At 32.6% G+C, this 282,625-nt stretch overlaps 40 protein-coding genes and 1 pseudogene across 67 annotated transcripts in view; 17 read left to right on the forward strand and 24 right to left on the reverse strand.

Annotated features, from left to right (window-relative positions):
* The window catches only part of LOC109353310 (NAC domain-containing protein 30-like), a 3,786-nt gene extending 717 nt beyond the window's left edge, over positions 1 to 3,069 (forward strand). Inside the window, exons 2-4 of the mRNA XM_019595533.1 lie at positions 534 to 705; positions 885 to 1,156; positions 2,175 to 3,069. Of these exons, the coding sequence (XP_019451078.1) occupies positions 534 to 705; positions 885 to 1,156; positions 2,175 to 2,765 (1,035 nt within the window). The 3' untranslated portion in view covers positions 2,766 to 3,069. The remainder of the gene's footprint in view (positions 1 to 533; positions 706 to 884; positions 1,157 to 2,174) is intronic.
* LOC109353311 (uncharacterized membrane protein At4g09580-like) lies at positions 4,907 to 7,550 on the forward strand. 2 transcript variants are annotated; one of them, XM_019595534.1, is made up of 4 exons: positions 4,907 to 5,322; positions 6,032 to 6,302; positions 6,405 to 6,575; positions 7,109 to 7,550. In XM_019595534.1, the coding sequence occupies exons 1-4, from the start codon at positions 5,027 to 5,029 to the stop codon at positions 7,238 to 7,240; spliced, it is 870 nt and encodes a 289-aa protein (XP_019451079.1). In that variant the 5' UTR covers positions 4,907 to 5,026; the 3' UTR covers positions 7,241 to 7,550. The 2 variants fall into 2 exon arrangements, with proteins under 2 accessions (XP_019451079.1, XP_019451080.1); XM_019595535.1 differs by lacking the exon at positions 7,109 to 7,550 and adding an exon at positions 6,641 to 6,765 and having other exon boundaries at positions 6,405 to 6,608.
* Positions 7,905 to 11,343, reverse strand: LOC109353306 (50S ribosomal protein L21, chloroplastic-like). Its single transcript, XM_019595528.1, has 5 exons — positions 11,001 to 11,343; positions 10,283 to 10,363; positions 9,415 to 9,516; positions 9,256 to 9,330; positions 7,905 to 8,208 (listed from the first exon to the last, which is right to left on the reverse strand). Exons 1-5 carry the CDS (start codon positions 11,277 to 11,279, stop codon positions 8,116 to 8,118), a joined length of 630 nt encoding a protein of 209 aa, XP_019451073.1. The 5' UTR covers positions 11,280 to 11,343; the 3' UTR covers positions 7,905 to 8,115.
* Positions 11,967 to 15,583, reverse strand: LOC109354586 (calcium-dependent protein kinase 11-like). The gene is made up of 7 exons (XM_019597186.1): positions 14,790 to 15,583; positions 13,779 to 13,922; positions 13,529 to 13,681; positions 13,296 to 13,411; positions 12,907 to 13,074; positions 12,495 to 12,719; positions 11,967 to 12,281 (listed from the first exon to the last, which is right to left on the reverse strand). Exons 1-7 carry the CDS (start codon positions 15,337 to 15,339, stop codon positions 12,144 to 12,146), a joined length of 1,494 nt encoding a protein of 497 aa, XP_019452731.1. The 5' UTR covers positions 15,340 to 15,583; the 3' UTR covers positions 11,967 to 12,143.
* Positions 17,356 to 30,579, forward strand: LOC109354585 (exocyst complex component SEC5A-like). The gene is made up of 21 exons (XM_019597184.1): positions 17,356 to 17,815; positions 18,946 to 19,109; positions 19,252 to 19,343; positions 20,118 to 20,312; positions 21,598 to 21,725; positions 21,812 to 21,970; positions 22,216 to 22,326; positions 22,992 to 23,066; positions 23,364 to 23,501; positions 23,609 to 23,800; positions 24,025 to 24,159; positions 24,951 to 25,077; positions 25,152 to 25,362; positions 26,134 to 26,249; positions 26,377 to 26,611; positions 27,099 to 27,192; positions 27,938 to 28,015; positions 28,162 to 28,218; positions 29,078 to 29,227; positions 29,815 to 30,030; positions 30,261 to 30,579. The coding sequence occupies exons 1-21, from the start codon at positions 17,453 to 17,455 to the stop codon at positions 30,477 to 30,479; spliced, it is 3,255 nt and encodes a 1,084-aa protein (XP_019452729.1). The 5' UTR covers positions 17,356 to 17,452; the 3' UTR covers positions 30,480 to 30,579.
* On the forward strand, positions 38,973 to 43,784 carry LOC109354927 (ABC transporter G family member 25-like). The gene is made up of 3 exons (XM_019597750.1): positions 38,973 to 39,113; positions 39,294 to 40,140; positions 42,465 to 43,784. The coding sequence occupies exons 1-3, from the start codon at positions 38,988 to 38,990 to the stop codon at positions 43,481 to 43,483; spliced, it is 1,992 nt and encodes a 663-aa protein (XP_019453295.1). The 5' UTR covers positions 38,973 to 38,987; the 3' UTR covers positions 43,484 to 43,784.
* On the forward strand, positions 46,104 to 46,908 carry LOC109354589. Its single transcript, XM_019597189.1, has one exon. The coding sequence runs from the start codon at positions 46,217 to 46,219 to the stop codon at positions 46,811 to 46,813; it is 597 nt and encodes a 198-aa protein (XP_019452734.1). The 5' UTR covers positions 46,104 to 46,216; the 3' UTR covers positions 46,814 to 46,908.
* LOC109354588 (receptor homology region, transmembrane domain- and RING domain-containing protein 2-like) lies at positions 47,628 to 53,152 on the reverse strand. The gene is made up of 4 exons (XM_019597188.1): positions 52,724 to 53,152; positions 51,951 to 52,181; positions 50,402 to 50,809; positions 47,628 to 49,173 (listed from the first exon to the last, which is right to left on the reverse strand). Exons 1-4 carry the CDS (start codon positions 52,848 to 52,850, stop codon positions 48,605 to 48,607), a joined length of 1,335 nt encoding a protein of 444 aa, XP_019452733.1. The 5' UTR covers positions 52,851 to 53,152; the 3' UTR covers positions 47,628 to 48,604.
* On the reverse strand, positions 54,619 to 57,602 carry LOC109354587 (sucrose transport protein SUC1-like). The gene is made up of 4 exons (XM_019597187.1): positions 56,289 to 57,602; positions 55,364 to 55,427; positions 55,236 to 55,279; positions 54,619 to 55,142 (listed from the first exon to the last, which is right to left on the reverse strand). Exons 1-4 carry the CDS (start codon positions 57,564 to 57,566, stop codon positions 54,963 to 54,965), a joined length of 1,566 nt encoding a protein of 521 aa, XP_019452732.1. The 5' UTR covers positions 57,567 to 57,602; the 3' UTR covers positions 54,619 to 54,962.
* Positions 68,574 to 76,944, reverse strand: LOC109354881. Of its 2 annotated transcripts, none has more exons than XM_019597672.1 (13): positions 76,835 to 76,944; positions 76,086 to 76,683; positions 75,397 to 75,722; positions 75,218 to 75,310; positions 75,030 to 75,120; positions 73,992 to 74,085; positions 72,802 to 72,899; positions 71,861 to 71,930; positions 71,458 to 71,561; positions 70,451 to 70,567; positions 69,589 to 69,665; positions 69,383 to 69,427; positions 68,574 to 69,305 (listed from the first exon to the last, which is right to left on the reverse strand). In XM_019597672.1, the coding sequence occupies exons 2-13, from the start codon at positions 76,446 to 76,448 to the stop codon at positions 68,786 to 68,788; spliced, it is 1,998 nt and encodes a 665-aa protein (XP_019453217.1). In that variant the 5' UTR covers positions 76,449 to 76,683; positions 76,835 to 76,944; the 3' UTR covers positions 68,574 to 68,785. The 2 variants fall into 2 exon arrangements, with proteins under 2 accessions (XP_019453217.1, XP_019453218.1); XM_019597673.1 differs by having other exon boundaries at positions 76,086 to 76,665; positions 76,835 to 76,929.
* Positions 79,294 to 82,078, forward strand: LOC109355144 (probable arabinosyltransferase ARAD2). Its single transcript, XM_019598115.1, has 4 exons — positions 79,294 to 80,010; positions 80,607 to 80,863; positions 81,206 to 81,752; positions 81,804 to 82,078. The coding sequence occupies exons 1-4, from the start codon at positions 79,374 to 79,376 to the stop codon at positions 81,806 to 81,808; spliced, it is 1,446 nt and encodes a 481-aa protein (XP_019453660.1). The 5' UTR covers positions 79,294 to 79,373; the 3' UTR covers positions 81,809 to 82,078.
* Positions 83,010 to 93,482, reverse strand: LOC109354590 (putative 1-phosphatidylinositol-3-phosphate 5-kinase FAB1D). Of its 3 annotated transcripts, none has more exons than XM_019597191.1 (13): positions 93,190 to 93,482; positions 91,491 to 91,785; positions 91,350 to 91,383; positions 90,613 to 91,260; positions 90,092 to 90,236; positions 89,678 to 90,019; positions 88,176 to 89,021; positions 87,576 to 87,892; positions 86,616 to 86,742; positions 86,318 to 86,467; positions 84,103 to 85,521; positions 83,719 to 83,985; positions 83,010 to 83,588 (listed from the first exon to the last, which is right to left on the reverse strand). In XM_019597191.1, the coding sequence occupies exons 2-13, from the start codon at positions 91,729 to 91,731 to the stop codon at positions 83,274 to 83,276; spliced, it is 4,851 nt and encodes a 1,616-aa protein (XP_019452736.1). In that variant the 5' UTR covers positions 91,732 to 91,785; positions 93,190 to 93,482; the 3' UTR covers positions 83,010 to 83,273. The 3 variants fall into 3 exon arrangements, with proteins under 3 accessions (XP_019452736.1, XP_019452735.1, XP_019452737.1); XM_019597190.1 differs by having other exon boundaries at positions 91,491 to 91,790; XM_019597192.1 differs by lacking the exon at positions 91,491 to 91,785 and having other exon boundaries at positions 93,190 to 93,481.
* Positions 98,582 to 102,619, reverse strand: LOC109354591 (NAC domain-containing protein 17-like). The gene is made up of 5 exons (XM_019597193.1): positions 101,919 to 102,619; positions 100,900 to 101,177; positions 100,485 to 100,772; positions 99,425 to 99,986; positions 98,582 to 99,085 (listed from the first exon to the last, which is right to left on the reverse strand). The coding sequence occupies exons 1-5, from the start codon at positions 102,112 to 102,114 to the stop codon at positions 98,712 to 98,714; spliced, it is 1,698 nt and encodes a 565-aa protein (XP_019452738.1). The 5' UTR covers positions 102,115 to 102,619; the 3' UTR covers positions 98,582 to 98,711.
* Positions 103,674 to 106,728, forward strand: LOC109354594 (sphinganine C4-monooxygenase 1-like). 2 transcript variants are annotated; one of them, XM_019597196.1, is made up of 3 exons: positions 103,674 to 103,904; positions 104,267 to 104,569; positions 105,791 to 106,728. In XM_019597196.1, exons 2-3 carry the CDS (start codon positions 104,345 to 104,347, stop codon positions 106,331 to 106,333), a joined length of 768 nt encoding a protein of 255 aa, XP_019452741.1. In that variant the 5' UTR covers positions 103,674 to 103,904; positions 104,267 to 104,344; the 3' UTR covers positions 106,334 to 106,728. The 2 variants fall into 2 exon arrangements, with proteins under 2 accessions (XP_019452741.1, XP_019452740.1); XM_019597195.1 differs by having other exon boundaries at positions 103,675 to 103,904; positions 104,221 to 104,569.
* Positions 106,913 to 110,853, reverse strand: LOC109354593 (probable F-actin-capping protein subunit beta). 2 transcript variants are annotated; one of them, XR_002108578.1, is made up of 9 exons: positions 110,637 to 110,853; positions 110,454 to 110,524; positions 109,687 to 109,800; positions 109,305 to 109,387; positions 109,143 to 109,216; positions 108,858 to 108,977; positions 107,477 to 107,572; positions 107,075 to 107,256; positions 106,923 to 107,042 (listed from the first exon to the last, which is right to left on the reverse strand). XR_002108578.1 is itself a non-coding variant. In XM_019597194.1 (8 exons), the coding sequence occupies exons 1-8, from the start codon at positions 110,763 to 110,765 to the stop codon at positions 107,173 to 107,175; spliced, it is 771 nt and encodes a 256-aa protein (XP_019452739.1). In that variant the 5' UTR covers positions 110,766 to 110,853; the 3' UTR covers positions 106,913 to 107,172. The 2 variants fall into 2 exon arrangements, 1 of the variants encoding a protein (XP_019452739.1); XM_019597194.1 differs by having other exon boundaries at positions 106,913 to 107,256.
* LOC109353518 (tRNA pseudouridine(38/39) synthase-like) lies at positions 112,123 to 118,294 on the reverse strand. 2 transcript variants are annotated; one of them, XM_019595831.1, is made up of 15 exons: positions 118,162 to 118,294; positions 117,636 to 117,695; positions 117,378 to 117,468; positions 117,212 to 117,284; positions 116,803 to 116,848; positions 116,483 to 116,593; positions 116,086 to 116,173; positions 115,378 to 115,474; positions 114,394 to 114,454; positions 114,139 to 114,269; positions 113,713 to 113,830; positions 112,991 to 113,114; positions 112,752 to 112,859; positions 112,585 to 112,659; positions 112,123 to 112,405 (listed from the first exon to the last, which is right to left on the reverse strand). In XM_019595831.1, the coding sequence occupies exons 1-15, from the start codon at positions 118,231 to 118,233 to the stop codon at positions 112,362 to 112,364; spliced, it is 1,299 nt and encodes a 432-aa protein (XP_019451376.1). In that variant the 5' UTR covers positions 118,234 to 118,294; the 3' UTR covers positions 112,123 to 112,361. The 2 variants fall into 2 exon arrangements, with proteins under 2 accessions (XP_019451376.1, XP_019451377.1); XM_019595832.1 differs by having other exon boundaries at positions 112,752 to 112,853; positions 118,162 to 118,233.
* LOC109354075 lies at positions 119,126 to 121,337 on the reverse strand. The gene is made up of 2 exons (XM_019596432.1): positions 120,996 to 121,337; positions 119,126 to 119,495 (listed from the first exon to the last, which is right to left on the reverse strand). The coding sequence occupies exons 1-2, from the start codon at positions 121,326 to 121,328 to the stop codon at positions 119,283 to 119,285; spliced, it is 546 nt and encodes a 181-aa protein (XP_019451977.1). The 5' UTR covers positions 121,329 to 121,337; the 3' UTR covers positions 119,126 to 119,282.
* Positions 123,610 to 124,551, forward strand: LOC109353383. Its single transcript, XM_019595628.1, has one exon. It carries the CDS (start codon positions 123,724 to 123,726, stop codon positions 124,219 to 124,221), a length of 498 nt encoding a protein of 165 aa, XP_019451173.1. The 5' UTR covers positions 123,610 to 123,723; the 3' UTR covers positions 124,222 to 124,551.
* On the reverse strand, positions 126,641 to 130,606 carry LOC109353731 (probable LRR receptor-like serine/threonine-protein kinase At1g34110). Its single transcript, XM_019596095.1, has 2 exons — positions 127,544 to 130,606; positions 126,641 to 127,284 (listed from the first exon to the last, which is right to left on the reverse strand). The coding sequence occupies exons 1-2, from the start codon at positions 130,392 to 130,394 to the stop codon at positions 126,902 to 126,904; spliced, it is 3,234 nt and encodes a 1,077-aa protein (XP_019451640.1). The 5' UTR covers positions 130,395 to 130,606; the 3' UTR covers positions 126,641 to 126,901.
* LOC109353710 (probable aquaporin NIP5-1) lies at positions 136,276 to 138,570 on the forward strand. Its single transcript, XM_019596069.1, has 4 exons — positions 136,276 to 136,574; positions 137,295 to 137,714; positions 137,798 to 137,859; positions 138,302 to 138,570. The coding sequence occupies exons 1-4, from the start codon at positions 136,437 to 136,439 to the stop codon at positions 138,495 to 138,497; spliced, it is 816 nt and encodes a 271-aa protein (XP_019451614.1). The 5' UTR covers positions 136,276 to 136,436; the 3' UTR covers positions 138,498 to 138,570.
* Positions 140,688 to 144,560, forward strand: LOC109353274. Of its 2 annotated transcripts, XR_002108439.1 has the most exons (4): positions 140,688 to 141,061; positions 142,958 to 143,038; positions 143,815 to 144,336; positions 144,465 to 144,560. XR_002108439.1 is itself a non-coding variant. In XM_019595480.1 (3 exons), the coding sequence occupies exons 1-3, from the start codon at positions 140,903 to 140,905 to the stop codon at positions 144,196 to 144,198; spliced, it is 624 nt and encodes a 207-aa protein (XP_019451025.1). In that variant the 5' UTR covers positions 140,688 to 140,902; the 3' UTR covers positions 144,199 to 144,541. The 2 variants fall into 2 exon arrangements, 1 of the variants encoding a protein (XP_019451025.1); XM_019595480.1 differs by having other exon boundaries at positions 143,815 to 144,541.
* LOC109354854 lies at positions 145,768 to 150,887 on the forward strand (annotated as a pseudogene).
* Positions 156,569 to 158,464, reverse strand: LOC109354598 (ethylene-responsive transcription factor ERF110-like). 5 transcript variants are annotated; one of them, XM_019597209.1, is made up of 3 exons: positions 157,924 to 158,383; positions 156,874 to 157,547; positions 156,569 to 156,703 (listed from the first exon to the last, which is right to left on the reverse strand). In XM_019597209.1, exons 1-2 carry the CDS (start codon positions 158,204 to 158,206, stop codon positions 156,916 to 156,918), a joined length of 915 nt encoding a protein of 304 aa, XP_019452754.1. In that variant the 5' UTR covers positions 158,207 to 158,383; the 3' UTR covers positions 156,569 to 156,703; positions 156,874 to 156,915. The 5 variants fall into 5 exon arrangements, with proteins under 5 accessions (XP_019452754.1, XP_019452753.1, XP_019452752.1 ...); XM_019597208.1 differs by having other exon boundaries at positions 156,569 to 156,708; positions 156,869 to 157,547; XM_019597207.1 differs by lacking the exon at positions 156,569 to 156,703 and adding an exon at positions 158,398 to 158,464 and having other exon boundaries at positions 156,721 to 157,547; positions 157,924 to 158,259.
* LOC109354596 (polypyrimidine tract-binding protein homolog 3-like) lies at positions 164,476 to 170,943 on the reverse strand. Of its 4 annotated transcripts, none has more exons than XM_019597201.1 (15): positions 170,824 to 170,943; positions 170,222 to 170,296; positions 169,593 to 169,664; positions 169,411 to 169,487; positions 168,720 to 168,798; positions 168,283 to 168,406; positions 167,852 to 167,916; positions 167,703 to 167,752; positions 167,480 to 167,521; positions 167,324 to 167,375; positions 167,177 to 167,216; positions 167,062 to 167,075; positions 166,301 to 166,408; positions 166,073 to 166,216; positions 164,476 to 165,103 (listed from the first exon to the last, which is right to left on the reverse strand). In XM_019597201.1, the coding sequence occupies exons 2-15, from the start codon at positions 170,276 to 170,278 to the stop codon at positions 164,714 to 164,716; spliced, it is 1,314 nt and encodes a 437-aa protein (XP_019452746.1). In that variant the 5' UTR covers positions 170,279 to 170,296; positions 170,824 to 170,943; the 3' UTR covers positions 164,476 to 164,713. The 4 variants fall into 4 exon arrangements, with proteins under 4 accessions (XP_019452746.1, XP_019452747.1, XP_019452745.1 ...); XM_019597202.1 differs by having other exon boundaries at positions 170,816 to 170,943; XM_019597200.1 differs by having other exon boundaries at positions 170,222 to 170,293; positions 170,785 to 170,943.
* On the reverse strand, positions 171,834 to 174,819 carry LOC109354597 (60S ribosomal protein L3-1). Of its 2 annotated transcripts, XM_019597203.1 has the most exons (6): positions 174,710 to 174,819; positions 174,342 to 174,436; positions 173,979 to 174,089; positions 173,276 to 173,580; positions 172,391 to 172,800; positions 171,834 to 172,305 (listed from the first exon to the last, which is right to left on the reverse strand). In XM_019597203.1, the coding sequence occupies exons 2-6, from the start codon at positions 174,424 to 174,426 to the stop codon at positions 172,047 to 172,049; spliced, it is 1,170 nt and encodes a 389-aa protein (XP_019452748.1). In that variant the 5' UTR covers positions 174,427 to 174,436; positions 174,710 to 174,819; the 3' UTR covers positions 171,834 to 172,046. The 2 variants fall into 2 exon arrangements, with proteins under 2 accessions (XP_019452748.1, XP_019452749.1); XM_019597204.1 differs by lacking the exon at positions 174,710 to 174,819 and having other exon boundaries at positions 174,342 to 174,454.
* Positions 176,193 to 179,498, reverse strand: LOC109354599 (G-box-binding factor 4-like). The gene is made up of 4 exons (XM_019597211.1): positions 178,789 to 179,498; positions 178,536 to 178,607; positions 177,370 to 177,399; positions 176,193 to 176,843 (listed from the first exon to the last, which is right to left on the reverse strand). The coding sequence occupies exons 1-4, from the start codon at positions 179,374 to 179,376 to the stop codon at positions 176,763 to 176,765; spliced, it is 771 nt and encodes a 256-aa protein (XP_019452756.1). The 5' UTR covers positions 179,377 to 179,498; the 3' UTR covers positions 176,193 to 176,762.
* On the forward strand, positions 180,516 to 189,540 carry LOC109354964 (sterol 3-beta-glucosyltransferase UGT80B1). 3 transcript variants are annotated; one of them, XM_019597822.1, is made up of 15 exons: positions 180,516 to 180,788; positions 181,000 to 181,169; positions 181,982 to 182,127; positions 182,690 to 182,926; positions 183,704 to 183,815; positions 184,765 to 184,935; positions 185,875 to 185,938; positions 186,157 to 186,214; positions 186,327 to 186,504; positions 187,089 to 187,219; positions 187,796 to 187,898; positions 188,057 to 188,133; positions 188,338 to 188,385; positions 188,468 to 188,617; positions 189,061 to 189,540. In XM_019597822.1, exons 2-15 carry the CDS (start codon positions 181,004 to 181,006, stop codon positions 189,265 to 189,267), a joined length of 1,848 nt encoding a protein of 615 aa, XP_019453367.1. In that variant the 5' UTR covers positions 180,516 to 180,788; positions 181,000 to 181,003; the 3' UTR covers positions 189,268 to 189,540. The 3 variants fall into 3 exon arrangements, with proteins under 3 accessions (XP_019453367.1, XP_019453369.1, XP_019453368.1); XM_019597824.1 differs by having other exon boundaries at positions 180,517 to 180,788; positions 181,029 to 181,142; XM_019597823.1 differs by lacking the exon at positions 180,516 to 180,788 and having other exon boundaries at positions 180,816 to 181,169.
* On the forward strand, positions 189,870 to 192,726 carry LOC109354600. Its single transcript, XM_019597212.1, has 4 exons — positions 189,870 to 190,244; positions 190,898 to 191,292; positions 191,727 to 191,917; positions 192,039 to 192,726. Exons 1-4 carry the CDS (start codon positions 189,895 to 189,897, stop codon positions 192,423 to 192,425), a joined length of 1,323 nt encoding a protein of 440 aa, XP_019452757.1. The 5' UTR covers positions 189,870 to 189,894; the 3' UTR covers positions 192,426 to 192,726.
* Positions 193,168 to 194,589, forward strand: LOC109354602. The gene is made up of 2 exons (XM_019597214.1): positions 193,168 to 193,623; positions 193,839 to 194,589. The coding sequence occupies exons 1-2, from the start codon at positions 193,476 to 193,478 to the stop codon at positions 194,342 to 194,344; spliced, it is 654 nt and encodes a 217-aa protein (XP_019452759.1). The 5' UTR covers positions 193,168 to 193,475; the 3' UTR covers positions 194,345 to 194,589.
* On the reverse strand, positions 195,631 to 197,537 carry LOC109354601. The gene is made up of 2 exons (XM_019597213.1): positions 197,168 to 197,537; positions 195,631 to 197,135 (listed from the first exon to the last, which is right to left on the reverse strand). Exon 2 carries the CDS (start codon positions 197,121 to 197,123, stop codon positions 195,897 to 195,899), a length of 1,227 nt encoding a protein of 408 aa, XP_019452758.1. The 5' UTR covers positions 197,124 to 197,135; positions 197,168 to 197,537; the 3' UTR covers positions 195,631 to 195,896.
* LOC109354860 (tubby-like F-box protein 8) lies at positions 203,199 to 206,679 on the reverse strand. Of its 4 annotated transcripts, XM_019597647.1 has the most exons (6): positions 206,550 to 206,679; positions 205,329 to 205,794; positions 205,107 to 205,194; positions 204,312 to 204,444; positions 203,362 to 204,093; positions 203,205 to 203,317 (listed from the first exon to the last, which is right to left on the reverse strand). In XM_019597647.1, exons 2-5 carry the CDS (start codon positions 205,674 to 205,676, stop codon positions 203,379 to 203,381), a joined length of 1,284 nt encoding a protein of 427 aa, XP_019453192.1. In that variant the 5' UTR covers positions 205,677 to 205,794; positions 206,550 to 206,679; the 3' UTR covers positions 203,205 to 203,317; positions 203,362 to 203,378. The 4 variants fall into 4 exon arrangements, with proteins under 4 accessions (XP_019453190.1, XP_019453191.1, XP_019453193.1 ...); XM_019597645.1 differs by having other exon boundaries at positions 203,199 to 204,093; XM_019597646.1 differs by having other exon boundaries at positions 203,199 to 204,093; positions 206,538 to 206,676.
* On the forward strand, positions 218,746 to 221,358 carry LOC109353322 (trihelix transcription factor GT-2-like). Its single transcript, XM_019595548.1, has 2 exons — positions 218,746 to 219,167; positions 219,880 to 221,358. Exons 1-2 carry the CDS (start codon positions 218,905 to 218,907, stop codon positions 221,339 to 221,341), a joined length of 1,725 nt encoding a protein of 574 aa, XP_019451093.1. The 5' UTR covers positions 218,746 to 218,904; the 3' UTR covers positions 221,342 to 221,358.
* On the reverse strand, positions 226,936 to 232,337 carry LOC109353888 (trihelix transcription factor GT-2-like). The gene is made up of 5 exons (XM_019596249.1): positions 231,955 to 232,337; positions 229,547 to 231,088; positions 229,175 to 229,188; positions 227,429 to 228,381; positions 226,936 to 227,268 (listed from the first exon to the last, which is right to left on the reverse strand). The coding sequence occupies exons 1-4, from the start codon at positions 232,197 to 232,199 to the stop codon at positions 227,489 to 227,491; spliced, it is 2,694 nt and encodes an 897-aa protein (XP_019451794.1). The 5' UTR covers positions 232,200 to 232,337; the 3' UTR covers positions 226,936 to 227,268; positions 227,429 to 227,488.
* Positions 243,159 to 245,731, reverse strand: LOC109354785. Of its 3 annotated transcripts, none has more exons than XR_002108600.1 (2): positions 243,634 to 245,730; positions 243,159 to 243,206 (listed from the first exon to the last, which is right to left on the reverse strand). XR_002108600.1 is itself a non-coding variant. In XM_019597508.1 (2 exons), exon 2 carries the CDS (start codon positions 245,048 to 245,050, stop codon positions 243,704 to 243,706), a length of 1,347 nt encoding a protein of 448 aa, XP_019453053.1. In that variant the 5' UTR covers positions 245,051 to 245,298; positions 245,351 to 245,730; the 3' UTR covers positions 243,419 to 243,703. The 3 variants fall into 3 exon arrangements, 1 of the variants encoding a protein (XP_019453053.1); XR_002108601.1 differs by lacking the exon at positions 243,159 to 243,206 and adding an exon at positions 243,312 to 243,330 and having other exon boundaries at positions 243,634 to 245,731; XM_019597508.1 differs by lacking the exon at positions 243,159 to 243,206 and having other exon boundaries at positions 243,419 to 245,298; positions 245,351 to 245,730.
* Positions 249,305 to 250,329, reverse strand: LOC109353734 (extensin-3-like). 2 transcript variants are annotated; one of them, XM_019596099.1, is made up of 2 exons: positions 249,768 to 250,329; positions 249,305 to 249,592 (listed from the first exon to the last, which is right to left on the reverse strand). In XM_019596099.1, exon 1 carries the CDS (start codon positions 250,304 to 250,306, stop codon positions 249,791 to 249,793), a length of 516 nt encoding a protein of 171 aa, XP_019451644.1. In that variant the 5' UTR covers positions 250,307 to 250,329; the 3' UTR covers positions 249,305 to 249,592; positions 249,768 to 249,790. The 2 variants fall into 2 exon arrangements, with proteins under 2 accessions (XP_019451644.1, XP_019451645.1); XM_019596100.1 differs by having other exon boundaries at positions 249,306 to 249,584.
* Positions 254,886 to 274,170, reverse strand: LOC109354613 (acidic endochitinase-like). 3 transcript variants are annotated; one of them, XM_019597230.1, is made up of 4 exons: positions 273,849 to 274,170; positions 272,746 to 273,481; positions 266,625 to 266,632; positions 254,886 to 254,901 (listed from the first exon to the last, which is right to left on the reverse strand). In XM_019597230.1, exons 1-2 carry the CDS (start codon positions 274,138 to 274,140, stop codon positions 272,766 to 272,768), a joined length of 1,008 nt encoding a protein of 335 aa, XP_019452775.1. In that variant the 5' UTR covers positions 274,141 to 274,170; the 3' UTR covers positions 254,886 to 254,901; positions 266,625 to 266,632; positions 272,746 to 272,765. The 3 variants fall into 3 exon arrangements, with proteins under 3 accessions (XP_019452775.1, XP_019452773.1, XP_019452774.1); XM_019597228.1 differs by lacking the exons at positions 254,886 to 254,901; positions 266,625 to 266,632 and adding an exon at positions 272,357 to 272,573 and having other exon boundaries at positions 272,744 to 273,481; XM_019597229.1 differs by lacking the exons at positions 254,886 to 254,901; positions 266,625 to 266,632 and adding an exon at positions 272,357 to 272,562 and having other exon boundaries at positions 272,729 to 273,481.
* Positions 255,504 to 262,330, reverse strand: LOC109354608. 2 transcript variants are annotated; one of them, XM_019597222.1, is made up of 10 exons: positions 262,196 to 262,330; positions 261,297 to 261,383; positions 260,485 to 260,574; positions 260,280 to 260,369; positions 260,051 to 260,170; positions 257,390 to 259,486; positions 257,003 to 257,149; positions 256,364 to 256,525; positions 256,002 to 256,279; positions 255,504 to 255,923 (listed from the first exon to the last, which is right to left on the reverse strand). In XM_019597222.1, the coding sequence occupies exons 1-10, from the start codon at positions 262,241 to 262,243 to the stop codon at positions 255,809 to 255,811; spliced, it is 3,234 nt and encodes a 1,077-aa protein (XP_019452767.1). In that variant the 5' UTR covers positions 262,244 to 262,330; the 3' UTR covers positions 255,504 to 255,808. The 2 variants fall into 2 exon arrangements, with proteins under 2 accessions (XP_019452767.1, XP_019452766.1); XM_019597221.1 differs by having other exon boundaries at positions 256,002 to 256,525.
* On the forward strand, positions 262,316 to 282,248 carry LOC109354615 (hevamine-A-like). Its single transcript, XM_019597232.1, has 2 exons — positions 262,316 to 262,330; positions 281,244 to 282,248. The coding sequence occupies exon 2, from the start codon at positions 281,250 to 281,252 to the stop codon at positions 282,135 to 282,137; it is 888 nt and encodes a 295-aa protein (XP_019452777.1). The 5' UTR covers positions 262,316 to 262,330; positions 281,244 to 281,249; the 3' UTR covers positions 282,138 to 282,248.
* Positions 266,631 to 271,977, forward strand: LOC109354607 (ABC transporter C family member 10-like). Its single transcript, XM_019597220.1, has 11 exons — positions 266,631 to 267,959; positions 268,160 to 268,480; positions 268,566 to 268,652; positions 269,050 to 269,637; positions 269,724 to 269,888; positions 269,974 to 270,268; positions 270,389 to 270,603; positions 270,705 to 271,010; positions 271,102 to 271,165; positions 271,252 to 271,491; positions 271,581 to 271,977. Exons 1-11 carry the CDS (start codon positions 266,631 to 266,633, stop codon positions 271,691 to 271,693), a joined length of 3,723 nt encoding a protein of 1,240 aa, XP_019452765.1. The 3' UTR covers positions 271,694 to 271,977.
* On the reverse strand, positions 276,692 to 278,020 carry LOC109354612 (acidic endochitinase-like). The gene has a single exon (XM_019597226.1). It carries the CDS (start codon positions 277,969 to 277,971, stop codon positions 276,958 to 276,960), a length of 1,014 nt encoding a protein of 337 aa, XP_019452771.1. The 5' UTR covers positions 277,972 to 278,020; the 3' UTR covers positions 276,692 to 276,957.
* The window catches only part of LOC109354611 (plastidial pyruvate kinase 2-like), a 4,942-nt gene continuing 4,628 nt past the window's right edge, over positions 282,312 to 282,625 (reverse strand). The window contains exon 12 of the mRNA XM_019597224.1: positions 282,312 to 282,625. This exon is cut by the window's right edge and continues 161 nt beyond it. The gene's annotated coding sequence lies outside the window, so the exon portion shown is untranslated.

Consider the following 282,625-nt stretch of genomic DNA (forward strand, 5'->3'; position numbering starts at 1 on the left):
GACATGTTTGTGACAGCAAAGTCAAGCTTTTCGGCCTCTATAGCTTTTGTGTTGAATATACTTTTTTTCCCAAGTTCATGTCATGCAACTAAAGGCATAATAATAATAAGCCTATCTATCTTGTGTAAAAATAGTTAATTTGTTTCTATTAGTGGTGGGTTCCACACATGTCTGCCAATTTTGTCATTGCACATGCTGCACAATTGTTGGCTTCAATAACAAAGTTCACATCATCACCATCATTACTACTATATATTTCTGCCCTAGGTGCTTTGAGAGCTATAAACTATCATGACAATTTGATAAAAGCAATGAAGTGGTCCAACTTGGGCATCCTTTAATTTAGGCCATTGAATTTGTTTCCTCATATCTTCCAATGCTCACTTTAATCTGATCATAAATATTTTATTTTGATCCACATAAATCAGAAACAAGATAAGCTTTTATTATATATATATTGACATTAAAATTGAATCACATTTGCTAAATTGATATATATTACATAATGACTCATTTTCCTTTGCTTATTTTAGGAGAGACCATCAATGAATTTGGAATCTTGTGTCCCTCCAGGATTTAGATTTCATCCAACAGAAGAAGAACTTGTGGGGTATTACCTCAAGAGGAAAATAAACTCGCTTAAAATCGACCTAGATGTGATTGTTGAGATTGATCTCTACAAAATTGAACCATGGGACATACAAGGTATATAGAGTTATCAGTTATATTATAATGCAATATTGATATATATATATAAGTTCTTGTATAACTTTATACAATTATACAATCAATTGATGAAACTTTAGGCAATCATACTAATATACCTATCCATGAAGCAAGATTATAGTTATAAATTTTTTGATGTGATTGAAAAATTAATGCAGATAGATGCAAGCTAGGATATGAGGAACAAAATGAGTGGTACTTTTTCAGTCACAAAGATAAGAAGTATCCAACAGGAACAAGAACTAATAGGGCTACTGTGGCTGGGTTTTGGAAAGCAACAGGAAGGGACAAAGCTGTGATGTCCAAAAACAGAATAATAGGAATGAGAAAGACCCTTGTCTTCTATAAGGGACGTGCCCCAAATGGAAGGAAAAGTGATTGGATCATGCATGAGTATAGGCATCAAACCTCAGAACATGCTCCTCCACATGTAAGTTTTTTTCTACTCTTCATGAATCTGTCATTGCCATTGTCATTATTTGAGTTATATGTATTATGTATGCTACTAACAATGAAAATCAATGCAAGGTGGTGCTTTCTAATAATCCATTTACTCTAAATAATAATATGAAAAGGGCTCATATATTTTTCACTTTGTTTCAAAAGTTAAGATGAAAAGGAAAATGCAAACATGTTTTAATAAATTCAAATATAATAGTTTTCCTTCTCTCTCTTTTTTTCTTCAATAATTATTTGAATCAAATGATTCTCAAGTTTTCTATAAAATGACTTCAGTCTTTGGCCAAATTCTATATGAATACTTCAATTTCTTTGCTCTTTGGAAATCTCAAGAGACCAGTGCAAGTCATTAAGCATAAGCTTTCACAATCAATATGAAATGTGTATATTAATTATGCATTATTAGCGTAGAAGAATTTCAAAATATTAATTATGCAAGAGTTGGTTTGAGGAATAACTTAATTCCTATGATATAAAATGTACAAAAAGATAGTATTCGATAATTTTGTGAAGCACTCTTTAATTATTATTTTTTTGGTAAGAAACACTTTTCAATTCTACCGTTTACTAAGTTTTGCTTCTAGTAAAAAAGTGAAACTCTCTCCTTTTTCTTTGACTCTTGTTCTTTCCACACACTATACACTAAAGTCTTTGCTATCTATAGAACTATATTACTAGAAGTCTTGACACGACCCTATATTACATAATGACTCATTTTCCTTTAATACAACTAATTTCAAACATGTAATGAGAATGTATCCACTTTCTTAAAGCTACTTTGCCTTTCATAAAGACCAAGAACCAAAGTGTAAAAATTCCAACACACATGCCCTCCTTCTTTAAACAAAGACGAGTCAATACACGAGGCTCCTAACTAGTAAAATCTGAAGCAATATATGTATGTAGTTTTATCGTTGTGCTGAGCTTTGCCCTATGTCCTCGATCTTATATTATATGAAAATTCTGAACTTGATAGTTGATTACTTCAGGAAGAAGGATGGGTTGTATGCCGAGCCTTTAGAAAGCCTACTCCGAGTCAGAGACCAGGTTTTGAACCATGGTGTAATAGTAGCCAACACCAACACTATTTCAGAGATCAAAGCCATGCAAGGCCATTAACAATTGCTGATATTTTAAATGAAACTCATAATGTGCTTCATTCTACTGAAGACACTAGTTTTAACAGTTTCCCCTTTAGCTCAGAGCAACAAGAGTTTCTACCAAACCAAAATGTTATTATGGATCACAAACAACTCATTGAGCTTCCACAACTAGATAGTCCCACTGCATCTCTATCAGCAACTTTGGCAATAAAAGAATGCAACCAATTACAATATCACAATAATAATGGCCTAACAATTGAAGAATATTGCAGTGATGAAAGGTGCAATAATAATAACAATGGACAAGTTGGTGGTGTTGATTGGAAAAGCTTGGATAATTTGTTTGCTTCACAATTGACAGATTCTTCAGAAGTTTATTTTTCACATCAAAACTTGCCATTGATGATGCCACATAGCCATGATCTACAAGCTCAAAACCAAGCTAGTAACATCTTAGGATGTTTTCCTGATTTATAACTTGAGTGTCATAATATCCATATCCTAAGTAAGATGTTGCATTCATTATATCATAGTTCTCAGTTTATTATCTTGCATCATGCTAATGTAGAAGTTGTTGGAGACTGAATGGAAGGTTCTGGAAGATGGTTTAGGAGATAATATTATATATATATATATATATTCATGATAATGGAGATTCCCTTGAAGAGTGAATCTCTCCTTTTGTTTAGAAAAGGAACCTTTTTTTTAACTTTTTATTTGTACTAAGTTTAACTTTTTATTGACTTTGGCTATGTCACTTATAAAATGTACATTCTCTTTATTGCATGCATAGTGTGGCTTTTCTTTGCTTTAATGAAGTTATTTTATGTCATTATTTGTATTTTGTGAGAGTTTACATATATTATATATACATATACATTGAGATGATGTATTTTTGAGCTTATCAGCATATTTTTGTGTTTCCTCTTCTAGTTAATTAAAAGAAATAAAAAGAACAAAAGGGTTACTATTACATTGTTTGCCTCAATGGCTTTATTACTTGCTTTATGTTCAGATTCAGACAATAAAATTGAAGGAGGAAAAATCTTATGCCATTTTTTCGTACTAGCAAGAGTATCCTCATCTTTTTGGATGAGGAACTAATTGCTTTTTGGGTTTGTAGTTATCTCTCCTAACACATATCGTTCTTAGGAATGTCATTGACTAAACGAGTCTTCCTCCAAAACTCGGCTATAACAAAAAATTGACATGGGCCAAGGGGCCGCTCCAATCGAATTTACAACCCGGGGATCTTTTTATATTTTTTTATGGAAATGTTAGTAAGTATTTTAAGGGTAATGTTTAACTATATACATGAAAATCTTATCTTGAAAATTGATATATGTGAGAAATGGCAGACTTAATTTTTAACACTGATTTTCTTCTTTTATATTATTTAAATGATATCCTTAAAACACTTTTTTATTTGGGGAAAACTTCAGCACTATAATATTTAATAACCAAATTTGATGGACACGATTTTAATATTGGATAGACGATTAATGTTTATTGCATGATTTATCTTATTCTCTAATGAGCTTACTTTTGAACTTTTTTTATGTTCAACGATGTTTGTTAAAGCTTGAAAGATGGCTTCATCGTTTTGATTATAAAATTGTTTATACTCCATTATTCATTTATGTGATTAAAATTAAATTTACTTTATGTATTATTTGTGGAATATGAAGAAAACATTTGTAAAAAATAATATTAACATTTGTGAAACTCCAAGATGATAAGATAAGATAATAAAGTGTTTGCATAATTTGTTGAAAATTACACTAGAGTATGGGAAGGAAAACATAAAATGTGGCTAGTATTTGCACAAATGTAACATACATAATATATAATGATATTTAAGATTATATATATATATATATTAAGAAATAATTTAATGATGTAAAATTTGTATATGTTTTAATTAGAATACTCTTATATTACTTCTCATAATTAATCACATTATTCATTTACTACCCTAAATTATAGGTCAAAATTTCATATATTCTCTTGTTATATTGAAAGTAATAATACACAATGCTAAAGCATTGAATGGAATAGGTGAAAATGTATAATATTTTATAGAGAGAAATTAAAATTAAAAGTAAACATGATAAAGAATATGGTTGAAAAATGATAATTGAATATTGTATTTGTAAAGAAGAAAATCCGAATACACTACTATGTAAAACAAAAATGTGTTGATCTAGTGGTGTAAAATTTTACTAAATATTCAAAGTTGATAGTTTGATTCTTGAAAATAATATTTATTAAGATGATTATTATTGGATAGCACATTTGCTATCTCACAACTTTGTGTTACTCCATATGTCAACAACGATAATTAATTATAAAAATATTTAATAATTATAATTTTAACGTGAATAAATTTTTTTACGCCCATTAGAATTGATAGTAAAAAAATTGATATTTGGTCCAATATTATTGAAAGTACGGGATGGAGTAAGTAAACTAAAATGGTATAATAAATGTATTCTTGAAAGTTGAAATAATAAGCGTAATAAATGAAAAATCACTTTTTTCTTCTTCTTCTTCTTCCAGCTTCATAAGGATCCACCATTACACTCTCTCTCCCAAATTCTTAGGTTTTTTCATCAAATCAACACTCTCTCTCTCTTTCACTAACCTTTTCTTTTCATCTTCAATTCTCTTCAAATTCTCACTCTCTGATCCACAACTTGGATGTGATCACTGTGATTCGATCCACCATCGTCCCCATCATGGCTGCGCCGAGGAACGTGGCGGCGCCGGGTGACATTCCTTGGCTTTTACGGGATATAGAGAATGGCGGTGGCGGTGGCGGTGGCGGTGGCGGTGGCGCGGAGGAGGAGGATTCCCCGTCCGCCAAGAAGCCCAAATCGGAGAAGTTTCCATTCAATACTTGGGAATTTGGTATCGCCATTGGAGTGTTCTTCGTGTTCTCGACAGTGTTGTTCTGCATTTATCTCACCATGCCTTCTGCAGAGAAAGGTCATATCAAGCTTCCGCGTACCCTTTCGGATCTTCGCCTCCTCAAGTAACAACCTTTCCTTTATTCTCGTTTATTAGGTTTTGATTTCACTCGCTGAAAAAAATGCATGCTTTGTGGGGTTTTATGATGAAGGAGTTATTTATTTTGATGATTATATGGTTTTAGGAAAAATGTTTGTCCTATACCCTTTTTATTGGGTGCAAGGAAAGAGAATAGAGAGAACTAAATTGGAATTATATCATTCTAGGACACATTAGTCCCTATTATGGGTTATTCTGATTGTCATTTAAGGTTCATAAGGACCAAATTGGAACTTTACATTCTATGTTAAGGTTCTATCTCAAGACTAATTGGCAATGATAGGAGTAACCTTTGACTCATAACTAAAGAGCATGACAACCAGGAAGAAGTTGGACTCTGATAAGGTTCCATCTCAAAATCAGTTGGTTGTGAGAAGAGTAGCCCAACAGATATTTAAACCATTCCCGAGATAATGAGGTAGACAATGGGACTTACTCTCCAACCTAAAATGGGCAGGGTGTGCTTTTGCTTAGGGATGAACTTGGGCATTTACTCTTTTTTTCTAAAGGTCTCTCATAAAAAGATATAAATTTTAATTATGAGCTATTTTGAATACGAAATGAAGTAATTCAGACACTTATTGAGTAGGATTGGAGTTGTAATGTGTTGCTTGATGGTTTCAACCTACAATTATAGTTACTGTGTTTTATGTTCTTGGTTTATTTTTATGCAGAGACCATCTTTCGACTTATGCCTCTAACTATCCTGCACAATTCATTCTTGGTTACTGCTCCACCTACATCTTCATGCAGACTTTTATGATTCCAGGAACAATTTTCATGTCCTTGTTAGCTGGGGCTCTTTTTGGAGTTGTTCGAGGGATCATGTTAGTTGTTTTCAATGCCACCGCTGGAGCATCGTCATGCTTCTTTTTGTCTAAGTTAATTGGAAGGCCTTTAGTTTCTTGGTTGTGGCCTGAAAAGTTAAGGTTTTTCCAAGCTGAGGTTTGTGTTTTTTCTCCTTCTGTTGTGTTTATCTCAAGATTGTCTGGCGTAGATATATTATTAAGTCAATTGTGTTAACCTGGATTTCTGTTGTTTAATCAGATAGCAAAGCGTAGGGATAAGCTCTTTAACTACATGCTTTTTCTGAGGGTAACCCCAACATTGCCAAATCTTTTCATCAATTTGGCATCTCCAATTGTCGATGTACCATTTCATACATTCTTCTTAGGAACATTCATCGGTCTTATTCCAGCTGCTTATATCACTGTCAGAGTAAGTTTTTGTGTCCATCTTCCTGTTATTTTATATTAATTTTTAAGTTTTTGGTTAAATATTGCTATTGTTTTACAATATAATCATTCTTAAACACTTTCTCTGAACTCTATACTTTCCTGATCCAAGTGTTTATTTATGCATTGATTATTTCATGTGTATACAACTCATTTTAGTTAGTTTCTCATGGTTGCCCACTTTTAAGTTTTGAATTATAAGATGAGTATCCTTGTTAGCACCTCCCTTTCAAGTCTGGAAGAGACTCCAAATGAATTCACATTTACCAATATGATTCACCAATTTCATACACTAGCCCCATGGCCTATTCATACGACGCATCCACTAATATATGATGAAGCTAGATGTCATACTTTGATTTTAATCAGCATGCATTTTTGTTCCTTTTAACTACAAACTGATATATGAAGAAGCTATTTATAGACTATCTTCTATTCCACTTTGCAACTTAGTAGCAACTTTTTTTCATGCATTTCTTCTATTATACTCCTAATGTGTCATTGCTGTTTAACCAGGCTGGCCTTGCTCTTGGAGATCTAAAGTCAGTGAGGGATCTATATGATATTAAGACATTATCAGTTCTTTTCCTCATTGGTTTTGTTGCCATACTTCCAACTCTTCTGAAGAGGAAGCGAGTGTATGAATGAAAATTGTATTCTTGTTAATTAAAACATTGGCATATGCTCCAAATTATTTTAGGGTGGAGCCTCTTTTTGTTCTTTTCTTATTGTGGGGATATAGTGAGAAACTACACTTAGTGAGTTCAAGTTGTGATAAACCAGTTCAGCCTGGGCTCATAGGTTTTTTTGGTGTAGAGCATTTAAGTTACTAATTATGTGCCTTAATGGCATGAGGATGGATGTTTCTAGTAAAATGTTTTGCAGTGCTGTATGCATACATGTCTTACATCATTTAGGAACTTGCTTTTGCTTTGCACCAATGCTTGTTTAACCAATATTAAGATATATAACAGAGAAACTCAACAATTATTCTCCCTGTGAGTTATGCTTTTTATTTATTTTATTATATATTTTTCTAGAATTCATTACTAATTGGTCAGAATCCATAGATGGCAAAATAGAAGACCAAATTTGTCAACAAAATTTGTTATCTATGAACCAAAAAAAAGTATTTGACAGTGACATTGTTCCAATTAGAACAGGGGACCAATTTCAAAGTAATTATTATGCTTCTTGCTCATCAAAGCATATCTATGCAGTATTATTCTTTCAAAATTTATCCAATGAACTATAAAAAATCTTGAGCTTATAAATGCAACCCCTTTATAGAAAAACAAGCAAGGGAAGGTTTGCATGTGGAAATTGGAGATAAGAAAAATTGAAATGTATTTGTAAAGTAGGGGTAACAATAAGTCTACATAATACATTAGCAAGACCAAAATATAAGCATCACTAATGAAAGAAAATTTGATTATAGCAAAATGATTGCTTTGAAGGAAGATTACAGTATTAGCCAAATCATCCAGAATCACTTTGGGATAATCCACTCATAGCCCACAATCCTATTCATCCTTATCCTTTTTCAGATCTTCCAGAGTAACTTTTGGATAGTTCTCATAGCCCATAATGCTATTAATCCTTATGCGTGTATTAGGCTGTCATAACAAGTTAAAACCCAAATCAAACAGCACAAACATGGTTAAATACTTGGAAAACCAGGACAGAATCACAATTTTGAAATTGTTCAAGAAAAAATATGCTAAACTAAAATACAAACTTCTATATGTTTTATTTGCTGCAGATTATATGATATGAAGTTTTATATCAGATTTGGATAAAATCATTGAATGGCTTAATTTGCTTAGCATTAATTGAATGGCTTAATTTGCTTAGCATTAATTGAATGGCCAAACTATCCTACATGTGGTTATAGCCATCTTAAAAAACAAAGCATGGGTTAAGTGATTATGACTGCCATGGAATGGTGTTTCTAGTTCACAACCATAAATGCTTCCAAATGCAAGAAAAAAATGAAGAAGCCAAAACTTTGATATTTTGCTTCCACACTTAAAGGAGGAATTTCCTCAAAGCATTTTGCTTTTTACTAAGGGTCTCTTTACGAGTTGGATTTTAGAGGGGAATGGAAGACTTCAAAGCTATGAAATAACTTGTAAAATGCCTCTGAAACCTTTCTTTTCCCTTCCTCCCCCTCCAGAACACAACTCACAAACGGACCCTAAATTGTAACCATAGAATGGCAAGTACATTGGGCAATTTGTTTGTTTTTTGTAGAGACTCTGAATTACAGGAAAATGGAATGATAAAAGAGAATGACCTTTCCTAATGCTTTTATGGTGAAGTGAAATCAGGGTTAACAAAATATGAGAAAGTAACTTCTGGATGAGACACAAGCTCTATGGCTGCAATGAGCATAAAGACAAAATGCAATGCAGGGATTTATTGTTTTCAACTGTGATTGAGTTCATGAAGAATAACTAGAGAAAAGAAATGAAAGTTCAAAACCAAGGATGGTAAATGCATTTGAACAACTTTCAAGTATGCATTACAGCTTAGTGTAATGACTTATTATTGGCCAAGAATACTAACCACTTCCAAGCCATGTAAAGTGACATTTAATAGAAGAAAAAGTTGATGAAGAATTTGATTGTATAAGTAAAAGCAAAGCAGAATAACTGCATTACCTGTCGGTGCCCAATGGTTCTTTTATAATGCTTCTTTCTTTTGTATTTGAAGACAATTACTTTGTCGTCTAAACCCTGCATCGAATTAAAAATGGTTAATGTAGAAGAGATTTTTTTAACTTCTTACCAGGAGAGGGAAACAAAGAGAAAGAATTATACCTGCTCTTCCACTGTTGCATACACAACTGCATTTGTTACAATTGGTTTCCCAATGTATGTAGTTGTATCTGTCCCAACAAGCAAAACCTTATGCAGGGCAATCTGCAATTCCGGAGAGCTAAAGTTAAAGTAACACCAGGCAAAAAAAGACTTCAAAAATTACAGGCAAGCAGACATCACCAGTAACCAACAACATATGCTTTATCGAACGATGTGGAGTCTACTATATGAATCGAACAATGTCATTATGTTTTATCATATATCGCATCTATTGACAAAACATTGATCTTTAAATCTTTTATAATTGTTTCGCTTATGCAGTGTCACCAGTAATCACTCATATATAATTTCATTTGCAAAGTAAAGCCTAATTACTTTCAAAAAAATTGCTTTTGTATCGAACCCCTAAAAATTACAGATCCTAAGCCATTGCCCAAACCATGAATAGGTCTCAAATCTGAATTAAACACATCATACGAGCAAGCGAGTCAATATGATTCACTATCCACCATCAAAATATTTTGCATCAAGTCCTACATACAAGAGAGCCAAATGCTTGGTATGATGAACAGATAACTGTTACAGACATATTTTCTTGCGACAACTAATTAAACCATAATAAAACAACATCGAAATTTATGAGGAAATGACAAACTATAAGTCCTGTCTTCATGCACACTTACACAAACTCTATACCGGTACACCGATAATTATTACCAAAGCTGCCTATCAATCACATTCAAAGATCATGAACATTAGCAGCAATATTTAGAGATAAAGAGGTGGCAGTAAGAGATATTGAAAGAGTGTACAAAATCATGAATAACTATGGTTAAGGGACTAGAATGAATAAGAACAAAATATTTACCTTATCTTTAGCCTTAGCACCTTTTAGCCTCTGAACAACAAGCCAGCGCCCAGGGTGAACAATGTATTGGCGTCCTCCAATCTTAACAAATAAATACAAAATAATATATCAGCTCAAAAGCATAACAACAGAAGATAATATATATGGAAACCCTCAAGAAAAGAAAGTGCCAATTTTTCAATCCAAAAAAAGCATGAAGTGAAAACTATAACTCCAACAACATAAAAGAAACAGTTAAAACCATCTGAATTATCCCATTTATTCAAAATTGCTACTTTTCAACAGCACTGAAAATATGTAAAACAATAGCTAAAATCATTTGGGTAGCCACAAATATGAAAATACATTCCAACAACATAAAAAAAAACAGTTAAAACCATCTGAATTATCCCATTTATGCAAAATTGCTACTTTTCAACAACACTCAAAATATGTAAAACAATAGCTAAAAATCTAAAATCATTTGGGTAGCCACAAATATGAAAATACATGTGTAGTAACTATGAAAAACTCAACATTAAAATCAAGTTATTGATCAAAGGTTGATACTTTACAACAGCACAAACTCACTTGGGTAAGAAAGAAACATAAACAATTACAAATAAAACTCAAATGGGTCACCCTTAAAGTAATCTAAAACAACCATGATACTCAAAGCTTGAAACTTTACAAGTGGGTCACACCAAGTATACCAAAATTGAAGGAAAAAATGACTGACCATGACTACAGCGAAGAGACCCTTCTCCCACGTGGGAACCTGCGTTGGTGAGGATTCAACGATTTCAGAAGTTTGAGGTTCTGATATCTGAGCTAGTTGTGTTGCAGAGACAGAGTATTTAGGGAGAGTTGGAGAAGAGAAAGAGAGAGAAGGGAAAGGAGAAGAAGATAAGAAAGTGAGGTTAGAAGATGAACAAGTTTTGAGGTTGTGGGTAATGGAGCAATGGGTTGAAAATGAAGTGCATAGTGTGGAAAATGAAAAGGTTGTAGCAGAAGCCATGTTTGAGAAAGAGAGAAAAAGCTCTCTGTGTATTAATCCCTCATCCAAAACATATCTGAATCTATTCCTATCTGCTTTATAGAATGGAAAATCTGTTTCTTTTTTTTCTTTAAGATAAAATTCAATTACTTTTTTTTTACATTTGTTATTACACACTTAGCATTACTCCATGTGCCAGAAAATTACTTAAAAATCAAATTTTAACTTAAATATATATTTTTTTCAACCGATCACAAGTGTGAGATAACAGGAGTGCATATTTTAATAATCTTTACCTAGGTATTTTGTTGTTTCTTAATTTAATCTAGAGTTGTTCCATAAACACATTAAAGAAAACTTATAATTTTTAAAACAAAAGTTTATAGGTTTTTGGTGAAATTTTACTTACCAATCATTCTATCTCCTTATAGGCAAATATTACATTTACCATGCATTAAATTAATAATTTATAAATTGATTGAATACATATATATAAACATTTAGAAATATTAGTGGTCTTGGTATCTTGTGTGGTGGAAAATTTAGGGAGAAAGTTAAGTATTACCCAAGTATAACTCTTGTGTTTATGTATACATTTTTTTCTCTTTTTACTAATAGAACCAATGTATGAGATAAAATCTAAGAAGCATAATTATTTTTTTGTATATACCAAATACTTACCAATACTTTCTTTTTCATAGTGCTATCCTCATTTTATGTACTATAAGTTCTAACCTTGTTTCTATTGAAGACAACATTATAGTGTCCAATACATTATAGTAAACAAAGTATGAGTACTTAACATAATAATAGTGTATATCTATAAACTTGACTATGCCTTTTTTTCTACCATGATGCTTCTCCTAACTGTACAAATGTAACATATCAAGAAGAGTCTTCTTTCACTGCAAATGCATCTGCTATGTTGAAGTTCAAATTCCCTTTCATGGTTCTGCTCCTACTCATATCTGGATCACCCTTTTTCATCATTGCTGCAAATTCTCCATAATCGATTCTCCCATCCTGAACAAATAAACAAGATAATTAGAATCACCATGCATTATATATCACATAATATAAGAAAAAAATATGACTTAGATCAACTTTACTTGCTAAAACTTGTCCAAACAAAAAAATGTTCTTTTCGAGATCGAGTGATGTGATCAACTTTATAGCGAGAATATAAATGGCTTTGATGGCGTTGTTGATAACACAAATATGTTTAGACGAACTTACGTTGTCTGTGTCGATCTCTCTAATCATATCATCCAGATGTACGTCACTTAGGCCGAAGTCTTTAGAAGCCTGTTGAAGCTCGTCAATGGTGATGTAACCACTTCCATCTTTATCAAAATAGGCAAAGGCTGCAACTAAATTCTCCTCTCTTTCCATCTTATTCAAGTGCAGGGTGGCCGCAAGAAATTCGCCATAGTCTATTGTTCCACTGTTGTCTATATCAGCCTGCCAAAGTTTTTTAGTGAATTAAACTTATGGTAACTCAACTCAATATATATAAAAGAACAAAAACAATATGAACTTAAAGGGCGGCCGATGCACGAGTCTTGCCCCGTAAGCGGAGAGGCTGTTGAACTTATCAAAACACCTTCCTTTCTCTTACATATTTAAATGATAATGATAATCCACTTACCGCTTCCATCAGGGATTTAATTTCAGATTCCATGAGATTCGAGCCGACTCTTTTCAAACCATCCTTGAGCTCCTCGAATGTTATAGTCCCACTGTTGTCAGTGTCAATCATTTTGAATAACTCTTTTAAGCCACCTATTTCTTCCTCTGAGAGTCTTTCTGCTATGACCTGAAAAGAATTTTTTCTAAGTAGCATACATATAACATATAAAACGATATAAAATCGATGAGCATAAATCATAAATCAATAGACTGAGATTTTCAAAGTAGGTTATTTGCTTACTTCATTTAATAGGTTGACTAATATAAAGTTTATAGAAAAATGATATCAACATTGATATCAAACACAAGGTGAAAAGGGTGAAGGTGTATATAGATAAGTAAACGTACACGCAGTGCCATCTTCTTAAGTTTATTCATTGCTGAGAAATGCTTCAGCCGAGTCAAAACAGCAGAATCCAGAGGTTTGTCCGGCGCAACCGTATCATCAACAATCCAAGGGTGGCCTGGTTACGCAAACAAAAATGTCATTACATATTGTACAAAGCAGTGACACCGTAATGCGCTAGCATATATCAATAGAACATGAATATTCAGTTACAACTAGTACTAAAGGAACTCACATAAGACTTCATGAGCAGAAATTCTCCTCTTAGGGTCCCGATCCAGCATCTTTTTTACCAAATCTTTAGCGCTGTCTGAGATATTCGGCCACGGTTCAGATTTAAAATCTAGCTCTCCATGTAAAATCTGTTTGAAAATTCCTGCTTCGGTTTCTGCAGGTAATAGAAAAGGTGAATACAATTACATGATTAAAGAAAATCGTCAAAGCTGCAAGTCCATGAGAATTACGGTACAGGCGAAGATCATTACCAGCCCAGAAAGGTGGAACCCCACTCAGTAATATGTATAGGATAACACCAGCACTCCATACATCCACATGTGGTCCATATTGCTTGCACAACACCTCGGGAGCAACGTAGTAGGGACTTCCAACGACATCGTGAAAGTATTGTCCTGAAGGGGGAAAAGAAACAAAGAAAAGGAGGTGATAAGTCATGCTAACTAGATAGTAGATACTGATAAATGGACAACAGAAAATCTCTTCAAAATGAAGGGTGGAAATGCATCTGGTGCATAACATTGCTCTTTAACCACCCAACTCCTTAGTCCTAAGTCCTAAGTCCTAACGATACTTTTTATCTACAACCGCTAAATAATGTCGTAGCAATTCAAACAAATCAGTCACAACTAAGTATCGCAATTGAACCCCAAACTCCTAAGGAGGTACTTTAATAGGTTCCTGCTTTGGGTTCTTATTTCTGCTGATATACGAAAATTAATCACAAGTTTATTGAGCTTATGCACATGTAAAATCGCCTAAGAAATGCATTGTGAAATTCAATACAAAATATCAAATCAGAGGGATTGAGACAACAATAATTCTTCATTGGAGGGGTTGAAAGCCAGTGAAAAGAGTACATATTCTAAATTATATTACAACCACAGAGCAATCAATTCAAATAAAAACTCCTTATTATTGAGAACAAAAGTATGCAATTAACTTGTGAGGAATCAAATTATTACATTCACACACAAATGCAGCTTCAGAAAAAATATCTTATAGCATTTTTGACACAAAAACAAGCATCAAATCAATGTAATGAAACTAAGAAAGAATCATATCTTTAAAAGCAAGGCCAACACAGAATGACACTAATTTTGATGATTCATTTCATCAACAAGCTACAAAGATTAATCTCCTAATGACCAAATCACAAGAATCCATAATGATTAGAATCACAATAATCAAAATGAATTAATAAATAAACATGAACTACACACAAACTAAAAAGAGAACAAGGAATGAAAGCATCAAAGAACCTGGCTTGTAGAACACAGATAGGCCAAAATCAGTGGCCTTGATCTTGGCATCTTCACCAGGGGTATCAAACAAGAAATTTTCAGGCTTGAGATCTCTATGAATAACACCAAGAGAGTGACATGCCTCAACCACCCCAACAATGGTTTTGATCAACTTCACAGCCTCTTTCTCACTATAATGCCCCTTCTGAATAATCCTATCAAAAAGTTCACCCCCTGCACACAACTCCATCACAAGGTGCACAAACACAGAATCCTCATAGGTCCCTTGTATCTGAACCACATTAGGGTGCTCAGATAAATGGTGCATGATCTGAATCTCTCTCCACACATCATCATAATCTTCCTTGCACAAAAGCTTCCTCTTTGGGATTGATTTGCATGCATAGAGTTTCCCTGTGGCCTTGTGTGTGCATAGATATGTGGTACCAAATTGGCCTTGCCCAAGTTTCTTTCCAAGAAGATAATGATCTCTTAGCCTTGGAGTTTGATATGGCAACACAGCAGTGCATTTTGAAGAAGATTTTGATGCAAAATTAGGCTTCTGCATCTCAATTTTCAATGTGAAATGATGAAAAAAATGAAATGGGTATGATCTGAAGAGATTAAAGTTTGTTTCTTTACCCTTTTCTCGCACCCTTTTTTCTATAGGAACATGTAAAATTCTCAAAGGGGTGTTTTGTTTTGTTTTGTTTTGTTTTGTTTTTTTGGTGAGTACTTTGCTATAATATTAGTGAAGAATTGCGACCATTTATTTTGTTTTTTCCAATTGTGAATGGTAACATTATTGATATTCACTGGTGGAGAAGGTGCTTCATCATCGATGTTGTTGATCCAGTCATTCTACAATATCACCATGCACTCAAGATAAAGCCACTGAAGATACCATTTTTGCACTTAACTAAATACTAATTAATTTTTTAACTGCTTATTATAAACTACAATTATTAGTCAGTGAAGTTTTTTTACACATAAACGTTAATTCAAACCAAAATCAAATAAATCATCATTTATAATTTTATATGAATTGTCAATATTACATCTTTGAATATTTGTTCAGATAGAGTCATAGTAAACTTGTCAACTGAAAAAAAATGAATGCTATTATAGGTATATATATATATATACTACATATAATCGGTATTAATGTCTCATCTTCCATAAATATATATTATCAACTAGAATAAAGTATTAGGTGTTGTAGATTAGATTTGTCATATTTTATTTTAATAATCTATATTTATACCATTAATAAGGAATCATCAACTAAATGTCATAATTATGTTTACTGTTATGAGAAAAATATGTATGTACACGTCTATGAGTTTTATACATTATCATTATATTATTTACTCATAGTGAATGTGAATAAATCTTTATATTAATAATGAATATCACAATAAATAAATATATCATTATCCTTATATTAGATTTTATGAGTTTAATAATCTACACATTGTCACTGTAAAAATTTATATACAATCAATATATTATCTATCGTTCATCTGTATTGTTTTTTTTTTGTTGAATAATCATTAATAATTGAACATAAATAATACAATGAGAAAATATAAAAATCATACACCGGAGTACATACATTTTTTCCTTGTATTTTATTTCTAAAATTTTCACGTAAATAAATGTTATTTATCAAATTATTTTTTTATACTTTATTTATGAAATTATTAAACTTTATTGAATTTTATAAAATAGGATAGACACACATAACTAATGTTATGAAATGTAAGCGTCAAATCGGAAGAGATCTGGTATTAGGTTAACCGGTTTAAACGGTTAAACTGTCTGATCTGACCGTATGATTTTATACATAATTAATAATTTTTATTTATAAATATATAATTATATATGAATGGAAAGTTTTATATAATTGATTATTATGTATAATTATATTAAAGTAAGTATATTTATTTTGTTTGGACTAGAGTAAGAAAAAACATTTGGGTGGTGTTTCATTTTTTTAATTTTTTTTTAATTGAACCATGTAGTTTACTTCTAGGGTTACTTCTGCTGAACTGAGTTTAACATAGTCGGATTGAAAAATTTTCAGTTTAAAGCAGTTCAACACTCATTCAATTAAAACTGTAAACTAAAACTATTTTCAAGTCCGATCAACAGTCAAACAGTCGGACTATCCAGTCCGGTTCTCATAACACTACATATACCAATAATTGTCCAAGCTCATTATATAAGAATGGCTAATATATTGAATCTATTCATTAATTATTATATTGTGAATCAATGTCATTAAGACTTATTAATAAATAAAATCAGACATAGATAATTAGTTGATTGTAATATTTATGCATACAATAAATTTATACATAGTTACTTCAATCAGAATAAATAAAAACTTAAAATATATCATAATAGTCTTTTTATATGTTAATCCATAATCCACTATTAATTTGATTTGTAATAGAGATTCCATGATAATTATGATTTGATGAATGATGTACCCCATATATGAATTCTTACATGAATACCTTAAAAAGTTAAAAAGGGTATATGTGAAATATATTAAAAAAAATGAAAATTGAATAATCACTTTCTTTCTTTCTGCTTGAGAGAAAAACTAAGACAGTGAATTAGATCTAATCAATACTGAGAGAAGAGAAGAGAAGAGAAGAGAAGAAAGTGTAGAAATGTCGAGCGATAGCGACGAAGACGAGCTTCTCCAGATGGCGTTGAAGGAGCAATCTCAGCGAGATCTTAACTATGGAAAATCCTCATCCGCCACCCGCAAGCCCGTCGCCAATTACGTTCAGCCGCCGCAGCCCAAGCGAGCCGCCGCACCTCCGACGAAACAGCCGCCGAACAAAGGCAGAGACGTTGACGATGATGACGATTCCGAAGTCGAGATGCTCAGCATATCGAGCGGTGATGAGGACAATGTTAAAGATCCGGTTACGACGTCGAAGAATCGTGGAAGATCAGTGTCGCGGGATATTGATCGAACCTGGGATGGTGAGGAACCTAGTAGCTGGAAGCATGTTGATGAGGCTGAGGTATTGCTAGTTAGGGTTCATATATGTTGAATCTAGTAGTTGGAACTTTTTCTCTCTAAATATGTTTGTGTATTCGTGCTGGCAAACACAGTTATGTGGTGGATTTTTATGGTCTTTCAATTTTGCTGTTGATGTTTTGGATAATTGAGTTGTTTAAGTTTGTGATATGTAGTTATGCTCCATTTTGATTATCGTAATCGGTAGATATTGGCTTTGGTGATAGAATTAGAGCATGTTTATGTTAGGTTTTGTGTAATTCAAGCAATGCGTATTGATGTGATTCAAAGTGGCATATATATCCCAATCATTCTTCCTTCTTGAGGATCTTAAAACAAACCAACACTGTTGTGATTATAGCTCAGTATGTTTGAGTTGAGATTAATTACAAGGCATATGCAGGAAGGAGGTTGTAATGTTATAATGTTTTTCATTCCCTTCTCAATTTATTTCTCTTGCGTTTTTAGTAGTATTCCTTGTTCTTTTGTCTTGAATTTACTTTATTGTTTAGTACTAAATAAAGTTCCTTTTTATTTATATAATAGAAATAAGAAAATGCATATTTATTTCGAAAGTGTTTTGAAAGGGCTTTAGAGTTGAGTTGAATGGAATTATGGGAGAGAAGTTAAATTGGCATGTAGGAACCCTCTGCTTAGTTTAGTTTTGACTTATGCTGGATCTGTTATAAAGACTTAGATTTTCTTCAGAATCTGGGCCTGTCTTGTAGCTTCCAAATTATGTTTCTTGATGAATTTGGAGAAGTTGGACCTTGCTTTGCATGATTGCTTGCCTTGAAATCTTACCTTACTCATCTCTCCAGCAATGTTACTTTTGTCTATGCATCACTCTGGTCATCTTGCTGACTTTTTTTCTTAGCAGTGCTCATCTTATTTATTGCCTCCCTTGTATTTCTGAGTTGTCCTTTTTACAATTATATTCTTGTAGTAATATGTTTAGAGGGTGAGCCTCGGCCATCAGGTAAGGTTGCTTGGCTTGTAGCCTGGAGGTCATGAGTTCCATTAGAATATTAAGTGTGTTTACTTTGTTCATATTGGATGACTTCCATTAGAATATTAAGTGTATTTACTTACGAAACTTCTGTTTAATTTAATGTAGTTGGTCTTATTTAACAGCTTGCTCGTAGGGTTCGTGAAATGAGGGAAACAAGAACAGCACCTGTGGCTCAAAAATTTGCTCACAAAATTGAACGAAAGGGTTCAGCAGTGGGTAGAAAGGGGCTTACCTACTTACAGTCATTCCCTCGTGGCATGGAATGCGTTGATCCACTGGGGCTGGGGTAAAGTTTATTATGATGCTTATCTTGTATAGCATCTGCATTGTTCTCATGTTATCATCTTCCAGCTTTATAGCTCGAACTATTTTCCCCGTTTCTTCAGTTTTCTGAGGGCTTAATTGCAGTGTTTAATTGGTTTTGGCAGTATCATTGACAACAGAACATTAAGGTTGATCACTGAGTCTTCAGATAGTTCTCCTAGGACTGACAAGGATAATCAGGACGGCAGCCTACGTGGTAATTATTTTTTGTTAGATACTATGAGTATTTACTTTTATTGAAGTCTTTTATTATTCTTTTATTCTTCCATATGTATTAAATATTTTGTGACAAGAGTTGACTAAGAGAAAAGAAATGCCGAGGAAGTATTCTTACAATCAACCAGGACAGATGAGGATTATTATTAAAAGAAATAATATTAGATGGTACCCATGAATATGGGTCAGTATATTATTTTTCTTTCAAACTAAAAGCAAGGAATTAATCTTATGAGATATCTTATTAATATTGGAAGAATACATTTGTAAATCAAAATAATGTAGTCTGATATGAAGAGAATGCCAGTATGACATGCTATCCTCTTTAAATATGATATTTGTTGACAGCATTTGTTATTGACTTTCAAAAACTCCCTTGTGAGAAGTCAGTTGTGTGGGCAGTGCAATAAAATTAAACGTGGACATTGTTCTTTTATATAAAAATGTGAATGCAAGAAATGATTTTGAAACTAAAATTTATGCATAAATACGTTTCATATTAATATTTAATAACGATAATGAGTATGTTGTTGTAAAGTTGTAACTAGTGTTGCATAAACTTTTAGCAATTGAGCTTTACTTTACATAAGCATGTAGCAACGAGTATTAGCTAGTGTTGTTTAGATTGTTTGGAAAATTTGCGTCACCCCTTTTTAATATATATTATTCTTCTCCTTTTGGTTTGTGTTTATGTGCTTCTTCTTAAGTGTTCACAAGTCACAAGTTTAATATCATTTATGATGCCGTTATACAGAGAAGCTGCTGTATTTTTCGGAGAACTTTGATGCAAAACTGTTCTTATCACGGATACATGCTAATACAAGTGCTGCTGATCTGGAGTCTGGTGCACTTGCTTTGAAAACTGACTTCAAAAGTCGTACCGAGCAGCGGAAGCAGCTGGTTAAGGACAACTTTGACTGTTTTGTTTCTTGCAAAACTACAATCGATGGTATTGACTTGATTTTTGGGTTCAAAACAAATTTAGCTATGTAGAAGTGATATTTTATTCTTACGAGACGGGTACTCCTGTCATTACTAAAAATTAATTTGGTTTTAGAGCGTTGAGGTTGACATGAAGGCTATATGCTTGCTAGGATGATCGATGGAGAGATATCAATTGGATTAAAGGGATGTACACATGGTTTTCATTGATTTATAGAAGGCATGTGATATGTGCCTAGAGAGGTATCATGAAAAGCTCTAGCGATGAAAAGAGTTCAGATTGCCTACATTTGAGCAATCAAGATATGTATGATGAGGTCAAACTTAATATGAGAACACTAGATGGGGTTTCAGAAGATTCCCTTATTGCTATAGGACTACAACTAGGGTCAACTTCGAGTCCCTACCTTTTACATTGGCCTTGGATGTGCTTATTGAACATATCCGAGAACCGTTGCCACAATGTATGCTTTCTACCTATTGCGGATGATATTGGCCTAGTTAAAGACTGAAGAGAGGAATTAAATTAGAAGCTAGAAGCACATGACTTTCTTATAAGTCGACGTAAGATGCACTATATGTGGTGTAAGTTTAGCAATAGGTGGAAAAAGCTCTACTCTAGAGGTAAACATTAGAGATCATACTATGTCGAACTTAATAGAATAATAGATTTAAGTATCTTGGATCAATCATACAACACAAATTGCGAGAGGTGTAAACCATAAGATTCAAGCAGGGTGGATGAAATGGTGGAGCTGGTGGAGCCCTTCAGGTTTCACATGTGATAGAAATGTGTCACTCAAGCAGAAGGGAAAAATTTACCACACAACTTTAAGACTCACATTGTTACAAGATCAAATGTTAGGTGGTAAAATGTCAACAAGAGAATAAACTTAATGTAATAAATATGAGAATGTTTCGTTGGATAGGTAGACATACTAGACAAGATAAGATTATGAATGAGTGTATTGGGAGAAAGTGGTGATAACTCATATTGCAGAAAAGATGATAGAATTGCGCCATAGATGGTTTGGCTATATGGTACTATGTGTGGAGGAGGCCGTTAGAAGTCTCGGTAAGGAGAGTAGATCAAATTGAGGTTGCCAATAAACATGATTTATGATAGAGTATTAATGCATCATTCGTTCCATGTAGCCGGTCCCACCTAATGGGACTAAGACTTGATTGTTGTTATTGTAAAGCTTAATAGTGCCATTACCTAAGTGTGTTCTTTGATTTTAACATGAAACACTTTTTTTGGGGGTTAATATAAGCACTTTTATAATTTGCAGATATTGAGTCAAAGTTAAGACGAATTGAGGATGACCCTGAAGGGTCTGGGACTTCCCATTTGTCTAATATTATTCAAGGAGTCAGTTCGCAAGCTAATCATGCTTTGAAGCCTTTACTTGAGAGACAGGTGGGTGAAGTCTAAGCTCTATATTTCTTGTGCTGTTACTCTAAACTTCAGAGCAATTTTATTAATGACTCCTATGAACTGTGTAGGCTCAAGCAGAAAAAATTAGGACTGTCCAGGGAATGCTACAGAGGTTCCGGACACTTTTCAACTTGCCAAGTACTATCCGTGGTAGCATCAGCAAGGGTGAATATGATTTGGCAGTCAGGGAGTACAAGAAGGCCAAGTCAATTGCTCTGCCTTCCCATGTATAGATCTTTTAGATTGATTTATATCTTTCTGTAGGGTTTCTCTTGTTTGATTAGTGACCAAGTTAGTTTTAGGGTACAAGTTTCTGAATTTATATTCTCATGGTTCATCCTTTAAAAAGTGGCATCCGAGCCAGCATTTATTAGGCTGTATCATGTTTGTGGATTTTGTCTGGTTTTCTAATCATTTACTTCGTTATGTTCTTTACGGTATGAGATGAACTTTTCTTATGGTCTTGATTCAGATTCAGGTAGGGATCCTAAAACGTGTTATCGAAGAGGTTGAGAAAGTGATGAATGAGTTCAAGTCTATGCTTTTCAAATCTATGGAAGATCCGCAGATGGATCTAACAAATGTAAGTCTTTATTTTTTTTTAGTTTAACAGCCATGTTGGACTGAAATCAAATGAAAAGATGCATCGACCTGTAAGCAAGGTTGCATTTGATTACGCTGTATCTTTGCTTTTGATGACCAATGATTTTGTGATTGTTCTTGGCTTCCTGCATCTTGCACAGCAGTGACTAACTAGTGCATAATGTTACATCAAGCATGTTTAGAATGAAATTTGGTAATTCTTTAATGGGTTAAAAGGAAAGGCATAAAGGAGAGGGATGATGATATTTGCTTGTGGATTTTTTATACAAGAAGAAATTTATTAAGTAAAAGAAAAGAAAAAACAAACATGGAACAGACGACATCAATGTAGGTAAGTTTCCCAATCCCTAAGAGACACCCCTTTGGAAAAACCACGTGCTTTCCACCACATGGAAACCAGCGTAATCTTATCCTAAACCTTTTTCTTATATAAAAAGATTTCTCCAGAGTGCAGAGTTATACTCCACCCAAATTCACCAAAACTATACCAAATAGTTATACTCCAGAGTGCAGAGTTATATAAATGATTCTTTATAATATAACTTAGGATATTCTGAGATACTTTTACATATTCTAACATTTATATATCACTTGAATTTATGCATGGGTGATTCTATTTCTAAAACTTGTTTGTTCTTAATGTAGCTTGAGAATACTGCTAGGTTACTATTGGATTTAGAACCAGAGTCAGATCCAGTATGGCATTATTTGAATATACAGGTATGAAAGTTCCTACTCTGTGTGGATGAAATGTTTATCATTTAGTTTTCATATTCTACCACTAGAGTTTTAACTGTGTACTAGGCAGTACTGAGTAAGAACTAGAGGCCAACTGCTATGTTGTTGCTGTTGCCTGTGATAATATGTTGTAGGCCTGTTTGAAGACTAAGTATCATGTTGAATTGAGCCCCCCTGTCCCTTTTAAGTTTAATTTGTTTTCATCCTTTGTGCTTCAATCTTTTTTAGTACATGTTGTCCCCCAAATTGTTGAGTCCATCGGGTTTGTTTCCTTTGCAGAATCAGAGAATTCGTGGTTTGCTCGAGAGGTGTACTATAGATCATGAGGCCAGAATGGAAAATTTACATAATGAGTTGCGTGAAAGGGCTCTTTCTGATGCCAGATGGAGGCAGATTCAAGAAGAATTGAGTGAATCTGTAGGTGCAAATATAGAAACTTTATTGTCTTCTAATATCTTTAAGCTAGGTTTTAAAAAAATGGTGTTAACCTCTGCTATTTAATCTTCCTTTTTATCTGTTTTCAGTCAGATCTAAACAACTCTCCCATTCTTGGTAATTCCCATATCGCGGTCCAATCTCATCCAGAAGAACTAAGTGGCGAAGAGGTTGATGGTTTAAGGGGAAGGTATATCCGCAGATTAACCGCTGTAATTATCCATCACATACCAGCCTTCTGGAAGGTTGCGCTCTCCGTTTTTAGTGGAAAATTTGCTAAGGTAATATGAACATTTTTTTGAATTTATATATCTGGTGTATATATGTCTGAGTTATTTATAATGTTTTATTTTGCTGCGGAATGAAAGCATGCATGGGTTTTCATAATTTATTTTCTTTATTCTTTGTTTCTGCTTACTCTATATTTTATTTCAATGTTTAGTTTCTTCAAGCTGCCATACAAAATTACATCTGCTTTATTTTGTGTGAACCTTTTCTTTTCCAGTCTTCCCAAGTTTCCACAGATTCAAATACCAACAGTAAACTTGAAGAAAAAGCTGGAGATGGCAAATACTTAAGTCATTCTCTTGATGAAGTTGCTGCAATGATTTGCAGCACAATATCGCTGTATGGAGTGAAGGTATTTGTGCTCACTTGACCCTTATTCCTGTTATATAAATATAATTTTCAACCTTGCAACCACTTTATAATATTGCTGGTGTGAAAACTAGATAGAGAAAGAAAAGAGAGGTGAATTTGTTTACACCAGTGTAAGTCTAAAAGCATTCTTACCTTGTCAATAATGTCTTACTGAATTTTCTTCAGACAAAATTCACCATTTCTATTAGAATATATGAAAGTATCTTAATAACTCTTAAACTACATTATAAAGAATATCTAGATGGTACTTAGATATACAGAGTATATCTTATATTATGATGATTATAGCTTACTATCTTAGGTTTGTTTAGAATATCTTAAAAGATCTCTAAGGGTTGAGATTATTTTTTTTATCTTTTATGATTTGTTTCCTTGTTTGTTTAGGAGTCTAATATTAGTATAAATAATCGTTAATATTATGTCTTGAATCACAATATCATTACATCATCATTCACAATATTATCAATACAATTTACTATTTTGAATCTTTTTTTGTCTCCTTTCATATCTAAACCCTATAATTTCATCAAAACTACATGCCATACACAAATCATATCTATAAAATTTCACATTAATTTAAGATCATTAAAACTGCATTCTTCTATTGTATGCATAGAAGATCATGGGGACACCTTAATGTCAAAATATAATCCACTAATTTATAAGTATTTATTGCAACATGATTGATTTTACAAGAAGAATGCAGGTCATGGTTTTATCCTTTTCCTATTGCTTATGCATACATATCCTGATAGCCTCCCATCGGTGCAGGTTACTAATGTTTTTCGTGATCTAGAGGAGTCAAATGTCCTTCGTTCCTACATGAGTGATGCCATAGAGGATATATCTAAAGCATGTGTAGCTCTTGAACTGAAGGAAGCTGCTCCTCAGATTGCTGGTATTAATTCTTTGAATCTGAAGTTATTGTCATCTTTTAAGATTCTGAATGCTTGCCTTTCTTTTTTGTTGCAGTTGGTGCTCTCCGAACACTACAGTCAGAGATTATAAGGATTTATGTTATGAGGCTTTGCTCCTGGATGCGAGTATCAGTTGAAGAGGTTTCAAAGGATGTAACTTGGGTTATTGTTTCAGTTCTTGAAAGGAACAAATCCCCATACGCAATCTCATACTTGCCTTTAACATTCCGTTCAGCTGTAGCTTCAGCAATGGATCAGATCAATTTGTAAGTGTAAACATTATCCAATAGGATGTGGTATGTTTTTGTTCAATGAATATTACAGAGATATGACAATTTTCACTTACTAATTATGTATACATATTCAAAACCCTCACCACGATAATTTTATCTCTTAATTTTCATTTAGAGTTTAGTTTTTGGGTAATAGTACAAGGTTTATTGTTTCTCTGACTTCAAAGGTTAGAGATGCTGTCTGCCTCTCCGTCTGGGAGATAGAACAACCCTAACATGTATCCGCTTTCTCCTATTTAACAATTAATCTAGCTAAAGCATTGGAGTGCACTCCATTAATTCTTGACAAGTTAGATGCTTGAATTAACATATGCTCGGAATTTAAATATAATTTCTCACTAGTAGATGATAAAACACAGTCTGATCTTATATTCTTCAAATACTTAACCTTCACTTTCATTCACACTTCATCTATACAGCTGACCTAGTTAGGAGGCTTGACTGTTGTAACTGATGTATGTTAACGCTATCCTTGTTGCGAAGGGTCAAATATTAGAAATTTTGTCATAGTTTCTGGCTTGGTTAGTTGGATTCAATCTGCCCTCGTTCATCTCAGTTTCTTAAGAGCTCGCATTTCTGTGATTTTCATGCCCATGTTCAATTTTACGCACTTGTCACTATCCAGTTATTTATACTTTTGTTATTGATGTTTATACATTCTTTATCTTAACTTGATGGGACCCCCCCTCCTCTTTGCAGTTGTCGTGGCTTTAGTTTATAATATTTCTATAATTATCTCTTCAGGATGCTGCAGTCTCTAAGGAATGAGGCAACAAAGTCAGAGGATACGTTTATGCAATTTCAAGAAATTCAAGAATCTGTCAGACTTGCATTTTTAAACTGTTTCCTGGATTTTGCTGGTATGTTGGTACAATTTTCCGGATAAACAAAATGGAAATGAAAAATAGAGAAAGAACAAAATAGTGTTGGAGCACTTAAACTTTTGGATTTTCACTTACAAAGTTGGCTTCTGTGGTTGATTGTCAGGTAACTTAGAGCGCATTGGAGTCGATCTTGGCCAACATAGATCATACACAGAAGACTCCCAGTTATCAAATGGATATGCACATGAATTAGAAGAAAATGCACCCACTGATCTTCAAGGAGGGGTCACTGATCCCCACCAACAGTTATTGATTGTTCTAAGTAATATTGGATATTGCAAAGATGAACTTTCTTATGAGTTGTATGACAAATATAGACATATCTGGCAGCACTCCAGGTACTGTAATTTGTTGTTCCCCTCTTATTTTATTAAAATATCCAAGTTCTGCATGTCAATGGATGCAAGTAATATTGTGGCATTCATCTGGAATATGTATTACTAAAGTTGAATGAGTTTTGCTAACCCAGTTAGATTACAGGTTGTAGAAAATTATCATTTGTTTCATGTTAGAATGTTCAGTTTTTAATCAGTTAGTCCTGTCTGTTTCAATATCTTTACAAATAGTTTGCTTGTTAGCATTCATTCAACATGATGGTGTGTATATATCAGTTTTTTGTACTCTAAATATTTATCGAGTTGAGACAGACTGGGGTTCAATTTGGATAGCAATAAGTTTCAAGTTTCAACTGATCAAATTTCTTCTATTGTAGCATCCCCTATGTGATGCTTTGTGCCTGTGCTATAGTATTTTATTATTATATATTCGCCTATTTTGTATTTACTTATACATTATACACTAGTCCTTGGTTTGCCTTTAATTCAGGGGGAAGGATGATGGAAACAGTGATGTACAAGATCTTGTGATTTGTTTCACAGGGCTTGAAGAGAAGGTCCTTGAACAATATACTTTTGCTAAGGTAATGAGAAAAATATTGTCTCCACTCCCCATTCTGCAAGGGGGAGAGAAGTATATGAAGTAAGAGGTTATAATCAGAGTTTTAGAAGCATGTAATTACTTTTGTGGATAGTGGATACCACTGTAGTTATAGATTTTTCTGGAATTAAGTCTTTTGAATAATTGAATTAGGCAATAACATGCTCCAGTTGACTTTTTCATGATTGGTTTATGAAAAAACTACCAGTTAGAATAACAGGTGTTTCCCTTTGTTTCTCAAATATCAAAACATGTGGCATTCTAAACAAGATAAATTGTAAGGTTTTAGGTCCTGATGGCTCATAATCAGCAGCTTCTCTTCCCCAATTCTGTTATGTATTCTGCACAACTTTAGTTGCAGCCATTGGCTATAAATAATTGAAGAAGTTAATATCTGCTTCTGCTCAAGTTCTGCAAAGTTCTAAATTTATAGGCAGTTAATAACAGATAGTTGATGATTTAGTCTCTGATAAATATGTTTTAATGCATCTGTGATTTATGTTTGATAAGTGGAGTACTAAATATTAAGTAATAGAGAACGTTCAAATTAAATTAGTAGTGATCGGTCCAAATTCCAGAATAAATAAACTATATAATTCTGCAGGAATGATAACAATATTAGCACTGAACATAATACATTAATAATGCTTGTTTTTGGAAAAAAAAGTGCACAATGTAGTCCTGCTTTTACCGTTCAATACCTTGACACTTTCTTGTATTTTCATCAGGCAAACTCAATCAGATCTGCTGCCATGAATTATCTGTTGAATTCGGGCATTCAGTGGGGAGCAGCACCTGCAGTTAAAGTGAGGAACTATTGATTATTGACTTATTGTAAATGTGGCAGTTGTCATTATTTATTTTGTTTTTTTGCTTTAAAATGATGTTTGCCTTACGTTTTTGGAAAATGCTGATATTATATGAAATTCCATTTCATGCTGGTTTCTTTCAGGGTGTCCGTGATGCAGCTGTGGAGTTATTGCACACATTGGTAGCTGTGCATGCAGAGGTAATTGTTGCATGCCTTGTGGAAATGAATCTTTTTTTATATGGTAAAAGATATGCCTTATTTGAAGGAAAGAGAAATCTTTTATAAGAGGATAAGATATCTTCCTCAGGAATAAAACAAAGTCAGGCAACGTAACTCTCTTCATATTTGCCAAGGAGACTACTCTAAATTATACAACATGTGCTTTATATCTAATTTATGGTAAATCTAGTGACCGGTGATTTCCTTGAAAGATCTGAGCATTTCTTACTAGCCAAAGATGGCAAAACACTAGAAATTATAGAGCACTTCTATAATGTGAAATTGCTGAAAAGAAAATGCTCCAACATGAGTGCATACCCAAGTATGACTAAAAATACCAAAAAACCCTTTCCTAGTTATAATTAGATGCTGTTCAATATAGACATAAACATTGCTGTTTTTGAATTAGATTATTGGACCAGCACATCAGGATTGCTGTCCAGAAGGACTTTACCCTGGAAACGGGCTTTATTATATTGATTGTTTTCAAGACGTAGTTATATGTTCAGAATGTTAATTTTTAGGGTCATTTGACTTTATGTACTTTCATGGACCTTGTGTTAATGGTATTTTAATTTATTAAACTTTCAAAGCAGTCTCTTCACATTGGTTTTAAGGCCATGCACATCTAGAATTCTTATCAGTGGAAAACCTGAACATTATGTTTCTAGCATTTTATTTTCAAACAGTTCCTTACTTTAGAAACTGAGTCCGTAAACTGTTCTTTTTTTATGTTTCAAGTGTAACCAATATCTGAACAACACTGATGTAAACAAGTAATTGCTTCAGTGTATTTGTTCAAAAGTATGCTGCTGAAATGAGTTGTTTCTTGCCATAGGTTTTCGCTGGAGCTAAACCTCTTTTGGATAAAACACTTGGCATTCTTGTGGAAGGTTTGATTGACACATTCATCAGCATTTTTCATGAAAATGAAGCCAAAGATCTTAGAGCACTTGATACAAATGGATTCTGTCAGCTCATGCTTGAAGTAAGTTATAGTGCTGTGGCATGCTAAACCTTGAATGATAATTGATATAGTGTATTAAGTAAGCCCTTTGCTAAAGCTCTTGTGGCATAAGTTACCTCTCCCTAATTTTGGATGTACCAGGGAAACAAAGATATGCTTGTTGATTTATAAAGTTCATAGATGATGAACACTAGTTTAATTTTAAAATATATTTTGGACTGCACAACCTCAATATTATGAACTATGATTTTGCTTTCTCTATTTTTCAATTTAAGAGGCATACAGTCCATATCCAGGTATTTCAATTTTTAGAATTTGATGCTTCCTTTTGTCTGGGCATGTGTCCATGTTAGTTTGTGCATCATAGGTGTTGATGAATGACGGGAAAGAGGGAGTTATTAAAATTGTGTCATTTAATCTATCATTTTTCTTGTTTGACAAGTTTCCCACTGTTCTTACCAAGCAGTAAAAGTAAGAATGAAAACCTCCATTCAAGGTGCTTCTATCATATATGTTTCACGGCCTTTACTGCAGTACTTATTATACACGATGAGTAAGAACTTAATTTTTAGCTCATATTGTTTATCAATCGACTTGTATCTTTGCAGCTTGACTACTTCGAGACTATATTAAACCCGTATTTCACATCAGATGCAAGAGATTCCTTGAAGTCATTACAAGGTTTGCTTTTGGAAAAAGCTACTGAGACTGTGACAGATGCTATCGACAATCCAGGACATAATCGCCGGGCAACTCGTGGGAGTGAAGATGCACTTCCAGATGATAAACAACAAGGAACAACCATATCACCAGATGAGCTCATTGTAAGTAACTTGCTACTGTGGCTTGGCATTCATTCTACAAAAGTCAAAATTCTGAATAGTACCCATGGAGAATGATGTATTGACAATGAGATATGGTTTCACCATATATCGTGAAAAATGACGTACTTGATTAGAAAGGATTTATAGTGGGTCTAGTACAAGTCAGCATATGTTCAATTCTGTTGCTAAATTTTCCGTCTAATGCTGTATATTATGTATGTATTCCACAGGCTCTTGCACAGCAGTATAGCACAGACTTTCTTCAAGCAGAGCTTGAGCGAACACGCATTAACACAGCATGTTTTGCTGAATCTATTCCTTTGGACTCTGTGCCAGAACCAGCCAAATCTGCCTATGCTTCCTTCAAGAGCTCAATGGATTCTCCTAGCAGACACAGCAGAGGTACACATAATTCCGCATCCTCAAATTCCTCAAGGCATAGATATTGATGAATATAAATAAATTCATTTAGTTTGTTTGCCTTTATGTATTTGTTGTTGTATTTTTTGTTTGTATAGTTAATGAAAATTTGTATTCTTTGCATTGTTTTTAAATGTTGAATATTTACCTGTTTTTAATGAGTTTTGGGACATATGTCTGCATTTTTTTGTATATCTTAAACCGTAAGTGCACTCGGTTTTGTTTGCTGAATTGCTTGAGCATTTGGATACGTGTGTACATAATAAATCAAGCGAATTCTATATGGAGTGAGATTAATGAATGTGCATTGTCCATCTTCTCAATTAAGCTTTTTGTCTTATAAAATTATATCAAGGAAGCTGAATAATGAGTTTTATTTTCTTTGTTTGGATACTTAAAACATCCTAAGTTCTCTAAACTGAATGCATAATTTTATAAGAAATTTCTCAACCCATTTTAAAGAGGTTCCCAAACGAGAGCGTTTAACTTTAAAACCATAATTCACTTTATTAAATCAAGAATGAATATACTCTTACTAGCTCATCTTAGAGAGGATCTCACTTTAGATGATCGACTTTTCATATTTATTATGGTACTTATACCCACAAAAGGTAATTGAACCAGAGAAAGTGAAACGGGAAGAGACTAAATCAGAAATAAAGAAAATATTTTAGGAAAATATCCATATTATTTTTCAAGTTCGAAAATAATTCCTTGAGAGGAGGTGTTTAGTTCAACTTATGTTAAGTGATTTCTGAGAAGTTATGCCATTACTAAAAATGTTAGAGTGGGAGTGTAATGTTTGTTTTAAGCTTTTAAAAAATATATTCAAAAGTAACATTCTCATAATTAGGAAAGAAGATACTAAACTATCAAAAATCCGTGTACACGCTTTTAACAATAAAAGTAAGGACCACCCTTAAAGACTAATACAAAAAGAGAAAAAACTGAGTGTGAAGTTGTGTACATCGTTACTCATATACAATGAATGATGGATGATGTAAAGATTGTGTATAAATTTTTACATTGACAGTATATAGGTATTATGTTCGTTCATTCAAAATACTAATAACTTTTGAAGCATAAAATTCATGAAGTATGTTTCAACAAGACAATCTATTGGAGATCAAAGCTACTATGACACATTTTGCACATTTTACACATATGATTAATATCTTAGATAGTTTGTTAAGAGTTTGTTAAGTTATTACTTGTATCACAAGTTATCTTTGTATTGTGTATATAAGCACATGACTTGTAATCCTTTAATCAAGCAATGAAGATTCACAATATTCATTTTATGTTTTCGCATTATTTTTGTAATACAATCTTTTTTTTAATTAGACCCCCATATAATGCTTATAGAATTAAGTCACAACCAACCGTTCTAAATCTTTAGTTCGATTTTCTTTTTGAAATTCTAACCAAACATGTCTTTCAAAATAACCTTCAATTCCCATTATTATGATTCTAAAGTCTAAACCTATAAACAAATGTGGCTTCATAAAACAAATTTTAGTAATGATTAAATTCTATGGAAGTGATAAGAAGTGGAAGTTTCCAAACACAATAATGCAAAGAAGCACGTGTAAGGTTTTGACTTAGTTTCCTTCATTCATTGAACTTAAGTACTTAACCAAACTATGCACCCAAAAGCAACTTATCCCATTAAGCACTTAATTCCCATCTCTTCTATTTCACTAACGAATAAGGATATCTTCCCACTAACCACTAATCACTAACCACTAAATTTCCACTTTTGCATCTATTTTCCAAAACAAGACATTGTTGCATAAAGCTTATATTCATGTATTCCGTCCATTATATTATAGTAGGTTGAATTGTAACTAAATATTTCATTTGATGAAATCTTAGTGGGGAACTATAATTTATTGATCCCTTATACCCTTTGCATTACAACTTGAAATAGCTTTTAAAAGCTAAATTTCTAAAGTTACAACTTTATTTATTTCATATTCACATAATAACTATAAAGTTCCCAGCCATCTCAATAAACTACCCTCTATACAATGCCTAGAATTTTAATCACTAGATTTTATTTAGTGTAAATAGTATATTGATCAAATAATATATGTGCATGATTGAGTAAAATATGTAATTCAAATTAATGTCTTTTTGAGAGTAACCTCACCTAAAACAATTGGAAAATATCTGATTAGAAACTCCATTAAGAGATATCTCAATTGCCTAATATTAGCTTTTTCTAAAACTATTGCCTAACATTACTAATTTTGCATAAATATCTCAATTGCACCAAACCTGATTCCTAAATAGTGATAACAATATCACTAAAAAGGAAGAAAAAAAACACAACGAATCTTACAATATGCGTCAATAAATAATTTAACCATGCATGTGCATTACGCGTCATAACACACAATACACAGTGATATGCTGAAAATAATATTTTTTATATTATCAATATCCTATCCATCATTATATCTATTATTTATTTATTGATCATCATTTATTTTTACATAAAAATAATAATACGTGAATAATATATTGACGATATAAAAAATCTTATACTAAATAAATTTTATACTCCACAAAAAATATGTCAACGATGACTCATTGAATGCAAAATTTTTGTATTACCAAAGAGTATATATTTCTTTACATTTTTTGGGTAATGAACTAATTATTTGGGGTTTATAGTTGTCTCTCCCAATAAGTGTCACTCATAGGAATCGAACACTTGACATTAATATTTAAGTGAAGTCTTACACCACTTGATCAATATATGTGTTGGTATTGAACATGCAATTTTGCCATTAAGTTGGAAGTTCTTTGATCACGTTAATTACAGCTACGTGCTTAAACATTGCTAAACAATTTTTCACGTTTCAAGCAAGGTTCTCAAATCATTGTTAGGAGTCTTAAAACAAATGCATAATAAAATTATGATAGTTATTGAAATATAATTACTATACTAAACTATGTCAAAAGTAATGATATTGACCCTTCAAATTATATATCTACACTTTCTACCAACCCATCATAATTTTTATTTTTAGTTTTATAAAATTATCATTGATTGGTAAGATTTGTGAACATGTTGATGAATAATACATAAATAAACAATATCATTATTCTTATTTGAATCTCACACATTATTTTATAATGTATTATAACTTCTTAGAAAATAAGAATGACATATATTTTCCCCACAATAGCAAACATCATCTTTATTTTTATTTTGGTCCCATAACATCTACTTTTTTATAACATCTATATTTCTCATCAATTTTCTTTGGCTAAGAACAATTAAGAATTATTCTTATTTAAGAAGAACAAAAAATAAAAATGACACAGTAAAGATAAAGTAAAAATATAAGTTTAATTTAATTTTAAAATAATTTTAACTACTATCACTAAAAATAAAGTGCCATTTTCTCTCAAAAAGAACGTTTTTTCTATCAAATCTTACACTTTCTAACGTTGAAATTGATTTCTTGGATCTAATATTATAAAACCCATTTCTAATTATTTCATTATTATAAGTTGTTCCATTTTTAAAGTGACTATTTACGTATATTAAAAAATAGAAAATAAGAATGATACTCTTCTTCTTTAACAAAAAAAAATACAATTCTTATATTTTAATAGTATAATATCTAACTTTGTTGATAGGGGTGAGCATGACCTGACTCTATTTGTTCATCCGATATAGCCCGACCACAATCGAACCTGAATAGGTTCGGATCTCATTGGGTCTTGGTTAGGGTTCAAAAATTAAATTCCGTCCAATCAATATTTAGGGTCAGGTAGAGACTAAGTATGACCTGACCTGACCCGTTCAATGATCACTCACTCATCATGTTTGTATGTGTCTTTATTCAAATGTGTACAGAGTAATGATAAGTTTTTGGTCGAAAGTATCATTGATTGTCTATTTTTCATCATATATACACGATTAATAATATATATACATATATCATTTTATATCTCAAATTACATATTCACAATAATAAAAATATTGATGAATTTTTATCTAAAATGAGTATGCATTATATTTAATGGAGTCAGGTTTTGGTTTAAAGGCCGACTCGATCAATATTTAGGGTTGGGTTACCTTTTCGTCTATGATCGGTTCCGAGTTCAAAAAATGATTCAGCCAACATTTAGGTCTGGGAATAAGACAAACCTTAACTCAACCCAACCCGACTCATGCTCATCCCTAATTATTAATATAAAGATTTATATTATAATTTACTTATATTACTTGTATCATGAATCACCGAAGATAATTAGATAATTAAATATAAATAACAGATGACAATAAAATATTTACAATGTTAAAAGTTGTTACACTAAATAGGGCATCTTATATGTTAATGTACCTAACAAGTTGAGAGAAATGAATGGAGGACAAGTGTTGAGGTTGAGTGGATCTATGTTGTCCAATGAGAATCTCACAAATAATACTAAACAAAACTAAGTGGACAAAACATATTCATTTTGTTTTGTGCATTAACCCTCAAAATAGAAAATATAACTTAGTGGTAGCACGTGCCACTCAACACGTGTCCATTGCTTTTTTATTTATTTATTTTATTCTATTTTGGGGTGTGCATTATCATCACTCATTGAACTTGGTCCATCCATGATAGTCAAAAGAGGCAAAGATAAGGTTGGAATGACCTACGTACTTCAACACTCTTTATTACTTTCATCAATTTATCCATGACTTCGATTTTAACTAAAAATTAAGTTCATTAAGTAGATGTGTTAAAAAATTTGGTACATTAGAAGAAAAAAAACAACAAAACTACAAAAGAGAGATATTTAGGACAAAATAAGTTTGATAATGAATAGAAGTCTATACTTAATGTTAAACATACAAGTTAAAACCTAGCTTAGCTATGAAGTCTGCTACCTTATTTGTTTCTCTAACAATATACTTGATTTTTACAACCCAATCACGAGACAACTATGAGAAGACATTAGAAACAACAAACTTAGTATGATGGATGCAGATGTAAACTCCCTAAGAAATAAACTGAATAGCTTTAAGATAATCACTTTCTTAATATATTCATATATAGAATTAATTATATAAATGTATATAAGAATCATATTTTATAATTATTATTATATACATGCATATGTTTTCTTATATATGTTTAATATATTTTCAGAAATTTGATTTAAAAGTGTCCAATCACATGATTGAAGGCATCATTGATTCAGATCAACCCGTAGACATCTCCAAGCATGTTCTATGGTGAGACAACGTATAGGGCCTCCTATTTTTAGGACATGTTAAAGCCACCTATGTTTTTGAACATGACTTAAATATTTTTGGGTTTTATAATACAATTTTAAATATAAATTAATGGAGATAATTGTGAAAGAGTTTTGAATATAAATAATAGCCATTCCAATGATTCTTATTGCCATTAAATGGATGTTGATCCGATATTTGCTCAAAGGCATGAAACCCAAGACATCCTGATTTATATACTGGGTCAATCAGGTTGGTTCTTTGTGCCTAATTTTGATGTAGCAGCTATATTACGAAATTATAGAAGGTCCCTTTTAAAATTAAACAATTCGAGGTGAAATTCTCATATATGGCTTTCAGGGCTTCACAATTTAATGAAGAATCATTTTGGGCTAATTTTTCTTTTATATTGTTGATCAAACAATTGAGTCATTGACTAAGAGGTTTGAACATTATTAAGAATATGAAAATATTTTTTTGGGTTCTTATTTACTTCTGAAAAGTTGCTTTCATTGGATGATATGAGCCTAAAGTCTTGTTATAGTTATTTTGAAGCTATACTTATGAACTATAATTAATCTAACATTAATGGAAATGAATGATACTTGGAGTTATAGTTACTTAGAGAATTCTTGCCTAAGGAAAATATGTATGATTAATATTTTGAAGTTTTTGAATTATATAAATTGTTTGCCTAATGCAATAATTGCATGTCGAATTTTGTTGAATATTCTTATTATTGACAGAGTTTTTCTAAACTAAAATTATTGACATTTATTAAGAATGACATTTACGCACTCCAAAAGAGATCAACTCATTAGAGTATACTATTAGATATCAAAAAATTTAAAATTAGTAAAGTCTTACTTATTTATACAAAGTGATGAGAAAGTCTAAATGAATTATAATTGATAGGAAATAAGAATGTTGTCTTCAAGAAAGAATGTTAAATATAAAGATTTGGTCAATGATTTTGAGAGTGAGTTTAGATGTTATAAAAAAATAAAATATTCTAAACTTACAAATAATTTTTTGTAATAAAATTTGTAGTAAAAATCAATTGAAATATATGACTCTTAATTTTTTCATTTTAATATTTTACCTTTTTAAGGGGTCTAATTTTTTATATTTGTACACGAATAGGTCACCCTTCCACTATAATGAAGACATGCAATTGGTCCGATTTGGTTTGGAATTATTTATCACTTAAGAAACTTAATTTGAATCAAAGTCTAATAATTGGACGTGAATCCATGATAATAAACATTTTTTAAATTTTTTTCAAAAATATATAATACAATACTCAATGTTTATAGCGTGAGCCAAAAGAAGTAAAAAATGTGAGGACATTCTAGCACCACAAACATTTTTATTTGATGCATGATGACCCCTATTATGTAGTCACGTTCCTACAAGAAAATAGGAGTTCAATTTATAGGACACCCATTAATCATATTTGAGAGTAGGTCAAATATAAGAAGAGTTTTAAAGTCACTATCAATCACAATTTATGAATGGATAGAGACATTATATGTTTCCATATGGTTTATCTAATTGGCCATACTCATCATTTATAAGCTATAATTGAATTGTTCACTCATTGAAAGCTCAAATAGCAATAGGAGATGTTTGTATACAAATTTTATATACAAGAATTAGTTTCACGTACTTGTGAATGTCTCCGGCTCGAACATAATTGCCTCCAGTGCGAGAATACTTGTGAGAAACAAAAAAATAGCAATAGGAGATGTTTGTATACAAATTTTATTCTAATAAGTTTTATGATTTGATACATAAAAGACTTTGCTTTTTTAGTTTGGTCGTGTAGAATATTATTTCAACTTGTAACAGTATTTAAGATTCTGAAGTGCTACTCATATCCTTTACTTATTGCTCCTCACTCACACCACTCTTCTGTCTATATCATGGATTTGTAACTTCTTTCATCTTATTCTTAGTTTCCATAGGCTTTAACTTATGAGTCGGACTCCTCTCGTAATGGTATTAGAGAGAGATGTGATGTGTAAAATAAAATAAAAAATAAAATGAAATGATAATTATTAGATTCTTCTATTTGTATTTGTAATGATATTTTTATCTTTAAAATTAGTTTAAAAATAATAATTTGATTCAAATATTAACTTATTTAGAAGATTTATGAAATAGTTATGTGAGATTTATTCCATTTATAAAGAGGACTAGCACTCAAAGACCACACTACAACCTTGCATCGAGCTACATTAGACAACATCATAGTCGAATTGTGGGAGACTACATCACATCAATTAGGTTTAGAAATAAATTTTTGATAACTCACCATAACAATTATAATTTGCAATGTAGTGTTCACAACCATGCGGCTGAAGTTAGTTAATTAATATATTCAAAATATTTTGTTAATAACTATTTTGAAAAAATTAGAAAAACTTTAAGTACTTTTATAATACAAAGTATTTGGTGTTATTCAAAATAAAATTACATAAATACTTGTTTGCATGGTTCAATGTCTTAAGGTAGTTTGAGTTTTCTGGTTCAAAGAATATTGTATCTTGTGTAAAATTTATAGGATTTGAAAAAAATATATTAGAGAAACTAAGTATTTTTATTGCACACGTAACATTATAGTTGGTAGTTATTGCTCACATAACATTAGACCTACCAAGAGTATATGTCATTTTATTTTTATGTATTTTGAGTCATGGATTGAATAGTGAGGCTTTTATCTATTATTGTAGTATTTGATGATTATGAGAGGGGTTATTCTGAAATTGAATAAACTATACCTTTCCTTAAAATAAACATTAATAAAGTAGTGTGAGTAAAAAGAAAAGAGATGAAAGAGATAGATAAAGAAATGATGAAGGCGTTAGTGGAGAGTTTGCATGAAGTAGATTTGAGCATATACCAACTTCACTATTAAGATATTCTCTGTTAATAGAGAGACCGACAAATGTTATAATATAATACATACAAAAATAATATCTAATGATATTTTTATCATTTTATTTATTACAAAATCGGATTTTTGTTACTAAAAATATGAGAAAAAACAACTACGGATCCTTGTTCCAACTCCACATACATGATTGCCACGTTGCAAACCCCATTTTGTAATAGTTCCTCTTCCTCCATAAATACCTCATTCTATTTCCCTCTTCTCTCCCTCTCACTTCATTCATTCACTACTCTCTACTCTTTCTTTCCAATTCTCTTCTCATTTTCCTTTCTCCCTTAACTTCATATCAAAGCAAACATAGTAATAATAGTAATAATAATAATAATAATAATAATGCCAACACCAACATTAACAACAATATGTGTAGATACTCCGAATGGAGACTCATCCGAACACACCCGTCCTCAATCGCGTCACATTCAACCTTTTATGTCTCCTTCTTACTCAATCACTCTCAAGGTATATATATATTTCAAATACACCTATCTCATATTCTCGTATATACTGATAAATTCTTCTATACTATAAGAAAATAATATGATATAAAAGAATTTATAAGATGATATATCATTTTCCTTATATAATATATATTTTATCGTGGATTATAATTAATTAACTCTATATTTGAATTTCATGCAGTTCATGGACGTGAGCTATCGAGTGAAAAAGATAGATAACAAAACAAGCAAAAGAAGTTGTATTAAGAGTTTCTTCACAACTCATGACTCACCACCACCGTCAGATCAAATTAGATCAACGGAAGAGAAAACCATTCTGCATTCTGTAACGGGAATAGCGTACCCAGGAGAGATCTTAGCCATTCTTGGTCCATCAGGGAGTGGAAAATCAACGCTCCTAAATGCACTCGCAGGGAGGCTCCATGGACACGCTCTCACTGGAACAATCCTCGCTAACTCTTCAAAACTCAACAAACCGGTTCTCCGTCGAACCGGGTTCGTTACCCAAGACGACATTCTCTACCCTCACCTCACGGTTCGGGAGACTCTCGTCTTCTGCTCCATGCTCCGCCTTCCCAGGACTCTGCCGCGAGAAACAAAGCTCGCTGCGGCAGAGTCCGTGATGGCGGAGCTAGGGCTATTGAAGTGTGAGGACACCATAATTGGAAACAGCTTCATCCGAGGCGTTTCCGGTGGTGAAAGGAAGCGCGTGAGTATTGCACATGAGATGTTGGTTGATCCGAGTTTGTTGATCCTGGATGAGCCGACCTCCGGGCTGGACTCGACGGCGGCGTACCGGTTGGTGACGACGCTGGGAGCATTGGCGAAGAAAGGGAAGACGGTGGTGACGTCAGTGCATCAACCGTCGAGCCGCGTGTATCAGCTGTTTGATAAGGTGCTGGTGTTGTCGGAAGGACAGTGCTTGTACACCGGAAAAGGAAGCGAAGCAATGAGATACTTTGAATCGGTAGGGTTCGCTCCATCTTTTCCGATGAATCCGGCGGATTTTCTGCTTGATCTCGCTAACGGTATGTCACCATTTTTCTCTCTCGCTTTTCTTACAATAATCAACCCATATTTTAATATTTGTCACCTTCTTATAAATTATTATTATTTTAATATTCTATTTTAAAACTTTATAACTTCTTTCATCGATTAAATGACATAATTTAATTGATTTAAGACATAAAAGGGATACATGGTTGTATAAAATTTAGATGAGTTACTAATATTTGGTAACGATCGTTGTTACTGAGATTAATGTGTGATCTCTTGTTGCACAATTGAAGATTTTGTAACTGAGATAATGGAGTTTGCTGACTGTATATTTATGCATGCATGATGTATTGGTTGTGATTGTGTTGGTAGAACTTTTAAGTACGGACATGATAGTGATTTTTTGGTTCATGTATTTATCAAAGTTTTCAAGGCTAAGGGCATTAATTAAGTTGGACAAGATAGTATGGAAGACATGAAATCGGATAATAAAGATAGACTTAAGGAATGAAGTGCAGGAGATTGTAAGTTCGACTCTTATTATTAATAGGAAAAGAAAGTTACAAAATAATTTGATAGTTAGAATGAAGGAGGTTGAGGATGCAGTCTCACTATCAATAAAATATTAACATACTAATAATTACAGATCGAAGCAGACATTATACTGTGTGTCTAACTCTCTATTGCCACACTTGTTGGCCATGGATACAACACACCATGATATTATGGTCCACCCCTTATCTGAGCATAATTGCTACTATGATCTTTGGGGTTTATTGCATGGCATATCCTTTTCTAGTTAATCACCTGCGTCACATTTTTAGCATTTTGGCAATACCTATTGTGATAGTGGTGATGATGATGGGATGTAGATATGATTGTGTGTAAAGAATATAGAATAGTTATGTCTAGGGTTTGAGACAGAAAAGAAAGATAAAGGTTTTAATTTGCAGCTTGAGTGGAACATATTGATTAGACAAGTAATGGGTTTTGATTTTTTGCATCAGAAATGTTATGCTTTAGTTTAAAGAATTCCTTGATGCTTAATACGTGTCCTCTTTTTGGAAAATATATGCCATTATTGGCTCTTACTTTTTCTAGCCTCTCTTATAATAGGTTAGATTTTCTTTTTCTGGGGACCAGATTTGACTCCTTATGCTTCATATTTTATAAATATATTATTTCGTATGAGCATAATTTTATAGTTTTCAGTATAGTCAATTTTAACCTATGTATTATACAATTACACTTTAACTAATCTAACGTTATGCCTTATCCCTAAGAGTTTAAAATGAATGTACTAATAATAATAATAATAATAATAATAATAATGTAAAAACAATTGGTTTAAGTTGATTCATTTAACATCCTAGGCAGTTGGCACTTCAAGATATTATTAGTGATATCTGTCTCCTCTCTTAGCCTTTTCTTTTGATTCTTGGGACCATGAATCCATGATTATAATTTGGATAATGAGGTGGTATAGCTATGATAGAGATCATTTGTTCCAAACGGTGTACCAACATTTATCTCAAACTAAATAGAGTATCACTTTTTATAACCTTTTGTATTTAATTTTTTTATTTATTTACATGTCAATATGTGATTGGCTTGGGACAAGGAATAAGATACAATGAATAAGATACCGGTAGGAACGGATTATCTTCATCCGTGTAGCTGATGACAACATTGCTAGCTTGAGAAACCATCTATCTGTTGTAAAAGAAATATTTTTTTAGCAAAAAGAGCACTGCCATACAATTGGTTTACGTTGATTCATTTTTTCTTATCGACCAACATTAGAACATGGTCTTGGGGCAGTTCCTTATTCAAAATTACACGTGGAAAAACACTGATCTTAACTCTTTTGACAATGATCTGACCAAATTATATCCTTTTCTGGTTTACTTTGCTTCTTTTTTTCTCTTTTCCTCCATCTTTAGTAGCATCTTTATCTTAGGATTTGTTAAAGAGCTACACGTGTTGGGTTGCTTTACATCCTTAGAAATATTTTTCTCCCACAAAAGTAAAGTCATTGACAGAGAGATTTGATAAAAGAAAAGTGAATAGCTAAGTTGATATTAATATTATACAAATGAAAGTGAGAGATGGTGGCCAAATCAGCTATGTCAGCACCAATATTAGTGGACACTCACCATAACACCACCAATAATACTTGATCATGTTTATGCCCATGATCTGCCCCTTTAGAATATTCAAGTTGTTGTTTAATTAATTTTAGCACATTTTTTTACTGAAAAGAAATTCCTACATCGATATTAATTATTAGAAGTTATAAATTATCGGTGTATACATTTTTTTCTCTATTGATTAAGCTTGGCCTTGAACTTTGCAGGTGTTTGCCATGTTGATGGTGTGAGTGAAAGAGATAGGCCAAACATTAAGCAGAACCTGGTTCATTCATACAACACAATACTGGCTCCTAAGGTAAAAGCTGATTGCATGGACACTGCAAGTATTCCTAACAAAAACACTCACCCTTTAAGAAGCAACCCTTCCAAACAATGTAGACATAGTGACAGGGTTAGCTTGTTTGATTGGTTCAACCAATTCAGTATTCTACTACAAAGAAGCATCAAAGAAAGAAAACATGAATCCTTCAACACTCTTAGAGTCTTTCAAGTTCTTGCTGCTGCACTATTAGCTGGTTTAATGTGGTGGCACTCAGACTATAGGAACATTCAAGATAGGCTTGGCCTGCTCTTTTTCATTTCCATCTTTTGGGGAGTCTTTCCATCTTTCAACTCGGTTTTTGCATTTCCTCAAGAACGTGCCATATTTATGAAAGAGAGGGCTTCTGGTATGTACACATTGTCATCCTATTTTATGGCTAGAATTGTTGGAGACCTTCCTATGGAGCTTATTCTTCCCACTGTTTTCCTCTCTGTGACATATTGGATGGGTGGATTAAACCCTGATTTGTGGTCCTTTGTGTTGACTTTGTTGGTTGTTCTTGGATATGTTCTTGTGTCACAAGGTCTTGGACTTGCTTTAGGTGCTGCAATCATGGATGCAAAGCAAGCTTCCACAGTAGCAGCAGTGACAATGTTAGCATTTGTCTTAACAGGTGGATACTATGTGCATAAGGTGCCACATTATATGGCTTGGATCAAATACATATCAACAACCTTTTACTCTTATAGGTTACTGACTAAAATCCAATATGGTAATGGCAACAAAATCTTAAGCTTATTGGGTTGCCATCATGGTGGTAGTGATAGGGCTAGATGCAAGTTTGTTGAAGAAGATGTAGTGGGACAAATTGGCACTGTAGGAAGCATTGGAGTGTTGTTTCTCATGTTTGTGGGTTATAGAATATTGGCTTACCTTGCATTGAGGAGCATCAAGAGTTGAAAATTAAATTATGTATTACATAGTTTTGAATGACATAAGAATGAAGAAAATGATGAGATAATTTGTTAGCTTGTTCTGAGGTGCATCAGAAACAACCTTTACACTAGGCATGATTGGCTTGTTGATCCTTACCAAATGTAATTGAAGAATATTGAAAGAAATTTCTAGTGTAAAGTTAGTGAATTACCAACCAAAATTGAAGTGAAGAAAGATGAGTAATTGTACATTTGGATTTCAAGTTGGCTATTAAGTTTCATTCTGTACTCAGTAAAGTTGAAATAATTTTCTTAAATATAGAATCCTTTCCCATATCACTTTATTTCTACGGTTCTCAGCCTGCTATAGTTCTTGTAAAAAGATAGATGCATGCCAATTAAATTATTTTAATGCATTTTGTAAGCTAGTGTTTCTTTGGGAGAGAACAAGATATATGCACTCACATTATAATAGTTGTATGTATCATCAGTTTATGCATTATCCACCATTTATCTTTAATTATTATTGAGTATTCGGAAAAAAAGTAATACTTATTGTAAAACAAAGCTACCATAAAAACAAGACAGCAGCAATAATACTCTAGTTAATCAAATGAAACATTGGTTAAACAAGAATTCTTGTAATTGACACGTTTTACACATTTAACACGTGTTAAAATTATTTTACAACATGTGTTTATTAGTTTGTTAGTTAGTTATGTAATTTTGTTAAATTCTTACCTATTCATACACAGTAAATAAGACTTTTTCTTGTGTTGCTAAATAATGAGAATATCTATAATATTCATCTTTTAAGCTTTTGCAATAATACTATCAAACACATGATAAAAGAACAAGTCACCTCATGTCTCTCTGAGAATTTTGGTGATGCTAATTCTTTCTCCATCCAAATGTTCCATTACCTTGTTGAATGACAAGGTGGAGAAGTTCAAATAGGTGAGTAATGCATGTTCCAAAATAGTACTAAAAATAAAAGGAAGCCACCTGGTTCATTAAGAAACCATGTATAGAAAGAAAGTATCACTATGTCTAAAAGAGAAATCTGCTTTTGAATTTGTCATTGTGTAGGTGGACAAAGGTGATATGCAAAGTTATTTTTTTTGGTTTACTACATGTATCCTCATATTGAAAGTAATTGTGTCCGGGCGAGAAACATTCACAGGTACGTGAGGTTAACTCTCTCAATGAGCATTTTTTCCATCCACAAAACTCGAACCCGAGACCTTACTTAAGGGGAATCAAGCATGTACCACTTGAACCAACGTCCTTTGGTATTCAACGTTATTCTTTCATCTTTATCAAAGCCCAACTTCTTGAAAAAGAGCAATAAGGAAAAAGAGAGGGATTAGAAAAACAAAAAGGCTTAAGCTTTGTTTAATAAGCCTTGGGGCAATAATTTTCTTCATCTTTTCTGATGGGACATCCATGATGAAGTGTTTTTACATAGGCTAATTAAAGGAAATATATAAGTGAATTTCACATCATATTGACTTAAAACTTTAAAGCGTTAGATCTTATATATTCTTTAATTTATTAATTTCTTCTATATGATATTTATTTTCCACACTTTTAAATACCCAACACTTTTATACAATACAAAGTTCAATGTTTATGATTGGTTGATTGCTTAAAAAGACAAAAGTTGAAAAATTAGTTTAATAAGATTAGGGATCCAAAGACTAACTTAGTGTTTCGGTATAACCAATTGTATCTTTTTACTCTACGAGTAAGGAACTAACCACTTTTCAAGTGTGTGATTCTCTCTCCTAACAAATGTCGTTTTTAAGAATTAAACATTTAACTTTTTGGTCTATTTTAGGATCCAATAAAACCTTACACTATTAAACTAACGTTTTGTCGGGAGAATAACTTAATATTTGAATAGCCAGAGTGCCCACTTTATAATCTCATTTTAATTGTTTGTTTTAAACCCTATTAGTTATTTACTAACTTTATTAGACATATATCATAAGTTTTGGTTAAACTGAAAACTTTATAGACTATAAAGCCCTTATGTTGAAAAACCGAAAAATTATTGTCTCAATATTTGGGTCTGTCTTCAGCCCCAATTTCCAAAACCACCTAGCTTAGGGTAAAGTATAATTTTCATTTGGGGTCTAAAATATAGGCACCATTTTGTGGTACCATATTTTATTTTAGAATTTCGATCATCAATTATAAGAGTATAATAGAAAAAAGTTAACAATTTTTTTTAAAACTTACATATTAATGTTATCCTTGGTTATAACCAAACCATAAACAACATTTAAAATGAAATGGATAGAGCATTATTTATCATTTATTATTTCCAAATTTTAAGGAAGTAATTGATATTCATAATTAATTAGCTTTTACCATTTAATTAATTAGCATAAACACATAATCTGAGTTAACCTGTTTTTCCTACTAGTTGAGGTGAGTAACCCTCAACTAATTCTTTTCATCTAAATTTTATTCACAGCAAAAGTGAACAAAGTAAAAATTGTACTCAAACATCCCTTTTTTTCTTAATATTTTACTACTTCATGTGCAATAAAAAAACCATTTTTTTTATTGAGAACCAAAGTTTAAATCACCTAAGAGTGGAAATTAAAATATATAGGACTTGTATTCTCATCTTTCTCTAATGTCTTATGTCTCTATATAATATTAATATGTGCAAAGATACCTTTAGAGTTTTAGAGAACCAAAACAAAAAGTGAAGTGTCACAATTCACACAAATAAACTCTGATCTTTATGGATTCTTCAGCAACTCTCACTCACCATCATGCTAAAGTTGTTCCAAAACAATGTAATAACTTCCCTTCTAGAAGGTACTTGTCTTCTCGTAGGACACCTTCATTTTCCTCCTCTTGTTCATCATTTTCTTCACTTGAATCATTCTATTTTCATGATGATCCTCTTCTTAGTCCTGTCACTCCACTTAGATTCTCAGGTGTACCATTTTCTTGGGAACATTTACCTGGAATACCCAAGAATCATAATTCCAAAAAGAACAAGGATTCATCCTTGAAAACCCTACCATTACCACCTCCTACATACTCTTCTAAAAAGCTCAGTCATGAAGAAACTAGGGTTATGAAGAAGAATTATATACAAACTAGTGTTCAAAGGGATCCTTTCTTTGCTGCAATGGTTGAATGCTCAAAGGATGGTAATCATGAAGAAGCAAGTAGCAGTTTAAAGAGTGGAGCTAAAGTATCAAGGAGTGTAAGTGATCGTTTAGGATTTATTAGCCTTTATAGTTCTTGCAAGAGAACTTGTGCTGTTTCTGAGTCTTTAGTTTACCTTCCAAGCTCAAGAAGATGCAACTATGAAGTAAGTTATAGGTAGAGGCATATTCATCTGATGTATATTACTATACTTCATTGTTGAGTATATTGTATAATATGAGTGAAAATATGGCATAAAAGACAAATGAGGAAGTACCCCATCTTTCATCATAATTGATACAATAATCTTAGAAATGAAGTTAGGTAAATGGGTTCAACTTGTTTTGCCCCACATGGTTTAATTTGAATGCATTTCTTATGGTAGATCTACCAACTAATGCACTTTCTCTATCCATTAAAAAATGTAAGCAAGTTCCTATAGTTTTTGAAAGATGATAATAATTTTGTATTGGAATAACAACTACATGCATGATGATGTTTTTTTCTATCATCATAATTATATGCAGTGAAGATAATGTATATATAGCTTCCACGCCTACAGTTTTTTAGGCATGTAATGTTCCTTTTGCTTTGAGTTAAAGACACCTTTTTGTAATTGAGACCTCATTTCTCATAATGTATCACCCCAAAATGTGGATCTCATGCAACCATGCATGCATGTGCCTAGGATTAATGAAGAACTAATGATATCCATGCATAAATAGAAAACATATATTTCAAAATCATACAAAAACATAGGACAATGGTTATGACTTTAAGCCTCAGTCCTACAACTTTTTTTCAATAAAAAATAGTAATATCCTAATCCTTTTAATAAAATAAAAATGGGTATTTATATAGTGATCTTTTGATAAAGCCTTCCTATATGATAAAAATGTATAGTGAAACATACTATCTTGACATTAGAGTGTAAATATTTTCATAAATGTATGAGATGCAACATAATATCATCAAAGCAAAAAAAAATCATAGTGTTAAATGTTTAAATAAAATCTTAATTATTGAGTATAATACACATCCATAAAACTTTGATAAGGAAACACATAGGTGAGTTGGATAAGGTCCTAGGCCTCATTGTGACTAAGACAAAGACATGTCTCATAACTTATACAGTGTTTGTGTGAATACTTACAAAGTTCCAAACCAAGGATGGTGAATTTGCCAAACTATTTGAACTCAATTTCCAAACTAAAGTGGGAGAATAAAACTACTATATAATTTGATACATTTCCTATCATTTTTTTCCAAAATAATATCTACAACATGATAGGCCCCAAAAGCTATTTATCATATGCAGCCAATGAATCTTCATGAGACCAAGTAACCAAAGTAGCTAGAACAACTTGTGTCCCAAATAGAGTGTTGCCATAAGTAACAATAGTTGCATTTCACAGGTCTCATATGCTGTCACCAAGGTATAAACTCATTACATTTGCCACCACATCTACACCAACAAGGCAACAACAATCAACATATTGTACATGTGTTATTGATACAAGTAGATGCTCAAGTATAGAGATAACTCAAGAGTATCACATAATCTGTCATCACACAGTTTACAAACCCATTAGACAGTCAGAATAGTAAGAACTCTGCTGCCTTCAATCTTTCTGTACAGTTCAACGTTTCTCCGGTTAGCGGTTAACTATACTATGAAAACATCAACAATCAACATATTCAACACAAACACGTGCACAAGTTCATCGACTTGAAAGTATAAGAACTTCAACCACCACAAGGAAATAAAACTAACATCATAAAGGATGTTACAATATACACCAGGCATCACGAAAGAAGTCAATTTCCAGAAGAAACACATTGATGGGGATGGCCGAAGTGTCGCATTAAAACTGGACCATCAATCATCACATGGCCACACTTTTAAGTTCAGCATGACTTGGTAATTACTGGTTCAACTGCACAGACATCTCAATCACATAATACTAGGAAATTAAACTTCTGGAAGGGAGTTTGCAGATGCAAACGGTGAGAAGCTTGCGGCTGACTCACTATAACGGAGAGGATGCTGTTGGTGACTAGACGAACCCATGTAACTTACTGAAGCATTGCTTGGACTTGGAATGTACGGAGACATGTACCTTGAGTTGAGAGATGACAAAGATGGGTAGCCCGTTGAACGTGGTGAATTCAAGTGAGATGCTAGAGATCTTCTGGATCCATTCCTAAGATCCAGAGGGCTTCGGCCTGTGCTTAGGGAGGGGGAATGATGGTAGGACCTAAAAGATGGCTGAAAATAGGGCGTACTAGCTAAAGAGTGGTTACGAGAAACAGATGGGGACTGTGATGGTGCCCGAGCAATTTGTATAGCTGAGGATGATGCTAATGATGACCTCCCAGAAGATAAGACAGATGATGCCACAGATGTAAGGCTTGATGAAAGCAAAGGTGTGGATTCTGAAGGTGGTGGATCAGTTAAACCAGTTCTTGCATCACGCTTACAAACTGGACAAAAGGTTCTCCATGAAGTAAGCCAAGAATCCACACAGGCGGCGTGAAACTCTGCCAAGAATCCACAGAAAAAATGAATTAATATAATCCATAACTATGTTATTTTAATATGCATACCATGCCCAATATGCAAATCATTATGCCAAAACAGATTGTGGAGATAAATCTTGTCAAAGGCAGAAAATGATCATTGGGTTGGCAATTTTATCCTACCCATTCCAATCTAAACAATGAGTTGCAGTGATAATTTGGTTGGCATCCTACGAGTTACAGTCAAAACAAGTTGTTATGAATAATTTGGAGCCATAAAGACATCCTTGAAAGAAACAGGCCATAACCAATAAATAAGCTGACAGATCAGACAACACCAATTTGCCAAGAACCAGAGTCCCTTGATTTTTAAGTTTATGTCATACCATCCAACGAACCTCTTCACGAAGGGCTTCACTAAAAAGTTCTATTTCTACAAACTCTGAAGGGGTTCCTCAAGGGACTAGAAGATTAAAGGACATTCTCATTCATTGTATTTTACATTTTTGGTAATCTTTTTCTCAAAAAACCATCATCAGTACTCATATCATTTCTCCTAAAGTCATGTTTCAACACCCCCAAAAAGTTCTAAAATAAAGATTGTATGATGCAAGAAGAAACAGAATCAGTAGAAAAATAGGGGGAAGGGGAATATGCTCAAGCAAGAGAGAGGGAGAGAGTTCTAAAATAAAGATTGTATTATGCAAGACAAAACAGATTCGAGAGAAAATTGAGGGGAGGGGGAATGTGCTCAAGCCAGAGAGAGAAAGAAACTTTATCCAGTATGCAATAAAAATGATGAAATAAGGACAAAAGATGTGTTCATACAGGGAGACTGGATGAATCTAGTGAAGTATTGCTAAAAGATGTGTTCAAACCAGTCTCAGCACTCTTGAGTCTCGTCAGATACTAGTGAAATCTGACGAATTTACTACAATCTTCTCAAATCCCAAGAACAGATACATAAATTATTGAAATTTGGATATGGTAATTGATCTTGACATTCCTTATTTGCCAGGTAATGGTAATTGATCTTATGCCAGAAGTTTACACCAAGCAGCAGACAATCATATGTTCACTCAACACAGGGCCAACAATACATCCAGTACCGGGAAATTCAACAAGAGCCAATGTTCCCGAGTACATAAGTCATGAGTGTTTACAAAAGATAGATCAAACCATGAAAACATTACTTTTTTTTAATTACTGAATTTGAAAAGGAAGATAAATTTAATATGGGACAACTTACTGTGACAACATGGCAGAATCCTGAGCTTTTCTCCAACACAATAGTCTTCAAGGCATATAGAACATGTTCTTGATGTACAGTAGTTATCTTCCAAAACAGCAGTAAATATCAAACTTGGCATTGCTTTAACTAGGCGACTACTCATACCATGAAATTCACTAACACGAGAAGCTCGTGGCCTTTCTCTTCTTATGCGATGCCTCCTGACAAAGAAACAAGTGGCCAGCACCGCAGACATAGCTAGTAGGGAGATAAATGAAATCGCCATGATAGACCAAGCTGAGTTTTCAAATTTTGCAATGAGCCATAGTTCCACATTGGTCAATCCAGCGTATTTCTTTAGTATTTCACCTGAAGTTTTTGATACAAATACTGAGTGTATTCTTATACCAGCAGAATTTCCAGCCACTGAAATTCAAAATAATTGTGAATTAGATATTCTAAAAATATGATGTGTGGGTGCATAAAATATACAGATACATTAAAAGAAAACAAAAAATATATTCAACATTAAACAATCTTCAATAGCCTTTATTTTCACTATAGAACTTGCATTATAATGCTTGACTAGTGTCAATTTCTTACCTATATATCGTATAATTGGTGGGAAGATATCCAGTCCATAAGCTTTAATATGATAACATGTTTCATCAACTTACAATACCTTCTAAACATGTAATACATTCAAAGTTTGTCCAGGCCAGAGTGTTGTTCAATCATTGCAGATATCACAATTTCAGCGGAGCAAAGAATATCACCTCTAGGTAGAACAATGAACTTGATTCTTTCTCTAACACTCCATTCAACATAAGATACTATCCAAAAAAAACTAGAAACCGTCACTAAAATATAATTCCATTTGGTTTAATATTTATAACCTTCATTTAAATTTAAGCATACAACACTTGACTACAATTGCAAGACATCCCTCCACGTCTGGTATTGGATGATACCCAGACTTTTGTATTAAAAAGGCAAATTTATCTTATATCTCCTGTCATCTTTAAACTATTAACAGCTAAGACTCAAAACGTTCAGATGGCAGCAGTGAAAAATCAATTCAAATAGTTGCATGATCCTAAACCTAAGAAGAACCTGTAAATTTGTAGGTTCAGCACATGACATGAATGTACGGGTCAAGTTCAAAATTAATTTCAAAGGTTACTTGTTGCTTGCTGTATGGTTGCAGAAGACAAATGTTTAAGCTGTAAGAATCTCAACCATACAACTAACATGTGTCACATACAAAGCCTCAAACTTGACATATGTATTTCAAGTGAGAATATATCAATGAACACTTGCATACCAACTTCTATAGAAAACATTATAATCTCATTTTATAGTTATAATAACCATAAATGCAAAATCTAAAGCTACCACAATTTCAAAATGGTGGATTTTATAATCTATACAAAGCCGTTTTGCCACAACCTGTGAGTGTACTTTACAACTCAATTATCTTAAGTTAAAACTATGATTAGTGGCAATTGCGTGATGGAAGAGAATGATGAACAACAATATGTCACTACATGTAAGAATTGGTCATTACTTGCAATTAAGACACCACCATCTTCATTGTCATAGACAATTGCAGCTTTGTATCCAGCATTTTGAGCACTTTTGACCTTTTCCTCAAAGCTACATCCCCCTCTAACCACCAAAACAAATGGTGAACTTACATTTGAAACATATTCAGCTTTATTTACCAGTTCTGTACACGCATCAAGTGGTTCAGCTAAATATAAGACCCCACATTCTCCAGACCCTTTGACCTTGGGAGCTGAAATCAAAACACAGTCCAAGTCATGAAAGAGAGGTCCAAAATAGAATTAACATCAGAACAGCACTACCATCACATCACATACATGTAAAAGCAAAACAATAACAAGAACAACATAGCATCACACTTGCACTTTTCTTCACTGTGTTCCCCCCCAAAAGAAACAAAAAGATAGTAATGCAGATATATAGGATTGCACTTTAGAATATCAGGCATCTTCTTTAAGCACATGCCAAATTAGTCCTTATATGCATACACCACACATCAGTATCTACTGTTTGATATCTTCCAGCATTACTTCAAAACTCTATTTTCCACTTTTTCTCCTTCCATAAGCTAACATTCTTTTTTCTCTACTCAAATGGTTTTTAACATAATAAAAAATTTCAGCTGAATCAATTTCCCATAGCCAGAACTCCAACGAAATTGAATTTTTTTCATACTCTCACATACCCAATAACCAAAATCACATTCAACCTTATCCAAACCAGCTAACATAGAAATTACACTAAGACAAACTTGGAAAAACTAAGAAAACTAACCAAAATTAGCTTCAATGTCATCAAAGGAGAGAGTGAGATTGTTCCCAATCAGAACCACTTTAGCAGCCGCCATAGCACACAAACCCACAAAATATAATAAAAACAAGAGAAAACTGAAGGTACCCATCAGATTAAAGGTTCGAAAAGCGCGAATTTTTGGACAGAAATCGTGCAAAGCAGAAAGAGACAGAGGAATTAAAATTAGGGATTTTGTAAATTAGGGTTTTGAAAACAGAGGAAAAGGAATAGATACATCAGCTGCCATCTGAAAAAGAATCAAATGGATCTTCTATTCGATGATGCTTTCTGGTCTCTGTTTCAATTTGATTTGCAAATAAAATCATGACACCAAATCTAAAAGAAAATATCTGAGGAATAGAAAATAGTCAATTTTGGAATATATGTTCCCAATTGAAGCTTGTTCATAAGCAACTTTGGTGTGACCTATGGGAATTTGGTAATTATCATTATTAAGTTGACCAAAAATAATTGGGTCAATTGAGTTAATTAATTCAAAAATGGTACTCTAATTATGTCTTAAAAACATTCTTGCATTCTTAAAGAAAGCTAATAAAATGTTTCAAAACTTTTGATGTTTTGATTTTTCATTTTATTCCATATTTCTTGGTGCTTTAAAACTAATACACAATTATCAAAATTCACATAGATAAAAGAGTTACTTAAATCATAACATATTATTTTTGGATATTCTAACAATATATTAGTTTAGTTGTATAAGGTTTCATTGAATCATAAAGTTAAATATTCGATTTCTGGAAGCGACACTTATTAGAATGACAAAATATGAATCCTGAAAGAGATAGATAAACACTTATTGGAAGGTGAATGGATACGATAAAACTTTGTGTCTAGAGAAAACTGATGGAGCATTTTTTGTGAAACAAAAAGTAAAGGCCCAAGGGATCATGAACTAAGCCCGTCGTTTGCTTCTAAAGATTAAGAGCTTAACCAACTTTAGCCCATAAATTGCCCACACAAGGCAGCATGGGAAGTATGCACTTAGATGACCAAAAACATAATATAAAACTCATACACTCGTATATGGCCTTGTTCAAAACTCGATTCCCTTGCAGGAATAGAATATTAAAATGTTTTATAGACACAATACAATGTCCAATATTTTTTCCATATTATTATAAAAAACATGTAATAAAGAAATTTAGGTGAGGAATGAAGATAGGTGTATATAATATCATCTATATATATAATATCAAAATAAGAGTGGTTTTGTCTAGGTGAAGAGATGACATATGACCAACTTTATGTGTTTTTAATAAGCATGCATTTTTTTTTCTTTTTCTATAGTATCGATTGATATGGGTGGAAAGAATTGGTGTAAAAATTGAGTTTTTTAAAATCCCAGGTGTATACATATGATGTGGTGCTTCAAGTATTGGTTGGTTTTCTTTTTCTATAGTATCGTTTAAGAGGGGGTGACATACTTATAAAGCAATGCACCAAACAATTAAAATTAGGATAAATGGCTATAAGAGAATATATAAATCAATAGTGGATGATATATTGAAAGAGTAAAAAAAATTGCATTAATAATATATAGATTTTAATATAAAAAAAGGAGAGGAACCAGTGGAATATATAGCAGAAATAATTGAAAGTGTAGTGATATTATTGTTCTGACAGTACTAGAAACAAAATTGATTTAGTTATACACAACTTGTTCTAGCCATGAAGTTGCACCAATTGTTATTTATAATATATCACTGAATGACAAATAAAATGATTGAAAAATAAGCACAAGAAATCCCTTTCCTCATCATAGTGGAGATAAGAGAGATTACTCTTGTTATTATATTGCACTATTATTTTTGGGGTACTCTAATCATCCCTGAACAAGAACACAATGGAAAGTGATATTCTTCCAACATGTATTATTAATTATTAATAGAGTAACCATCCATGCAACCATACTTAATCATCACTTCATATCTCTTAGCTTCCAAAAATACCAAATATTATATAAATTAAAGATAGGGCTGGTCCTGCTTCAACAGGGTTATGTACAGCCACATTAAACTTTACAACTAAAAATGACTGTTATTAGTCATTGATGCCACAAAAAAAGGCATTTTTGTAGCATTCATGGGACCTAAATGCCTTCATTGTACACAATAGCTTGAAATCAAAAACTCTTTTCTTAATGCATTTTTAAACATGATGAGGACAAAAAAAGAGATAGATGAACATTATTTTGCATTTATTAATGGAACCCTCCTCCAGTAGTAGTTGCAGCCTTGGCCAATTCTGGTGGTGGAGATGGCAACAAGACTATGGATAATATCCCACTGGCTGCAGCCGCCACAGCACCCACCACGAATGCTGGTAAGTTACCACCACCAAAAGCATCATCCCATGGTCCACTAAGCACCGACACAATCATCTATATATATAGACATATGTGTATACACAATTAGTCCTTAAATTCATACTATATATATATGGTTTAAACATATGAAATGAACTTAATTCTAACCTGTGGTATGACAATAGCAAGATTAAGAACTCCAAGAGATAACCCTGAAAGTTTAGGACAAAAGCCTTTTAGTTTAAAGACACCAATATGATAGTATTGCTTATGTAAATGGTTATGATATTCTTTACCTTGGCCAGCCCCAGAGGTGATGGAGAAAATAGATGCCAGAGCAAAGGGTATACTGTAAGTAATCTGAACACATGCATAAACAAAATTGTTAGTTTATTACTACTACTATATCTTACACATGCATAAAGGTTTTTATCCTTATTAATTAATAATTGTGAACTTTTAGCTGTTTTTTTGGATGAATGAAGAGAACAAAAGAAGAAGCTATTTTTTTTTAAAATATAGGTAGGATCACGGAAAAGCTATGCTAGCTGTAGCTTGCAAATTGCAAGTAAAAGTTAAGTGTATTAAATACAATGATAATAATAAACTGTGTCAATGACATTTGGATAAGTAAAAGGGTGGTTCCTTTTATTTTCTTTATTGAAAGGGTTAAATTCGGGTGAGGAATATTGCTACCCCCTATGCACCTTTATTCCAAAATTAATCTATTAATGTCATTCCGGCTAATTAAAATCAAAATGATAATTTATAATACAAACAATTTCAATAAATATTTGATATATAATTCTTGTTTCCAATTCAAACAAAAAATACGACAAGAAGGAAATATTATTTTTTTCAAGTAAAGTTCAAATAAATTGCATCAGCAAATAATAGTCCACACATTAGGTTCCAGATTCTCTGCCACAAAAAAACAATAAGGTTGGGAATAAGAAAATAAAATCTATTGAGATAGTAAACTTCACATGACTTTCATTCATGCAAGGGCCACTCCACTTCCTTCACCAAACCCAAAAGGTTAAAAAAAATAGTTGACAATTTGTTTTCTAAACCTTTCTCTTATCTTTTCTATATTCACGTTCCTTTTCTTTTTGTTTAAAATTTATGTAATAAAAATTTACACTATAATAATAATCAACATATGAATAATTTAGTGTTTATGATACTATATAAAACATTTATATTGTCAGTATAGCTTACCGCAAGAGGGATACCGAGGACAGAGAAAAGAGTCAAAGCCGAAGCCTTGATGGCTAGGGTAGGACGGAGAGGATCAGCGTTGGTGTCGCCGCCGGGGAACTGCCGTGAATGCTCCGCCATCTTAGTAACCAACACCGTCATAGCCAAAGCAATCGCTAGCAAGAAATTAACTATGCCCCATAACCTCTTCACGCCCCCAACCACACGCGCTAAAAACTCAACCCCAAGTGACGTCACACCAAGAACAACAGAGTTTAACATGAGCCCCAATGCACCCGTGCGCACTCCCATATCGTACGCATTTGAAGCTTTTCCATCTCCAACCGTTCCTCCATACACTTCTTTTCCCATCCAATCAGTGTCGAATAACAAGAATGGAAACCATGCAATCCAATTTAGACACGTCACTAATAATAGAATCCACATAGGACGTTTTAGTTCTTGAAATGCACCGAATAATTCCCCGAAACATTGCATTCCACTTTGGGAGCCTGCTTCGGTTAAGTCGGTATTTTTCTGATCAATCACAACTGCTTTCTCCTTCACGTAGATTAACGCGCCGGTTGAGAGCGTGAGGAGGAGAATGATGGAGAGGAAGAAACAGCTTTTGAGATTAGCGCAGTAAATGTTGCATGCTTCCGTCATGGTGAACGGGAACATTTTATGCAGTCCGCTGAAGGAACCGGCGGCGTAGCCAAGTACGTTACCGACCGCCATAAAGAACGAGAAGAACGCGTTGGCGTTTCTCGTTTTCCGGTGATCTCCGGCAGCGAGATCAGCCAGTAGGGCTCGGCATGGTCCCTGTAGCATGTTGTTCGCGACGTCGAGGATCCAAAACCCTACGACGAATATAGCAATGGCGCGTGGCCTTGATTTCTTTTGAAGATTATCACCGGTGGCGTGACCTAAATCAGCAGCATAACCAATGAGGAAAACAGCAATAGCGACGGCAAGTGCACCGGCAGCAATGAAAGGACGACGGCGTCCGAAGCGGGAGGTGCAGCGGTCGGAGTGGTAGCCGACGACAGGCTGCACGAGCATACCGGAGATGGGACCGCAAAGCCAGATGAAGGAGGACCATTTGTGAGGTATACCTAATAACTGCACATATGGAGTTAGGAGTGAGAGTTGTAGGGCCCACCCGAATTGAACACCAGCTGCAATGGAAGCAACAACAATGATCTTACGTAGAGGACTTGGCTCTATAGGAGCCATAGCCTCTACTTCAAGGGAAGGTTTTGCAATGTGAGTGTTGTTTTTGGTAGAAAGAGATTCCATTGTGTTTGATTGTGAATGTGGGAGAGTTTAAGGGTTTCAGGGGTTTTTATAATATGGGGGAGTGGGAGTGGGAGAGTAGAGAATCTCATCTACTTAAACAAACTTTATAATGAGAGAATACAGGATTTATGCAACTAGTAATCATCTCTCTCCAACTATGTCTCATTTTTCGTCATAAGTTAGTTAGAATGTTATATTTTACTTTAAAAAAATTTGTTTATGTAGCAATATGCGAATTATCCGAGACAAAAAATAAAATATCGTCAGAAATAGATGATTCATTAATAATAATGAAGCAAAAGCAATCGATGAAAATTTGATTTTTATAATTAAAATGACATATTTGTATTGGTTTGATATATAATTTGAGACATCATATTCGTGTTAATTTAGGTAAGGGTGAGAATGAAAGATGGAGATCACATGTCGTCATTCCTGTCTCATTTAGTGTTCCCATCCAATCAGATAATTTTATTTGATTAAAAATAAAAATCATAATAACATAAATAAATATTTGTTCACTATTCTATGACATGTGATTAGTTTAGTACATAAGGATATGGTTTTCTTGGGACAAAAGATCTTTGTCCGAGAATGAGATAATAATGGTTGTGTAAAGATATAATTAAGTTCTTATCCGAAAGTGTTAAAGTCAGTGTTGTGGGGGAAGGGTCATTGAATGTGAAGTTTCCTAGTTAGTAAGTGTTGCAGTAAATTGGAGTTGTCTTCAAATGGACGGTTCTTTTATTTATATACACTTAATAATATTCATTTACTATACTTACCATGGATTTCATTCACTTTGCATTTTCTTTTCACTACAACCTTATTTAAATGACTTCATCATGTCTAGATTCTTGCAGATATTATTCGAACCAAAAGTTGGCGTCTGGCAAAGATGATTAAGTAAGAATTATTTTGAACTAACAGTTGTAACATGAGTTAGGATAAGGATAGAAATTCGAGGCAACTAAGGATGATTTGTTATTAATTTTTCTACTCACAAAAGTGACACGTGTTATTTATAATCTAATCATTAATAAATAAAATATTTACTTTTGATATATGTCATCTTCTTGTATGTAAATGATTAGTATTATGATGTAGTATGATGATATATCATTTTATGATGGAGAATTAAAAGATAGAGTAGATGATGGGCTGAGGGATGGGGATCATCTGTCTTCAACGGTGTCTCATATATTAACACATGGATAAAATAAAAAAATTAAAAATAAAAAATAATAAAATTGAGCACTCTGATTGGCTTATGACATAGAATGAGACACCGTGTAAGACAGATAATTTCCATTTTGGGCGGAGTGGGATTGTGGATAGAGATGCATTCAATTACATTTATATGCATTCAATTACATTTATTTATGGTGTAGTTTTTGGTGAAACGTTGAATAAATTATCATTTCCATTACTATGCTTCAATTAGGTATGATATGGATAATTGTCAATTAATGCTCCTTATATAAGTTGAGTTAGGAGAAAATAAATGTAGTTTTTGGTGGAGGAGTCATATCTATAATTAGAACTAATGACTAAAAATTATAATAAAACATAATATCATGTTTTATTCACACATCACGTGTTAATAAATTTTGGGTATGGATCCATTATTGTAGTCATGTTTAAGTTGCATGAGATCTTATCCTTAAATTTTTATCCTTAATCATAAAACTATAAACTATAGTTGGATCATGCACATAAAAGTTATTACTGCTGCATCAATTTTGAGTGATAAATTCATAGCTGAGAAGATTTTGCATCAGATTTCAATTCAAACATTCTAGATTGTTAATTGTAAAACTTTCTGCATATACCTTTCATTAAGAATTTAAGTACAGGTCAATTATTAATTACAAGTGCCTATTTCTTAATGATTTGAATACATACAGTAACCTGCATAAATGTGGCTCAATTCTCAATGTTTTAGCTGTAACATTTATGACGGTAACCTGAACGCTTAATACATCATTTATCTTTCATTTTTTTGAATAGTCAATAATGATTAAACATGAATAGTAAATGATGCAGCAATATTATATAAAAGTCATGCATTATCTCTTTAGAATTTAAGATTCATAAATATAATGAAGTATAACAATTTTATACATAATTAAGATATCATTCAATTTTTATGTTTTAGTATCATTAACTATCTAAAATACTAAATATGAAAAGTAAATTATGTATTAATTATTTAATTTTTTATAATGTTATAGTATCACAAATTTTATGAGTTAAAACCCTTATTTTCATATTTGTCATTCCTTAAATGAATCTCTAATAGAGATATTAAACTAAAAATATGAATAAGTTTAAATTCTAGTGTTAACTTTATATTAACCAAACAAATTCGATCATTAATAATGAAGCTTTGATTTGCTCCCACATTAATGAGAAAAATAAATGATTACAAGTCAATTTTGGGTCGTGTGTAGGACCCCGATGACTAAGATTAGGCAAATGACTAAAATTTTAGAGAAAGACCTGAATGGAGACGAAATCATCTAGAGATAACAAATAAGTTATTAACAATATATTAATATTTTGATTCTAATTAAGTTTAATTTTAAATGATAACATCAAAACTCATAAAATATATTTATTTCCAAATATGATGTATTGCATATATCTGCACACAAGTTTTTCCGAAATTTTTAAGGGTGGTAGCTAGGAAATAAAAGAAATAGTTTAGAAAACATCATTAAATACCATCATAAACTTATAATGGATTGTGAAATTAAGCAACATAATCCTTATAAAATCCTCGTCTTACGGACACAACTTTCCATGAGAAATGTTGGAATCGACGTTAACATGAACATAATATTTTTTTTAATTTCCTACCAGTATCTTCACACTGAAGACAATCATATCCGAGCTAGGAACATTTCGGATAAATTAAATAACAAAACATAAATTGTTGGAATTAATTTGTTAAAGAAACCCTGGCTGAATTACCACCGCAGATGCAATTATGACGGGTAAATTGTACCAAAAAGTGTAACGGGTGATGATAATTAAGAATAGTAGTAGTACTTTGCTATGTGAAATATTTCAAAAAAACTAATCTGATAAGAGTAATAAAGTGAACGTCTTCCAATATTTTTAATATAATTGAGAAATAAAAATGGTAATGAATGTTGAAAAGAAAAAATGAAAAAGAAAAAACATAGAATCAGATTCGAAAAAGAGATATTAAAAGGAAAAAATGGTAAGAAAAAGTGGTCGCAATCCCACCGACACCCTTTGATTCGTGGGCCCTGCAAACTTATGGAGTCAGGATTGAAGAAACTGTGTGTATTAATGTGATGCCGTCATCTTTACAAATAAATGATCACCATGCATCATCAAATGTTTAGGTAAGGATACGAATTATCTATCCTAAACGGTGTCTTATTTTTTATCTTAAGTCAATGATATATTAATACGTGAATAAAATAAAAAAATTTAAAAGCAAAAAATAATAAAATAGAGCAGATTGACTTAGGACGGAATGAGACACGATTTGAGACATATGATCTCTATTCTTAGGTAAGATTACCAACTTCTCCTTCTATCTTATTTTAAAGTATAAATGTCATTTATTTAAGAAGAATTATTAACGTGAGAAATTAGTTAATATAAACCATTAAATATTATTTCAATAGTTAAGATTAATGTTCTTTTTAGTAGAATAGAAAAAAAGCAAAGCATGAGAAAGAGGAAGAGATGTTGAAGACAAATGAAGAATCTCACATGTTTAATTTGAAAATACTTAGGAATAAGATAAGTAAAGAAAATATGGGACCATCAAAAACATTTTCTTAAGAGAACTACTAAAATGACAAAAGAACTAATTTCAATACTGTTGTTTATTTATATAAATTTCTCAGTAATTATTTTAAATTAAAATTTGAATATTTGTAATAAGTTATAATTTTTTATTGTAGATCATTTTGTTATTAAATAATTTATATCTACTTTTTTTTATTTTTCTATCCTATCAAACAATACAAAAATATATTCTCACATTATTCATTATCCCCTCTCTTCCTGACCCCTCTTCTCCTATTTTTCTAACTATTCAATCAAACAAAGAATAAAAGAAATTATTATATAATCAATAATTAACTTTTAATAATCATAATTATCAATGTATGGTTGTAAGACCATATTTATTATTCAGAAATGTTCTTACTTGAAATCACTCCAATTTTAAACTAACGTTTATAAATTAAAATAAGTATTAGTATAGAATAATCCAACAAAATATTTCTAATAAATCATATCTAACATTATCAAATTCTATGTAAGGTAGTAAGGACAAATATTGGGGGAAAAATGTATTTAATGCTTCTTGATTTCTCAAAATACATATAAATATGAAAAAAAAATATATTAGTAAGAAGAAGAGAGTAATCTTTAAGCTCTTCAATATATGGTTGATAATGGGTATAGCCTTGAATTTTTGTCATGTTTTTGTTACTCAGGTATGCAATACACTAATAAGCTTTGAATTTTTGAAAGTACACTCCTTCTTCTCTCTTTGAAAATAAAGGAAATTTTTTCACCTTAGAGAATTAGTACTTCTCTTTAACGAGAATTAATATAGTAAAATAGTAAAGAGTTAAATTATTATGGTAGAATTATGAGTTGGAGCATTGGCAATAATGTAAAATTGGTATAATGATAAAACATATGCTTTTGGAATGAACATATGGATGAAAGAGTACGAGAATGTTGTGGATGAAAAGAGTCCTAATGTTCATTATGATACATCAATGAAGGTGGTCATAATAATTTGTTGAAATATGAATGTCCTCTTCTTATTTATCATCATTGAAAAACAAACACAATTTTTTTTATAAAAAAAGTGTCGACCATGAAAATATGTTTAGAGTTAAAATGGTTGTGGATTCACTCATTTGAATACCTAACTTTTTTTTCCTTTTATGTTTTTTTACTTTTACTTCTTTTGTTGCTAAAGCCATCAATCTATTTTGTCTTGAACGTACTCTTCCACTATATGTAGCACAAAAATAGCCAAATGGCAAAGAAGTAAGACATAGAAGACATGAAATGAATTATAAGCTATCCTTTGGGACCATTTAAGCATTATGGTATAGAAAATGTGTGACTCGAAGTGAAAGGAATTTCACTTTTTTGTAGTTGATCTAATTATTCATAATCTGCATGTGTATTGACTAAGAAAACGCTTGTCTGAAGTGGTACTAGTACAATACAACACTCAACAACTCATAGATTTCATGTCATATATGACTCATTGTTACATGAGACTGAATATTGGACGATAAAATATCAGTAAGAGAATGAATTTCATATAGGAGAGATGAGAATGTTGCAGTAGATGAGCTGACACACTATACAAGATAAGATTAGAAATGAATGTATTGTAGTAGCTTTATGTAGAAAAGATGGTAGAATCGCGCTTTAAGTGGTTTGGACATGTGCAGAGAAGACCAGTAGAAGTTTCCGTAAGAATAGTAGAACAAATAGAATCTAATCCAATTCTCAGAGGTAGAATGAGACTAAGAATAAGTATAAGGGAAATATGAAAGAAAGACTTAGAGATCAATATTTTGTCAATGAACATAATTCATGATATAGTACTATAACATTGTTCAACTCATGTAATCGACCCCACCTAGTGGATAAAAGCCTTATTAATAATGTTCTATAGATTTAATATTTAGGACAATTAAGTACAACATTAATATACTTCACTAGTGATACTAATCTCCTAATTTCTTTTTGAACACGACTCACTATTTTCATTTTGTTTATGAAAAAGCAAGAATCCTTTTTGGTAGAGAAGAATACATATATAATACATTTTTTATATAAGTAAACCCGTGAAAGAATTATTAAAAACAAAAGAATTAGAAGGGAGTGGGAGAAGAATATATATGTATATATATTAAATAAAACAACTCCAACAGAATCCAATGCTTTGTAAAATGATAAGGTTTTTAGGCATATAAGTGAGAGAAAAACAAAATTAGTATGACATCAAAAGATTAAAGAAAAGATCCTGGGTTGAAGAACTTCATTTATAAATGTTCTAGGTGATCCATTTCAATCGTTGTTCTTTCTATTCCAATACCCAAACTTTAAATATTTAATTTTCTAAAAAAATGTTTAATGCATGCATGCACCGTACGTGTGTCTTATTTTGCAATGCAAATATAATTCAATCGTGAAACTTATCAAAAAATAAATAAATTCAATCCTGAAAAATTTAAAACTACTCTTTGCTAATGTTTTTTTATATCCAAACTCACCATCTATGGCATGTATTGATAATGATATATAGCACAAGTTTTTTATTCCCATTAAAATTTTAGAATATTTTCTGTGGTCTCGCCACATATATATATCTTAGATTCTATTGTGATCACAAGTTGAAGAATGACGTAAAAAGATTGAAGTGTGAAGAGAATAGCTTGGTGGGAAAATAATTAATATATGATATCTAATATTTTCAGCTTATTTAATGGTTTATATAAAGTTTTTTCTTTTCTTCTTTTACCTAATAATGCAGATGTATATATAGTAGTATCTAATTCTGAAGCAAAAAGAGAAAACGAAATTATTCTCCCAATATGAACTTTTCATCCGGCATATGAATATAGCAACTATCTTTTTGTGTTCTCATCATCATTGAGTGCTTATCAATTTATCTATATATATATATATATATATTAAAAGGTGTTGGAAAGAGTGGATAAGTAGAAAAGACTAATGAAACTAATGTCTTTGAGTTTTGGTTCAAGACATGTGTTAAAGTATTGTTGATGAGATAGTTAGTTGTTAGATAGTTGGTTATTAGTTTTACTGATTTTCAATATATAAATCATTGTATCATTTTCTAATTCAATCAATGAGAAATAAAGTTTCTATTCTTTCCTCAAGTTTTCCATTTTCTCATTCATCATTCTTTCATATCATACTTCCTGATTAATCAAGAAGATTTCTTCAATGACTCTACCATTTGAACAACATAATGTCTCAATTGTGGCTCTCTACTCATTCATATCCCGATAACAATATTCAACAAAATGATTAATCTTTAATTTTCAACCTTAACACACATAATTTATACATAATTTTCCCCCGACCTAGTAGGTAAGACTCTTGATTTATGTTAATGGTGGACCAAGAAGCTATGCATACCCGTGAAGGGTGATGCTTACCTTCCATATTGGAACTGAAACCTCGAGCTATGAGAAGAAATCACAGGTCCACATTGGAAAAAATTTCAAGAGAGTTTGGCTTGATTCTCTTGACACCGACTTGGCCACTAGCTATATGTTTTGTACATAATTAATTATACCTTTCTTGACTTTATTCTTTGGCTATCACTTGCTTCATTATTCTTTCAATGTGGCATATAAAGTTGGTAATGAAAGTTACCTTTGGTTTTCCCACAAACTAATAATGACTCCAAGGGTCTTTGAAATTGTCCACAACTTTGTGATTAGGGAAAGTGACTTTGGGCTAGAAGGTCAATATAGTATTCTCCACGTTTTAAACTGTGGTGGTTGATGGGATTATATATATTGTTTCTTTTTTTGTAATTGTACTTGTGGTAGGAATTACAATAAATTTGATTGATGTAGTCATAACTTGGTTCTGAAAATCTATCAACGAGTATTGGTTCAATTGTATATACTTGATTTCTCTTAAGTAAAGTCTTAGATAAAAAAATATCTGCTGAAAGAGTTAATCTCACCAACATATGGATGTTCTCCCGACTTGGATATAAATTGTGAGGGTAATTAAGATTTGGGTAAGAGAGGCCATTAATTCATTAAAAACAAATGATGAGTGAAGATAATGTACATAATCACAAGGACTCTTTTGACTCAATGCTTTATAACTTTGTGATTTTGGGTTAATGTAAAGCTTGTTTACCATGGTTATTCGCTTGGTCAATTAAAAAATAGTTTATTAAGTACTTAAATGTATAAATTATAAAAGGGATTTTTTGAAAATATTATTTAACTTAATATTATCTCTTCTATTATTTAAAAAATATTAAAGAATGCTGGAAAAGATCTTAATTTTTGAAAACAGCAAACAAAATTTCAATCTTACAACATTAAATTAAGTTTTTTTTATCAATGATGTTCTCCATTTAATAAAATATTTTTCATTCACACGATAGAAATATTATTGCTTGAGGAATTTTTCATGTTTAAGGAATTCAATTTCCATCAACTAGGTTATTATTAATTGCTACAAACCTAAACATATAAAAATGAAAAACTCACTTTCCTGTATATATTCCGAGGATTTTGTTTATCTAAATTCTAGAATGAGGATAAAGATAAAGCATGAAAAGTTTTGAAAGTATCTTTTACTTTTTATATTTCATGTATTTGTGCTATATTTGAAGAGGAAAAAAAATGTAGGTACAATATATACATTTTATACATTATTATTATATTACTATTCATATTTGAACATCATTAACTTTCATAGAGTAATACAGACAAATAATTAATAATATACTAATGACTATATATAATTTTTTATAAAATAATAATACATACATATTACACTTTCTATTAATCTACCTAAATACTTATTCATTTTACTTTTTAGACAAAGTATACAAAAGAAATAAGGAAGGCATAATTGTGGTAGTTCAGTTTAGGTAATGACACCAAACTCAATACAATATAAAAATATTCCAACTTTGCTTCAAAACATAACTCTAGTTGATATACTTTATCTTATATTCGCTAGGAAGACAAGTTCAATAACAATTGAGTTTAAAAAAAAAATCAATTTACCATCCTTTTATGAGAATCTCCAATAACATATATCATTTATTAAAATAATTGCCTTTTCCAAACCATATTTGAAGAATCTAAAATGAAAATTTAATCTTAAAATTTTAAAATATTGACCTTAACAATATATTACTTTACATGCATTTTTTAAAAAGAAATTAATAAAATCATTATACATTTAAAGTATAAATCTTCATTATTTTACTACCCAATATTCTTATAATTAATATATAGTTCATTACTATTCATTGTTTATTTTATAATAACAATTAAATATCTTATATCAAGAGGGAGCTGGAATAGTAGAATTGTAGAATATAGATGATGAGTACTTCATTTCAAACTCTAACCATGATGAAATTTTAGAGAGAATGAGAGTAAAAGATTTTTTTATAATAACTATATTTTATTTGATAATTTTTTTAAGATGAACAAACTTCTCTCAAATAATATTACAAGGGTTGATTTTTAATTTTGTAAGAGTATATCAATGTATTATTACAATTTCAAACTGAAGGACAATTAATTAACACCATCTATATTCTTACTATTTTCCTCATGCACTCTTATCTATACCATATCATTAATTACTTTTCTATTTTCATTTCATATTTGTCTCCTTATATTTTCTACAACTTAAAATAAGGTGTGAGACTATATTTTTCATTTATTAATTGTGTGCCAAGGTTTCGTTTTTCATTAATTAATTGTGTATCCGTAGTATTTTTCATTAATTAACTGTTAGTGTAAAAATTATTTATTTGTATTAATTAAATATGAATAATTGATAATAAATGATAGTGTGTAAAACTCATATATCAAATTATACATTTTTTTTTTCTCATAAAAATAATAGGAGGGTGAGGTTGTTGAAACTTTTAATGCCTACCCATACTCCTCTTTAATAAACCATACTTTTGCTAAATAAAAACAAGAGAAAAAAATAAATACAATAACGTGTAAGAGTTTTTTACACTGTTAATTATTATTTATCTTTCATTTTCAATATTACACTAAATAACAAAACATGTGATTAGTTCACTTCTTATACGTTGATCGGGTCAAGTGAGAGTAACACTTGTTGATAGGGGCAAAAAACTCACTGATGATAGAAATTCAGCCACGAGTGTGTGGTAGCAAAATCCCCAAAGGTAATAATGGTAGGATAAGTATCCCACGTGATCCCAATATTCACATGGAAAACGTTGTTGTTTCTTGTTATTTCAAAATATAAAAAATCATTAGGATCAGTTTTTGTTCTATGAACAAAGTCTTCTGTGGGTAACTACCTTGGTGCACATGATAATAAGTGATAGGTGGGGTCAACATCTTCTGTCCCGAAAAATATATCACATCATATATCATTGCTTTGTGATTGGTGAGAAAAATAACTAATTATTAAATTTTTAACCTAAATATATTTTTTTAACCAATCAACAACTATATCACATAGAGTAACATTATTTATGGGACAACATAATTTAATAATCAAAATACTTTGATATTAAGGAACATTTACAATTAGCTACATATACTCAAGGATTATTGTTTTCATAAAAAAAAGCTCTATCTATGTTTCAAAGCAATTGTGAGTTTGCACTACTTGCATGTATATAAAGCTCTTCTAATTGGTATATATATATATAGATGAGAGATCCGTTTACACTCAAATCAAGTTATATTAGTTATACTCAATTTCATCCATTGATTTTCTTAAATCTAACGAACCAAATAGTTGAGTGAAATAAATGATGAGAAAGAAAAACATGAATCTTAGATGACTTTTAAGTTTCACACATTTGGTCAATTAGATTTAAGAAGATCAATGGATGAAATTGAGTATAACTTAACTTGGGTGTAATCGAATCTCTTCTTATTGTATAAACGTATGAAATGTACTGGAGAATCTTTCATACCTTGACAGTATGGGGCTCTTGGCTTTAGTTTCTTTGGCATCAGGTTCTTGATCAAAGCACTGTTGCATGCATAATTGAATGATTATTTCTTAGGAGGTAAGTAAAGTAATTTTGAAGTATATTCATGTGTTAGTTGTGTATCACTTCTTTGCTTAGGGAATCAATAACCAAAACATTCTCTAACAGCACCCTTGTATCTTTGTTATGAATTGGAGTTATCACTTATCTAACCAAAAAGTTTAGAATAAAACTACACATAATGAAACTAGAAAGCATATTTGATGAACAGTTACTATATGATTATGTAATAATCTATACATATACATTGAATTGAAAACTATGACCCTATTTGTCCCCACCCCATTACAACAATCTCAAAAAGACTATGGCTTACTTCACATCACTCTTGCCTAGGAGAATCAACAAAAAATTTCATGGCTCATAAGAAACAAAGGGGTGCAACCAACTTCACTTGAAGATGGCACAATTATGAACTTACAATAGTATCAACCCTATCAATGACATCCAAGGTTTTCATTCTGTCAACTTCAAAGCAAATGACAGGAACAGAAGAAGATGGCATCCTTGTAAAGAATATATCATTTTGACTTTCATTGATTGGGGAATGATTACTACTCTTGCTTAGCCTATGGTATTTACTCAACCTACTCTTCGAAATGCCAAGTTCCTGGCTCTTACTAATGCCTGGCATTAGCTTCCGCTTACCAACATCTCGAAGCATTTTATGATCTTCAATTGTTAACATCGGAGAACTAGAGCAGCCTTTCTGTGTAAATAACTCTCCCGTCATCTGTGTAGGAGAACGAATCGGAGATTTGACTGGAGACTTTAGTCCTCCATTACCAACTTTTACCTTACTTACTAGATGATGAAGGCACACAACTAGTTCAAGTATATAACCTTCTGTTTTGTCTTTATCAGCATGATATAGTGTTTCAATCCGCAACAAGTCGGACTGACCCGCAGGTTTGCGGTTGACCTGTAACCTGATATACAAACTTTGGTCAGAAAGAATAAGTAGTCATAAACATGGAAAGAAACAAATCTGAAATTCAGTACTCACCCTATATTTGCCCATTCTCCAACCCACCCAAAACCATGATGAGCTCTGAATTAAACCAATTGAAAGAGAGGGTAGTTAAATAATTGAACACAAAACATAGAGGTTAATGGTAATTGAATAATAGAAGAGAACACATAAAAGCTAATGAGTATATAAAGCTAAACTGCTAAAGCAACTCATTGCTGAGTAAGGGTAAGTAAATATACTTCGTTGTGTTGGTCGCAATAGGAACAAGCCACTGTAAAGTTTTCTCCATTTCATCTTTGATTTGCGGAACCGTAAGCTGCAAGAATGTCTTCCGTCATGTCAGATTTGGATTAAAAAATTTGGTCGCAATCAATATATAGAACACGTAGCACAAACTCGGTATAACTGCTTCCACAGAAAGGAAGAGACAGGAGTAGCAGCCAACTCATTAATAATCACATAATGCATTTAAAATAAATACTTTTTTGTCATATACTGATTCTAAACAATATGTACACGGGCACAATTTTATGAAGTATTCATAACAAAAAAATTGTAAGGCGAAAGCAAAATTTGTTTTTTATTAAAAGCGAAAAACTAAGCGTATCACCGGCTTCTTCTACTTCTAAGCACATTATTATGTGCAAAGCCATATATTAGTTACAAACTTCTTTATACTTGAAAATTTTGAATCAAAACAGTAATGCAGACACAGACACGAAAATTTGAGGTACTCATCACATGAAAAAGTTATGTGATACAAATATATAAACCAAAATCTTCAAGTTCTTCTACATGCTTGAATCAATCAAAACTCCTTTATGCATCTGACTTATGTAAAAGGGAGAAAAATAGATATATCCATTAGAATTATGATTAAGAATACATCTGAAAAAATGGTGTATGTTATAATCTAATTACTATTTGCGTTATGACCATGACTCGGAAGAAAGTGCAACCTCGTAAAGTTAAAGAAACCCAAGTATGCTTAATCTTTTTATATGAATAATACAAGGGAACCATGTCATATTGATTAATTTATAGTATGCAAACCTAACTAATATACAGAACAAAAAAGTATCAAGGAATGGGAATAAGCACCTCTTCTATAACCTGAAATGACTGTAACCTTGAGCGCAACGCTGATTTGACATTAGGCGGCAACCCCTGATATAAGGCATCCCTTATATTAGGAGGAACATAGCCTGAACGGGATACCTGGTATAATTAAAATGTCAACTCAGCACTACCTTTGGATATGTTTTGCAATCATTTTCTCAGAAGGAGCCACAATTGTAAGTAGCACAGTTCTATTAAGATGATAAATAATATTATATAGATAAATTCTCCTTTTACAACTGTGACCATTATCCTAAAGTGACAAGTTTAATAATGGATGCAAAAATTGTCAAGACGCAAAATGACATATAAACTTTACATATCATATAACTATTCCACATGATGCATTACTAGTCATTATAGTGAAAATGAAGATATGCTGGTACTATCATGTCGCTGCAGAACATTTAACATGTTCTCAAGAGGTCAAAATGAAATAGCAGCTGAGTGTATTCTTTGAGCAGGGGCAAGCAATGTGTAAATTCTGCTCTTATTGATAAAATATAATTAATCTAACTAATCAAGGAAAGCATGAAATAAGAATAAAACTGCATCTCCTAACCGTCAGGCTTTGTCTTATAGTGCATCAAATAAACAAATAGGAAAAAGGAATAAGAACAAACTAATTATATTCTGTATTTCTGTTAACTATTTCATTGATGAATGGTTCCATTTCCATAGCATTCCAAGAAAATCATGCAAAAAAACAAGTAAACCAATGTTCATAATTAGGAAAGTTAAGCTGGTGGTGGGAACATGCTTTTTTAACAATACAAACTATTATGCTTGTTTGTGTAAATGCTTCTATTTCCCTGCTTTTCTTACCCCTTCCAAATTATTTTTCATTAACAACTGGACATACATAGAAGAAATAAAACATAATATAGCAACACAGCTTCAACGAGGACTAAAAGGAATAATTTGAATTTGCAACTCACAAGACAACAAGACAACAACAAATATATAATTTGATGAAATCTTGAACTCACAAGAGTATCAATTTGAGATACAACGTTTGCATAATGCAAAGCAAGACAAGCCGACCCCAACTTCTTGTGACTGCCTTGAAAATCTTTCACTTGCTTATCAGCATCTGCAAGGTTGAACAGTAAAAAGGTATAAAAGACACATTCTATTTGATCAGGCATCTTAACAAAAGGAAAGGATGCTCTACATCATGTCAAGGAAAAACAAAGGGATTGACTTAAGTTGAAAAAGGTTCGGACAGGGTTAACAAAGATCAGCAAAATCATTTATGACATATATAAGCTGGGGAGATAACTTGATACATATACTTTACCCCATTATTCATACTGAGGGAGCAAGAAATAAAAGCATATAAGCCCCTTATCAAATCATAATCAATAATCTTTCTAATTCTTCAAATCATACCGGCACTACCAAATGCTTCATGCATCTCCAAATGTAGAAAGTGGACAATGTCTACAAACTTTTCCATCACCTGCATATGCAACAATTAGATTTTACATTTGTATGATAATAAAAATGCTTAAGATAAAGAGGTTGTTAAGAATAGAGTTTTCTTTATAGAGAACTATTAGAGGAAAAATTACAAATAACAACAAAAACAACAATCATAATCTTTTCCACTAGGTGACGTGGGCCAAGAGTTTTCGATATACTATTATATCCTATCAAAAACCAACTCCTTCGATAGGCCATTAAAGTCTAAATCCTTCCTAATGGTTTCACCAAGAGTTTTCTTAGTCTTTCCCTCCCTCTAACTGTGGAGCTATCTTCCATCCAATCAACTTCTCTAAAATGTGAGTCTTGTGTATTAATATCCGTTCAATTACTCTCTCCATAATTTCTTAGTATGACTCATAAGCTTAATCCCTATGTAATTAGCACATATCTCCTCTGTTTTTAAAATACAAGGATCAAGTGCTTCTTCATTCATATGACAATGTCTTAAACCTCAATATCTCGTTCAAAATCTTCACGATCCAACTTATCCCTTTTTCTTCTAGGCATTCCCATACTTCAACAAGTATACTATCTGATCCAATCACTTATCCACTGTGCATTCTCTTTTGCGCTTCTTTTAATTAAACTTCTGAATTCTAAGGTAAAACGTTTGGTCCTCCTCTCTAGTACAAATAGGGGGAAATACTATAGGTCCAACTGAAACTAAAGAAAGAAAGAAAATGAGTGAACATAATTCAAAGAATTCAAGTACACTTTTTAGATGGCAATTCACTGAAGATAAAGACAGTAATAATCAATTCTTATATTAAAGTTCCAATTTATAATACAATAAACACTCCAATATGCATCCATAAAAATCAATAAGTGATTACATTGTCTCTTACCTCTTCCAAAATCTTGGACCAGAGTGATTTTTTCTTCAAATTTGCTACATGCTTCTTTTGACTCTTCAGTTCTGCTCTTAAAATTGCAAGGGTATCTCCTACACATTTATAAACATTGATCACCTAAAATAAGAATATTCATTTTGGTAACAGACTAACAGAGCCATAACATTCCTTTCCTGAATCGTAAATATGTGGTCTGATTTTTGGATGCCTGTATAAAGATTTAGGCTCCAAAGATGTGGCTAACAGATCAATTATATAATTCCAATTACACAACGTGTTCCAAATTTGTTGTCCGCCTTAAAAAAGTATTAGACAAAATTGAAGGAAACGGTGATAATTCTTTAAAAATTGATCTCATACCCCTAATTTTAAGTGTATATGTGCACAATTTCATTTTTACTCTTATTCAAATTCTCAATCACATCTTTATCCTCACCCTCAAACTCCACATCTCCAACCCGTTGGGAAACCTCCACCTCCAACCCGCCGCTGTTGCAGAATCAACATCCACTATGTCAAGACCTAGCAAGTAATAGGTGGTCTCCACCACCGTTGCTGGCTTTCTGACCCTCACCCAACCCCCAAACCCTCAGCTGCTCATTTAACCATGGAAGGCTCCTCTGTCAATGAGCGGACCTCCTTCCGACAACGAGCTCTTTTTCTGTGTGGGGGAAGGTCCAAGAATTGGCAGGAGAGGGTTTTGAAGAAGAGGACTTGCGCAGGGCTTGAGAGAGCTGGTAGAGACTCCAGTGCGAATAGGTGTGAGAGGTTATAGTGATATCGGTAGAAATGTGTAAATAAGGGTCCATATATAATCTTAAATGGTCTGCAATGAGGTGGTGAGGGGTTATTGTTATTCCTGTGCATTTGGTTGGGTCTAAAAATGGGGTTGAACCTAAAACAATGCCCTGCATTGTCCAGGAATGTAGAGGGTTTGGGGGAAAGAAAACTTGAAGTCGGTGTGCGCTTTTGACAATTCTCTGGGGTATTTAGTTTGAGAGCAATGGTAATATTTCCAAGTGCTACCCTCATCAGTCATTACTAATTACTATTATGGGGGAAACTAGTTTCTGTGACATCATACATAAGATATTGGTTCTAAGCAGAATAGTTATTTTAAAATACATAACAAATAACCCATGATTTAGTGAAATTGGTATGCGTAAATCCAGGCCAGCATTTACCTCCTTGTGTGGCATTTGAATTGTCCTCCTCTTGAAGCTTGCGCCGATAATCTTGATGAAACCTGTCTAAGGCATGTAATTCATGGTACAATTCCTGCACTCCAAGAAAAATGTTAAACTAATTTAGGCCAACTGTAAAAAAATAAAAAAACACTACCGTGCAGCTTTCAGAAATAAGAACAACTTTCCATCAGAACATTCACGTATTGGGAAAAAAATTGGATATCAAGCTTGAATAAAAATCTATATGATTCTTTAAATTTTAGTTTATACGTTAATTCTAAAGATGTGCAAGACATCAACTACGACTCAAGTTGATTGACTAAACATAAAAAGAAGCTGCATGTTTCATACAGAAAAAAGAAATCTGAAAATTGCAAGAATGTAAACCATAGAAAGCACAGGAAAAGGGTCAATCAACTATCCATCTATCTATCTATCTCTATTTGTAAATTTAAAAAAACCCGTTTCTATACATTATCCCTTAGTATCGAGAATAAAGGAGTGTCTCAGATTGTTTTAGTAACTTCAACAGGCTGTAAAGCAGTGAAGAAATCTAAAAATGAAGCTTCAACAATAAGCTGAAAATATCCTAAACAGAAACTTGGCTATCTCATTCTCAGAAATGAATGCTTACATCCAATTAAAGATCAAGAGTTTCAGTGAATTAATGAATCTATTAAACAAGTTAGCAGAGGCACATGTCAGAATCAAGAAGGTAAGTGAGTCAACTGAATATGGCGAATAAGAAAGCTTTATTTTCATCATGCAATTAGAGTTTTAGTGAGGTTTTATGTTGAAAGCTATTCCATAAACAACGGTTCCAACTTAAAAGAATAGGTGGGATAATAAAAACATGAAACTAGAACCAGAACACAATTTTCCCTCAAGTGCAAGCATCAGGTTAACAACATTCTGTAGTACATATACCATATATGATACTGAAATAGACAGTTCAATGAAAAGGTTAGAGTTATGAGATCGGCACACAAATAAGAGGAAGAAGACAGGCATGTTCGTAATAACAGATGTACTCACAGCTGTATAATGAACGGAGGTCATTAGTTGTTGCATCACCATCTCCGCTTCCTCTTTCAATTGCTTTTGTTGTGTAAGCTCTGAACCTAACCTAAAGATCAATAATGACAAAGCAAAACACAACGAACACAGTGTTAGAGGTTACTAGAAAAAGATAGAAATAAAAATTAAGTCAATTTAGCGACTACTTTTCCAAATAGCGATCCAGATTGTGCCACTGAGGATCTTTGCAGCGATTTCCAAAACGCACAACTTCGCCACAAAATATCTTCAATTCTTCTCTGTCATAACAGTACAAAATAGTGAGAACATTAAGTGCAAATAGGAACTGAAAAAATAGATCGTGAAAATAGTCATGATAACCTACCTCTTGTCTGCTGCAGCAATTCTAAGGAGTTCATCCATATCTCTAGATATCAAATTTTGCACTCCTTCGGATGGTAGAACCACCTCTTTTAAATGTCTAATGTTCTCCTTCGAAAGAGAGTGCATCAGATTGGCACCCTTAACAATTGTGTTGGCAACTTCGAAGGCCAAAATTGAAATTTTATTTCCTTTTGTCATCACGCCAGATGTAAAACCACTATTGACATTCAAATTTGTCATACTACTACCTAGTGTGTCCAAAACTTCTACTGCCTTGCCAAGCCCAGCCGTACCAGCTCTGCCCAAAAGTGAACTCACTTCTGATACCTGTAACACACCAACACATAAACCAAAAGGAAATGTAATCTAAGTCCACGACTGCAATTGACGGCACAATTTCGTGGTTTTGGCAGTCTCCGTAACCACATCGCAACCGCAATTGTGGTCACTTCGACCACATTTTCCCACAATAGTTTGCAATTATGATAAACACAACGTAACTATGACCACAATTTAAAACCTTGGACAGAAACATAGGTTTGCACATGTTTGGGTTAGCTTTATTTTTTTTACATGAAATAGCTTCTCACCCAAAAGTTATCTTTGCAGCATTTTAAAAAAAAAACAAAGACAATCCAAAATTCCAAACACATAAGAAACAGAAAAATCAAAATAAGAATTGTAACTTACCTTAACAGCAGCCTGCTTTGATATCGAAGACGTGGTTGATAAAGCCCTAGACAGGCTAGGAATCCCATCATTGATATCATCAAAACTCAGCCCATGGGAAGCCTTTTCCATCTCGATAAACGAAAACGGTTCTCGCTCATTCTTATAAAAGTCATCAACAAGAAGTGGCAGATTTGAATTGCTATGCTTATTTTCGGGATGCCCGAAAGACTGATAAACCATCCCAGACTCATTATTATCATTGGCATAACCATTAACATGTGTAGAGGTTTCATTAAGAGCATTCTTATTATTATTATTATTATCATCTGAAGCTACACCCTCTACAGTGCCTTTCCTTGATCTTGAGCAAAGACCACCCATATTTTTGTATGTTGACAATTGCTAGAAACTATAATATAGCTTTTAATCTAAGTAATATGCAATGTTCATACAATACATAAACACTATAACCTGAATTAAAAAAAGAGTCTTTTATATCAAAAATTGAAAAAAAAAAAGCAGAATTCTTCAGTTTACAGTAATGTTATAGTGAAGACACCAATTCTGATCACCTTTATAGCTCCAATCCATCAACTCTCTATGAAGCTCACTAAATCTGAAAATAATAATTATAATAACAATAAGAACAAGAAAATGAAACCCATTTAATTAATGGGGGAAAAAACAAGAGCAGGAACATCCAAAGGAAAATTAAAGATGCATAATTACAAATAAAATAAAAATTGAGGATGCATAAGGAGAGTTACCAAGAGAAAAGATCTGTGAGAAGTTGCATATGAAAGATTGGAGAAAAATTGGAGTGAAGTGAAGTGAAGTGAGCTAGTGAGTGTTTTCTTTCTCTCTCTTTGTCATGGAAGTAGAAGTACAAGTTAGCTTATGATATGAACAACGAGGATAAAAACTCGTAGTGAGATAACCAATAAATTGCTAACATATTAAAAATTTAGTGTCAAAATGTATAAATATATTTGTCTCTAAATATGACTTGGCATATGTGTACGTAACCGATAAAACATTATTAACATATTAAAAATTTAGTTTTAATTAAAATTTAATATCAAAATGTATAAATATATTTGTCTTTAATATGATGTATGTGTCTTTAAGGAAGTTTTCTTCATTATTCACTACCTCCATCCATAAAGAGAAAGAGGTTACAAAAATAATAAAATAAACATTTTTTAATTCTTAAATTTAATTATATCAATTTAATATATATATATATATATATATATTTATTGTTGTGGCTTAAAGTTTTTTATGCAATCTATACATTGATTCATACCACTCTACTATTTTATATGTATTACTTTATTTCAAAGTTGCTTACTCATGTAATATAGATATTATGTTAAAAATGTAAAAAGCCCTTACATTACTCATATATAAATATTAAATTCTTTGATTATTTATATTTTCTCTCTCATTAAGAGTATAGATAATGAAGATTGTTTAAAAAAAAAATGAAATGTGATAACCCTATATTTTTATCTTTCTAATACTCTATCATAATTATAGTTTTTAATTTTGGATCAATATCAAGTATTATAACTTGGAGTTGGGATAAGTTTTGTTAATTACTCATATAGTTGTGGAAGTGGTTGAATTTATGGCTTGATTAGTATTATTTTTTTTTAGTCAAGACTATTTTGTAGTAGCACTAGTTAATCCACAGTAATCATAAATCACACCTACAGACAATATCTACACGAACCCTAATGGGAGTGTCCCACTGTATTACTTCATGTGCCATCGGCTTATGATCGGTCAGAAAATACTTAATAATTAAATAACTAATCACAAGTTCATGACACATGAAGTGACACAAAGTGTGAGACATCAGATGTGTACTCACCCAAATATGGTTAAAGCTTTGTTTACAAGAATCAAAACAAATACTTTTACATTCTTCTTCAAATTTGTTTATATTATTTTCGGTCTTATTTAAGAAAAAAATATTTCTTGAACCAAGTACTGATTTTGGTTGAATACTTAATAGTACAATAATGGGTAAATTTCCAAAAATATCAAGAAACAACTTAACCACTGAGTCAACTACTCAAACCTATAATTTAGGACGTAATTTAATGTGGATTATTATTTTATGACATGATAAAAAATATATTTTCATAGAAAAGGTGTCTCATTTTGTTAAGAATGATTAACACATCATTTCCTAATGATGTGTCATATAATACAACACTAAAAAGTTGATCTATTGTTTTTAACTTTGTATGAGTTTATTATAGCTGAAGTTATATGGAAACTCTTAATTGCCATGAATATATACAAAATAATAAAATGTTGATCTAATAGTATAAGATATGCTAGATTCTTAGGATTATCAAAATGTTAAAGGTCGATTCTGTGAGCGACACTTATTGAGATTGGTAGTAAATTGCCTAAATTCCATCTGACTTCAAATATTTAATTGCTATTTGCTAAGCTGTTGATACACATAATTTTTACTTTCCATATAATTTTTTTGTCCATATGTGGGATATTCAACGGTTATTTATATTTTGTTATTTATAGGTTTACAAAATCTACTCATCAAAGAATGGTTCGGTGGTTGCTTAAATTAAAAGCTCACTATAGTTTATTCAAAGTTCATGTTATTGGTCCAAAGTTCTTTTCTTTATACTAATATTTATTTACGAATAATGAACTAATTTTTTAGATGTGTGATTGACATTTCAACAAATGTCACTTTCAGAAATCAAACTATTAACCTTTTGATCTTTCTTGAATCTAACATGGTTTTATTTTACTAGATTAACGTCTTGCTGATAATTTTTTTAGTATTACTAAGAGCATCTTCTCATCATTTTTTTAGGTAAGAAACTAATTTCTTTTGGGTCATGACTACCCTTTCCATCAACTTTTGCTTCACCTTAGTAATTAAGTGAGCCTTAAACCACTAAACCAATGTTTTGTGGGTGAGTTGTTGGTAATTGACTAATTGCATTAAAGTTTGATTTAGAAATGAACACTTGATATATTCTCCTACTAATTTTTATCTACAGAAAAGTGACACATATTACTTGTAATTCAATCATTAATAAATAAAGTATATCATTGTAATACATGTTATCTTCTTATAAACAAAAGGATACGAAGATTAATAGGAGAATATATCATTTTTTTTTTTTTTTGAAATAGGTGGATACAAATTATCTTAAAAAATTAAAATAACCATGATATTGAAGCTTGACAATTGAAGCATTGTAAAGCACTAAAGTTCTGAAACTGAATCACAATCATTAACAGAAGCAACAAAGCAAAATGCCTATGATTCTCAACAACAACAACAATGGTACTTCTTTGTTCTCTGTTCCCACATTGTTCCTTCTCTTCATACTTCTCTCCATTTTCTCATTCTCTTTCTTCTTCTCTTTCTCTTCCTCCATCTCTCACATTTCCTCTTTCTCTCTTCAATCTTCTTCTTCTTCTTCTTCCTCCATCAATGTCTACGTTGCTGATCTTCCCAGATCCCTCAATTACAACCTCCTCCACCGTTATTGGTCCCTCAATTCCGATTCCCGTCTCTCCACTGATCCAGATAGTGAAATTCGATCTACCCATATTTCCAAAACCCTAGATTTTCCACCCTACCCTGAGAACCCATTAATCAAACAGTACAGCGCGGAGTACTGGATTATGGGGGATCTTATGACTCCACCTGATTTGAGAACTGGGTCGTTCTCAAAAAGGGTTTTTGATGCACGTGACGCTGATGTGGTGTTTGTGCCATTCTTCGCTACTCTCAGTGCTGAATTGCAATTGGGAATGGCTAAAGGGGTGTTTAGAAAGAAGGTTGGTAATGATGATTACTTGAGGCAGAGGGAGGTTATGGATTTTGTGAAGAATACTCAGGCTTGGAACCGTTCTGGTGGACGAGATCATGTTTTTGTGCTCACTGGTAAGCTTAGTTTATCACTTTCTCTCATTGTATGTGCTACCAACTTGTTCTTGTTAAGGTTGTATGTGTAAATTTGCGTGCTAGTGTGAGTGAATTGTGATTTAATTATGATTCTATGGGAATGCTCTCTGTTAGTGTTTGATGTAAAAGTGTCTTGATTATAGTGTTTGTCGCGTCTGATTACTATGGATTAGGAAGGGAAGGTAAGTTTAAGGAAAGAAGGTTCATGGTGTTGAATTAATTTCGGTATATCTTTGCTGGAATTTGGGATCTGGGTTTTGTTACAATTCTCTAAATATTGTGTTTGCTTATAAATCTGATGCAACTTAGGATAAGAAGTTTGATTTGCACATATAGGTAGTGGTAGTGCCGTTTTCGTGGCCCAAATTGTGAAAAAGTTCTATCCATTTGCTTTCGATGCCTAGGTATGTGTTTTTCTTGAAAAATAATTATCTTAGTATGATTAGGTTGGCAACAAGGAGAGAACAGTGTATTGCATTTTCAAAAGGAGAAAACTATGTGGTGTGTTTTTACCATCTTATGATTTAGTCTTTGAATTGTCAGGTTATCTTAAAAACTGAAGCATTCTTTGGCAGACCCAGTCGCAATGTGGCATGTTAAAGATGAGATTGCTCCAGCTGTTCTCCTTGTCGTGGATTTTGGTGGTTGGTACAGACAGGACTCTAAATCATCCAACTGTAGCTCACCCGAAATGATGATTCAGCACACCCAAGTTTCTGTTCTTAAAGATGTGATTGTTCCATATACACATCTACTTCCCAGGCTGCGCTTGTCAGAAAACCAGGAGCGCCACACCCTTCTGTATTTTAAAGGGGCTAAACATAGGCATCGGGTCAGTTTTTTCTGTATGGACTACCCATGCTTACTTTTTCACATTTGCCAAACTTGCATCTTACATAACTCACTATGAGTGGATTCTTTAACTGCTCTGTCATTTTTAGTGATAAAGTTTGCTGAGCGAGTGTAGTCCCTTTTGTCTCATCTCATTGTATCTGTTCTCTGTGGATTTTCCATATCATGCACCTATGTTATCACCTAAACTTAGCTTTGGAACTTTGTGCATTAGTTAGATGACTTATACAACAGATGCATGATTAAGCTGGCCATTCTAATTGTGAAGAGCTAATACAATACGTGTTTCATTCTTATCACTGGCAAATTATTTTATATACAGGGAGGCCTAGTCAGAGAGAAGTTATGGGATCTGTTGATTAATGAGCCCGGTGTTATAATGGAGGAAGGCTTCCCTAATGTCACCGGGCGAGAGCAATCAATAAGGGGGATGAGGACATCTGAGTTTTGCCTGCACCCAGCTGGAGATACACCCACTTCATGCCGACTTTTTGATGCCATTCAAAGTCTTTGTATACCTGTAATTGTAAGCGACGACATTGAGCTCCCATTTGAAGGTATGGTGGATTATTCAGAATTTTCGGTCTTTGTGGCGGTTGGTGATGCATTGAAACCAAGCTGGCTAGTCAATCATCTTAAAAGTTTCTCAAAAGTGAAGATAGACAAGTTCCGTCAAAATATGGCACGGGTACAACCCATATTTGTGTATGACAATGGTCATCCCGGTGGAATTGGACCAATACCCTTGGATGGTGCAGTGAATCACATATGGAAGAAAGTTCACCAAAAACTGCCCATGATTAAAGAAGCCATAATTCGAGAGAAAAGAAAACCACCAGATGTTTTGGTTCCACGCCGTTGTCACTGTACTTGAATACAAGTAGTTCTTTGTGTTTCTTCTTTTTCAATTTTAAGTAGCCCTTGAATTTAATTTCAGGTTCGATTTTGCACCATAACAGTGGAATTTTGAGAAGGGGAAGGGATGGAGTGTTTGGATAATATGAATTGTATAGGAGGAAATAGTTGCCAATGTCCATGAGTATTGTTTACTCTGATTCATCTTTACTTTGCCTTTACACCTAAACTTGATATGTAACCATGGCAATTAGTATTTTACTGATAACTTTATCAAAGTGAAACACTGGTTGACTATGTTACTGTTTACTATTTGTTCAAGTTGCTAATTTACAGTTCATTAATTTCCTGAGGGTACCTTGCTGATATTATTTTATCTTCTGGGATGCAATTGTACCAATATCTTTCTGGTTTATGGGACTACTTCAAGAAACTGATCAACAACTGTTGAAATAAATTTTAAGATCTAAAATCAAGATATCATAAAAACTTTAGCATGTAGCATGTTCTAAGCTGAAACATGAATGTTGCCACCCCATAGTACAACCTGCCAGTGGCTGTTCTGAAGCTATCAGTAATGGTGAAGAACACACAAGGCACTACCAATATAGCTAGAAAGATCCCCATCAATCAGTGATTCAGCATGCTACATTCGCCATCGTTTGTCAGGATAGGAGCAAAAATAGTGAAGGCAAGGATGGTGACTGTGGGTAATAGAATGTTGAGCCTGGCAGTGCCACTTAGTATTGCATTCATGACATAGCAGTAGTGAGATTCATCCATGTCACAATGTGTGACAGTTTTTAAACCTTCATGGAAATTTCACAGAGGTGGATTACACGGCATGTTTATTCACACATAGTGGTTTATACTTACTATTAATTTACATCATCTACCACTACCATACCTGATAAATGTAGCTGCTTTTTATCAAAATCCTTACATTTATGAGGAGGTAACACTATTCTTTAAACAAAGAATGTTTCAACAAATAGATTGTGTCCCAAACAAACTTTCTATGTGAGATCAAGGGTTCAAATCAACACCACCCCCAGTCTGAAGGTTAGTCCCCATGCATGGCTTCTTCATTTCATATATTTTGAAGTGGAGAAAAAGATATTATAAACAAGTGTATCAGAACATAAAAATACAATATAAAGTGTACAAATAATACAAGTCTTAAACAAATAGTGATAACAAGTATCTAAAGCATTAACCACATTAAGCATGTGCTTTTACTGGTTTGTCCAATAGAATAGCATTGGGGGGTAGCAACTGCACTTTTCATTGATTCAAAGTAAAGCTTACATTTTGCTTAGGCTTTACAAAAATATTACTCATGTCATGCTGAATATGTAGAAATGACAACATCCCTAGGAATCTGCTAAAAATTGCAGAATAACAGGGCTAAGTTTATAAACAATATTGGTTCTTCTATATATACAATGGTAAGTAGTTGCATAAATTCTCAATTTTTTATGAACTTTTGAAAAATCAAATCAAAATATTAAGAGAAATCATTTGGCATCCTTGTGCTAGGAACTTTGTTGGGAAGGATCATCTTCCCTGGAGCCACAAAGTTTGCAAGGATTGGAGGATTTCTGAGAACACCAATGATCTGGAACACTCAGAAAATATGTTGACATAAACTTTCTGAACCTCTTCTTGTATTCTATTGGAGAGATTACAGTTGGCAAAACATTCTTGGGCACAACAAGTGAAGACTTCATCCATGTCTCAAGATGTTTGTCCCAGGTATACTGCCTCAGAAAATCAATGATCCCGCAAACTAGCTGGCGCTTCTGTGAATCTACTCCAACAAGTAAGGAGTAATCCATCACATTTACTGACTGCGTATTGAGCAAACAATGATCATATAAGATAGTCAGGAAAATAAATTCTAAAACAAGAACAAATTCAATAGCAGATATCATGTGACAATTTAGGCGCAGTAGTAGAATGCTTTTAATGCAGACTTACATTGAGAAAGGTTGTATCATTCCAAACAGCCCGTTGAAGAAGACGCTTTGCTTTATGGCTGACATATAATGGGGAAGAATTCATGTCATTCACAAAGTTCTGATCCAAAAGAACATCTCCAGCACCATCAGCAGCAGAAGTGTAACGAGCAAAAAGAGCACCTTTAAGATCATACTGGCGAGTAATATTTCGATTGTAACTAAGGTTTTCCATCACCATGAGATCGTGTTTAACCTCTTTTCCACTTTTGATATGTCTATTAGTAACCTGCATGGAGATTGAAATTCTGAGAATTCCATGAGGAAAGAAAATAAAACAGGAGAAAAAGTTGGCAAATGTTTCCAAGATATATCCCCAAGAGATGTAGAGAGTAGACACACCAACCTGATATATTCCCAAGACTTTTGAAAGACATGTTTGGCTCCCGGACTCGAATGACTCCCTCATGTGTTTGAAATACCGAGAAGAAAACCCCAAAAATGAATCAAGTTCTGTCTTCTTAATTTCCTTTATGATGAACCTATCATCAAATGTTTTTGCAAAAAAAGACTTGCTTTTTCCACCTTTAGCATCCCAATTCCTACAGCGGCTTAAACAAGCAATATAATCAAGCTCAGATAGGCAACACAAATTCCGAAGTTCACGGAACTGGTTAACATAATGACAAGTCACTGTATATTTTTCCTTCCCAAGTGATTTTGCATACCCCATAGCAATCTCTACGCCACTATGGTTTTCTAGAGAACGAGAGGATAGTGACTCTTCTGAAGAAGTGCTTCCTGTAGAATGCACAGAATCAGAATCTGTAGCACTTGAAAATGTGTTTGGAGAAGTTAAGGTAGCACCATGGATAAAGTCATGCAAACTTTCTATTGATGTTGAAGTACCTCCATTTTCTCTACTATCATCTTCATCAAGTTTTCTCACCGCATATGAATCTTTTAAGAAGGCCAGTGCACAGGCAATGATACTTGAGGGTTCACCCTCGTAGTCGGAGACAATATGATTATCTGTCCTGAGAGGGATGTGCAACCTTGTACCTTCCTCAATGATTAATTGATTGGCTGTTGGTAGATATTCTATGATAGAGCTGCTTAAAGATTCAAATTTTGACAACAATATTTTCTGGAAGTCCCTTACACCTATCTGCCTAATCTCACCGAATGGCTTCCAGAACCATTCATTTGAGTCCTGCAAAATGGAAACTGGTGAATGCAGTGAAGCACTATTATTAACTAGAAGGCTGCTTTGAATGTCTGTAGATTCAACTTGAAGATGGTTCGATGTGACAAAATCCTTTTCCAGGAGATTGCCACCTTCTGAAGGGGACTGGGTGAAAACATCAATACTCAAGTTCAACTTCTTGTCAGAAGATCTCCTTGACCTCAAATCGTCAACAACCGGAATCTTCACATTCTGTGGGACATCCTGTTCACTGCCCTCGAGAAGTGATACACTTATAGGAATTTCCTTTATTGGGAGTTCATTTACTTCCAGAGATGTGTCCGACAAGATTTCTACATTGGCACCCCCATTAATATTGCTATTTTCCATTACATTACCTGTAGATGCAATTTCTCTCCCAGCAGTGCCTTCCACTTTTGAATAACCATGTTCTTGCATAACTTTTTCAGAGACATTAGATTCACTTCTTAAACGGTCATGTGAGTGTAATGAGTACAAGCGCCGATCCCACACACATGATTCAATCAGAAGATCCCACATCAATCGGTTTAGACTGAGCAGTTTGAAGGCAGCCTGGTCTGGATCCCCTTTCTTAAAAACAGCATTCTTGATGTTTACCTATTATCATGAATATGCAAGGCATAGAAAAAGCATGTTAGTATTCACACTAATTGCAATATCTAAAAGCATTCATCAGGATGAAAAACATGAAATCAAAAGAAATGAAAATCTAGAACTAATGTATAATGTGGAACAAGTTAAATATTTCCAGGTTACATTTTACACAGTAAATTAAATCTCGCATTGGTATAGAAACTTCTAATCAGCGCTTTAGTACTAGCAAATTAGCAATATCCAATTTTAAGCTTGCATCCTCTATGACAATTTTTTCGCTCCAATATACATTAGTATATCTATTTCCTGTACTGTTAATGCATACAAGAGAAAAAAAATCCAGTGAGCTACGGCATGTCATATATTCCTATTTAACAGATACATATTGTTGAATTTGAGGATTTTAGGTAGGAAAGAGTGGAGAGATAAAATAGAGAATTATAATAGTATAAGATTGATATTCGAGTGATATGTTGAGGTTATTCAAAAGTACACAAGATTGGTCCTATTTATATGCAAATAGAAATAACAAAACACAAATAGAATCCTAACATAATTACCCATAATGACAACTGATCCTAACATGATTACCTTTAGTAACAGGGTTAATCCTAATGAATCCCAATATGATAAACATTATGGGATATTTCTAGGTATTCTACCACATATGAATCCATAATGAAAGGAAACACTAGGAAAGACGAGAATCATATTTAGGACTTGCAACTTTCAAATTGGATTATGTTGGTTCCATGTTACATAAGTAAGTGTCAAAATCATGTACTGATAGAAAGCTAACCTCAAATTCTTCTCGCTCTTGCTTCAACATCTTCTCAACCTCAGAGAACTCTCTTATTGATCCTCCAAGGTTCAAAGTTGATCTATCAAGTCTTATTGTCTTCAAACAGTTCGCAACTTCTGTGAACAGCGATATGCCTTTCATGTACACCTTGAAAAAAGAAAAAGAGAAGTTAATTTTAGTGCAAAAAATGCCTGAGAATTAAGAACATGACTATTGCTCAACTCATATATTATAGTTCAGCCACTATAAGTCAAAGAAATATCTACATAAAAATAGACAAGTCGGCAAAACATACTTTCTCAGTTTCTTTCGAAAGCCACTCTTGTTCTATGGTACCACTGAACTCTAGCTTATGAGGAGGCATGGACACAGTATAAGTGGTGACTGGAGAATATCTGAACATTGCAACCATGTGACCTAATCTGCATGATAAGGAAACTCTCAAGTTAATAAGGGGCAAACCATGGAGCCTATAAAGATGAAAATAACCACTTAAGCGCGGAAAGGTTTGTGCCTAAATATTTAAAACTAATTTGGTGGCACTTCAATTTTTCAATTAGTACAAAATGAAATTAGACTGAATCTTATGCAAAAGGACTACTTTAGAATCATTAGAAGTCAAGGCAAAGATGCTAGCAAACAAACCACAATTCGAGAACATCTCTAAATGTCAAATATTAAACAACATGAGCATGAAGTAGAACCATAGCTGTTTTCTTTACACAATTCAGATTCCATCCATCTAAATATAAAATGTTCAAACAACTGAATTTTATTCCATTTGAAACCCATTCAGTAAAATAATTTAGAAAAATGAAATATTCTTACAGAGTGATGATATAGGGTGAAGCCGGGAACCTTTCAGGTGTGCCAACAGTGCTCCCAGACTACCTCCATGCAAGGCACCTAACTTGGGCCATCAAGAGGCACTAGGTTTCACCTTGAACCAAGACTGTGACTTTTTTTGTAAATTTTTTCTTAAAATCAGAAATTTATTAAAACAAAGGGGGGTGTTACAAAGAGAAAGGAAGAGTAGAAAATAGAAATCATCCTTAACAAAAGTACAAAATTGAACATAACAATCCAGTTGACCAACTTATCGCCCAACAAATCATTTGTAAGAAACTCCTTTTTTATTCGCGTTCTTTGTTTATTATATTGTTTCCATACTTCTTGGAACAAGCAGAAAAAGGGGTCTGGATACACAAATTAACAGTATATTGTACTATAAAAGGGGATATGTAGTTCGTCATACCCAAAGTAGTAGAGAAAATCCCTATCAAGAGAATGACCACAGCTAAAATTTCTGGTAGAAGAATAGCGAGAAAGGCTAAGCTCCAAAAACTTTCCAAATGATAGACTACGAGCAGTGGTGGATATCAATACTCGCTTTGTTGAGTTAGACTTGCATTTTACACAACGGCTCCACATCCAAAGTTTCCCTTCTGCCTGTCCGGGCAAACATTTTTCCTGAGGCAGTCGTTTGACTTGTATAGTAAGCTGCTTATTATGATGAGCATAATCATAAAAGTGAGCTTCTGGAAATTCTTGGCAGGTGTCGCAAAGTCTTGTCTGCATACACAGCAACAACAATCAGTTAAAGCATAAACCTAGTTCAAGTCCAACCTCGCTTGGCAGAGAAAATACACACACATGCATACAAACATATATAACGCATATAAAATTGTATTACATTGGAAAACTTCACTCTTGCCATGCTTGCTAATTCCAACAATACATTCATGAATGAACATACAGAATAACACACTGTATCATATAATTAGCAATTCAGCATCATTCAACCAGATAAAGCAAAGAACTGAAAGAAGCAAGGAAGGGAAAAAGCAATGAAAACCTGATTGAGCAGGTTATCCTGAAGAAACTTTCCAAGTGGAATATCGAAGTTCTTGTAAAACATAATGTGAGAAAAATGACTTTGCTGGCATACGGTGCCTTTCAAGGCGTTCCGGGAAGACATCAAGACCAAAATACTCTGAGAATCCAACACAGCATCGATATCATCTTTACTTTGGATTTCCTTTCTATCAATGTCACCATCTTTAATTTTACGGGCGTTGGAAGCAAAATGCACAGACGTGGGCAGGGATTGTCCACCATTAAGTATCTTCACTCCATTAGAATCATCTTTTGCTTCGATCTTGGTATTTTCATCTACCTCCAGAGAGTCTAGAATGGAAATTGATTTATTGACCTCATCATTGGGTTTCCTTCCATTGAAGCCTAAGTATGCTGATAGAGACTGATAAGGAGCAGAAGATGCAAAGGGAAAGCTGTCCCCCATAACTTTCTTCATAGAAGATGAGATGGCTGAGAACCCAGAAAACACAGCTGGATTATATGGTTCAAAAGATAATGGGGAAAACTCTTTTGATTCTAAATTCAAATCATTTGTACTTTTGTCATGAATTCCGTTGCACATAGGAATATCAGTACTAACTAGTCCATTTTCAGTAGAATACTCAAGAGATGGAATGATTGAATCAACACATGCCCGACCAAAGGATTCCTGATTGGCTGGCAAGATATCTGCTAATTTCACAGCAGGAATGGTAGAGAACATTGCTTTCTGATCAAAGAGGAAGGAGGTTTCAAGGATTAAGTTATATGCCATAACAACCGCACACCGTGTGACACATTTGATCTTCTTCAATTCATCACTGTGAGTTCCTTTCAGTAAAATCTGAAATGTCAGGTGATGCAGAAGTTAATAGCACCAGAAACTCTAGAAGAAAAACCATAAGCTATAACTTCACATTCATATAATGGTAGCAAAAATCAAAGAATACTTGGCATCGGATGCCAATAGAAGCATGGGGTAGAGATAAATATCTTGTAGGGTGTGTGTGGAAATTAAGAATTACAGCTCAACTAAGCTGATAATAATGAAGCAGAAATAGCTTCAAATTCCATGTTCATCAGAGCCAATTCTCCTCAGGCATTCATAGTATACTGATACTTTGAAATATGTAATCATCCAAAAAAATTGGAGCATGATGTTTTCAATGTTCACCAAACATGCATCATAGTGTACAAGTACCATTTTTTTATGCAGTTTATTTGCCTCTAAAGCAGTAAAGCATCAGTACAGTAAGCAACGCTTATTAATTATTGAATTGTCAAATGCTAGTGTAAGTGTTGCGATGTTCTCAAATCTACATTAATGCTTCATAGCACGCTAACTTCAACAACAACAACAACAAAATTGGACACCCAAGCTACAGACACTTGGTATTCAAGCATATGTGCTTTAAAACATATGTCAATAAACGCAAATACAAACTTGCTGTGTCATAGAAGATGAAGAATACATCTCAAGAGTTACAAGTAAAGGCATACCGTACAGCCCAAACGTGTAGGACAGCCCTCAATAAACATCAAAGTTTTGATGGGCCTCTTTCCTCCGTCACCAGCACCATCATGTTCCTCCATAAACTTCTTAAAATAAATGAAGTTGCAGTGTCTTAGCTTTTGACCATTCAAATTATCACATGATAGAATTGGTGAACCAGTACAAAGAGAAATTCTTTGCAGACGATGAAGCTTCATATCAAGCACCAGTGTCATTTTCTTAGCCAAAATGGACTCTTGTATATCACGAGAAACCGTTTTCTCCACTAATATAACATTTGGATGACACATTTCTATAAGACCCATTTTAGATTTCAGACACTCTTTCTCCTGTGAAGAAGCAAATAATCAGCTAGAGAATGGTATACTAAAAAGGGAAGAATCCAATATAACTTAAGTTACCTGATCCATGAAGTCAAATGAGGACAGACCACTAATAGAATGGCCAACATCGCCACTAATCAGTAACAACCTTGGATTTTTGTACTCGGTCAGCATATGCTTGTGAGAGGCATGTTTTTTGAAGACCAAACCTTTGACGAGTTCACTGCAACACAAAATATTTGCTTTAAGATTTGCTATTATGGCACAAAAATTTCATGCTAAATACTTATATGTTCAATTTCCGCCGATAAAAAAAAGCTTATATGTTCATTTCCAGTGGATTCACAAAAGTAGGAAAATAATACCAAGGTAAAACAAGTACAGCTAAAGGAAATGTAAAATGGAAAAGCAAAGAATAATTGAATTCTACACGTGATTGAGTAATACAACATGCGGATTTCTGAAAACAATCATAATCACAGTAACCATTATGTAAGCAGAAATTTCATTTGAGTAAAAAGCCCAGCTTGTTGGTAATGGTACACAAACAATAAATAGCAGTATGAGAAAGTAGATTCTTACTTAAGAACTATTTTTACCTTTGGCTACAAGAACCAGTTGCAATGCATTTCACTTTAACGTATCCATCAGGATTCATTGCATTACCTCCAATAGTACCAGGCTTCAAAAAAGAAGCAGCTTCCCAAGATAAAGACATAACTATGTCAACCCAACTCTTATCACCTTCATCACAAGAGGAAACTCCCATAGATTTAAGAAGCTGACCTACAAGTCCCTTGAATTTCCCATTCATTACTTCTTCCATTGCTCTTTGTTTTTCCTCTTTGAACCTCACTTCATCCTTAGAACTACTCATAAAGGTTGGCTCACCCAAGTATGCAATCCCAATGCCCTCATCGTCGTCGTCATCATTACAAGTCACACTATTTTCCATATCATCCTGTGGATTTTCTGGCTCGGGAGGTTCCCAAGTTTGGGTGTCCAAGTCATCAGGAAGAGAATATTCAGTTTCTTCGGCATAGGATGCAGTAGTGTTTTCAGAACCATCAGCTTTTGCTTCGAGGCAGTTGTTTCCTTGTAGGATTTCCACGTCTCTCATCGTATACCCTTCATTGTCATTATTGCTTTCTTGGGCATTATTTGCCACCACTTTTTGTGATTCCCCATTCAGCTTATAGTTGAGATCTTCCATAACACCTTCAACTGTACTTTCCTCTTGACTGATTCTATTAGAGAAACAAGCAAAATAAGTATTTGAAGCATAGATCAGTTAAGCATTATACATTTATACTCAGTTCTGTGAGGAAATAATTACCTGTCAGGTGAGCTCACATCAACAGACAAGTCACCTAAAAGATCACATCAAGAGCAAGTTAAAGAATTTTTTTCAATATAACCACAAGACTAACATCATCGACGTATAAAAAATAAAAAACACAGAGAGATAGTGATTTACTGCAGGTTGAGACACAGCTATCAGTACTCGTCAATGATGCAGTTGGACGGATATTTGGTGTGAAATGTGGACTTGTACTATCCCGTTTCACATTTTCTCGCTCTAACTTCTCTCCACAAAATTTACAATAATTCTTGAGAACTTCACCATTCAACTTTAAACTACTATCATTTCCCAGCTTCTTGTTGGCAACATTTGATTCTGTCAAAGATGCAGCACAATAATGGCACATACTACACATCCGAACCAACACTTGTCCACAAACTTTATTACAAAGAGACCTGAACTTGATCACCTATTCTGGTACAAGAAAAAGTATATTAGTACTGAATGAGTTTCTAAATTCTGTTTCCCCTTATTTATCTACTACATTAATTAAACTTACTAAAAGGCAATATGATAATAGTCTAATTCCATTCTACAAAACAACTTCAATAAACCAAATCCTCCCAACTAATAAATTATAGGCACATAAAATTTAATCTCAGTTTACTTTCCTTTCAGATCAGACCCATATTTAGCCAAAACTATATATTCGAATTAAAATGTCAATGTAATAAAACAAGAATAATCAAATGCAGACAATGAAATGAAAAAGAAATTCATCATCCACCTGAATAAACCCAAAACTCACAAAGATGAAAAGATAGTTATTCAAAAAGATAATAAAAGAACCAAACGATGCTTTCTAACTGTTTCATGCAATATAAAAACATTATAGAGATTATTACCTTGTTCAATTTTTTTACTTGGTGTAAAACACAAAATAAAACAAATATATTTATAAAAAAAATAACAGATAGAGAGAGCGTAATAAACCTCTTGCTATAATTTGCCGGTGTTTTATGTAAAAGAAACGTGATACTTCTATGACGAGAGTCCATTTTCTCGCCCAAAAGGTGTTGCTTTTCATGGACTAAGGGGAAAAAATCGATTAAGAAGTGCACCAAACACATGAAAATAGTACTTTTTGTGGATTGGTACAATAACCACCGGAAAAAGCTACAATTTTACAATAAGATGATTCAAACAACGCTCGAGGGATGGAAATCTCAAATTTCATGAAGGGAAAAAGAGAGAGTATATATGAAGTCTAGACAGTACACAAAAGAATGACCAAATCGGGGGTTTGTTGGTGAAATTAATTTTCAAACAAATGGCAAAAACATGTATTCAGGATCAAAAGAATTAGTACAAACAATAGAACAGGCCCAGATACATTAACCACCTAAAAAATAAGTACATAAAAGTATAAAACTCAAGCAAGTGCTAAAATTGAAGATTCAAAACAGGTTCAGATATCATATACCAAAAAAGTGAGTTTAGATGCCAATTCTCTTAGGCCAGCAACACAACAAAAACCCAAATTTTTTGAATTGGAAACTTCAAAATTGCATTCCAAACACTACCAACAGCTAGACAGAGCTTTGTAACAATGACTAAATGGATCAAAGCTCAAAGCAGATAGCAATGTATTAAAAACTATATATATAACCACAATAACACTGATCCACAAAAATCAGATGAAGCTCTCAATCAAATCTTCATTTCTTACATAATAATCAAATAAATTACTCACCTATAAGATTCAGATTCAACAATAAAACCACCATTTCCAGCTCTAGAGTAGGTTTAAAATAAGAACACGTAATTTAAAATTTAAAATATATAAAAAATTGAAAAGAAATTCAGAACTTACCGTCAAAGCAAACCCAAGAACAAAAAGATAGATGTGACCTCCAAATCAATCATAGCTCCAAATCTGTAAGGGTAAACCACTTCATTCCACAAATAAAGCTCACTATTTTATGAAATAAGCATAGAATTTGGTATGGAATTTGGGTCACAAAATCAAGCCACAAAGACAAAGTTGTGAACTTTTTGAAGGTAATAGAAGAGGGCAAGCAATAGAAAGAAAAGATATGAAGATTGGAAGAATTTTTGAAATCTCAAAATTGAATGAAAGAATAGAGAAGAAAAACTGAGTAAAAGAAGAACAGTGTACTGAGAATAAGAAAACACAGAAACAGAAAATTTTGACATGTAGTGGGCCCCACCCTATTTAATTGCTTCAGAAAATATCGACAAAAGTTTTGAAAATAATAATAATAATATTTTATTAGAAAATTTCTGATCCAAAGAAAAAACTGATACGTTGTTGTTTTGCATTACAAGCATTTATTGTCTTATAACTTGTATCATTGTATGTACTACTAGTTTATTATTAGTTGAAAAAATATATTTAAGTAAAACAATTAATAATTAATTATTTTTCTGACCAATCATAACAGATGGCATATACAATAACACAATTTATGGGACAGTAAATATATCCTCATATTATAGCTTATACTGGCAGCTACATCAGTTAGATTTTGGGTAACTTTTGTCGGAATATATATACCTTAAAGGTATTCTTTGATTTCTTTCAATATCATCACATCTTTATGGTTAGTTTATGTCATAGACAAAGCTTATTGGATGTTCCTCTTCAAATTTGAAATTAGACATTCATAATTTATCTTTCATAAATCTACCAATATAGTATATTTTTCATCAACTCCTACCATTAATTTCTGATAATAAAAGGCAACAAACTGAAATGTAAAATAAAATAATAATGAACCAGGTAAATATATTTATATACTTATAAAATATATAGCCAGACATTAGTAAAGATATTCGATCAACAAAATGTTGATTTAGTAGTGTAAAACTTCATTAGATCATCGAGATGATCAAAAAATCAAAAGTTTAATTTCCACAAGTGACACAAGTTGGAAGAGACAAACACGTAAGATATTAGTTCCTTATCATCCGAATGTGAAAAGATATTTTTTGTTAGTGACAAGAAAAATAAAAATAGTGGAGGAAAAGATAAATATAAAAGAGAAAACAAATATAGTGTTTTTTTGGTTTCTTACATGTATCATCGCATTGGAGGCAATCCTGACCGAGTCGGGAACATCCATAGGTACGTGGGGCTAACTCTCGCAACGGATATTTTTTCATCCACAAGACTCAAACATATACAACTTGAATTAACGTCATTGGTAACAAAATATAGGGGGTTGCATAAGGCATAAATGAATTTGAAGGCTAATAAAGGGTACTTAATGATTTTTAAGGTTTACCAATAAATATTTTTGTTAGCCTGTTGCATTTTATTATCCATCCCCTAGTCCATAATTGTTTGTGTTACCTTGTAAAGGTGGAGGTTAAGAAAATGTTGAAAGGCCTAATTATATATTATTAAATGGCCAACAACATAATTGATGCCATTAACTTTGTGAAACATCATAAACTGCATTAGTTCATTTGAGATATGTGTCTTTCACAATAAGTGTCGTTCCTAAAAATTGAATTATTAACTTTTTTATTATCCAAAATATTTAGCGAGATCTTACACCACTAAGTCAACATCTTTCAAGGTTGTGTGACACCATTACACTAACATGATAATAATTGCTATTATTTTATTGTTTCCTTGAGAAAATAAATATATGACCTCAATTTTTCTTCCTTTATTATTATATAACACAAAAAATATGACCTGGATTTGAATTATTTGAAGCCACGTGGTGATGAGAGTTTGTGAAGAACATGATTTTAGATTATGAGATGGAGCAATATGATTGGGTGAGAAAATGTTTTCGTGTATTATATGGAACCCTATTATTATTGCACCTATAATTCATACTTCTAGTATTTTGCCAATTCCATTCCTAATTTTTCACCTAATTTCTCATTCTTTCTTAATTAACCAAATTAATATAATAAAAGTACATTTAAATAAAATTATAAATTGGGAAGATTCTCACTTAATCTCATATCCAATGGACAATACTAAAGTACGACCTGCAATTCTTCATTTATAATTTTTTTCATAGATAATAAGGTTGCTATGTCAATTACACCATTACTTGAACTTTCGATTTTGTGGATCATAAATTGATTCTCTACCAAGTAGAAAACCTTCTCTTCACAATTCTAACTAAGTTTAGATTAAATAAATATTGGGTACAACCAATTTTTATACTCTAGCATCATACAAATTCACCTTAGAAAAGTTTCCCTTGATTTTTTTTTTAATATAACGTAGGAAAATAGACATAACCCATGACGGATTCTAAACTACTAGGGATAAAGAAAGTAAGGAAATTAAGGAGATAAATGTAATTATAAACTCACTTTATTATCTGTAACTATGCCATACAAATAAATGTGACATATATTAATGTAAAATTGAATTTAGAAGGAGCGGTATATTTGAAAAGTGAAAAGAAACCGATAGTAGCAGCAATATATTAATATTTGAAAACATTAGTCAAATGATATATAGTCCAAATTTGTATTTTTGTGAATCAGATCTGGGTCCTAATTAGTGTAACCAGATCTGCTTATTTTAAACTTTGTATTTCAAAATCACATGGGAAACACAAATCACTAAATCTATTTAACATGGCAAAAGGATTATTAGTTCTTAAACTACATATTGGGTTATTACTACAAGAATCTCATGTTTCTTTGATTTAAACTTGAAGCACATTCTAGCATTAGAATGAAGAAAAAAAATAACATTTTACTATAAAACTTTATATGAAAAAAGAACCTTAGACTATAGATAATCAACTATGAAGTTGAATTATTATATGGGTACTTGCAATGTTATTACACATTTGAGATAGAATTAGCCAGATACTCAAAATAATACATGTCTATAAAAATTAGGTGCTTACTATAGGAATCATTTTGGCATTGACAAAATCTTCCAAACACAAATGTGGTTTAGCTAAATGTCAACAAACTTTATCTTATGCAAGTGGGAAACTTCAAACTTGGAACTTGTTATTTTGTTGTATTGGATTGGGAAGAATATCCAAGTTGCAAATAATTTATAGGCAAAATGTACTATGGAGGTTGAATTGTTATGATCTTGACAATGAAGCAAATTGTAGGAAAATATCACTTTGTTTGCTCTTTATAATTTATTTTATTGAGGTGTTAAACTAAAGAGTAAATGTTAATTTAGTCCTGAAATTCGCAACCATAAATTTGGTCTTTTTTTTTTTTTGTTTCCCACAGCTATTCTCGCACTGGAGGCAATCATGTCCGAGCCGGGAACATCCATAAGTATGTGGAGCTAACTCTCCCAACGAGTATTTTTTTCATCCACAAGATTCGAATCCGAATTCTTGCTTAAAGAGAATCAAACATGTACCACTTGAACCAATGCAAATTGTTAATAACACAAAAAAACAACTTTAGTCTTTTACTCTAACTATCTAATGTAGTCATTAAGGGTTAGGTAAATTAAGTATAACAACATATCATGAGATATGGTTTTGTTTCATATTTTATTAATAACCTACCAACCATGATGCTCATGTTTCTTGGAGACCAAGCAGAAAGTTAAATTTATGTGAAAAAAATAGACTTTACAGCATCCAAATAGTGGTTAACTCATAAATATTGGATAATATACTTACGGTATAAGAATCCTTTACATTATCAATGTATTTTCTCATTTTTAGATTTCATTGTATTGAATTTAAGAATTGACAAAAATTGAATCTTGCATTTAGAAAGGGAAGGGAAAAGATGTTAGAAACTTTTATAGTTACAAAATAAAAAGGATGGCCCAAGTATAATCTGAGGATGATAGATATAGACAACTTTATTTTCACACAAGCAAAAACACTGATTCTACGGGTTTGACCTCATGACCTTTAGTTCACAACATAGACAAGGTTACCATTGTGTCGAGACTCACCCTCTTTATAGTTAAATTTTTTTGTCATAAATAATTTCATTCTGTTTGTTTAATGTTTTGGTGTATCATGAAATAGCTGATTGCCTTTTTAGAATAGACGAATATAGAGGGATTCACTTATTCTCCATTGTATCTATCAGGAGATTAAATTGTTTATTTTAATTAGTGAGTAAATCTAAATTATTAGATATTTATAGAATTAATGATAAAATAAAAGCAAAATTTAAATTTTTTTACTTTGGAGTAAATAAATCCTCACTCTTCTTATTTATATAACTCACTCTTCTTATTTATATAATTCACAAATATCTGCTCACTGCCAGAGAGTACTCTTTTCCCTCTACATCAATAGTATTTTTTATATATTTTTAGCACCGTTTTTATATGGCTTGAGTATATATAAATAAAAGAAGTGATTAAGATGAGAACATTATTATTGTGAAAAATAAAAAATAATAATATAGATTATTAAATTTTATTTTTACAATTATAATCAATAACTATCTTTTATTCTTAATCATTCATTATTAGATTTTATTTATCGTTTTTACAATTTTTATATCACAAATTAATTACATCATAGTTAACATACTACCTCCCTAAAACTTCTATAGTAAATAATATAAAATACTAATAATAAAATATGTTATAACAACAGCTAACTCGAAACAAAACAAAAACAAAATCATAAAGACCATAGATTGTCTAAAATAAATATTAATATTTATAAGTGAAATGTCACTCCCATTTTACTAGTCCAGAAAAAGTTTGTTGCTAGGAGTTCAGAATACAGTACATTTCCATCAAATAAAATTTCTCCAACATACAATGTCATTAATTAATAAGTGTAATATCTATGTTCTGTCCATATAATGACTTATACATAATTATTATATCATTCACCTTGAATTTTGAAACGTCAACGATAAATAATGCAATGACAATATATAAAACTCATACATTATCCTTACTACATTTGTTTTCCTCTTATTTAATTACTTCCAGAAGGGACCAGGACACAAGATACTTATTAACAAATGAATGGTGAAAGATGCGCTGATAGTGCATACATCGTTATACATCGTTAAACTGTCAGTGCAATTTACACATCAGAGAATGTGACACTGCTCTCCAAGTTGATCCAACCAAGACATTTAACATTGGAGCATAAAAAATGAAACTACATAAAAGACTTAGATTAACTACTTTAACAACTTCACCAAAATTCTGGTTACTAACTTACCAATCCGCCACAAATATTCCTATAAAACTAACTCCCTTCTCTTGAACCAAGATATATATAGCCTTGACTTCAATATTCACAATGAATAAAGTTTACTTTTTTATTTATTTTCAGAATATGTTAGAGCACTACTGTTTCAGTCATTCTGAGAAGATCCCAGAGAATATGTATATATATATAGCAGCAAAACTTGGATCGTACATATTTAAGGAGAGATGCATCTCCCCAGAACTCGTAAGGTTCCAACAGAAATCCACAAGAAAGCACATAAAGCAATAATAATTGGGAAGGAAAGGAATAAAACCCTGTTTCTGCTTGCTCTCTTTACAGTTGGTGTGTCTTTACCTTCCCCGGCAATGTTAGTGTGTTTGTGATTAATCTTCACCCTGCTGAAGCTAGACATTCGACTCAATGCCCGGTTCACCAAAGCATTGTCCGCAGCCGATGCAGGAGTGGTAGGTATTGACTCAACAAATGCCCAGAGAGCGGAGGAGAATCCACTTGTAGCAACATCTTCCACCATGCTACTTTTATTGTCATTGCCTTCAGCCAGAAAACTGGCAGATTCACATACAATACCTAAATATGACCAGAAGAAACTAGCATATATTAGAGATAGCCTATAACAATTTTTTCTTTTACAGAAAGCCACTTGAAACTGGCTCGAATGACATTTTCCCAGAGGGAATGTATAGTAAGAAATCTTAATTTAAGTTTTGAAAGCTCTCAAAGATGGTGCAAAATTTATACTCCAGAAAGGTTTCTGCCACGCATAAGATGGCATGTGAACCCCGGGAGCAGTAAAGTGTGAGTTCAGCACAAATGAGATTTGAAGCTTGCATCTTCATCCAAATCAAAGACAGTAAAAATCATTATTTGAGGCTTGAGCCACACTGTAGCTTGTACTGATAAGTATACCTGTGGTTGGTAGAGAGGAAGAATCAAAAGAGACTTCAGCTTGAATCGGGGTATTTCTTTCACCATGCATCCAGAATTCGGCGCCAGTTAGATTTGCATCATCTGGATTGGGCTGCCAGTGATAATTTTGACTTTGAACATTGCTGTGTAGGGAATTCATGGATGCATGTGAAACGGTAGCCTGAGTGATTGATCCCAATTCGGGAAGAAACATCTCTGCATCTTGGAACAGATCATATTCACTTAACCCATCTTCAAATTGCAGGCTCTCAAAAGGGTTTTCCACATTTGACAGTGTAGGTTCACTACCAATGAGATCATTAATTTCCAAGAAGTCTTCCTCACAAAAGTGGAACTCTTCAATTTGAATGTTGGGAGTGGAAGTAACCTCAGGTGCTTCAGAAACATGCAAATGAGAAGTAACTACAGATTGGTTGAAGTCAAAGCTAGGCAGCAAATCACGAGGCTGGCCGACCGAGTGAAAGATACCACCACTTGGCTCAGGGAATACAGCATCAGAGAATTGATCCACCACAGTACTTTGTGTTTCTTCAGAAACAACCTATATGGTTCATTAAAAACTTCAGTTAAAAAGGTACTCTTCGAAACAACAATATCAGAATTAAACAAGCAATTGATCATTAGCAGCTTTAAAAAAATTGTAGAAGGGAAGAGCGACATTAAAATCAACAAATACTGAAAAACAGAAAACACGAGTGTGGAGTTAAAAGAGAAACCACCATCCTGTTTTCTTTATTTGGTAGAGATATTCAAACATGGTATTATTGTTTTCTACAAATCCGGAATTGGAACTACAAATTTTCAAATTTTTTTACTAAAGAAATAACATTACCAGTAAAACCCGTTCACAAGTTGCAATTTTTTTGCTGTCAAATGGATCAGTTCACAGGCACCATGATTAAAAGTTGGAGAAGTGGAAATTAAAATTTATTACATTACATGGTGCCAAATAATACCCTTCCTTCCTCAAAATAAATAAATAGAGAAGCCAGAACAAAATTAATAAAAACTTGGAAGAACTTTTGGGAAGAACACGTACCAGAGGAAAGCCAGGATGATCAATCACATGTTGCTGGTCAAGGAAAAGCTCATAATCCAACATTCCGTTAATAACGTCCCCAATTTCATCATCTAACAAAGGCTGCAGCTGGTTATAACTAACAGTGGCAGTATTGGGAATATCAACTTCACGATCAGCTGAGCTAATGCTAAAATCTACAATGTTGTCATCAGCCCACTCTTCTTCTTTAAATGGAGCGCCGTACTGTTCACCATTTTTAGGACCAGGTCCACTTTTCTTGAAAACTTTGTAGAGAGCATAATAGTCCTGATATAATGAATATAAATCAAAACCCGAAGTCATGAAATAATACTCTCTCTCTCTGTTATCAAAATGAGTAACTATAAGAATAAAACAAGAAATTTCAAGGAATAAGGCTACTTAAAGGTGATACCTCAACACCCTGGCATCTCTGAAGTTCACCTTCATCCATGGTGTATTCATGCATAACCCAATCAGTCCGCTCACCACTAGGAGCTCTTCCTCTATAGAAAACCAGTGTCTTTTTCACTCCAACTGCCCGATTATTGCAGGTCACATTACGATCTTTTCCTGTTGCTTTCCAGTACCCACGTCTAGTTCCTCGATTAGACCTTGCACCATTAGGATACTTCCTATCTCTACGACAGAAAAAGAACCATTGCCTATCTCCAGTTTTTAGTACAGAAAGCCCTGCAAAATATCACAGACAATAAGCAATCAAACAAGAAGAAAGTTTGTATATAATAATATACTAATATATCAACAAACTGAATCAATATCGGGATTAAAATTGTCAGACCGGTCGTAATATACCAGCATCTTAGCCTATCTTTATAATTCATTTCCATAGGAGTAACTGCAACTTTAGAGCATCAATCAAAAACCACAACTCCAATAAATGGTTATGTTACAATAGCAAATGTGATTAGCCATTCAATCCTAATTACCAAAAAGAGTATCATTTGCAAATTTGACAAATAAAGTAAGAAAGCTACAATTAAACCAAATTTACAAACAGATCACCAAATCATGTTTCTACAAATCTACCAAATATTGACAACACTGAAACAAGCTTCGATTGATGAGAAATTCCCACCATATCACCCAAATGATCTAAACAAACCCAAGTATATAATGCTACATCAATAAAATCCAGACACAAAAGTACCAGAATTAAAAAAAAAGTCTTCCATTTGGGATCAACGCTATGTAAGGGTAACTCATAGAAACACTCTACCCCCTGAAGATCAAAACATTCAGATAAAAAGCAACAACTCCTAATCAAACAAAGCAAAACAAAATTCAATAGAAACCAAATAAAACACAACCTAAAAAACTGAAGCAAACACAAGTCAACGCCACAACAATCAACAACAACAAAAGATAGAAAGTGGCTTAAACACAAGAGGTTCTTAGAGGAGAGAAAAATACCAGGCAACTCCTCAGGATCACACTTGTACACATCAGTTTCGTAAATCACATCAAGCTTCAACCTTTTCCCACAAATCTTCCTCTTAAGATAGTACATGACAAGTTCCTCATCAGTGGGATGGAAACGAAAACCAGGCATCGACGACATCACTTTGCTCAAACAATCAGCAGAACCAGATTCTAAAGCCGCACCCATTTTCGATCAAAGGAAAATTAAGGCAAAAAATCCTAACCCAACACACAAAAATAGAAACTTTTTGATTGACAAGTGGCAAAACCTAAAACCCAGAAATATATGATACGATTCGAATATTTGGGTATCCAGAATCGAGGATAAAACCCTAAATAAAAAACCAGGTGATGAAATTTTACAACCAGGGAAAAAAACGGAACTTTTTTTAATCAAGGTTGTAAAAGCAGAAACCCAGAACTACATGATAGAATTATAACAGTCTGGGTATGAGAATTTGGAGATTGAAAAGTTAATCGAAATTGAGAAATGTGTGCGTGGAAAAAATGGTTTGAGGGAAAGGGTGAGGATAGTGTTGTGGTCAAGTCAAAGAAGGAAGCGATTTGGAGTGGGTGGGTACTAATAGGAAACTTCATTTGATTCAGTGGTTTGAGTGAAAATGTGAGAGTGTGAGCTCAATTGGATTAAGTGTTGCGTGAACATTAAGTTTCAATCAAGTGATGATGGTTGAAGATGAGCACAGGCTCTATGTGAGTTTGGTTGTACTTGATAGATTTGGATTGGTTTTAATATTATCATATTCCACGTAAGGTTTTTGGTTTCCGACATGTATCCTCGCACTGTAGGCAATCCTGTCTGAGCCGAGAACATTCATAGATACATAAGGCTAACTCTGCCAACAGACATTTTTTCAATCCACAAGACTCGAACCTGGATTCTTGCTTTTCTTTTGAATAGAACTAATTTCTTTTGGGTTTCGTGGTTTCCTCTTGTAACAAATGTCACTCAAATGAATGAAATTTTTTACTATGAAAATTTAGTAGTGTCTTACATTACTAGACTAACACATTGTTGACATATGATAATAGTTTTAACTTATCTTCACATTCAAATCATTATAGCATTTTTTTATAAGCCAAAATGTATTAGAAGAGAGTATTAAGATACTCAACCCAATATATATATATATATATATATAAAAGCATTTGGATTATGATAAATTATGAGTTCTTCTGCATTGTTGGAAAAATTGATAGCATATTGTTTGCAATAAAACTGTCATTGATTGATAAAAATGTAAAACTGAGTGTTAATAGTTTCATCCTATTTCAAATGATAATTACATTGGTATTTAATATCTGTTCTATATTAAATATAATTAATTTTAACAATTAGAAAATTTGATAAAAAGTAATTATTACGTTCAACCTTATCAAAAGGTTTAACAACTTTGCATAAGATTTGTTCTGAACAATTAATAAATGGTTAACACTTAACAGATTGATTTCTAGCAAGTAGAAATTGAAATCTGAATTTTATGAATGAAAAAGTATTTGGTTAAAGGAGTTAGAGAAAATCGCTGGTTAATGAGGATTACCATATATCTTTTGTTATATTTAATTTTAAATTGTGCTTAAAGCCTTTAAACATGTTATTTATAGATTATATGGGAAATAATTTGAAGGGTAGTGATTGAAGAAGAGGTTGATCATGATGATAATATAGCAGCACGTGTATTCATGACAGCCTCCATTTTTGAAAAAAAGACAAGACATAAACAAAAGCATGTAGGTCATGGTAGTTGGTTCTTTTTCTCTTTGTGGGGAGGCAAAGGGAGAAGACAAAAGCCTAAAAAAGGAACAAATTCTTAAACTTTTCAACATTTTCCAATCTCATAACTCTACCCACTGTTTATTCTCTCACACTAATTAGGTCCTAGATCTGATCCAAATATGCATTTTTCTAAAGGACCAGGGTTTCACTGTTGAACCTGTTTCCATCATCTGTTTATCCTGGTAAGTCATTTTTGTCACATTCTATTATGGGTTCTTCTGCATTGTTGGAAAGTTTCATGCTTTGTGATTAATTTTTTGTTATGTGTTGGAAAGTTTCAATTTTTTGTTTTTTAATTCTTAGGTTGTGTGAATTCAATATGGTCTAATGCAAAGATTGTTGCCTCTTAATTTATTATTTGTTTTGCTTAATTTGGGTTTTCTGAAGCTTAATGATGATGCTGTATAAATATGGTGGAAGCTGTGTTTTTTCATTTAAATTATTTTCTTTCTTTTTCTGTCTGCTAAACAACTTAAAGTTTTGATTTTTCCTTTTTAGGGTGTGAAGGAACTTGTCCAAATTAAGATCTTTATCTGTAATGCAGCTTTGACTTGCTGAGTTTGATTCCGGGTTCGGTTGTTTTTGCTCAAAGTTGATTTGTTTTCACTTTTAAATTCGTATAATGGTTTTCTGGGAAGATTATGTGAGTGATGAAGTGATGGGCACATTTGCCCCTATTTTGGTTTATTGGATATATGCTGGGTTTTATCAGTTGCTGCCACCTTTAGATAATTATCGGTTGCACACTAAGAGAGACGAGGAACAGAAGAATTTGGTGCCCTTTTCAGCTGTTGTGAAGGGTGTTTTGCTTCAGCAGCTTGTTCAAGCAATAGTTGCACTCTCCTTGGTCAGTACATTTCATTTAATTTCGACTAGTAATATATGTTCTCACTTTTGTTGGCAATCTTGTTTTTGTTTAAATTGTTACTCCATTTTTCTTATGTATTCTACCTAGTTTGTTGTTGCTTTTGTGCACATTTATAGCTAGTAGCATTTTAAGTTAAAAGGTTATTTCATTCTCTAGCTTCTATTATATATCCCTGAACCCTGATTCTTGTTGTTGCTTCTGTAACACCAACTTTTCTTCTGTATTTCTATCTTCATGTTTCTGTTTTTATTGCCCTTTTGCTATGACTTGCAAAATGTTGTGGGATCAGTTCCTTCAAGCTATTTTTTTTGCATAAGATGAACAAATTTTTTACTTATAATATTTTGAGCAAAATTGACAGAATTAATTGATCATCAATGAAGGTGTTAAGTGACATGAACGGTCTCTTCGTTAAATATAGATATGCATTAATGTATGTTTTAGTTGCTAGTTTATTTTGAGGTTTAACTTACATTTGAATTAGAGTATTCGGATTTTCATTGATCGATGCTCCATTGATGGGAACTTAGGTTCATTTTACTCTAAATCTTGGCCTGAACTTATATCCTACCTTTTTATCCCTGATAAAGGAACAATATCATGAGGAAGAAAGGAGAGATAGTATATCTGGAGGGAACATAAGAAACTCTTCTAAAATGATAAACTTAATAGCTAACCAAAATGGGTCAAAATAGAACAGAGCTGTGCAATCTCTTTTTATATTAGAACAGAAATTCCCTTGAAACATCCATGACCAGAGCTCCAAAGAGAAGCCATATAAATATAATTGTACTATAACAGATGGGATTAAAGATACTCCAAGCTTAACAAAGTGTATTTATTCCTGTATTTTAGGACAACTATAAGACTTCCAATCAAAATCCAGATTAGGAATGCATGCGTTAGAGAGAAGGTAGTATAAACTAATGCGTCAAAAATTGTATAAATATGATGACAAAAATCATATTTATAAATAACATGAATTCATTGTTATGCATAATATACTCATTAAAGGTATAAACCTTGTTGTGCATGATATACTTATTAAATGTATAAACTAATGCATATTTACCAAAATATATGGTGTAATGTCTTTCTTGCTTTTCTATAAAAAATGTCCGATGCTAGAGCACAGAATTTTCTGTAGAAATACTCTTTAGCTATTGTTGGATGACTAATATGCTTGCTACGATTCTGCAGTTGACTGCAACAAGAAATGCATCAGAGGATGTAGTGCAGCCTTCTATCCCCAGGCAAGTTTTGCAGATCCTTATCGCGATGTTTGTGATGGACACATGGCAGTACTTTGTGCATCGTTACATGCATCAGAATAAGTTTCTATACCGTCATGTCCACTCTCAACATCATCGACTGGTAGTTCCTTATGCAGTAGGAGCCCTTTACAACCACCCCATTGAAGGTCTACTACTTGACACAGTAGGCGGCGCCATCTCGTACCTTGCCTCGGGGATGACTGCAAGAACAGCTGTTGTATTCTTCTGCTTCGCTGTGGTGAAAACCGTCGATGATCACTGCGGACTTTGGTTGCCCGGCAATATCTTCCATTTATTTTTCCAGAATAACACAGCTTATCATGATATCCATCATCAACTGCAAGGTGTGAAATACAATTATTCTCAGCCATTCTTTTGTGTATGGGATAAACTTCTTCGGACATACAAGCCCTTCAATCTTGTAAGACGGCCTGAAGGAGGTTTAGAAGCAAGACCGGTAAAGGGTTAGAGTTAAAGTGTAATGGTTGAAACTATCCATTTTTCCTTAGAGGGTGTTTCATGAAGGAAAAGCTTGTCACTGCATTACATTTCTCAAGTTGGATTGAGTGGCTTGACAGTGTTTTCAGTTCATCTTGTGTCACAGTACCTTTTGCCAACCCACCTTGTGTAGCATAACTATGATGTGCTTAAGTAACTTTTCTTCATTAACATTTTTTTAGTTGTAATTTATTGCTAAAAGTGTATGAAGATTTTACACTGCCAAATTTGTTATTTTTTCCGATTACTGATTTACTTACATTGGTAAGGTGTGTACCATTTGTTATTACAGTTTTTTAGCATCCTAAGGCTAAACATGTGGTTTATTTCGGGGTTGCAGTATTGTTGAAGAAATCACTTCATTCCGTTGTTAATTTTATGATTGAATTAGTTTGTTGTGTTCAATGAACTATTTATGTGTTCAAAGTAACTTAATGTGGTTTTTGAATTCGTTTATTTCGCATGGGACAGTCTTATAATTTTGTCTTTCAACAGATGGCCATTAAAGTTGAAGGAAATCAGTTTCTGCAAATAAAAACCAGTCTTGGAATTCTAGCTGATGTGCTGGAACATCATTTCAGTAAAACAACAAACATGGTGCTAATCACTACAAAACACAAAAGTTTACATTCAAACAACAAACAGAACTGGCTCTGCAAAACATAGATCATCCCAAACACCAACTACCACATGTCTTGTGAAGTGAAACTACCTAATTCATATGTTGTGATACATTACATGCCAATTAAGCTTAAAGCATATAAAGGAAACAAAGTAATACTTCTATCGGCAACGCCATGTAATCGCAAATCAGCTCTCAGGGATTCTGATCTGTGCCACTTCAGATGGTGGTCTTAGAGTGCAAACCATTTCTCTTGTTTTTCCAAAGTATACCTGTAATATACATAATGATAAACTATATTTATATTGCGTCCGTCCTCATTTGAAATGTCAAAGCCAAGAACGAACCAATTATTAAATTTGATTAGTTCCCAGAAGGCGACAAGATCTTTAGTCCCCACCCTCCCCAACCAAAGAACAAGTAAAAGAAAGTAAGAAGCTGATCTTGAATATAACAAATATACAGTTGTATCATGTAATCATCAAGAAATACCTGATCTAGTGAGTACCTCAGCTTACTCTCCATTTCTTCAATCATCCTTCCCATGTTACAAAGATGTCCATCAGCAACTGATAGCCTCATAGTCATCTAAGATATGAGGAAAACTACTTTAGGATTGAATATACCAAGTAAAGAAGCAATGTGATCAAAGCAAGATGCAATAAAGCATATCATATAAGTGCATACTATCCATAAATTTAGGATTCAGATGGTAAGTGAATAATCTGAAGGCATTGTTACTAAGTGATCAATAATCAGCTGTAAGAAGTATTCCGATTTGCCATGAGTCGGATTGTCATATGGCTCTTCTAAGTCTTTTTTAAACATCAACAAAGATTTCACTGCCTGAATGATGGATGCTATTCCACCTAGGCTAGCTTCTTGGTACTTAATGTAAGTCTAATACTAATATTTGGCATCCTAATCATTGTTCCTACCACTAATATCAATATCAGACCCATTTTCAACTAGTAAATTGCGGGTGCACATCTGCTCTCCTACACTTAGTGTCACTCCATGTGCCATGACCTTATGATTGGTTAGGAAATTACTTAAAAATTAAAGTTTAACTTAAATATATTTTTTTCAACCAATCACATGGTCATGGCACGTAGGGTGGCTCTAAGTGTGGGACAGTATATGTGCACCCGTAAACTGCACTGATTTTCACCTTGATCAATTTTTTGGAGGTTGCATTTATTGGTCTGTCATCTGTAAGCTAAAAATAAAAATATACAACACAATGGCATGCTAAAAAGACAGTATCATAGATATTACGCATGTCCAAAATAGCAGAAAAAACTATAATGTAAATAATGCTGGTTTGTATCAATAAATACTATTGACCAGCTTAAACAGCTAAAATGAAACACTATACACTAATAAAAAGTTGAGAACTTGCCTGAAATCGCAAACGGCAGGAGATTTAAGATTTAGAACAATGACAAAGTTATGAATTGAAATTAGTAAGGCGTATTTAAGTCAAAGCAGGGAAGACATGTGCATAGCCTGTTCTGGAACTTATTAAACATTTTTTTCCTTGACTAAGCAAGATTTCAAAGCTTTCATACCTTATGGTAATTGAATGTTTTAGGGATAGAGCCAGCGCTTCAGGGCACTTATTACATTAGTGACTACCCTAATATACCCAATTTATTGGTAGTTATACATCTGATGGGTTTACAAAAAGTTATAAAGACTTGTGCAATCTGCATTGCTTACTCAACCAACAACCATGTAATTAAATATTTAAATATTCAATAAAGGTGCATTGTTCATGACATGGCTTCTCCATAAAGAAATAAAATCAAACTCATGCAATTACTAACTAACATCTAATTATCAATGTGAGCAAATTCCATGTATAAAGTACCTGCCGTCTAATTGATCCAGACAAACTGAAAGTCCCTGATGATTCATTGTTTGTAGTCAAAGTCAGCATAACTGTACTGGTTAAACGATAATTGGTGTTTTCTTCTTCCTCTGGTCCCACCTTAATTAACATAAAAAAGAGCATCACTAGGAAATACCTAATCAACTTGCAAGAAAAGAAACTAAAAAAATTAGAACTAAATATATGTTTTAGTTTTCCAAAAATAAAGGCAAGCCTGAAGCTGCAGGTCCGGATGCTATGTCTTCCACACAAAAAACATCATACCTCTATAACGTGTATAGCATCCCATGATCCTTCCTCTAGATAGCCTCGTCGACCTTGGCCTGTCTTTGAGCCATCTTTAATCATGATAAAATGCATACATCAGAAACATAAAAAGGATGTGAAGTGTAGTCCACCAGAATATACTCCAAAATACAGGCTTACCTTTCTTTATTAGAAAACAGGCTACAAAACCTTCATTGTCATCTTCCCACATGTAAACTGATGAAATGCCACCTTCATAATATCTATGGCATTATCGATTAATGGCACTTACTTTTTTAAAACAAAATAAATAAATATATTAAGGTAGATAGAAAGAAGAGGACACACAATGATCAAATTCAATTTATTTTCTTTGCATAAAACAAAAGTTTGGTAAGGTTGTATACATCTACCCAGACCCCACTAGATGGGAGCCTCGTGCATTGGGCCTTTTTTTATAAAACAAAAATTAGGTAAAAAGTTACTAGGCATAAAAGTTTCTTAATATGAAAACTAAAAAAACACATTAGCTCAAAAAGATGCAGCAAGTAAAGGACCTCACTGGTCACGATATATCGCAAATATGTCATTTGCTTCAACTTCAAGTTTCCTCAATTCTAAAGAAGGGAGGGACCCGTCTTCTAATGATGGGTGGTATTTATTTGACCAAGGTGATCTGCAGAGAGATAAAATACAGCCATAAGTTTAACATGTCCTTCTCTAAATACAATAAACATCAAAAGAAGGGATAACAAGACACGAGAAATAACTTACGGATCTATCTATAAGAAATAACTCCATAGCATTAAATGTCTGTACTGGTCTCCAATTCAAGTTCAAGTTTTTCCTAAATTATAATGACATTTTTAATTTTATAATCACTGCCATACTCATAAACATGACAGTAAAATTTATTTGGGGAAAAACATAGAATTTTATTTATTTGATTAAAAAATGTTAAGTTAACCATACAATTTTGCAGTAGCAGAACTTTTCTGCAATTATCTGCTCTTACTATGATTTTCTCATGCACTAACAGCTTGCTATATCTATACCTCATATATATAACAATCATGTCAGTGTTTTAGGTTTCAGGCCCAATTAGATGTTTACTTCAAAACCCCAAACTAGGTTACATAAATAATCTCAAGTCTCATCCAGCGATATTTTCCTTCATAAAAATCGACTTGATTATGCTTCGATGAAGTAAAAATTACCTGAATATTAAGATAAGATAAAAGGAAAGAAATAAAAAAGTGTAAAATGTGGTTGACAACAAAAAAAGGTTGATCATGAATAAGAATATTATGAACAACATGCATAATTAACCTGTAAGAATCAGCATCTCTGTTATATTCACACAATATGAACTCCTTCCCAGAATCCACATCACACAAAACCTGTTTTGTCATCAAAAATTGACAAGAGTAATTAAAATTGAAACACAATAATACCTACAAAAGAAAGAGAGAAATGGAATGATAAATGATCAATTTTTCTTGGCAAAATGACCTGAAGGGGTTGATCGATTTGGGAGAGAAGATCGGAAGAGTGATTAGGCATAAGGCTCAGAAGCGCAGAGAGTGCTGTGTCTGTGTGCTTCGCCGGAATCCTTCGCATCAATCCCATTGCTGCTTCCATTCTCTCTCTCAATCTCTCTCTCTCTCTCTCTCTCAATCTCTCTCTCTTCCTTTCACTAATCAACAAGAACAACAGACATTTTTTATCCACATTCCCATTATATACATTTTTTTTTGTTTATACTTCAGAAAAAAAAAATATATATATATATATATATATGTACCGATATGAATTTTATATGCTATCACTATATCATTATGTTTTATTAACACTTTTAAGTTGAATAAATTTATTGATAATATAATGATAATATATAAATTTTTATAGTAGAGTATATAAATCTTTTTAAATGTCATACTCATAAATACTACCCATAACAATATGTTCAAATCAACTTAAAGTATTTATGAAAAGCATATACTCAAATTTACTGTAATGTTGATAAAATAAATGATGTACTTTAATAGGCACAAAATGTTGTAAAGGTTATTCTATTTGTAATCCTCACTTTTTACATTTTGGGTGGATGTGGGTTCTACTAACCAATCATTGTTAATGGGAATGGTTTTTAATTTAAATTTGAATTGTTTGGTGTTAGAATGCATATCCATATCCATGGATCCATACATATGATAACAAACATAAGGTCACTATTGACCCACTAAGTTTCACATTGTCTATCTCATTGTCTCGTGAATAGTTTAAATACGGTTAGCCTACTCCTCTCATTACCAATTGGTTTTGAGATGAAACCTTAATAGAAAAAGTTTGAGTTGTTTAGGTGATTCAACATTTTCCCACATGGCTATTGACAGGTTAGGAGGTGTTTGTTAGAAGGCACCTGAGATTGGAGACATGGACAAGCAAAGTTTTGGGAAGTAGCTTTTGTTTGTTTATTAACAACAATGGTCCCAGCAAGTTGAGTTGAGTTCCACATAGATTGAAATTGTTTGTCTGAACTGACAATGATGTGAATTTTGCTAAAATTTGTAGATTAAAAAATGCTATTATTTGGTGAGATAAATATAAGTTTTTTTTAAAACAGAGACCCAAAAAGGATTTTAAAAAACTTAGAAAATGACCTAGCTTACACTTCCACATTTGGCAGTTTCATGTTACTCATCTCAATGGATAATCAGTCATTAAGCAATGCAAGCGAGCATAAGCTATAAAGTCAATTCCAATTCCTTATAAAAAGATAAAATTAAGTGAAATAGTAGAATTTAAGGATTCGTTTGCGACTTGGATTCTGGAGGGAAATGGAAGGAAAAAAAGACTTCAGAACTATATGATAAGTGTATTTCATGGCTCTCAAGCTTTCCCTTTCTCTCCATTCTCTTTCAAAATCCAACTCAAAAACGGACCTAACTGGAGGTTTGGTTAGAGTAATTTGCATCACCAATTAAATAGTTTTCTCTGGCTATATAGCAGTCAAAATGAACAAGAAAATCATGACATGGGCATCCATACAAATTCCAACTTCAGAAAAGGCTTCTAATCACTATTACCATCTGGATTGGGACTTAAATACCTCGAAAACAAGTACACTCTACATCAAAAACCAAACCCAGAATTCAATAAAGAAATAAAGTGATCACTTAAGAATACAACCTATGTATATGGCCTAGGTAATTGAGATGACTGGTGAAATAATCTTCATGTATTTGAGTTGAATTTGGCACGACGTTCTTCATATGATGCTGTTCAATAAGATTAAGAAGTTGGTGAGACTAAAATGAATGGAGTTACCAGGATCAGGAAGTATATATAGTCTGAGAAAATTAGTTGGTGGGGAACTTAGGAGAATACAATGCATCCACATTCAACTTAACAAGAGATTCCAAACAAGCTTTAAAATATTTCAGGTGGCGGAACTCACGCTCAGTTGGTCGCGACATAAGAGGGATATGGGAAGCTTTCTTCTTGATTTCTTGCATAGGCAGCGAGCTTTGATCTGGAAAAGGAACAAGTGTCAGCACAATAGGTCAACGGAAACAAATGTAAGCAAGGTGACTGGAAAGGAATTCAGCAATATGTTTACAGCACCATCTGATAGAGGCACACAATTAAGAACAGCTTCATGAAAGATTGCTGCTTGAAGCTGGTAAATTTGGCATTCATTCGCCAAGTGTACTCGCAGCGCTTCTCCTGCATCAACATGTGTAATCAATGCAATGAGTTGAAGTTATCAAAATTTTCTAAGTAAAATGACCAAATATGCAAGAGGAAATTGGAAAGGTGATGTAATCAAAGTTTGTGGCTTTGATGTGCTTAATAAATAGTACCTGGTGAACACATAAACTTAATATCTTCAAATTCACAAGACTGAAGAACCAATGGAACCTCGGAAGCCATAATGTACTGGGGTTTCCTTGGGATCCTATTAGTATCTAGTAGCATATCAATCACCTACAAATTTAAGGGTTAAAAAGTGTATCCAAACTACATAATAAGAAACCCATATGCAGAGATGAACTGTCCTAAGATTTTAATATTACACAACATATTGATGCTAATATAAAATAGAGAATAAATATATGTGAGACAACGTGAGACCAAAATAAGCAAGAAGGCAATACGATAACTTAACATTTTGAGAAGTCTGTCCTCTGGTGAGTAAGTTGTACCCTCTGATAATGCGGGATTCTAAAAGCATAGAATAGAAACACAGACATAGTAATGCAAGACGGGAATGCTTTCAAAGAAAGGTCAATCCCCATGATTGATGTGCAAATACTCACGTGCTTGACAGAATTTATTATAAAAAGCGATTATGTTCTACAATAGTAACAGAATTTATAAAAAGCAATTATGTTCTACAATAGTAACAGAATTTATTATAACAGTGGCAATTTGTAAACCTTTGCAAAGACAGAACACATGCATTTAGTGAGTGTTGCCTCTACTTGGCCTACAAACTTCCTAGTAAGCGTACCATCATATAATAAGGGTGTCACTAAACAAATTTTCAAAAAAACAATTACTTATAAGCATGTCAGGTACCCACATTTGGAGATTCGAGACCTTTGCCAACCATGAACAGAACAGCAACCATGCAGCGAACCTGATGCCATAGAAAAGCACTACCTCTAATTTTAACCACACAAAGTTGACTACCTTTGTACCTGCAGGTAAATGGTAAATAAAAGTGCTCATGAACATCATGGATTCAAGTATCATCAAACATAAGTACCAAGTATCATGGCCAAGAGCATATGCAAAAGCCCACACAGAGAAAAGAGTCAGGGAATTTTTCCATCAACCTTAACCTCACATAAGTACATGAGATCATGAATAGTCATGGTGCACATTTGCGACGTCCAATTTACATAATTTTCAAAGTGATGAGTTGGTTCCTACATATTTCTTGCCAGCAAGCATGCATGAACACAGACATACACAAGGGTCAGGAAAATAGTGTACCAATCTTAACCTCGTGTCTGTAGGAGAGATCTCAAATGATGTAATGCGCCGCCTATAGTTGTGCACATTTGCTGCATCCATTTTACAGAAGTTTCTAAAGTCATGTTCTCCTACGAATTTCTTCGCAGCACTTTCCATGGCCTAATGGGACATGAACCAAAGAAAAGTCTTAAAATTCACATGCCTCTCAAATATTTGATACGATTGGAAATAGAGTAAAAGAAAGAGGAAACAAGGTTAATTGCAAAGCAAATGGTTTTCCCACCAGGATATTCAAATTTTCTTTCCAAAAGAAATATTTATACTCCCTGCTTAAACAGCTGAACCTGTATCGACAAAGCAAGTGAGGAACATAGTTAAAACGTAGAATAGTTTAAGATATCAAGCTTCACTAATTAATACAATAAGTCTAGCTTATTGCAAAATCTTTGCAATATGGAGGTTACTAAAAACGATAGCATGTTTACACACCATATCACATTCTAGGCTGTTAAAACGATTGAATTGCAATCCAACGTAGCCTCATCATCTAATGTTATTCATTCAAGTCTTTTCAACCCTCATAATAGCTACTGAATACTATGCCTTTTTTTTTGGTTCCGTCTCCTGATTCAAGACTTGGACCACTGAACAGTTCTAGTATCAGCATTGATAACAGTTTAGAATATTGTTCTTTGTTTCCGCTCTGTTTTATATTCCACTTCCACATGAAAGTATAGCTACAATGTTCTGGGATCCTTTCAACACCAGCTTAAGATTTTCAGAAACAGTTGCTTATCAAAACAACTATCTTCAACATGTTCGAAAATTCAACAGATGATTTGTAACTTCCTCTAATAGTATAGCTATGAACACTATAAGGATCTTCAGTAGTCACTACACTGGTTTTTATATCAACATAAATAGCATAAGCAAAGGTTGCCTACCCTTACGGTAGGATTATACGTTAAATTGTGATCCCTCTTGCAATCCGGATCAGTCAGCATATATACATATTTACATATTGGAGTATATACATATTCTGGTTAAGTAGCTTTAAATTTATGAAAGAAACAAAATCTTAGATCTCACTACAGTCTACAGGTGCCCCATTGTAACCCAAAAGTATTTTGTTAGATGACTACATCCTTGACTACTGGGAAAGTAGTTCCCTTGTCTAGTGTTGCAAATTGCTATCACAAATTATCACTATTCTTTACATAATTTTACCATCGTATTAGAAAGGAAGGTTAAAAAAATCAATGGAAACCTTGCATGGAAATCAACAGGAACAGGACACCAGCCCATAATTCGAATATCATTTGGAAGGACTCGATTTAGCACCCTCACATAATCAATTTCCCCTTCTGCGAAATAAAATGGTTGGTTTTATGAAACGCGAAAGAAATCTGTATAACTTTCCATAAGATGTAAATGATATATAGGATATAGTAACAGTCAAAACTCAAAAGCATGGTTTGGTGGTTGCAAAACTGCCAAAAGTTAAAAAAAAAACAATACAACTTTGTATTTACATCAACATTAGGCTAAAACCATATGACACCTATCATTTTTGCATCAGCAATATTCAACTCAATTAACATGAATCTGAACAACACCCTGTGACCTGCTTCATTTCAAACTTCATCTATAGCAACGAATCAAGCTGACAAATAATCCTACTGAAATCCATATAAGGCACAGAATATCTTAATACTAGTATTACAAAATTTGAATATCTTCACTTATCTTATAAATTCAAGTCTGCATTTCATGATGCATAAATTTTCAGGCATGAAAACCAATACCGTACTGTATATATGACAAGAAAAAACCAGGATATGTGAAATAAAGAAAACCAAAACAAGAATAACTCAAGCGAAAACAGAGGATATGATGAAACTCAGAAGCAACATCAAAGAAGGAACAAACAAAAAAGTTCAATCTCATTTATTTTCGAAAAGATTGTTCTGCTAACCATGCCACTTGTCTAAAACAATTTCTCCAGGACTTCCATTATTTGCTTCAGATATCTTGAGATTTGATCTTAGGAAAAGAGCTACCACCTGCTTGAAAATGTTGCCATCATCAAAACCAATTAAATAACAAACTAGCACAGTATGTTGGTCTATAAATCAACAGTAGAATAGTGGGGACCATGATTAGAAATTTGATGCTGACATATAAGATAAACACTGCATATAATTAAATAACAATGATTCCGGACATTATAAATCATTAAGGATTGCATGATAAAACTGTCCTTATTTTTTTGGGTTTCATTGTCATGTCGGCTTTATTAATCATCTTATGTATCATTTATTGCTAAGAAAACATTATTTTTCTTTTCTTTCACCCCTTTTGCACCAACTTACTTGTCCAACAGCAGAAACACCTTTGTCTGTTCTACCACATCTTGAATACTGTGAATCCTTCCTATCACCTACCAACAGTCTTGTTTTCTCAAGAGCTTTAAAAATTTCAGACTGCAAGAAAATGATTGATGATAAATCAAAAAGAGGAATTCACTAGCAATGCATAATTTTACAAAAACTATCCACACAGTGGGCATGCAGAATACTACATCCAGCATAAATATTATGTGATGACTAGGGAAAATTCTGCTTCTTGGTACTCATGGAAATTCATGCAGATTTTGAGTATTACTTCCTCATGTATCTGTGAAAAAACAAACCTCAACAGTTGGCTCCATTTGCGCCTCTGAAGCAAAACCATAGAACCTGTATTTAGCAGATATAAAGAAGGCCTTAGTGTTTATTATCACATGGAATCTTATCATGCTTCTAACTGAATAAATACGAAAAAAATTGAGACACCAGAAAATGGAAAACTCAAGATTCTTCTACTTCAATGAAAGGAAAATCAAACGGTCATGGGAATTTCAGATTAAATGATCTATCAAATGTCACCTCCAAAGCAAGGCTTGGAGATGTATAATTGGAAGCTTGCAAGATGATCATGATATGAAATCAAATATATGAAATATACTAATCCGTCTTTTCAGTATAGATCAGCAACTTAGCAGAAAAATGACATGAGAGACAACAACGCCAGATAAATAGTGAGTTAGTGACAGTATATACCTTTTTCCAAAGTACATGACTTTTAAAGCTATATATCTCTTGCTGTGGTGACTCATAAACCTCGTGTAATGACCTGCACCAAAATGTAATTTGAGAAAAAGAAGACATGTCACATGTGCCACTAGTCCACTACTAGCCCCCAAAAGAAAATATTGGAGAAAAAAACCTGGCATTTTTTCTATCTTATCTCCTGACTTTCTGTTGCCTTTTTTTGATTGCATGCCTTTTTCATCAGGACCATGTAATTTGTTCTCTATCTGCATCACATATTTACATAAGTTTCCTTGCAGAATGTATCCGAAACCTTCTTTTTTTCTTTATCCTCTTTATTTTTCTTTGGTAACTATTGATGTGCTCCAATAGCCAAGCAGATACAATATAGAGCTCAAAATGCTAAGAACTAGGAAACAATTTACTAGCTAACCTCACGACTGTGACAATCAGCAAGTAGAGATACTAGCTTTGCATTCTCGGCTTCTAATTCCTGATTATATGAATCACAAATCAGTAACAATAAACACAGAGGAAGTCATAAGCTACACTTCATGTCCAGATAAAACCCTCGTTTCTGTAATAATTAAATTAGCGCAAACACGATAACAGCTGAACCTTGAGCTCAATTCAACGTTCGAACGTCAACAACAAAAAATAATAGTTAAAGTGCAACACATTCAACCCAAATCAAGTCTCACTCTTGCTTTTAATGGTCCTTATGATAAGCAAGCATTTCCACACTAGAAAGTAAATAACCACAATACAAAAAATGCCAACATTTGGGATCATATTAAAGCATGAGATCTTGAACACCCTAACATCCAACATTCGAACCATAAAATGTAAAAATACAGGTATAAATTGAAGTAGAAATGAGTTCATTTCACGATTCAAGCAAGTGAGAAACGCATCAAAGTGTTAGTATTTCCTTAGGGATAGAGAAGTAAAGAAAATACCTTGACCCTGGCTTGCAACGTAGCGATGAGTTTGAGGTCATTGTTGTCAACATCGCTCAGTTGCGTCGCCATGGTTACTCCCAATTCAGCAGAGTGTGCTAATTTGTGAACTTCAAAAATGGAATTCAAATTGGAGGAACCAATTTATTCCCTCCGATTATTATTTTTAGAACAAATTTACTCCATGAAAAATAAATGTAAGAAATAGTTTCTTCCTATACAAATTAGATCTTTGGATGATTATTGAAGTTTTTTCTAACATGTTATTTCAAAACATTAAATGTTCCATTTATAATGATGACACTCTTGGGAGGTCATGCAACCGAAATGATTAATTTCTTACCCAGAGGTAATAGAATATCTTTGATAATACAAAGAGAAATTGTCTGAAGAAAAAATTTGAGAGTAATTAAATTATCGTAAAAAATATCTCCACCAATATATTTTTCTTAGGGGATCAAATTGTGGTCGAATAAAAATTCAAAAATTGTTTGGGGACATTTTTTAAATTGTTTGGGGACATTTTTTAATATCAAATTAGATTGAGACCAAAATAAAAAGAAATTGTGATTGCATCTCTCATATTTGAATTAAAAATAGAAAAGTAAACAAAAAAGAAATTGTGATTGCATCTTGTTGAAACATTATATTATGATTCCATCTTGTTGTATTCATAATAAACAAGACACTTGTTAACAAATGTTGATTGTGTTAATAAGAAATTAGCTCATAATCCACAAAGTCATGAATTCAAAATTAATCATCAACATGTGAATCTTGTTTAATTATTCCATTAAGTATGTGTTTGATATGATAGGAATGATGTAATATTAGCTAGCTTATAAGATTCACAATGCAAGGTACAGACATAAAATCTAAACAAAACAAATCATATTACATTCTAATTAGATAAGCTTTTGAGCATGAAAAATAAACTGTATAGAGATAGAGGGGGTATATTCTCAGAACATCCATTAAGCAGTTCATTAGAAAAGCGATATTACAGATTATTAAACCTATACCATTGAAGATGATATAATGCATCGCCAAAAAAATATATCATTTGATTCATAAAGAGAAACATGTGAGAAACCCTATTGCAAAAGCATCAACCCCATCCTTTACCAACCAAACTTTCTCAGCAAATCTTTTGTTCTCTTCCTCATGCGGGTGAAAACAATAACTACACAAGCCAAGATCCATGGAGGGAAGTTCACACCTGAAATATTAAATTTCTTGAACCATACTGGAGTTTCCTTCGAAAATAGTAAGATCATAATTGTTATTAATACCACCCCAACTATAATCCTGGTCACTGGTTTAAGTAGTGAGTCCTGCAAAATAAATTTTTCAGCAAATCAAAATATTACAATGGGTGAAAGTATAGTTTTTTTCTCCATTAACCATAGACATGTACCATACTAGTATTGACACAAGAAGACCATAGTTTTTTTGGTACTTTGGCATGAAAAATGTGGCAGTGCACTGGGAGGCATTACTTATATGGTTATGAATCTTCTACTGGATCAAGGGTTTTCTTTTATGGTTATACTTATGTAGTTATAATAAAGTGTTATGGTATCGTTTGATCAAGTAGCCGACCCCACCAGTGGGATTAAGGCATAGTTGTTGTTATATTTATGCTTATGTACAAGACTTTTGGTGTATCCTTTAGAATCCTTTCCAGTGATTACATGGTTATATGAATCAGATACAGATAAATCTCTAATCATCCATTAATACTGTTATTATGCAGAGTACTCAAAAAACCTATATGGATGTCATCAAAACCTCTCTGAGCAACGAAACTAGATCGAGGACTAGTATTGAAGAAGAATCCCTGGCTAGCTAGCATTATAAGTTATAGCTCAATCAACTTCAAGGAAGCCTCAGGTAAATGGCCCTAGCTATCAACAACAGCCATCCTCCCATTCTTCTCTATCCTCCAATACAAAACACTAAGCAGAATAATGTCAACGATCATCAGGTTCTCTCATTAGCCCGACTTATCGCATAACAAATTTACCATACCACGTATAGGATCCACCTAGAAGAAAACTCAGTAATAATAATATAACAAGTTAACAACAAACAAACCTTAATCCCATCAAGTCCTTCCCCTATGGTTTTTCTCTAAACCTTTTCTGGTCCTTTCGCCTATGGTTTTTCTTGGCATCCTCTAAACAGTGATAAATTACGTACTCAAATGAACTACGAAGTACGAACCTATACCCATATCACATACCTAATAACATGACACTAGAGCTAGAGCAGCATAGTATGTTATTCTCCTTACCATCACAATCCATATAATTCAAAACCAAAAAAGAATTGAAACATAATCTGAGAGTCCTATTTGCAAAGAAATGAACACTCCAATCTATATAAAGAGAATTAAGAATTATTGTTTTGTTCCGAATGAGGCAAGCAATTCAACTTTTGTTAAACTAGATCACTCATACAAAATCTTAAAAGTGTTGTTAAAATTCAAACAGTACAGTAATTATATTGGTCATGCAATCATACCAGTCAAAACCACCGATAATACTGGTTATTGGTCATTTTTTCAATTGAATCATACCGGTCATACTGTCATACCGGCCGGTTTCTGTTTAAAATTAATTTTTTAATGAAAATATAAAAAAATGATTTTTTATTGATTTTTCGACATTAATGTTAATATATTATACATATATATCTAATTTAGCCATTATACGGTTTAATTGAGTGAACCATCTATTGAATCCCTATACTAAGGAGTTTGATGACCGATACAATATTAATAACACCCTTAAACGATGAAATTGAATTGAGGAAATGAAAAGGGAAATGACCTTAGGTTCACCATCAACGTAAACGACGGCGCCGTCGCGATAAGTCAAGATAGACCTTCCGTTTCTAGGGTTGAATCGAATTGGAACGCCACGACCAGATCCAGGGTTAAAAGCGTAAATAGATTTGAGAGCATGGAGTTGAAGTATATCATGAACTTGAAGCTGATCTTGTTCCCAACCACCGAGTTTGGACTTAAACACAGAAATGGGTCCACGACCTTGATGGTAGAGTTGGATCTCAACCTCAGGAACCTTGTTTCCAACGTTCTTAATATTCTCTTCTACTACTTCCTCTATTTCTCCTCTCAGTAATGATGCTTTCTCTTCCTCCATTTATGCTTTTCTTCACCGCTCACACACGAATTTGCTTTATATATGTTATTTCAAAGGTTTGTTCATCTATATTTATTACTTTTTTTCGAAGCAACTAGTTAAGTTTTATATTTTTTATTTTTGTCCATTTGAATTTTTTTTTCATATTTTATATTGTAATTTTTAGCGAATACATTTTATATTATATTTTTTGTCTTTATTTTAACTAGTGTGTACAGCCACTTCGTACCTGCCGATGAATATTGTGTGATACTACATATTCAATTTTTATATATTATATTTTTGTTTTTTTTATGATAATGTTTAATTTAAGGTGAGATATGTGGTTAATTAATGTATATGTGATAGTTACATGATTATATAGTTTTTTTTTGTAAAAATTAAATAATGTTAAGGGCAATATAGGAAATGAAAATTACACCATGAGAGAAGTTATTTCAAGTTTTGGCTTTATATATAGTATAGAAATAATGGTGAAATTAAGATGAGAGAATTGTTAATATATTGATATTAATTATGTAATTTTTTTTGTAAAAATTAAAAACTGCTAAGAGTAAAATAGTAAAATTATATCATGATTATTATAGAAGCATATATGTAAAGAGTTTAAAATCTATGCACTGACAGTATAAAGTTTTTTACACTGTCAGCACATCATCTACCATTGATTTGTAATATTTTTGTTTCAAAGTCAATACTAGCAATCAAATGAATGGTGGAGATTTGCTGACAGTGTAAAAATCACTTACACTGTAAGTGTACATATATTAAATCCATATGTAAATGTTTCAGATGTCATGTTTTGGTAGAAGTGTTCCAACCCATTTTTAGGCCCACCGAATTAAAACATAGTTTTTTTATATTGTCAATAATATTTTTTTCATTTTTTGGATAAAAAATTAATCAATTTTTTCAGTGTGCATCTATTTTTCTCAACATATATCGCTATCATAAATAATTAAAAGTCATAATTTGAGACAACAAATATTTATTAACCATTAAAACAATGGGAAAAATGAACTTTTTTTTCTTTCTAATGTGTAACAATTGGTGTGGAAATTTTGGGCCAAGCCCACATGCCCCTATGCCCAACCGCTAGTCCGCTACTGCTAGTTGAAGTGTTGAACATTATAAAAAAGGAAATAGTTATATCACACATCTATCTATACTATATATAAAGATAAAATATAGTATAACTTTTATTATAGTGTAATTTTCACTTTCTATTTTGCCCTTCATATTATTTAAATTTTTAAAAAAAGCCAAATAATCATAATCAATCACCATCAACACATTAATTAACAATATTTCCCACCTTAAACTAAACATTATTATAAACACATAAAAATTATAATATAAAGTACAACAAATATATTTTAATTATGAAAAAATAAAATATATAAAAATTAAATACGTAGTACCATGAATATTGACTGACATACACGAAGTGTCTCTACACACGGTTAGAGTAAAAAAACTTTTGTCTTTATAGGTTTAGGTAGGGCCGACAATGAACCGAACCAACTCGGTATTCGTTCGAAAATCGATTTATTATTTAGCTCGATAAACTTGGCTCATAAACCAAATGAGCTGAACTTAAGCTGGAAATTGAACTCGTTAAATAAACGAGTCAAACTTGAGTTGGATATAGTTCGACTCGTTTGGTTCATGAGCTGACTCAATATATATATATTTTAAACTAATTTTAAGTTTATTATGACCCATATATTATTTTTTATATTTATTGATTTATATATATAAACAAAATTATATTTATATATATCAAACTTTTTTGAAATATTTTTTTTAAAATTTAATTAATCATTTGAGTTGTCCAAATGAACAGTTCAAATTGAACTGAACAGTTCGCGAATTTTAACCGAGCCGAACTCGAGCTAAAATAATAACTCGTATTGAACTCGAGTCGAGTTTCGAGCCAAACCGATCCTTATCGAGCTGAGCTCTGATTTGACTCGGTTCGGCTCGTTTCCCACTCTAGGTTTAGGGCTTCAGATGGTTTAACAAAATGGTATTTATTTAAGGGAATGAAATATCTCGTGGTATAAGGTATAAGAAGATAAGTTATCTCCTTCTGCTAGTGAAATCATAACATATATCATGTTTCATCATTCTCTATAAAAATATTTTTTTAAAATAAACAAAATAGCACACATGTCATTTGGCATAAATTATCTGAGGAGATTGTTCTCTTTATTTAATTAGTTGTCATATAAAATTATTGAATTAATTAACGACTGTAACTATTTACAACTATCTTAATCACACGTTGGGTTTCTTTCATTCGATACTCTGAAACCTGAATCTCTCTCTCTCTGGAACGAGGTTTAAAGTTTAAGCTTCTGCAACTTTTTTCTCTGTTGCAGCCTCAACTTCCATGGTTTTTTCCTTCGCATATCTCAAAATGAATCAACGTGCAAAGCTCTCACTTTTGAAAATGTTCTTCAGACCCAGATACCCTTGTCATCAATCCCTAAAACCCACTTCACCAATTCCCTTTAATTCACCGATTCCCACTTCAAAGTTGCACTCTTTTTCCACAATCACGACCACCCATTTCACCATTCCTCATAATTTCAGGGGTTACAGCAGCGTTGGTGGGTCTAGCGAGTCGTTGGATCAGAACAAAGAGGTGGATACCATAAATCTGAAGTTTGCAGAAGCAAGGGAAGAGATAGAAATGGCGTTGGAATCCAAAGACACTGTTTATTTTGATGAAGAAGCTGAGTGTGCTCGTGCTTCTGTTAATGAAGTATTGGACTTGTTTGAAGGTTTATTGGCTAAGTTGTCAGAGAAAGATAGAGCAGCTTTGCAGAGATCTATGGGTCTCAAGATTCATCAGTTGAAGGCTGAACTTCAACAATTGGATGAGTAATGTAAGAGGAAGAGAATTTTAAATATGCTCTTATTTTTCATATGATTCTGAGTTTTTATGGTTGGTTATGGTAGTTATTCATAATAATCATTGTGTTAAGGAATGTATCTGACTGATTTTTAAAGTTCTTTGTTTTTTGTTTTTAATTTTGAATAAATGCATTGAAACTTGGAACCCATGTAGCTAGTGGTGATTTATTTGTGGGTAATTGTGTTCTTTGTATTTAAAGGGCTCTTGTTATTCTTTTGGCATTTTAGTTGTAGCATTCACACTTGTTTTACTGGTATGGTGTGAGTTTCATTACATCATTCAATTGAATGAATCGATTCCGAATTCCGGGGTTCTGTGATGGAGAAACTGGTTAATTTATATGTTTATAAGACAATCGGAATGGATAAGTTGAAAGTAACAATGTAATGATGTTCTCACACTCTTTCCCATTAAACAACTCCACTTGTGGTTTGTATCTCTCCCACCTAATATGAGATGCTTCTTTTAGTTGTGGGATGAAAAATTGGATAATTTGCTTATATGAGTATTAAGCATTTGTATCTAAATGTAGATTTCAGAATATATAAAGAAAGCTGATCCTGTTTACCTTTTGAGCTTAAGTCTCCAGTCTTTCACATGAGCCATTACCTTGTTCAGCTACTCAAGCAATTCAATGTGATGGTTAACATATTAACATTTTTCAAAGTTGTGGGAGTCAAAAAATTTGTGTTATGTGCATAAATTTTGCAATCTGGTGATACCCTTCTCAACATAACATCTCTAGGACTACAACCATAGTAAATTTTTGCCGGATATTATTATAATAAGAAAGAGAAGTGTGATTAACATTAAACCTGAATCTGATTTGAGTTCCATATAATTTAAGCCGTTCCCTCAAGCACTGAACTATAGCTGTTGGCCACAAATAGTCTTCATGTCAACAAACATATGACCTAAGTAATGGATCTGACTTCAGTTTATTTTGGCAGATGCTACTTGAACTGGCTTAGTTTATGGACTATTGGTAATTGCTAACATTTTTTATATTAACCACGTGTATCCCATCAGATAAGAAATTAATCTATTTCGCTGTGTGTGCCTATCCTTCCTAGCAAGTGTCGCTTCATTAACTGAACCTTGGCCTTTTGCTTATACGATATTTGAGGGGTCTAGTTTTGCTAACAACTAGACTAACTCCTTGTTGGTATATCAAAAAGAATTTAATTATGATTTCCTATTATTTGTTTGTATTTCTATGTGAGTTTATTGCCGTGAAGAAAAATATTAGAGTTAAAAAACAAAAGGGAGAGCAAGGTCATGGGATTGAATGCCATAAAAGGTCAGTTAAGGAATATGCAGTGTCTCCAGCCCAGTGTGGTCACGAATCACCAGAAGTTGTATTCATGTTTTTATGGTTCAGTGCAATCATTCAGGAATTTACATTACAGCTCTTCTCTTTTGTGTACAAAGTGGATTATTTGCTACTTTAAGATTAAAACACACACACACACATTTGACACTAAACAGCAAATATAGTTGAATGAAGTTAGTTTTTTTAATATACCTCCCCATGAACACATGTTAAGTATTTCAATAAACACATCCAATGTTTTGGTCAAATAAAAAAAACATTGAATACCTTCTTTATTAGTTGTAAGAGAATTTGTATATAGGTGGACATTTGCATGCGGATTTAGAAAGGAGAATGAGATAGGAAACAGATGAACAAGTCCATTCTATTTTTCTCTGGACCAACACTGTATGAAAATAGAAAACACTGGTATGGATAAGTAGGTGCAGGAATAATGTGAAAAGGGAGACAAATCTAGTGCCTGCTAAGGCATGTAAGGGAAGATGAGGGAAACATGGCTTGTTTCCTTTTGTCTCCTAACATACTGCAATTTTTGTAAGATGCATGCATCAATCATTATTGTTCCTTACTTTATGTGGGAGATTCAATGTTCACTTTTATATATTTTATGGTGGAACAGTAGTTTACCAGTCAGAAAAAAGCATTTATTTTTGTTTGCAGCCTATTGTTGTTCAAGGAAACTTCAGGCCATACAAAATGTTCAATTTTTCCTGACAGACCCACACCTTTCGGCTCTCTTTTTCTTGTCCCTTTCCTATGTGAGAAATAAAGTTGTGAACAATTTCTACAGAAGAAAAAAGAGTGTAGAATCTGAATGAAATTATCAGCAGAATTTTAGGCAGAAAAACTGGTGCATGATTACAACATGATATGGATATGGATATGTTGATGCAATCTCAAGTTGACATAGCCATCCCAAGATGCATAAATAAGACATGATGCAGATATGTTGATTATTATTATTTCATAGAATAAATCAAAGATATATAAATTAAAACTTTCTAAAAGGATTGAACTATACAAGGTTGAACAATTCAGTATGACAAGGATTAGCAGCAAGAAAACATGACATGAGAGAGCATGGTTATTCAGCACTAAAATGTGACAAAACATGAGTGCTACTACTTCACATTACATACTGCAGATAACTGATATCTATATTTCTAAAACTGTTTAAACATCAGTTCCTCTATATTCCTACTCTCAAAGTTTCCACACTACACTACACCATGCTGTTTTCATCTAGAGAGATGAAAATCAATCACTAAACATTGAAGGTAAAAGAAAGAAATAAGAAGGAAAGAAAGGAGGGGAAAATCAACATTGAGTTGAGGTCTGTTTTATTAGAGGTTGAGAGGTTTTATTCAATTCTTCAGGTTGACTCTTCACCTCCATTAGTAGTGCAATCACTTCCTTCATGGTGGGGCGCTCGGCCGGTGAAGAGTTCACACAGAAAATAGCAATTCCAAGTGTTTGGAGCATCTCTTGCACCATTTGATCTGGTAGACATTGTAGCTTTGTATCTAGTATTGATACTGCTGGTTCAAAGCTTCCCATCTTCCTCTTCACCCACTCAACTATGTGTTGCCCATCTACAACATGCGATTCAACAGCGCTACGGCCGCTTAGTATCTCTAGCAACACCACTCCATAACTGTACACATCACTCTTCTCAGTTATGTTCATGGAGTAGCCATACTCTACATTAGTGATAATAACTCATGGTTAGAACTTAGAATATAAACCAGCAACAGTAAATAGTAAAATATGGATCACCCTATATTCTTGATCTGCCATTGAAAATGTGCATGTTGTCACTACTTCAAATGTCATAAATAACTAATACTCCTCAGGCAACTAAAAGTAAAATGAAATCTACAATTTCAAGGGCATGATTTTGTAAATTATGTAAACGGTGTAAACATGTAAATGAGGTTAAAGAAAGATAGATATACATACCTGGGGCAATATAACCATAGGAACCAGCAACTTTGGACATTGCATGATGATAAGTTGGTGAAATCATTTGCTTTGCTAGACCAAAATCTGCCAAATATGCTTCAAATTTGGAATCTAGGAGTATGTTATTGCACTTAACATCTCTGTGGAGAATTGTAGGGACACAATCATGATGAAGGTAAGCTAGTCCTTGAGCTATTCCAACAGCAATCTTGTATCTAATTTCCCAGTCCAAGTTCCTGTTCCCTTGCAAAAGCTGTCTTAGATTACCATTTGGGATGAAATTATAAAGAAGAAGCTTAACACTTCTATTAGAACAATAGCCTAGAAGCTTCACAATGTTCCTATGCCGGATGTAACCGAGAATCTGAATTTCCGCAGCAAAAGAATCTACAGTTTCATCTTCTTTGTTAGCTTTCCAAAGCTTCTTCACTGCTATCAACTCTCCATTAGGCATCTCAGCCTTATACACAATGCCAGAGCAACCTTTTCCAATCACATTCTCATCCTTCAAACAATCCAAGATGTTTCCTATGCTGAAGTTTAGCTTTTGAAATGGAATGAAGGTCCAAGGATAAGAGAAATCTTCACCTCCTGATGTGGAACCATATGTCCCCAAAGTTTTTTCAACCTTACACCTGTGATTCCTAGTTACTATAATCCATGACACAATGACAATTATAGTAACTGAAGCTATAATTACCAAGATCAAAGCTATGGTTTTACCAATTTGTAAACCGTTTCTTCGAATGAAACTTAAAGAACATGTAGTTCCATCAATAGACTGACATAGATGGTAGTTCTGAATGTATGAATCAGAAGATAGAGTTCTGAAGAATGGAGTTACTGGGATAGGACCTGAGAAGTTGTTGTAGGAGATGTTGAGGGAAGTGAGACTGGTGAGAGAACCAAGAACCTTGATTGTTCCATGAAGCATATTATTAGAAAGATCAAGTGATTGTAACTGTGTCAAAGCAGACATCGAGTCTGGGATTTCTCCGGTAAATGAATTTGAGCTTAAGTCCAAACTGATGGTTAAGCTTGTAACATAACCAATCTCAGGTGGTATACCACCAGAGAGGTTGTTGTAACTCAAATCCAATAGAGTTAACTTTTGCAAGTTACTAATGGATTTTGGAATTGACCCTGTCAGTAAATTATTGTTGAGGATGAGCTTGTCCAAATAACTTAAGTTTCCAAAGCTCCAAGGAATTTCACCTGTCAAAATGTTTCTACTGAGATCAAGTTGCTCCAAATTTTTAAGTTCACCTATCTGAGATGGAATCTCTCCAGTTAAGTAGTTCTTGTGCACATCCAAAAGCTCAAGAACTGTGATATTAGCAATCTCCACTGGTAAGCTACCAGAGAATTTATTCATGTACAAGTCAAGAAACACCAGATTCTGAAGTCGGCCTATATCTTTAGGAATCTGTCCTGAAAGCTGGTTTTCTCCAACCCTCAACCTCACTAAAGACTCACAATTTGCAACACTTGATGACAACCTTCCGGTTAAAGAGTTTCCAAGAAGTAGAACCTTACTCAGCTTCTTCAAATTGAAAATCTCTTCAGGAATAGAACCCGTGAGCTTGTTCCTCGAAAGGTCAAGTGCGTAGAGTTCAGTGCAGTTACCAAAAGAGGATGGTATGGTTCCAGAAACTGAATTACCCCACATGAAAAAACTCTGCAGTAACTTCAACTTGCCAACCTGCAATGGAATTGTACCTGATAACTGATTCTTGTCAAGCTGAACACTTGCAAGGCTTGTGCAGTTACTCAACTGCCATGGTATTTGACCTGTGAGTGAATTGTCTGATAGATGAAGCTGTTCCAGAACCACTAGCTTCCCAAAGTCCCTAGGTATTTCACCAGAGAGCTCATTAGAAGAGACATCAAATATAACAAGTGATGAGCAATTGGAAATCTCAGCTGGGATTGGTCCAGATAATGCATTGCCCCAAAGAAGCATGCTAGTAAGTTTTTGCAGCTTACTCAACTGAGGAGGAATATAGCCACTGAGCTTATTCATGTGCAAATAAAGATTTCTCAACTCAGAACAAAACCCAAGTTCTGGTGGTATAGAACCAGAAATTTCAGTATCATAAAGTGCTAATGTTTGGAGATTGACCAAGTTACCAAATGTAGATGGAATAGAACCTGAAAGTCCAGTAGAAGCTGCACCAAATGTGGTGAGGTTGGAGAGTAGGCCTAACTGTGAAGGAATTTGTCCTGTAAGATATGGATTACCACCTATCCTAAACTGCTGAAGAGATGTCAAAGATCCTAACTTTGAAGGGATTGAACTGTTGAGAAGATTGTCTTGAAGGCAAAGAACCTGAAGTGAAGTTAGATCAGCAAGTTGTTGAGGAAGAGTTCCTGTTAATCTGTTTGAGTTCAAGAAAAGGAACTGAAGGGAAGAGAGTCTACCAAGTTCATGAGGAATGGAACCAGTGAGAGAGTTTGAGGAGAGGTCAAGGATTTGAAGATGTGAGAGTTGGCCAAAAGAGGGTGGAATGGAGCCAGAGACATTGGTGGAAGAGAGATTGAGAAGTTGAAGCATTGATAGAGATGAAAGCTGAGGAGGCAAAGAAGAAAGGTTGAGGAAAGTGTCTGAAATGGAGAGGGAAATGACTCTACCTTGTGGAGAACAAGTAATGCCATTCCATGAACATGGTGTTGAGCTTGAAGGGTTCCATGATGAGAGAACAAAAGGTGATGATTTAAGTGAAAGAAGAGTCTTTCCATCAAGTGAAAGACAAGTTATTACTTCTACCTTAGTCATGGTGAGGTAGAACAACACTAAGGAAAATAACACAGTGGTAACACTATTAATATGAGGAGCAATATTCTTCATTTGCAATGTGAAAAAGACTTGGTGGTGAAGATTAAGAACAAGGGGTTTTGCTTATAAGTTCACTATGTTAGTCTTTGAAAATGAAACAGAAGGTGAAGGTAGAAAAAAAGTCCACTTTAGGAGACAACATGCATGTGTATTGAGTTAAGATGCTTAAGATCCACACAAACTTTTCAATACTAGCATGTGAAGCAAAAGATACAGTATCTTCAAGAAGGGAGTTAATACCCCAATGAAGCAAAAGCCAATCTTTTTCTTCTGATGATGATGATGCTGATATTCCTGTAGTTTTGGTGCTATGTTGATAATGGTAGCATAGCTATGAGCTATCTAAGTTGTAGCACTTTTGTGTGAATTCTTAGAGGTAATGAGTTAAGCTAAATGTTTGAACATTGAAGTAAGCTTTTTTGCATTAAAAGCACTTTGAAAATCTCTCCCTCTTGGTTATATCTTGAGCATTTAAATACTAAGGCTTCTCTTTTTTTCTTCATTTTTATATTTCAAGTTGGTTTGGATGCATTGGTTGATGTGTACATGTACCAAATTGACCTTCATTATTTTTTCAGTTAGTGGTGGAGGGAGTGTAGGAATAGGGACAATATTGAAAAGTGCACCCTTGCCCTTCATTATTTACTGTTTAGGGGCTTCCATGTTTGTTCTTGTATCTGATGCAGTTACTGGATTATCAAACCGAAAATTTATGTACTGATAATGTAAAAAAAAATTATACTATTATTTGAGTGTCAATAATGGTTAACAAATTAATGGTAATTAATGTACTGACAGTGTAAAACATATTAAATCCTATCAAACAAACCAAATTTCTGACCTCATTAGTGATTTCCAAATTTCTGACCAAATCTCTAATATGTATTGAATGTGTGAAAGCTTTACAAATTCAGTAACAGTGATTTACTATTAGTTTATTGACCATTAATATTTAGGTTCCTTATGCATATGATACAAGAGTTCAATTTTTATCCCTCTTATTGAAAATACTTGTTTGGTATAAACAAAACTCAATTGAATGATTTGCAGTATATCTAATGCAAGGATAATATAAATGGAACAATCAAGGATACAAACATAAACTTCTTTGTAGAAAATATTACAAAAATTATGATTAAATAATGTTTTATGAATAAGGTTGCATTCTTGGGAACAGCTTGGGATAATATAAGGAGTGAGCCTGCCAGCTTAGGAGACTGTGAAAAGTTAAAGGGTTGAAGTAAGCAAAATAAATTCATTTGGGCAAAATTTGATGAGTTAAAGAACATATAAGTGGATAAACTCTTAGATTTAATATTTTAAAGTTTTTGGTCAACATGTAGTATCAAACCCACTTATATGATTCTTTCACTTAACCCATAAAAAATGTTGTAACCCTTGAATAAAGATAAGCATCTCTTTAAACCTGGCCTTATTTATAAATAAAAAAGACATGTAGCATGTGATGTGGTTGATATTTGAGAAAGATTAAATTTTTTGTGTAAATTTTATGTTTTACTTTGTTTGTTTATATAATTACTGATCAGTGTTGTGAGAGGATGGAAATAACATGTTAGAGTGACATGGTTTTCGAGAATGAGGAGGTGGGTTTGTTTTGGGAATGGAGCAAAAGAAAATTGTACCACCCATTTTTATTTATTTTGAGGGGTTGAGGAGCTTATAAAATTTTAATAAAATAAGAGTATTTTTAATTTATTTTTCATTGTGTCATTCTTATTTCTCCACTTTTATTTTTAAATAAGAATAATTTTTGGTTATTCTTAACCAAAGGAAAGTGAAGAGAGAAGCAGATAATGTGAAAAAATATAGATATTGTAGGACTCAAATAGAAAAGAATGATATTTGTCATTGTGGAAGAAAAAGTAAATATTATTCTTATTTCATGAGAAATTATAATAAATTATAAAATAATATGTGAAATTCAAATAAAAATAAAAATATTTTTCTCTATCGGATATGCTCTTATGCTTCATGCTAACTAAGGTGGATGTTTAAAGTTTAAACACCACAAGATCAACCACTTACTTCTTAGTCTTCCTTAATATGTAACACTTTCCTTATTTACCCATTTCAATTAGTTAACTTTTTGTAACACTTCTCTTATTTATTCATTTCAATTAGTTAAAAGTGAATGTATATATATGTGCTCATTCTTCAAATCAATGAAAGTATAGAAAAGATTAAACAATTAATGCAAAGACCTTTGACATTTTCAAGATGAGATTATCATTTATACATAAAGAGATTACTTGTGTCAATGGTATATCATTTTCTGTCTAGACCACTAAGATACTGTTACATGAATAAAAAGAAAAATTTTAATAATAAAAAATAACATTTTGATTAATCCATAACAGAGAATGGGACATCGTTGGAGACATGTGTGACCTATTAGGAGAATTGCAATCATCTAAGTAACAGGTTGAACATCATAGGAGTTATGTCATCTATGTCTAGGTATTTCACCAGAGAGCTCATTAGAAGAGACATCAAATATAACAAGTGATGAGCAATTGGAAATCTCAGCTGGGATTGGTCCAGATAATGCATTGCCCCAAAGAAGCATGCTAGTAAGTTTTTGCAGCTTACTCAACTGAGGAGGAATATAGCCACTGAGCTTATTCATGTGCAAATAAAGATTTCTCAACTCAGAACAAAACCCAAGTTCTGGTGGTATAGAACCAGAAATTTCAGTATCATAAAGTGCTAATGTTTGGAGATTGACCAAGTTACCAAATGTAGATGGAATAGAACCTGAAAGTCCAGTAGAAGCTGCACCAAATGTGGTGAGGTTGGAGAGTAGGCCTAACTGTGAAGGAATCTGTCCAGTGAGAAATGGATTACCACCTATCCTAAACTGCTGAAGAGATGTCAAAGATCCTAACTTTGAAGGGATTGAACTGTTGAGAAGATTGTCTTGAAGGCAAAGAACCTGAAGTGAAGTTAGATCAGCAAGTTGTTGAGGAAGAGTTCCTGTTAATCTGTTTGAGTTCAAGAAAAGGAACTGAAGGGAAGAGAGTCTACCAAGTTCATGAGGAATGGAACCAGTGAGAGAGTTTGAGGAGAGGTCAAGGATTTGAAGATGTGAGAGTTGGCCAAAAGAGGGTGGAATGGAGCCAGAGACATTGGTGGAAGAGAGATTGAGAAGTTGAAGCATTGATAGAGATGAAAGCTGAGGAGGCAAAGAAGAAAGGTTGAGGAAAGTGTCTGAAATGGAGAGGGAAATGACTCTACCTTGTGGAGAACAAGTAATGCCATTCCATGAACATGGTGTTGAGCTTGAAGGGTTCCATGATGAGAGAACAAAAGGTGATGATTTAAGTGAAAGAAGAGTCTTTCCATCAAGTGAAAGACAAGTTATTACTTCTACCTTAGTCATGGTGAGGTAGAACAACACTAAGGAAAATAACACAGTGGTAACACTATTAATATGAGGAGCAATATTCTTCATTTGCAATGTGAAAAAGACTTGGTGGTGAAGATTAAGAACAAGGGGTTTTGCTTATAAGTTCACTATGTTAGTCTTTGAAAATGAAACAGAAGGTGAAGGTAGAAAAAAAGTCCACTTTAGGAGACAACATGCATGTGTATTGAGTTAAGATGCTTAAGATCCACACAAACTTTTCAATACTAGCATGTGAAGCAAAAGATACAGTATCTTCAAGAAGGGAGTTAATACCCCAATGAAGCAAAAGCCAATCTTTTTCTTCTGATGATGATGATGCTGATATTCCTGTAGTTTTGGTGCTATGTTGATAATGGTAGCATAGCTATGAGCTATCTAAGTTGTAGCACTTTTGTGTGAATTCTTAGAGGTAATGAGTTAAGCTAAATGTTTGAACATTGAAGTAAGCTTTTTTGCATTAAAAGCACTTTGAAAATCTCTCCCTCTTGGTTATATCTTGAGCATTTAAATACTAAGGCTTCTCTTTTTTTCTTCATTTTTATATTTCAAGTTGGTTTGGATGCATTGGTTGATGTGTACATGTACCAAATTGACCTTCATTATTTTTTCAGTTAGTGGTGGAGGGAGTGTAGGAATAGGGACAATATTGAAAAGTGCACCCTTGCCCTTCATTATTTACTGTTTAGGGGCTTCCATGTTTGTTCTTGTATCTGATGCAGTTACTGGATTATCAAACCGAAAATTTATGTACTGATAATGTAAAAAAAAATTATACTATTATTTGAGTGTCAATAATGGTTAACAAATTAATGGTAATTAATGTACTGACAGTGTAAAACATATTAAATCCTATCAAACAAACCAAATTTCTGACCTCATTAGTGATTTCCAAATTTCTGACCAAATCTCTAATATGTATTGAATGTGTGAAAGCTTTACAAATTCAGTAACAGTGATTTACTATTAGTTTATTGACCATTAATATTTAGGTTCCTTATGCATATGATACAAGAGTTCAATTTTTATCCCTCTTATTGAAAATACTTGTTTGGTATAAACAAAACTCAATTGAATGATTTGCAGTATATCTAATGCAAGGATAATATAAATGGAACAATCAAGGATACAAACATAAACTTCTTTGTAGAAAATATTACAAAAATTATGATTAAATAATGTTTTATGAATAAGGTTGCATTCTTGGGAACAGCTTGGGATAATATAAGGAGTGAGCCTGCCAGCTTAGGAGACTGTGAAAAGTTAAAGGGTTGAAGTAAGCAAAATAAATTCATTTGGGCAAAATTTGATGAGTTAAAGAACATATAAGTGGATAAACTCTTAGATTTAATATTTTAAAGTTTTTGGTCAACATGTAGTATCAAACCCACTTATATGATTCTTTCACTTAACCCATAAAAAATGTTGTAACCCTTGAATAAAGATAAGCATCTCTTTAAACCTGGCCTTATTTATAAATAAAAAAGACATGTAGCATGTGATGTGGTTGATATTTGAGAAAGATTAAATTTTTTGTGTAAATTTTATGTTTTACTTTGTTTGTTTATATAATTACTGATCAGTGTTGTGAGAGGATGGAAATAACATGTTAGAGTGACATGGTTTTCGAGAATGAGGAGGTGGGTTTGTTTTGGGAATGGAGCAAAAGAAAATTGTACCACCCATTTTTATTTATTTTGAGGGGTTGAGGAGCTTATAAAATTTTAATAAAATAAGAGTATTTTTAATTTATTTTTCATTGTGTCATTCTTATTTCTCCACTTTTATTTTTAAATAAGAATAATTTTTGGTTATTCTTAACCAAAGGAAAGTGAAGAGAGAAGCAGATAATGTGAAAAAATATAGATATTGTAGGACTCAAATAGAAAAGAATGATATTTGTCATTGTGGAAGAAAAAGTAAATATTATTCTTATTTCATGAGAAATTATAATAAATTATAAAATAATATGTGAAATTCAAATAAAAATAAAAATATTTTTCTCTATCGGATATGCTCTTATGCTTCATGCTAACTAAGGTGGATGTTTAAAGTTTAAACACCACAAGATCAACCACTTACTTCTTAGTCTTCCTTAATATGTAACACTTTCCTTATTTACCCATTTCAATTAGTTAACTTTTTGTAACACTTCTCTTATTTATTCATTTCAATTAGTTAAAAGTGAATGTATATATATGTGCTCATTCTTCAAATCAATGAAAGTATAGAAAAGATTAAACAATTAATGCAAAGACCTTTGACATTTTCAAGATGAGATTATCATTTATACATAAAGAGATTACTTGTGTCAATGGTATATCATTTTCTGTCTAGACCACTAAGATACTGTTACATGAATAAAAAGAAAAATTTTAATAATAAAAAATAACATTTTGATTAATCCATAACAGAGAATGGGACATCGTTGGAGACATGTGTGACCTATTAGGAGAATTGCAATCATCTAAGTAACAGGTTGAACATCATAGGAGTTATGTCATCTATGTTTTATAATGACATATACAATAACTTCACCACCACTACTCTTCTCTACCTCATTGACCATCCACTTTTGCATTAGTAAACCTTAACCTTTTTGCTTTTCCTATAATCTCTTGATTGAATCAATGGCAGAATCTCTGCAAGTTGACTCACACAATTCATTCTCACTCGCTGGGTTCAAGTGTTTTCCAATTGATGCCAATACATGCTTCACTGATTTCTCTCTCACCATTCCAATTCCTGTTGTATCTATAGCTCAAAAGGTATACATACATACATATCTATCTATCTATCTATCTCTTCTACTCAACCATAGTTGCTAATATATAACATAATATTATAGGTAAGATTGGAGTTTCTTAACTTTTTGGATAAACTATAAGAAATATATTTGATTATGATTCAAGCCACATGGGACAATATTCTTCTAGTTGGTCTTGATACAATTACTCATAGGATGTAACAACCCATTTTTCACTAATGATTTGTCCATATTGCTTGCATAAATTCAGAAACAAAGTTCCACCCACTAAATATTATGAGTTTATATATGCTTACATACAATCGGTTAAAGTTGATCACTATTTTACAAAGAAGCTAGGAGTATAGAACAAGTCAAAAACCAAACCTTTAGGTGGGGTCGACTATGTGAATCGAATGGCCTCATAATGATTTATCTAACCTTGATTCATTCCACATAAGCCTGTCAAAATCAGGCGAAGGATTACATTTGACCCATAACTAAAGGGTATGTTTTGGCCCATGACAACCGGAAAGAAGTTGGACTCTGACTCTGATACCATGTTAAGGTTTCATCTCAAAACCAATTGACAATGAGAGGAGTAACCCAACATGTATTTAAATCATCCCCGAGACAATGAGATAGACGATGTGGAACTTACTTCCCAACATGAGCTTTAGGTTCATCCCTATTGATATCTTGTATAGCTAAAAGCAAACTTGTGTTATGCATGTCCAAACAGATAGGAGCAGAGTTTGTGGGGACATTCATATTGATATTTGCAGCAGTAGCTGGACCAATAGTGAACAATAAATACAATGGAGCAGAGAGTTTGATGGGAAATGCAGCATGTTCAGGACTAACAGTGATGTTTGTGATAATCTCAATTGGTCACATATCTGGTGCACATCTTAACCCATCAGTAACCATTGCTTTTGCAGCATTTCGGCATTTCCCTTGGACCCTTGTTCCAGCATACATAGCTGCACAAGTTTCTGCATCCATTTGTGCAAGTTTTGCACTAAAAGCTGTTTATCATCCTTACCTAACTGGAGGAGTCACAGTTCCTTCTGTCACAGTTGGTCAAGCTTTTGCAACTGAGTTTATAATCACTTTTATTCTCATGTTTGTGATCACTGCTGTTGCTACTGATACTCGTGCGGTGGGTTCATTGACTCATTGAAATTCATGTTCTTGCTAAGTTACTTTACTTATTATTATGGATTATTTGATGGTGCCATGCAGGTTGGTGAATTAGCAGGTATTGCTATTGGCGCTACAGTTTTGCTCAACATTCTCATAGCAGGGTAAAGATCCTTCTATATCTACTTCTCTTTTATATATATATATATATATATATATATAATGAGAACAACACTATTGTGAAAAACGAGAACACTTAGTATGAATTATTAGATTTTGATTAAATAGTTAAGATGAAAAGATACATGTATATGACTATCATATAATCAATAATTAACTTTTAATCATGACTATCGATGATTATTTGCAAGACACAAATCTATTGTTCTCACAATATGAGAAATTGTATACAATTCTATTAAATGAAATAGGATAACATGAACAAAAGTGCTTGTAATATCTCCTTATTCAAAGTTTGTCAAATGTTATATATTTGGTTGTTAATGAAATACGACTAATATATTGACAATGTATGAATATTACATGTTAGATTTATTTTATTAGTTATTGTACGATAGTGTTGACATGGTGTATTTGATTACATAGGCCAACAAGTGGTGGTTCGATGAATCCGGTGCGGACCTTGGGTCCAGCCGTTGCAGCAGGAAATTACAAACATATATGGATCTATTTTGTGGCACCACCACTTGGTGCTCTCGCTGGTGCAGGTGTTTACACTCTCATCAAGCTCCGTCACACCGGAGATGAACCACTACGACGGTGTAGGACCTTTCGTTGCTAGCTACAATATTAATGCTCCTCTTACTCCTACTCCTAATGTTTCGATTTCCATATTTCATATTATTTTATGACATTTTAATATGTCTATGTTTCAACTTTGGTTTATTATTTTAAAGATATTTTCAATAATATGGAATATATGTGTTTGTTGTTGGCTTCACTTCAAAATGCTCTCTTTATATTTTTATCCTAAAGTTTATTTTAAGGGCTTAGCAAAACTCTAAATTTGAATGGACCAAGTTAGAGTCAACTCTAATAAAAGGTGGAGATTGGACTTTGGTAGATAAGGAACATGTTGAGCAACAATTTTTTCTTCATAAAATACTCATTTTAGTCTCTCATGTTTTTCGATCTTAACAGTTTAGTCTTTCAAAGAAGAAAAAATCTAAAATGGTCCCTCAAAATTTCAAATGTGAGTTAAATTAGTCTTTTTAGCATGTTTTATAACACTTGATAGGACTTAATTTGGCCATAAAAATAACTAATTTGACACACATTTGATATTTTTTGGATCATTTTAGATTTTTTGAAAGACTAAATTTATAAGGTCAAAAAATATGAGGGACTAAAATGAGTATTTACTCTTTTTTCTTTGCTCTTCATCTCACTATCAACTTGGGTTAGCACCATTTACACCTTCAAACAAATGAAAATAGGGAAATTAAGCATCACCATCTCATGGTTCTATATATGTGAAATATATGTAGTTTGCTTTTATAAGTGATTATGCGTTAATACTCGGATCACATCTACTGTCTCATAATGTGTGTCACTCAATGTATTAGTAATTATGATTAATTAAAAAATTATTTAAATTAAAATTTTAATAATTAATTATTTTTCTAACCAATTACAAGCAGTAGCACATAGAATGGTACATTCTTTTGGAACAGGCAGATCTCTACCCGTTAATATTATAATTGGTCATGTCAACAATTTGTATGACACATGTTCCATGGTGTTAGCCATGTTATTTTTAGAGATAAAAACCGAACATCCAAAATTTTAAGGGCCAACATCGATAAAAAAAAATGGATGTGTTAATATCAAAACTTCGTCAATTTTTAGGACTAAATACATATTTAAACATTTTAATTAAAATGTTAAAAAAGCATGTAGCTGCTAAACGAAAATGTCATATGTGTAGTTAAATTTGATTAATTTCTCTTTAAAAAAAAAGAAGTATCCCTAGTTATCACTTATCAATATACTGAGATAGAGTACCATCAAACATGTATGTTCATGTTTTTTAAGTATTGAATTAAAACATAATAAAAAATCTGGACTATTCCACTTTTTTGATAGGAAGTGTCTGAATCTACTAACAATATATTGGTATAGTATTATAAGGTTTCGTTCGATCCCTCTAATGACTAAAAGGTCAATGATTCAATTTTTATGAGCGATCCTTGTTAGAAGAGGTAAACACACACCAAAATTAGTTTTTAACCAATAAGTGAGATACTACCATTAATAATATAAAAAAGTGTCATGGACTCGGTAATGGACCCTTGAATAACCCACCAAGAAAAATAAATAAATAAATAAAGTAGAAAATGGCGATGTAAGAGTATAAGGATGGGAAGTTTTCTCAGGTTGTTTCTAATGCATTTGACATGAAGTTGAGAGATGATTTGGAGAGACTCAAGAAAATCAGGTTGTTACTCTTTTCGGTTTTAGATTTTTAGCTTTATTTCTTTTTTTAAAAAACACCTCTTTAGTTATCATGTTTTTTTAACGCATATACCAGTATCATATGCAATTGATTATGTAAAATCTTTTCACCATATTTACATGTCTACAAATGATTCACAGATATTTACATATATATTATTTAATGTCTCAAAATACATCTATAACAATAAATAATACTAATAATAATTCTTCCAAAAATATAAGAAAATTCGTTATGTTTTGAATAAACCTTTAAATATGGTCAAATTTGAGATAAAAATTTATCAGAATTATTATTGAGGCAATGGTTTCACCCTTTCCCCTTTTCAAATTCAAGCAAAACACCGAGAGACGTTTACATGTTTGATTCCCCTTACGTAAAGTCTTGGATTTGACTCTTGTGAATGGAAAAAATATTTGTTAGAAGAGTTAGCTCCACATACCTTAAATGTTCCATGTTCCCGGTTCGGACAAGATTGCCTCCAGTACGAGATACCAGTCGAAACCAAAAAATTGAAGCAAAATGATCACGTGCCTCGCATACCCCATTCGACTTACCAACATGTGTCTCTTCCATTCTCCTCTCTCTGTATCTTCGTTTGCGCCATTCATATATAAACCACAAAGCCACCTCCTTTATCCCTAACCCATGTTCTTATTCCTCTTTCATTTCTACCCCACAACCGCTCATCGGAGAATTTCCGATTGCCGGAAAACCCCATTTACCGATCTATGGCCAAGAAGAGAAAATCGATAGCGACACGCTTGGACGAGGTGGATCGAACCATGTACACGTCCTTTTGCAACGCTGCTAGTTCTCTTTCTCAGCTATACACTCACGCCACCAACCACCAGAAGCTCTCTTTTCAAGACGGTGAACGCCACGGCCTCGTAATTCTCCTTCTCTCTCTTTCCTATTATCCAATCCTTTTCGTTTTATTCAAAACCAATCAAAATTCGAACTTTTTCTATTTTGTATTTTTGGGGTTTTCATTTTGCCATGATTAGGTTCGTTTAGCTCATAAAAATCATTTTTTTTTAAATATTGAAAATGCAAAACAAAGCATTTTCATATTTCTGATTGTTGATTGTGTTTTTGGTTTTTTTGTATAGGTTTTGCTTTTTAGTAGTACCTTGAAAATGAAACCTTTGGGTTGATTGATATGCTGTGGTCAAGGATGGAATTTTGAGAGAAATATTGTCATGATGGAATGACATGACTAATATATCACAATTAGAACATTAGGGATTTGCTTTGCTTTTTTCTTCATAGTAAGGGGTTTTCCGTGTATATGATCAAAGCTATTAGTTAATAGCATCTTCACTCTATGAAAATTAACTAGATAACAGTAACATTGAATGAGTGTTGATAATTTTGGAAGAAATAAAAAAATCATTTAAGAGATTTTGTTACCCTCTTCGTGTTCTAGGGTGGAATTAAGCTCAGACAGCATGATAATTTTTACCGGAACCTAACTTGCAGATATTTGAAAGTGTCAAGTTAGTCGATGTGGATTTAATTCTAATCGATATTTTTTTCTTGTTGCAGTTCATTGTTTGCTGTTTTTGTATGTTAGCTTGTTTGGTTGTTTACATAGTTGATTTAACTTTGTAACTTTATATTGGTATCTCTTGATGATATGTTGCTGACTCTATTGTCAGATATCAGATTAATCCACTATAGATTGATGCTTTCTTTCAGATAACAGTTTCTGTTTTTTGTTTTCAGTATTTCATATTCTCTTAAATATTTTCTGAACATTGATGCTTGCTTTTTGAAATGTAAACCATATATGTCACTCAAGCTTAAGGAAAAGTTTTATCGCACAACTCTAAGATTAAGACCACAATGTTGTAAGAGAATGAATCTTGGACGGTACAATGCCAACAAGAGAATAAACTCAATGTAACAAAGAAGAGAATGTTGCGTTGGATGACCAACATACTAGACAAGATAGGATTGAGAATGATTGCATTTGAGATAAAGTTGGGGTAGCTCCTCTTGTAGAAAAGATGATAGAATCACGCCTTAGGTAATTTGGGCATTGTGGAAGAGTACGTTAGAAGCCTCATTAAGGAGATTAGATCAAATGGAGGTTACTTCAATTTCTAGAGGCAGAGGTGGCCAAGAAAAACCATAGGCAAAACAATTAAGAAAGATTTAGAGATCAATATTCTATCAATGAAATGGATATGATTTACGATAGAGTATTATGATATCATTCAGTCCATGTTGTAGTTCGATCTACTGGTTGCCTTTTGGAGGGTTGTTACTCTTATGTAAGTGTATCTTTGCTCAATTTTTTGTCTGGGTACATGCCCCATGTTCTTGCCCCATATTCCCTTCTTTCAATCTTTTACAGCTTGGGTTCTGATGTGTCAAATTTGATAATTTGTGCAATCATTCTTCATTTTTTATAACCAAGGGTATCCCCTAACTCTATGGGTAAGGAACTAATCCCTTTCGGGGTGTGTGGCTGCCCCTCCCAACACGTGTGGCTCCCAGGAATCGAACCTTAGACATTTTGGTCATTCTGGGGATGAGTAGGACCCTCCATCACTAGACAACGCCTTGGTCATCTTTATGCTATATTTTCATATGTGAAAGTCAAATCCTTAAGCTGATGATTTGATATATTTTGGACTTCCTTTTCCTTCTTTTTTGGCAATCAACCTGTTATAATAAAACTATAAAGGTCGCCGTCTAATATATAGACCTGACCTCTATTTTCAGTAATTAAACATGTCTTGACGTTACATTAATGTTGGACGTCCTTGTGATTTCAGGAAAAACTTTATCAGTGGATCTGGAGACAACAAGAGGGTGGATCAAGAGTTGCAACGGTGGACATACTTAATTACATTCAGGTTGGCTTAGTTATTCTTTGTTTTGTGTATGTTATAATGACATTTACATATGCATACATGCTTCTGCTGATCGGGAGTGTCCGAGGGAGCTGTGTACATGCAAACAGGCCGGCACATGCAGAGAAAGACTATAGCAGTGGAAGTTAGTTGCAAGAAAATGCACGCGCATCATATATTAAACTGCTAATTAGCACTAGGGGACTGTTCACCTGAATGGGTTTCCCTTGTGAAACACACGTTGACACAGCCACGCAATAAACATGGACACAACAAACTTTAAAATTTGTTGGACACAACATGACATATATGTGACTGTACAATATACATTAGAAAATTTAAGAAAAAATGGTTCACAATTCATGCTTTAATTTATTCGAGCAAGGGAAGTTAAAAATTGTAATTGGACATGTGTCGTACAAACATTGGTGTCCATCCTTTGTCTGTCACATGCCGTGACTCCAAACAGGTGTGCACATGCTTTATAGATTTGTAGGATTAATAATTTCCCAGAAATTGAAGTGGAGAATATGGTTTTGTAACTTGGTTGTTCATGTGGCCATTTAGATATTATCTTGCAGTTAATATTATTTTGTGACTTGTGTTTGCATGAGGCTATTTACATTTCATGAAGTTTTGTTGAACAAAGTTGATGGCATTATAGTAGTATAGTTGGGCTGCATGAGAACGGATGCATCTATGCTTCAAGGGCTCAAGGCTATTTGCTATATATTATTGGTTGCATCGGCATTTATTGAAGCTCCTCCTTGTGCTTGCAGAATGAGCTGGATTGTTGTGGAGAGGAGCCATCCATGTCACCTAGAGCACCGCCCCAATACCAACAGTCACAACCAGTAATGCATGTTGCAAATTCAGGCTTCCCTTTAAGTTCAGAATCTTCTGGCCAAACGGTCACTGGACAGGAACCCCGGCCTGAGCAATGTGATAATCAATTAAAGAATTCCGTGTTTTCAAATGCTTTATCAAGCCCGGTTTGTCGGAGTCTTCAAAATTATCAAATTGGCGAGGGAGGGAACTATCCTAGCGGTCTCTCCACAGGGAATGCAAACCGGAACAACGAAGCCAGGTTTCTTAACCAACAAGGCAGGGATTCGACTGCATTCAATTCCAATGATTCTGCCATGGACATGCATGCAGACTAGTCATGCCAATTGGTTTATCTACTCAACATCCATGTTTGTTCATCCTCCTGCATTTACCTGCAAAAGAAGTTAATCAGAATCACCATTGCAAATGCATATCTGGTTTTGCTTGCTGCATCCTACAAGAAATAGTGGCAGGTTGGAACCAGTTCAATTAACCTATTAGTATATGCTTATGTCATCTCAGTCACTAGTTTGGATATTAAATGCTTCATTGTACAGATTTTTTTGGTTCAAGTTTCCTATGTAAATCTGTCCTTTTGCAGATTCTCTATATGGCAACTTACAACTTCAGGAATCTTTTTGTTGATACATGTGTTTTTCATTGCCATTTTGTTTTCTAGTGTGTTCTCATTCTTTTTCCTTTTAAATATAGCATGGAAATGGAAACAGTAGAATATGATATATATTTTGTTGGAACCACAATAATGTGAAAGGTTGAGATTGGAAAAGGAGGGACATGAAAAGAAAGATGCTTGTAATTGGAGGATGGATGATATGCAATTACTTGTGTTGTCCTTATGTGATGGCAGATAATTATGAAAAGCTATAAGTAAAGTTCAGCCCACTAATAAATAAAATAGTAATGTGATTTTAGGTAATAATCCTAGTAAAGTGATGTATTCCATGTAGTGTGTTTTTGAAGTTGTGAATAAACCATTAGAGTGAATAATTTTGTTCACATTATTAACATCTTCCACTTTAATAGACATTCATATCACTCCTACAACAGCCATATTCTCATTTGGGATTTCTTTTGTTTTAGATTTGGTTGGTTTTTGGACAATAATGCAGGATATTTTTTGCAAAGTACTAAAAAGTTATTGTAACTGTTAGCTTTAAGGAGAAAGTCATGCCAATCCAATGATAACATATAATCATTTTTTAATATATTTCCTCAATAAACTAATCTTTTTCGATGTGTTTGACTGTCACTCACACCAAAAATCAAATATTGCTTATATGAATTGAACTATTAATCAGGAATTGAGTGAGACTTTATATTACTTATAAGTTGTAGATAACATATATTCACTATATAAGGAAAAACATTCCCAAGTAAATATGTAATTAATATGGCAAGACAAAACTCAAATTGGCAACCAATTCAGTGGTGGTGCTGGTGGGATGCAATGTTGAAACCATGTGTGCTTATGCTATGTTTCATTTTACGAGGTCATAGTCTATGGATCCTGTTCCATCATAGCCAAAGGGATGTTACTTTTCATTTACCACTATATTTTTCTAATGTTATTATTAAATGGGAGCATGTTTTTTGTCCACATTTTATGCCACACCATGTCCCATTACCTATGTTTAGTTATTTAAATTAAAATTATAATTATTAAATATTTTTCTGACAAATAATATTTCTTAGTATATAGAGTGATACAGAACAGTAAAACAATATATATATATATATACCTGTATTTAATGAAATCTTGTACAAGTAGATTAACACATTCGTAAATATTACACTATATAATAAAGAAAGAAAAAGTAATTGCAAAAATAGTAATAGTTTTGTTAAAAACAATACAATTCAATGATTTATTGGATAGAATTAAAAAATGCATGCTATTGTGCACATCGAGAAATAGGCTCAGTAGCTATCATACACCGTGTGCGTCACTGTTCCTATCTCCTTTTAAATAATTAGAACCAGAAAAAAAGAAAAAACTTCAAACCGTTTTTTTCTCTGACTCCGATTTTTTCGTGCACGTGGCGATTGCATATGCTACTACTCCTCGCCGTTGATCCACGCGCCGGTGACCTCCATCTTTGATTTTCCGGCACTGTTTTGGTACAAACTCGTTCTCTATTATTCTCCGATCTAAGATTTTCTATTTGTTTCCCGATATAGTCAGCGATAACCGACACTTTTAAATTTCGCTTTCGATTTGAGTGTGCAAGTTACTGGAAATTCTCAATTTCAGTGTCATTTCAGTTTATTCTTTGATTGGTACTTATGTTCTTATGCATTTAGGAGAAACTTTGTGTGTATGGCTTTGATGGTTTCATTTTTTCACGTTTTTTTGTTTGTTTTCACGAAGCTGTGCTTGTGTTTGAGAAATTGCTTGCTAACAATAATAATTTGTTTTAACGATTTCATTTGCGTTTTTCTACATGTGATTTATATTAAGATGGTTGAGAGTAGTGATTTAGTGAGTCTTGTTTTTAATGCAAAACATATTTCTGTTTAACTATTTGGAAGGAATTTCATATTTTGAAAAGAAAAAAATGCGTAAACTCAATTTCTCTGTGACCCGTTTACAGATATTACAGTTTTTAAACAATGTATTCACTATGTTTTTAGAGCATATACATGTGTAAGTCATAACGTGGTTTTTGTCCTGTGAGATGTGCTTTTTGTAGATGTACTGTTGTGTCAACATTGAATTTGTTCAAATCAGGCATATTCTGTCTTTATATGATTGAAAAGAATAAGTGGAATGGAAAATTCTGTTAAAAAAGTTATGGAAGTTACAAAATGAATGATTTTGAAACTATGGGGAGTTGTTCTGATCTCTGTTTACTTTTGATTGAAAAGGCTGTAACTTTCTATTTCTGAGGAGAGGGAGGCATATATAAAAATCATTTTATGGTACGCCGATGAGCAGAACTGATGTTATTTGCAGCAGAAGGAGGAGGGTTCTTCTCTTCTTCAGCATCAGGATACAGTAAGGGTCTGAGCCTTCTCCTCTTAGGTCAGAGGAGTGAGGATAAACCCATGAGAGTTGCACCGTGGAACCACTACCAGTTGGTAAACCAAGAATCTGACCCAGAGCTCCAGCTGGATTCCACAAAGAACCGGCTCTCCCGCGGGTGTGCCTCCTTTGTTTGCTTTGGTCGCACTTCCGCAGGGTCTGATATTCCATCTCCTCTTAAAGTGGGCCCTGCTCAACAGCAAGATTCACCAAAGCCCCAGGTTTCCAACAGTGGAAAAGATCCTTCTGCTCATGTAGATGGTGATAATGATAACAGAAGGCTTGTGCTTAAAAGTAGCTTAAAGAGGCCACCAGTTAATAAATCAGTTCCTTTTGAGGCTGCTAATGAACATGAACCATCAGGTGGAAAAGGGATTGATGCTACTGGTGGTCAAACAGAGAGAAGGAAAGTGCAGTGGACAGATGTTTGTGGCAGTGAGCTTGTTGAAATACGAGAATTTGAGCCCAGGTATTTGAGTCTTTTGTTTTCTATATCACTTATTTCAGCCGAAGGATCTCTGGTTGTTCAATTGCAAAATCTAAATGTTTTATTTGTCAGATTTTATCATTATTAGCTCCTAATACTTTAAGCTTGATTAGTGAACCACATATGCTTGGATGAACTTTATGATTTTCCCTTTCTTTATTATAAATTATCTATATCTGTGATATTTTACTGTGATAAATGATGTAACTTGGAGCACTTTGGCTTGGGGATCACTTCAGTGAAACTGATTTTCATTTTTGTGATGTGAATTGTGATTAGAGAACGTCCTTACATTGCTTCTGCAAGTCCTAAGAAGTTTTATGTTTTGTTTACTTTAATGCTTTTATGTCCAACCAGTTCAGTTAAAAGTGGGTACTGTACTTAACAGGAGTGCAAAATGTGGGATGCTTTAAGACGTGCATTGTGTTGAATGACTATTGTTTTTGTTGCCTTCCGTTTTCACCTTATCAAGCATGTCCGAAATAATCAGAAAAGAAAGGGAAAGAAAAGTGGAAAATAATGCTTAGCTCAATCATATGTTCAGGAACTGTAGTAACATTGTTTTTAGTATATGATGGCATATGGAACACTTGGAAAATCATTTTTCAAGTGATTTGAGCATTACTCACCATTTAGCAACCCTCCCCTATGACACAGATTCCTAACTTTTAGGGTGGAGTTAGGCTCAAATATTCTAATGATTTAAGAGCCTCTCACGACGTTGGGTCTCCTGCGCATGTCTAGTCTTAGGCGTTTGGGTTGTGTTTTAACTTTTAAGTGTTATAAAGTCCCACATCAGTTGAGTATATGAGAAATGAATAATTTCGGCAATCCTCCCCTAGGAGCTAGCTTTTAGGGTGAAGTTAGTCTTAGTTATTCTTAGCACACATGTTTTACCCTCTATTATGGTGTTATTATTCCATTAATTGATATTGTCTGCTCATACAATATCTGGTCGAAGTTCTTAATTTAAAAAAGAAAAAGAAAAAGGAAAGGAAAACTCTTCGATTGTGCAAAGATTGCATGTATATCCACATGAGGTTAGCCTTTGCTATTAACTCTTTGAACCAACATAACTAAAGCAACCTGCAACTAAATATGTGTGTGTGTGTGCCCTTCTTGATTACTAAATGGGAAGAAGAAAAGTATTGTATTACATAGTGTGTACATTTTAGATGCTCTAATGTGCTTTACCCTGGATACATTCACTGAATCAAATCAAATTTGATTCTATCTAATCAACGGAACAACTTTCAATAACCAGCATTTTCTATTTGTTTTTTCTTTATGACATTTGAAAAAATAGTTTGAGTAAGTCATGCTAACCATATATCTGTAGTGAAACTTCTATTCAAAATAGGAGTTGCTTAAAAAAAAGTCAGTCCAATGCACGAGGCTCTGACCCAATGAAGTTTGGGGAGGGTAGATGTGCACAGCCTTACCTTCACAAGTCACAACCACTACTACTGTTTCCATTTAGTTTTTTATTTACTAGTGTAATTAAATAATATGGAAATAGTCTCTCAGCTTGTGGGGGTAAGGCTGCATACATCTATCCTCTTCAGACCCTACTAAGTGAGAGCCTCGGGCATTGAGCTACCCTTTTTTTAGTGTGATTAAATAATGAAATAATTCTCTAATTTAATCATCTAATAATGAAATAATTCTTTAGCAAAGATTGGAACAACGAATTAGGTGTAATAGTAAGTTGATAGTAAATTAGTATTGAACCTGCAGGTTCCGGATTAATAAAAAAATTATAAATGAAATATTATTATGTTCTTTGCTAGCACAAGGAATGTAATTGATGTGTGAATTTAGCAATGGGTAAACAGCTTTGCATGAGTGAGTCAAACTATTTTCAAATGCCGTAAAAGAAATAGAAGATATTAGTAGTTGGAAGTTATTGTTTTGTGCATTAGATAGAATCAAATTTAATTTGAGTATGTGAGTGTGTGCCGTAAAGGGTGAGCCTCGGCGCAACAATAAGGTTGCTTGCCTTATGACCCCAGACGTCATGAGTTCAATTCTTGGAAACAACTTCTTCGCTTGGGAGGACATGGCTGCATACTTCTATCATTCCTAGACCCCAGTATGTGCCATTGCAGTTCATATGTCCTTTACAAAAGAACATCACAACATGCAAAGATAAACACTATCTGATACAACATGAAAGAATTGAAATCAAAGGTTGATCTCAATCGGCATACAAGTATGTCTTTGCACAGTCAGAGATTTGTATTATTTATATTTTTTTATTAATCAGGAACTTCACCTGGGTATTTATACTTGATTTTACGCCTTCAATAAATTTGACATAAAGTAGATCTTGTTTTACTTTGCTGTATGTTTGTGAACACTGCATAGCTCCTGATTGTATAAAGGCTTTTCCAGGTTTTGGTTGGGAATATTCTGCTGTTTGGTGCTGGGTTTTATTCCAAAAGCTTCAATTTTATGTTTGATGATTTATTTTTGGTGATTAAAATCCGCAGTTGCTTATGATAAGCAAGTGATGGGGATGTTTTTCAATGCTGCATGTTTGATGAACTTGAGAAACATAAAAAAGAAAATCTATGTATAATTATTCAACTTCGCAAATCTATGCTTTAATGGCCCTTTGAAATTACTCCAGAGGTCAAATTAAAAATGGATAAACTTATAGGAACTCAATCACAAAAAACACGATATGTATTTGAATGAAACAGGGGACTAAAAAATAATAACTAGGTCTTCTTTTGCTCTCCAAATACCATCTAGTATATTCTAGTGACTGGAAATATTGAGAGTTAAGACTATTTCTATTTCATCATTTTTGTGGATATATAATTTTATTCATAAATGAATCCATACTTCTGTTAGAGCATGTTGAGATCTACAATGAAGGCAATTGGTAAATTGTGTTTGCTAGATAGTATTTATTGTTTGGTAATGAAAATAGTCAGTACAATCATCTGTTATTTGCCTGTGTATGGTAATTTTTCTCATGTCCCGTACCCTACTAGGTTCCCAACCATCATTTTGATGGATTCTGTTGAGACCTTTTACATCTAATGAGCTTGTTTTCATGAAATTTTATAATCTTTAACCTTGTCACATTTCTTTCCTTTTTAACATTGCAGTGAAGTAGATGAATCAGATGATGAATTTGATAATGGAAATGACAGAACTTGTTCTTGTGCAATTATGTAAATTGGAGTTTCATAAAGATTATAGGGTGTTCATCAATCATGAGGTCATTCACTGCTAACACAATTCATCACTCTGCATGAAGCAAAGGGAGCAAGATTTCAGACCCATGGAGATTTATACACCATCATCTTGCTGGAGTGATTTGTGTGTGTATAGTAGCTTGTTGCTAGGGCTTTAAATTTTGCTCCTTATCAATTTGTTGTATAATTCTTAAATGTGTGAATTCTTTGCCTTTGATTCTTCATTTTTATGCTACTTCATGTTCTTATTTATATATGGATTGACAAAGTTTCAGTTCTTTGTTCTGTGGGTTTCCACAAGGTAATACAAATGCAGGGTTTTGTGAATAATCAATGTTGTCATGATGGGGAAGTGAACTTATGGCTATACCATATTTTAGAGCGTTCCAAACTTCTGAATTCGACTCAGGTTTCAAATCTCTAGGATAGATTAGCTGAGCTTTATCTGTTGAAAGTACATAGAAAAGCTCATGTCATTGTAATTGCTTAAAGCTTTGAATTGAGTTAAAGTAATTGGATTATGATTGGATATTTCATTGTTAGAGTGATTAATTAATTTAAGAAAAAATGTTCAATTGTTCATACAGAAATAGTCTCTTGTAATGGGTGACTGCAAATATTAAGTTTCGGATTTGATATCCTTACATTTTAATCTTGTAATTATTTTGTATTAGAGAAAATGATATGTACACTGATAAAAATTTTTTTACATTGTCATTGTATTATATATATTCTTACCCAAATGTGAAAATGTTCAACGTATAGCTTAATTTTTTTGGAAAGGAACTAGAACTGAATTGTTGACATATTTGCAGCATTTTTTATTGCAAATTGTAATAAAAATCACACTATAATGCTTCCTACTTTTTTGTCTTACTCCTCTACCATTTTTATGCTTGATAATCTATTGATAGAATTCGTGCATTGAATTTGGATTCATGGATTCCAAAAAATGCAGAACAAGGTGTTAGTGTTAATCACTATTCTTGGTTCCATCTGTTGAATAATGAAACTCTAATAGTAAAATCCAAGTACAAATTTCCAAATTATAACAGTGGCAGGTTTGTTATGCATATTTAGCTAGGATCATAAGACTTTTTAAGATCAATTTCTTGAGGGTATTTGCAGGACTATTTACAAATATGAAATACCATCACCAAGAGAAAAAGGATGAAAACTAATTATCAAGCATAAATGCAAGGTAGATTAATATCATTTTTTTTGTACAAGAAGTTAAGAACATAGAGCATATATCCAAAAGAAAGAAAAGAAGTAAAGATAAGAAAACAACTTCATTACCAATCTCAGTTCTTGGATACATCTTGAACTTTTTACTTGTTTGATTAAGCATGCTAGTTCCAAGAATCCATTCATAGCAGAACATAGATTCCAACATATTCACTTTCTTATGTAAAATATATTCCCTTATAAAAGAAAGCTCTTTGGTTTTCTATACTCTCTTACCTTCAAACCTGAGATTACTAAACACATGCTACTCCACTTTAAGCAAATATAATAGTTGATCATAGTTCACACATCATAGCCAACCAACTTGTTCTTGATCCACTTATAGCTGTTTCTTACACTTGTTTTAAGCTTCCCTTCCAATGTGAACACATTATAGGCCTTGATTCTCTTCTTCCTCTTAATCTCTGCATCATTTGCTGCACAAAACCCACTTCCCTTCTCACTTGGCCCATTGAAGTTATATGAGTTAGACCTTTCTTTGAACTCAAATTCAGAGTAAGAGCAAGAATATTGAGGGAATGACTTGCTTTTCTCCATTGGCCTAATACTCTAACCTTTCTCTTTGGTCTCTCACTGCATGAAATGTTTGTATTATATGAGAAAACATTGGACAAAGTGGTTATGTGGTTTTGAAGTGAAGGGCTACATCATAATCCATTGTGGGACCACCCCATGTGTCCTTTTGGGACATACCTCTAGCAATATGTAATGCCACCATCTAGTGAAATTCCTAAATAACTCTATCATATACACATTTTATATATCTAATATCTAAATATTACAAACAAAAAAAAGTTTGACTAATTTGAATTTGACACTACTCGATAAACGTTTAAAGTAGCTTGTAGCTTTTAGAGTCATTCCAAAAGCTATTATAGGCGTTTGGTAAACAAAAATTGAAGATAATTTGAATCAGACAATTAGACATAGTTATTTGGGCAACAAAATATTACGTATTAAGTAAATAAATAAATCCACTAGCTACTAGAGATTACACAACATGAGTTCACATGGTAGGGGTTTGGACCCACCATTTTTAGTGGAGGGGACCAAGTTGGTTACATTATTTATTTTCTGATACTGAGATAAGGCACTAAAGCCTTTGCTTTGAACAAATGCCAATTTGCAGGCTATATAAAAATGCACATTTATATTATTTGGTTATGTGGAACTTCTAGTGTCCCAACCATTTTCTTTATGAAAAGAAAACAAGAGCTATCTTCCATTTTATGTCAAAATCAGTGGCTTAGTGCTGTGTGGGCCTTGGAATTTCATGCAGATCAAAGATTGCCTTCATCTCTTTGCTTTAAGAAATAAATTAGCTAATGCAATTATGATTGACCAATTTCATATCATTATTAGTTGAACATATTGGGACACAAATCCATTCTGATCAAGTTATTGTTTGAAGAAATTGGTAGTGTAAGGTCTCACTGGATCATCATAGTCGAATGTTGGATTCCTAGGAGCGAAATTATTATCAGGGCAGACACGAACCTTAAAAGGAATTAGTTCATTACTCAAAAAGATAAGAAATATCCTCTTTAGTAGTACCCAAAAGAATTAATGTTTGAAGAATGAATATTAGAAATCAGTTTCACAAGAAACTGCTTATTATATCTCATCCAACATAATGAATTTTAACACATAGTTGAAGGAATCTTAGGCTTTTGCAATCACATGTTGAAATCCAATTCTCATTAATAGAATATGTGTGATTTTATTGATTACATAAGCTTAAAATGAGAGGAAATTAAAGACTAATATGATAAATGTAACATATAGGCCCACATGTATAGCACCAAGAGTACCAATCCAAATGGGTCATAATCTTTAGAGTTTGTAAAATGAAAATAATTAACATGTGTGTGATCTATAGGCTCCACATTCATGCTCCTATTCTCAGCATGATTACTTCTTTGTGTAAAAGAATATATCAACATGTGTGTAATCTATAGGCACAGTAAGACTCGAATCCACAATCGTCTGATTAGAAGTCAGACGTCTTATCCATTAGGCCATGGGCGCTTTTGCAACGTTTTCATGGTAATAATAGGAAAAGAAAAGGAAAAAGGACAACTCCATCCATAAGATCATGAAAATTTTGGATATGTTTGATGAAAAATAAATGTAACAACTCAGGTGATGAGATTTATAACTACAAATCCTTGAATTCAACCCAACATATTATTCGGAGAAAAGTCAATAGTCTAATTTATTTATTTTCATAAATAGTTATATGATGCAAGCCAATTGATGTTGCATGAGAAATGACAAAGTTATGAAATGGGGTTGTTGACCATTAAGGTACCCATAAACCATGCTGCATACTAAGTGATATAGGATAATCTTTGATCATCTGAATCTCCATGATCCAAGCTTTTGAAGCAGAAAGGGTCATTTTAATTGATTCTTATGCCATGGTAACTTTACATAGCTTTCTTGTTTCTTTCATGAGGAAAAGAAATGAATTATGTGTTGGTTGGGGTGAGTAAGGATAATGGTAGAGATCAGTGGTTCATGTGGAAGTAATGACATCGACAACCTAATGCACCAAAAACAAAATGAAAAAACTTATAAGTGTGAAGTCTCATATTGGATATGCACGGAGGAAACTCCGTGGGAGGAGATTGTGAAAGTTAGTACTTAGTCTATCATTTGTGTCTCACTCATTATCCATTTTTTGTATGTAAATTTGCTTATAACATACATTTGTACCATGCAGAAATATGGCAATCTTTTTGAGAAAAATGCCAAAAGTGGGAGTTTTTACATTCAGTCCAACAAGAGAAGGGTCAAGGTAACCCTTAGAAAAGAAGTATAACCTTTACTTTTCAATTTGTTGGTACGCACCATTGTTAATGCCATAATTTCTAATATTTGTAATAGTCATTAGGTACCAAAAACCCTCAGTAGTAATATGGTGGATGTTATAAAAGTATCAAAATATTAATATGACAATTTAGGATTCTCACCATTATGGTAAGAGATTAATCTTCTCCGGGGTGTATTTATCCCTCCCATTAAATATTGCTTTTAGAAATCCATCCTTAATCTTTTGATCATTCTAAAAATCTAGTGAAGTTTTATACAACTGGATCAACACTTCTGATTGTATGGTAGAAATTATAAGAGTAACATTTCTTACCCCATTTTATGGTCATAAGATCATTGAGCCATGATATTTAACCAATGACATCAGCTTATTTAGATGCATATACATCATGTTCGATGCTTATACCTAGTGTTATCATATCATCAATCTCTTAAATACACTTTTTTATTTCATTGGAGCAAATTGTGAATCAATAAAAGTAAAAACAAAAATTGGCATATACCAACTTCATAAATAGCATGCCAGACCTAGACACTTGTGTCTTGTGGATCTAAACCCACAAACTGTTTGGTAAACTAGCAATCACGCTACTACTTCACCGAAGAAATCACCCGTGTCAAGAAATTATGTTTCTTGATGTCTCTATCCAATCAAATCACATCAGTTAATATAATTCTAGTCATTAGGAAGGAGTACATGAGGTTGTGGGTTCAAGTCCCACCATCGACGAAAAAGGGAGTTATAAGGCGGTTAGATGGTAGGGTGTAGGAGTTTGAAGGTGAAGGAGGATGACCACTAATATTTCTACTTTTATATTTTTTTTTATTTAATTCAATGACATATTGTAATTGGTGAGGACATTATTAAGAACAAAATTTGAGACATAGAATCTTCATTACTCATTTCCCACTACTAGGCCTTTTCCTTTTGTCTCTCAAAAAGGTTTGGCTTGAGCCTATATCCATGATGTGCAACATTCTTGTTATATTTATCATAAATTTGTATGACACTATTATAGGGGTTTAATCTTTATACATTTAATTTAAAACTTTTTACACTTCTATCAATATCATACATTATTAACCATCTATGGTGGTAGTGGTCTTATATTTTATCTTTTTATCATGCTGGGGTGTGATTTTTCATGTTGGAAGTTTAAGTTGATATTGCATTCTTGAAAGGGTTGTTATCAATTCTTTCTTTTTAATAAATTAGTTTTTTACCTTTTGGAAGATACAAATAATCTATAATTGCATGATAATACTAGAAAACATTTTTACACAAGAAATTTATGTAGTTCTTATGTAAAAATGTTGTAATGTGTGGATGACTTAATTATATAGTATAGAATATTATTAAAATAATCTTAAAAAGTAATAATGTCAAAATGAACTCCATTTGAAATGACAAAGCACTCACATATATCATTAAGATAACTATAACAATAAGGGTTTAATAATAGATGGTAAGTGTCTTGAAAAATAATGGAAAAAGAGAACAATAATATAATGCACAAATCAATATTCAACATTAATATTAAGAAAGTTGGAAAAAGTAAAAGTTATAACTAAAGAAATGTAGGGCAAATGTGGCATAATCAGAAGAGATTAGGGATATAGATACATTGAAGACATCTACCATAATAGATAATGATTTCTACACTTTTCTGAATCAAACTCAATTTTGCTTTGTCTTTACCTTAAATGTCCTTTAACTTTGGTTTTAAAAAAAACAAAGAAATGGAAGATATAAGAGATTTCAACCAAAGGTGAAGAGAGAAAGATACATAATCCATTTATAATTTAAAATGAAAGACCAAACATTGTGCACACATACTTAACCTAATAGTCTTTAATTTTAAACCAAACAACATATTTTTATTAATATATCTCTCTTTATTCTTCTCTGACTATTCATCCTATTTGAATCAATTTATTAAAAAATAATGGGTGCTCTAAACCATTTAAAATGACAAGGTAAAAAAAAACTTTTTATTCTGGGTCTATCCAAGCAATAAGTAAGGAATGAGAATCCGTTGTCCTCAACTATGTCACCAACTACGTCCCTGACCAATCAGGGTGAAACAAAATTGATAAAATTATGAATATTTAATTTTTTTAACTAAATTGGCATAATAGAATTGGTCTGGGACAGGATTTGGGACAGAGTTGTACATAGTAAGTATATGAAGAAAAAAGAGAGGGAAATAATGAAGTTGTGTATTCCATATCAACCACGTGGAGGAGGATGACCACTAATATTTGACCACGTTGTCGTTGTTGTTGAAGGTATATAATCTGAGCCTCCACCACTTCCGTCACTGCCACCGTGAGAGTGGTCCTCCGGTGGCCGGAACAACCCCATTTGCTGACTTGAAAACATGGTAGGAAATGAAGCAGAGAAGGACATTTGAGAAGAAGGAGAAGAAGATGAAGATTGAAGTGTAGCCATGTGAGAATCATAGAACCATTGGTCAAGTCCATGGTAATCTCCAGAAGCCTTCAACAATTGTGAATATTGCCAATAGTCTCTCATCAAGTCATTGGAGCCGTGAAGTGGTGGTGGCGCCGCCATCTGCATGAACGATGAAGAGGATAAATGGGTTGGTGGTGGTGGTGGTGGTGGTGGTGGTGGCGGCATTGCTCTAACGTTTTCAGGGAAGTTGAGTTTTGCTCTGTTTCCTCTGAATCTTAAAGCAGCTTCATCATAAGCTCTTGCTGCAGCCTCTGCAGTTTCGAAAGTTCCAAGCCATACTCTTGCTGCTTTGTGTGGATCACGAATTTCTGCTGCCCATTTTCCCCATGGTCTCTGCCTTACTCCTCTGTATCTTCTTCTCTCTTCACTACCACCTTCTTCTCTCACTGTTTCATATCAAAATACTAAGCTTTTGCATTATCATTCTTCTATATTATCGTTGGAAAGTAAGTCCCACATTGTCTATCTCATTCTCTCGGAAATGATTTAAATGCATGTTGGACTACTCCTATCATTATGAATTAGTTTTGAGATGAAACTTTAACAATTATAGACTCAATTGTATATCATGATGTGGTGAGGTGAGATTAATCAAATATTCATTTCATTTATTGATGTGGTCCAACAATACATGATTGATATAGAACTATAGAGTAATGGTTGATTAAGCAAAATTTAGAACATGCAAATAATGAATGATACCCCATTTGGTTATTTAGACTAAAATTGAAGAGAATGAGATTTTGTTTAAAGCAATTGCACCTGAAGATGATTCTCCTTGGGGTATGATATTTTCATGTTCACGCCCTCTTTTGTGTCCAACAGAACAAGACAAACTAGGAGAAGAAGAATAGAATGACATCATAGGAGAACCACTTCCTATGACTATGCTACTACTTTCAGCAGATGCAGAAGGAGTTGATACCACACGTGTCATCCCCGAAACAATGGCACTTAAATCTCCTTCCTCCTCCTCCTCATCGCTGCCGTGCTCCTCCGTCAACTTCCCTGAACCCCTTTGATGCGCCACCGTTATAAAGCACATGTAATCAAAACTCTTGTGTTGTGTAGTTGATTCCTCCTCTTTCTACTTCTTCTCTGATAAAGAAAGAATGAAAGAGAGAAGAGTGAATATATAAGACAAATCCAACTACATGAATAGTAACCTTGTTCAATATATATATATATATAATCATACACCATGCACACAAATATGAGAGTAAAAATACAACATACTGTAATAATAAATTAATATATATTGATATATAATACTGTTGGGTCCTCCCTTAGAAAGAGTCTTTTTTGTACTGAAACTTAATGGAGATGGAACATGGAATTAATGGAGAAAACAGTGATCGTCTTTGAATTGAGTTCCTACACCCAAATCAGTCAAATTTATTTAATAATGTGATTATGTATAGTCATTCTATTACTCCTCTTATCCTTATCATAAGTTTAATGATGTAGTGTGACTCACAAATTCTATGGGATAATAAAATCATGTTTATGTTTTTATGTTTGGTATTGTTTAACATAAATATAAGAATATATGATATTTCAAAATTGTATCACTCCATATCTTATTAAATAATATGATCGATTAGAAAAAATATTCAAGTTTAAAATATAATTATTAATGTAATTGCATGGTCAAAACACTGGTCTCGAGGAACTCAAAATGCAATTTCGTGCATGTTTTTCTCTCTATTTATTAAACGGAAAATACTAATCCTTGCATAAATCTTTTCATGAAACCCATGTCATATGTTATGTCCATCTAATTTTTATACCTAAACCATGTTTAGTTTTTACACTTATTACGTAGTTTTTGACAATTTCGTTCTCACATTTTCTAGAAAAAGATGAGTATATAAAAAGGTGTATGAGTTTAAAGTATAAAAGTAACATTTTTATATGATTAAATATGGTGAGTTAGGCATGAACGAACTGAACAACCAGAGTGTTGAATTTGAAAAGATGGTTTCGTAATTGAACAAATGATGAATCGGTGGGGTTTGTCCTTATAAAGAAAAGGACACTCCCACGTTCTCCCACCCAAATAATTACGTACTAAGTAATATTTTCACACAAATTCATACACTTTTTTTTACATAATTTTTATTATAATTAATTTGACCAATATTTTATGTACATTTTTTTTAATTTTAACGTTGCATACTATATTAGGTAACTAGATGTAAAATGAACATTTTCAAAAGAAGGTTTCTGGTTTTTGTGTACATGAAAATGTCATAGAATCAAAAGTTACACATTCACCTACCCCTCACTTATACATACTTACCTTCCAAATACTATACAAGAATAGAAAAAGCTCGAGTACGTGGTCAAGAAAATAAAATATATCTTTATAACAGTAAATAATTTATTTTTTATAATCACTAGTCAGTATAAATATGACATGTATATTATTTTATTTTATAAATATTTTTATAGAAAATGATTAAATATGAAATATTTCTAAGTTAATAACTGTAATTAAAATCGGACACGACCATTCCATTCGACTAAAATAAAAAAATGGTAATGAACCACAATGAGTACAAAAACTGGTCAACCTATTCTGAACCTAGTTGACCAGCTAGAAATGTTGACTATTGACCACGCGTACGGAAAAAAGAATATGGGTGAAAGGTTAATCTATGGGACTTAGTTTCTTATATTGTGTCTCAATGCATGTTACTTGTAGCACTAAAAGAGGTGCAATGTATGTCAACCCCACTCTCCCGCAAACATACGAGTCAGACTCCTCTTTAAGAAATGACAGTTATATTTTGAAGGACAAAATTATAATAACAACGTAAAGTAAGGGATAATAGTGTTATTGTCTTTTAAATTTTTCATGTATTTTTAACTAACTGACTTAACAGAGAAGACAAGAATGAGTCAAATCGGCTTTGAATTAGTGAGAACCAATTCCATTCAGACAAATTGACTAGCTTGAAATGTTGAATGTTGATCACGCGTACACACACAAATGAGGATGGAACATTAATCTATGAGCATTTGATAGATATATTCTTATATTGTGTCTCAATCTTACTTCTACCACTAAGAGAGGTTCCAACAAATGTCAACCCCTCCTCACGTATATACAAAAAAGAATAAGTGTCTCTTTACAAACTATCATTCCAATTTCGAATTGAGTTTGTGATTTTATGTTTGGATTGTACCAATAACCAACAACAACTTGAGAAGGGAGCATCTTTTGTTTTGTGTTTAATGCGATTTTAATTGAATTTTCCAAACATAGAATTCTAATTCAAAGAGTAAGATGTCAAATTTGAGTTTAGGTAAATTCAGTTTAATGGCCTAATTTAATGACCGATTTCACACATCTAGTCACCATAATTACCAAATATATCATCGATCATTCATTTTTAATCTTGATTAACTCTTGAATAAAAATAATATAAATGAATGATGTTTTGACTGTATAAAAATTTATACAATGTCAACGCATAAATATTATGCTCTAATTTATAAACATTCGTTATATATGTGCATCGAAAAAAAAACTCAATAAAGTGTATCTTAAGGAAGATGATTGGCGTTGCAAAAAATAAAATAAAAAGGTTAATACCCAATAACTTCTAAGTAACATAGCTAGTATGTACATTTTTTTAATAACCCTAATACATACTACATTCTAATCATTATTACATGACTATACATGTAAAAGCACTAACAAAAGCAAAAACACCTACAACAAATAGATTATATAAGTTTTAGAGTAATGATGGAGAAATCATAAAAATTGGCAAAGAAGGCAAAATTTAACAATTCTTACAAAATTTAAAATAAATAGTACTATTAAATATTAATAGTTATGTAAAATCGAATGTAATCAAAAACCAATTATATCATATATTTTACAAAAATAAACATGGTCATTTTTTATAAAATAAAAAAACACAAAAAAAGACATACTTTAAATTAGCCATAAAAAATATTCTAAAAATTTGGTAGGAATATTTGAAAATTTAGAAGGAGAAGAAATCTTATTAAATTTGTTTTTTGGGTTGCTGCCCTTATTTTGATGTAACTAGTTATTTTGTGGAGGGAAACGTCCCAACCCTTAAATCATTTCTAAATATGTGGAATCATGAACCTATTCGACAAAGAATTAGGCAGATAGGTTTTTTCCCCAACTTGAACGATGCAAAATAGCTGGTAGTATAACCGAAAATCGAAGAAACATATAACATTTAGAGATAAGTGTATTTATACTTATTGATGTTATCATTTATAATTAAATTTTAATAATAATTAAACTTTTTAATATATTGACAAGATTAATTTTTTATCTCCATATATATACGTCTTTGTACAAGTCTTTCTCAATTGTTAGTTGATACCTTTCTGTTTTTTTGTTTTATATTAATTGTAAGTGTAGACTAATAACTACACTAGTCATTCCAGCACCGACTGTTCCACACGTGTATCAATATCTCCCGCATAAACTTCATCTTTCATTTTCACGACCAAAGGACCATCTTCGGTGCATTTCATCATTTATCTTCTCCGCTTATAAAAAAGAAAATGATTGTTTTGTCTCATATTTTTAATGATAAAAATGTGATTTAATACTAAATAAAAAGATAAAAGTGTTATTATATATTGTATTTCGTGTATTATTTTGTGTTATTTGTCTCTCCATTAATGTAGATCATTCTTGCTCATTTCATTAATGCAATATATATCATTAATTGTGTTAAGAATTTAAATTGTAAGTTGCTTTCTGATTAATTAAGCACGTGTTTTATTGTGTTGTAATGTACTTTAAAATAAGTTTGACATTTTCTTATTAAATAGGAGTAGCATAGTACAAGAGGCTAAGGGAATTATTTATCTAATTTTTAGTTTTTTGGTGTACATTATCTAATTTAGTTAAATAATGAATAAACATAATAGAGATCAACATGTGTTATATTAAAAGATTGTATTATTTTATGTGATACTTCTTCTGATTGGTTGAAAAATTTATATTTAATTTTAAAATTTAAGAATAAAGTATTTTCTTGAGTAATTAAAAAAGTGATACGTGAAGTGACATACTTTTTGGGATAGAAAATATATATAAAGATAATCTTACAAATTAAAAAAAGGCCTCTTAATTACCACTAAATATTGGTTTAGGAAATTGACGTACGTAGTGAAGTGTGAATGGGATGATTGTGTTATAAGTTTGGTGGGTGGAAGAGGAGATAGAATTTGATCAGGTTCAATGGTCATGTCTGAAAAGAACCAAAACGACAACACATAACTTCATAATCATTAATCTAACATCTTCAATGGGACCAAACTAGAGGCAACCTATTATTCATTTCCAACATGTGTAAAAATGAGGATAAATTATCTCTTTTAAAAAATAAATTTGCGTGTAAATGAGTAAGAATAGATGCACTTATTATTAATTTAATGCAATCTTATTAATATTTTAAAAAATATATAATGTTCTTATGATCATCAACGATCAAGAGTAAACTTGTAATAGGATTATTACAGCCGAATTTCGGTCCAAGGATTATAATTTATGTGAAAGACAAAGAAAAGATATTGGATATGTTCTAGTACAAGATTTTGGCCGTCCAAATTTGGGGAGGATATCTTTTTGTCCGAAAATAATGTACTATTTTATATATCATTACTTATGATTGGTAAAAAAAATATATTTAATTACTAAAAAATTAATTTAAATATATTTTTCAACCAATCACAAAAAATAGTACATAGAATGTCATATTATATCAGATAGTAGATGTGTTCCTCAAACTTTATAGAGTACGAACTCTTTAATTACTCACGCATGGGTGCACAAAAACTTTTGGAGAAGCATATATATCATTGCTTCCCATGCTAGGTTCACACTTTAGGTTTTGAGAATAATGATTACCTTTGGTGAATTTTGATACATTGAAGTTAGATATGCTTTGGGTAGAAGGCATCACTTAACTCAGTTTCAAAAAATTGAGATTTGGGTTGTGTTGGATCCAACCTTTGAAATCTTGTTTTTTTGTTTCTTATATGTATTTTTACACTGGATACAATCTTATCCTATCCGAGAATATTTATAAATATGTAAGACTAACTCTACCAGTGATATTAACACGGTAAATATTTGTATGGCGATTAACATGGTAAATATTTGTATGGCGATTATTTTAAAGTTTTTGTTGGTGTTTTTGGATTTATTATTCCTAATTTAAATGGGAAAAAGTTGGATGTTTGGACAACACTTTCCAAAAAGAAACATTCTTTTCCATTCAACTTTATTCAGAAACCCTAAAAGTTTCTCTTTCTTAATCTCAATCCTCTCCCAACCCTAACACCAAACTAAAATAATTACACTAGGTTGATAATTGACATTACACAGTTTCCTTTTTTGAAAGGCTTCTATATTAATACGCGTGTATAATTAGTCATTTATTTTTTTATAAATTAGCTGCATGCATGAAAGTGATGAAATCCTTTACTAATTTTGTGCATTTTTTATTTCAATCATTAGTTGCTCCGTAAAACTTCAAGTAAAAAAATAAGGCTTTACTCTTTAATGATGATGTATGAATAATTAATATTTGTCATGTTTTTATAGAGAATAATCATCTAACATGAATCTTTTATATGTATCACTTCATGTGTTATTGATAATAAACAGTCATCTCATTAGAAATTTTAATAACTTATTTTTAATAGATATTAATTTATTTTTTAATAGTGACAAAAAAGTGGTAGTAATTATAAATATAGAATTTTTTGTTTCAAATTATCCAAGATATAACATAGAAAAACACCTCATTTTTAATGAGTAAGATGTGTGTTATATAACACCTCAGACATGCGACCCCCGGACCTATGAATACACCAAGCATACTACAGATAATACCTAATACCTGAGTTTTGACATGCGACCTCCTAACCCATGAATATACTGTGCATATCACCTACAAGCTTAGATACTATTGCAGTATTTTATTCCCACAAAAGGGAGTCTACCGCAACTAAAACTCATGACTTCAGAGACAAATACCATGAGTAATACCATGAGTAACTACCGTTAAACTATTGATGTCGTGCTCAGTATATTCATAGGCTCACGAGGTCATGTCTTACATGTTATATGTTTTAAGTTGGGGGATGACAAGCAACCCCTCCTGTTAAGGATAAGACCAAAAGTCAAATCCTATTCTCATAGCAATGCCTAAATAAAGAGATGGCCTATGCTTTGATAGGTACATGGTTTAGGATAGAAACTTTTGACATGCATTGAGAATATAATAAGATGAAAGATAAGTCTGAGTTTGAAAACACAATGTACAGTTTAAAAATATAATCTCTCATTTGATCACACTCCTTTCTATTCTCCAAGACTAATCTAAGGAAATAGTGATGGAGATAAGAAGATTAATGATTGGGAGAAAAAAGGGTCAAAGAGCATGTCTTAGTTATGAGTAAAACATAATAAAGAACTTCATCATCTGCATTAAGAAAGTATCCTTTCCTTTATCCAGAATCCTTCTCCCTAACACAAATATCATATGTTCTGTAGCTGAGAGAAGGAGATCCGGACTACCAAGCCCGAAATCGAGGTTGCGTGCTTGCAGACGAGAGCTTCAGTTGCCTGCTCTTCAGTCTCGAACTGAACAAGAGCCTGCTTTTTCCCATTCATTTCGAAGACCTTGCAGTTCAAAATGGTTCCATGGTCCTCTACTAGGTTGACAATATCCTCTTCGGTTATGTCTTGTGGGAGACTGGATAAATGGATCACCCATGTTGGAGAGCAGCAGTATCGGTAATTCTTTGCAGCATTACGATTGAAACGATTTAGGTTTGAGTTGGCATACTCGCGTGTATCAGCACCTTGGAGTATGGTTGCGTGCTTTGAGAAGTTCACCTCTAATTGTCTCTCAAATAACAATGCTCCCTGTATCTCAGTAAAAATGGTTCGGTGATTATCTTTAAAACTAAAGGAGGATCCAACAAAAATACAATGTATATATGAAATCACTGCCAAGCCAGTATAGAAAATTGAAAAATGCAGTTCACAATCTTCTATGTTTACATTGAACCAAAAGAAACTATCAACTAAATACGCGATGTTTAGCTTATTCAAATTTAAAGAGTGACATTAAACATTCTCATCTCTTAAGGATATTACAGCTATGATTTGTATCAAACATGTTTAACATCACCATCTCAGAAGCATTGGCCAATACTGGTTATTCAAATCAATGCATGCAAAAATCAAACAACAAATAATATCACAGATGAACAATAAATATGAAATACACAATGCTTTTTATAGTAAAAAAATCTTTAGAATAAACAGACATTAATTAAGTTTCCTCTCCTTATAAAATATATCATTCAAGTTCAGTCTTGTTCCATATACAAAGGCCTCGATAAAATATAACCATCAATAAATGAAGTTAATCTTAAAACTTGGGTAAAAGATTTGCATAGACCCTGGTAGACAATGACAAAAGATATGGTAGAAACTTCCATTTTCTTCTAGTGTGAATGTACAATTGTAAGGGTTTGGTAAAAAACATACACTTCAAAATAAATTTGTTATGAACAGAATGCTTACCATAAATTTTCATGGGAAACCCAAATATTCAAGATCAATTAAAAACAGACATGTGAAAATTAAATGCGATTCTGCTCTTATCAAACTTTCCTCAAGTTCAGAATAACTAAGTAAACTTGGATTGTCTAATGCGTAGTGGCTATTGTTGACGAAAAGTATTGACTTAATATACAAAATAATATATAGCCAGGAACAACTATAAATATTATAACAAACAACGATAATTTCTCCCTTGAGTAAAAGATATCACAAAGACCTAGTATATCGGTTATGTATGATCAGCAAGGTATACGTGAAACAAACCTTCAGAAAGTGTACTGCCAACTCAGCTTGGAAACCATCTCCCATCTGGACAAGTGCATGATCTGGTTTGTTCCGGAGAAGTTTAATTCTCACAATGTTCCCATAAATGGAGAACAAGTTGAACAGTTTATCCTCATCTATTCTCTGAAACAAACAAACAAATTTCAAGCTAAATACATACTCACATAGGGATTGAACTTTCTAGATAATGCCAGACAAAGTGCTTACATCGGGATTCAGATTTGAGACAAGAATAGTACATCTTTCATTTTCCCCAGTTATCCCAGGAGGCAAGTTTCCTCCAAAGGCCGCTGTAATGGCATCAGCATTGCCGATCTATAATTCAATAAATAAATAAATAACAAATATATAGAGATCAAAAAGAAAAGAAAAAGAAAGAAGTTCACTTGCATGTATGTCTGCAGTTGGTTTACCGAAAACATCATAGTAATATGCTCATACTATTATGTTGTTTATCTCAAAATGAAAGAAAATCCCACACTTCAAGTAGCAAAAATCCAACAAACTCACAACTGCCTCTCCCAATCACACCCCATTTTGAAAAAGAAAATCAAATTAAAGAAATAAAGCCTTATCATTGAATGATTATGCGGGAAATCAACAAAAAATCCTACAAGTTGGTGGTTACTATGATGTTTTCAGCCGACTTACTGAAAACATCAGAGTAATATGTTCATACTATCATATCAGAAAATCCCACAGTCCAAGAAGCAAAAATCCAACAAACTGACACCTGCCTCTCCCAACTACACCCCAATTTGAAAAACAAAATCAAATTAAAAAATAAAGCCTTATCATTGAGTTATTTTGTTGGAGATCAACAAAAAAGTCCTACAAATTGATGGTTACAATCATACAAACCTGATGTTCTGTACATCCATATTTTAAAAGGATAAGTAAAAGACATCAACCATCATACAAAAAACAAAGCTCGGATGGGACTTCAACTTGGTGCAAAAAATACTCACGTGCGAAAGTCCAGCTGAAAGGGGAAAAGGGGGACAAACGTTATTGAACAATAAAAAAATGCAATATGACAAATAAACCAAACCAGCCAAAGCAGTTTAAAATAAATTGAAGTACCTGCCCTGGCGCCAGACCCATACATGTTTCCTGCATCGAGCTGTTCGACAGGAGATTAAGGGTAAAAGAATATTAGATTGGATTTAACAAAGACCAACAATAAGATTTGATTCATAAGTAGATAAATATGAAACAAACAGAACATACTTGTGAAGGTCTGCCTTTCTGCTCGACAGGAAGATTTGGGTTCGTGAAGTCTCTGTGAAAGATGAGGATGAATAAAGTCGGAAACACGTGATAAGATGTTAAAAAAGAGGTTAACAAAGAAAACAAAAACAGAAAAACAATAACTGAATGAATCACCTTGAACGGTCATTATTGTAGTTCACTTGTAATTCATCAAGGCTGCAATTAAGATGAATTAGACAACCATATAAGAAAATAAAATAAATAAAAAACAAAGAGAAAGAAGAGGAAAAGATATAAGGTTCAGGGTAATATAGACTCAACTCACACGAGCATTACAAAGTTTAAACCTACAAGTGTAAAAATATACAATGAAATCGTTTTGATAAATTTCACTTACTTTGAGAACTGAATGTCCAGCTGACAGCAACCATCATAAACATTGCGTCCCTGGAAATTTCCAAAATTTCAATCACCATTCACAGACAATATCAGAACTAACAAGCCAAGCCTATTAAAGCCCCGGGCTAAAAGGAAATGTTAAACAACCTGAAGTGCATTTTTCGCAGTAACAGCACTCTGACGTGATTGATACTGAATGAGAGCCTGACAGCCTACTCGGTTTGCAAATACATGATGAAACAATTATTAGAAAACACAAACTATATATGCATATAATATAATGATAATTTTACGTTCATAAAAATGCAATCATAGTCCTCAACAATAATAATAGGGCAAAGGCATGACCAAGTCTTGTCCTGCTATACAAGTCGGCTACATGGATTAATCAACACGATTGGGTTCTTTCAAAAATAAAACTTTTAGTAAAAGGCTTTGTTATTTAAATACAAAATGACGGAGTAAATGGTATATCTCAAAATAAATTATTCATGACCAAAATATAATCTCGATCCACAAGGATAAAAAAATAATCAGGAAAGAAAGAAGAGAAAGGGAGAAATATGAGGAGAGCTGACCAGCTGACTTCTGAAATGTTACAATCTTCTCCACAGATCCATGGGGAGAAAATACTCGATGTAGCACATCCACTGTCATAGGATACAGCACGTGATGAATTGTAACTAAGAGAATTCGGTTTGGCTGCGCATCCAGAGAGTTCACGACCACAGAACAGCATAGAGAAAGAGAAGAAGAGACAGAGAAAGGAGAATGAATAGAGAAGTAAATGATAAAGAGTAAAAAACTATGGAACACAAACAATTTTACAAACTGAACCCAGTGAATAGGAACAGTCTAATATAACAATAAAAATATGCATGGATAAAATATCACATATAAATTAAAGGTAAATGCCCAAAAATGGGGTAAATAATTATTTTATGCTTTATTGAGCAATCAATAAGATGAAGCATGCATTATTCAATTAAAAAACATAAACACAAAAAATACCAACCTCATCTCCTCGTCCTTGATTTTGATCCATTGGTGCGAGTTCCTGATGTGAGGAAAACTGGACATAAACATTCCTTCCCCTAGAATAAAACAATCAGATAATTAAGATTGTAAACAAAATCTCAACGTCAATGTGAATCTGTGAAGGCAAGATACTTCAAAAATGGGATGCAATTCTAAGAATCAATGAAAATGTTAGGAATGGGGGAGCCCAATGCAATGCGATATTAGCAACAAATTGGTATAGTGAATAGCCAAATAAGTAGGCTTGCCACCACAACTTGACCCAAAATCTTAAGGCATTAGGCTTATGGGTCTTGCCATTTATATGGACTTGAACTTATCCATTCTATTCCAACGTGGAACTTCTTTCTCCCACATAACTCGCCCTTGGAAATTCCTAATGTTTTCTAACTGAGTTTTCTCGCCCTTATATACAAAAAACTTTTTTTTAATTGAACTAATCATAGCATTAGACATTACTTTAGTAAAGGTGCTTTTAAAGTGTAGGCTATTAGATAGAGCTGAAACTTCTGAGTTGTACGCATGCTCAATACTATGTATATGAGCTTCTTACATGCGAAGAATAAAGCATTATAAATCTCTGAATATGACATCAAAGATCTTTATCAAAACAATAGTCAAGCAAACCATGCATGGTTTTGAAAGACAACTAAAGAGGCTATGAATACCTTATGTTTGGCTGAACATTTTCATAAAATTGTAAAGCACTAACTGCAGTAGCAACATCTTGCATTTGGATCAGAGCCTGACAATTTTGCACATTGTACAAAGAAAAAAAATGACAAAATGAAACACACTTAAAATTCTAAGGAGAACAGAAAGTCTCATCCAAAGGCATGAAAAATAAAACCTGGTTTTTTGCTCGCAGCATTACTAGTTTTGTTATAACTCCAAAAGACTGAAATAGCTGAAGCAAATCATTCTGCAATCAAAGAAGGCAAATATTATAAATCAAGATTTTTCTAAAACCAAGAGTTCAAAGAACATTTTGATGAGAAACTAACCTATATTTGTGAAGCAAACAGCATATATAAATATAAAAATTATGAACTCAAATACTCATCTCAACTTATGCAATGGACAAGGGATAATCCGTATTTAATCTTGATCACAAGGTATCATTTTAGAATCATTCTAGTTTGGGGACAGACACACATTAGAGCAAACAAAAGGTGGTAGGAATCAATCAGGGTTGCCCAATGTATGAAGCTCCCGACTAGTGGGGTCTTTGTAGACAGCCTTACCCTTACAAGCGAAGAGGCTATTTCCAGGGTTGGAATCAATCAATGTAAACAACAGAGAACAACAGTATACAAGATGTTTATGAACAAGTTATTTCTTGAAATAATTTAGGGTTTGTTTGGTTCATGTTCAAAAATAATCTGATCATCATAGTATAGCCAATGCATGATCCTATTATCAAAACAAATGGAAAATAAAAACAATATAGACATCCAACAAGAGAGAGAGAGAGAGTACTTCAGATATCTCCTGCCCCACATTTCGAACATGAATGACCTTGGAAGGTTCAGCCATTGTGAATTAATTAGCCTGTAAAAAGTAAGGACAAAAAAGTCACACTCAATTACTTCAAGTTCATTTTTTTTCTAGCCCAATTTATAGCATCAAACTCAATTAATTATCTACTTTGAATCAATCTAAAAACTAGCAATTGAAGTTGAAATTAACATCACTCATGCTTGAAAATGCTCACTGAAACTGAACAGCACCTCAAAAGCAAGCAAAAGAACATCACTTTCAATTTATCTATTTTTTTGCAAAACACAGTTGCACTAAATCAGAGTGCAAAACCCGATTGTGGGGCTTTCACAGACTAAGTACAAATAGTGAGTGAAGAAGAAAAAAATCAATTTTTTATTTGATACTGAATGAAACTTGCATACCCAAATGGAGAACTGAATCTAGGGAGTAGAGGAATGAGCAAAATCGCAAAAGAGAGAAAAAGGGTATCTTCCAAATACAAGCTCAGAGATATGAGCAAAAGCGATAAAAAGTGAAAAAGATAAAACGAGAAAACATGCCTGAGAGACAGTGACAGAGATAGACGAATAGAGAGAGTGAGAGAGAGTGAAATAGAGGAGTGAGGTGAGGTGAGGTGAGGTGGGTGTGAATAATGATGTCAAAAATGAGATTATGATGCCATATCTGAGTTAAATCGAAGATTTTCTCTCTGCTTTTTTGGCCTATCCACCGCTACCACTGCTAAAAAACTTATCCGGATTTTGTTTTAGTTGCCTCAATTTCTTTGTGCATAATGAATATGGTATATTATATGTGTTTGTAGACAAAATAGATTATCATTATATTTTATTTATGATTACAATTTATAAGATTATAGTCTGAAAGCAAAAAATAGCAATCTTCCTACACTCTTTATTAACCTTAACCTAGTTTATTTTATCCAATGAAAATTAGAACTGGGAATTGCTTCTTGCTTACTAATTTGAGGTTCTTTTATGAAATGATTTTGTATATACATGTCCCATTATGCCTAAGCCTAAATGGAATGGAACAATCCAGGGATTCTTATGTAAAAATAGGATCTATTTAGATACATAAACCAAATTTTCACCTACATTTGAATTTAAACAAAAAGCAGAGAAAGAAGAGTAAATGCTAGAATTAACCTGGAAATTTTATTAGTTATTCGGGATTCACATGGAAAATTTTGCACGCAAAAGTGAAAGGAAAAATCATCAAATCCATGGGTGTATAGTTAATAGTATTTCAATTTGATTTATACATTTTTAATAACTACTCATAATTTGGTGAACATAAAAAAATAATATTTTTTTATAAATAAGAGTCCAAAATAAAATATTACATCAAGAGACAAGATTCAAGTTTAGTACTTGAAAAAGTCCATTATCATTTGCTAAAAATATTTAACCTTTTTCATTCCCTTGACTACATTTTTATTTCATCCGTAAAAAAAACAAAGGTTATCTTAGCAATACTAACTCTAGAATGTGTCTCCATTTCTTCCTCATTACTCAATCATATTCTTATCTCATGACAAGGGAAATAAAAACCCAGCATACATGCATATAGAATAAAATGCAAGAGTATAAGAGAAGGTGCAGAACGATATAATAAAGAAACAAAAGTTGTAAGTACTTGGAGTACAACTCCACCTTGTTGAAAGATTCGACCAACATAAAAGAAATACTCAACAACCAAAATTATCCATGACTTACAAACATGAAAGGAAAACACTAGAAAGTTTTAAAAGATGGTAACAAAATATAATATTGCTAAGTTCAAGCATATATTTCCATCCCAATTAAGCTTTGAGGCGACCAAAGAACTTTTGCTTCTCTTCTGTTGTCTGGAAGCGACCATGCCCAAACTTCGAAGATGTATCGATGAACTTGAGCTTGATCTCCTCCAATGCAAGACGAGAAGTCTGCTTAAGCAACGATTGGCGAAGTGTAATAACCCTTTTCTTAGGACCAACACAGCCACCCTTCACCATCAAATAATCATCCTTCACAATACCATAGTGAGGGAACCCACCCATTGGAGTAATGTCCTTCTCAGTCCTATAGCACAAAGAAAGAGAAAAAATGAGAAAAAATGAATGAGAAAAAATGAGTGACCGTAGTTGTTAATCAGTGAGTCACTGACCTATCAAAATCAGTGACAGCTTCGTGAGACTCTTGTCCAACTTTTCCAAGCCTGTAGATCTTCTTGTTCAATTCAGTTCTGTGATGGTATCCATTCTGACCAGCCCTAGCCACAGTGAAAGAAACTCTAGCCGGATGCCATGCACCAATACAGGCAACCTTCCTCAAACCCCTGTGAGTCTTACGGGGAAGACGGGTGACACCCCAACGGGTAACCACGCCTTCATAACCCTTACCTTTGGTCACACCAATGAGGTCAATCATCTCATCCTTCTGGAACACAGCATCAATAGGAACCTGCTTCTCAAAGAAGCTGTATGCAAAGTCCACCTTCTGTGGAATAGTCCCACCATTAACCTGAATCTCCATGATATGGGCCTTCTTCTGCTTCAAACCCTTCAATTTCCTGATCTGAGATAAAAGTAGGCAGACACAAATATATTAGAAATATATTTAAATAATAACATAATACTAAATACATGGTAATAGCAGACAGTATTACAAATAGCTGCAAAATAAAAGAACAGGTAAATTTTGGTATGGATACAAAAATGGTGTATACATACAACAAAAAACATTGGCTGACCAAATAACCCTAATTACATGTCTCCTTTTTTTTTTACTATATATTTCTAAAACAACATGACAGCTCAAAGAAATTATAGAAATTAGAACAAGTGAGAGTCAGAAATCTCGTGTGGAAAGTGCCGCTCATTGCACCAATTTTTATAGCACTGCGTTAGCACAAAAATATCATCATCCTCATCATAAACACGAACAAATACTAGAGTTTACAATAAACTCAGTATAAAAAGCAAACTATATACATTGAAATGAGGCATACAAAAAAGAAAATAATCAAATACATTTGACATGGTCAAGATACCTGAGTGTGAGCCAAAACACGGACAACAGTTGCATACTTCTTGATTTTCTCAAGTTGTTGCTCAATGTTTTTCTTTCCATCCTCAGACTCATACTGCTTTGAGTACTTGGTAAATGCCTTCTTCTTGGACTTGCTCCAGTTCTTGTAGAACCTACGCTTAATTTCCTCACTCAAATGTTGAGCCCACACTGTGTTCAATGTTCTAAGACCACGGGGAGTTTTCACATAACCAACAACACCAACAACAACCATTGGAGGGGTCTCAATGATTGTAACAGGCTCACAAGTCTCCTTTTTGTGAAGCTCTGACATTTAAAAGATATCACAGAATTAGAATAAAAAAACAGAGGACATGACACCATAAAGATATTCATCAGAAGGAGAACAAATACAAGTGAGCTTAATTATCTGTAAAAGAGTACTCCAAGAACATTATTATCAATATAATTTTCCAAATACCAAAATGAATCAAGGGGTGTGGCAATTCTAGAAATATAAAGCATGTCATTAACTCAGAGACAGAGCTCCTTTAAATTGAGAGAAAACACTTACACAGACAAACATCAATTTTATATACAAAATTGTTAATTATTTCACCACTTATAACAAGTGAAGACATTTAATTAAGACATAATTATTGGGAAAACAAACCATACAAATTCATTTAACAGATTAAATATCAGCGAAAGAGAATACAACTTACTGGATCCGGGTTTCTCGACCTCTCTAACAATGTGAGTCATACCAGCCTTGTAACCCAAAAAGGCAGTAAGCTTTGGCGCCTTGGTTTGGTCATCCTTGGGGAAAGCCTTCACTGCATGAGTGAAATTATATATAATCATAAGGTTAAAACATAAAATCAAATCAATATTCAATACTAAATGTGAAATGCCCTTAATTAAAACAAACCTATGTAAAACAATCTGGTTAAAAACTATATCTTATTCGATAACAACAGGAAAAAAACATTTCCAACATCACAGTTTTCATATAAAAAAATTAATTTGCAAATCCACAAATCATAAAACCAGATATATAAGAAAGGACAATGAATGGAAAAATGTACCTTTTCCTCTGTGACGATTAGCACGCTTCCTTGGAAGAAATCCAAGAGAACCGTGCCTTGGGTGTTCAAACTTCCTGTGAGACATTCTTCCTCTCCTAAACAAACAAATAATCAAAGTAATAATTAAAAAATGTATAATCTATTTAATTTGGACGAAGAATGAGAACAACAAACTAGTAATTCACTCGAGATAACACTTCACAAACAAATCGTTACACTTATAAACATAGCTAGATGAAAACAACAGAGGAACAAAGAAAACATTGAATCTCGTTATAAAAACAAATCATTATAGTTGAAATGGAATTGATAAAAATGAATTGAAATAAGAAAATGAGAATGTGAATATTGTGAGAGAAAAGGAAAACCTGAAGTTGCTCCTGCGGCTACTGAAATGAGAAAGCTCAAAAGCAGTGAATCTAAAACCCTAACTATTTTGTGTCTTTATATAACCATTTGGCCCTTTCGGTTTATTTTATGGGCCCGGGCTTTTCGGTATCTATGGGCCTAATCTCAATTTACAAAATCTATAGCCCACCTCATTATATAATATTAACAAAAATAATATAAAGTTGCAAAAGTAAAAGCAGATTGTAATATCTATGTACTGTCGGTGTAAATATTTATCACAATCACTGTATCATTCATTATTCATTAAATTACTCTTTGAAGAGTCAATTATGACTAAATATTATTTGGGGATAATGTATCAATACATAATTTTTTATTTTTTTCTCAGGTAAGAAAACAAGGGGATCTATTTGGTCATCATAAAAAAAATGTGATTTTGACAATTATGTACATAATGCTTGATGAACTTAGCCATCCATCAATTATTATGTTAATATGTGAGTATTTTTTGTTCTTCTTTCCTCTCTTATCAAGCTGTGATTTGAGATTAATTTTCTAAGTGGAAAATATAATTTAGTTTATTAAAGACCTAGAGGCTGAAACTAGTTTGATAGTTATTATGGTAATAATACCTACCCTTTGCATTCTTATTAAGATAGTAGATAGACCGAGATGAAACAAAAGATGAGTGTGGCAACCAGGTCAAATGAATTAAGGCAATCTTAACATTTCACATATTTTCCAAGGATTTATCTATGCAGGTGTTTGTTTATTATAACAGGAATTTATTCATATTGTTTAAATCTTCATTTTTTTTATACTGCTTTGAAGATAAATATAATAGATCAATGGAGGCTGGGACCAAAAGGATTAATTTCAGATTACAAATGGCTGATGATCATTCCAACCTTGAAATTCAGGTTAATGTCCTGAGGGAAATCTAATTTTTTTGTTTTAATGGTTTTTTTAGTTGTAGCAATTTTGAGATCTTTTGGAGTCCTAGCCAAGACCCCATAGAAATTAGTATTATAATATAATGATTGAAGAAATGACATGGTCCAAATTAGTATTAGGATGGTTTATGATATTTTATTTGGGTTTTGATGATGGGGATTATAATTCTAAAATGGTTAGTTTTGTGATTATAAGGCTGCAATCAATGTTGGTTTCATTTTTCAATTCAAAATCTTTTTCCTTGGTGCTCATATACTTCGATGTATACATTAATACTCCAACTCTCAAGGTATCCCTTTTCTGCTTGTAATCTAATGTAACTATAAGAAAAAATAAAGCAAATTCATATAGGCAAAACCAGATATCTTAAAAATACCACCCAAACATAAAATAATCAGGACGAGAGAAAAAATGTATTTTATATAAATTAGATCATTTTGAAGTTAGCTATATGTTTCACAATAGTTCTCTGAAATTAAAGAGGGTTTTCTAAGAGGAGTAGCCGAGTAAAGAGTTAGAATTTTCCTACCAACAACAAAAGAGGCATGTGGGAATTTAAAAAATTGAAAATCACTATTTTTTTTCACAACAAGGAGACCACAAATTGGTACTTTTCAACAAGCCAGTGTCCAATTTGGAGGTCATCTTAAACATCTCTCTACACCATTACTACATTTCCAACGAGACGTTAGTCTAATGGTCCAATGACTCATTGAATCTCCATGTAAGTACTAGACCAAATGTCAAATGTCCGATTCCTGTGAATGATATTTGTTGGGAAGGATAGTCACACACTCCGAAAGAGAGTACTGGTGAGATGCCCTTAATAGTACAAAAATAAACCACCACTACATTATATGCTAGTCTAAGTCCCAGTTGGTCTTCTAGTAATACATGTGCATTATGCGCAGGAGAGAGGCCAAGATGCCTACTTACCTTCTAAACTACAATTTCCAATTCCATACATATTGCTGCTTGGATCTAGACTAACCGTTGGATTTTGACCTTTAATTTAAATAGATGAAGAATAATGTGACCATATTATTATTTCCCCATCAGTATCAACATCATTGGTGGAATCTTCAGTTTACATCTTGCACCACTAGTGAATTTGATCTACCACTGCAAGGAGCGAACCCTGCGAAGTAAACGTGGTGGCCTTCGCTTCTCCACAATAGGGATTAATTTTTCCATAAGCTGCACAAAAAACAAACCAGGTCAGTAGTGACCTGATTACTTTCTGAGCTAACATATACTTTACAAATGTATATTTGTTTCCAGAGATAAGCTGGTGAATAAAAATTCAACGCTTGCAAACTTTGCGATACAAAGAACTTGGCTGAATACCATACTTGGCAATATATTTTTTTTTTGCATCTCCTATGGAGAATTCAGTTAACTTGCTTAACCCTTGATATATCTCATATCCAATATTATATACAAGCAATCTTAATGGAAGACTGCCCCTGCTTTTTTCTGTTGCGAGAGGAAAGTATTAATTTCATGAATCAATGAAAATATGTACAATCATGACTAATTACCAACCATGCTGCAACAGCAATGAGTCTAGAAGAAACATTGACTAACTGCCACATATTCTGTTAGTAGCAAGTAGCCTTAGGATAAGGTATCAACTATGGAAGAATTTATTTGAAGCAATTAGCTACTCATAAATATTTTTACCAAAAGGTTTTGCACAAACTAACATAAGGACAATCCTTACCTGCTTGTACCTTTCTTTTCTCTTCTCAGCCTGCACAAGAATATCTTTCGTAAGAGATTGATAAAATCTGAAGGATAAAATGAGCACGAGACATACAAAATTTGAATGTGTTTCGTGGAATGCCCAAATCCCTTATGTTCCATGTACTGGAAACATTAATTCCAAAACATGGGCCGTTTGAGACCAAAAATGCTGAAAGCAGCATTCCAAACTCATACATAGTAGCAATAAAAACAGGCATAATAGCACTTATTGGGACTAAAATAGGGAGTCCGTACCTCAGTCATAGGTAGCATGACAGGTACAGAGACCAAATTCTGAGAGAGTGAGAGACATATTTTTCCTAACCAAAGAAAAGATTTCTTGCTTGGTAGAGAGCAGATTTAATATCATACTTTGAAGTTTGTTAGTAGTGATCCAATTCTAACTTTCTAAGAAAATCCTAAATAGAAAAACAACTAAGTCTACCCTCTCCCCCATGGTGCATACCGCATAATGGGAAAAGTCGCAATACACAATCAATGTAACACTGATTTGAACAATCAATGAAGGAAACATTGATATTTCAGGGTGGAAAAGTCCAAGCTATCTTAATAATGTTCGCCAAACAGTCATTAATTCTACAGACACCAGTGAGAATAATAATTATAACCAGGGAGGTGTCACAGAAATCCTGAGTGTTGCTAATACAGCTTACTTTCAATAATTCAAAAACTTAGAACGACGCACCAATCTCAGAGGCAGCACTCTGAAGTACGTTTGGTAAATATGCTAGACTGTAAAGCATATATTGACATAATCCTTATATTATCAGTACTACTACTTGAGTACTTGCTGAAGCAAAATAGCTTCCCGCATGTACATGGAATGAATCCCACTACAGGCAGTTGAAATTGTTTCTGGGAATACTGTGGCCAAAAAATTAATCATAGAGCATATAAATGGTAAAATGAAGGTCATCTAAGAGTCCTTCAACCTTATATCTGAAAACAGTAACATACACACAACCAAGTCAAAAGCATATGAGAATTGAAAATCAGCACAGCAATGGTCCAACAACAAAATCAAAGCAAAGCAAAACTTAATGTCATAATTACAAAACAACACAGCAGGGAAACATTGGCAGTTCGTACGGAAGTGTACGAGGAACAAAACAAATAGAGTACCTTCTCCTTCATGAGCTTGTCATTTTCTTCCTCTAGTTTAACCGCCAGTGACTCCAATTCAACCTGGTAAGCCTGAAATTCACAAAAACAACAAAAATCTACATTATCAATACATCCAACAATAAATGGCAACCTACCTAGTGATATAACTCACATTACTATGTGGTCATAGTAAGCAGTCTTATCTTGCATTATTCCACGACTCGAACCTACGACAAACACGAGATTGAGATATGAAGATATCTATATATACCTGCTTGCGTTCCCTTGACCTAGCAGCAGATTCTCTATTCTTAATCATTCTCTTCTGTCTCTGTTGCGCCGCCTTATCCAACTGCTCCGAAACCGAACGTCCCCTCTTCCCCCTCCCTCCACTTCCACCACCACCACCACCACCGTCCACTCCATTCCCAAACCCAATCACCTCCAAACTCTCCATTCCACCACTCTGATACACTGGATCATACACAAACATGCTTGCACCACTACTCAAACTCTGAGTTAACGGCATTGGCATCTTCACTTCACCATCATCATCATCGTCATCACCCCCAACCTCGTCTTCACCCACTGCACCCGCTTTCATGAGAAAGTCCTCTAGGGTCATCAAATCATCGTCGGGGTTCTCCTCCTTGCACTCCGGTTTCCCGTCGCCGGCGACGATCTCCCGCCAGACGTCGTCGACGGTTCTGGAGGACGGAGGAGGAGAAGGGTCGAAGAAGGTGGAATCGGAAATGGGGATGAAATTGGTGGTGGGAAATTGGGGATTTGGAGAAGGTGATCTAGATTTTCTGGAATTGGAAGACGACATCATCATTGGCTTGGATGACGCCATCGTCATCAAAGTATGATGATTAGGTATTCTTCGATTTTGTGGATCCTAGGGTTCTGTGATTTAGGAATTTGGGGTCTCAACTTAAGCAACACATAGAGACCAAAACCTTCACCAACTTAATTCACGTCTGGTATAAAATATTGTTGACAGGATAGTTTAAAATCTATGTATTGATATTGTAAAGTATTTTATAATGTCAGTTTATTCATCTACCATTGCTTTTGTATTACTGTTATTACTTTTGAGTAAACGAATAATGAATGATTTGTTGACAATGTAGAAAATACTTACGATGTCTTTATATGCTTATTAATTCAATTTTAATTATTGCTTCAGGTTTTATAATATGATATAATATAATAATGTCAGTAGCAGCTCACTCAAATATCATATGCTACCAAACTTATAGTGTGGCAGATCATGCTCATTTATAGCTTGATAATTAAAGACTTGAATTTCAATTTGTTCACTTCAAATTATGCTAGTAGATGAAAAGAGGAATAAAAAAATCATAGGTGAAAAATTATATATCAAAGTTTTTGTCAAAAACATGATTTATGATATGAAATATGTAGCTTGATTACCATCACCTATTAGAATTAAAGTTCTCTACTTTGTTGTTGTAATTGTTTATATAAATTGTAAATTTTAATCAAGTAGAATTTTTTTGTATAACAAATAATATCATTTTATTTAATAGGTAAATAATTAATCATTTTTGGATATGTAAGTATTTTTGGCAAGAATAAATTAAAACCTTGAATCAACAAATTGTTTATCAAGTTTGTTGCCATTCACAATTAACATATTGTTGGATTATTAATTAAAACAATATATTTATATATATATATATATATATATATATATATAAATATATTGTTTTAATTAATAAAAAAAGGAAAATAAATAAATAATAGTGTGTAGTGCTTTATACAAAATTAGTTAAGCAACGAAAATTAGTTCAAATGGTACATGTTTGATTCATTTTAAGCAAAAAACCTGAGTTCAAGTCTTGTGGATGAAAAAATGTTCGTTGGGAGAATTAGCCTCAACCTATACCTCCATTACAGTGCGAGGATACCTGCGCGAAACCAAAAAAAAATACAAAATTAGTTAAACTTGTTGACCTGTTGTTTGATATTTTCCGCAGCAATTAACATCCTTTGTCGAAACCAACTACTTCTCTTCCCAAGACTGTAATTGAATATTCGAAATCTCTTTCTAAATTTACTTCCACCGTAAATAACGTCATTGATTTCACGCTATTTCTTTTACCATTTCCTCTTCTTTTCTTTTCTTTTGCCTTTAACTAGTTCTCGTGAACTACACACACTTCAATTCGGTTTCGGAGTTTGTAGTTTCAAAAAGATTCCACCTTTACTGTTTCTGAACGTTCTTTCTGCTTCAATTATTACTGGGTGCGTGCTACTTCTTCTCTAAATTAATACTAATATTATATATTCGTTACTCACCTAGCCCCACTTACTTACCAACTTTTCAGAATCAGGTTCTCTGTAATGAATTGAAAACACTGATTCTGGGGATGGTAAGTAGTAATTGGATTCAATATTTGTCCAAACAAGAGTTAGAACAATAAGGTTTTTATACCTAACACAATAAATATCTCAGACAAATGGATTATGATGATTTGATCACAGTGGGCATCAGCTCTCAACATGGAAATTTTGATTCAGCTTATTCTAAGGAGGCCCGAGATGTCGAGGCAAATACGGCTCAGAATTCGTCGCGAGTTTCTTCGCCACCACGAAGAGGTTTGTGTTCAAAAGCTCTTTGTCAAAGTTAGTTTTTTCTGTTAGGAAGCTAATGATTTCTGATTTGTGTTTGTTGTTCTTGTTGTATTGTTGGTTAAGAATTGAACTATGTGATGGGTTTTTGTTGTTATCCTATGCATGCTTAATAATTGCGAAAATAAAGAAGTACAGAATGAAGAAGGGAAAAATGGAGCAGTGTGTGAAATTGAGAGGGGCACACATGAGGATAAACATAAGTTGAAAAATGGAGAAGGGAACAGATTTGAAGGGGCAAGGAGTGGTCAGGGTGGACAGGTGTTCTCCTCTGCCCACTACCCGGCTCCACCTCTGGCATTTGGCTCGGTATAGCTTATTGTTTAACTATATCGAATGTCGTGGACTTTATTACTTTTTCCTTTCAAGCGAACAATGGGAAGATGAAGAAGAATGTATATGTAGTAAATATGTCATGGGTTGTATACAAAAAAGTGTCACGGTTCTATAGGATTTGGTACCAAGATTTAGGAAAAAAGAAATGTTACTTCACTAGGCCTCTTCTTCAAAAGCCTTTATGCATTTATCACTTATCTGTCGGGTCTAGTTATTTGCCTCTCCAGATGCCTTATCCAAATAGCCACTTTCAATTTTGTGATGTATATAGCTTCCACTGTCTTTAAATTTAGAAAGGCCAATTTAATTGAACTATTTTCAACTGCCATCACTTTATCTCCTTTTAAAAATGGTTAAGTGCATGCTACTTCCTGCCTTGGTTAAATGTTGAATGTCTTGCCCCCTTGAACTATTGTTTCTAACTTGCTTCTTTTAAATATGTTTTGTAATGTTGAACTCTGTTCATGTAGTTTTGGAGCATTCCTTCACAGCACCTATTGGAGCTGAGAGAAATCCACTTATAGCCGACAATGAGATTAAGGTTTCTAGATCAATGACAGAGAAGAGGAGGTTCCCAAGGCATGATATACTGGACAGGCTGTCAGAGCGTGAGAAGGTAGACACAAGCATTACTATATGGGCATGGTTTTAAGTTTTAACTTGTGCTCATATGTTTTTATTCTAATCGGATAAGTTATACCTTTAATATCTGTCTGCCTGTTCTGTTCAATCTCCTCCCGAAGATGCAAATCTAGAAGAGTGCTATTATTTATTTTGCATATTGGATATATTCATGTTGAGTTGCAGCCTTGCAATTTTGTTTACTGTGGTCTCTCCACTCTCTAGTGACCTAGTATTCAGATATATGGTAATTTAAGTAAATATTACCACTCCTTAGTCCTTATTACTTCTTAGGTGCTCATTTGCACATACTAGATATTTAAACTCTTCATCTTGTTTCCTTTTCTGCCCATGGTGAACTCTAATAGCTTGTCTAATTCTGAAGAACCTTTGCTTCTTTTGGCTCTGGGCACGTGGCTGGTGTATTTGAAAAATGTGGCTAACTGGTTTTGCCTTTAAAGCTCTGTTCTTGACACTGTGGCCTGTATCTGTGATGTATGCATTAGACTTTCCAAATTATTTCCATGGACATAACACTTTCTTGTCTTGTTTCTTAGCAAGAACTGATTGATAAGCTAGTGAGGATACAAAGTGATGGAACTGTTAAAGTTGATCTAGAAAGAAGTACATCTGTTTCAGAGTTACTTGAGCTCCAATCTTTTGAAGAGTCAACAGTGAGTGAAAGTCTTACTTCTGAATCAAAAAGTTCAGTTCCACGGTTACAAATTGTCATGCTTGTGGTTGGAACTAGAGGCGATGTACAACCTTTTTTGGCCATTGCAAAGAGACTTCAGGCATGTTTGAATATTTTCATTTGATTTATATGGTTGCACGCTAGAATTGTATTATTAAATCATTATGATTTCTTTTATTGTTCACTCGTATGTTGTATGGTGTAAATGTCTCTGGTATTGCATTTGCTATGCACCAATTAATGCCCCCTAACTAGTAGAATCTGCTATTTGGTAACATTCATTTAAGTTGGTAACATTCATTTAACATTGCTAAAAGAGCTTTTACGGTTTGTAACACATTGGTATCTTCACAACTTGTTATATGGGTGATTGGGCATTGGTGATAACTACTCCGAACTGAAGTTCTTGATAAGATTTCTCTAATAAAATTTTTGAAGGACTTGTTCTGTTCTTTTGAAGTTTCAGTTTGTTTAGGGTTCTCAAAAATGTGATTCCCCAAATACCTTTTGCTGGCACAAACTTTTTTATGAGCCTCAAAGTTGAATTTCTGCCCTTTCAGATGAAAGTTTTGAGTAAAGTCCAACAAAAAAAGGATATAAATGTCAAAAATGATTTTTTTTTTATAATACACCATTTTTATGAAAAGAATCTACACAAATGGGGCCTAGTTTTGGTCAAATTGTCTTAGAATCTTTATTTTTCCAGGTTGAAAACCCCTAGCTTTGTTCACAACATTTTGTACTAATGATCTGTCTGAAAGGATGCAATTTTTTAATTTTATTTTTAACTACTGTTATTGAATTTTACATCTCAGTAGTCATTTCTTTAGTTCATACTTTTTTACTCCCAGAGATGAACCAATGTTTTCTTTTGCAGGAGTATGGTCATCGTGTTAGGTTGGCAACACATGCTAATTTCAACACATTTGTAAAGTCAACTGGTGTAGATTTCTATCCTCTCGGTGGTGATCCTCGTGTATTGGCAGGATGTAAGTGATTCCTTTTTAATATTTTCATTAATATCTACTATTTCTCTTCCAGTCTGCTTGTACTTTTTGCGTAACTTCACTTTTGACCCTCTTTTAGTCCCTTCCCACCTATGTAATCTGTGTTTAGATTTGAAAACACACTGCAATGAACTGATATCTCATGATGCTTGAATTTGCGTAATTGCTCTAGAGTGATTTCTGAAAAGGCCAACTCAAAGATTTTATTGAATACTTTTCTAATGGATTGCCCAAATTTTTAAGTGTTAAGAATAGAGTCAAATGTAAAATAAATACTTCAATATGGACCTAAAATGGATCTTAAATGGATATGGATGTATGATACAGTAACTACCTTGAAACATTAAATATCAGGTAATGGAACAAGAATTTCAAATACAATCCAAGCATCTTAGATAGCCACTAGTATTGTAGGGTTAAGAGAGGAGAGATGATTAAACCGAATAAAACGAAAACCTTCATTAATATTCTTTTTTATATACTATGGAGGCAAAGTAACTTCAATCCCCATAAATCACAAGAGTAAAACATACTCCACTGAAACAGAATTGTTAAAGTCTTATAATCTCAATTTTTTTTAATAAACTCTTAATACATTTAATTCCAAGATAGTAATCCTTGTATTGATGAATTTTTTAATGGGAGTTGTAAAATAATTAAATATCATGTTAAAAAGCGTTCTCATTACATTCTCCATCACTGTCCAATAGCCATTTATAAAAATGCTCAGTCTATATCGAGCTAACTTAGACGTGATTGATATTGTAAGCTGTGACTCAGACTCACTGACTCTGTTCTACTCCAGGCTCATTCTCTCTTTTTTAAACGTGCTAAAACAACAATGCATTTCTTCTTTAATCTTATTCCATCTTCACTATTATTCATCGCACAAGCACAAAACCATATATTAAATGAGTTAATTCAATAATAGATATGGCGAGGAATAAAGGTTTAATCCCTTCTGACCCGGCTGAAATATCTGTCCAAAGGAAGCAGCTGAATGCAATTATTGATTCCCTTCTTCCAGCATGCACAGCTGCTGATTTAGAAACCGGTGTTCCTTTTAGAGCTCAGGCTATTATTGCCAATCCTCCTGCATATGGTTAGTGGTTAGAAGATATTGTATTGTGTATTTCTTCCGGTTGCTTTTTCTTTTAAGCTTTTAATTGCTGGTAGTTCTCGTATTGTAACATAACAATCATATCACAGGCTTTGCCTGTATGAATTTTGGTTGCTCTATCATTAACCTTAAGACTACTCTATGTTTACCAGTAGAGTAGAACTTATTTCTGTTACCTTGATGATAGAGCTTAGCAATGTTTATGATCTTATTAGAGAAATGTAATTGAATTTGTTATCAATGAAATGTAACAAATTCAGTTACATTTCTCACTATTCTCTAATATATCTTGATATATCTTGTTAGAGTCATTATTTGTACCAAACCTGTTCAAATGATTGACCCCTGATATTTCAGTCACGCTTGGCTACTTGATATTTACAGATTAAAGTGCATTGGAAATTTTGCATTTTGCTCATGCACATACTAGTAATTCAAAACACTCACAAAACATTAATTTGGGATTGAGCATATATCTCCTTTGATCCGGGTTAAGGAGTATAAAATAAAGAAAAAATAGATCTTTCAAGTAATCAATTTGGCGATAGAACGATTGGTAAATTATTATCCAAACAGGAAAATTATTATCCAAATGGATATTTATATTATTCCTTGTGATGGAGATAAATACAAATAAAGAGAAGTAGTTTTGACCACAAATAAGTGAAAAGGCAAATGGGGTAAATGTGTGAGCTAATATGTAGAAATGGAAAGGAAGAATTTCGACCTAAAAGTTAACTAGCAATGTTGAAGTATGAAACTCAGGGGCTCTCAAACTCAAAGCATTTGAGTGTAATGGTATTTCTTGTGAGTTTATTTCCCATATTCAGGGGCAGAATTGTTATTTTTTATTTCATAATTGTTTGCAAGTTTGTCTGGTCGTGACTTATTTAGAATTATATCTGACCTTATGGCTTGCAGGACATGCACATGTTGCTGAAGCCCTTGGTGTGCCCATTCACATCTTCTTCACAATGCCTTGGACGTGAGTTTAAATTGTTATAACAGACAGTTTTTATATCTTAGAAAGATGAGGTTTCATAACAAAGTATGCAGAACTTTCTAATTCTTGATTTGAAGTTTTCATACAGTACAAATTTCTTGTTATAATTACAATCAGGATTCAGGAACAACTGCACCATTTATGTATCTTCCCTTTTTATTCACTTTGTGAGGTCATGTACATTTTTTGTCAAATATTAGGCCAACATATGAGTTCTCACACCCCTTCGCACGTGTTCCTCGAAGTGCTGGAAATTGGGTATGCACTTTTTTGAAACAATATTTTGTGATCTGACTTTGATTCTCTTGTGAATGAATTGTGGAACTCCTTTATCAATGAACCTGTTTCAATATTTCCTTGTTGTATGTAGCTGTCCTATATAATCGTGGATCTACTAATATGGTGGGGGATCCGAGGAATTATCAATGACTTCAGAAAAAGGAAATTGAAGCTTGCTCATATTGCCTACTTCAGCATGTACCGTGGATCAATATCGCATTTACCAACTGGCTATATGTGGAGTCCTCATGTTGTTCCAAAACCAAGTGGTATGATGTAATCAATAGTCATATCATCTTATGTCCTCTTAGTACTTTCTTTTTATGAGCAATCCTTTTATCATTTAATTCATTGGAGTAGGATATCAATTCAGTACTTGTTAGTTTCTAAAATAGGCTTAGATGCAAAGTTGACTTTGATTTGCTTTGAGCTAGAACATTCAGTCCTAAAACCTTGACTTGTTAGTTTATAAAGTTATCTGCTGAAATTAAATATTATATAGTTTTGTCAAGGAAAACTTCAACTTTAGATTCTCTCTTTAAAGAGAGTTCACTGTATTATGTATGGAATGCATCAAGTTATTTTCTTTGGTAATACACTATCTGTCAACAACAACAACCACAGCAACAAAAACCACAACAAAGACAACAATAACAAGCCTTAATCCTGCTAGGTGGGGTCAGCTACATGGATCGAAATATGCCATAATCCTCTATCATAAATCATGATACACTATCTGTCTCTAACAAGTCAAGGTTTTGGAACGGTTGGTCTTTGATAATACATGGTAGACATGTTTTGCTTAGTGTCCCAAGTGAGTTGCAAGAACTAATGACATATAACAAATTTGCAGACTGGGGTCCCTTAGTTGATGTTGTTGGCTATTGTTTCTTGAATCTTCAATCAAAGTATCAACCACGGGAAGATTTTGTCCAATGGATTCAAAAAGGACCACCTCCTATTTATTTTGGGTTTGGAAGCATGGTATGGTAATTTCACTTGAACTATGAGTTATTTTATCATGAATTTAGATATGATAAATAACTTTTGTCTTTTGTAAATTGAACTTTTCTGTTTTGGATGTTATGGACCTCACTACAATTTAGTCGTAATATTTATTACATTCTTAGAGGATCAAGCTTTTACTTCAAGCAAATAAAGCCTGACGCAATTTTGCATGCAAGGTAATAGGAGCTAGGAAATCTGAGTACTGTTATATTGAAATAAACCACTTACTTTCAGAATTTCAGATGAAAATTCTTGTCTTTATAGTCTTTCAACTGAAAGGAAAAGGAAAAGTAAGTGCAGATAGTGCTTGGGCAATGTGAATATTTGTATTCTAGATTGCGTACAATGGACATAATAATCATATATTCATATTGAACTATAGAAAGGATTTGCACTTATAATAGAATAGTGTAATCATATATAATTTCATGAATAACAATTTCATGTATGCTCATAAGCTAGTGGACTTGACATTGTATGCCTTGACATCAGCAAATATTTAGAAATGAATGTTTGAAGACCTCTAAATGAAAATGTCTTTTACTTTATCAGCCACTTGAAGATCCTCAACGAACAACAGATGTTATATTGGAGGCACTAAAGATTACAGAACAACGCGGAATTATTGACCGGGGTTGGGGCAATCTAGGCAATTGTAAGTATTATATTTCAAATTTAATTTTGACTCATTGACACTCTTGTTGTTGACGAAGTTATAATTAATTTCTGGTTTCATGTTCTGTTATTTGTTTGAGTGATTGAATGACTAAAATATGTGGTGCCCATTACATTAGTTTCACTTACGATATGCAGTCGCAGAAGTTCCTGACAGCGTTTTCCTTCTGGAGGAATGTCCACATGATTGGCTGTTTCCTCAATGTTCTGCCGTGGTGAGTTTCAATTAATATTTTTGTTTGGCTTTCTTTGGGAACAAAAGAAAATGCTCTAGACTGTGTCTGAGGGCTTCATCAATTGCCAGCAGCTCAAACTTCAAACCACTTAGTCTTCCCATAGAACGGGGGCTAGTTTTCTTTACGGAATTTCTCTAATATTTCTTTGAACTTACTGGAAGATGTTTTGGAACAAAATTGTAGGTTCATCACGGTGGAGCTGGAACCACAGCTGCGGGATTAAAAGCAGGGGTAATGTTCAATAATGTCTCAAGATTTTAATGACATTATTTCAGTGTTGCATCTTTTCTGATATGAATATCATAACTTGCAGTGTCCAACAACCATAGTTCCATTTTTCGGAGACCAGTTCTTTTGGGGAGATAGAATATATCAGAAAGAGTTCGGACCTGCTCCAATTCCAATTTCTCAGCTCAGTGTTGAGAACTTATCAACTGCCATAAAATTCATGCTCCAGCCAGAGGTAAATTTAAATTCTGCTTATCCTGCTTTTAAGATATCCCATTCCTACCATCCTCGCTTGAACAGCCAAAGAATAATCGAAATCATATAATAATAAAGGGTTTAAAAGTAAGGCATATTAAGTAGCAGCATCTGTTATAAATCTTTTCAAATCAATCTTTTGGCCCCGAAATTGAAACTTAAGTCCTATTCAACATAGACATATGTATGATTCATGTGAAAGTTGTAATAACCTATGAACCATTCTCTTCCACTGTCTTTATATCTTTTAGCATCATGAATTTAATGCATGGTAGAAGAGTTTTTTAGTGTTATTTATCTTTGTTGCACCGGCGGAGGCTAGCGTAGCTGTATGCTTCCATAATGTAGTACTTGTGCTCTGCAAACATTGCCATAGTATATCCAAAAACAATATTGACAATTAATGAAATTATAAATGTTCAGGTGAAATCTCGAGTTATGGAAATCGCTAAGTTGATTGAAAATGAAGATGGTGTTGCCGCTGCAGTTGATGCATTTCATCGCCATTTGCCTGATGAGCTACCACTGCCAACTCCGTCGTCTCCCGGAGAGGAGGACCACCAAAATCCTGTGGACTGGTTTTTCGCCCGAGTTGGAAAGTGGTGTTGTCTACCTTGTGGTGTTGTCTAGGTTTTCTTTTATTCATTACAAAGCTTATATTTGATAGGAAACCTTATATTTTCCCAGAATAGCAGCCTAGTGTTTTTGGTTTGGTATTTCATTCATTTTTATCAACAATATCATGTGAGGGTTTGATTAACAATATTCAATTATGTAATTAGATCCCTTTTGTATAGGAGCTTATCTCATTTATGATCAATTAGGAGTGAAAAGCTTTTGTTATAGGCCAACCAATTTCCTTTTTTGTACACATCTCTTATATTAATTTGTCATGGATTTTAAGATCTATGTTTTATAGATACTAGGGTGTCCATTGGCATAAAATCGACTCACATTCTTATTTTTTATGATATATATCATTTTTGTGTCATATTCTTTAAAGAAAAATAATTTAATATAAGAAACGTTACATAAAAACTCAAAAAAATTGTAAAATCTACGTCAATCCATAAAAATAGGGATCTGAATCCAAGTAATAAATTAAATTTCAAAAATATATTATTTATAAGACAAATTTGTATTAAAAGAAGTATAAGGACACTTGAAGTTTATTACAAGAACATTAATTTTGTATAATGAGCAAAGTGTAGTTTAAACTGTAAAAAGTGAAAAGTATATAGTATATAGTGTTAGAAGATGAGGCCTAAATTACTAACAGAATTCAAACTTCAACTTCCACTCTCACCTTTCAACATGCGGTGGTCGGCGTTCAGGAACGCCGGCTTAGGCATCGCCGCCATGTTATACATCACCGTTGACTACCTCCGTCACATTTCTCCGAAGTTGCACTCGCGGCTGCAGCCGGCATTTTTGTCTCTTCTGGCCATCGCCGCCGTGGCGCGTGTCCCGTCCTACCGCCACTGGTCAGCGGAGTTCCGTGCGGTGATCCCCTTCGTTGCCTCCATGATCTTCATGCTCGCCACTCTCCTCTACGAGGCCATCTCTGTTCGCTCCGTCACCGCCGTTCTCGGCCTCGACTGGCACCGGTAACTGTCGCCGGAACTAACTCCGTTCTCTTTCGTTATTCTGTTCTTACGGATCTAGATTGTTATATCATTTTAAGGCATATCTTGAATCTCGAAACATGTTGCTTCTTTAATTTCAGTTTATTTATTTATTATTTCCATAATTAGCTATAACGAGATCTGAGATATTTAATTACATTCTATTCATGGTTGCGGTTCGGTTACGTAGTTAATGCAGTTCATCAATGTTTACATTGAGTTTTGTGGGAGTTTCTTTATGATCAACTCGTTAAATGACAAGATGAATTCAATAGGTGATAGTTAAAGGAGATAATCATGTAATTATGATTTATTAGTGAAGTAAATGGAATGCTTTACTTCCTAATTTAGTTCTCATAGATAGTATTTGTTTCTATTTTTAAATTTTTTGGTCTTTAGATCTTAAATTTTTAAGTTTCAGATCTCTGCTTATTTGACAGTATCCTTGCAGGAAATTTAATTTAAAATGTAGACTATGATTTTCTCATTTTTCATCAGAAACGAAATTGATACTTATGAAATTGATGAATTATTTGCTACTGCATAATGTTGTATTTTCTCATTACTAAGTAAGTAGACTTACTTAACACTTTTTTGAAATATGAAAACTTATTTAGTTATTTTGTTTTTGATAGTGAAAACCATCCACTTCCAGACACTGGTCAATGGTTGTTCCTGGCATTAAATGAGAAACTTCCTAGTGCCATTGTTGATATATTAAGAGCTCGTGTTATTGGATTGCACCATTACTTGATGTTGTTTATGATGCTGGCATTCTCTGTTCTATTTGACTCTATAAGAGCTCCAGGCCTTGGACTAGGTGCGAGATACATGTTTACTATGGCAATTGGCCGCCTTCTTCGAACCATAACATTTGCATCTACAATTCTGCCATCACCCCGCCCTTGGTGTGCTGCTTCTCGGTTCAGAGTTCCAAAACATCCTCATCCTTGGGCTCAAAAATATTATGTTCCCTATACCTCGGATCATAACGCTATCAGTCAGGTGATAAAGCAAGATATTGCTTATGGTATGCAGTCTACTTTTCATTCGGTTCTCCTAATTGTTCTCAAACTATAATGATTTTACTTCTAGGTTGCCTATATTGTGGCCCTTAATATTAACAAATTCACAGGACTTGTAGTGCTCATTAAAGATCGTCTTCACACAAAAAATTCTTCATAAATTCCGTTGGTCTGAAAGGGTATTTTTGAAGTAAAACCGAAAAATATTATATCTTGGACATAGAAGTTATTTGCACTTTCAGCCACTTCGGTGTACTTATAAGAAATATGATCATGACCTTCTTTGTGATTGTATGAATTTTAGTTTTACATTATTACTTTATGCTTTATCCTTAAATCAACAATGAAGTCCCTCTGCATCTGTACGAGCATGTTCACCCTTACAGATATTTTGGTATTGCGAGAAGCTCGTGCAAATTAATATGCTATTCTTTTTTAGTTGACGTTGGACAACCAATTGGTGACCGCCGGCCAGATTGGGGTTCAATGAGTTTTCTTATTGATTTTCTGCGACCCACTGCATCAGAAGGTTCATGGTTCAGTCTGTTAACGAAAGCTGGAGGTGGCTGCAATGACCTTATATACAGTGGCCACATGCTAGTTGCTGTACTCACAGCTATGGCATGGACAGTAAGATACTAAAATTTGAAGTTCACTACACGAATTGTGATACAATTTTGTGGTTATTTCTGCATTTGATTTTAAAGTAGGAGCTAAATTCTATACTTTTCTATTTAAAATTTGGCTTCAGGAAGCATATGGTGGTTTCAGTTCAGCTCTTGTATGGCTACTTGTAATTCACAGTGCCCAAAGAGAAATACGAGAACGCCATCATTACTCTGTGGACTGCATTGTAGCCATCTATGTAGGTATCCTTATATGGAAGATGACTGGTTTTATATGGTCACAACAAGATAGGAAACCGACTAAGTTTGAGAAGATTCAGAGTAGACTAATCCAAGCTTCAAAGGACTCAGACATAGATAAAATGAGGGAGCTTCTCAAAGAGGTTGAGTTAAGCAGTGAAGGGAGCAAGAATCAGACTGCAATGAGACACGCACAGCTGTTTAAGGGTGTGACCATTGGCTTTGCGCTCATCATCGTTGTTCTGGCTTTGATATTCACAAGCGATGGGTGATCTTCTTATGGTATTAAACTTATAGTAACCCTTTTCCACGAAGGCTGGTTTATATAAGCAGCAATTTGGGAGTTTGTTGAGTGCATTTATGTGAGGCTTGGCTAACCTTGAATGCCCCAAAAGTGAGGTTTTATAATGTTTATTGTTAGAGCTGTTGTTTACCATTGTCATAATTTTGCATCACTAGAGATGTTGAAAGTTTTTTGTATGAATTGTATAATCAACAACATTAGAAAAGTTATCCAGGATGGAAAATAGAAATTGTCGTTGGCGCAATATAACATGAGGATGTGGTTGTCAATGTGCACAAGGAGTCTTTGTTTTACTTGGCTTTGGCTTTGGCTTTGGAAAGGAAAAGTATATGTTGTGTCGATGGGTCTAGACTCTAGAAGAGGTGGTAAGGTTGTTTGAAATTGAAATAAAAGATGTAGAGATGGGTATAATTTGTAACAAAAATGTGAATGATTCACACAAAAATTGATTGATTCTATTGAAGTCTTGATTGGTATTAAACATATAGTAACCAGACAAATTCACACAAAAATTGATTGATTCTGTTGAAGTCTTATTTGTATTTTTTTGGACAATCTATATGTTTGTGAGTTAAGGCTACCTATATCTACCTTTTCTAGACTTTGATGTCGAGTTTGTAATACAAATAACGCTGCAGTTTATTCAATCTTCTCATTTAGTACTAATATAGTGTCAAATTTTCCCTATTTAGACTACCACCATATTTTCTACTCTTGATTTTATACTTTAGTGTCCCAAAAGCAATAGATTCCCTGAGGTAGGAGAAGTAATAAGCAATAGGAATAGTTTCAAAAAAGCAATAGACCTCAACACTTTGAGGTCTCTATGTACATGTATTGTATAATGAAGAAATGAATATATGCTTTACTTGCACACTTTTGTTCTTACATCTACAAAACAGTAACACAATACTCTAAGAATGCTCTTCATTGGGTCTGTTCTAAGAAACACAATATTGAAACACACCCTTTTACTAAACTTTCATTATTTTCAAGACAAATTAAGGATCAGCATATTATGGAGGTTGAGTTGGGGCTCAAGATCACCAGAACCAGAGATGATACAACTTCCATTTCTGATTTTCAATTTGCAAAAGACAGATCAGGACCTCTCTTCTTGTCTAAAGAAACTGATGCAATGTTTATCCTCATAGTACATCTTAAAGGTTTCTTCTTGTTTCCTTTCTATGTTAAGGAACATGTTTCATGTACAACACACTGTGACAACAATGGGACAAAATTGTATTTCCCTTAGTTATTTTTAAATGCATATATACAATGAAGATAAAAATATATATATGGGAGATTGAGATAAACGTACAAATAACATAACTACTATGTGTTAATGATGTTTAGTATGTTAACATATAATTAAATGCAGGATATAAGAAAGAGAACATTGACATAAATATTAGTGAAGATGGTACTGAGATTTCAGTGAGTGGAGAGAAAGAGGTGCAGGAAATGCAAATGATACCGTTCAAGAAAGAGCTGAAAATCAAAGGGTTTAGAAAGAAGTTTAGAATTCCTGATGGGGTTGTTTTGGATAGGATCAAAGCTAAGAAGTATAAAGAAGAGGATGGTGTTTTGACAATTATGATGCCAAAAATGGTGAAAGGGGTGTGTGGTATTGGAATTGAGGAAGTGAAGGAATTAGAAAAGGTTGCTGATAGAGTGATACCAGAACCAAAACCAGAACCAGAACAAACTAGTGTATCAGAAATGGTTCAAGATAAGAAGGAAGAGGAAGCAGCTCCACCAGTGAAGAAGCGAGGTTCCAAAAAACTATGGAAGCCTTGTCCTCCTTTGTTTCTAGGAGGATCAACTTTGCTTGTATCTCTTATCTTTCTAGGAATACACTATATTAGAGTGAGAAAGGGTAGTTGATTTAAGCTTATTAAAACATGCTTTGTCTTAGTTCATGCTCTTCTAATAGTAACAAAAAAATACTTTACAATAATATTAGAACAACCTTTAATCCTTAAATCTTATATGTGCATTTATCCTTGAGTTTCTACCCAAAACTTAAGAGATTAATCCTTTTGAGGTTTAAAGATCTTATAAAGGATTTGGAAATTACTTAAGTGACTCTTGTTTTTCACCAACAAAAAGTTTATTCATACATGCAATAGTAATCAAACTCATAACAATATGTTTAAAAAATCATTTATTTATCAACTTAGTCTAGTCTCATTTGTTTGGCTGGATCTATTTAAAGGGTTTACCGTTTATTCAATTCTATTGGGAGGGATAATCACACATCCTGAAAAGAACTAACTTTATCCGTAGGAAGATGAGATAAAGGACAGAGTATTTTATTTCTTCATTTCTTCAAATTGTATTGAGCTGGAAAGGTGGCAGATGGTTTGCCACTAAATAAAACATTGTGTGTTCTTCAAAGTTAAAACCTTATACACAAGTTTCAGACATAGCACGTGCATACAGATAGAAAGACAAATCCATTATCGTGAGTTCCAAGAATGTGGGGGCACTATCCACAATAAACCCATGTCTTAACAATGAATGATGCTTAAAAAGACAGAAAAATAGTGTAAATAGAATACTAAAGTTGTGTCTTTTGCATAATTGTATGTGCTGCATGAGATTTTGCTATGTTTAATAATAAAAACAAATATAATATTTTTCCCATAAAATATTATTACTCAAAATCAAAAGGTAAATGAAGATGGCATTACAATAGGTCATAAGAATACATTGACCATTACAGAAGGTCATAACATGAGAATTCCTTGGCATGGAAGATAACTTGACCAGGAACTAGAGTCACATGACAAGGAATACAATTCTTGAAGGCAATAAACCAAGTCAAAGTAAACCAGCATCAATGACCTGATTGGAAACTCATATTCATCAGATATTCATATATAACACTGGTAACATTTTCATTTGTCATCAAATACAAAATAGTGAAATCTTAGCAATGGAAAAACAACGGTCCAAATAAGACAGAAATAACAGAATAAACAGAACAAAGGCTGCAGAACACAGAAATAATCTTCAGAAATTTGAGTAACTAAATGTCTTCTAATCTTCTATAGTTAGCCCATAAAGTTTAATGAAACTGGAAATATTACAAAATTCTATAATTAAAAGCTTTTCTAAATACAATTTAAGTATATGAACCAAAAGAAAATGTATCTGATACATATTCCTCAACAAAATCGGCTACAAAGAAGGATGCGGGAAGTTAAAAAGAAAATTGCTTATACAAATACCAACATCATCAGACAAAAACAACAGGGAGGAAAATAAACAACATCATCCACTTCAACTATCCTTAATTCTATACAATTTATATGACTTTTCAGTACAAGAATCCCCCCTTACCACTATTTTGTAAACTGAAATGGAAGCAAAATTAGGCTATTGCATTAACTCAACTTCTACTTCCATTAAGCACCAGTACTGTTGCAATAAGTTACTCGGAATGGTTCGGCTTGCCAAGAGTTTCAAGCCCTTCAGTTCGGCTACACACGATTCTATGGAACACCTCCCTCACTTGGCGCTCCAACGGGTCTAGTCCATCTTTTAAAGCATTGCAAACTTGTGAAATTTCCTGCACTCTCTTCCTAACCTCCCTTTCCTTCTCTTCTGTCAAAGGGAAGTGCACAGAATCAGCAAATTCATTCATCATTCTAGCATATTTCTCAATCTGATGAATCTCTTTGAGCAAGCCACAAGTGTTCTTCCGATCACGCTTCTTCGACTCGTCCGTGATCCTGTCATGAAGCGAGAACATCGGAGCAGCCCACAAGGAATTCTTAGGAGTGTTAAATTGGACTTGTAACCCACGATCCTGGCATGGAATTGCAGCCACAAGTGCCCACATCACAAACAAAAGGACCGAATTCATGATATACACGGTCATTGCAAGACCATTAGTTGCAACAATATCATTTGGTTTAGGAGGATACATGTTGTACCCAATTGCTTGGATCTGCTTAGCAGCAGACCAAGTACTGGAAACACTCCATGAAAGCGATCGAAAATGAGCCAATGACCGGTGATGCTGGTGAAGGTTGCTAATATTATGATTACCATTATTGTTCTGATTCTGATGATGGTCTTTGCTAGCATTGTTGCGGCCGAAAGATCGGTTTCTATTTGCGATAGAAGCAGCAGATTCCTTATCATCAAGCATACCAATTGCTAAATCAATGAGAGCCTTCTTAGCTCTACGAAATTGACCATGACCAATGCTCCTCTGAGGCCCCACTGCATAAACTACAATCTCCAACAGCTTCTGCCATTGCCGAATCTGCTCAATCCCATCGCGGATCGCGTTGCAAACATCCAAAGCCTTGACACTACGTTCAAAATAATCAGAGATCATGCGATCCATTGGGTGTCTCAAAATCTGAACCCTATGGGTTTGGAGAATGGCTCTGAATTCCTCATGGCAACAGATGAATGAGTCAAGGAGTTTCCGAACCCATGACAAAGAAAGAAAATCAATGTCATCAACTGAAGAGAGTTCAAGTAAACGGTTAGTGATGTGTTGCTGAAAGGATTCAAGTTCAAGTTCCAAGCTTATCCCTTCCATTGAGTGAACTTGATGATGATCACGATGACGGAGACTCAGAATTGAACGACCGAAATGGGACAATGATGAAGGAGACGAACCTTGAGAATCCGTCGCAGGCATTCTCAAACAAAAGTTGCAGAAGCTCTCTTTTTGAATCACTCCCACTTCTTAATACCAAATATAATTTCACAAACCCAGTTTCTAAAAACTCATAAAGAACGAAAATTTATCTCCAATTTGAAGACCCAGGAATCAAAAACCCCAAACTTTCACAGAACAAATTTTGAAAAGCCTATGTTGAACCCCTCACCTGAAATTAAAAAAAAAATACAAATTCTCTCCAATTTTGAATCTTTTTTCAGTTTCAATTTTGAAAACCCAGAAATCAATAACACCGATTTCGCATACCCATTTCCAAAAGTACAAAATTGAACCCATGAAATGAAAAGGACCCTTCCATATGTGAAACCTTTTATCAGTTTATTTGAAAACCCAGAAATAAGAACCTGTTTAGAATCTAAAGCTAAGGAAAATTGAATATTGAAAATTTAGAACCGAAGTGAGAAAGATTGAAAGGATGAGGAAGGAAATGATGAATGGAGAGAGAAGAGAGACAATGAGATGGAACCCTAATTGTAAGGGAGCTGGATTATATTTGGGACAATTGGACCGCGTTTTATGGTAGTTGGAAAAAAGTCAAATACGCAAAAACAAAAATGAACCAAAATAGTTTTTTTTTTTTAGCATTGTTATATTTTGTTATATCGGCTCCTAAATCCTCCTACCCACAAAAAAATGACACATGTCACTTGTAAATCAATCATTAATAATTAAAATATCTTATTATGACACATGTCATCTTCTTGTGGGTAGGAGGATTAATATGAGGATATAGTAGGAGATATATCATTTTCCGTTTTTTCGTACCTCTTTTTTAGATATTTCATTAAGCGTTTAATAGAGTGCTATGATAATTGGACCAGAATGAATAGTCTGACTGATTTGACCACTGATTAAGTTTAAAAATAACTTTAATTTATAGTCTTAACTAAATAAGGAATTAGACCGCTTTGAATCGGAGAAATTTCAATCCATCCATATTAAATTTAGTTAAACTACAATAACCCATGAACTTAATAATTAGTTGTGTGTAAAAAATTGGAGATATTAAAATGAGTTTTTTTATTACCCACCTTCGATGAGGACTAGTTCATAAAATTGGATGCTTTCTAGAAAACAAAGAATTAGCAATGTGTTATGTTATTGTGATGGATTGACGGATATAACCCTGATGTGAAGGGTTTTTGGACCCTTTCATTTCATTCATAACTATTTTGTCATTATATGACTACATTCATCTCACACTTAACTCTCTTGCATCATCACTATATATTTTTTTTTAAACTATGGCTCAGATATACAATGATTCAACGATAAAAATGCAAAATATCATTTTCAGAAATACATTTTAAGTTTGTTAACTTCAAAACTACTTATTACAACCATGTAAAAAGTATTGATAATATTAAATCCCTAATGAAGATTGCATCATATGAAAGTTATTTCCTAGTAGAAATAGAAAAATAAGTCATTACATTATTTTGAAGAGACTAATCCATTATAAATGTTTGGCAAATGTTATTATGGGCCAAAACATTAGACCATAAGTTTGTAAGTAAAAATTATCTCGATTAAGTAGTTGAAGAAAATCCAAATAGGTGAGATAATATTCTTAATAATATTAAAATCTGAAGTTTTTTTTCAAAAGACATGTCTTTCATATATATATATATATATATATATATATATATATATATATATATATATATATATATATATATATATATATATATATATATATATGAAAGACATGTCTTTTGAAAAAAAACTTCAGATTTTAATATTATTAAGAATATTATCTCACCTATTTGGATTTTCTTCAACTACTTAATCGAGATAATTTTTACTTACAAACTTATGGTCTAATGTTTTGGCCCATAATAACATTTGTGGATGATATCGATGCAGACAAAATGAGGATATAACCAATATTTTGGCACAATGTGAATGGCTTTAAGTTGAAGAAATTGAAAACTTTATCTAATATTCAATGTGTATTTTCATCATACATTAGTTTGGCTGGCAGCTAGCTCTTTTGTTTTTTATCAAATAAATTGGACAGCTCAGACACCAAATTTTTCATTATTTATATGACCTAAGATATTGGAGTTGCTGTAATGGATTTAATTTTATTTATGTGATTGCTTAGCCAAAGTATTTTAGTGGTGAAATAATATATATTTTGGAAATACTGTAAAAAATACTTGCACAAGATAGAAATTAAACCGTATGATACTCATATAATAATTTGATATACTTTTAAATTTGTAATAGATAGAAAAAAATTAAGATATTAACGTAAGCAATTTTTTGAGGATAACTACATATATTTTCGTTTAAAATACTAAATATATTACTTTTCCAAAGTATATATATATATTAGTTCAAACACATGAATGTATATAGATAAACTTTTTATTTTATTTTTCTTGATCTAATACGTTAAACCTTGTTAAGATTATTAAACAACCTCACGTGTGTGTTGTTCTTCCCTAGACCATGGAATCGATAAACATAGTTTGATACTTAAACTATATGCACCTTTCCTTGTTTAACTTATGAACAAAATTGCACTTATATGGCCTTCTATCATTCACCATTAATTTGTAATATTTTTGTTTAAAAGTCAATGATAATTAACATATCAATGATGAAAATTTGTCAACAATGTAAAAAACATTTACACCATTGGTGCATACATTTTAAATACTGAAGCTGAAAGATTAGAACAGAAAGATCTTGGACAGATATTACCACTTTAATTATAAGTACATGTGATGCATATGATAGGGAATAATTGCACTCTACTACTTGGAAGTTAAGCATCAAACTGTGGTCCTAAACAGGATTACTTCCCATAATCATAATTTATATCACTCTATATATCATAAATTATCATTAATCAGAAAAATACTTGATAATTAAATTCTAACATAAATATATTTTTTTAACCGATTACAATCTTATGACACATAGAGTGACACTCATTATAATACAGCATCCCAAACTTGTGAAGTTGGTGGACACTGGATAAAAAGAAGAAGAAGACATTATGATGCATGCGCATGCTAGGTTTTTGACCATTAAACATTTTTTATGCCTTCAATTATTTATATTTGAAAACATTTAGTGTCGAACAAAGTAGTGATCTTCCATTTATATGATGGGTTGCTAATAAAAAATTCAATGATTTTAATTGAACATGCTTGAAATTTAACTGTTATTTCAACATTTGTTTTATAATATGATGATGATCAAATTCCTTCAACTTCTAGAAATGTTTAAATTCACGAATATTTACAAGAAAATAATATTGTTTATAAACTTTATATCCTACATAGGACTCTACCTTTCTTTATAAAGAAAATATAATATTCTTTATAAATGAAGATTCATCTATCACTCTATTCAGTCATTAACAAAAAGTTATTATTTGTACAGATATTAAGTAATCACTTGCATAACTTAATTATATATCTCATTACATTGAACATAATATTAAAGGTGATTTTATATTTAGCATTTCACCTCACTCCAGTTATATCCCTGTGGGAAAAGTCTCCTATCACCACACTCAATCATGGAACATAGAAAGATATAATATTTAGTATTTAAAGAGAAAGATCATCTGTCCCAAAATAATTTTGTTATCGTATACCTAATATTCTGTGTACTTGCACAAAAATGTCTACATATTTGACAGAGGGCAGATATGAGACACTTGTTCCAACTACATGGCTACTATTTCACAATTAATTAATTTTGATTAAGAAGGTGCCAGCTTTTCAAAACTGCAGCAAAATGCAAAAAAACTATGTCAACTTTGACAATTTCTAGTCATATTTACCAACAGTGAATACATTTACTGCCAACAATCATTTTTCTTTTCTAGATTAAGCAGCAATATTGCATGTTAGAGTATCTTCATTGATGTATTCTTATAACATTTTATTGAAATAAGAATATTTTTTACTAAATTATCAATGTAGAATTCTTATTTCTTAATAATATTTCTTGCACAAAAACATTTTTATATTTATTCTTATAATAAAACGTAAGTTTCAAAGGTAACAAGTAGGAAAGAGTAACATTTATTATTATAAAATATAAGAGTTTGATTACATTATACAATTTAAATATATAAAAAATGATAGTTGTTATTATGAAGAAAAATTATATATTATTCTTAATTTATGAGAATGTGTAATAAATTATACAATAATATGTGAGACTCAAATAAATTTATCTTATAAAATTATAAATTATGGAGATACTCTTACATCCTATTCAGCACTTTTGCTTCTCCAGAAAAGGTCAGCAATAAAATATCTCGTCCTTCAGTTTGATGTCATGCACCACATGACATGATCATAAATAAGATAACGGGTGAGGACTAAGATTGAGACAAAAATAATGTGTCTCAAAAAATTCCTATCTCCATGTCAAAAGCCACTTACATTATAATAAATAATAAAAAATATTTTTAGCTTTTATGATTGTTTTTTGTAATTAATTAACACTTTTTGATAGAATTAATATATAATGAAACATCAAATTTTGGGATAAATGATCTCGATTTCTAAGTTTGACCATTTAATAACTCCCATCCTTTGCCATAAATGTGGGAGGGATAAGGAGATAAGGTTGATTATTCTACCCAACTATAAAGATATTTTAATGACCAATTGGTTAGTAAATGTAAGCATGGGGTCATAGTGGTAGGACCCTCCTACTCTTGTTTGACTCCTACACACAACAATTAATATTATTCATCTCTTTGGTCCCCCAACAACATAGCATTATTCAATTTTACCATCCCTTTGGCACCAAGTATTCTTGACCTTTGAAACATTCTAGGAATTGAAGCACTCAAAGAATGGCTCAAACAAATGCATATTAGTCATGTATTGATATTACAATGTGCACTTTGTTATGGAGGGCAGATCGATTATCCTTAACCCTGTTTCAATCCAATGAAATTGTGACATCTATTAAAAAAAATTGAGTATCGAGAAACATACATGTTCATTTTTTATTAGGTATCACAGTTTTATTGGAATAAGATAGAGTTAGAGACATGTTTTTGGAATATATGATTCCAAATTATGACAGGGAAAAAAGAAAAGGTCAAATGAGGCATTGAAACTTGGGATCTTAAATTGACTTGGTTCCATTTCTAAAGACCATACATCTTAGGGGAAAGATAGCAAAGAAAAAAGCCTACATTACATTTGGTTACAATCTATGATGAGGGTATCCATAAAGTCATAAGTCACAATCAAAACAATCCCATGTTATCTCATTACTACTTCAATGGAATAGTTCAAAACAAATTAGAAAAATACATGGTTGTACATCTAAAAAGCTGATACAAAATAATCCCATAATGTCTGAACCTTCAAATTGTATCTTAAGGTAGGCAAAAGGGAAAAAATAAATCATAGATCAACAATATTCACAGCACTAGCTTGGCTACACTAAGCAAAAATTTGACCTGCTGCTGAAATTCAAGTATATGATGACCACCTTTCTCTATTCATTTTAACCATTATATCTTTAAAGTTACACAAATTTTAGGAGAAAATGCATATACATCTCAATGTGTAATGTTGCATTTGTAATGAAGATCAAAATTTTGAAAACGCAACAATCAGAATAACAAGGAAAACAACAAAAGGAGAACCCAACATCTGGTATTGACAAAGGAAAGATGGTGTGATGGCCACTTTTACCCTTAAATACAAAAACAAAATCAATAACTTGTATTTCCAGTATTAGAGATGATTCTTTTCGGTCTGGTTCATAATTCAATTTAAAAGAAGAGTAGGCAAAATACTCCTGTTTATCCTCTATCTTTATTTGTTATTTTTTTCAACTTATACATTTGTCTTGTATTATGAATTGAACCTAAAGCCATTCAAGGCACTTGACATGGTGCCCATAAAAAAAAGACATGGTGCATTAGCACCCCATCTAAGTCCTACTAAAACCAATAAAATTCTCAACATTGAACAAAACAGAGAAGAAAAGTCACATACACTTTAAACTTTATATACATTGAAAGGTTTAAAAGAAGAAAAGAAAACCAAAACAAACCAAGAAAGGGACAACATAATGGCACATTTTACACATATTGATTTGTACTTCACATTTTAACTATGCAGGTGTACAATGACTTAATGCAGCTTCTAGATCCTATAAATAACTATGATGGAGAATGGATCCTATTTTTCTTGCCACAAATATCTCTTATAATTATTCACATGCCAGTTTTGAGTCAAAGCTAGTCAAGCATATGGCAAAAGCCTGAAATGCAGAGAGAGGGTACCGATAGTCCATTGTAAACATATCCTTGCCGACCCTGCCAAACTGAAGAATAATCTTGTCATGGTCAGACTGTGTTGTTGGCTGAGATAGTGTAGAACCTGTTCCCGAAGTAGCACTAGATGTTGCAGAGATCAGCTGAAAATTCTTGACAGAGGCGATGTTAACTCTTCCCCTGAAGTTGAGGCACCAACACTGCAGTTGTTCATGCCATCTAGGTGACTTGTTCTTAAGAACTAGGGGTCTCACCTTTCCCTCTTTCTCTTCTTTGCCAGCTCCGATAATATCCGAGAACCTAGCGCTGCTAAACTCGGTTGAAGTGTCGAATGATTTTGACAAGGATATACTCCCGAAAGAATCGCCGAGGGTGCGGGGAAGGAGTTCTGGCTTGCCGGGGACAGTGCCACCAGGCTCAAGGGATGATGCAGGGATTGAGTGCATGGTGCAGTTCATTCTTCGCGGGCCTCTAGTACCGAGGACATTCAACTCATAGGTGACCTGGGCTATATTGTAGCTGCCACTAGGGACCTTTGGAGAAACCTTTTTCGAATAAAACCTACTCCTTCGGCCTGGTGGAGAAAGCTGAGCATAGTTATAGGGAGGCTGTGTATCACTCATTATAAATTTGGTACCGAGAAAATTTGACCTGAAACAATAGGTAGATAACATAATAGTATAAGTCAGTGCAGGAAGGTAGAGAAATAAAATTTTCTAGCACTCAAATTTTTGGAAGATGGTACAAAATTATGCATGACCTTTGATCTTTTCCAAGTCATTCAAAACAGAACTTCTAAATATAAACAATGATTAATAGCGCTAAATGGATTCATGCAGCCAAAAAATAGTGTACCCAAAAAGCTATACCTCAGTTTTCCATTGTAAGTGCTAATAGATCTAGATATGTTATCTGCATCCATTGATAAGATATACTCTGTGCAAGTCGTGCGTCTTGTCCGTTTTGCGGAGAGAAGAAACTTCCCATTTTCAACAAGCAAGGCTGCAAGAACACAATTATGAGTTCAGAACAAGTGCTGCTAACAAGCAGCAAAAACTATACACCTACTCAGAAACTATGGTCATAACAAAGTTTAAATGGATGATATGACCACAGCAAGAAGTGGCATCAACATCCAATCCTTGAGCAGCTTCTTAACCGGTAGTTATAATCATGAACTTCAATATTAACATCCGAAACTCAAAAGTGGACCAGAGCAAACAATTTGGCCATATTAACAACAACGGTCTCGTACCTAATTTGGACAAACAAGAGCTTACTTTCAATGAAAACTTAATTTGGGGAATTACAGTACTGTCGCATGGAAGCTTTCAATAAAATCTAATTTATTGTGGCACCAAAAATAAATGAAGATCATATACAATTTAGAAGAATCGAAAATCAAGGAAACAACAACCAAGCCTTTATCACACTAGGTGAGGTCGACTACATGGATCGAACAACGTCATAATGTTCTATCATAAATAAGGAAACATATATAAATTCTACATTGAAAAATCAACTCAGCTTGGAATGATAAGGAATAAAATAAATGCATAAGTTAGACGCCATGTGTCAATAGTAATAAAAATTCAAATAAACCACAAAAGATAATAAGATAAAATCATATGCATTGGGTGTGAACAAAAGAAAGTAAAGTTTACCAGGACTAAGGCAAAGGAAGAGGTGATATGTCATCTTAGACTTGTCTCTCTTGATGAAGCACTGGATGGGTCCATCCCTATACCCAGGCTGAAAAAACCATCAAAGAAACATTAAAGTGCAACATAAGACCATGTTTCCAATTTTATATCACTATATAAATGAAGCATTTATTTCAAAATATATTTTAGATGCAGCAGAATAGAAGTACGAGATTATCTCACCTGCTTCAGGGAAATCGGGAAAGTAATCTTCCCACAGAATTCGGGACTATTGACAATTTCTTTGCACATATCTCTCCACGACTTGCACACAGCCGCACATGCAACAACGTTCCTACGGCCAGGCCAGGTTCTCTCACTTGCTTCCAGTCTCTTAATAACATCACGAAGAAGCTCGGGTGGAAGGCTAGCCCATCGACTATTCTGTATAACTGGAGTTTGTTCCTGCAACTCGTGTACTGAATTGCGCGACTTTCCCCTATTATGGCCTGGAAGCCTAACTTCAAAACTCCGCCTTGATAAGCTTCCAAATCCATCCCTTACATCACGAACTATACTGCGGAACGACATTTGTTCCAGCACACTGACAGCCCAAGAGCTCAATATCTCATCAAATCCACTAAAAAGATAAATATTACACTCTTACTAAGAAGATGTCACAACTTTCAAGTCTTAGGAGTGTGAAGAGCTGCAAATGAACCAAACTTTATTTTAAACTCCATCAATTCTTAGTGGTCAAGAAATGAAAGAGAATAAAACAAATAGAGTAAAGCACAAAGTGAACAAAATTTGGAAGAAAAAAACAAAATAAAAGTGAGATTCTCACAAAAGAAAGCCCCACATGGAGCTAAAAGCTAAAGGAACATACAATTCAAGATTTTTGCCATAAACAATGTTTTGGTGTGTTTCCAACCTGATCATGAATCTAAGTTCCTATAGGAGCAATAAACCAAAAAATCAAAATAAATTACTAACCAAAGGACTACACTTGCATCACAAAGATAAATAAATAAATAAATAAATAAATAAAAACAAAGAGAGCAAATACAAAACATGTATTTTGTTTTGGTACTACAAGGGTATCCTCTCACTTTTTTGGGAACTAATTCCTTCCGGGCTCATGGCTGCCCCTCCCAACAAGTAGAGCTCACAAGAATCGAACTCTTAACTTTTGGGATCCAGTGAAGCCTTTTACTACTAGACGAACGTCTTGTTGTTGGTATGTATTTTGTTATATGTATTACATATATATGTGATTGTACAAGGGAATCTAATTGCCCTATTTTTAGTTCAAGTTGCTCTCTTTCCTTTATTTTTGTTGTGGAAGCTACAAGGTAAGAATCAAATGATATGAAATGCATCTAATACACAGACACATGAGAACACAAGCAGAAAAGAAAACAATAAAAGTGAAGGTGAGAGAGAACAAACCTAAAACAATACCAAACTTGAGAGTGATAAATAAGGATCCCTTCTCCAAAACACTGAAATCATGGAACATAAGAGATCTGTAAAAATCACACACAATAAATATATCAGAGAACTCCACTAAAACCCTTAAAACTAAAAAAATAATAACACAGAAAATAATTCGAAAAGTAGTAATAGGGCAAAAAAATTGACAATTCAAAAAAGAGAGTTGAAAAATACAAAAGTTGAATAAAGGTGCATTGAAAGAAAGAAGGTGAGGAAGATAAATTAGATGAAGAAGTAGGTGATTTTTAATCATCTGTCACGATAACAATTATTGGCTATCAAATAAAATAAAAGTAATACAAATTAATTGATATAAAAGCTATTTCTCTCACTAACTATTTCTTTCATTTTCAATTACCCAGTAAGCAGAGTAATTAAGCATGCAATATGATATCATCACAAATATTGAAGTTTATAACAAAAATTACAATAACTATATGTGTAGTGATATATGATTCGATAATGATGTATAATAAATTGAGCTAATGATACATAAAATAAAACTCCACAGCATTGTGATGCATAGTGGTTGTCTCATTCTCACTATCAACAATGAACAGGTTGATTCAATAGTACATATATTTTATATTGTGCTATATAATATAATATAGTACTTATCATATATGAGTTTTATATTGTACTAGTTTATGTTGTTTTTTTCTCAATATAATATTGTGCCTCATTTGTGGATAAGAATTACTTTTTGAAGTTCAATTTGAGTATGACTTTGTTATACTTCATATTGCAGATTTATGGTGTTGACAAGTAAAAATGAGAGAACACTGCAACTTGCATAATGGTATTGTTCCATTTTCTTATGTGGCTATTAGAAAGCAACACATTATCTTTTCATTGTTGTCTACACAAATTAGTATTAAAAGTCATATATAGTTAAAATGCAATAGTAGACTAATGATAGGATAGTATTATGAAATTTGTTATGATGTTCATTAATCATACAAAAAGAAAAAAAAAATAGGATAGTATATGCTATTGGAAATTGTATATAATGATTTCCTTAAACAAGATCTCATGTTCGAGTTTTGTGGATAGAAAAAATACTAGTAGGAGAGTTAGCTTCACATACTTATAGATGTTTTTAGCTCAGGATTGCCTCTAATGCGAGGATATATATGAGAAACAAAAAAAAGTATGGAAAAACCCAAAAACAGTGTGTATGACCATTCCTGTAGAGTTGGCCCATTTTTATTTGGGCCTCATTCGTTATATACTAACTCATTCCTGCTGAGTTTTTCAATGGATATGTTTACATTGGATATTGCTCATAGTTGCTAATAACATCTTTGAATTGGTTCTAGTTCACAGAATTGATTATGGATGAACCAAAAAGTGATCTTTTTACTTCTCTAACCTTTATTTTGAGATTTTACCAAGAAACATTTACCTGAATCAAATTTATTGTACATGTATGTACCAAAAAAGTAAATAATTGTATATGCACATATACATCACTCGAGTTAATATTTATCCAAATGAATAAAAAGTGTCAATTTCTCTTCTACCAAATTATAAAACTAAGCATAAATTAAGGCATTAAATTCCGTATCTTTGTAAGTAAATAAATGTGTGAGGTGTGCTTGGCAGAGGCCTGCTAACTCATGCAGTTGAAAACTACTTCTTCTAGTAGACGTGCATTTTTACTTTATACTTACTAGGGTGTCGACCAACACTTTGTATCAATCGACTCACATTATTTTTATTTTAATATAGAGTGTATTATATTCATCTTATATCATTTAATATAGGAAATGCAATATATAAATTTAATAGATAGAGAAGATTTAAGAAGATAATTTATGATAGTTGATATGATATACACAAATTTTTTGCCAAATTCTCATTTTATGTCTCTAATAATCATTACAGAATTGTTGGAGGTTTTTTATGTGTTATTGTATGTTCTTCTCGGGTTGAGAAAGAGAAGAGGATATAGAAATAAGGGAATACGTAGAAGAGTAATGATGTATTTATATAAAAATGAAAGCAACGTGTGAAAGTTTATACTAATTATTAATGAAATAAATTATAAAAACAATAAGTTTGGAATATAAAAATTATGTGATGATTGTTACTTTTATTTATATATATATATCATAAGATACATCATCACCACACACTATCTATCATAGGCTCATCATGGGTATGGGTCCTAACTATGGCATACCCTTTGTTTTGCTTCAAATAGCAAGCAAGTAGTAATATGGTCCCTTTAAAAGCTTTTAATTGTTCGACATTGCCTTTGATCTACGACAATAACCCATTTCTATTAGCTTATAATGCGATCTTTCATGCGATTTATGTGAATGGAAGAAAATAGCAACATGCATTTGAGGTAATGGAAACACTATCTAGAAAAAGCAAAGACATATAAGTAGCATAATTAAATCTTGTAACTAGTTGTGTGTATAATTAATATGCATCTGCATAAGCGTGCTATTGAAGGTACAAAATAAATGATGTAGGACTTGTATTGGTGAAAATTACAAGGTAGACATCTACATGAGCATATACACATGTTTATGGCAGTTGGTAGGTGCAAAAGAGACGCATGTGCACCATATAAATAATAATGGCTAATTTTCAGCTCACGTTTATTTGTTTATTTATTTATTTAAGATGGTCTATCGAATTGTTGGGAAATTCAGAACCAAATTCTCTCCTCTGTGTGATATAAAATGGACACTTGCAGAAGCAGCAAGTGGATAAAGAAAATAGAGAATAATAGAAGAATAACACCAAGAATTTTAACGTTGAAAAACCTCCTCAAAGTGAGAAGGAAACAACCACAAGACCTAGTCTAGAAAATATCTCCACTATAGAAAGTAGGATTACAATATTTGACTTTCTCTTACAAAGAAGATAATACTCAATTTTACCTAAAAAAGATGGAAATACAAACTCTCTAGTATCTCACTAGGAATACAAATCTCACACTATGTTGATATAAACTCTCTCACTTTCTCTCTATGTTGTTTTTTCACTTACTTGTTGTATATTCGTCAGAAGTCCCTTATATATATAGTGAAGGAGAGGAAAGCTCCATCATAAAGACATAGTGGAGAATTAATTGATGTCATATTTTTCAAGACACTTTGAAAAGGTGTTACTCCAACTTTCTAAGTTAGACTTCATAATCTGAAGACTCAATGAGTAATTCCAAGACCTTGGAATAGCCATCATTGAATTATTCAATGGTTCATATACCAAGATTCATTGGTATTACTTTCACATCAATTTGGAAGGATTCCCAACAGGAATCAATAAGACTTCTAAAAGTGAGTTGTAATACTCATAAGGAATATGAACTTAATTAGTGGATTCCAAACGGTTGACAAGTAGGAAATAATGGGAACCCTATAAGGAACGGTTATGATCCCCAAAACATCAAATCATACGTAGTTTTTATCTCTCCCCGTCAGAGAGAAAACGGAGGTCCCAAAAACAATTAAGGATTTGGTTGAGAAATATCATTGTACCAAAACTCTCTCAAAAGGTATATCAAATGAGTAGACCAAAGAACATGAATTTAGGTATGACTTTATATCGTTGTTTCATATTATATGTAAGAATCATGAGATTCAATATTCTAGAATTTGTATTTTATCAATCATCAGAAAATATCTAACCTAATACATTTCTCGAAATTGTGCTTTATATATTTACCAAAATATTGTGGCACTATTTAACTTTTTTCATTGGCTGGTTTCATCTCTCCTTCTTTTTAAATGATAAAAGCACTTTTAAGCTAATTCAAGTTTGTGGGCAACCTTAAAAGTTAAAGTACACATCCCTTACATTAACCTAATGTATTTAGGAGAAAACAATTCTCTTAGGTACTATAATTAAGATTCCAACAAAAGATCGCACACCTCCTACTAAATCTTAGGACTATTCTCCCAACTATATTGATATGTTTATACCATACTCAACTTTTTTAAGACCTGGAAATTTAACTTTTTTTCTTCTTCTTTTTTCTATCTCGCAACTTTAACTTTGTAATTATTGATAGCTATGTGATCATAACTGAGTGTATTAATTAATCCATGCCAATATCTGTCAATGTTTAAAGGTATTTATAATATGAGAAAAATATTATATGCTCATTACTTTTCGAAAAAAGTAATCAAAATAAATATTGGATATTGTACTGACTTAGATTGTTGACTTTGTATACATCTTTACACTGTCAGTGTATATAATGAGTTATTTGTATTGTATAAATATAAAATATAAATGCATTTCTACATCCTACATCAGACAATGCCTTGCGTCCGAAGCGAGCAATAAAAAAAATCGGGTTGTTTGTTGAGATTATTTATCTCTAAAGTCACCTGTTTTTTTAAAATAATTACTTAAAAGACAACATAAAATTGTATCAGATTATTTTAACCTTCAGTATCTCAAAATAATCAATTATTAGTTGGTGTATGGATCAATATTCTTGTATTGAAAGTTGCGGATATTGTTTTTTTTTTTGTTGTTTGGATTAATACCTTTGTGCTATCTTAATACAATTTCTTTATCTTTGTACAGCAAAAAAACTTTTATAAAAAGTCAATCAGTTTTGTATGGAATCCTAAAATCACTTAATTTAGAATATTAAAGTAAGAGAAAAATGTACGTGCTTATAGTGTATGAATTTTATACACTTTCAGTGCATTCTACCATTAATATTTAAGTATTATTGACTTTTTCAAAATAAAAGAAATATTCTAAATGAATGATAAATGATAAAGTGTACCTGTAATCATTGAATGATGGGCGGCAGTCTATAATATTTTAATATAAGGGTGACGTTTTAAATTACTTCACGCTGAAAGTCATCTTAAATAACTATATCCACAAGCATAACTTAGCATCCAAGAAAAAAATTACAATTTAATTTTAATAAATTATCTATCATTTGTAAATTATTGATTTTAACTTTTAAATAAAAATAGTTTATCTTAACGATAAATATATAATATTATGAAATGGTAAAAATCTCTACCTTATACATTTTTAAACTTTCCTATATAACCTTGTATAGTACAAATCAAATTATAGTTTAATATATATGTATATAATGTGAATGTAAATTTTTTACACTTTCAAGTACATTATTAGTAGTTCATATATGTTAATTTTATTTAAGTTAGATTTAATGATAATTAACATAAAAGTAATGTAAATTAACAATGAATGATATTATGATTGTGTATAAATTTTTATATTATTTAATTGTTATCTCTCAGTAATACATGTCGACCACAATATGTGAATCAATCATTTCAGGAAATTGAGAAAGAATAATTGAAGAAGGGAACAAAAAGAGAAGTGGGTGATTGAGTTTGGATGGTGGGGTGTTGAGTAAGAACCATAAAAACTTTAGGGTTAAAAACCACATGCAAGATATAATTTGAAAGGAGCATTAACATGCATGCCTCCACTTATGTCTATATGTAAAACATATGTTTTGGATCAGACTGTGACCGAGGAGTTTCATTGTTACATGGGTATGAGAAAAGTGAAGAGTTATAAGTGAAAGACCACATCTTGAACCAAAACGTAAGACATTAGTTCATGAGCATTTCCTTCTTATAAACTCTCTCACTCTTCTCTGCATATCCAATGTGAAACTTCACACTTGAATAAACCCAACAATCTCCCCTCAATTTGAGTGTCAGCAATTCACATTAATTAGGAGGCAGAGGGGAGATTATTTTTCATTTAGTTAGAAGAAGTTGTTGATTATAAAGAATGTTTTTAAGGGATAACAATAACTCTATTTGATATAAAACATAAAAAAATAATATACGGAATTTGAATTCTTAAAGGAGATTCTACATCAACAAACAGACTCAGACGCCTCTGTAAAGTATAGGTCTATTCCTTATCAATTGAACTAAACTAACAATTATTATCTAATGTAAATTTTATTCTAGGAACTTTTATGTGTTTTCAAATAAGTTTTTACTTCAATAATAACTAGAAACTCAAACTCATAGTCTAACCACTGGACCATTTATAACTCTCATATGTTAACGTTTTGTTTTAATTAATTCTTCGTTTTGGCTTGCACATAAACTTTAGTAGATTCTTTGTCATCAATTAATACATATGCATGCACATTACACTAGCATGCATGATTAATACAAGGATGCTTTATTGGGTAATAAAACAAGAAAGATAAAAGGATTGGGCAAAACTAATAAGAATCGATTGATCCAAAATTGTATTCTCAATTATGTCTCATTTAGATTCTAATATTTATTAAAAATATTAAGATTTGCGAAACAAAATTTAAATTGCATATTATTTTAGATTATATATTAAAATCTGATTAGATGTGATAAGATTGAGGACACAATTTGAAAACATCTTATCTCTATTAGGATGCCCCAGGTTAGGGCAAGGTATTATTCCGTTTCAGTATTTACAGCACACGCAAGAGGAGTAACAATACGAAGGGGAAAAACAAATAACATTTAATAAAAATAAAATCAACCTAACATATTATTACCAAAAGTAAAATAATATCCAGCTAACATATTTACACATAGACAAAATGCAAATAAACAAAGGAAATGAGACTCTTCCTGACTACAAATTCTATAACAATATAATTAATTATACACATAGATAATATTAACATGTTGTGACCTTATATCATTCAACATTAATAAGTGAAAAACAATATTACTCTCTTGTAGCGAATCCTTTCATATCATAAACTCAAAGAAAACTATTAAAAAATAAACAAGATAGAAAATACACCAATGGTGATAAAATACACTTATAAATGATGAGTTATTTGGGTCCACTCTCTTGCATTATGTTTATGTCTTAGCTTGATACATGTGTTATCCCAATCAATAATTGAATTCTAATCATATATATTTTTTGTTGTGTGTGTATATATACATAATAGTTGTAATAAAGTCAATTTGAGCCATATCATCGTGGTTTTATTTGTCAATTTTATGCAAATTAACTAATAGTTACTTAGAAGTTCAAGGTAAAGTTGTACTGAATTACTTTACCAAAAAATATGTAATTATTTAAGTTAAGAAAAAGAAATACACTAAAAATAGTAAATAAGAAAAAGAACCATTCAAAGTTGTCTGCTTTGAGTTTTTCTCACTTTTAATGTCCATTCTCTGAAGCTAACATTTAAATAGACAAGAGGCACTCATCTCTAGTTGAGTTAAAATCAAGAGTTTAATTATTATTCTGATTAAACTTTATATATACGTGCCTTTACTAGTTCTAGAAAGGTGAGGAGGAAGTTACGTGGTTCAAGGGGAAATTAAACTAGCATGATTAAACTTTGGGGGGCTTAATTTTAATTATATATAAATGATGGTCAACGAAATTGGTGATGAATTACATACTTTTCAAAAATTCATATTAGTTATCCATCAGATTGTAATTGTAATTTTTTATTTAAATATCATTATTTACACAAAGATATCAACGTTTATATAATTTTTCTAAATAAAATATTTACAAAAATGATATTTTATTTAATAAATAAATATGAAAATGTATATTCATTTTTGTTTATTAAAGGATCCCGTGCAATGCAATGATTACTATAAAGAACCCGTGCATATGCAATGTTTACTACAAAGAACCCGTGCATATGCAATGTCTTCTATAAAATGTGTTTACGAACGTATATTAGAAAAACTCAATTATGTTGGTTGTATATATAGATAATTTAGGGTGTTAATATTTGATCTTTTAAAAAGTAATAATTTCATAAACTAATTGTACGGTTTACAATTTTACCCCGCATCATATTTATTTATGAATATATGAATTTTTAAAGAGATTTGTTAACTAATGTCCTAAAGATATTGTTTATGGAATACAAAAGAAGAAAATCAATATTGGGGAACCAAGTGCAACACTTCTTTAGAGTGAAACATCATTTTTCAATGTAAGTTTTGTCTTTTTTTTAATTAAACTATATTATTAGGACATACACTTATTAACATTCTCATTATATTAATGATTTCAATTAGAGTAAAGGCCAAAGTACTAATAGGTGGTTGATGTAAGTGATAAATGTTTGATTTTCCTCCAACAAGGTTTAGGTTTGAGTCTTATATATGTAAAAAAACTAATCTTACCATATTTAAAGGTTATTGGCTCAAACAAAATTGCTTCTAAAGGATAGATGTATTCTATACAAAAAGGAAAAAAATAGTAAAGTTAGTGATCCCTAAAAAATAAAAAAAGTCTTAATTTAGCAGTTAAAAATATCAAATTTTGTCAAATTAATCATAGGGCAAACTTTTTAGAATTTGGAAGCTTTTATCATTACACAACTCAATCAACTAAATTAGCCTGTAAGAGATTAATTGCAAGTTGAATTTTGAAAGGGAATAAAAAGAAATGAAAAACTTTAGAGTTATCGATCTTTTAATTAAGTGTATATCATAGTTTTCAAGTTTTTTCTTCCTTTTGTTATCCTCTAAGAACCAATTTATAAACGAACCCTAAGTATAATTTATATTAATGTTGTTTATAATTAAAAGACCAAAGAAACATTTAAATATCAGGCCATGCAATTTTCTTCTGAGGTAAAAGCCGAATAAAATGATATGAGTTATCTTAAAGTGCACCACGTTGAAGCACGTTGTGGGGTCAATACAAGTTAATGGAACTATTGGATCCAAAAACTCCAAGATATGGAAAATACAGCTAACATAATGTTATTGAACATTATTAGTCACATTGAGAAAGAATACGGAATAATGGAGTCAATAACTCTATATCACAAGTCACATATTCTCTGGGAAGTCTTCTCATGATGCATGCACACCATTGTAAATGGTCCCTATAAAAAAATTAATAATTGGTCAAAAATGTAGAGTTAGAAAGATTTGTAGCCATCAAAAAATTCATTCTATTTATTATGTTAGGTCGAAGCTAACAGAAATTGTCACCGGTTACTTCCATTCATAAATGGTCTTTGCCTTCACAAAGTGGCTAACATCCATCTAATAAAGATTAATTAATTCTTTTTTGGTATTATCATCACTTTTTTTGATAAGGAATTAATCACTTTCGGTAGTTGATCTTCCTAACAAGTGTCGCACTAAGGAATCGAACTATTAATCTTTTCCTCGTCCCAGAGATCTGGTGGGATTTTATATTACTATATCAACATCTTGTTGCTAATGAATAATTAATTCATCTCACATATAAAAAACTAAGATATAAATATTCATCATTATCAACTAAATATTGAAAAATTAATATTTTTGTTAACTAACTTGAAACTCTTTTATAAGTTTAGTAGCGTAAAGTCTTACTAAATCCTTAAGATAATCAAAAGGTTAAAGATTTGATTTATGTGATCGTGAACGATACTTGGTAACTTCAAGTTTGCCAAACTATGGTGTTCTAACTTTCTACTAGGAAGCCTGCCACGTGCTTATGATGACTTAGATTTTGCTCAAGTTATTACCAAGGGTTAAGGGATATGAACGTGTAAAAAAATTATATTTGCATTTATTTTCTTCATGTTTTGATATGTGAGATTTTATTTCAAAAATTGCAAGAGAAAAAGCATTGACCGGTTAAAATATTATTGAATTTCAACGTACAATTTTTACACTTAAATCTATATATTATTACAAGTAATAGTAGAAAGTAACGTGTAAACGTCAAGGAATTGGAATCTACAATTTTCCAAACATATATATTTGGAGAGAAAAAATTAAGATGGAACAAAATTAGACGTGGCATTTTATATGCATGTTACATGCCACACGGTAAAAATGTATTTTCTTTTAAATTATCAATCAAGTTTAGAGAAAAAATGTATGAATATGTATATTTAGATATAAGTATATTTATGTTTTTATGCTTTATTTATAATTAAATTTTAATTATAGTTAAAATTTTCATATATTGTTAATATTGTACTAGTAAGCATTATATAAATACGTTTTCACATAAGTCTTCCTCTTAAGTTTAATGTATTTTGGCAAATCAAGCAACATTGACACATGTAGATTAAGTGGATTAGATTTAAGTTTGTTATTTCTTTTCTTGAAAATTGGTGGATTAAATTGATTTTTAGTCAAAACTTAATAATAATATATGGGAAAATATTAATCCTCCTACTATTTCTTATAAAAAATTTATTTTCCCAATCGGGAAGTAGTGATAAATGTTAAACTTATCAGATAAAATTCTCTCTATTAGAGAGAATGAATTATTCTTGATTTTGTATTTGCTTTTAAAAGTAAAATTGTCAGTTTATTAAAGATAAAATAATAAATATATCATAACATATTGATTTTGCATTTTCCTCCCCTTGTCATTGCTCAAAATTATCACCTCATTGTTAAAGAAATTGGACACGTGAGAGTTTGATGATTAATGAAAGAGTAAATTACATTAAGATTTTTTATGTTTGAGTAAAATTAACAATTTGTTTCTCTCAAATCTTTATCTGTACCTAAACAAATCTCTCATATTTATATACATACATTACAATAACTATCTACATGAGAAATAAGTGTAATATTTAAAATAAATAAAAAAGGTGATGAGTATAATAAAGTTAAACATAACATGATATATTGTATAGACAAGTCCAAATATTATAAGAATCAATATATTTTTATTGTTATGAGTTCATTATAAAATGCATAAATAATTCTAAAGATATATTGTTGTAAGTCACTCTTACACTATATTGTAACGAACCGAAAATAATAAATATGTATTGATTCTTATACTATTTGCACTTATCTCCACAGTATACAACATTTTGTTTAACTTAATTACACTTATTATTAGTTTGTTTAAAATATTACACTTATCTTTCTTGGAGATATGTAACGAGTATAATGCATATATAAATTAGGGAGATTTCGTGTAGGTGTAAGAAATGAAGGAATAATTTGTATAATTTTACTAAAACTTAGATAATATTATTATAATTTACTGACAATTTGATAATTTCTAATGACCTCTTTACTATTGAAATCCAAAAGCATCCAATAAACAAAGGTGATCTATAAAAATGGGCAAACTTATTATCTCCTTTAGGGATGAGACAAAAGCTCCTCTATGAGTATCACCAAAAATAGTTTATGAGTACGAATATATATTATGGTATTTGTCCTCTCAATACCAAAATATTCATAAATATTATACTTTTTATTATTTTATATTATATATTATTTATTTTATAATAACTTTAGTGATGTAAAGTAATGATAAATTTGTTATGTACATAATTTTATTTTTGTTGTAATAATTATTGATTATTATAAAATATATAAACATATACTTAAACTACTCACACTAATACTAATAAATAGTACGAATATTGGCACGGAAAAACTTTACCTACATCCACCCTTGTCATCCCACTAATACACATCTTCTAAAAATTCTAAAGAAACATGTATCCACCAAATAAATAGTTTAATATTTGTACATTAACATTGTAAAATATTATTTTATATTTTAGTCTATCATAATCAAATTTTCATATATTAGTTTTTAGTATCTCTAAAATAAAAGTAAGTTAACATTTATGTATTTTTGTGTAAAAATTTATATATAGTCGAAACATATTCTACCATTTATTTGTATTAATTTTTATGAAGAATCAATAATAATTAAATATAAATGATAGATGATACAGTAAAAATATATAAAATTTATACACTGTTAATACATACATTTTATCTAAAAGTAATACGTGTGAATGATATATTTTATATAATGTAAAAAACTTTGTAGGATATATAGATTAAGGTCTCTATTAATAATTTATTATTATTTTTTCCTTTTTTTTAATTATATTTCCCTATCATTATTTTCCCTTTAACTTTATATGTTTATAAATTATCCCTAAGCTTTTCTTTTCCTTTTTTGACGCACTTACGTATGGCACACATAAGAGAACCCAAAGTGACCCTTCTCTGTCTTTCTTTTCCAATCCAACATTACAAAAAACATACAAGTGAAGATTCCATACCCCTAATCATAAATATTAAAATAATAAACATCAACAATTAATAATACATATCCAGATAGAAAAAGTTAACCCAGCTTAAATAAAGCATAATTTTCCAATTTTATATCATGAAATTGACAGAGAAGTCCCACCTAAAAATAAACAAATATAATTATTCACCTCAACCCAAAGCATCTTATTTCCATGAGCATATAATAAAAACCCTTAGAGTTATACTATTCCACTTGTTTTCATATATATTCCATATTTCTCATCAAGGTGTAATTGCTATTAGGGAGTGAGTAGGGAACATATATTTTATCCTCGATGCAGCTGGGTGACCCAACTGTGTTGGAGACTTCCTCCGGCGAGGCCGTGGCGGAGAATGACGGAGGCAGCGAGCAGAAGGGAATAATAAGAAATGATAGTGGTGGTGATGGTCATGGAGATGAGAGTCATGAGAAGATGAACGGTGGAGGAAACCGGTGGCCCCGCCAACAAACATTGGCTTTATTGAAGATAAGGTCGGATATGGATGCTGTGTTTCGTGATTCAAGTCTTAAGGGTCCACTTTGGGAAGATGTTTCAAGGTACTATATTATATATATATATATATATATATATACAACAGTTTCTTCATCTTTGTCTATGCCGTTTTCTTTATGGCTTTCAACAAACTATGCTCGAAACCAACTAGCTTAAGATCATGTATGAAGAGCTATTAATTCGTTTTCATTTTCCAAACTCAAGAATAAATTAGCTGTGGTGGCAGATCTTGTTCAAATCTGAGATAGCAATTCATTGTTATATGAGTTATGTACTAATTATTGACATTACTGATTATCCATTTAGTACCTACGATTAAGGTGGTCGATGGTGAGGATGGAGGGTCAAAAAATGAGTTATAAAGATAATTTAATAGTCAAGGTAAGAGAATGAATGAGGTTGAAAATTCGAATCTCACTCACGATAAATAATAATATATGTCGATAAAAAAATAAGATTAATGCTCAATTGTTTTATCAGTCTTGAGTTACAACGGACCCATAGCTGAAGTCAATCTTTCTATAAGAATTTGCTCAAATTATGTTTAGCTCTTTTTAGGTAAGAACTAACTTCATATTTTTAATTTCAGTAAGATGAGGCTAGTATACTTTCTCTCTCTAAGATTTTACCTTTGATCTTTACATGAAAACAGTAACTTTCTTTTTTATAATTTCTGATATTTTTAATGGATAATATAAATTTTCTTTTTCTTCTCCCTCTCTCTTTCTCTCTCCCCTCTATATATTTTATGTTCAGGAAACTAGCAGATCTTGGTTATCACAGAAGCGCAAAGAAATGCAAGGAGAAATTTGAGAACGTGTACAAGTACAACAAGAGAACAAAAGAGAGCAGAAATGCGAAATCTGAAGGAAAAACATACAGATTCTTTGATCAATTACAAGCTCTTGAGAAACAATTCAATGTCTCTTCTTACCCACCAAAACCACAACCACAACCACAACTTACGTTGTCAAAAACAAACAACAACGTTTCCACTGATACTATTGCATCTATTCCTTTTATTTCCACCACCACTGTTCCATCCACAAACCCTAGCAATGATAATAATAATAACAAGAACAATGTTTCATATTCTTTGCCCAATATCACAAACCTTTTCTCTAACACATCTTCAACATCTTCTACGGCTTCGGATGAAGACTTGGGAGAGAAGTACAGGAAGAAGAGGAAATGGAAGGACTACTTTCGGAAGCTGACGAGGAAGGTCTTGGCCAAGCAAGAGGAAATGCAGAAGAAGTTCTTGGAAGTGATAGACACAAGGGAGAAGGAACATGTGACACAACAAGACGCTTGGAGGATTCAGAAAATGGCAAGGATCAATAGAGAACATGAACTTCTTGCTCAAGAAAGAAAAACTGCAGCAGCAAAAGATGCTGCAATTGTTGCATTCTTGCAAAAGTTATCTGGTGAGAAGAACCATACAACTTCTGCAAAAATAACACCAACACCATCACTGTCATTATCACCTCTACCGTCACATCCACCAGTATTACAAGAATTACGGCCACAGCCACAACAAAAACATATGCATCAACTGCCATTGATGGTGATTAACGACAACGTTGAAATTCAGAAAATGAATAACGGTCATAGTAATGGTGGTCCATTAAACTCTTCTTCAAGGTGGCCAAAGGCAGAAGTTCAAGCTTTGATAAGGCTGAGGACTAGTCTCGATGCTAAGTATCAAGAAAATGCACCAAAAGCTCCATTATGGGAGGATATCTCAGCTGGGATGCAAAGGCTTGGGTACACTAGGAGTGCTAAGAGATGCAAAGAGAAATGGGAAAACATCAACAAGTACTTCAAAAAGGTGAAGGAAAGTAGCAAGAAAAGACGGGAGGATAGTAAAACATGCCCCTATTTTGAAGAGCTTGAAGCTCTATACCAAGAAAAGAGCAAAACTCAGAACCCCTTTGGTGGTGTTGCTTTTGCATTCAACAATATGAAGCCAAATGAGATGATGGAGCCGTTGATGGTGCAACCAGAACAACAATGGAGGCCACCCTCTGAAACTGAGTTGAATGAGAATAATGGAGATAAAGAAAGAGAGATGGAAGATGCAGAAGAAGGAGATAGCATGGAAGATGATAAGGATGATGGTGAAGAAGATGTAGATAGCATGGAAGAAGACAAAGAAGGAGATAACGGTTATGAGATTGCTACAAATAAAATTTCTTCAGTGGACACAGTTGAATGAGACAAGTAGGTTTGTGGATAGATACCTCATGTCCTAAATGAGCTCTCATTCTATGTTTCAAATCAATTAGAGTGCTTCATTTTATTATTATTTGTTTTTTTAAATTTTGTTTATTCACGTGTCAATGTACCATTGGATTGAGATGGGACAACGTTAAAACAAGTGATCTTCATCCATAAGTTTGTGAGAGATGGGATCACCTGTCCACAACGGTACCCTTTTCCGTATCCCAAACCAATCATATATTGAACGTGGGTAAAAGAAAAATTTAAAAATAAAAAATAATAAAATATAGCAATTTGATCGATTTGAGATATGGAACAAAAACACAATTTAGGGCAGGTATATCCTTCAGGTTCTTGAGTGGATGGATGGAGAATTTTTTATTATTTTTTCAATTAATTTTCTTTTTTATGCATTTGGGATTATGAGATGTCACTAAAGTTTGTGATAGGCAAATAGTAGTGTCATTAAAGTGATGGCCACAAACACACTGCACTATAAAATTGAATTCTTTTAATCATGAAAAGGCATACCCATCTGGGAGTGCACAAGGTAACTATGATCTGACACATTTTTCTGGGCCAGCTTAACAGAAAATGATTGGAGTTGTGGGTCACATTTTCAGCCTCCATGAACTGCAGGGATCAAAGTTTAACAGTACAGATAATAGTTCACATGGACCAGCTTAGGCTCATAAATTTATGTTTAAAATGTAAATTAAGGATGACATAGAGAGAAGAGATCCCAAAGGATAAATCTAATAACAAAATGTCAATGCAAGTCTTTTAATTTTTGGTTTATTAATTTTATAAAGGGGTGGAATCAAAACATGTCCAAACATTTTCCGTACCAATCAAAATATTCATGTCAGTTAAAAAAATTAAATATTTATTATTATTTTTCTATTTTTACTTTATTGTAATTGATTAAGGACAGACTTTAGCACAAGTAAGACTGTTCTCCATTAATGGAGAGATAAATTATATTTTGTAGTATACTTTTAAGGTCAAAATGGTAACTTCAATAAAAATTAAAGATTACTGTTTTTTATTTTTAGTATATTTTTTCAAAACTTATCTCTCTATCAATGAAGATGAGTCTAACTCCTCTGATATAATGCTTTAGGATAGAAGATCTTTATCCCAATATAGATCAGAAAACCACTATGCAGTAGTACTTTCAGTTTCCTTTATACTACTTGCGTGTGAATTATTGTTGAATGGTAGGAGCAACTTGTTAACTTTTGACCATTGACTTTATAACATGATGATAGGAATTAGTGCATATTACATTTGGGATTAGTGTCCTTTCAAGGCAAACTTGTACAAGTTACATTACTTTATGGCTTATAATACAAATAAAAAAATGGTTCACTTCTCCATTAATATTATAATGACTTTTATATAATTATATATAACATATATACATAATTATAATTCTTCCAAGTGACTAATGATGATAGCTAGCTAATTAAAGTTAATAGAAGGACCCTGTGTCTTTTCTCTAGTTTTGCAACCTGATTATCACAATCTTCCAAACATAAACCTTAATTTGTTTTCTTGGAGCACATCATATATGAAACTCAAAACTATGAGCATGCTTATGGATGTTAATTGTTTTGTTATATCACGGTATTAAATTGTAGAATAAATTATATTGACACCCCTGATCATCCTTGCATAAGAAATAAGTGTAACATTTTAAAAAAATGTGATAAATGCAATTAAGCTAAACAAAATATGATATATTGTGGAGACAGGTCCAAATAATATATGAGTCAATATCTCTTTATTATTTTTGGTTCGTTACACTATATTATAAGAGCGATTTAAACAATATTTCTTTAGAATTGTTGATACATTTTGTAACAAAAATAATAAAGATACATTGATTTGTATATTATTTGGACTTATCTATACAATATATCATGTTTAGCTTAATTGCATTTATCACATTTTTGTTTAAAAGATTACACTTATTTCTTATGCATGGGTGGTCAGTGTAATGAATGGAAGTATAAAAATTAGGGATGTTTGTGTAAGTGTAAAAAAATTAGGGGTGATTTGTGTAATTTCACTAAAACTCAGGGGTGTCAGTGTAATTACTCTAAATTGTATAATCTTTCAAAATTGATATTTTAAAACTTTAAATGTATATATACAATAACAAGTAACAACTTAAAATTAATCAGTTTTTTCTTTAAATATGAAAGTTTAATTAAATGCATCCTTTTCTCAACGACTACGCCTCTAATGCATATCTGGCAACATATGAATTGTTGATGAATTGATTTTTCTCCAAAAGGGGAATCCCTAATTTCTGGAGCCACTCTAAATTGACAACAGGTGTTGTTAAGTTAGGGAGGATTGAATGTTAAATAATAATAATAAATTAAGTATTCAAATGGATAAAATCTAATTGATATGACTCACCTTGATTATTAAAATTTAAAAGGCAATTATTTGTTATTTTCTCCGACCCTATGCACACATTCAAATTAATATATGGGACACTTTAATGCATATGAATTTATTGAGTCCAATACTAAAATATACAAAAAAATAAATCGTTTTCAATTTTAATATTTTTTTAAATCATATGATCCATCAGAATTTATTATGTATATACGCCAATCAATATGGAATTTCTTGTCTCAATTGGTATTTCATTTAATTGGAAAATTCTATTTAATTAAAAAAAATTAATAACAAGAATTAATATTTGTATATTATTTTATGCAATTTGATTTGGATACATGAGGACATGATCTTTTTGGGACAAAAGTGTCCCTTTACTTCTACATATGTACACGTGTTGGTAAAGTCCTTGCACCCACCTCACATGTGCTACGCACGAATAAAATAATTAGGAGCTTAGAGATATTAGGAACACTAAATGTTATGTTTGCTAGTGAAGAAGTATATATCATTTTTCATAATTTATAAACTCTTGATATATTATGAGATTCAAGATCATAGATCATCAGAAAATTTTAACAATTTGCACTATAGAAACCTTGGAATCCACCTTAAGCACACATTAAACTTTATCATGTAACCAAAAAAATACAATTAAACTCCAATTAACTTAGTAATAGTAAAAAACTTCCGTTACAAAAGGAGGGTTTTATATATATACAGTCTCCAAAGTTGTTTGCTCTATTACATTGAGACATAGGAACAGGATCTGTAGACTTTTCTGCATGAATGCATGCATAATTAAATGGGCACACTGTAATTTTTCCTATATTGAATGGGGACACTGTAACTCGATGGAGCGTTTATTTCTCAAACTGTTGCTGCATAACAGTATCATTATTATGAAGGCCAATCAATTTTGGTGTGGGGGCACATATTTAACATACAAATTGTCACCATTTTCATAAAAATGGACAATATTGTTGGAATGAGATCAACTGTCCCATTTTTTTGTGTTTTATTGAGTCTCAATCTAATAAAAGATTGAAACATACTTAAAAAGAAAAATAAAAATACAATTTTTATGTTATTTAGTGCGATATGATTGGTTTGGGACATAAAAACAAAAAGTTTTGGAAACAAATACACCATCATGAGCAATATTGGCATCTGCCAAATACATAATTTGTAATGTAAGAGCACCTGAAAAACTTTCCTAGCGCCTATTGAAATCTTGTATGTGTTTTATCACCAGACAATTTTATTAATATTACTCTTAGTGATTTTGAGATAATTTTAATTTGAGGAATTATTGACAGAAGTTATATATGTAGAAGTAGGTTTTTATATTCTTTATGCATGTTTTCCCCTTTATAATAGTAAATTATAGATTCATGCACTTAGTGTTAAGATAATCTGGATAAGTGAGTACATATATGACTTAAACTATATTTGGTTACACAAGGTTATAACTTATAACTTATCTAATACCTTATAGCATAGATGTTTGGCGAGTAAAAACTAAAAGAAACTAGTAGGTTTTAAAAATGAACTTATATCTTCTAAAAGCTGCCTTTTAAAAAAATTATTCCACATAACAGCTTTTAATAAATCATTTCTGAATATTACCCTTATTTTTTAACATGTATTGTTAAGATAACGATCATAAATATATCCACATGCATCATAATTTCAGCCATTTGATTAGGCTAAAATTACAAACATAGCAATTTTCATTCTTTAGTATACTATATGTACTTTGATAGATTTTAATAAAACATGATTAGCAACCATAGATGACGTTGAAATCCTAACAGTAGCACATTTAACAGCATAAAAAGTTTAACCCAAATAGATGATGATGATGATGAAGTTTATCTCTTTCTTAGTACTGACACACACTTATGAAGAGAAGAAGTTCATCACCTTGTCTTTACAGTGCAACAGAGATATAACAAGTGCATGCTATTGCTTTAGGTTCTTTTCAGAGTAATGTGTTTATTAACACAACTTACATGATTCCTTTGTGGTGGACCCTTCTTCAAGGGTTTATCATTCCATGTGTGATGCTGCCATTTTCTGCTTTTGGAAGGGCCTTGTTAGTTTTTACAATGCAAAAGGTTAGGTCAGTGTCTCTTCTCTACAATCCCCTTATATTTATCTAATTTCCCTATATTGAGAAAAGTAGGTTAAATTTATCAAAATGTTAGCATTCCAAAAGTATCATTTTCACATTCACTTTTCTATCTAATTTAATTATCACTATATGAAATTTGAAAGTTTTACTGAAATATAAATGAACTAATAGGAATATTTAGAATGAATTATTTCATAATATTTACATATTATAAGGGCTGAATAAATATATCATGACATTATGTATTCCATTTATCTAATCATATCACCTAAGTAAACAACTTCATTCATATTTCAAACAATGGGTATTTTATAAAGGACTTGTATTAATTAAGTTTGACTGCACAAAAAATACATATAATTTAAGGTCCTTGAGAATGTTATATATATATATATATATATAAATATAAGAGTATCTTCTTATCCAATAAGTAACATACTAATCTCTCAAACTCACATGCTAATTAAGTAGGAACCCTCTCAAAAATATTTTGGCATATAACAAATCTAAGTGATGAAAGCTCCGACAGAGTGTTACATTATAATTAAGTGGAAAAAAATACTTCTGTTTTTATTCTCAAATGAACCCAATTTTATTAGTGCTGCAATAAAGTTTTCATCATTTTTATGACACACTACTACTAATGAGTTAGTAGTACAGAAGAGAAATGGGACAATCAATTCACCAAAATATAAACTATTTCTGGTTCGTATTGAAAGAAATTTTTTTGAAGACTTCGGTAATACTTTATATAAAATATTTTATATTTTCATATGATATTTATTATTTTTTCTCTTATTTATACTTTATTCATTAATGAAAAAAAAGAATGTGTGAACTTTTCGAAAAAATAAATTAAGAGAATAAAATTATAATAATGTAATATTTGTTCAAAAATCAAGCAAAATTACTAATATTCACTTTCTATATTGATTAACATTACCTTATAAATATAAGACAAAAACCCCAATCAATATCATACCTCATGTTTTTTATATATCATAAACATAAAACAGGTTGAAAAACAAATTAAAAGGTAAAAAACATGGGGTCCCTCTCTTCTTTATGATTCATTATTTTGGAACCAGCCTCGATGTCTTTCTTGAATTCATTTCTGATTCAGCTTATTAAATATCCCAATAAATAAATAAATAATTTTTTTTATAAAATGGAAAAAACATATAATCTCTGACTAAATTCTGCAACAAAAGTACCAAACCCCAAACCCCACCACTTTAATACCAATGTGTCATTCTGCCTTACACCTATATTCAAATTCTTACACACTTCCACAACCACCACCACCAATAGCCGCCAACCACCACTCTTTTCTGCCCCAGGCTCCATTTTTAAGACAACCCTTCAAGTACGGAGGGAGATCACCTGTCTCAAATGATACCTTATTCTATATCTCAAACAAATTATATATTAACATTTGAACGAAATAAAATTTTTAAAAGCAAAAGGTAATAAAATGGAGCACTCTGATTAGCTTGAGATATGGAGTAGGATATCGTTTGAAGCATGTGATCTCTTTGACACTCACACGTGTCATTCTTTTGGGGCACTTTTGCACCTTTCAATGCAGTACTACTCACCTGATGCAGCCTTGTTTGCCACTACCTCATTCTTGCAACCTTCACTTTCTTTCTCTTTTTCTTCTACATTCTTCTCTTCATCATCAAAATCATCATGATCTTCTTCCCTCTGCTGTTGAGGAGGCCATTGCTGTTCCGGCTGCACCATCAGCGGCGCCACCATACTCTCCGGCTGCACCATCTTGTTCTTCTCTTTATATAATGCTTCCAGCTGCTGATAATAAGGACATGTTTTTGAATCTTCTGATCTTTTCTTGTTACTTTCCTTCACCTTCTTGAAGTACTTGTTGATGTTCTCCCATTTCTCTTTGCATCTCTTTGCATTCCTATTGTACCCGAGCTTCCTCATTGAGGATGAAATCTCTTCCCAAAGTGGTCCTTTTGGTGTGTTCTCTTGGTACTTCATGTCAAGCTCAGTTCTCAGCTTTATCAATGCTTCTATCTCCACTTTTGGCCACCTTGATGAGCTTGCTCCTATCATATTCTCCCCATTATTATCAACTCTCACGATTTCCGTATTTGTGACTTGTTGTTGTGGTGGTGGTGGTGGTGGGACCACAGGTTGCAGTGGTGGGCCAGGCTGAACAATAAGTTGTATTTGTGGTTGCACAAGTGTTGGAGCAATAGTTGGTGCTGGTGGTGCAATTGGTTGTGCCACCACTTGTGGCTGCAATTGAGATTGTTGTTGCTGTGGTTGTGGTGGAATGCTAATGTTATTATTCAATGCTTGTCCAAAATTTTGTTTTTCAGCCAACTTTTGCAAGAAAGCCATGACTGCAGCATCCTTGGCAGCGGCTGTGGATCTTTCTTGAGCTAGAATTTCCCTCTCTTTATTGATCCTTTGTATCTCTTGCACTCTCCATGCTTCTTCTCTTACCATTCGCTCTAAGTAACATACTAATCTCTCAAACTCACATGCTAATTAAGTAGGAACCCTCTCAAAAATATTTTGGCATATAACAAATCTAAGTGATGAAAGCTCCGACAGAGTGTTACATTATAATTAAGTGGAAAAAAATACTTCTGTTTTTATTCTCAAATGAACCCAATTTTATTAGTGCTGCAATAAAGTTTTCATCATTTTTATGACACACTACTACTAATGAGTTAGTAGTACAGAAGAGAAATGGGACAATCAATTCACCAAAATATAAACTATTTCTGGTTCGTATTGAAAGAAATTTTTTTGAAGACTTCGGTAATACTTTATATAAAATATTTTATATTTTCATATGATATTTATTATTTTTTCTCTTATTTATACTTTATTCATTAATGAAAAAAAAGAATGTGTGAACTTTTCGAAAAAATAAATTAAGAGAATAAAATTATAATAATGTAATATTTGTTCAAAAATCAAGCAAAATTACTAATATTCACTTTCTATATTGATTAACATTACCTTATAAATATAAGACAAAAACCCCAATCAATATCATACCTCATGTTTTTTATATATCATAAACATAAAACAGGTTGAAAAACAAATTAAAAGGTAAAAAACATGGGGTCCCTCTCTTCTTTATGATTCATTATTTTGGAACCAGCCTCGATGTCTTTCTTGAATTCATTTCTGATTCAGCTTATTAAATATCCCAATAAATAAATAAATAATTTTTTTTATAAAATGGAAAAAACATATAATCTCTGACTAAATTCTGCAACAAAAGTACCAAACCCCAAACCCCACCACTTTAATACCAATGTGTCATTCTGCCTTACACCTATATTCAAATTCTTACACACTTCCACAACCACCACCACCAATAGCCGCCAACCACCACTCTTTTCTGCCCCAGGCTCCATTTTTAAGACAACCCTTCAAGTACGGAGGGAGATCACCTGTCTCAAATGATACCTTATTCTATATCTCAAACAAATTATATATTAACATTTGAACGAAATAAAATTTTTAAAAGCAAAAGGTAATAAAATGGAGCACTCTGATTAGCTTGAGATATGGAGTAGGATATCGTTTGAAGCATGTGATCTCTTTGACACTCACACGTGTCATTCTTTTGGGGCACTTTTGCACCTTTCAATGCAGTACTACTCACCTGATGCAGCCTTGTTTGCCACTACCTCATTCTTGCAACCTTCACTTTCTTTCTCTTTTTCTTCTACATTCTTCTCTTCATCATCAAAATCATCATGATCTTCTTCCCTCTGCTGTTGAGGAGGCCATTGCTGTTCCGGCTGCACCATCAGCGGCGCCACCATACTCTCCGGCTGCACCATCTTGTTCTTCTCTTTATATAATGCTTCCAGCTGCTGATAATAAGGACATGTTTTTGAATCTTCTGATCTTTTCTTGTTACTTTCCTTCACCTTCTTGAAGTACTTGTTGATGTTCTCCCATTTCTCTTTGCATCTCTTTGCATTCCTATTGTACCCGAGCTTCCTCATTGAGGATGAAATCTCTTCCCAAAGTGGTCCTTTTGGTGTGTTCTCTTGGTACTTCATGTCAAGCTCAGTTCTCAGCTTTATCAATGCTTCTATCTCCACTTTTGGCCACCTTGATGAGCTTGCTCCTATCATATTCTCCCCATTATTATCAACTCTCACGATTTCCGTATTTGTGACTTGTTGTTGTGGTGGTGGTGGTGGTGGGACCACAGGTTGCAGTGGTGGGCCAGGCTGAACAATAAGTTGTATTTGTGGTTGCACAAGTGTTGGAGCAATAGTTGGTGCTGGTGGTGCAATTGGTTGTGCCACCACTTGTGGCTGCAATTGAGATTGTTGTTGCTGTGGTTGTGGTGGAATGCTAATGTTATTATTCAATGCTTGTCCAAAATTTTGTTTTTCAGCCAACTTTTGCAAGAAAGCCATGACTGCAGCATCCTTGGCAGCGGCTGTGGATCTTTCTTGAGCTAGAATTTCCCTCTCTTTATTGATCCTTTGTATCTCTTGCACTCTCCATGCTTCTTCTCTTACCATTCGCTCATGCTCGCGCTTCTCTATAGCTTCCAAGAATGTCCTTTGCTGTTCCACTTGCTTCTCCATCACATTCTTCATTAGTCTATTGAAGAAGTCTTCCCATTTGCGCTTCCGCTTGCGCCTCCCGTCCAATATTTCATCGGAAGAAGTCGATGAGGACGAGATACTTGAGTTGGACAAGAGATCATTTGGGATGTTTGGGAAAGATATTGGAATTGTAGCACTTGTAGTAGGGTTTGTTAATGGTGGTGGGAAGTTTGTAGGGTTTGTAGGTTGATAGGAAGGGACATTTATTAGGTTTATTGATGGGGTAGAAGTGACAATGCCTTGAGGAATAGAGACATGAGGGACACTAACACTACCAAGAGTGGTGTTAGCCACTGGTGGCATTGGCATTGGCACTGTTGTTGTTGCTGTTGCTACAATTGATGATGATATTGGTGGTGGTGCTAGTGATGATTGTGGTGTGTAAGAGGAATGAATTGTTGGAGGGTGGTGATGTTCAAGGGCTTGTAGTTGATCAAAAAATCGATAAGTTTTGCCTTCTGATTTGCCACTTCGACCATCTTTGGTTCTTTTATGATACTTGTACACGTTCTCAAATTTCTCTTTGCATTTCTTGGCACTTCTTTTATACCCAAGTTCAGCTAGCTTCCTGAAAGTCCCAAAAAACAAGACAAACGATAAATAAAGGAAGAAAAAAAAGGTATCTATCTGGGTTTATTTTATCCCATCAAATTCAGCTAAAAGACAAAGGGTAAAAAGCATTGGGGGCATAACATTATTAACATAAAGTGAAAATATGTGTGTGGTGAATTAACTTTTTGGGTGCAAAGAATATCAATTAATGGAGATGATAAAGTAAGTGAAGGAGAGATTGGGAAAAATAACAAACTTGATGTAATTAAAGTTTTAATTGATAACAAATCCCAAGAATTGATAGCAGAAATTTCTATCATGAAACCAAAGTTAGAGAATTTGATAATTTACCTGAATTTCCCGTAAGAGTGGGTAACTGAAATAAAGGGGGAAGAAAATCTTGCTTTTCACTATGTAATTCAAGTTGGTAACTTATTTGGAAAATAAGATACGAACCAAAGTGGATTTTAATAGTTGGAAAAGTAAATCAAACCCAAATCATGAATACTCCACACATCTAAACTCTTTTATAGTAACACAAACTCAAAAGGTAAAAAGAAAAGAAAAAAAGAGGATTTAAAGGGAATGAAGAAAAATACTACAGGAAGAAAACCCAAATGATTGAGAGAGGAAAAATATAAAACATTTCCAATAATCAAAGTTCAACCACAACTGAATTCTCAGATCTCTACATCCCTTGAATTTGATGTGTGATTCATAGAACACCATAGTTTACATTGAAGTAAGTGAAATCAATGAGAAGAAGCAAGCCAAGGAAGAAGAAATAAAAAAAGATTAAATTTTTTACAACCCCAGAATTTACATTGAAGTAAAATGAATGAGAGAAGAAGCAAGCAAAAAAATGAAATGAAATTATTGAACCTTGATACTTGTTCCCACAAAGGAGCTTTAACACTTGCATCACGAAACGCCACGTCCATATCCGACCGTATCCTTAACAAAGCCAAAGTCTCTTGTCTTGGCCACCGGTTTCCACCGAAGCTACTACTACGGTCACTTTCTTCCATTCTTCTCTCTTCATCTCCTGAAGTTGATCCACCACCACCACCTACCACCACCGCCGCAACCTCTCCGCCACCACCTCCTTCTGATGAGTCCCCCAACATGGTTCTTCACTCACTATTTTGCAATTACAGCAGTGAGGGGAACAGAAAAATTAAAAATATAAAACGGTGGTGGTGAATTCTATGAATTTTGATGATGGGTTTTTATATTTTTATGTATAGTACTTACCAGGACTATATACATATATATCAATATATGTATGTATTATGTAATGAAAGGTGTGTGATGGAGGTGAATTTATTATTATTATTATTATTATTATTATTATTATTATATTTTCTTGGGATCTCATACATAGTAATAAGAATCAATATTTTTCCCTTTTCTTAATTTTGCTTTTCATTATTTAACTTTGACATGTTTCCTTTTGTGGAATCTTCAGACTTTTTTTAATGTCCTGCTTTGGTAAATTCACCAACCTTTGTTCATCGCATGTAGAACAAAGTGGCACAGAAAAATATATGCAGGTATTTACTGCTATTAATTATTTATGAAACAAAAATAATGAATAAATTCAGAGATTTTTGAACAACTGCACTAAGAGACGATAGAGACAATAACTTGGCTTTTCTCTGTCCAGCTATATTTAGTTAAAGGCCAGCTTATTTCACTCACCCTTTAATGTATTTCCCATTTTATTATTTCCTTTTTTTTTTTCATTTTCTAAATATTTTCTTACCTACTTTCTGATTTTTATTCAGATTATTTATTTTTTTTAACTTTTATTGGGAGGGAGATGAATATTGAAGCTGTCTTTTTGTTTGAGATGTGTGTTATGCATGATTGGTTGGACATGCTCTAGAAATAAAATGACCAAACAAGCCCTAACATATTTCCTTCATTGGCCTTTTAATCATGACATTTCTTCCATAATGATCTCGTTCATTTATATTTCTTAGAATGAGTTTAAATTACTTACTCTGAAGTAATATTATCAATTAAGATTGCTTGTCTATTGACTTTGTACCCATGTAATATCTGCTTAAATTAGGATAAACATTCATGCTTGTTTTAAAATATAACACGAAATATCATGTTCTGTCCAAGCATGAGCAGAACAGTTTGCGAGTCGCCATAAATAAAATTATATATATAAGTAGTGAATAAAATAAATAATATACCATATATTTATCATAATAAAAAGTTATATGAATAGAACAATACATACAAAATGCATATATATAATACAAAATATGCATAGGATATAATTTATATACAAATACAAAAATAAAAAAGCATATGCATATATAATATACAAATTACAAACAAATAAGAAAATGATAGTATTCTCTTATATTTTATATACAAATGCATATATAAAAAAATAGAACACAATTTCTCACATTTGACAAAATATATATATAATTGCATATTTGATGTTCAATAATTTCTCTAGTAATACATGCGGGCCACCTATTTTGCATATTTAAAATATCCACAAACAAATGGAGCATACTATACATGCATTTTAGGATAGAAAGACACATTTTTCATATTGTGCATGCCCAATGCTACTTATGCACCTTTGAGGCACCTAAGTCCCATAGAGGGTGTATTCCCTAGTAAGTTAATTTGAGAAAATTGATCCTGAATTTTGCTCTCTTTAAGGGTGCCTTTGGTAAAAGAGAGTAAGTAAGGAAAGAGATTTCTTCTCTTATAAGTTTATTAAATTTTGTATGGTATATTCCCGAACTTGTAGTTTCTTCTCATTGAATAAATGTTAGATTTGAATATAATATTTTTTTTTATATTTCATATAATATGCTTATCTTTATCTTATATTCATTATTATTTATAAGGATAAAATTGTCTATTTAATAAAAGCATATTTTATGTTTATTATTCATGTGAATTACTTTTTTGAATGTAAATGATTATTAAATATGAATTATGGATAATACAATAATAGTATTTAAAATTATTCATTATGAGTGTATATATTTTTTTCTCTTCTTTCATATTTCTTTCCTACCAAACGACTCTTATAATCAACTCATTTTCTCTTCTTTTTTTCTTGCTACCAAGGAGAGTTGGTTCAAGTGGTATATGTTTGATTCCCCTTAAGCAATGTCTTGGGTTCAAATCTTGTAGATGGAAAAAATGTATGTTGGGAGAATTAGCCCCACGTAGCTATGGATGTTCACGGCTCGGACAAGATTGCCTCCAGTGCGAGAAGAACTATAGGAAGCCAAAAAAAGTTCTCATTTATTATATATATCTCTCCCCAAGTTTTTCTCTTCTTACTTATCCAATATTTAACATAAGCTAATCTGATTTTATTCACATCAGCTTGTTTGTGATTTGTGCCTGTCCATCACTTTTACAGCCTCTATATTTTTTATTCTGCTTTCTTTTATAATGATGTTCACTGAAATTTCCAAAAATACCCCTGTTTTAAAAAGTACGTTAATGGTGGGAAAGAAAAATTGAGGTATTGATTTAATTTTCAACTTGTTCCCTTGAACTGTGGTACTCTACATGTGGCCTTTGGGTCCTACCTTGATTGTGATAATAGCAATTTGGACAAATTTCTCTTCATATAATAATTGAACAAAAACATTGGTTAAATATATCTTACAATTATACACTATGTTTTATATTCAAACTCGATTTGTGATTAAGAAGAAAAAACGTCTGAATAGTGCTACATATATTCAAAATTTTGAAAAGAATAGATTACTTTTTTTATTAAGTGGGAATCACTGTTGAAGTAGAATTAATTTGGTAGAGGTCATGTTATTAGGCCAAGCCATTTATGAACAGAAGTAAATGGTGGCCAATTCTGTTGGGTTTGTGACCTACCCTAATAAATTGCATGTAAGTTTTTTTTTGGCAGTAATATTGTGCATCATGAGTGATTTCTTCATCAACTATTGGTTTTTTTTGTTTTCTACTGTTATTCTCTCACACTGGAGGCAATCTTGTCCGAGTCGGGAATATCCATAGGTACGTGGGGCTAACTCTCACAGCGGACATTTTTCCACTCACAATACTCGAACCCGAATGAATCAAATATGTACCACTTGAACCAGCGTCCGTTGGTTTCATTAACTATTGGTTTGTTATTAACAAAGTAATTGTTGCATCCATTTTAAAACAGATAATAACCTGTACAAAACAATAACATTGTATAATTTAATTTGTTATTTGAGAAGCTAACATAACAAATAAAAGTAATAAAACAGACACAAATTCTTCTATTATTATTAGAAGAGGATATAAAGTTGTGTTGTAGTGGAAATATTATTCGAATAAACCCAAACTTGATCGAAATGATACATTCCTGTAGCATATCTTTTTTGGAACCCTTCAAGTTATCTTCTAATTACACTCTTAATTGTTTGTATGTAATCAGGTTTTGATATGATGGTCACATCAACATGTGTATATCAATAAAAAAACAGTTTTCAAGTTTTTATTAAAAATGATATGTCCTAAAAAATCAATAAATATATGTCAGTGAATTTGAATTTAAAGCACTTAATTTATGACACAATAGTATTATTATTATTATAGTTATAGTTATTAAAAATAATTTATCTATAGTTATAATAATCGGGTGGTCTGTGTCTATGAAAAAATAATGGGATATAAGTATACCAAAAAAATAACGGATGGTTTGTCGATTTTTATACAGTGGAATTAAGTATTAACTCTGGTAATTTTAATAGCTCACTTTCAAGAGATTGATTTTAGTTTTTTATAGGATTATTTTTAAACATGTATGTAATTATCTGATTTGGGTATCAAAATGTCTTGATTAATTAACTTGCAGTGAAAATATAAAATAAGTACGTTAAATCATTTTAATGAAACTGATATTCTTAATTCCAAAAGAATCCTATAAAAATATTGAAGTTTGTATTTATTATATAATCAACAAATAGACAACGGCTACTACCCATATTCAATTATGGCACCAGCGATGTGGTAAATGAACGTTGCGTTTCTTTTTCGAATTTTAAAGTCCAAACCTCTTTTATCGTTGCACTTGAAAATGACTTGATATTGTGACAAGGTTGTTGAAAGTTGAAGCACATTTTTATGATGTTTTCTTATTTTCTTGGATGTTTTTTTTTACTTATTATATAAAGTTCCTTTTGTATTTTTCTAAATCGGGTCTATATATTATTTGTCAATTTGGAATCCTATTTACCAAACATTAGTCCATTACCTTGCATGAATCAATTTTTTATCTGTTATGAAATTGCTCTAAAGTAGCATCATAGACTCATAGTAAATATTTATTGAAATAATTTGTATTTTTCAGGAATGCTTTTTTAATTATGTGAATATTTAAGGCTTGTTTGATGATTGGGATATATTGGATAAAGATAAAAGAAATGCGCATGCTAAGCCTCTTATTAATATTTTACACAATTTTCAATGTACATCCAATAACAATACAATTACAAAAAAAAAAATCAAATAACAATACAATATTATATAAAGTATTATATGTGTATGTGACAAACTGAGTCTTCACACTTGATTCTTAAGATTGATGATACAACTCTTATGAGCGACATTTGTTATAAGAGGCAGTCACGAATCCGGAAAGAGTTTAGTTCTTTATCAAAAAATGTGAGAAATACGCTTGGTAGTACTAAAAAACTAAATTTTACCTGAAATTTATATAACAATGTTCATACCTTAACTCGAGTATATGAGATTGGGTACGGATGATAATGAATGTGAGAATTAGGGCTAGATACGAGTCGAACCATGGTTCAACTCGATAAGGATTTGCTTAGCTCGAAATTTGACTCAAGTTTGATATGAGTTATATTTTTAGTTCCAATTAGGCTTAGTTAAAGTTCACAAACCATTTGGCTCAACGAATTGGTTCATTTAGACAAATTAAATAATTAATTCAATTTTAAAAAATATTACACAAACTTATACATATACAAATAATGCAGAATCATGATATAATAACAATAAACATAAAAAAAAGTAGGAGGAAGAAGAATAAGAATGAAGATAATTTGTTTCACTTTTTATGTGCCAATTATGTCTCGATTCAATTAGAAATTGTCACTTACTTAAAAAGAAAAATAATAAAGAAAAATATTCTTTGATATTATTTGGTTAGATTTGATTGGTATGAGACATGAAAAGAATTACTTTCTTATATTAATTTAATAATAAAGGTATACATAACATATAAATTGGTATATCCATTTTTTATTTACATTTATCATTGTTTCCATATCTTTCTGCTGCCTTGTTTTTTTCTGTATTTTTATTTCTCTCTGTACTTATCTACACTATGTATTGTATTTGTGAATGAAAGTTGAATATCAACGTGCATTATACATGATCAATCACAATATAAAAGTAAACATAAATGGTTTTACTATTACTTGTCAGGTTCTGATGGATTATATTTATTTAGATATATGCCCATACAAATTTCACTTTATATATATATTTGTACCATGCTTGTAATGTTATATAGCTGAAGAGGGTATCAGTTATGCACTTTAAATGCAAGCATCGTGTGCCAAATAATGTAATAGGATCTCACATAAATGCAGTGGTATATATTTTCTGCAGATATATATCTATTTTCACGAAAGTGTGATGGAACATGTGGACTAAATTATGTGAGTGTGTGTGTGAATTAAAGCATATTCATGTATACCACTATATTTAAAAGCAAATAGTAAATACTTCATTAACAATATATGCATACCAGAAAAACGAAAAAGACAGTGAAATGAAAAGACTAACAATATTCAAACTTTTTTCCTTGTAGGAGCACTAACAAAGGCCACAATCAAATCTAACAATGCAGACACTAGTAGTGCTATATACAATACATGTCTTTCAAAAATAATGGAGTTATAATTATTCAAAGTAGATGGGAAACAAATTAATCCCTCTTTCAAAGAGTAATGATATTTTTTCTGAATCTGCAACAAAATTCGATTTTGGGTATTTTAAGTAAGGTATGAAGAAACAATTACAAGATTATTATTTCCTTCTCATAGTTTTAATATTTGTCTTTTTAGAGAACTTCAAAAAAATAATTACACAGAAAAATAACTAAAAATGTGTTATTATATTGTAGAAATGGATATACGAATTAAATGTTATGTATACCTTTATTATTAAATTAATAATCTCATTATCATCAAATATATTGTTCTCTTTGTAATAAATTTTAAAACAATGTGGATACCAGCAACTCTTTTTATATACTATCAATAGTATCTTCTCATTATTTTTTGGTAAAGAACTAATCTCTTTCGGGGTTCGTGGATGCAACTCCCAACAAGTGTCGCTTTCAGAAATCGAACCCTCAATGTTGGTGATCTAGTGAGACCTTACACGATTAGATCAACGTCTTATTGATACTACGTTTATAATTTATCTAGACAAAAATAGCAAAACTCTGTATATTTGTTTTCGAAGTTTATTTGATACATTAATGTATTGCAAATGGATTTGTTTTTATCAAATACAAAATGGGGTGCAACGTGCAAATTGCAATCTTATACAATAAGTATGTTTCAGGGATTATACTGTGTGCATTAGTTTAGGTTAAAAAACTACACTTCTCATGGTATATAATATAAGGATCCCACCTCTTTCTTTGTTTCTAGTAATAAAATTTCCTCAAAAGAACAATACAAAAAAAATGGAACTGTGCTCAGAACCGACCTTGCAGACAATTGGAAATTACTGAAAATAAAACTTTTGCAGTTGCTGATATGGGGAAAAGTAAGAAAATTGTAGTATATACCTGTATGCATATTTTTTTCGGACATTTATTATCGAACTGGAGACAATCTTATCCGAGTCAGTAACATCCACATGTAAGTGGGTGAACTTTCCTATTTTCTATCCACAATACTCGAATCTGAGACCTTACTTAAACGGAATCAAACATGTATCACTTGAACGAACAGATGTGTGCTTAAATACGTAGCAATTTGTGGATCTTGGTGAGTTTATATTTACAGGACCCCATCATAGAAATAAAGTTTTTTACATGTAGACAAAAGGGTTTACTTCACATGGGTTATGCATGTGATATGAATGTACACTTACATTTTTTGTCTACCATGTGGATTTAACCCTTACATTTATCTGTCACCAGCTAAGCAATCCACCATTTTGATTCTTCTTCTCTTCCATTCCTTTCTTTTTCTCTACCCTTCCTTTAATTTTCTCATAATATTCTTGTCCATGTTTATTAATTAAAACATCACAAATACACACATGCACCACTAAGAAAAAGGGTGATTATTCACCTTGCTAGCAACTATTTTTAACTTTCATTTCCTTTATGATGAAATTATTGCTGCAACTTGGATGAAGCATGATGGGTTGAAACAAATGCTAGCTACCATTATTCTTATCCTTTTCACACACGAAATTGACACTTGTAATAAGCTTTATTATGGTTCATCCTATAGGGGTTTTGAGCAGGTATATATGGAGCAAAATATTTATCTTTTACAATTATCCATAGTTTTAATTAAATTATTGCATATAGTTAGTAATGTCCTTGTTCTGTATAGAAGCTACCTTAGTGGTTTAATTACAATGATTCATTTGGCATATAACATCTATTTTGAAGCTTATAATACAGATTAAACAACTATAGATAAATGGTGGCAAAGTGAAAAGTAAATCGCAAGCAATCATAACCATGTGCAAAAAAAATTAGTCTTCAATATCGACTTTAATTTACACGCTCATAACATCTCTTACTTACAAGCTAAAATTACAACAATTTTTTATTTTATTTTCAGAAGTTTAATCAGTAATTCTACATCTGTTCTAAATGAATCCTTGTTGTAAGTTCTGCAAATATTTTTTATTCAAAAATGAGTGAAATTTTTGTGTATAGCTAAAGATTTATAAATAGTTAATATAACATTTACGATTTATTTATATTACTTATATTTAAAAGTGTCAATATTAATTAAATATGAATGGTAAATGATACAATAATAACATAAAAGTATTATACCATTAATATATACATCTTTTTTCTCTTCAAAAAAATTACTCAGTGTATGTTCTATAGAAGTGCATTAAATAATATGAATGAATATTATAAATATGTATATATATGTCTGTGTTTATAATAAAAATTCATTATTTTATGGGAAATGGTACTAACTTGTCTCATTAGGGTCGTCTGCATTATTCTTATTGAAAAAATGCATTGAAACAATATGTATTCTATGCTTCGAAAATTCAAAAAAATTGTTTTTCAATGGACTTTTCTCTGTTCAAATTCTTTTATCAATGCCGTACTAGAACATTTTTATTTAACTAAGCTTATTAGGATTTATTGTTGAATAAATAATACAATTATTGAAAATTGGTGTGTAATTTCTTAGGTATAATTGGAAATTATATGTAATAATATATTCATGATATTTTTAAACGTTAACAAAAACAAAACAAGAATAAATTATCATTGTAAATTATTTTGAAGAATTTTGTTAACAAATGTTTTGAAAGCGTACGTATTCAATCCTTCAAGCTACAAATGGTTTTTAAATGGATTTCACATGATTTTTAATATTATTTCATGATTCTCACTAACTTAGGTAATAATTCAATTAAAATTTTACTATAAAGTTTAAAAACCCACCTATGGTTATTAAATGAACTTCATTTTATGACCAAAGAAAGCAATAACACATCTTTGAGCAATTCCACATGAGTATGCTTCAACTATAAACCTCTTTAACCAGCTGTTTTTGTACCCAACCTTCCTTAATAAAAACAAGGGTTGAGGGTGCTCTAAAGAAACACATTAACCAAACTTTAAAAAAAGTCCTCCAAATTTCACTATAGATTCATTGGAATATGTAACCATGTGCTCATACCTTGTAGGTTCATAAACTGAATTTTATGCAATCACAATGATTCTTATTATAATTTATTGCGAAATTAATGTGGAAGCGTAAAAGATAAATATTACGGATATTTCTCATTCTTTGATCAAGGCATGAAAAACCCTATTTATAGTACATGAATATGTAACAAACTTACCTAACTAACTAGCTAACAAACTAATAAACACATGTTGTAAAACAATTCAACATGTGTTAAATGTGGTAGCTTTGTTCTCCAATATAATTACTGCTAACATTTATGGGTAACTAATAAGCCATATGAGTTATATATACCAACCAAGTGTTTTAAATTGTGGTTGCAATAACGGGTATGGTTATCGATTTCTGGGGCCCAATGTGGGTCATAAGAAAGTAAGCACTCAAAAAGCCCATATTGAACAAGGAAGTGTGGAGGGTCCATGTGCCCATAAACAACTACTTACAATAGTGGGAAAGAAAGGGATAGCATGCTTAAAAATTAAAGACATCCTTGAAGGTTCATGGTTTGGTTTTCAACTTTTTTTGTTTATCTTCTAATAATTTAATAGCATCAACTTTTTATTTTAACTTTTCTTATCACTTTTTTTATTTTATTTTCACTCATTTGCTTACGTGATGATGTAAACTCCAAAACATGTGGCACTGAACCTTTTATATAAGCGTGAAATTTCAACTCTCTATTATCATTTTATGGACCACAAAGGAAAATAACCACACATAGATCTATTTAACTTAACATCATTCATCTATCTCAGTGCCAAAATAGAGTGATGAACATTATTTGAAGTGTTGAAGTCATAGTGGATAGAAACAAAAAAAAAATAATATAAAATTAAAGCTGAAACAAAAGTTAAATTCAACAAAAGGTGTCACTGTTTATAAGCCACGTCTAACTTTTAGTGCCCACATTTTTTTTTTGCTTCGATAACTACGTTTCAAATGTGTGGAATTGTCTTCTTATGCAACTTCATTAATTCCAATTATATGGCGTCAGTGGCAAATGATTAAGAGTTTAAAATCTATGCACTGCATTATCCACCATTGATTTGTATTACTTTTGTTTAAGAGTCAATGGTGGTTAACAAATTAATGGTGGATGATTGACTGACAGTGTGAAAAACATTTACACTTTCAGTGTATACATATTAAATCCAATGATTAATATCTGCTTGAGAAAGTTAAATTCCAGTTTTGAACAAAATAGAACAATTCTGAATACACCTGTTTCATTATCAGGATTTAAGAAAAATTGTAGTAAACAATTCATCATTGTTTTGATCATAAATCTTACATGCTTTGTTCTTAAAAAAACAACAATTCTTTTCCAAAACTTTTCCCGTACTAAGTCATCAAAAGTTTTACCTTAATAAAAGCCTCTATTTGCAATTCTGATTTTGGAATTTTCTAACTCATCAAACTCTCCAAAAGTACTTTCATCCAAGGTCACGCGATAATTACAATAACTATCATGTTTCATGTGTATTATTTTATGAAAAGCATTAATAAATAAATTGTATTTTCGATTTATTGGAGTGACAATTGTTAGGAGATATAATCATATATCCCAAAAGATATTAGTTACTTAATCAAAAAGGTGAGAAGACACTCTTAATAGTATAAAAAAAAAGTTGAAAACAATGTATAATCCCCGGTACCTCCAAGTGGGTGGAAATAGTGATTTCATGAAAGCTGGATTTATTTCCTTTTTCCTCTGTACCAAACATGATAATAGTCTAGTGTGATTTTTCATAATTGAACCAATCAATTTACAAGATTACATTTCTTCAATTTGGTAGAAATCACTTTCTCATACCAAATGGCATTTTTGCTAATCCACCTTTTACCCTTTAAATCATATAATTGATTCACTACATCTAACAACATGCACCCTTCATATAAGTTTGTCAGACTAGGCGAAAGGTTACTTTTGACCCATAACTAAAGGACACCTTTTGGCCTATGACAACCGGAAATAAGTTGGGTTGTGGCTTTGATACCATGTTAAGGTTCTATCTCAAAACTAATTGGCAATGAGAGGAGTAGCCCAACATATATTTAAATTATTCCCTAGACAATGAAGTATGCAATGTGAGACATACTTTCTAACACAACAATGGAGTAGCCAAAGGCATTGTTCCTCCATAGAGATGATTGAGATTTCAATGGCCAAGCCAATAATATCTACCACAACAAATTCATAATATCATTTATTGAATCAACAGAATAACAGACATGTTATCTTTATGAATGAAATTCAGCTCCATAATTAGGTCCAAAGCAGGCTTCAAGAGTAGGATTTCTACATCTAACAGAATAAATGTATCACTGGTAAATTTACAATTTTACTCTGCACATAAATTAACGGATTTACATAACCAATGACACTCATCAAATCCAATACAAGCAATTTCAGAAACAATCTTTTTGCATCTCCAGCTATGCATGAAGGCATAATCTTTTACCAGAAATGCATCGTCACGATCATATGCATCGAAAATAAAATGGATAAATAAAACTACTTTAATCTCAACATAAGCAACAGTCAATAAACGTTAATAAAATATCCATACTTTCAAGTTCCAGTTCAACTAAACATAACATATCTTACCATAGGCAGAAAAAAGCATGGAGCACCATGCACTTAATGCAACTACGACAAAGCTTGCAAGATTGTCGGCCTAGTTAAAGCCACCTATTTCCTTTCGCTTCAGTTCTAAAGCAATGTGTTCATTTTCAAGCCTCATCCTTTCGTTTTCCATTCTAAGTTTCTCCAGCTCCCGATCCTTCTTCTTACTAAACCTCTCCCACTTGAATCTCTGCTTCTCTAGTTCCAACATCTCAACCTGAATTTGCAGCTTCTGTTCTTCTAACTGAAGTGAGTGAGATTCAAACCATTGCTTCTGTAACCAAGCTGCTCTTGTGCCTTCGGGTAGAACTTGACTAGAATCGGATTGGACCATCTGTGCATGGGGATATGCATGTTTGTTGTGATCCTGACAGCTTAAAGGATTAACAAAAGTAGAAGCATCTTCATGGCCATGGCACTGTTTCAATTTCTTCTTCATAGACCCCCCGAATGGCCCATATATTCCTCTACTGTCTCCATGAGAAGCACAGTTCTCTTCAACCTCATCATGACCATCTACTTCATCATCTTGATCATCTTCATCATGATCATCATGGCGGGACCTTCCGATATCATCATTATCATGATCATCTCTATTTCGGAGAGCTAACTGTAGTGAACGTTGTAATGCAGGGTCATGGGGCAAATGCAATCGATTACTATTATGATAAGAACACATCTCTTCGTAGAACAGGTGTTTTGAGCTTAATATTTTGCGAACATCATCCTTTTCTTTCTCAGAAAGATAATCTATTAAATCCAACAACGCAGGATTTTCAACAACCTGACAAGAAGTTCCCCTCCCGAGCATATCATTAAGCTTTTTATACCTCTTATTGAGATCATTGAACTTATCCTCACACTGTTGAGGTGAAACGTGATAACCCCTTTCAGCCATGACTTTCGAAATAGATTTCCACTTGCCTTTTTTCTGTAGAATCACAAATTTTCTTCTTCTGCTGCCGCTGCCATCGGAAGTCCCATCCTCACCTATATAAGAAACAGCTGTTATCAGAAGCTTCACCATCTTATCACTCCACTTCACACGTTGCCAAGGTGACCCTTTTTTCCCTCTGCCAGATTCATGGTGACCATCAAAACCATCCTCAGTAAAACTCGGCTCATCTTCTTCACTTGCTGAGTTTTTACTTCTATCTGCCTTGCTAAAGTCTGTCATTGGAATGGTGTGATCACAATTCTGTAAGGTTCCCATTGTAAGAGGAAAACCTTCATGAACTGAAGAATGTACGGAAGACCCTTGACGCGGAAGAGTTTGATGCTGGTGCATGGTACGGGAATGCTGTGCTTGATGATGAACCTGAATTGATTCTTGTAAACCAAAGCCACCAAAAGAATTACCACCTTGAATTATACCTCCCTGTGACAAATTTCCTTCCATTGCTTCTCACAAACAACAACCTATATTAAACCAATAAAACCTAGTACACCTCAAATCCAAGTTCAACCCCAATTTTTTAACTACTTTGCACCTAATCTATAGATTAAAATCATGCAAATCCATGTCTATTCAATCATATACCCAAACAGCTTCAGATCTCCAAGACAAAACAGCCCTCAATCTAACTAGAATCCTTGTCTCAAATATCATTTCAGAGTAACAAATAATCTCAATCCACAAATAAAAAGCTCACAATCCAGCAGAGATTCAATTCCAAAATAATTTACCCAGAAGCAAAACAAAAAGGGAATGTTGAAAAAATATCCAGAATAACAAAATCAAAATCCTTCAAGGGTTCACCAGTAAGAGGAAGCTAAGTTACTTATCTGCTGCAAAAAAGGAATTTGATAAGACCCAGAAGCCAAAAAAAGCAACTTTGATGCAAACAAAGGGTGAATGAAGATCACTAAGAAGCATCACATCATATCCTGAGAGAAAGAATGATTTGCTGAAAAGAGAGGAGGAAAGTGAGAAAAGGTAAACCTTTCTTCTTGTTCTTCTTGTTGTTGTTGTTCTTCCCTGAAATAATAGAAAAGAAGAGCAAGTGGGAAATTGGAAGGTAGTTTAACAAAGTTGTACATAACGTTAACGCCACACAAACAAAACAACCTTAGCAGGTTCAATGTATGCCAAGATCCGGTGGGTCCACCAATCAGAGTACATGCCACACTCCAATTCCAATACTTCTTAATCTTTATCATATCAATTTAATATCCACACATTTACAATATAAGTGTTTTTTATACTATCCGTAAATCATTTAGTATTAATTTATTAAGTATTGTTGACTATTAAATAAAAGTAATACAAATTAATTTGAATAATATATTTATAGTATAAAAAACTTTACACGGTTAATCATAGATTTTAAACTCCTATAATATTATATATAAAAAGTTATACATAATCATTATTACATCCGGTTTTCATTGTATTTATTTAGATTTTTTGTTTTTGTTTTTTTACTAAATAAGAATCAACAATAATTAGATATAAATCATATAATAATATTGTATAAAATGGTATAAATTCAGTTTATACATTTTTCTCTACCATAAGGATCAATTTGATTTGTGATCACTAAAAAGAGTAATAGTAGTTTTAAAAAATTCATCTGTAAAAATTTGTTCTAAATAATTTTCAGAAAAATGGACACAATGAAAACTTTGACAAAATGACGTGTGGATTATATGATGACCCTTTCTTATACAAGTTAATATGTTGGATGAATATAATTTTCAATGGTTGTTTTGCAAAAAAAAATTCGGGATTGAGGTGAGTGTAGAAAAAAATCATGGGACCAAGTTGAGTCTATTATACTTTTGGAGAAAATTTCTATTATTAAATGAAATTTGTTGCAGAAAACAATGGATATTTATAAAATGTACTTCATAAATATTAAATAAAGCTCACAAACAATAAAGAATGTGATAGAATAACAAAGGGTTGAAAAGACTATATTGCTAATATTGTTCATGTTCTTTTAATTACTTTTTAGAAAATTAATTATTTTTATTTATATGTTTCTTTAGAAGTGCAAGATAATCTTAATTGTTGTTGTAAAGATTTACTAGTAACTATTTGGTTTAGTGGTGTAAAGTCTGACTAGATCTCAAACTCGAGAGTTTGATTTTTGTTAGCGACACTTATTATGAGAGGTAGAAAGTCACGAACCCCGAAAATGATTAATTCTTTATTAAAAAAGATGAGAAAATATTTTTGGTAGTATTAAAAATATATATATTCATACCTAATTAATGAAAGATATAAATTTGAATGAGTGCAATTATTATAGAAATGGTAAAATATTAAATGTGAATATTAATTACATTTTTTTAATTATTCTGCTTTAACCTTAAAAGAGAATTGAATAGAAGGATGTAATATGTGTCAGTAAGTTTGTTGAACACACTTTTTTTTATAATCATCAATTTTATGAACATTTAATAATTTAGATTTACTTACTAATTTAAATCATTAGATTTTTTTATAATTAATTATTAAAATAAAGAGTGAGTTTAAAAAACTTGGAGTATGTGGTATATTATATGCACCGAATAATTGAAGATGACGGAAGTCGGCAGAAAAATAATGAATATTGATAGTTTGAGGTACATTGTTGGAACTTGGTGGTCTAATTAAATAAAAAAGATAGATCAAACTATGCAATAACAATGTCATGTTCATGTATCTTTCGCTTTTAATTATAATTAAAATAATATCTCCTTTCTCCCATATAATTTGAGGGCCCATTTCTCCAATAATATAGTTTTCTAGTATAATCATTTGTTATTGGAGTATTCTGGTTCAGAGTTTAAAAAAATAGGGTTTCAACTCCTTTTCAGATGATGACAAGAGTGGCACAATTTTTTAAATACAAAGTCTCAAATATGCAACAATAAAATAGTAGCCAATCTTTTTCAGATACGTGTATTGTTTACAAGAGCCATGTTTAAGTATATTTATAAAATATTAAGTGCTAACATGTATTACCATTTATTAAATAATATTTCATTTCCTCGACATTTAAAGAATCTAAACAATTAAACATAATGGGATTAAAATAAACTCAATCAACATTGAAAATTATATTAAAGACAAATGAAAAAATATGAGCGGAAATATGATTTAAAAATAAAAAGATACTTAAAAAATAATATGAATGTGTATTGATTTTTTAAAATATCAATCAATTTGAAAAAAATGAAAAAGTTAAAATATCGAAATATATATAATGAATATAGTAACTAAATGTCTAACTTACACATATCATGTACCCAAAAAAATTAAAAATATCAATAAGAGTTTTCTTAATTTTTTTAAAGATACCATAACATTGTAAATTTATCTTCCTTGATCTCTTTAGAAAAATTCACATATTTTTTATTTCTCATTAATGAAAAAAATAACAAATGTGATAAATATTGTATAATAATTATGTCATATATTTTAAAACAAAAAAAATCATAAAACCTTTTTTATTTATAAAATGAGGTGAATTTCCTCTAAAATATAGTAAAATTTTGCAAAACATTTTGTTGTTGTTGAAAATATCACCCAAGTTCCTTCCTAACCTCTATTACACAAGTAGTTAAAAGTTAAAAGGACCAAGATGTGAGATGTTGATAACAAAGGATAATTACTTAATTGAATTTTAGAATTTAGCAAGCTTCAAGTTGATAGTAAATTAAGCTTTTTATAGATTGTCCTTTTTCATTTCTTTTAATATTCTTTCCTCTATGGGGCTCTTAGATTAAGAACACCACATTTCCCACTATGCTTTGTTTCCAATTTTCCAACCATTACTTTTCTTTCATAGAAAGTTGGTATTTTCCTCTCCTACAATTAATTGCTGTAATTTGTTTTTCTAGCTAGCTAGTTATAGAAGATGATTCCTATTGATATAAACTTGCATTATTACAAAAAGAATATAATTATGAGATATTAGTTATGGAAAATATCTAACCCAAAATTGTATTATCTTAAAGAGGATTACATGTTTCAAAGTCTATGCCAATTTCCTGTCCCCACCTTTAAAAATTGATACATAAGAAAATTAAAAAAAATTAAAAACAAAATGATACATCTTTATATTACTAATTTAAAGTTGATTAGACCGAGATAGGGTTTTAGGGACAAAGTGTGAGATAGAAGATCTCCTCCCATTACCTAATATTGTTAGCTAAGTCATTGCTGAAAAATTAACAAAAAAAACTTATTGAGATTAAATTTGTCCACTCACTTCATAAAGCTATCAATTCTTTAAGTACTTTTTTTTAATCTTTCGGTAAATTATTGAGCTGGAAGTCATAGGTTTTTATCATTTGTCAATGGCTTTAACTACATTAAGAAAAAGAAAAAGTATCTGATCTTAAGTTGGATTTGATCAAGAACCATAAACAGATCAAGGGATTCATATTTATTTTAGCTTTTGCTTTAGGGCGTTAATAAATGATATTTTCGGTGGAAAATTAAACTTGTTTGTTATTAATTGGTTCCATATTACCGTTGATTAATCTTAATGATGTTCATTTATGAGCGTAGTGAATTTGAAATTTAAACAATGATTAAAGTAAAATTTACAAACATAAAGTTTGAAGAAAAAATAAACAAACATTTTGCAAATATAATTAAAGCCAGCATCATGGAGTTGCAAAACGCCATTTATTCCAAGAGAGAATATATTTATTTTATTAATATATGTAATTGATTATCTTACAAGTTACAACTCCTGGAAACACTGCATGTTGTTTTAATAGAAAATAAGCATCGCATAAAATGAAAAGCGTGTAACATTATTGCAACTAAATTCTATTAATAGAAAATAAATTAACATTTCTTATGAACACAAAACGCTGAAACTTTGGTTCCATTTCTTCTTAATCTCTTTTTGTTTTGTGTAATTGTGAAGCTTCTCTTCTTTCCATCGCTTTCTTTTATTCGTACATCCTCCATCTTCATATCATATCATATCCTAAACAACTTCAAATGGCGAAAATGATGTTATATTGCATGAAACATTAATGCAACAATAAAATGATATTTATTAGTTCAATAAACCTTACTTAGAATCAAGATTTTAATGTAAAGTAGTGTTGATAAATTTGAATTAACTATGTATTATATATAATATTATAGATGGTATGAAGAAGGTTACCATAGAGAATAATATTAGGTTATCTAATGGTGGTAAGGCGGAGGAGGTGAAGCATAGTTGTAGGAGTGGACAGGAGGTGGAGGAGATGGGTACTTGTAACTAGGCTTTTTGTGTGGTGGTGGTGGTGGTGGTGGTGGAGAAGCATACTTGTAAGGCTTCTTAGGTGGTGGAGGAGAGTGGTAAACTGGGTGTGGGTGTACATGCACCGGTGGAGGTGGTGGAGATGGGTACTTATATGGTGGAGCCTTATGATGAGGTTGTGGTGGAGGAGATTTGTAATGGTAAGGAGTCTTTGGTGGGTAAACATGCAGTGGTGGAGGGGGTGATAGGTACTTGTATGGTTTCTTAGGTGGTGGTGGTGGAGAATGGTAATGGTATGGTGGAGCCTTCTTGGGAGGTGGTGGAGAAGGGTAGTGATAAGGAGGAGGTGGTGAGTGTAATGGTGGTGGTGGTGGTGATGAATAGATGTAACCGTGGGCTGAGATTAGAGGCACTATTGCCAATACAAGAGTTAGAATAGAGGCCATTAGTGACCCCATTTTTTCTCTTCTACTCAATACAAAGTGGGTTCTAGCTATGCTCTCAACTAAGCTAGTTATGCCCTATATATAGTTTCATTCTTCAATCTTTACCCTATTCAACTCACTTGTCTTAAACGTGTTTTACTCAATGTCCCAGGCCAATTAAAATGTTCCATTTTTTTACTTTTTGGTTTTAAATTTTTTATTTTATCCACGTGTTAACATATGATTAACTTGTGACATGGAATGAGATACTGTTGAAAATATGTGATCACCATCCCATCTCATTATCTCGGGTAACTTTACAAATGTTCTATTTTTTTCTTCCTTAGTAATTTTCTACAAGGTGGAGTGTCTCATCAATGAATAATTTTATTACAATACTAATTAATGATTTTATTATGAATACTTGAAATTTTCATTTAAATCAAGGTTTCACTTTATAAAAGGCAAATCCAATTACACTTATATAGCAATACTTGCAACTCACAATTAATAATTTTATGGGTAAACGGTAGAGAAAAGTCAAAGATGTGGTGGAAGGATGGGTTTGTGAAAAATGACAAGAATAGTTTCACCTGCTTTAATTTACTTCCACAAAATGAAGAGAGATGCATGGGAAGCATTTATCATGTTTAATAGGAAGAAAATTTGAAACTATATCTATTTTCGTGCTATAATATAATATTGGTAACATATATGAGAATTACATACCATAATAAGTAGGTAAAAAAGGGTTCATAAGAAATATTAATCTTTTTATGTAAATCACCACTTTTGGATATAAATATAATAATTTTCAAGTAATTACATATCATGAGTAATGAGTAATATCATGTGCATCCATATAGGTTAATATGTATGCATTGACACCAATCAGGTTTAACACATTAAATCACATGAATAATATATATTTATTATTTTTTCTGAACAATTACATCTCATAACACATAAAATGATATATATCGTATGAAATATGTATTTTGCGATGCAAAGAAAACAGCATAGTAATTTGTCCACATGCAGTGTAAGGAATCGCTGCTAATTTGAGAATATTGAAAACAGCAGAGAACTTTGTTCTGTGGTACAACGCAACAAGTAAAACCCGACCTGGTAATTTCATCAACGAATAAGAATAAAGCATGGAAAGAAAGATAACCTAAACAAGGTGGTAAGTGCTAGAAATGGTAAGAATATAATAGTTACTTTGTAAAATAACATAGAGTAGTGTGGACAAGCCCATTGTTTCACAAGTAAATAAGATATTTATTTGTTCATGGTTAGACTTGTATGTTTTTTCATTATCAAATAAATATGATTAGACATAATATTAAGAATCGTAATCTCTACATCTTTTTATTTTTTTTCCTCGAAAATGAGATTCTCAAAATTGTTAAATGATAATCAACATAAAAAGAAATCCTATATGCATTTATCATAACCCCATAGCAAATGGTAAGAATACATTATATTATTTATACTAATCTATCTTTCCTACTCCCTATTTTGATAGAAGCTATAGATAAATCACTAAGATAATGTACATAATGTAACAATTAATTAATCTTGATCGTTCATACATGTTTGTATCATGTAGACTTATTATATTCTTAAAATGAGAACTGTTTTTATTATATATATATTTCTTTGGAGCTGATTACTTTTGGAGACATGCAATGTGCTTAAAGAAGGAAAGAAACTCAGTCACCAACATGCATAAATGATGCCATGGGAATAGGATGTCCCAAACAGTATCTCACTCCATAAGCTCCAAAAGGCACTTAATTAACTCGGTATATCACAAACAAACATTAGATTAGAACATAAGCTCCAAAACTCTGAATGCTTATGAATGTCCACATGCAAAATTAATGAAAGAAATATGGTGTAAAGTGTGAACATTGTCATTCAAAATAACAATATTTTCTTAATCTAATCTAAGCAAAATATAAAATGTTCAGGCCACAGTGGTGTCTAACCTTTTAGCCCAACTATTTTTTGTCCCTCTTAGCTATGAGCCTATATCAGCATAGAGCTACCTGAAAACCCACAATGCAAAAACACTGATTACAACACAATCTACTGTTCCAAAACATGTGTCCTTGTTTCCATGCAGCACGTGGGGCCCTATCTTCAATTGTCTATATCTCCTCCTTAAATTATGTCTAGAAAAACCCAATTCACTTCTCTGCCCCACTCATGCATTACTCGCTCTATTCATCAATTCCTTCTTCATTGAATGCCCTATAGAGTTTAGTCTCCAAGACATTGATGAGGGACATATAACCATCATCCTATGAGACTTAGAACAACACTTTCAGACTTTAAGTTCCTTAGTCGGCCATTAACTTCAATGCAGGCCCACATATATATCTAACCACACACCCTATTGTATATATTTTAGACCATTTTTTGGTTGAAAACCATGAATATTTATAATTTTATTGGAGAGACTTTAATTTTGGGATTTATGATTAAGCTAAAATAACTCATTCTCATCTTCCTCCTCATCCATTCCTTTTAAGTAAGGTTTCGGGTTCAACTCTTGTGGATGAAAAAAATACTCGTTAGAAGAGTCAGCCCCATATACCTGTGGATGTTCTCAGCTCAAACAAAATTATCTACAGTGCAAGAATATATGGGAGAAACAAAAAACAATTGATATGCATTTGGTGATATATGTTTTTGGCCATTAACTTCAATTGAGGACATATATTTTTTAAACGCCTACAATTGAACTAGATAATTGCTTAAACATGAACTTACTAGAGGATAATTTAAAAAATCCTCCCTGAGGACCCGTTCTAAGACCCTCTTAATTCCCTAGTCTATTTAATTTTAATAGGATAAGAGGACTATTGCTTCATGTTGTCTCATTTAATTTTGATTGCTTAAAAGGACTACAACCCACCAAAGAAGCATAATACATAAATTACAATATTTTACCCAACACCCAAATCTTAAAGAACATGACCCTGCATTTACTCTTTCCATGTTTCCACTCATGCCGGCCTTTGTCCTTCATTTTTTGGTACCATTTCCATTAATAATAATAATAATAATTTCATATATATATATATATATATAGGAATGATCCGTTTATACGAAAGTTAAGTTACATTAATTACACTCGACCCGAGTCATTTATTTTCTTAGATCCAATAGACCAAATGAGTGAAACTTCAAAGTTATTTAAGATTTTTTTTCCTCTCATCATTTATTGTATTCACCATTTAGTCAATTACATCTAAGAAAATGAATAGCTGAGATTGAATGTAACTTAACTTTGGCGTCTTATTTATATATATATATCACAAACAAGGCACTGTTAACACTACAAGGACTCACTAAATTCCTTGTCATTTATTATGTATGTGTGAAACAATCGTGTAAAGTTTACAACACTCATCACTCTCATTTCCTCTTTGAACATTTCATCCTTTAACTCTCTTCATTTCTCTCTCTTTTGTTCACTTTCTTTGTACCCCTTTAGCTTGATATAAAGCATACTCACTAGGCTGCACCAAATTAAATGGGTAGAAGAAATCTCTATGTATTACTAGTGATGCTGTTTTTGATGATATATTTGTTTGGGCGTAGTTATGGCACAAGACAAACTCAAGTTTTCAAAGTTCAACCCAAGGTTCATGCCCCTAATCACTTCCTTCATTTGTTGCCAAAAGCAAAGCCAATTCCACCTTCAGGGCCTTCTAGGAAGCACAATGACATTGGATTTCAAAGTTCCTTTGGGAAACCATAGATAGAAAATGATACATTTATCTTATTCCATCTTTCAGGGTTCAAAAACTAGCTAGATTTATTGTTTTGTAGGCTTAGCTTAAAGATAAGAAGCTCTAGTACTTACGTGACAACATATGTTTTCATATAAATTGTGTAATTGTATGTATCACAAGTCTATGATTGGTTGAAAAAATATTTTGGTACATACAATAACACGATTTATGAGACAACATGTATATGTATTCGAGTACTTACAAGCAAAGGGAAAAAGTGACAAACATTAGATCTGCTTATCGTAAGTACTATATTAAACATTTTGTTTGGTAAATACAAGCTGCAATTATTCTTCATGTGGAGAAACAAAAAGAAGTTATTGTTCATAAAGTTGTGTTAATGTATGTTATATTCAAAATATTTTAGTGGATTCAAGTTCATGATGAGTTGATGGTTTAAACTTGTGTGTGTATCGTTCTAAACTTCCCATAAAAAAGGACACTTGTAAGGACAGTATATACCTAAGATTATAACACATAGTAAAAACAACGTTTCAGTGGTCTAGTTTTTTATTTTCTTCTAAATTAAATATTTAAAAAATAACCCCTCTCACATTTCTAATACCGAAGAATTAAGGAGAGGAATCCATTTGATAAAAAGGTAGAGACTGTTGATAAGGTTAAAGAATATAAAAATAGACATATTATATTGGAAATTATTGAATTTAAGTAAATAAAAAATGTGTTCTTAATTTTCTAATACAAAATCAATACTTTTTTGGTTTCTTAAATTCAGTTGGTCAGCCCTAGAGTAATCACGAGAGTAATAGTTATAAATTAGTGATTAAAGTAGTAATTCTAAAACAAAATACATAACATGTTCAAAATAATGGAAGCTGTTTTATACTTTTATTCCATGCCATGGATCAGTATCATATGTTGATTTCAGTTCTATCTTTAAAGACACGTGAAACTCATTAATTGCAATGCTCTATTTCAAAGACCAAATGGATAATTGCAAAGCAAAATTTGTAGGAAGATTAAAAACTTAAGATAGTTAATTCGTTATTTTGCTAAAGCTTATATTATGAAATTAATGTCTCTTAATATTTTTTGTGAAGGTGTTATGAGAAAAGCATTTCTAATATCATAGTTATCTCGGTTAGCATCTACAATATTTCTTTTTAGTATTAATATTGTAGAGGTTCTTAATTATCTCTTGTTATGTGTCATTTATGTAGCTGCCACTGTTTTTTTTTGGTTTCCCACATATCCTCGCACTGGAGGCAATCTTGTCCGAGTGGGAACATCCACAGGTACGTGGAACTAACTCTTCTCACGAACATTTTTCCATCCACAAGACTCAAACCTGAGACATTGCTTAAGAGGAATCAAACATGTACCACTTGTACCATGTAACTTTTCTTTATATTCAAGTATGTTTTCTTCATAAAATTATAGTTTAAATGTGTGTACTACCCGAAATAATAAAAGAATAATTTAACCCAAATATCAGTATGCATATAATATGCATGAGGTATACATATTGTATAGGACAGGGAAAAAGTGACAAAAAAAGAGAGAAAAGAAAACGGTGGTGTATGAGACTCGTATTTAATAAGGTATGTGGATGATAGATGTACACAGTCTTATTCCGCAAGCAGAAAGACGAACAAAAAGAACTGACCATGAAAATGGGAAGGTTATCTAATTGATGATTTTATATACACTACAATATAACAGATATATAAGGGCACCTACACAAATTAAATGTAGCAAATACATTTCATGCAGCTTGGCTGGAAAACTTTTCTGTGATATGAACATTGTACCTGTCGTATACCTTGTCGCGATTCTCTGACCACCAACTCTCTGCTTGGTGCTCTCCAAATCTTCTTTGACTGCACAAACATTTACGACCCAACATATTACACATGTAAGTAAACGTAAGCGGGAAATGTGGAGAATCCTTTTATTACCTAAAGCGCACTCGCTTCAGATCACGGGTTCCATCCTGCAGAGCAGTGAGTGTTATATAGACACCAGGTTCATATTGTTCAATCCATTCTGCCTCAATTTGATTACTATCAGAGTTCCTTGACGTCAATCCGCTCTCATCCTCTTCGAAATCCATAGAATCCCGACCATTAACAGTAGTATCTGACAGGATATTGCGTCTTGCCTGAATCATACCACTGCCATTCGGCAATTTAGCATCACGGTGATCGTGTCTCCAATTAGAGATCACATGCCCCATCTTTTGCTTGTCGAGATTAGTACCATTGGTTCCTGGCAAATTTCCTTCAGTTCTATTATTCGTAATAGAAGACTCAAGTCCCATGGAAGCCAAACTAGAGCCATTGATCGACTCTGCCCTGGAATGGCGCTCCCCATTTGAGTCCGGATAATGGATGGTGTTTGGCTCCAGACCATTTGGCTGGTAAGTTGGTCTGATCTTCTCAACATCATAACCGGGAGGAAGCCTCTCAGCCAGATCTTTTAGCTGAAACAATGTGACGGGCAGATAAGTACAAGCGTGGAAGCAATACTATGAGTACGAGGAACAATGGAAATGGAAATTTTACTATAAAAAAGACAAGGGTAAACAGTATTCAGCACGACTCAGACCCGAGTGTGTAAGTTACTGAAATAATTTGATGCTCTTTAGTATGATAGAGAAACAAAAAAATGAAATGGATTAACTAACAAAATGAGAAGGGAAAATAAAAAACAAAACACCCCTCATTTGTCTCCACAATAAAATTCCATGCATAAGCATAAAGATCATGCTGCTCAGAAACCAAATTTAGATATCCTGTTAAGTTAGAAATTATGTAATAGATGGTTTAATCTATAGAGATTTCATTGATTCAAGGGAAAACCAAAAAAAATTAAACACTGCATATAAAAAGTTACAAATGAAAATGAACTCTTTCCAAGAAATCTAGTCCAAAGAGAAGTTAATTAACCGAAATTTTACCTGTGCTGCAAGTGACTTTATGACTTCTTTTGCAGAACTAGATTTGGAAGATTCCTCAGCAGCCAATGCCATAGCTTCCCGAGTCTTTCTTGCTGACTTTTGAATCTCTAATTCTTGCAGTTCACATCTCTGCCTCAGGGTTTCAACCTAACAAGACTTATGTTAGATGCTTAGATCCTCTCTTGATACCATAAGTAAAGACATAAAAGCAAAAAAGGCGTGAAATTAATGTTTCGGCCTAGTTGAGCCAAGTGATACTGCTCATTTTGTTACAAGGTCTAATTGCAAGGCTTGGACTTATAACAGAGAAGAAATTTAAAAATAGAGGAAAGCTATGCTATCAAAGAAGCTAACTTAATATACATGAGACGAGGAATCATAATATACCTGAGAACGTAATTTCAGAAGTTCTCGGTTCAAAAGCTCATTTGTTTTCTTCAAACTATCATTAATATTTTTTGAGAAGGAAAGTCCAGATGCTGTTGGAATAGGTGTCGCTGAACGAGGAGGGCTTGGTCTTCTAGAGAAAGGGGACACAGACCTGGAGCTCACTCTAGATGATGTAAGAACAGCTCTCGGGACTTTTCCTTTTAGATCATTATTAGTAGAGAAGACAACATCTTTCAGCTGTAGCGAAGGTGTTTGTGTGGTCTCGACCAGAGAGAGCGTATCAGCCTTCTTCCCGTGTTTGGCTGCCATATTATCTAGTTGCTTTATCAAACGCAGAACAGAAGGAACTTCTAACTTGGCCAATCTTAGCTCAGACTTGTCTAACTTGTCCTTGTTTTCACCCGACAAACGAGGCATAGCATTTCTCCGATTAATATTGCTAGCTTCTGCAACCTTGTTCAACTTTGCATAACAAGAATCACAAACACGATATAGCTTCACAGGATTAGGAGCCAGGGTTGCTCTTAATGCTTTCCTTGAACTGCAAGAATGACAATGAACAAGTCCGCAATTATAACAGTTGTGCCTTTTTCTAGTGAACCCAAATGCCTGTCTACAAGTGGAGCACTGAGACTGCTCAGTACCGGATACCCACTTATGAAGGCATATTGCAGCAGAGTAGTTTGAACCACATGCAATGTATTTCACCTGTCTATCCTTCAAAGCTTCAACCAAAGTTGGTGTTTTTCGATCTTCAACATCCCCGTGACCCAATCTTCCATTTGCACCCTTCCCCCAAGTATAAACTTCATTTCTGGATGTTAAAACAGCAACATGATATGCTCCACACGCAATTTCTTCAACGCATTCTCCAGCAAGCTTGTCTTCAACCAAACACGGCAGGTTTCCATCAGACTGGGGATTCCCAAGCTGACCGTAGACAGTGCTCCCCATTGTAAAGACATGTCCAGATGTAGTCAGGCCTATTGTCAAATTGTGCCCACAAGCAACTTTATAAAAATTGTAATCGATAAGTGAAGGCACACAAGTTGGTTCAAGCTGGGCCTCCTTATCTCCTTGTCCCAGGCGATTTTTATCACCATCGCCCCATGTAAACAATTTACCTGAAGATATACTTGCACTGGTTTGTGTCACAATAACCTCTACAACAGCTGCGGTATGCCACACTCCACATGCAACAGCTATTGTCCTCAACCCAGATAAAGATTCAACTTCTCTAGGATATGAAACATTTTCCCTGTCTCCATGTCCCAGAACACCAAAGGTTCCATCACCAAATGTAAAAAGCTGACCGGTTGAAGTTATCAAGGCGGTGTGCCATGGACCACAAGTTACTAAAGCAATGTGAAGCCCCTCTAGTGGACCTGCAATTCTCTGTGGTATCCAATGACTAACATCAGTGCCATGGCCAAGAAGCCCAGCATTATGAGTACCATCACCCCATGTATAAAGTTCTCCGGCCATTGTAACAGCACAGGTATGGAACTCCCCACAGGAAACAGAATCAACAGTTGACGAAGCCAATGCTTCAACTAGATGAGGTTGAATAACATTCTTCTCAACACCATGGCCAAGGCGTCCTCCAGATTCTTCACCCCATGTAAAAACTTCACCTTGCCTTGTGACTAGAGCTGCATGCTTAACACCACATGCTATTCGATGTACATCTAAAACCACATTTGACTCCAGTGGCCGGGGGAGGAGAACATCTGCCTTCGGGCTAACATAGATGACACTTTTATCAGCACCGACTTTCACAACGTTCTCACAGATAACCTCACCCCATATGTATACATCCCCAAGAGCATCGTAATCATCTGGTGCAGAGCCATGACTGGGTGTGCTGGGAGCACTTGAGACACTAACACGGAAAACATCTGAACTAGATCCTTTTACTTGCATATTTGTTGGGTTTGTTGGTGCATGGGACCTTTCAAATTTTAAGGTATTCTCAGGTGGAAAGGACTTTGGAGAAGTATTTGGCAGACTCATGGAAATGTTAGGATAACTGATGTCTTGCGAAGCACTAGCTGAACTTTCACTGGTACTGCTTGATGTTAAATCTGTATTATCCTGAAAGTAATTGAGCCAGGAAATATTATAAGCAACTTAGCAAGTATTTTATCTTTTGAGCTTTCATGCAGCCTAATGGTATTGGTGAAAATGAAGTTTTGAAAATGTCTGATACAATTAGTCCACAATTTACCAATAAATGACATCAACAACAACAACCAAGCCTTTATCCCACTAGGTGGGGTCGGCTTTCCCAATAAATGACATCATCGTAAAAAAAAATAAAGTAGGAAAATACCACAATCAACTATTCCTACATTTTTTATCCAAGGAAGAGTAAGCAAGTATCACTTCGTTTCAGAAGAATGCAATATACATCCTTTATGGACAAAAGTTGTTAAGCCATATAACAAATATTACCTTTCCTCGGAGGAAACAATACCTATTCTTCTCATGACGCAGAAAACCAATAAGTTCTCCCTATTGTGATTCATCCAAAACATATATTTCAAGGAAAATTATGAAACACATACCAAAATTGGATGAAGAGTAACATTATCACTTTCCCAAGTTTCTAAATCAATGTAAAAGAAACCTAAACAAGTAACAAGTAGGCATTTTTACATCAAGATATAAGCCCCCATCACTCCATCCATCAATTTTGGACCGCCCACCTTGACCAGAAGATATTAGTGTTTTGAGACCAACAATCCACACGTCTGCCTCAACTTTATCCTTGCAAATCTGAAAAGCAACAAAAATCACAATCATAATTTATAATAATGGAAAATGCAGAAAATGTACACATAATAATAGTGTAGTTATCCATGGAATTTCAGAAGATATCACCAACCAAGTCAAGGGACCGCTTCCCGTTGTTATAAATAAGTGAAAACGATAAAAAACAGTCCTTCTCAGGAGGCAGATAATGTTGGAAAACAGCCTGCCAGAAGATAAAGAAAAATAACCAAATAACAGAAGAATCAGTTTATAGAACAATTTATTGAAATCAGTTAGCTAATCACAGAAGTACTAAAATAGAGGTCAAGAAATCTCACAGTTCTTTGTCCAGGAATAATTCTTGAGACAGAAGATAACTTAAGACTTCTTTCTCCACTACTTGAAATCCAGATTAACGATGATTCATCCTGTGGTTTTCAGATATTCTAATTAGTACAATTAGTGAATTAGAAATATCTCAAAAGGATGCGACAAATAAAGAGAACTCAAACGGATGTAAAAAAACCAAGCCCATACACATGACAGCATGAGTATAACGTTTAAAACTAAAACCTAAGAAGCAACAGAAAATAGACATTTAAAAAAGCAGAAAAAAGTCAAGAGTAAATATGTAAAAGCATGCGTCAAATTAAGACATATAAACATCCATCAATAAACCTACAAAGAGCACAGTAATGGACACCGTATGATAGAGATCTCGATTTAACAAGTCACTCCCTTTTGATGAAATTATGAACATGGAAACACAGAGCACAATAGCAGACGCAGTATGACAACATAATTCCTAATGAATGAAACCGAGCCTCGTAAGGTCCACTTCCAGGAAATCTAAGTTAAATCACATTAGAAATCATTAATACAACAATAAACAAGCCTTATCCTACTAGTTGGGAAGCTAGATGCATCAACGGATGCTAATTTCAATAAAATAATTTAAATTAAGGTGTTTTTTTAATGGTTTCACAAGTAGTAAACTTTTCTACTAAGCAGGGCAGAGAAAATTAAGTTTTTTCCTGTGATAACAGGGCAGATAAAAATATTTAAAATACAATTCAGAAGTCTTTCCATGCTATACTGTGCATTAAAATCAGCCAACATACAAAAGTAGACGAAGTAAAGTCATCCTTACATCGGAAAGCCTAAATGGACAAGACTTGGGCTTTCCCTTACGACCATATTTAAACAGTTGAGCACCCTTTTTCAAAGCAACCAATGCCTGCAGAATGAAAAAAGTAACATGGTAAGCCATGTGAAAGACTCATAGACAAAACATAGTAATATAAGAAATATAAATGATCGAAGGATCTTATATTACAAATGTCATGAAGTTTCATACGATATCCAAAAATGTTTTATAATATTAAGTTTCTTTGAGAACCATCTCTCTATTCCTTCTTAATATTTTCACCCAAGTTAGTGGTTGGAATTGTCGTATGTTAATTGTAAAAGTTCCACATCAATTGAGTATATGAACTGAGAACCATTTGTAGACTTGAGAAACCCTCCCCTATGAGCTATCTTTTTGTGTTGGTGTCGAGGGAACATGTTACGGGGGGTGATATTCAACAATCCACATCAGTAATATTTATAATATGTCTTCAACCAAAACCGTAAGGCATGTACATCGATCCATCAACTTATATGTTTCTCGCTTTGCCTATTCCTCTCAAAGTGGGACTTAGTGACTTACCTTAATCACTTCTATTCCTAAGTCCTAACAGCTTGGAATCATGTCATAACATTTAGGTCAAATCAGTATCCCAAAACAAAATACACTTGAGACAAAAATTTATGCCTCAGTCCTCATGTTCTTACTTTCCCTAAATTTTTCACCTAGTTCAAAAAAGTAGACACACACAACAATCCCTTCATCATAATTCCATAACATTCTTAACCACCAAAAAACACTTCAACAATAAAATCCAAGTTATCAAATTTAAACAGAAAAAAAAAGGATCAAAATTTAAGCAGAAAAAAAAACAAAAAACAAAAAAAAAACAAGTTTGAGATGAAAGTAAGAAGTGTAACCTGGTGGATATCACAGTCGACATTCCCATAGCTAAGAAGATCTTCCATTCCATCTTCTTCGATCGCTTCTCACACTTCCATACATCATAAACCTTAACCTCTCTCTCTCTCTCAGAAAAATCAAAACCCACTTTTTATTTACGCTCAACAATGCAAAAGAAACCTTCAACAATCTTTTCCTCTTGAAAAAACCATAGACATAGTAACCCCATTTTCAGTTCAAAGTCAAAGACACCATTTTTCAACTCATGCAGCGACTTGGACAAGGTGAAACAAGGAAGCAAAAACGGTTCAGAAATGGTTTGCTTGAGAAGATGAGACGGAGGTGTTATATGACGGAGGAAGAGAAACTCCGGCAAGGAATGCAGCGTCGCCGGAGTGGGTTACGGAGGAGAGAGAAAGAATTTAGAAGAGAAAGAATTTGGAAGAGAGAATTTGAGTCTGTAAAAAAGTACAACTAGTCAAAGAGAAGAACAAAATCATTAAAAATTAGAAAGTTTTATATTAATATAAATTTTACATTAAGGAAAAGCAGAAAGTTTCCTCATAGATTGCAAATAAAAATGAAAATATAAAAATATACCATCAAAAAGAATTGATTTAATAGTGTAAGACTTCATTAGCTCCATTAAATAATTCTAAGAAGATTAAAAAGTAAAGAATTTGATTCATATGAGTGTACTTATTAGAAGGGACATACACACATTCTAATATAATTAGTTCTTTAAGTGAGAGAATATATTTCGTAATACCAAAAAAATAATATAAAAATACTTTGGTATTATGTTTATATAAGTGTGACATTTTTAAGGATTATAAAATACTTATTAGCATTTTGTATATTTTAATATTATAAATGATTGCTTATGGTTCATTCTTCATTTCTCTTGCCACCTTGAAAAATAAATTCTAGAAGCATATAAAAATTACAATAATGATAACATGATAACCTTGAAAGCCGAATTTGTTGATTTGGTATGATTTTTCCGAGTGTGAGAAAGTAAATAAAATCTCGAAGCAAGAGAAGCAAAGTTTGGAATGATGAAAAAGTGAAATGAGAGAAAAAAAGAGAATGAAGATGAAGATGGTTCCAAAATCCAAAGGCTTTACTTTGGGGACAAGAAGCCAAAATTATATAGCAAAGGTCCCCACTTGATTTAAACAAGGATTTTATAAGTAAGCAAATCATTCATTATTGATTTGATAATTACCATTAATTCTCAAATAAAAGTAATACAAATCAATTATGGATAATGTATTGAGAATCGTAAAAAACTTTATACGGTCACACATATTTTAAACAGTTAAGACAATCATACTAACCACCCTGCCTTGGTCGGTATCTTGCTATACTATGGGACCATTGTTGAGAAAGAATGTTGGTTCTATTCATTAAGGATCAACCATGTCATTCAATATACTATTATTTATCCTTATTCCTTTCCTTTTCAAGTGCTAAGATGTCTCTCCAATTTGTTCAAGACAATGTTAAAAACCATTATTTTATTTGTATATTTGTATTGGTAAATTTATTTTTAAATAAAATAACATTCTAAACATATGGACAAAGTTATCACATAGAAATTTTATTTACTAATAAATGATACTTCATTCTGTGAATAAATGAACTAATTTTTTATAGGATACATGATTTCTCATCTAGATAGGAAAGCTTCTCAATTCACTCCCCTCAAGGGCCAAGAAAACTGCTCTTAATTTGATTCTAAACAAAGTTTATTGAGAACTATTTTTCCATGGGAGGAGTGGAAGAATAAATGAGTGACACACTAATATTGGTTATCCAAGATAGGTCTTTTTCGAATAAAGATCTTCTCCATTAATAGAGAGTCAAACATTACATAATAATATACAACAGATGATATATAATTATATTTATATCATTTTATTTACTATAAAATAATATTTTTTTCATTAAAAATATGAGAAAAAACAACTACTTAAAAATCTTCAAACTTTAATAAGGCGAAATGTAAAGATACCCATTAAACAATTTGCATAATGTGTGATTTAATATAAATTTAAAAATACAATTTTGTACATGACACTTCAACTAAATAGCATCCCCTATTCACGCCCTCAGGTTATAAAATCATTACTTCTCATCAACAATGACTACAATAATGGGTAGATAAAGAAATCTAACCTCTTTGATAATAATATTAAATGTTCTATCGTATTATTATATATGAAAATGTCATAGTCTCTTCTATGAGACTTTTACCCACTTAGATATAAGTTGAAAATTGCAATCTCCTATATTATAAGATGAATATTTGAGAAGCATAATTTAATGAACTATAATAATTTAATGAACTATAGTAATTTAATGAACTATAATAAATAAGAGTGTAAAATTTATACGTCACTTATTTAAATTACATCTTTTGAAAAGTCGACAATAACTCAATATTAATTATGAATGATATAATGACAATATATAAAACTCGAATGATGTAGGATTTTTTCCTCTAGAAGATAAGAGGCGTGGGTGATGCCGACATGGTGGCATTGAAGATAATGTGAGTTATGAACATAGCTCCTTCATAAACCAAACATGATCATTCCTTCACGTGCATTTTTTATCCTAAAACATCGCTTTCTTAATATTATTACGACAACAACAAGAAGCAATCAACGGAAAACAACTATTGCATTCAGAAAAGTATGTCATTTATTAAAGCTTCCCTTAACTCTTCTTTCATATCATTATATTATTATTATTATTATTATTATGTGCAGTGATTCATTCTTCTCCAAATTATCTATGTATTTGTGCTATATATAATATCATATAGTAATAACAATGTTTTTAATTTTGGTGGGGTATCTAACCAACGTGTATTTACCAATCATCCACTACGTATCTGAATCTGAAAATGACAATGTATCAAATCTCTTATTTTCTCACTATGTATCCTGTTATGACCATATCAAATTATCTACCATACTTACATGGCACCGAGTACTAATTGTATTACTCGGTACGTGTTTTATCACTTTTTACATTACTAATACTATCGTAACATTTCTATTATGATGATGTGGTACACAATTCTGTATACCGCGGCCGGCGTACGATAAATGAGTGAAACATGTAACTATGATAATGATATCAACTTCTCCTTTACATAGTGATTATTGTAGTCTCTCTATGTTACCAAATTTATTTATTTCAGTTCTGATTAAGAGTATTCATGGTAACTAGCAAGTATTTAAGTTTTTATCCACCATTGCAATTGAGGCCTTAACCATAGTCACTTGATACGTAGTTCTCTTTAATACGGGTACGGGTATATAGTTCGTGGTATATTACTCTATCAATATGTTAGGGGTATATTTAGTAGAGTTTCTATAGCTCTATGCATAGTCGTTTCTATTGCTGTTTCTTGTAGGTTTGAATCAACTTTTGTTTTACTACAGGAGAAATACTCAAAGATAAAAAAAATTCTTGTTTGTTGTAACTCATTCACATAAGTGAGTGTATATTACCAATTATTTTTCTTTTCTTTTACTTAAACTGCTAAAAATCAGTTTCGTTCCTTAAACGGAACCAGTTCTTAAAAGAATCACGAATTGGTACACTAGATAACCAATTCGCGTTACTCTACCAAAATGAAAGAATTAAGTTGCAATGGCCTTAACATCATAGTCCTGTTACCCTTTATGTTTTTTTCAGAGTTAGAAGAGAATGAAAACGGAGGATTTTTGGAGCATGTTTTGTGGGGAATCTGGTTGTTCAGAGAATGGAGGAAAGCCTTGTAGTTATTATGATTTTAAGCTTTTGGTTGATCCTTCCACATGTGTCAACCATTTGCTTGTCATTTGCATTTATGTGTTGCTGCTGCTGCTGATCTTGTTCATTATGATCAAGAAATCGTCATCGAAACCATATCATGGTCTAATCCAGGTGCGAAGATATTCAAATTTGCAGCTATTTTCTGCCATAGCCAATGGTACTCTTGGCTTGGTTCATTTGTGCTTAGGCATTTGGGTTTTAGTGGAGAAATGGAGGAAAACCCAAGGTGCTTTTCCTCTTGACTGGTGGTTGCTAGAATTCATTCAGGGATTGACATGGTTGCTAGTCGGTTTAGCAATAAGTCTTCGGCTTAAACACCTTTCAATAGCATTGTTGAGGCTATTTTCTATTCTAGCCTCCTTAGTTTCTGGTGTTGTTTGTGCTTCATCAATGTTTTATGCAATTAGAAGCAGAGAACTTAGCCTTAAGGTAGCTTTAGATGTTCTCTCATTTCCAGGGGCATTGTTATTGCTATTATGCACGTGTAAGGAATCTAACCATAAGGACACTGACGAAGAAATTGATGAAAGCCTTTATGCCCCTTTAAATGGCGATTCCAATAAAATTGCTTCTATTGATAGTGTAACGCTGTTTGCCAAAGCTGGATTCTTCAATAGGATGTCATTTTGGTGGTTGAACTCATTGATGAAAAGGGGTAAAAAGAAGTCACTCCAAGAGGAAGATATCCCAAAGTTGCGGGAGGATGATCGAGCAGAGAGCTGTTATTTGTTGTTTCTAGACCAGTTGAACGGGCATAAACAGAAAGACCCGTCGTCGCAACCATCAGTTTTGAGGATAATAGTTTTATGCCACTTGAGACAGATTTTGATATCAGGATTCTTTGCGTTGCTTAAGGTACTGGCTGTGTGTTGTGGTCCTTTGCTTCTGAATTCGTTTATATTGGTTGCTCAGGGTGACGGGAGTTTCAAGTATGAAGGTTTTATATTGGCCATATCACTTTTCTTTATAAAGATCATAGAATCTTTGTCACAGAGGCAGTGGTATTTTCGTTCTAGACTTATTGGTCTTAAAGTTAGGTCACTACTAACTGCAGCCATTTATAAAAAGCAACTTAGACTATCCAATTCTGCTAGATTGACGCACTCCGGTGGTGAGATAATGAATTATGCGACCGTGGATGCTTATAGAATTGGAGAATTTCCCTATTGGTTTCACCAGACTTGGACAACAAGCGTCCAACTATGTATCTCATTAGTAGTACTTATTAATGCTGTTGGGCTAGCGACGATTGCATCGCTGGTAGTGGTAGTTATCACTGTGCTTTGCAATACTCCACTCGCAAAGTTACAGCACAAGTTTCAAACCAAACTTATGGTGGCACAAGATGCGAGATTGAAGGCTATTTCTGAGGCTCTAATGAATATGAAGGTACTGAAGTTGTATGCATGGGAAACCAATTTTAAAAAGTCTATAGAAGCATTGCGGAATGTTGAGGCCAAATGGTTGTCAGCGGTGCAATTGCGAAAGGCATACAACACCTTTCTCTTTTGGTCCTCACCTGTTTTGGTCTCAGCTGCTACCTTTGGGGCATGTTACTTTCTTAATGTCCCTTTACGTGCAAACAATGTTTTCACTGTTGTAGCTTCTTTGCGCCTTGTTCAAGATCCTATTAGAACAATCCCTGATGTTGTTGGGGTGGTGATTCAAGCAAAAGTTGCATTTTCCAGGATTACAAAATTCTTGGAGGCACCTGAATTGCAGAACACAAATGCCAAGAAGAGGTGTTTTAATGACAATGTTACGGGCTCAATTTTAATCAAGTACGCCGACTTTTCATGGGAAGATAATGTATCACAGCCAACATTGAAACACATAAATTTGGAGGTTAGACCAGGGCAAAAGGTTGCAATTTGTGGAGAGGTTGGCTCAGGCAAATCAACCCTTTTAGCAGCAATTCTCAGAGAAGTTCCTAATACTCAGGGGGCTGTAAGATTTTATTCCTCGTCTGCTCATATAAATACTCATTAACTTTGTGATACTTTCTTTCATTGGTTATAACTGATATTTGCACTTTCTGCCAAGCAGTGATATCGTTTAGCGCATAAGTTCAACCTGAGTGCACTTTTTCTATTTTTCATTTGAGTATTTAGATTAAAAGTTATCCAGTTCTCTTTCTTGAATTACAGATTGAAGTTTACGGGAAGTTTGCCTACGTTTCTCAAACAGCATGGATACAGACAGGTACAATACAAGAAAATATACTGTTTGGATCAGATATGGATCCTCAAAGATATCAAGAAACACTTCATAGGTCTTCACTAGTGAAGGACCTTGAATTATTTTCCCATGGCGACCTCACGGAAATAGGGGAGAGAGGGGTTAACCTGAGCGGAGGTCAGAAACAGCGGATTCAACTTGCTCGTGCTCTTTATCAAAATGCCGATATATATCTCTTGGATGATCCATTTAGTGCTGTTGATGCACAAACAGCCACAAGTTTATTTAATGTAATATCAACTTCTTTTTTTCACAATGCTGCATTTATAGCTTATGTGTTGTTCTTCATTGAAATGTGGCTTTGAAACTTTGCAGGAATACGTCATGGAAGGACTTGCAGGGAAGACAGTCTTGCTTGTGACACATCAAGTTGACTTCCTTCCAGCATTTGACACTGTTTTGGTAATTACTTTCTGCTTAAAGAATTCTTCATGTCATTGTTCTTTTCCTTTCTTTTTATGTGTAATAATTGTAAATTTGTAACGTGTACAAAACTTCGAAAATCATGAACAGATATAATTATTTCTGTATTTAAAGTTGATGTGATATGGGTTTGTTCATAACTATCAAGTCCTCTTCACTATAAAAAAACTTTTGAAGATGAAATGAATCTACAGGAAAGGAATACATTAATTTACACATATGAACCTTTTATAATAGTATAATTACAAATAGCTGATTGAATCATTCCTAGTCCTTATATTGAAGAAGCGAGGCATAGTTCAAGTCATTGTTTCCGTTATTGATGTCAGTCTTTCCGTGCTAATTCAAACATGGATGCATGAAATTATTTGTACAGTTGATGTCGGAAGGGAAAATTCTGGAAGCTGCTTCTTATCACCATCTGTTGACCTCAAGCAAAGAATTTCAGGATCTTGTCAATGCACACAAAGAAACTGCCGGTTCTAACCGTCTTGTGGATGTCACTTTTTCCCATAGACCTTCAAATAATGCCGGAGAAATTAAGAAAACATATATGGAACATCAGCTTGAAGCATCACAAGGCGATCAACTAATTAAGAAAGAAGAGAGGGAAAAAGGAGACCAAGGGTTCAAGCCTTATTTACAGTATCTGAATCAGGATAGAGGATATATGTACTTTTCTGTGGGTGCTATTTCTCACCTTATATTTGTCATTGGCCAGATATTGCAAAACTCATGGATGGCTGCTTATGTTGACAATCCTGAAGTCAGCACTTTGCGATTAATTTTAGTATACTTGTTGATTGGAGTTGTTTCGACAATGTTTTTGTTGACCCGAAGTCTTGTAATAGTTGCTTTGGGCATTCATTCATCAAAATCCTTATTTTTACAGCTACTGAACTCCCTCTTTCACGCGCCCATGTCGTTTTATGACTCCACACCTTTGGGTCGGATACTTAGTAGGGTAAGCATGTTAATTTAAACAGTCCTGCCCCCACCTTTTGCAAATGTATGCAATAAAAGTATGTTGATTGTTATTTTCTTGTTTAGGTCTCTTCAGATCTCAGCATTGTCGATCTTGATGTCCCATTTGGCTTTATTTTTGCCGTTGGAGCTACTATTAATTGTTATGCTAACCTTACAGTTTTAGCAGTTGTTACTTGGCAAGTGTTGTTTGTGTCTATTCCGACGATTTATTTTGCAATTCGCTTGCAGGTACATGCCATATTCTAAATTAAATTTCCATAACGATTTGGTGTCACCTTTTTAATTAACCATACGAATAATTTCATTTTTATAGAAATATTACTTTGCCACTGCAAAAGAATTGATGCGCATCAATGGCACAACAAAATCGTATGTAGCTAATCATCTTGCTGAATCTGTTGCTGGAGCTTTGACAATACGGGCTTTTGAGGAGGAAGATCGTTTTTTCTTGAAGAATCTTGATCTAATTGATGTTAATGCTAGTCCTTACTTTCACAGTTTTGCTGCAAATGAGTGGTTGATTCAGCGTTTAGAAACAGTCAGTGCAGTTGTTCTTGCATCTGCGGCACTTTGCATTGTTGTACTTCCACCTGGAACTTTCTCATCTGGTGAGTCTTTGGTTAAACTTTGCGATATGTATGTTTAATATCTTGCAAATCATTTCCACCAATTAACTATAGAACTGTCTTATGCAAGTATTTTAATTTCAACTTCTGATTTTATTCCAGGTTTTATTGGCATGGCTCTCTCATATGGCCTTTCACTTAATTTGTCCCTAGTATTTTCAATTCAAAATCAATGCAATATAGCAAATTATATAATCTCAGTGGAGAGGCTAAATCAATATATGCATATACCAAGTGAGGCACCAGAAGTAATAGACGGAAATCGTCCTCCAGTGAGTTGGCCAGTCGTGGGAAAAGTCGAAATACATGATTTGCAGGTAACTGATTGTTGGTCATTTTTTTATAAAAAAATAGGCAGGAAATTCAAAGAATGAGAATTGAACTGATATATATATATAACTGATTAAAACCGGAACAGATACGATACAGGCCTGATGCACCTCTTGTAATCCGTGGCATCACATGCACATTTGAAGGAGGGCACAAGATTGGTATTGTTGGCAGGACAGGTAGTGGGAAGTCTACTCTTATAGGTGCTTTATTCCGTCTGGTGGAGCCATCAGGTGGAAAAATCGTAGTTGACGGCATAGACATTGCTTCGATTGGACTTCATGATTTGAGGTCACGCTTAGGTATCATACCTCAGGATCCTACTCTTTTTAATGGCACAGTCAGATACAATATGGACCCTTTATCTCAACACTCTGATCAAGAGATATGGGAGGTAAAACCTTGTTTTTTCAGCTTGTATTTCAGTTAATAATTATACCTTTACCTCCTAATGCAAGTGGACTAATTATAGCTTGCATGTGAAGGTTCTTGGGAAGTGTCAATTGCAAGAGGTTGTCCAAGAGAAAGAAGAGGGTTTAGACTCATCGGGTATACTTTTAAGCTTTGTTATTACAGCTTTTCGTATATCAATTCTTGTCTAATTGCTAAAATCTAATAACAAAATGCTAATCCAGTTGTGGAAGCTGGAGCAAACTGGAGCATGGGACAACGACAGTTATTCTGCTTGGGGCGTGCTCTTTTGAGGAGAAGTCGAGTATTGGTTCTCGATGAAGCAACTGCGTCAATTGATAATGCAACAGATCTGATTCTGCAGAAAACCATTAGGAGTGAGTTTGCAGATTGTACAGTGATCACAGTTGCTCATAGGATACCAACTGTGATGGATTGTACAAAGGTTCTTGCTATTAGTGATGGTAAGTATATCAACTATCCTCTGCCTAATTCAACTGTGATACCAAGTTCCTTGAAGCATTTGATGAAAAATGTGATCATATATTTTCAGGAAAACTTGTAGAGTATGATGAACCGACGAACTTGATGACGAGAGAAGGGTCGTTATTTGGGCAGCTTGTGAAGGAATACTGGTCTCATTTTCAGTCTGCAGATTCACATTGAAGATGAAAAACAACCTTTTTTAGTGTAGCTATTTTGTCTCTTTCTCTAGTATTAGGAATTAGGATGAAGCCAATAAAGTGTAATTAATTAGAGTTAGGATGCAAAATGTGTTATATTTGGACAAACTCTTGATTCAAGAGAAATGAGTAAGGAACCAGAGGGAGTTAACTTGTAGGATAATATATGAGCTGACATAGCTGTGTTGAAAAATTGTATGAGAAAGGTTGAGTTTTGTCACTGTAAATGTAGGAGCATTCAGTAATGCTGCACCACCATTTTAAATATTCTCCATACTGTCCTCTTTGCATCAATGGGTCTAACATATAAGGATCAAATTGATACACGGAAATTTATAAGGATCAAAATGAGTATTCACTCAAAATAATCTAGTCTTCTTAAATTCACTAAGCATCTCCAAAGTGGATATAGTATTGAGGGTAGCATTTAATTAATTTGAGGTTCATAAATCTATATATACGTTTTTAATTTGAATAAGTGGATATAGTATATATGCCTTGAAATAAAACAACTTTAAGGATTTTTTTTCAGTTATCTGTTAAACCAATTCAAACACTTGCATTATATTTTTACTCCTTATCACACTTATTTATAGTTTTTTTTTTCTCATTTCACAGTCTTATATCTCACAAACAGAAAGTCTAATTTATTCAACATAAATTATCCAGTGCCTGAAATGAAACAAGCATGGACTTACATTGGTTAAATGATACACAGGCACGCACATTCATATTACATAACACATGGGAAAGCCTAGGTTCATGAGAAGACACCACAGTGGTATCAACTATCAAGTCATGACTTATTACATATATTAAATAGCTACCTAGGAAGATGGTGCACATGATATATATATATAAGGCGGTACATATTTGTTGTTCCACAATTTGTGTCATTGCATGCACAATCAGTTATGATTGGTCAGAAAAATAGTTAATTGTTGATTTTTGAACGAAAATATATTTTTTCAACCAATCACAAGCTAGTGGTATATGCAGTGACACAACTTGTGGGACGACATATGTGCTTGCCATAGTATCTGTTTTGGCATATTCTACTGAGATGCTTTGATGCTGTGCAAAGCTCCTGAGACACACTCAAACAGTCCCTCCCAAACTGCTTTCACTGTCTGCAATAACACATTAGATTTTGGAACATAGGGAAGTATCTTACCACTGAAATCAGAGTCCTTATCACGGTATCTGTCCCATAGCATAACTCCTCCATAGTTTGGTGTTTCCTTTATGTGTGGAAGCACATCAGATATCACAATTTCTGGTGGAATATAACCACTCCCTGCTGCAGTTACATTTGCTGGTAGTCCTAAGAAGATTGAGTTATTTGATTTAACTAAAGAAGCCCATTTGTCCCATGATTGCAACAATAAACTAGTGCCAGTTGAAGTTGAATATGCACATTGTGGATTGTTGTAGAATTGAATAAAGATATAATCAAAAAGACCAGTTTGGATAGCTTTCTGAAGGTAGTAAATGTATGGTTCAGTTGGACATTGAGGTGCTGCAGACAAGTAAAAATACTTGTTCTGTCTAAAAGTGTCAAGTTCTCTAGCAAGGTCATCCCAATAAAGTTCAGTTTTTTCAATATCAAAATCAATGCCATTCAATGTAACATTTCCTAATGGACCATATTGGTCACTTAGAAAGTTATCATAGAGGTACTTGGCTACATTCTTTGCATCTTGGGGTGAAGTTAGGCCATAAACATACGGATAAACATCGGCGCCTCCAAGGGAAAGTAACACTTTGACACCTGTTACAGAAATATAGAAACTAATAATCAACAAATTGTAGTAGTATTGAATTGATCAAATTGCATATACTAACAAGAAAAATAAGCATAAACAGACAAATTGTTTTACATAAGTCTAAGTTGAAGCATGCCACAATGTGTTTACCTTATATTAGTAGAATAAGTTGTTAGTTACATCAAAACCAAACAAAAACTATAAGGATTGAAACCAAAATTCATAAACTTTCAAGACCAAAAACATATTTAACTATTTCTCTACACAGAACAATAAGAGTAAAACATAATGACCCAATATGTTTGATTGCAACAAACTAGTAAAAATCAAATCTTTACAACAGAAAAAGTAATCATGAAATTCCAACAAGACCTTTGGCTTGGCAGTGTTTTATTTCAGGTTCAAGTTTAGTGCATGGACTCCAATCACCACAATGGCCTGCAAAGTTCCATTGAACTTCTCTGCCACCACCAAACTGAACAAGGAAAGCTAGTAGAACTATCTCATACTTGTTACTGTCACATGTATCAGTCAATGAGCCATCACCATTGTTCTGGCCCCAGTAAATGGCTATTCCACCAGTGGAGCCTAGTGAAGGGTCAATGATGGAGGAGAATGTGAAGAGGGACAAGACAAGTATCAATATTTGGGTTTTGGAAAACATGATTGTGTTTTATTTAATGATTTTCTTGTTTGGGTTGGAACCTATTTATAGTGAATTCATGATCATAGGGAATATCCAAGCTTTGTTTCTAATATCAGATTAAATGTATCAAGTTTAGCCATGATTTTATAATTTATACACCACTTGTGTAATTATAACACATTATTCTTGTGCTACTACTTTTTCAAAGAGAAAAAATTGTATAATGTAGAACTTTTTTACACTATTATTATATAAAAAATTATAAAATAACACTGAATAGAAAGATTTTTTATATTTAAACAATTCGTTTTTTTTAACGTGTTAGTTGTGGTTTAATTTGGATTTCATAGTATTGGTCACATAATACATGTATTTTTTAATCTTAATCGTTCAATCAAAATGTAATATTATATATTAAGTATTATCATTTCTCATAATAGCGCAATATTCTCACGTAAGTATATATTATATATATATATATATATATAAATAAAGAGAATTCACTAAGTTAAAAAAATATTTTAGATTTTAATCATCTATTTTATGAAAAATATAATAGTTTATATTTATTAACTAATTCAATTCATATGAGTCATTTTATAGAATAAATGACTAATATGTATAATATATTTTTAATTTACTCTTGAAATAAGTGTTCACTAATTAAAATATTTTACATCTCAACTATTCATTATAATTAAATTATTCCTCGTGAATACCTCTTATTAACATATACATGTGATCTTGTGAATAACCTAACTTTTATAACAAAGGTGTCTCGATTGGCTTAAACAAATCCATTGGATTAAACAATGATGAAGATAAGAATCGTGTATGCATTTTCTACATTAGATTAAAAAATAGTTGTTTGTAAAATTGATTGAAGGGGGCATGAAATTTAATCCATAAATAAAAGGATTTAATATAGATATATTAAATATTTTTTACACTTATAATCAATCAATCATCATTCATATGTTAATTGTTATTGACTTTTAAACAAGAAAATTTAAAATAATAATAAATAATATATTAACAATATAAAAACTTTGCACTACTAGTGTCTGTTAGTCTGCCTAGGTTTTAAACTTTAAAGAAAACATTAAATATTGTGGTCCCGATCTCCTGGATCCGTGCTCCAATGCTCGTCTCTTATTTATTGGATCACTCGCACAAAATACGTGTAAGAAGAAAAAAACATTAAATATTTAGGTGAATACTTATCTCTTTAACCAAACAAGTAGATTAAATAAACAATATAATTAATTTATTTTTTATGGGTTTGTCTGAGAGTTAGATTTTGAAAAAGAAAGAAAGAAAATATAAGATTTGAGAGTAATCTTATAAGTGTATTTCATGACTTATAAGTCTTCTTTTTCTTTTTTTCCCCTCCAAAATTTAACTCTCAAACAAATCTTAATGTGGTTAGGCATAGATTTAAAAAATATAGTTAATGTGTTTATTAAATTAATCTATTAATTAAGTAAGATAGATTTGTAAAAACAAATTTAAATATAGCATTGATTTTCTAATCGAATAATTAAAAACCAATTTGTTTTCTTAAAAAAGACAATTATATTAAAAAACTGAATTAGTAGCTCTGAAACTCACATCAATGATAGTTGATAGACAATAAAAAATATACTACATTTAATATATTACATTTGTCTAAAAAAAACTATTAAAATAATGAATAACCTTTTTGAGACCAAAATTTTTAAAATGATAGACAATAAATAAAACATATCAATTAACAAGAAATGTATTTCATTTTCATAACATGATAAACTTTTTATTATTTATTTTTGTGATAATAAAGGGTATCCACCAATTTTAGATAAAGAGTCAAGGGTAATAAATTGAGAAATGGTCAAGAGACATATATCATTAAAAATTAATTCAATTTTATGTTAGAGAAATAGGTCATAAAAATTATATATTTACCTTGACAATCGATAATAACATAGTGAAAAAACTAAATGAACTTGTTCATGGTTTTTATTGATTTAGAGGAGACATATTTTATGGTGCCTATAAAGACATTGTGGAAAGCTATAATCACTAAATTAAAAGAGTTTCTAACATGTCAATTCTTAATGATATTCACGGAAAAGCTCTTTCAGTGATTCAGTTCTAATTGAAATTATTAAACCTTACTCTAAAATCAAATAAATGTTAAAATGGAACAAAATAAAATATCCTCTCCTTATTGATTGTACAAACAATTCTACTAGATTTAAGCATGCTACCTAAAGAATCAATTCAACATTCACTTATCTACCCAAAAAAATTAACATTCACTTTTGGTAAAAGAATTATTTAACTGAGATACTTTGTATTTAATATCACATTATTAAATTATAAATTTATACATCATGTATATTTACTTAATCATATAGAGATTTTAAAAAGTTTATATTGATTGTTGGTATCTAATCCAACTTTTTATATATAACATCAAACACATACAAATAAGTTTATGATAGAATATTATAAAGTTATTCCATTCATATAGCCGACTCCACCATAATAAGATAATACTATAATTATTATTTTTTACTTACACCATTCCCATTTATGGAGCTTTTATTTATAAATTGGAGGGTATATTATATATGAGATGATTTAGATCGAAATCCATAACAAACATAGGGTCTAGCATGCATGGGTTTAATTACTTGGGTTACTCAATCATACATAACATTAATGAAAGCATTGCTTGACAAACAAGTCATCACTTATTCAATATACATGCATATATAGCTAATTAAGGTGCACATATAATTATAGCACCTAGCATGAGTATGCATTTGCTTTCACACATTCTACTACTAATTAAGCTTTGGATAAGATGCTATGCAAAGCTACGGACACGTACTCATATATTGTGTCTGAAACTGATGTCACTGTCTCCAATAACACATTAGATTTAGGAACATTGGCCACTATCTTACCACTGAAATCAGCTTCTTTATCACGGTATCTGTCCCATAACATAACCCCTCCATAGTTTGATGTTTCCTTTATGTGTGGAAGCACCTCAGAGTTCACAACTTCTGGTGGTATATAACCAATTCTAGCTGCACTTTCAGCTGCTGGTAGACCTAAGAAGATTGAGTTATTTGATTTAACTAATGAAGCCCATTTGTGCCATGATTGCAGCAACAAACTAGTGCCAGTTGAAGTTGAATATGCACATTCTTCGTTGTTGTAGAATTGTATAAAGATATAATCAAAAAGACCAGTTTGGATAGCTTTCTCAAGGTAGAAATTTTTTGGGTCATTAGGGCATTGAGGTGCTGCAGACAAGTAAAAATACTTGTTCTGTCTAAAAGTGTCAAGTTCTCTAGCAAGGTCATCCCAATAAAGTTCAGTTTTTTCAATATCAAAATCAATGCCATTCAATGTTACACTTCCTAATGGACCATATTGGCCACTTAGAAAGTTATCATAGAGGTACTTGGCTACATTCTTTGCATCTTGGGGTGAGCATAAGCCATAGTCATATTCAGCAACATCTGCTCCTCCAAGAGAAAGTAAAACTTTGATACCTTTGGCTTGGCAATGTTCTATTTCAGGTTGAAGTTTGGTACAAGGGCTCCAATCACCACAATGACCAGCAAAGTTCCATTTATTTTGTCTGTCACAACCGAACTGAACAAGGAAAGAGAGGAGCACAATCTCATACTTGTTGCTGTCACATGTGTCAGTCAAGTACCCATCACCATTGTTCTGACCCCAGTAGATGGCAATTCCACCAGTGCTGGAACCATGGGAAGAGTGAATGGTGGTGGAGAATGTGAAGAGGAACAATAGGATAAGAATTAGTGATTCCATTTTGGAAGCCATGATTGTGGTTTGTGGCTTTCTTTGTTGTGATTTGCTGATTATGGAACCAACAGGAGCAATGATTAAAGAGGAGCCCTAAACGAAAGTAAAAATATTTTTAGTGAAATTATATAAATCATTTAATTTTTTTAAAATTTATACAAACTATCTCTAATTATATGTATATATTACGCTGACTACCCGATAAGAGATATAAGTGTAATTTTTTAAACAAAAATAGTGACGAGTATAATTAAGTCAAATAAAATATGGTATATTGTGAAAATAAGTCCAAATAATATAAACTTCATGTATATTCATTATTTTTTATTTGTGTAATATACATATGTAATTAGGGGATGTAATTAGGGGTAGTTTGTCGTACGTTTTAAAAAGATCTAGGTAGTTTATATAATTTCACTAAAACTTAGGGAGTGTCAGTGTAATTTACTCAAAAAAAATCATGAATATTCTATTTGTTAATAAAAATGAATGAAAAATGCATAAATTCCCTCTAAAATTTATGCGTTTTGCATAAATAGTTGAAAAAAACTTTACTCCACATTTTCTCATTCCCTAATTTCTCCTTTCTGATTTTCAAGACCTCCCATGGATATTCTATTTGTTAATAATAATACTAGATAACTTGTTGATAGAGTTATGAAACATAAACTATAAACCTTTAGCTTCATACTTCAACAGCTTCACAATTTTTCTCTCACTTTCTCATCAAAACTTTGCAAAAAATAATTAATAACAACTTTTACACTAACATCTAATTTTCTACATTTCTAAACTAAAAATATATTTAATGTATTGTCGGTTTTTTCTACATTTAACTTCTTTGTACAAACTACAAAGTTATTTAGAGTCTTCTTAGTTTATAATTAAATTAAGTAATATGAGATATGATAGTTCGTATTTAAATTCTTTCCTCTCCTTTTTAAGGTATTCTAAGAAAAATATTTCGAGTAAAAAAACTTGGTACACATAATTGAATGGACCCAATGAGGGGACTCAAGAAAAATCAATATAAATTAAAAGGAGAAAAAATTATACAATTAAAGTATATGAATTTTATATATTTTTATTGCATTATCTATCATTCATATTTAATTATTACTTACTCTTCATACAAAATAATAAAAATGAATAATAAATAATAATCGGTGGTATATAATCTTTAAGATAATAATACATAAATGATACACTCATGGAAAATATCAAAGAACTGTGGCGGCGTGGTCCTGTTATATATGCTTATCACTTTATGTCTTTTTGAGATTTGCTAGCATAAGTGGCTAGAAAACCTCTCACGCGCAAAACGTGTTTTTTATATTCTTTTGAGTTAATATTAAATAAACAAAATTATAATTGAAATGACATAATTTTCAAATAATTCAATTTTATTAGTATTAGTTCTTATCTTTATATATACAATATTATTTCTAATATTTATATATTTAACTTACATAATAATATTTTTCTAAAATTAAACTTACAATCATCTTTCATAAAAATTATATTATTCTTATTCCTCTTTTAAATGGATGTTTTTTGTGACCTAGACCGAGTGAGGTGGAAGTTTGTGGTAGTCAAGCATACTTCATTTTATCCTTACTCATACTTGATTTTATCCTTTTTTTTTTAATAATTTTCAACTCTTAGCAAATTATTTATGTTTCAATCTATATCTTAAAGACAAAAAGAAGGCGTTGATTCAATAGTTTTAGATTCTACTAGATTTTTTAGGATAATCAAAAGTTTAAATGTTCGATTCTTAGGCGTGATACTTATTAGGAGGAACAAACACACACCAAAAAATAAATTAGTTTCTTATATGATGAAGAGATACTATTTATTACAAAAAAATCTATATCAATTGTTCATCACTAAAATTTGTTGAGATCGATTATATATTGATCAATTCTTAAAGAGGATATTAGTTTTTTATGGTAGTTAAAGAGTAACGTGATTCTTATCTTAATCCTTCTTCAACAAATGACTAGAACAAACACTATCTTATTTAGAATTGTTTTAGTAGCTGAAGAAGGTGCAACTAAGAGTTTCCTTTGTGTTATAGGAGTAACTATCCATTCACCACTAATACAAGTTTTTGAATGAAAATGTTGGTTAAACTTGAGTATGACTCAATTCATGCACTTTATTATAACGCCAAAACATGTTATTTAATTGTTTAGATTAATGCATTTTATTTAATGAGTTGCCTATAAATGTTTATTCATGAAAATTTCAAACAACATTCTTGTCGGGATATGCTTTAAGGTAAAAAACCATACTTCATTTAAAAACATGAGTTAAGAAACATTTATAATAACTCAACTCATCCTTCTTCTACTTTTACATTATCCTTTTTCCTCTTTCTAATCTTGAATTGTTCCACTTTTTTATTTATATCGTTCAAGTTTTATTCTCCTCTAAACTCTAGACTTAATTACATGAAGCCAATTACTTGTAAACTAAACTAAATGAAAACACAAGTTAGACCAAGTCATGCTTTGACACCACACAAAGCACTAGTCTCTTGCAAGCATTGTTGGCTGGCTATTAGCTTTGACATTTTAAGAATATAATATAGTATGACTACATTAACAAAATCCACCTAACTAAGATTTTATCATATCTCTTCATTAATATGTTTCAAATCATTATCAATGTATGGATTATAGATATCTTGCTTCTTCGTCTATATCACTTTTATTTTATCTACCAATTACAATTAAATATACCTGAATTCTCTCCAAATTTTGGTTGGCAGAATAATATTATTCCTTACACATTATGATTTCATCTAAGGATTAGCTTCAATATCAAACAACTATATGAACATTTTATAGGAGTCCATATCATTTTTAGTACTGAAAAGTCTAATATTTGATGAGATGATAACTCGTGTCCTTCGAAAAATTTAATCGTATAGATTTAAAATTATTTTTAAATAAAAAAATTATAACTCTTCAAACTCATTATAACATAGTGATAATGATAGTGGATGAAGACTCCACCCCACAAATTAATTAACATAAAGTTAGCTATTGGAAGGTATATAATATAAACCATTGACCTTTTCCCATAGTGGGAAATGCACTCTCTTATGTCAACATCATCATTCCCAAATAGGAACCTTTCAATTCATTCAATAATCTTCAAACTTAAAACTTGTAAATTATGCTGCCCCTTCATCCTATATAAGTATCACAAGTGAAGGGTATCCTTCACATTTCACAACACATCAAAGGGGAGAGAAAAATAGTACTAAACACTTTTTTTTTACAAAGATGGCAAAACACTCTTATACTTTGCATATTCTCTTCTTCCTTACTCTTGTTGGAACCTCCTATGGTGGGGGCATAGCAATTTATTGGGGCCAAAATGGCAACGAGGGCACGCTATCTGAAGCATGCGCCACCGGGAAATACTCCTACATAAACATTGCATTCCTCAACAAGTTTGGCAACAGCCAAACCCCCGAAATGAACTTGGCTGGTCATTGTGACCCGCCTTCTGGTACCTGCACTAAGTTTAGTGCAGATATCAAGGATTGTCAAGGCAAAGGAATCAAAGTATTGCTCTCAATTGGTGGTGGAATTGGAAGCTACTCTTTATCTTCAAAAGAGGATGCAAGAAACGTTTCGAAGTTCTTGTGGAACACTTTCTTGGGTGGCAAGTCATCTTCAAGGCCATTAGGTGACGCTGTATTAGATGGCATAGATTTTGACATTGAACTTGGCTCTACAAAAAACTATGATCACCTTGCACGTTTTCTTAAGGATTATGGCAGGTTAGGAAGGAAAGTGTACCTAGGTGCTGCCCCACAATGTCCAATTCCTGATAAGTTTTTGGGCACTGCCCTTAACAAAGGACTCTTTGACTTTGTTTGGGTGCAGTTCTATAATAACCCTCCATGTTCCTATGCTAATGGTAACATAACTAACCTTGTGAATTCATGGAACCGGTGGACAACTAGGGTGCCAAAAAGCAAGATATTCTTGGGGTTGCCAGCGGCTACTGGAGCAGCCGGCAGTGGATTCATTCCGGCCGATGTGTTGACATCTCAAATCCTGCCTGTGATCAAGAAATCACCTAAGTATGGAGGGGTGATGCTGTGGTCAAGGTTCTATGATTTACAAGATGGGTATAGTACTTCTATTATTGGAAGTGTGTGAAGAGTGAAATTAATCAATGATTTCTATAACCAATTTGTGTTATGGAAAAAGAAGGTAGTACCAAGTTGTACTTTTAAATTAATAATAAAGAAAAACAACATTGCACTTTGGTCAAGTTTGAAAGGAATAACAATTGAGAACAAATATCCTTTTTTTCTTCATTCCATTCCATGAGCAAAAGCATTTTTCCTTCCCTTTCAATAGAAAAAATATAACGGCAAAAAGGCAAAATATGAAGAACACAAGAAACCTAGGAAGCAAACAAACCAAAAAAACGAGCAACATTGGCATCACCCACCAAAAGGGTGAAACATAAGTCTACCTGTGAGTTGAGTTTTGGAGGGGAAGGAAGAAAAATGAAAGGCTTCCAGAGCATTGAAATACATCAATGAGATAACTCCGAAGTTTTCCATTTTTCTTCATTCTCCTCCAAAACTCAACTCCCAATCAGAACTTAAGGGTATTTACTCTAAACTTGATAGTAGTGT

The sequence above is a fragment of the Lupinus angustifolius genome, chromosome LG08 (assembly GCF_001865875.1).
Source record: "Lupinus angustifolius cultivar Tanjil chromosome LG08, LupAngTanjil_v1.0, whole genome shotgun sequence".
Classification (NCBI taxonomy): domain Eukaryota; kingdom Viridiplantae; phylum Streptophyta; class Magnoliopsida; order Fabales; family Fabaceae; genus Lupinus; species Lupinus angustifolius.

Excerpts from the sequence above, each read along its gene's own strand:
- LOC109354597 (XM_019597203.1), bottom strand. The coding sequence starts at position 174,426 with ATGTCTCACAGGAAGTTTGAACACCCAAGGCACGGTTCTCTTGGATTT. Across the intron at positions 174,090-174,341 it reads TAATCGTCACAGAGGAAAAG|TGAAGGCTTTCCCCAAGGAT; the intron begins GTACATTTTTCC and ends TCACTCATGCAG. Across the intron at positions 172,306-172,390 it reads GCTGTCACTGATTTTGATAG|GACTGAGAAGGACATTACTC; the intron begins GTCAGTGACTCA and ends TTTGTGCTATAG.
- LOC109354593 (XM_019597194.1), bottom strand. The coding sequence starts at position 110,765 with ATGGAAGCAGCAATGGGATTGATGCGAAGGATTCCGGCGAAGCACACA. Across the intron at positions 110,525-110,636 it reads AAATCGATCAACCCCTTCAG|GTTTTGTGTGATGTGGATTC; the intron begins GTCATTTTGCCA and ends ATGACAAAACAG. Across the intron at positions 107,573-108,857 it reads CTGGATCAATTAGACGGCAG|ATGACTATGAGGCTATCAGT; the intron begins GTACTTTATACA and ends CTCATATCTTAG.
- LOC109354588 (XM_019597188.1), bottom strand. The coding sequence starts at position 52,850 with ATGGGTACCTTCAGTTTTCTCTTGTTTTTATTATATTTTGTGGGTTTG. Across the intron at positions 50,810-51,950 it reads TGGTGGTGTCTTAATTGCAA|TGGCTGGAAATTCTGCTGGT; the intron begins GTAATGACCAAT and ends TTTGAATTTCAG. Across the intron at positions 49,174-50,401 it reads GATTCTGCCATGTTGTCACA|AGTTTCACGCCGCCTGTGTG; the intron begins GTAAGTTGTCCC and ends GATTCTTGGCAG.
- LOC109353322 (XM_019595548.1), top strand. The coding sequence starts at position 218,905 with ATGCAGCTGGGTGACCCAACTGTGTTGGAGACTTCCTCCGGCGAGGCC. Across the intron at positions 219,168-219,879 it reads CTTTGGGAAGATGTTTCAAG|GAAACTAGCAGATCTTGGTT; the intron begins GTACTATATTAT and ends TTTTATGTTCAG.
- LOC109354612 (XM_019597226.1), bottom strand. The coding sequence starts at position 277,971 with ATGGCTTCCAAAATGGAATCACTAATTCTTATCCTATTGTTCCTCTTC.
- LOC109353306 (XM_019595528.1), bottom strand. The coding sequence starts at position 11,279 with ATGGCTTCTGCTACAACCTTTTCATTTTCCACACTATGCACTTCATTT. Across the intron at positions 10,364-11,000 it reads GTCTCTTCGCTGTAGTCATG|ATTGGAGGACGCCAATACAT; the intron begins GTCAGTCATTTT and ends TTATTTGTTAAG. Across the intron at positions 9,331-9,414 it reads ATGCAACAGTGGAAGAGCAG|GGTTTAGACGACAAAGTAAT; the intron begins GTATAATTCTTT and ends AATTCGATGCAG.
- LOC109354608 (XM_019597221.1), bottom strand. The coding sequence starts at position 262,243 with ATGGAAGATCTTCTTAGCTATGGGAATGTCGACTGTGATATCCACCAG. Across the intron at positions 260,171-260,279 it reads GGAAGCGGTCCCTTGACTTG|ATTTGCAAGGATAAAGTTGA; the intron begins GTTGGTGATATC and ends GTTGCTTTTCAG. Across the intron at positions 259,487-260,050 it reads ATGGGGGCTTATATCTTGAT|GATAATACAGATTTAACATC; the intron begins GTAAAAATGCCT and ends AATTACTTTCAG.
- LOC109354591 (XM_019597193.1), bottom strand. The coding sequence starts at position 102,114 with ATGGGTGCGGCTTTAGAATCTGGTTCTGCTGATTGTTTGAGCAAAGTG. Across the intron at positions 100,773-100,899 it reads AGAGATGCCAGGGTGTTGAG|GACTATTATGCTCTCTACAA; the intron begins GTATCACCTTTA and ends TCATTATATCAG. Across the intron at positions 99,086-99,424 it reads TTCCTCTCTACCAACCACAG|GTATTGTATGTGAATCTGCC; the intron begins GTATACTTATCA and ends GGTCATATTTAG.
- LOC109353731 (XM_019596095.1), bottom strand. The coding sequence starts at position 130,394 with ATGAAGAATATTGCTCCTCATATTAATAGTGTTACCACTGTGTTATTT. Across the intron at positions 127,285-127,543 it reads CTATGGTTATATTGCCCCAG|AGTATGGCTACTCCATGAAC; the intron begins GTATGTATATCT and ends TCACTAATGTAG.
- LOC109353311 (XM_019595534.1), top strand. The coding sequence starts at position 5,027 with ATGGCTGCGCCGAGGAACGTGGCGGCGCCGGGTGACATTCCTTGGCTT. Across the intron at positions 6,303-6,404 it reads TAAGGTTTTTCCAAGCTGAG|ATAGCAAAGCGTAGGGATAA; the intron begins GTTTGTGTTTTT and ends TTGTTTAATCAG. Across the intron at positions 6,576-7,108 it reads CTGCTTATATCACTGTCAGA|GCTGGCCTTGCTCTTGGAGA; the intron begins GTAAGTTTTTGT and ends CTGTTTAACCAG.
- LOC109354594 (XM_019597196.1), top strand. The coding sequence starts at position 104,345 with ATGGTTTTCTGGGAAGATTATGTGAGTGATGAAGTGATGGGCACATTT. Across the intron at positions 104,570-105,790 it reads CAATAGTTGCACTCTCCTTG|TTGACTGCAACAAGAAATGC; the intron begins GTCAGTACATTT and ends ACGATTCTGCAG.
- LOC109353888 (XM_019596249.1), bottom strand. The coding sequence starts at position 232,199 with ATGTTGGGGGACTCATCAGAAGGAGGTGGTGGCGGAGAGGTTGCGGCG. Across the intron at positions 231,089-231,954 it reads TTGTGGGAACAAGTATCAAG|GAAGCTAGCTGAACTTGGGT; the intron begins GTTCAATAATTT and ends TGGGACTTTCAG.
- LOC109353383 (XM_019595628.1), top strand. The coding sequence starts at position 123,724 with ATGGTTTTTTCCTTCGCATATCTCAAAATGAATCAACGTGCAAAGCTC.
- LOC109354881 (XM_019597672.1), bottom strand. The coding sequence starts at position 76,448 with ATGGGTGGTCTTTGCTCAAGATCAAGGAAAGGCACTGTAGAGGGTGTA. Across the intron at positions 69,666-70,450 it reads CATTTCAGGTTATAGAAGAG|CTTACGGTTCCGCAAATCAA; the intron begins GTGCTTATTCCC and ends ACATTCTTGCAG. Across the intron at positions 69,306-69,382 it reads GGAGAATGGGCAAATATAGG|GTTACAGGTCAACCGCAAAC; the intron begins GTGAGTACTGAA and ends TTTGTATATCAG.
- LOC109354964 (XM_019597822.1), top strand. The coding sequence starts at position 181,004 with ATGGATTATGATGATTTGATCACAGTGGGCATCAGCTCTCAACATGGA. Across the intron at positions 184,936-185,874 it reads TGCCAATCCTCCTGCATATG|GACATGCACATGTTGCTGAA; the intron begins GTTAGTGGTTAG and ends TATGGCTTGCAG. Across the intron at positions 187,220-187,795 it reads ATTTTGGGTTTGGAAGCATG|CCACTTGAAGATCCTCAACG; the intron begins GTATGGTAATTT and ends TTACTTTATCAG.
- LOC109354615 (XM_019597232.1), top strand. The coding sequence starts at position 281,250 with ATGGCAAAACACTCTTATACTTTGCATATTCTCTTCTTCCTTACTCTT.
- LOC109354785 (XM_019597508.1), bottom strand. The coding sequence starts at position 245,050 with ATGGAAGGAAATTTGTCACAGGGAGGTATAATTCAAGGTGGTAATTCT.
- LOC109353274 (XM_019595480.1), top strand. The coding sequence starts at position 140,903 with ATGGCCAAGAAGAGAAAATCGATAGCGACACGCTTGGACGAGGTGGAT. Across the intron at positions 141,062-142,957 it reads ACGGTGAACGCCACGGCCTC|GAAAAACTTTATCAGTGGAT; the intron begins GTAATTCTCCTT and ends TTGTGATTTCAG. Across the intron at positions 143,039-143,814 it reads ACATACTTAATTACATTCAG|AATGAGCTGGATTGTTGTGG; the intron begins GTTGGCTTAGTT and ends TTGTGCTTGCAG.
- LOC109354596 (XM_019597201.1), bottom strand. The coding sequence starts at position 170,278 with ATGGCTGAACCTTCCAAGGTCATTCATGTTCGAAATGTGGGGCAGGAG. Across the intron at positions 169,665-170,221 it reads TGGGGCAGGAGATATCTGAA|AATGATTTGCTTCAGCTATT; the intron begins GTACTCTCTCTC and ends CTTTGATTGCAG. Across the intron at positions 165,104-166,072 it reads TGGCAGTACACTTTCTGAAG|GGAGCATTGTTATTTGAGAG; the intron begins GTTTGTTTCACG and ends ACTGAGATACAG.
- LOC109354601 (XM_019597213.1), bottom strand. The coding sequence starts at position 197,123 with ATGCCTGCGACGGATTCTCAAGGTTCGTCTCCTTCATCATTGTCCCAT.
- LOC109354607 (XM_019597220.1), top strand. The coding sequence starts at position 266,631 with ATGTCATTTTGGTGGTTGAACTCATTGATGAAAAGGGGTAAAAAGAAG. Across the intron at positions 268,653-269,049 it reads CAGCATTTGACACTGTTTTG|TTGATGTCGGAAGGGAAAAT; the intron begins GTAATTACTTTC and ends TTATTTGTACAG. Across the intron at positions 270,604-270,704 it reads TCGAAATACATGATTTGCAG|ATACGATACAGGCCTGATGC; the intron begins GTAACTGATTGT and ends AAACCGGAACAG.
- LOC109354860 (XM_019597645.1), bottom strand. The coding sequence starts at position 205,676 with ATGTCGTTCCGCAGTATAGTTCGTGATGTAAGGGATGGATTTGGAAGC. Across the intron at positions 205,195-205,328 it reads TCCCGATTTCCCTGAAGCAG|CCTGGGTATAGGGATGGACC; the intron begins GTGAGATAATCT and ends TGGTTTTTTCAG. Across the intron at positions 204,094-204,311 it reads ACTTACAATGGAAAACTGAG|GTCAAATTTTCTCGGTACCA; the intron begins GTATAGCTTTTT and ends CTATTGTTTCAG.
- LOC109354598 (XM_019597209.1), bottom strand. The coding sequence starts at position 158,206 with ATGTGCTTTATAACGGTGGCGCATCAAAGGGGTTCAGGGAAGTTGACG. Across the intron at positions 157,548-157,923 it reads CCAAGGAGAATCATCTTCAG|TGAGAGAAGAAGGTGGTAGT; the intron begins GTGCAATTGCTT and ends GATATGAAACAG.
- LOC109354587 (XM_019597187.1), bottom strand. The coding sequence starts at position 57,566 with ATGGAATCTCTTTCTACCAAAAACAACACTCACATTGCAAAACCTTCC. Across the intron at positions 55,428-56,288 it reads TCCTCGGTATCCCTCTTGCG|ATTACTTACAGTATACCCTT; the intron begins GTAAGCTATACT and ends GCATGTGTTCAG. Across the intron at positions 55,280-55,363 it reads CACCTCTGGGGCTGGCCAAG|GGTTATCTCTTGGAGTTCTT; the intron begins GTAAAGAATATC and ends CTAAACTTTCAG.
- LOC109354585 (XM_019597184.1), top strand. The coding sequence starts at position 17,453 with ATGTCGAGCGATAGCGACGAAGACGAGCTTCTCCAGATGGCGTTGAAG. Across the intron at positions 23,502-23,608 it reads AAGAAGAATTGAGTGAATCT|TCAGATCTAAACAACTCTCC; the intron begins GTAGGTGCAAAT and ends ATCTGTTTTCAG. Across the intron at positions 25,363-26,133 it reads GCAATGGATCAGATCAATTT|GATGCTGCAGTCTCTAAGGA; the intron begins GTAAGTGTAAAC and ends TTATCTCTTCAG.
- LOC109354602 (XM_019597214.1), top strand. The coding sequence starts at position 193,476 with ATGGAGGTTGAGTTGGGGCTCAAGATCACCAGAACCAGAGATGATACA. Across the intron at positions 193,624-193,838 it reads CCTCATAGTACATCTTAAAG|GATATAAGAAAGAGAACATT; the intron begins GTTTCTTCTTGT and ends AATTAAATGCAG.
- LOC109354075 (XM_019596432.1), bottom strand. The coding sequence starts at position 121,328 with ATGGAGGAAGAGAAAGCATCATTACTGAGAGGAGAAATAGAGGAAGTA. Across the intron at positions 119,496-120,995 it reads ACGTTGATGGTGAACCTAAG|GACTCACTACTTAAACCAGT; the intron begins GTCATTTCCCTT and ends TTTATTTTGCAG.
- LOC109354589 (XM_019597189.1), top strand. The coding sequence starts at position 46,217 with ATGGATTCTTCAGCAACTCTCACTCACCATCATGCTAAAGTTGTTCCA.
- LOC109354599 (XM_019597211.1), bottom strand. The coding sequence starts at position 179,376 with ATGACGATGGCGTCATCCAAGCCAATGATGATGTCGTCTTCCAATTCC. Across the intron at positions 178,608-178,788 it reads GGTCAAGGGAACGCAAGCAG|GCTTACCAGGTTGAATTGGA; the intron begins GTATATATAGAT and ends TGTGAATTTCAG. Across the intron at positions 176,844-177,369 it reads GAAAAGAAAGGTACAAGCAG|CTTATGGAAAAATTAATCCC; the intron begins GTAAGGATTGTC and ends TTTTTTGTGCAG.
- LOC109353710 (XM_019596069.1), top strand. The coding sequence starts at position 136,437 with ATGGCAGAATCTCTGCAAGTTGACTCACACAATTCATTCTCACTCGCT. Across the intron at positions 136,575-137,294 it reads TTGTATCTATAGCTCAAAAG|ATAGGAGCAGAGTTTGTGGG; the intron begins GTATACATACAT and ends ATGTCCAAACAG. Across the intron at positions 137,715-137,797 it reads TTGCTACTGATACTCGTGCG|GTTGGTGAATTAGCAGGTAT; the intron begins GTGGGTTCATTG and ends GGTGCCATGCAG.
- LOC109354600 (XM_019597212.1), top strand. The coding sequence starts at position 189,895 with ATGAGGCCTAAATTACTAACAGAATTCAAACTTCAACTTCCACTCTCA. Across the intron at positions 191,293-191,726 it reads AAAGCAAGATATTGCTTATG|TTGACGTTGGACAACCAATT; the intron begins GTATGCAGTCTA and ends ATTCTTTTTTAG. Across the intron at positions 191,918-192,038 it reads TCACAGCTATGGCATGGACA|GAAGCATATGGTGGTTTCAG; the intron begins GTAAGATACTAA and ends ATTTGGCTTCAG.
- LOC109354590 (XM_019597191.1), bottom strand. The coding sequence starts at position 91,731 with ATGTGTAGTATGTGCCATTATTGTGCTGCATCTTTGACAGAATCAAAT. Across the intron at positions 91,261-91,349 it reads GATGTGAGCTCACCTGACAG|AATCAGTCAAGAGGAAAGTA; the intron begins GTAATTATTTCC and ends TTTCTCTAATAG. Across the intron at positions 83,589-83,718 it reads ATGATACAACCTTTCTCAAT|TCAGTAAATGTGATGGATTA; the intron begins GTAAGTCTGCAT and ends CTCAATACGCAG.
- LOC109354586 (XM_019597186.1), bottom strand. The coding sequence starts at position 15,339 with ATGCAGAAGCCTAATTTTGCATCAAAATCTTCTTCAAAATGCACTGCT. Across the intron at positions 13,075-13,295 it reads TTAAGAAGATGGCACTGCGT|GTCATAGCAGAAAGACTCTC; the intron begins GTACGTTTACTT and ends AATTCTTTTCAG. Across the intron at positions 12,720-12,906 it reads TTAAATCCCTGATGGAAGCG|GCTGATATAGACAACAGTGG; the intron begins GTAAGTGGATTA and ends AAACTTTGGCAG.
- LOC109354613 (XM_019597230.1), bottom strand. The coding sequence starts at position 274,140 with ATGTTTTCCAAAACCCAAATATTGATACTTGTCTTGTCCCTCTTCACA. Across the intron at positions 273,482-273,848 it reads AAAACACTGCCAAGCCAAAG|GTGTCAAAGTGTTACTTTCC; the intron begins GTCTTGTTGGAA and ends TTTCTGTAACAG.
- LOC109353518 (XM_019595831.1), bottom strand. The coding sequence starts at position 118,233 with ATGGCGACGCAACTGAGCGATGTTGACAACAATGACCTCAAACTCATC. Across the intron at positions 114,455-115,377 it reads CCTGTTGATTTCCATGCAAG|GTTCAGCTGTTTAAGCAGGG; the intron begins GTTTCCATTGAT and ends TTGTCGATACAG. Across the intron at positions 114,270-114,393 it reads AAGAAAATTTGAATATCCTG|GCCATGGAAAGTGCTGCGAA; the intron begins GTGGGAAAACCA and ends ATGTCCCATTAG.
- LOC109353734 (XM_019596099.1), bottom strand. The coding sequence starts at position 250,306 with ATGGGGTCACTAATGGCCTCTATTCTAACTCTTGTATTGGCAATAGTG.
- LOC109355144 (XM_019598115.1), top strand. The coding sequence starts at position 79,374 with ATGCCTATGATTCTCAACAACAACAACAATGGTACTTCTTTGTTCTCT. Across the intron at positions 80,011-80,606 it reads TCATGTTTTTGTGCTCACTG|ACCCAGTCGCAATGTGGCAT; the intron begins GTAAGCTTAGTT and ends ATTCTTTGGCAG. Across the intron at positions 80,864-81,205 it reads GGGCTAAACATAGGCATCGG|GGAGGCCTAGTCAGAGAGAA; the intron begins GTCAGTTTTTTC and ends TTTTATATACAG.
- LOC109354927 (XM_019597750.1), top strand. The coding sequence starts at position 38,988 with ATGCCAACACCAACATTAACAACAATATGTGTAGATACTCCGAATGGA. Across the intron at positions 39,114-39,293 it reads CTTACTCAATCACTCTCAAG|TTCATGGACGTGAGCTATCG; the intron begins GTATATATATAT and ends AATTTCATGCAG. Across the intron at positions 40,141-42,464 it reads TCTGCTTGATCTCGCTAACG|GTGTTTGCCATGTTGATGGT; the intron begins GTATGTCACCAT and ends TGAACTTTGCAG.